Raw genomic sequence first — 288,358 nt, 5'->3', positions numbered from 1 at the left:
ATCACAAAGTGCCCTATAACTTGCTTATTAATACACATACTTCATTCAATTTTTAATTATTCAATATCCTTCATATGGAGATACTTTTACAACAGCCCAGAAGGGTGACCCTGGACACCTGGCTAACGTGAAGAGCTGGGAGGGTGATGTGTCATAGTGGAACTTACCATGCTCTGGTCCTGGAGGGATGACACGCTGCTAAGGCTAGATTGCCGGCTGAGCTTCGACACTCCTTTGGCTGGGTGTGCCAATAAAGGGAATGAGGGGGGTTGTAGTTGATATAACTCGTGAGGCCACCGTTCCCACACACCGTTAATCTATGTGGCGGAGTAACAATACGGAGACTGGTGTATAGTACCTTAGGAACAGTTAAGGCCTAGTAAAACTTTACTTGAATAAACTTTTGTAAAACCGGTAGTTACAGGTATCATTCACTTGCAGAAATTACAGGCTAGAGCTCAGAGGTAGGGAGGATACACAGGAACAATACGACCCTACAGTCCACGTTATCTATATGTCACTGGTCCTTGGAAATTGGGTATACGCCGCAGGAGAAAAAGGGTAGAGGTCACTCCACAAGCAGTCTAGCAGACAAAAATTACTTAAGAAGACGGCTTAGCCTAGATGCATCCCGCACATCATCCGCATGGGTGTCACAATTACGTACCTCTGTGGGGTGATCCAATTGACGGGGGGGCCGCACAAGAAAAAGACACCTGTGATGTGAATGGGTACCTGTTCTCAGTAAACTGGGGTTGTGCACTCTCTCTCTTGAAGCTACGGGTAACTCAGTCAATCCAAGGAAAAGAGCAGCGCCAGGAGTGGATATACTTTAAAAATGCATCATAAGATGCCTCTTTATTGCATCCAGTAAAAACGACGTTTCGACCCCTGCTGGGGTCTTTTTCAAGTGCATTTGCTTTTGGAGGATTGAAGCTACGGGTAGTCGCTCCTCTTCCTCCATCTTCACTGACATGGAAGCTAAAGTTGCTTCCATGTGGCTCTGTGTTAGCACTCTACAGTAGGCAAGATGGAACCCTACGCTGACACAGATTGAAGAAGACAGACCTTTTCCTGCTCTCAGACACTCACACTTGTACCACATGACACAGTAGAAAAGATACATTCAGCAGACAGAGCTAACAGGCAATGATTTTATGGGAGTTAACCCCTCAGATGCTGCAGCTGTGCAACACACATACAGAAAATGACATGACAGCTTTGCACAGTGCATCCACATGAGACAATACATGTATGACATTTATGGAGGGGACGAGGATGTTTCATACATTTTCTGTAACTCTACCTGGGTCTAACACTTTCAAGTTCCACCAGTGTATGTTTAGGCCTCATGTCCAAGGGCGGGTCAGCTTCCGCATGCTGTAGCCCGCAGCGGAATCCGACCCTGCTTACCCATACAGGTCTTCTTTTTTCTCTACTGTGGATGTGTGCAGAAGCACTACTTTTATAGATTGGACTTTTACGGACACGGCGTATATGTATTTTTGTTTTATGATTTAGATTTTTTCATTATAGATATGGCAAAAGGGGGGTTATTTAAACTTGTGTTACTTTTTTTTTACAATTAATAAAACTGTACTGATCTTATTTTTACTTTTTTATTTAGCCCCCCTGGAGGACCACAACTTGCGATGCTTTGATTGCTTCTGCAGTATGATGTAATCATACTGCAATCTGATAGGCAGTCTATCAAGCCACCCCATGGGGACGGCTTGATAGGCAGTCTACTAAGACAGCCCTGGGGCCTTTCAGAAGGACCCCAGCTGCCATGACAACTGTATGTCTCCCTGCGATCTCACGCGGGGGGCCGCACGGGACTCCCAAACTTTGTTTGGGGGATTTAAATGCTGTTGTCAGAATGACAGCGGCATTCAAAGGGCTAATAGCCGCGCGGCCAATTGCAGCTATTGCCTGCGGGTGTCAGCTGTAATAAACAGTTGAAGCATGTGCTGTATGAAGAGAGGTCGCCCTACAATCTCTCTTCATACATGCCCTGCTCCTGCATGACGTAAATGTACATTATATAGCGGTAAGGGGTTAAAGGAGTTATCCGGACGTGCAGGGTGACATTTTTTTTATAATTAAAATGCTTTTGTTTCACTAAGCATGATAACACACAGCATATAGGGGCTCAAACCGCAGGCATGTCAGCTGTAATGTCTGTTTCTTACTTTGTAAGTATTCTGTGTGGCGCTGTGATGGCAGGACGCACTAAACTGAAAAGCAGTGCCTCCTGGCCCCGCCCACCCCACTGAACTCCTCGGGCGTCTCTCCTGGCCCCGACCATTTCAATGAGTGGGCAGCATTAGCAGCAGTACAAAAAAAAAATCTAAAACCATGTATCCATTATCCATCTATCTTTGCATCCAACATCCATCCATCTTTGAATCCATCCATCTTTGCATCCAAAACCGCATCCGAATCGCACCCAAAACTGCAACCGAACCACACCCAAAACGCTGCATTTTTGCAAACGCCTGTGTGAGGGAGGCTCAAAACCGCTCAGGTGCGATACGTTTGCTGAGACGCTGTAATCTAAGCAGATCCTGTGTGATAGGATCTGCTTAGATACATCAGCTCAGCAGAAGTATCACATAGGATTTGCTTAGATACAACGTCTCAGCAGATGTATCACACACAATCGACTTAGATACATCTGCTGAGCTGCTGCATCTAAGCAGATCCTGTGTGATACGTATGCTCAGCAGACATATCACACAGTATCTGCTTAGATACAGTGTCTCAGCAGATGTATCACACACAATCAGCTTAGATAGTCTGCTGAGCTGCTGTATCTAAGCAGATCATGTGTGATATATCCGCTTGCATATGTCTACTGAGCTGCTGAAACAATGTCTCAGCAGCCGTATACAATAGGATTAGCTTAGATACAGCAGCTCAGCAGACAGTATCACACATGATAGTTGTCCCGGTAGTAATACAGATCCCCGAAATAGTTGCCCCAGTAATAATACAGACCTCTGCAATAGTTACCCCATTAGTTATACAGACCCCCCCAATTGTTGCCCAAGTAGAACTGACCCCCCCCCCCACAGTTGCTCCAGCAGTAATAGTGTTCCCCAATAATTGCCGTAGCAGAAATAATGACCCCCGATAATTGCTCCAGCAGTAATAGTGACCCTCCCACAGTTGCCCCAGCAGTATTAGTAATGCCTAATAATTGCCCCAGGAGTAATAGTGACCCCCAATAGTTGCCCCAGCGGTAATAGTGATCCCCAATAGTTGCCTCGGCAGCAATAATGACCTCCAATAGTTTCCCAAGCAGTAATAGTGACCCCAAAAAATTTCCCCAGCACAAATACTGACCCCCAATAATTGCCTCAGCGGTATTAGTGACTCTTCCACAGTTGCCCCAGCAGTAATACTGACCCTCAACAGTTGCCGCAGCACTAATAGTCACCCCCAATAATTGCCCCAGCTGTAATAGTGACCCCAATAATTGCCCCAAGTAGTAATAATGACCCCCAATAGTTGCCTCAGCAGCAATAGTGACCCTCCCACAGTTGCCCCAGCAGTATTAGTAATGCCTAATAATTGCCCCAGGAGTAATAGTGACCCCCAATAGTTGGCCCAGCGCGACAAGAGAAGAAGACTATCGGACTGAATTTGTTGTATCCAGGAAAGACGGAACGGTAAACATCAGGGGGGAGGGAGGGCACCTGTTCAGGTAAGTATATAACGTCTGTATGGCTCATTTACAAAGCACATATTATATTATAAAAGTGCTTTGTAATGATCATATAGAAGTGTACAGATACATGTATCATGGCTGGATAACCCCATTAAAGGGTGTACGAGGTTTGACAGTGGAGCACCAAGATGGCTGCACGAAACTGAACTAAGCATGCTCCCTGAGAACTTTCTAGTGAGATGATGTCAGCACTATAAAAGGAGCTGCACCACGAGAGAGAGAGAGTGCAGGGACTGTGTAAGGGCGCCCACCAACTGGCGTTTGCGTTTTCCGCGGGAAAAAACGCAGCGTTTTCGCCGCGTTTCCCGCGATTTTTCCGCGCGTTTTTCGCGGCGTTTTCACGGCTTTTCCGTTAATTTCCATTGACATTCATGGGTGCATTAGGAGAAAAATAAGGACACATATGCAACTGACAGTTCCTATGTTAAAAACGCAAACGCAACGCAAAAAAAACGCCAGTGGACAGGAACACATGTTATCTCTATGCCTGTGCAGGAAAAACGCAAAACGCAAAACGCAGGTAAAAAAACGCCAGTGGGTGGGCGCCCTAAGTGAGTTAAGTTACGGCTGGAGGCAGCTGCTGGAAAGAATCGATAGCCTGCAGACAAAGCAGAGTTGTTGCTGGAAATTGCGGCTAAGTGCACTGAGTGTGGAAGACTGCAGACAGAAGCTCTGGTGGAGTGTAATAGGCTGCAGAAGGATTGCTGCTGTGCTGACTGAGGACACAGTTGGACCCAGGACCTGTAGCATAAGTGTAAAGATCAGAGTGAAGGATTGTACTGTCAAAGCAGGAATGACCCAGGTGCGTTCGTTACCCATAAGTGAGGCTGGCCTTAGTAGAGCTGCCAGATGTGTACACTGCTGGGTACTGAATAATTAGCAGGCCTGCGGCACTCAGTGACAGAAGGATTTTGGTAGCTATTGTATCCTGGTTACTTGAATATCTATTACCAAATTCCAAACTTGAGTATTCGGGAGTGGAATGAGAAAGTGATATCAAACAGAGTCAAGCCCAAGATGTCAGAGACATTGTTATCAGCGTTTATTCCAGAAGTACCGAACTGCGAAGGTGAAGTGTAGAGATGAGCGAACGTACTCGTCCGAGCTTGATATTCGTGCGAATATTAGGGTGTTCGGGATGCTCGTTACTCGTAACGAGTACCACGCGGTGTTCCGGTTACTTTCAGTTTCCTCTCTGAGACGTTAGCGCGCTTTTCTGGCCAATTGAAAGACAGGGAAGGCATTACAACTTCCCCCTGTGACGTTCAAGCCCTATACCACCCCCCTGCAGTGAGTGGCTGGGAAGATCAGATGTCACCCGAGTATAAAAGTCGGCCCCTCCCGCGGCTCGCCACACATGCCTTGTGAGTTAGCTGAGGGACAGTGGTATCGTGCTGGAGCTGCTGTAGGGAGAGCGTTAGGAGTTAGTGTAGGCTTCAAGAACCCCAACGGTCCTTCTCAGGGCCACATCTAATAGTGTGCAGTACTGTGTTAGCACTGTATTTTTTTTTTTTTTTTCAAAATTGGATCTGCAGAGCATTGCGCCCTGCAATAGGGACAGAAGTGGTGGTTAGGCAGGGAGAGTGTTAGCAGTGAGTGTAGGCTTCAAGAACCCCAACGGTCCTTTCCAGGGCCACATCTATCCGTGTGCAGTACTGTCCAGGCTGCTGTTAGCAGTGTTGCATATTTTTTTTTTCTTCTCAAAACCGGCTGTGCAGACCATTGCACCCGGCATTAATACTACAGGGATAGAATTGTGTAGGCAGGGCCAGAAGACATACATTATTCATTGAATAGACGCAGTGTGGCTTGTCCTTTGAAAAACAAGGGAAAAAATTCTATTTCGCCTGCCTCTGACAGTCCTCAGGGCTCTGGGTACGTGTGTGCTGCGTGCAGAACGTTAAAAAAAATCAGACGCAGCCAGCTACGTTTTACTGCAGGCTTGCGCCAATTTTTTTCCTGCATGGGAAATCCCTGATCTGCTGGAGCCAATAACTTTGCATCACTGCAGTTCTCTGACACATTTGCAGGGCCACAACACAGTTATTAAACTTAGTAGTATTCAATGAATACACGCAGTGTGGCTTGTCCTTTGAAAAACAAGGGAAAAAATTATATTTTGGCTGCAGGCTTGCGCCAATTTCTTTCCTAGCTTGGAAATCACTGGTAATACAGCATGCTGAGGGGTAGGGGTAGGCCGAGAGGACGTGGACGCGGCCGAGGACGCGTAGGCCCAAGTGAGGGTGTGGGCACAGGCCGAGCTCCTGATCCAGGTGTGTCGCAGCCGACTGCTGCGCGATTAGGAGAGAGGCACGTTTCTGGCGTCCCCACATTCATCGCCCAATTAATGGGTCCACGCGGGAGACCTTTATTAGAAAATGAGCAGTGTGAGCAGGTCCTGTCGTGGATGGCAGAAAGTGCTTCGAGCAAGCTATCATCCACCCAGAGTTCTGCGCCGTCCAGTGCTGCAAATCCGAATCCTCTGTCTGCTGCTCCTCCTTCCTCCCAGCCTCTTCACTCCACTACAATGACACATGCTCAGGAGCGGGAAGACTCCCAGGAACTGTTCTCGGGCCCCTGCTCAGATTGGGCAGCAGTGGTTCCTCTCCCACCAGATGAGTTTATCGTCACTGATGCACAACCATTGGAAAGTTCCCGGGGTCCGGGGGATGAGGCTGGGGACTTCCGGCAACTGTCTCAAGACCTTTCAGTGGGTGAGGAGGACAATGACGATGAGACACAGTTGTCTTGCAGTGAGGTAGTAGTAAGGGCAGTAAGTCCGAGGGAGGAGCGCACAGAGGATTCGGAGGAAGAGCAGCAGGACGATGAGGTGACTGACCCCACCTGGTGTGCAACGCCTACACAGGACAGGTCTTCAGAGGGGGAGGCACGGGCAGCAGCAGGGCAGGTTGCAAGAGGCAGTGCGGTGTCCAGGGGTAGAGGCAGGGCCAGACCAAATAATCCACCAACTGTTTCCCAAAGCACACCCTCGCGCCATGCCACCCTGCAGAGGCCGAGGTGCTCTAAGGTCTGGCAGTTTTTCACAGAGACGCCTGACGACCGACGAACAGTGGTGTGCAACCTTTGTCGCGCCAAGATCAGCCGGGGAGCCACCACCAACAGCCTCACCACCACCAGCATGCGCAGACATATGATGGCCAAGCACCCCACAAGGTGGGACGAAGGCCGTTCACCGCCTCCGGTTTGCATCGCTGCCTCTCCCCCTGTGCCCCAACCTGCCACTGAGATCCAACCCCCCTCTCAGGACACAGGCACTACCGTCTCATGGCCTGCACCCACACCCTCACCTCCGCTGTCCTCGGCCCCATCCACCAATGTCTCGCACCGCACAGTCCAGCCATCGCTAGCGCAAGTGTTGGAGCGCAAGCGCAAGTACGCCGCCACGCACCCGCACGCTCAATCGTTAACCGTCCACATAGCCAAATTTATCAGCCTTGAGATGCTGCCGTATAGGGTTGTGGAAACGGAGGCTTTCAAAGCTATGATGGCGGCGGCGGCCCCGCGCTACTCAGTTCCCAGTCGCCACAACTTTTCCCGATGTGCCGTCCCAGCCCTGCACGACCACGTCTCCCGCAACATTGTACGTGCCCTCACCAATGCGGTTAGTGGCAAGGTCCACTTAACTACGGACACGTGGACAAGCACAGGCGGGCAGGGCCACTACATCTCCCTGACGGCACATTGGGTGAATCTAGTGGAGGCTGGGACAGAGTCAGAGCCCGGGACCGCTCACGTCCTACCCACCCCCAGAATTGCGGGCCCCAGCTCGGTGGTGGTATGTTCGGCGGTGTATGCTTCTTCCACTAAAGCACCCTCCTCCTCCTCAACCTCTGTCTCGCAATCTAGATGTGTCAGCAGCAGCAGGACGTCGCCAGCAGTCGGTGTCGCGCGGCGTGGCAGCACAGTGGTGGGCAAGCGTCAGCAGGCCGTGCTGAAACTACTCAGCTTAGGAGATAGGAGGCACACGGCCCACGAACTGCTGCAGGGTCTAACAGAGCAGACCGACCGTTGGCTTGCGCCGCTGAGCCTCCAACCGGGCATGGTCGTGTGTGACAACGGCCGTAACCTGGTGGCGGCTCTGCAGCTCGGCAGCCTCACGCACGTGCCATGCCTGGCCCACGTCTTTAATTTGGTGGTTCAGCGCTTTCTGAAAAGCTACCCACGCTTGTCAGACCTGCTCGTAAAGGTGCGCCGGCTCTGCGCACATTTCCGCAAGTCCCACACGGACGCTGCCACCCTGCAACATCGGTTTAATCTGCCAGTGCACCGACTGCTGTGCGACGTGCCCACACGGTGGAACTCTACGCTCCACATGTTGGCTAGGCTCTATGAGCAGCGTAGAGCTATAGTGGAATACCAACTCCAACATGGGCGGCGCAGTGGGAGTCAGCCTCCTCAATTCTTTTCAGAAGAGTGGGCCTGGTTGGCAGACATCTGCCAGGTCCTTCGAAACTTTGAGCAGTCTACCCAGGTGGTGAGCGGCGATGCTGCAATCATTAGCGTCACCATTCCTCTGCTATGCATCTTGAGAAGTTCCCTGCAAACCATAAAGGCAGCCGCTTTGCGCTCGGAAACAGAGCCGGGGGAAGACAGTATGTCGCTGGATAGTCAGAGCACCCTCCTGTCTATATCTCAGCGCGTTCAGGAGGAGGAGGAGGAGCATGAGGAGGATGAGGAGGAGGGGGAAGAGACAGCTTGGCCCACTGCTGACGGTACCCATGCTGCTTGCCTGTCATCATTTCAGCGTGTATGGCCTGAGGAGGAGGAGGAGGATCCTGAAAATGATCTTCCTAGTGCGGACAGCCATGTGTTGCGTACAGGTACCCTGGCACACATGGCTGACTTCATGTTAGGATGCCTTTCTCGTGACCCTCGCGTTACACGCATTCTGGCCACTACGGATTACTGGGTGTACACACTGCTCGACCCACGCTATAAGGAGAACCTTCCCACTCTCATTCCCGAAGAGGAAAGGGGTTCGAGAGTGTTGCTATACCACAGGACCCTGGCGGACAAGCTGATGGTAAAATTCCCATCCGACAGCGCTAGTGGCAGAAGGCGCCGTTCCGAGTGCCAGGTAGCAGGGGAGGTGCGAAGATCGAGCAGCATGTACAGCCCAGGCAGTGCAACAGTCTTTAAGGGCCTGGACAGCTTTATGGCTCCCCAGCAAGACTGTGTCACCGCTCCCCAGTCAAGGCTGAGTCGGCGGAAGCACTGTAAAAGGATGGTGAGGGAGTACGTAGCCGATCGCACGACCGTCCTCCGTGACGCCTCTGCCACCTACAACTACTGGGTGTCGAAGCTGGACACGTGGCCTGAACTAGCGCTGTATGCCCTGGAGGTGCTTGCTTGTCCTGCGGCTAGCGTCTTGTCGGAAAGGGTGTTTAGTGCGGCTGGGGGAATCATCACAGATAAGCGTAACCGCCTGTCAACCGACAGTGCCGACAGGCTAACACTCATCAAGATGAACAAAGCCTGGATTTTCCCAGACTTTTCTTCTCCACCAGCGGACAGCAGCGATACGTAAGCAATACGTAGGCTGCACCCGCGGATGGAAGCTACGTTCTCTCTCACCATCCAAAACGGGGACATTTCTGCTTCATCAATCTGTGTCTAATATTCCTCCTCCTCCTCCTGCTCCACCTCCTGAAACCTCACGTAATCACGCTGAACGGGCAATTTTTCTTAGGGCCACAAGGCTCACTCATCTAATTTTTCTAAACAATTTTTATATGTTTCAATGCTCTTAAAAGCGTTGAAACTTTAACTTGAACCAATTTTTAGTTAAACTGGGCTGCCTCCAGGCCTAGTTACCACTTAAGCCACATTAACCAAAGCGATTAATGGGTTTCACCTGCCATCTTGGTTGGGCATGGCCAATTTTTACTGAGGTACATTAGTACTGTTGGTACACCAATGTTTTGGGGCCCTCACCTACAGTGTAATCATAGCAATTTGTATGTTCTTCGCCTGCACTCATGGTACAGAAGTGTGTGTGGGGTTGGCCTACACTTTAGCTACATAAATGTAACTTGGGCCTTCGCTATACTGCAGCTACTGAAATGGAACTAAGACTGCGCTCCCGCTATACTGCTGCTTCGGAATTGTTCCTGGGGCCTGTGTAGGCTGCTACTATTACTGAAATGGAACGAAGACTGCGCTCCCACTATACTGCTGCTTCGGAATTGTTACTGGGGCCTGTGTAGGCTGCTACTATTACTGAAATGGAACTAAGACTGTGCTCCCCCTATAATGCTGCTAGTGATATGTTAGTGGGGCCTGTCGCTAATGCTACGGCTGAAATGTTACTAATTCTGGGCTCTGCCTATACCGCTGCTAATGGTATGTCTCTGGGGTGTGGAAACAGAGGCTTCCCAAAGACATGATGGCGGCGAGGCCATTTCCCACCAACGCTGTTACTGTTAAGGTGCATATAACCACGGACACGTGGAGAGGACACGTAGTGCCTCAAAAACATCCCCCGCCACGGCCCACTTAATCCTGGCCACATTCCGAAAACCAACAAAATAAAACCGTGCTACTAGGTGCTACAATGCAATGGGATATTTCTATGTACCGCCGGTGGCTTCCTGGCACCCACCCATGCTGTGGGTCCACAAGGAATTATAAATGCATCTGTTTCCACTTGTAAAGAACCCCAGTCTGACTGGGGCATGCAGTGTGGGCCGAAGCCCACCTGCATTAGGCACAACATTACTACCTCAGCTGTGTTGGGCAATGCAATGGGATATTTTTGTGTATCGCCGGTGGGTTCCAGGGAGCCACCCATGCTGTCGGTCGACAGGGACTTCACAATAGGGAGTTGTACCTGCCCGTGTCTATGAATTAAAAAGCCCGGTCTGACTGGGGCATGCAGAGACACCTTGACAGAATGAATAGTGTGTGGCACATAGGTTCCCCATTGCTATGCCCACGTGTGCAGCTCCTGATGGTGGTGGCACAGGATTCTATTTCTCATTGCTTCTGTACAGCATTGTGGGCTATCGCCCCGCCCCTTTTAAAGAGGGTCGCTGCCTAGCCGTGCCAACCCTCTGCAGTGTGTGCCTGCAGTTCCTCCTCATGGCAGACGCACTTCTAAATAGACATGAGGGTGGTGTGGCATGAGGGCAGCTGAAGGCTGCGCAGGGACACTTTGGTGTGCGCTGTGGGGGGGAGGGGGGCGGTTGGGCAGCATGTAACCCAGGAGAAGTGGCAGTGGAGTGTCATGCAGGCAGTGATTGTGCTTTGTTGGAGGTAGTGTGGTGCTTAGCAAAGGTATGCCATGCTAATGAGGGCTTTTCAGAAGTAAAAGTTTTTGGGAGGGGGGGGCCCCACTCTTGCCGCTATTGTGGCTTAATAGTGGGACCTGTGAACTTGAGATGCAGCCCAACATGTAGCCCCTCGCCTGCCCTATCCGTTGCTGTGTCGTTCCCATCACTTTCTTGAATTGCCCAGATTTTCACACAAGGAAACCTTAGCGAGCATCAGCGAAATACAAAAATGCTCGGGTCGCCCATTGACTTCAATGGGGTTCGTTACTCGAAACGAACCCTCGAGCATCGCGAAAAGTTCGTCCTGAGTAACGAGCACCCGAGCATTTTGGTGCTCGCTCATCTCTAGTGAAGTGTCATTTCCTTAAATACGAGCTGTGCATTTCAAACTATCACATAGGTTTTCTTTCGGGTTATTTTGTCTAAGCATGTTATGTCGATACTTCCTTGAGCTTCTGATGAGCAAAATCTATGGAAAGAGCAAGATGGCATCTACTGCCTAGACGGAGAGCTCATCACCCTATCCTCACAGTGCATTAAAAGCAAGGAGGCTTATATTCCTCTGGTCTTGGCTCGGTCATTAAACAACTGCTGGCGATGCCTCACATCCTCCTGCAAGAGGGCTTTGGGCTGTTTTGAGTAAATTCACTTAAGCACTTGGCCGATCGAGCTCACAGAGATACAAAACATAGGAACAGATGTCTTAATAAAACACTGCATGTAATAAGCGCTTAAATAAGTTCTAGGTCTCAATTATATGAGGTCAATAATAATGAAATATTTAAGGAAATCCCCCTTCAGTAAGCAATGCATTGATTGGGTTTACAGATTGCTTCCCAGTTGTGTGATGTCCTGTATCGTTTACTGTAATTTCGGTGAGGTTTGACTGCCCTGAAACTCAAGGTCAAGGAAGCGCATGAATCATCATTTATCAAGCGCTAGAACAATACTCATGACTGCAGAGCTATTCCCCGGCTACTGCAGGAGACGGCAGCAGCATATAAGATTGCTTCTTCTAGGATGCTTACCGTTCTCAGCACTGAGACTGCAATGAGGGACACTTCAACACTTTTATTATCCTGTTCCGTTGTTTTCTCATCTGCATCGCCTGAAGCATAGGACTTAAAAAAGCAAAGAGAAAGGGAACCTATTTAGATCCCTTAATGATATTCTCCACTACTGCAGTATAATGGGTTCCAAATTTGCAATTTACAATATGTTGCAATTTGGTCCCAGATTGGTAGCCTCTCAGTCACACTGCATGCGCATTCCTCTGTCATATATACGGGATATATAAGATCATTAAACTCGGTATACATATGGTCTCCATATACTGCAGGTGACTTATTGCACTGTACAGTATATATAACTTAAATGACTCATTTTTCTTACTGCAGTGATCTGTGAAATCAGTGTTCAAATTCAGGATACAGCATATTAGATATTCCATAAGATTTCATAATGCTATTCTAATTGTACAGTATTTTCAGCCTAATGAAAATGTGCAACTACTACAGAATAATTATACTGTCCTACCAAAAGTAATCGGACACCTGAGCAAGAATCAAAAGTAGTATTTGTTTACATATATTAATACTTAGTGGGGCCTCTTTTGGTTCTAATGACATTAAATACTCTCTGCGGCATAATTTCTACTAATGTCTGATACACTTTAGCTGGTGTTTCCCTCCATTCATCCTGCAAATGTCTCATGAGTTCTATGCCACAGTGATCCCATGGGAACTAACAGAAGTTTTAGGTCCAATTGTCAATTATAGACGTAATATTACATCAAGGACTCTTCCACATGGCTGTAGGCGCCATAAAAATGTGAGATTGGGCGCACAAATCTAACGATTTTGCTCCCGTTCAGACAGCACAGCCCTAGTGCATATACGCCGAAGCCGCAATGTCATTGGGTGTGAGGAGACAGCTTAGCTGTCTCCCCCTTCCTTCCCCCTTGCCAGCTCACCTCCTCTCTCCTCCCCTCCGGCTGTTTGCAATGGGACGGGGCGGGGTGGGGATGAAGCTAAGCTCCCGCCCCCTCCCCACCCCTTGTCCGCATCCAGCAATGGAATGGGGCGGGATGGGCGTTATATTGGCCCGGCTGGGTGCTTTTATGCCACGGGAATACTGACATGGGATCTAATGTATTGGAATCCAATGCCTCAGACTGTAGCGTATATCAGCTGGCCGTGAAAACAGCGGCCGATATACGCTCGTGTGAAAGAGTCCTAACAGTAAACATTGGAAAGATCAATCTCCGTCATTGATCTACTATGAAAATGATGATCATTATCACCTGTTTGGTAAAACTGGTTAATTGAACCTGACTAAGGCTGCCTGTCCACGGGCGTTGCGGTTTCCCTCAGCGGATCTCCGCCTCAGGAGCCGCCGCCCAGGAGCAGGAGGCGGCAGATGGATCTTCGCGGTAAGCCTATCTGACAGATAGGCTGACTGCGGAGAAACGCGGCAATTCGCAGCATGCTGCGAATTGCCGGCCGCGAGCAGAGAATCGCAATGATTCTCTGCTCGTGGACAGGGTGGAAGCGCTCTCCATAGCAACGCTATGGAAAGCGTGCATTGCGTTCCCTGCGGTCAGATTATCGCTGCAGGGAACGCAATGCAAACCCGCCTTTTGACAGGCAGCCTAAAACTTTTGCATAGCATTTTGTCCCTTTTTAAATAGATTATCTTTTTGTACTTTTTTAGGCACTGCCACTTTTTGTAATACACTCTTAAACTTTATTAAGTTTAGTCCGTGTCGTCCTATATGAAAAACCTATAGACCTCGATGAGAGTGCAACTAGAACGCTTGAGTGCAGTGAGAATGTTAACCAGAGTTTAGGTGGCTGGCATGCCCTACAGTAAAATGGTTAGCTGTGGCACTGAATATTTTGGGGGCACGTATTACTATGTAAGGGGTGTGATTTATGCTTCACATTGCAACAAGCGCAGGATTGGGGGGGGGGTAGAAGTAGGTCTGGAGGCTAATCAGGGATGAGCCAGGAGTCAGCAGCAGGAGGTCTCGGTTTGCAGTACAAATGGATGAGGTGGGTAACGTAGTCAGATGGAAAGCCAGGAGTCAGGAACAGGAGGTATCGGTTTGCGGTACAAATGGATGAGGCAAGTAACGTATTCAGATGGAAATCCAGAAATCGGTATCAGGAGGCCTTGTTACAATAGCATTGGAGCAGGCAGAAAGGGAGCTTAATTAATCAATGCTGGGGAGCAAAATTATCATGCACTGAGAGAGTGGCAGGGCCGGGCTTTTATAGGAAGTGCAATCGAGGAAAGGGAGGAGCCAATCGCGAATCAGGAGCAGGAGCTACGGACAAGAACAAGGTTATGCAGGGGAAGTTGCCCAGAAATCCACAAAGCTCACTGGGGAAACCCACTGACTGGAGTACAGGAGCTTGTGGGTTCGAGTCCTGCCAATCAGTGTATTCAGATGGGCATTTTTTATGTTGATTGATGTTGTCTTTAAAAATATCGCGGTATTTACTATTTTGTCCATATTGCCTATGAAAGGTTATGGGAGTGTAAAAAATGCAGCAAACACGCATCTTACATGTTTTTACTCTTGTTACCAGGAGATAGTGAAAACAAAAAAGTGACACCAATTGAGCCATCTTACGTTTTTTTGCGTGCATAAAAAATGGATGTCATATAGGTGTAAAAAAAAAATGCATATGTGCAACAAAAATGTATAAAATGTGTATGTTATTATATTACAGGGAACAGTAAATTAAAAAATCTTGAAGAACAGTAGGGGGATTGATGTTTTTTTTCATCCAATACTAAAACAAGTTTTCTGAACGATAGGTTTCTATTGGCTATGTTGAGGCGTCTCCAGAATTTACATGTACATTTACTAAGCTTTTACTGGAGCTTACATGTGATATTCCAACCTAGGGCCTCGGCGGTAATATTTCTGTTCAACCCGCGAGACAGTAAGACTTTATATACTGTATAAGTCAGTTCATACAATATTTTCATCTGGCCGCTGATTGGTTTCTGTTCATTGGTATTCAGTGCATTCTCTGCTGGAAGGGAATTCTGTCAAGGATTTCAAGCAATGAAAAAGATCTTCATGACCCATTTCTACCTTCTGAGCCTCAGAAATATTAGTGTTTCATTTCGTACAATTCAATGCAGATTTACTCATTTGTCTTTATTCTGTCAAATGCCAATGAATAATAGAACACAGAGGAAATACTGAATGTCTGATATAAAGGCAGCACCCCAGTCTGGTTCACAACATATTACATTTTCTTCCCATCCTTGGGAGGCATTGAGATCTCATTTAGTTTTTTTTTTAGTTCCTTCCATTATCCAGTTCTCCTTAATTATTACCTACAATATTACAAAAAGAGGTTCTTCAAGGAGACCTAAAACAAGCGGAACTTTATAATGTTTCTTCAGTTCCAATCTAGTCTTTGAGTACTGATTTTGAGGATTCATTATAACCCACAATTCATTCATTTATACCCTGTTCTTTCTATGCTTAGGAGTCCAGTGGGCGGTCTTATCAGTGATTGACAGTCTTCTCTGTATCAATGTGCATATAGAAATAGCTGTCAAACACTAATTAGCAACGTTCAGAAAAAAGAAACAAAATGGCAGAAAGCGCTCAACCACCATCTCTGTGTAGTAACCCAAAGGATGAGGCGTGATATTAAATACTTACTCTACCAGGGAGGTGCGTAGCTCCTGGATGGGCCTCCATCAACTCCCCGTGTCTGGAAATACAGTGATCCACGTGGGGAGTCCAGAATCATGAATACGCAGTATAGAAAGACTGTTGTTGATAGGGCTTATTGGGGATAAATAATAATAGCCACTTTGTAGATCAATTGATGAGATTTGATAACAAATAGCAGTGTTGAAACTAAAAGTACTAAAATAAGATATAATATTATAAATATAATAATGAATTATATATATACATACATAGACAATTAACCCTTTCCAATCCAATTTTTGATTCAGGGTTTTCTAAAAGGTTTTCCCTTTTTGCTGTTATACAAACAGTGCCATCTGCTGGCTAATGCCAGTGTGTGTGCACCAGAGAGGCTCCGACAGAGGAGTGGCTGGCAATAGAAAGTAAGAATACCCTGTCGGACGTCTTCTGACATTGCAGCTGTACAGGCTTCAATCAGAATGCAGGAAGATGCCAGACAGTGGATTGGAAAGGGTTAAATGATAAACTACTATAACATATCCATCGAGTACAGGGGACTAAAGCTAACGCATTTCAGGGGCATAAGCCGTGCCCCACCTTTATCAAGTAATACTGTGCCATGAATCTATAAGGTTAAACCTCCGTCTTAGATGGTGGGAGAACGGCTGTTCACCAATTGACCTACAAAGTGAGTATTGTTACTTATCCCCAATAAACCCTATCAGCAATAGTCTTTCCATATTACGTATTCCTGCCTCTTGACTACCCACGTGGATCACTGTTTTTCCGGAAACAGGGAACTGACGGAGGTCCATTTTACTCTCCCCCCTTATGCTTACTGTGTGGAGATTGCCGTTGAGCATTTTCTGCCATTTTCTTTCTTTTTCCGGACTTTGCTGACCCTGGACCGTTGGTTAAGATGGCCGGATGTGATTGAGGCTCCCCAGAGTGGATATCTATATCGGATAAGGACTCTCCTTCCACTCATTGAGGTGTAAATGCAAAGCCAACCAGGCATTCAGGTGTTGTGGTGCACCCCATAGTTGCAGGGACGGCCCCACCACACCAGGTGAGTCTGTTCCTACTTACTCCCTATCTATTCTTCTTCGGGGGTGCTGTTCCACGTTTTGTAGATTCACCATGCAAACACTAATTAGGACCACCCGCAGAAGTTCTAAGCATAGAAAGTAGAAAATGCTGTAAAAAACGAGATACAAAGGCAGACCACCTCCTTGGATAGTATGTCTTGATGGCTGACGTGAATGATAGGAGAAAGAAACTTGCCCACCTTATGATATTGTGCAGAAGGCCCAACATCTGTAACAGGCTATAATGCCACAGGGTATACTGCACCAGCTGGAAAATTCTGTACTCCTTCAGGACCAGACGTAGGCACAAATGGAGATCAGAAGATCAGCTATACTCTGCAATGGACAATGGGCAAGGAGAAAACTCAGTCCAACAAATGGTACATTCAGTCTTTAACTGGACGCATTTCGGAGCGTAACACGAAGCATAGAAAGATCAGGGATTTAAATGAATGAGCTCCACATTAGGGTTTATTTACACATGGCAGAAATGTTGCAGATTTTCCACAATGGAAACACAGTGTAGATACTTTTACTATATGGGAGCACCATTAGTACATAGGGACACAGTGCGGACATCATTACAATATGGGGGAGCTATCACTGTAGGGGGCATAGTACGGGCATTATTACTGTTCGAGGCACAGAGAGGACACTGAAACACAATGTGGGCATGATTACCACATGAGGGCACAAAGGGAGCTCTATTGCTTTGTGAGGCATAAACAGTGGAACTATTACTGGGTGGGACACTAAGGGCGGCACAATGGATGGAGTCACACCAATGCACAAAAGCAGAAGGGGTTAGCTTACTTATTGAAATGAGCCAGCGCCCATCACTGACAACAAGAGGGGAAGGAAGACTCCATACTATGAGACCTGGTGTTGGAACTGGGCCAAAACTTGAGTTGCAGGCTTCACTGGACCTGAAATGGATTACGTTTTTCACTCCCGAATAACCCCTTTAACAGTGTTCCTTATGTCTATAGTCAGCTTGACAAATACTTTCAGGTATTTAAGCCCTATAACCAAGGACAGTAAGACAAGCGCCAGGTGATGGACCTAAATGGGAAGCAATATTAAATCGGCCAGGGTCTACCAAAACTTTTTTTGTGCAAAAACAGTAATTCTAGGACACTGTTATTTCAGAAATTAGAATTTAAAAACAGAAGCAAGATGCCAGCGCTGACCTCGGAGACGAGATTGCAGAATTCCTGCTTTGTTTTCTCTTTCTGACAAAAGGGTGGGCGATTTTATAGCAATTTGCTTTCTAGCAGCCTATAATAGTCAGTCACTAGAAAGATGAGAGTTTTCTTTGTACGTGTTCTTATTCTGCAATGTTCTGTATTTTTTGCAATGTGCTTGTTCACAGTAGAAAAAGCACAGCATCCAGAGGTTATATAAGTGGATGAGTTTTGTAATAACTTCAGCATGCCCTATTTGCTGCATCTTTGTACTCACTTCAACAGGGGAATATTCACTTAGAAATCACAGAAGTGCATGTTGAAGCTCCTGTGCCTCAATGTAAAATCTGCAACAGGGCCCCCCAACTACCATGTGTAACTTATTGCACTAGTCTACTCCGATGGGGCAGAGGAAAGTTTTGGGTCCTTTAGGCCCTAGGGCCTGGATGCAACTGCAAGCTCTGCACCCACTAAAAGCTACTAACCTAATCGTAATGTTACATGGAAATCTACTGAACAGTTTTCCGAAGACGTCACTCTATGAACATTTACTAGCACTTGTGCAGTATGAATAAGTCCCTCAGGACCCCAGTAGGAACTGCTGGTGTAGAATGGGGGTGAGACTGACATGTGACCATCAGGGGGTCTACAACAGCAGGAGAAGTTGAAAAGTGCTCTAACTATGACCATGAAAGGTGTGAGACTAACCAACTAACACAAGAGCTGCAATTAGTGGAATTGAGCCATGCTATAAACTTTCACCCAGCGAGCCACTGCAAGTACGTACACCTGTAACAAGTGCCTATCCGAGAGAAGATGTTGTTTTGCAATGGAACTGCACTGACATGCCAAAAGTAATGGCACAAGAACTAATATTGTCTGGGACCCCTCTAGTCAAGCGCAGTAACTTGACCTGGCATCAATTCCATAAGTGGATGGAAGACATCCATCTGGAGGGATGTTGAGTCACGCTGTGTGGATGGCCACCCATAGTTCCGTAGTATTTGTAGGTGCAAGATCGCAGGTACTAATGGTCCTCTCTACCACATTGCATAAATTCTCGATTGGGCTCAAGTTGGGCGATTCTGCAGATCACACTATTCCTAGGAACTCTCCAGAATGCTCCTCGAACCAATTCTGGACTACTTGGACGTGATGGCACAGTGAATGATTGTATTGGAATAGCCCGTTGTTGTGGGTAGATGACGGTGCAGCAGTTGTTCCGAATTAATATTAATATTTAATTTGCTGCAGCAATATACAGGATACAAATGACAGAGATTTATGTAATTTAATCAGGCAACACAGAGAGAAAATTGGCCAAATGTGCTTCAGACTAAAAGAAGCATAAACTTAACTCTTTCGGAGCTCAGCATATGCCCTCCTATAATTACTTTGTATACCTAGAACATAAGCAATCATTTTAACTTCATAGGACTTTTATACTTCCTACTCAATGTTCAGTTTTGCATAGAATCTGTTGACCATGTTTGACCTCTGCTCAAGACAAAGGATTTTACTTTCTTTGACCCTCAGATGTTTATATTTCCCATCTGAAGTAATTAAGGGCAGGAAATGTGAAAGTGAGGAGTCGGCAATGACCCCACCTTTGAAATTTAATTATACCACTGTGAACCAGGCAAAGAGATATATAGTATGTAATTGTAGAACAAGAGACAATATGGCTGCTGATGACAACATGGCAGCCTATGCTTTCATGTCTTTCACCCTTTAGATAATTCTATTATCACTTATATGTAACAATTGTATTCTCTCACCAACTAAACATCCTGTCTGCCTCACTTGGCAATGGCAACGAAAATATATCACAATTTATAAGGCTAGACCCACATAGATTATGGGCAATCTGTCGTTTCCACTCATCTTCCTGCCAGCATTTCGACTAATTTGTATATTTATTAATTGCAAAGGACCGCAGGTCGGACAGCTTCCGTTGATCGTAATGTAAGGCGTTCATGCGGAGCCCATACAAAAATAGAACATGCTACGATTTTTTCTCCGTGAGTGGAAAATCGCAATTGATTTCCCGCAAAGTTCAGAAAAAAACGCTTTACCATAGCATGTTACGGATGATATTTGCCATAGAACCCGGGGCGGACGGCTGCCCCAGATTCCGCAATTCAAATATGTCTGTGTGCAGCCAGTCTTAAAATTACCTGTCAGGTCGTATGAGTACAATAAAGTAAGTTTATTGGCTCATAAGACAGGGGTTCTTGAGTTGAGTGGTGTGCTTCTTTATGCATACTTGCCTTCCTGTTGTTACTCTGTCCAACTGGGAAGACGCCACCTCTTAGTCCGGGCACCAGTCTCATCTTTTTTTCATTCAGAGCATGTGCACACACAATTTTCTATGTATGCATGCACACTGAATGCAGAGATGAGTCCGATGCTCGAAAAACAAGTGGTGGCTTCTCAGGCTGACAGCAAAGGAAAGAGGAGGCAGGTAAGTATAAAAAGCACACCCTTGGCCTCAAGAGCCCCTGTCCTAGGAGCCCATAAACTTACTTTATGGTGTGTAGGCAGTTAAAGGGTGAAGTTGTGGATGGAGTATATCTCCCTCCCAGGCTCTTAGTCTGGACAGGGTGGCGGTCCAGTCCATAACTTCACCCTAGTTCCTAACTCACCTGTAGGTACTGACCCCGTTACTGGGGCATAAAAGGCTGCAGAGCTTTGGTGTCAGTGTCTGTCAAGCTGAGGAGGGAGCAACACCTCACTGTGTGGACCTGAGCACCCTGCGTGGTGCCCCTGTTATTTTGAGAGGACTTCTCTATTTTGCTTTGGCTTTGTTTGGACTTTACTTTAAAATAAAACTGAGCAAGTTTTATTCACCTTCTGATCCAGTGTATCTTTGCCGCCCCCCACCCCCTGGAGGACTTTCTTACAGGTGCTTATAGAACATGACAAGTTCCCCTTAATAAAAACTTTGTAACTCTGTTTCCTAGTGTGTCAGTCCTTCTCCTTATGACCCTCATGGAATCTCCTGCTCACACAGCTACAATATACGGTGTTTCCCCGAAAATAAGCCGTACTCTGATTTTTTTGTGATTTTCAGGGAAACTTGAAATATAAGCCCTACCCCAAAAATAAGCCCTAGCAAGATTACACAAAAAAACAAGCAAACAACAATACATTACCTAGCAGGCCCGGTATGGGTCCCTCACACTGCTCTCCAGAGTCCCGCAGTCCTCTGCCGCTCATACAACATCACTTCCTGGTTATGGGATTTATAATTCCCACCTCCAGGAAGCGATGGATGTGATTGGTTCTACAACTGCTGCTCAGCCAATTATTGCAGTGCTCAATGAACCAATCACACCCATCGCATTGGTTCATCGACCACTGCATTGATTGGTTCATCGGCCACTGCTCAGCCAACCAACAGCCATCACTATGTGTAGGCGGGATTTATGAATTAGCTGGCCGCGGCTCAGCCAATTCATAAATTTCCGCCTCCATAATGCGATGGCTGTGATTGGCTGACCAGCGGTCGAAGAACCAATCCAGCCATCGCTTCCTGTAGGCGGGGTTTATGAATTCCATAACCAGGAAGTGATGTTGTATGAGCAGCTGAGGACTGCGGGACACTGGAGCATGGTATGAGGGAACCAGACCTCGCCTGCTAGGTAAGTATAAGATATTCCACAAAAATTAACATAAGACAGTGTCTTATTTTCAGGGAAACGGGGTAATAACATAGTACTGTAATAACATTGTAATAGGGTAATTATTTATAATAAAGATATGATCTAAATAATCAATAATTATTTATGGTAATAGGGAATATGGACTTTTTTATGTTTTATGAGTACAAGAAAACTGCAGAAATAGATTGGTAGAAGTTAGTAATTGTTCCTCAACTTGCAGTAAAAGGGAGTCGTGAGCTCTTACAGAGCGATTATCAAAGAGCCGATGCAGAAGTCAAGGCTTCAACGCGAGAAAAGAGAGAATAAATGTTTGAATTCAATGTCTCTGTTGGTGCTCCTTTGTACAAAGTATATTCTTGTCTTCATCACGAATAGGTTAATACTCCAGAGGAGAATTGTCCTTCTATACAAAGGGAGGCCCGTAGCGAAGACCTTTAAACTACGCAGATGGAAAGGAGGACTTTAAGGTTGCTTTCAAACATGACATAATCGCTGCTGGCTTTCCACATCAGACAATAAATGACAAATCTGCAGTGGCTAAATCTACACCTAAACTGAGCAGATTTTGCCACTGTTCAGCATTTATGTAATATATGAAGGCGGACTTGGGGTTACAGGGCTTTCAACGAGAGCATGGGAGGAGGGGGCGGGGCTAGATGGATCACCATCTAACCTCGCCCCCTAATGGTATGTTATAGGGATTCTCAGTGAAAATCCCTATAGCTCCGCTCACTCACTCTCTGCTATGGGGATATCCCTCAGGATTTCCCTATAGCAGGCAGATTTCGCAGAGCTATGGGGGATCTACCTAGAGCAGGGAGAGTGAGCGGATCTATGGGGGATTTCCCCACAGCAAGGGACAGAGAGCAGAGCAATGGGGGATTAACCCTTCACCCTGCTTCGTCTCTCCGAGTTATGGGGGAAAAAAACATAGCTTCGCTCACTCTCCCTGCTTTGGGAAAATGCTGAAGTCCTGCGGGGCTTCTTCTCTCTCATCCTGGAGCAGCTGCGCTTCTCCAAGAGCAGCAGCTCCAGTGAACGCGCAATATTTCAGGCGATGCGCATATGAAATATTACCCGTTCGTGCGTTTTCAGTATATGTGAGCGGCGCATTAAAGGCACGCAAAATACACGCTCGTCTGACCGTGGCTTTAGGGTACATTCACATATAATGGAATTTCCATGGCAGAAAATCCACTGCTGGTTTAAGTGTGGATCCTGGACATAATCTGCATCCAAATTTGCATGTGTTAAGCATGGATTGCACCTAGTCATTTGAAGAGGTGAAATCTGCACTGAAAATCTGCAGTATAAACTGACATACAGTTGGTAAAAGTTGAATAACTAACATTTTCTCCTACTGTTCTGACTATCGCTAGCTATCACAAGACTTAGTGTACATGTTAACCAATTTATGGTGAATTAACACAGTTACAATAATGTTCTCAATACAATAAGCCTAATCACATTTCTGCAAAAACTAACTTAGAGGCACCAGTATGCCGCACACATTCCATATTTAACCAAGAAATCTTACAAGGACTTTGCCCGCGGAAGGAAAACAGGTGTTGTTTTGGTACAAAGTTCTAGCAAAGCTCTGTCTTATCTCCAGAAAGATATAATAGCCAACAAATGTGCTTGTATCCAACTGCATAGCGTGATAAGTCTCTACGTTGCAGGCCTGCTTACTATCTCATGCTATTAACTCATGTGAACACACTTGGTTTTATATTGAGGAACATCCTCACTTACGTCTCCAAGGCAAAGGATTTCTAATGAACTTTCCTGGTTCCGTTTCAAAACTGTTGCAGCACACTGCAGTTCTCTCTCTCCATGCAAGTAAACCATAGCAAAATCTATACCATTTAGGTGCATGAGTTAATAGTCTGTTTTGCAGAAAATGACTTACCGTTTCTCCTTACATGTCTTATTATAATTATATTCCCCATAAAAAAGCAGTGCTGTAGAACTCTGCATTGGGTGGTTCCTCTATTATTCTTCTTGGAAAATCATAAATAAAGTTGATAATTGGGTGTTGCTTTTTTTTCTTGCCAGTAAGGAGGGTCCCTATACAGTCTCAGGGCTCTTTCACACGTCCGTAGGCATTTTTACATGCGCGTGGACGGGCTCACAAATCTACCTTTTGTGCGCATGTTCAGACACCACAGCTCTGGGCGCATATACGCCAAGGCCGCAATGCCGTTGGGTGTGAGGAGACAGCTTAGTTGTCTCCCCCTTCCCTCCCTCTCTCCCCTCCGGCTGTTTGCGATGGGAGGGTGCGGGACAGCATGGAGCTTAGATTCGCCCTCTCCCATTGCAAACAACCGGAGGGGAGGAGAGGAGGAGAGAAGGTGGAGGGGGTTTAGTAGTCAAACAGCTAAACTCCCTCCCACCTCACTTCTCCGGCCGCTGTCATTGGCTCCTATAGGAGCTCATGCAGCGGCCGACGCTTTCATGCCATGGGAATACGGCCATGTGATCTGATGCATTGAAATCAATGCATCAGGTCGTAGCGTATATCGGCCGGCTGTGAAAACAGCAGCCGATATACGCTTGTGTGATAGAGCCCTGGCACAGTGAGCAATGATAGGACAGACTCACTGTGTAGGGAGACACACCCCTTTTTGAAGTGTTAACACCCAGTTGGCAATTTATTTGTACATTTTCAGGAGTCGTAGTAGAGGAACAGCACAACGTGGAGTTCTAATAAGTGGTGCTCCCGAATTGTTATTTTATGGCTAATGCAAGTAGCTACTAAAATAGACATGTCAGGAGAGCGGACAAGTTCTTTTTCATTTTTTGATGAATTAAAAAATCTTTAAAACACAATGTCAGAGGAGCCGTACTGACACATAGGGGAACAATAGTGTAGATAATAAGAATTAGACTTGCAAATTGAGAGAACATTTCTTCTTAAATGCAAATCAACTGTTAGTCTTCAAACATAATACAAATTGCATTTGTCTCTGCTTATTCCATTGTTATTTCTCCACAATGGCTGTTTCTTCCTGACACAACTGAATTACTCAGATAACCAATGTCAAAGTTAATGGTCTAAACATTGGCCCATGCATTGTAGAATATCCTCAAAATGGTGCAAAAAGTCCAGGAATTCTATACATCCACATTAAATAGGTAAGAAATTCCAAGACTCAAATGTGCCACCTTCTGTATGGATTAGGTAATTCCTGGTTACAAAATATAATGCAAAGTGTGGTGTACAAGGGGGGAAAATTGGAATGCAAGGTACATAGTAAGGTCCCTTATACACAGGCAGTAGGGTCATTCCGTGTCAGTTCAACCAACGCTCCCGGTCGACCATCTCAGATTTCAATGAAACTTTGCACAAAGATAGACCCTGACCCTAAACTAAGATAGCCAGAACATTAGGCTTCAAAGTGCTTTGGTTCACGAGCTACAGGTCTTAACCTAGGGGGTTGTCATGTGATTACAGCGCGCAACCTGAAAAAAGTGGCGATTTCAATCCATTGCCAAGCCAGTTCCAATGACTGTAGAGCAATGAAACTTCACACACTAGGAGAACTTTTGGTGCTGAATCCAGCTAAGCTCCTCAGACTGCCACTCTTATCATCATTCTGCCACCATTGCATGTCAAAGTAGCTGAAAAATTCTATCGCGCAAAATAAAACTCATATTTTAAGCAGTAATAACTCATAATCAATGCAATCCAACTCAGCTATGAATTTATCAATGTGTACTCCATAGAAATGGTTCTCATTATTCACATTAAGGACCCAAAAGGATGCATAGCTCTTAAGATACAATGAGTCAAAAATGGCAAAAAACACTTTTTTGCTAATTTTTCCCTTTTTCAAAGGCGCAAATCGGAATGTACTCCATTTTTTTTTTTTCATTTTTGTTCTATTTGGAAGAGAATTTTTTGCTCTACAAGATTCAATGTTTTTCATTTTGTTCCCAGACCTTCTAGATGGGAAAATATCAATGCCTGTGAAGGTCCTATGCACTCGCGGAGGTCAAATAATAAAATAAGTGTAAGTTTTGCATGGATGTATAATTAGTTTAGAAATCATGAGAAGGTAAATTATTTTTGGAATGAGACAACTTTTTGTGCTCAAGAAACTTATGTGATCAAAAATTGCATGGCGAGTTCAGGTGAGCCACAAGCTTTGGCCTAAGATGGTCAGAATATCATTGAGTGTTGCATAATGATTGTGGTATATTACAGTGATCATAACTAGTTATTTATTACACAAATGCTAGCCTTAGATAATCTTAGTATCCAATATGGATAGAGTGCTAAATAAGCCCAGTGATCACTGTAATATACCACAATCATTATGCAACACTCAATGATATTCTGACCATCTTAGGCCAAAGCTTGTGGCCCACCTGAACTCGCCATGCAATTTCTGATCACATAACTAGTTATTTATGCCGCATACCTGCACTCTACCAAGCTGTCTATCCACAGTAGATATATCTATCTATACATATACACACACACATACTTTTTTTTACAGTGGCGGGCAATGGCAGATGTATGCAACTGTGGGGGTGTACAGTTGAATATATCTGGCATATATTCGGTAAGACTGTTCATTTCAAAGTAACCCGCTGAACGAAAAATGTACACCAGATCAACAACATCAGAGAAAGCTTTAACCTACAGTCCCCACAACCCCTCTGCACAGCTACTCAGTCCTTCCCCTCCTTAACCTGCCTTTCCACCATTACAGAAGACAAACTCTCCGCCCCACTCTCCAAATCACACCGCACCACTGTGTTTGTCTTGACCTTAACCCACTTTTTCATCCTCTCGCTGACTAGTGTTCTCTTCCCTTCATTTATTAGGCATGCAGCCATCACATCCCTTGATCCTTTTCCCCGTCAACTACTACCCCATCTCACTGCTTCGATTTGCATCCAAATTCCTGGAATAACACCCCCCCACACACACACACACACACACACACAGACACTCTACTAAAGTCCTCTTTTAGATCTCCTTGTGCCTTACTGACTGAATATTTAGTGTCTGCCAGTCTGCCACTCACACTTCACCGTGCCCTCATACAGGGGGCATTATTAAAGAGTGGGGGGCATAACTGAGGCGTTGTTAAAGAACAGGGGAATAAAAAGGGAACATGAATGACTCCAATCAGAAAGAACATCATGTGGGATTACTGGATATAACAGTATGATCTGCGGCGCACCTGTGTAGAGCTGGTATCTACCGCTACGTGGTCACTCCATGAGGAGAATATTGGTCTTTGTATAGTGCTTTTTTCCATAATAGAAATAAAAGCAGCTTAAACCCCAACAGACATTTCATCAGGAAATAACAATAATAAACATGAATGTAAATAGTGCCTTAAACTTTGCACATTTTTATGTATACTTGTTCACACAAGCGCTGTTTTAGCACAGTATAGGCACGTGAAAAGATTGCTCTACACTACACTAAAGATCACCTGAACAGGTGTATTCTAGCTACTTGAAGTCGCCCGTTCACACGATCCGAGGTGCGTTTTATCCAGCTCCCATAGGGGCCAATACAAAGCGCACACCAAAGGTAGTCCAGGTCCTATCTTTGCACGCACCACGGAGCTTAGATGCAACCTTGCAATTACATGACCTATCTTTGTTAGGTGCGCGAATTTAGCGCGTCTAAAATTCTTTCATGTGAACGCTTCCATATGAAACTATTGGTTCCTATAGAAGCGCTTTCTGTGTGCGCCTCTAATGCGTGCGGACAGCGCTCGTGTGAATGAGCCCTTAAAGAGACTCTGTCACCCCTCTCTAAAGACTGCAAAAAGATTTGTAAGCGCATTTACACTGCATATTTGCACACAAGTTTGCGTGCTTTTCTGTACTTTTTGCACACACAAATTGAGCGCACGGAAAAATACACGCAACCATGTTCCCATTCATTGAACTGGGCAATTAGTGTAATTAGTTCAAAATGTGATCTTTCTCTGCACAAATACGCATGAAAATAGAGCATGCTGCATTTTTTTTGCGCAAGCAGAATGCGGGCACAAAATAAGCTTATGTGAATGAACGCATTGATATCGATGGGTGCTATACACTGTGTATTGAGCACACACATTTTTGTGCGTAATAAGCTGCACAAATATGTTCATGTGGATCTGGCCTAAGGGCTTAACCCTTTGCAATCCAATTTTGGATTCAGGGTTTCCATACAATGGCACCATCTGCTGGCTAGAGCCAGTACAGCGATATGTGACATGCTGGAGAGGCCCATGGCCAGTAATATGCAGTAAGAATACCGTGCCGGACATATTCCAACATCGGAGCTGTACAGCCTTCAATCGGAATGTCTTTAGACGTCAGACAGTGCATTGGAAAGGGTTAAACAGATGGGCGTGTGTTTGTCCCGCAAAACGTGATCAAACAAAACCATTGATTTCAATAGTATAGTTTGGACTATCGGGATTCTCGCACATTAACGGCAAAAGAAGATACGGCCGCCAAAGGACACAATGGCTGATACTGTCACATACTGGCATGGATATCACAATCTGAAAGAAGCAGGGCAAAACCGAAAAACATGGAGGGAGCTCACCTTTAGGGTCGCCGAGGGTCGTGAACGACTAAATGGCTAACAACAACAACAACTGCTGTACAAAATGTGTGAAGCTGCTCATTTCGAAACCCAGTTCCAGAATCAAAATTTGGAACCACTGGAGTTTGCTGCTCACTGACCAGGCACTTGCTGGGGTAGATGTGGGAGTGGATGGTAGTTTGGGAGGGCAGAATAACCAGGCAGCTAGCTGGGTGACAGGAGGGGAAGTAGAGGGAAGAGATCCAGGGAGGCTAGTCCTGAACTGGCACACCCCATCAATTAGGTTTAACTAAGTTTAGAAGTGTATACATCTGCACCAGTTGGGACATCATATGTTTAGTATGATGCCATGTGCCTTACGATGTCAAGAGAAGTGCCGTTGCTATTTTACGCTCCTACCAGGGGAAATAAGGAATCAAGTAGGTTTAACTAAGTTCAGATAATCGCTCAACGACAGCTTGAGTGACAGTTTTGATCGTTCATCTTTGCATAACTCTTTAGTAGCTAATTAGCTACTAAAAGAGTTAAATGCAGGTGGAGCGGGACACCGCTGAATACTCAGAGAAAAGCAGCTGTTTCTCCGGCTCAGCTGATAGCTCCAAGAAACCTTTGTTCTCGGAGCTTTCAGCTGGTATCCTTCTGGGAAGTACCAGCGGGATACCAGCTGAAAGAATGCTATCAGCACCACCAGCTGAGAAAATCAGAGTGCGGTGCTGATAAGAGTCATCGTTGATTTCTAGCTTGCTAGAAATCAACGATGAATGAATAGTGCACGAACAGTGCACAATAGCAGCGCATTTAGACACAACAATTATCACTCAAAAGATGGCTTTTGAGCAAAATTTAAGCGATAATCGTTGTGTCTAAATGGGCCTTAAGTCTGATTCTTATGTTTAATACAAGACCCCAGTGCCTTCAGAACTCAGTTGCTCCTTCTGTCCTAGCCTTCAGTCTTCTTTCAGGTAGTATGTTGTGTAGACTTGAAGACACACAAGGTTAGTACCCCCAGCACACAGTTTGAACTCCATAAAACTTGTAAAGTAGACTCGACTTGACATTGTGATATCCCAATGGATGGAATTATATGTTTTCAGCTTGCTGTCTATGGCATCCACCACGGTCCCGTTCCCGCAACCGCTACCGCCGTCTCTTTAGCAGGTGATATACTTTATTATATGTAGGAAGTTTTAGAATATTGAGCGGCAGCAAACACTCTCTTCATGGTCGCTGTGTCAGACGTCTGTACAAAAACCAAACACCACACTGTATATGTTTTTAATGTCTTTATTGGAATAGCAATAAGCAACATTGTAATAAAATATTACCAGCCCTTTAATAAAGAACACAAGAATCACAGTGACTCTTAGGTCAGCTCAGTGGACACAACAGAACATGCTGCGCCGCTTCTCACCATTGTTCTGAGATAAGAGCCACCAGACTCCTAGATCCAGAGGAAGGCAAAGAAAACCCCCGGAGAGTTCTACCTCAGGGGGAAAAAAAATTCCTTCCTGACCCCAGATGTGGCGATCGGACATCACCCTGGATCTAATCTGTCCTGCTGCATATTGCTGGATACCTGTATATAATTATATGCTAAGTAAAGCCGCAGCTGTAAAGAAATTGACATACTATACAAACTGCTTACAGTCTAATATACAGTAGAAACTCTGATTCTAAGAGCTTACAATCAAGTAGAATAACAGATATACTGGTATTCAAGTTGCCATCTGTATTTAATTGGATGAGGGGAATAAACTGTGGACAGACCAGTGAAATAAAGAATCAAGTGTGTCAAAAGTGGTTAAGTTTAGGTGTGTATACATCTGCACCAGTTGGGACATCATATGTTTAGTATGATGCCATGTTCCTTACGATGTTAAGCGAAGTGCCGTTGCTATTTTACGCTCCTACCAGTTGAAATAAAGAATCAGGTGTGTCAAAATAAGTTTAGAAGTGTATACATCTGCACCAGTTGGGACATCATATGTTTAGTATGATGCCATGTGCCTTACGATGTCAAGAGAAGTGCCGTTGCTATTTTACGCTCCTACCAGGTGAAATAAGTAATCAAGTAGGTTTAACTAAGTTTAGAAGTGTATACATCTGCACCAGTTGGGGCATCATATGTTTAGTATGATGCCATGTGCCTTACGATGTCAAGAGAAGTGCCGTTGCTATTTTACGCTCCTACCAGGGGAAATAAAGAATCAAGTAGGTTTAACTAAGTTTAGAAGTGTATACATCTGCACCAGTTGGGACATCATATGTTTAGTATGATGCCATGTGCCTTACGATGTCAAGAGAAGTGCCGTTGCTATTTTACGCTCCTACCAGGTAAAATAAGTAATCAATAGGTTTAACTAAGTTTAGAAGTGTATACATCTGCACCAGTTGGGACATCATATGTTTAGTATGATGCCATGTGCCTTACGATGTCAAGAGAAGTGCGTTGCTATTTTACGCTCCTACCAGGGGAAATAAAGAATCAAGTAGGTTTAACTAAGTTTAGAAGTGTATACATCTGCACCAGTTGGGACATCATATGTTTAGTATGATGCCATGTGCCTTACGATGTCAAGAGAAGTGCCGTTGCTATTTTACGCTCCTACCAGGCGAAATAAGGAATCAAGTAGGTTTAACTAAGTTTAGAAGTGTATACATCTGCACCAGTTGGGACATCATATGTTTTGTATGATGCCATGTGCCTTACGATGTCAAGAGAAGTGCCGTTGCTATTTTACGCTCCTACAAAATGAAATACGGAATCAGGTGTGTCAAACTAAGTTTAGAAGTGTATACATCTGCCATGTGCCATGTGCCTTACGATGTCAAGAGAAGTGCCGTTGCTATTTTACGCTCCTACCAGGGGAAATAAGGAATCAGGTGAGCCAAACAAAGTTTAGAAGTGTATACATCTACACCAGTTGGGACATCATATGTTTAGTATGATGCCATGTGCCTTACGATGTCAAGAGAAGTGCCGTTGCTATTTTACGCTCCTACCAGGGGAAATAAGGAATCAAGTAGGTTTAACTAAGTTTAGAAGTGTATACATCTGCACCAGTTGGGACATCATATGTTTAGTATGATGCCATGTGCCTTACGATGTCAAGAGAAGTGCCGTTGCTATTTTACGCTCCTACCAGGGGAAATAAGGAATCAAGTAGGTTTAACTAAGTTTAGAAGTGTATACATCTGCACCAGTTGGGACATCATATGTTTAGTATGATGCCATGTGCCTTACGATGTCAAGAGAAGTGCCGTTGCTATTTTACGCTCCTACAAAATGAAATAAGGAATCAGGTGTGTCAAACTAAGTTTAGAATTGTATACATCTGCACCAATTGGGACATCATATGTTTAGTATGATGCCATGTGCCTTACGATGTCAAGAGAAGTGCCGTTGCTATTTTACGCTCCTACCAGGTGAAATAAGTAATCTATAGGTTTAACTAAGTTTAGAAGTGTATACATCTGCACAAGCTGGGACATCATATGTTTAGTATGATGCCATGTGCCTTACGATGTTAAGAGAAGTGCCGTTGCTATTTTACGCTCCTACCAGGGGAAATAAGGAATAAGGTGAGCCAAACTAAGTTTAGAAGTGTATACATCTGCACTAGTATTACATCATATGTTTAGTATGATGCCATGTGCCTTACGATGTCAACAGAAGTGCCGTTGCTATTTTACGCTCCTACCAGGTGAAATAAGTAATCAAGTAGGTTTAACTAAGTTTAGAAGTGTATACATCTGCACCAGTTGGGACATCATATGTTTAGTATGATGCCATGTGCCTTACGATGTCAAGAGAAGTGCCGTTGCTATTTTACGCTCCTACCAGGTAAAATAAGTAATCAATAGGTTTAACTAAGTTTAGAAGTGTATACATCTGCACCAGCTGGGACATCATATGTTTAGTATGATGCCATGTGCCTTACGATGTCAAGAGAAGTGCGTTGCTATTTTACGCTCCTACCAGGGGAAATAAAGAATCAAGTAGGTTTAACTAAGTTTAGAAGTGTATACATCTGCACCAGTTGGGACATCATATGTTTAGTATGATGCCATGTGCCTTACGATGCCAAGAGAAGTGCCGTTGCTATTTTACGCTCCTACCAGGTAAAATAAGTAATCAATAGGTTTAACTAAGTTAAGAAGTGTATACATCTGCACCAGTTGGGACATCATATGTTTAGTATGATGCCATGTGCCTTACGATGTCAAGAGAAGTGCCGTTGCTATTTTACGCTCCTACCAGGCGAAATAAGGAATCAAGTAGGTTTAACTAAGTTTAGAAGTGTATACATCTGCACCAGCTGGGACATCATATGTTTAGTATGATGCCATGTGCCTTACGATGTCAAGAGAAGTGCCGTTGCTATTTTACGCTCCTACCAGGTGAAAAAAGTAATCAACAGGTTTAACTAAGTTTAGAAGTGTATACATCTGCACCAGCTGGGACATCATATGTTTAGTATGATGCCATGTGCCTTACGATGTTAAGAGAAGTGCCGTTGCTATTTTACGCTCCTACCAGGGGAAATAAGGAATCAAGTAGGTTTAACTAAGTTTAGAAGTGTATACATCTGCACCAGTTGGGACATCATATGTTTAGTATGATGCCATGTGCCTTACGATGTCAAGAGAAGTGCCGTTGCTATTTTACGCTCCTACCAGGGGAAATAAAGAATCAAGTAGGTTTAACTAAGTTTAGAAGTGTATACATCTGCACCAGTTGGGACATCATATGTTTAGTATGATGCCATGTGCCTTACGATGTCAACAGAAGTGCCGTTGCTATTTTACGCTCCTACCAGGTGAAATAAGTAATCAAGTAGGTTTAACTAAGTTTAGAAGTGTATACATCTGCACCAGTTGGGACATCATATGTTTAGTATGATGCCATGTGCCTTACGATGTCAAGAGAAGTGCCGTTGCTATTTTACGCTCCTACCAGGGGAAATAAAGAATCAAGTAGGTTTAACTAAGTTTAGAAGTGTATACATCTGCACCAGTTGGGACATCATATGTTTAGTATGATGCCATGTGCCTTACGATGCCAAGAGAAGTGCCGTTGCTATTTTACGCTCCTACCAGGTAAAATAAGTAATAAATAGGTTTAACTAAGTTAAGAAGTGTATACATCTGCACCAGTTGGGACATCATATGTTTAGTATGATGCCATGTGCCTTACGATGTCAAGAGAAGTGCCGTTGCTATTTTACGCTCCTACCAGGCGAAATAAGGAATCAAGTAGGTTTAACTAAGTTTAGAAGTGTATACATCTGCACCAGCTGGGACATCATATGTTTAGTATGATGCCATGTGCCTTACGATGCCAAGAGAAGTGCCGTTGCTATTTTACGCTCCTACCAGGTGAAACAACGAATCAAGTAGGATTAACTAAGTTTAGAAGTGTATACATCTGCACCAGTTGGGACATCATATGTTTAGTATGATGCCATGTGCCTTACGATGTCAAGAGAAGTGCTGTTGCTATTTTACGCTCCTACAAAATGAAATAGGGAATCAGGTGTGTCAAACTAAGTTCAGAAGTGTATACATCTGCCATGTGCCATGTGCCTTACGATGTCAAGAGAAGTGCCGTTGCTATTTTACGCTCCTACCAGGGGAAATAAAGAATCAAGTAGGTTTAACTAAGTTTATAAGTGTATACATCTGCACCAGTTGGGACATCATATGTTTAGTATGATGCCATGTGCCTTACGATGTCAAGAGAAGTGCCGTTGCTATTTTACGCTCCTACCAGGGGAAATAAGTAATCAACAGGTTTAACTAAGTTTAGAAGTGTATACATCTGCACCAGTTGGGACATCATATGTTTAGTATGATGCCATGTGCCTTACGATGTCAAGAGAAGTGCGTTGCTGTTTTACGCTCCTACCAGGGGAAATAAGGAATCAAGTAGGTTAAACTAAGTTTAGAAGTGTATACATCTGCACCAGTTGGGACATCATATGTTTAGTATGATGCCATGTGCCTTATGATGTCAAGAGAAGTGCCGTTGCTATTTTACGCTCCTACCAGGGGAAATAAGGAATCAAGTAGGTTAAACTAAGTTTAGAAGTGTATACATCTGCACCAGTTGGGACATCATATGTTTAGTATGATGCCATGTGCCTTACGATGTCAAGAGAAGTGCCGTTGCTATTTTACGCTCCTACCAGGTGAAATAAGTAATCAACAGGTTTAACTAAGTTTAGAAGTGTATACATCTGCACCAGTTGGGACATCATATGTTTAGTATGATGCCATGTGCCTTACGATGTCAAGAGAAGTGCCGTTGCTATTTTACGCTCCTACCAGGGGAAATAAGGAATAAGGTGAGCCAAACTAAGTTTAGAAGTGTATACATCTGCACCAGTATTACATCATATGTTTAGTATGATGCCATGTGCCTTACGATGTCAAGAGAAGTGCCGTTGCTATTTTACGCTCCTACCAGGGGAAATAAGGAATCAGGTGAGCCAAACTAAGTTTAGAAGTGTATACATCTGCACCAGTTGGGACATCATATGTTTAGTATGATGCCATGTGCCTTACGATGTCAAGAGAAGTGCCGTTGCTATTTTACGCTCCTACCAGGTGAAATAAGTAATCAAGTAGGTTAAACTAAGTTTAGAAGTGTATACATCTGCACCAGTTGGGACATCATATGTTTAGTATGATGCCATGTGCCTTACGATGTTAAGAGAAGTGCCTTTGCTATTTTACGCTCCTACCAGGGGAAATAAGGAATAAGGTGAGCCAAACTAAGTTTAGACGTGTATACATCTGCACCAGCTGGGACATCATATGTTTAGTATGATGCCATGTGCCTTACGATGTCAAGAGAAGTGCCGTTGCTATTTTACGCTCCTACCAGGTGAAATAAGTAATCTATAGGTTTAACTAAGTTTAGAAGTGTATACATCTGCACCAGTTGGGACATCATATGTTTAGTATGATGCCATGTGCCTTACGATGTCAAGAGAAGTGCCGTTGCTATTTTACGCTCCTACCAGGGGAAATAAGTAATCAAGTAGGTTAAACTAAGTTTAGAAGTGTATACATCTGCACCAGTTGGGACATCATATGTTTAGTATGATGCCATGTGCCTTACGATGCCAAGAGAAGTGCCGTTGCTATTTTACGCTCCTACCAGGTGAAATAAGTAATCTATAGGTTTAACTAAGTTTAGAAGTGTATACATCTGCAGCAGTTGGGACATCATATGTTTAGTATGAAGCCATGTGCCTTACGATGTCAAGAGAAGTGCCGTTGCTATTTTACGCTCCTACCAGGTGAAACAACGAATCAAGTAGGTTTAACTAAGTTTAGAAGTGTATACATCTGCACCAGTTGGGACATCATATGTTTAGTATGATGCCATGTGCCTTACGATGTCAAGAGAAGTGCCGTTGCTATTTTACGCTCCTACCAGGGGAAATAAGTAATCAAGTAGGTTAAACTAAGTTTAGAAGTGTATACATCTGCACCAGTTGGGACATCATATGTTTAGTATGATGCCATGTGCCTTACGATGTCAAGAGAAGTGCCGTTGCTATTTTACGCTCCTACCAGGGGAAATAAGGAATAAGGTGTGCCAAACTAAGTTTAGAAGTGTATACATCTGCACCAGTTGGGACATCATATGTTTAGTATGATGCCACGTGCCTTACGATGTCAAGAGAAGTGCCGTTGCTATTTTACGCTCCTACCAGGGGAAATAAGTAATCAACAGGTTTAACTAAGTTTAGAAGTGTATACATCTGCACCAGCTGGGACATCATATGTTTAGTATGATGCCATGTGCCTTACGATGTTAAGAGAAGTGCCGTTGCTATTTTACGCTCCTACCAGGGGAAATAAGGAATCAAGTAGGTTAAACTAAGTTTAGAAGTGTATACATCTGCACCTGTTGGGACATCATATGTTTAGTATGAAGCCATGTGCCTTACGATGTCAAGAGAAGTGCCGTTGCTATTTTACGCTCCTACCAGGGGAAATAAGTAATCAAGTAGGTTAAACTAAGTTTAGAAGTGTATACATCTGCACCAGTTGGGACATCATATGTTTAGTATGATGCCATGTGCCTTACGATGTCAAGAGAAGTGCCGTTGCTATTTTACGCTCCTACCAGGGGAAATAAGGAATAAGGTGAGCCAAACTAAGTTTAGACGTGTATACATCTGCACCAGCTGGGACATCATATGTTTAGTATGATGCCATGTGCCTTACGATGTCAAGAGAAGTGCCGTTGCTATTTTACGCTCCTACCAGGTGAAATAAGTAATCAATAGGTTTAACTAAGTTTAGAAGTGTATACATCTGCACCAGTTGGGACATCATATGTTTAGTATGATGCCACGTGCCTTACGATGTCAAGAGAAGTGCCGTTGCTATTTTACGCTCCTACCAGGGGAAATAAGTAATCAAGTAGGTTAAACTAAGTTTAGAAGTGTATACATCTGCACCAGTTGGGACATCATATGTTTAGTATGATGCCATGTGCCTTACGATGTCAAGAGAAGTGCCGTTGCTATTTTACGCTCCTACCAGGGGAAATAAAGAATCAAGTAGGTTTAACTAAGTTTAGAAGTGTATACATCTGCACCAGTTGGGACATCATATGTTTAGTATGATGCCATGTGCCTTACGATGTCAAGAGAAGTGCCGTTGCTATTTTACGCTCCTACCAGGGGAAATAAAGAATCAAGTAGGTTTAACTAAGTTTAGAAGTGTATACATCTGCACCAGTTGGGACATCATATGTTTAGTATGAAGCCATGTGCCTTACGATGTCAAGAGAAGTGCCGTTGCTATTTTACGCTCCTACCAGGTGAAACAACGAATCAAGTAGGTTTAACTAAGTTTAGAAGTGTATACATCTGCACCAGCTGGGACATCATATGTTTAGTATGATGCCATGTGCCTTACGATGTTAAGAGAAGTGCCGTTGCTATTTTACGCTCCTACCAGGGGAAATAAGGAATAAGGTGTGCCAAACTAAGTTTAGAAGTGTATACATCAGCACCAGTTGGGACATCATATGTTTAGTATGATGCCATGTGCCTTACGATGCCAAGAGAAGTGCCGTTGCTATTTTACGCTCCTACCAGGTGAAACAACGAATCAAGTAGGATTAACTAAGTTTAGAAGTGTATACATCTGCACCAGTTGGGACATCATATGTTTAGTATGATGCCATGTGCCTTACGATGTCAAGAGAAGTGCTGTTGCTATTTTACGCTCCTACAAAATGAAATAGGGAATCAGGTGTGTCAAACTAAGTTCAGAAGTGTATACATCTGCCATGTGCCATGTGCCTTACGATGTCAAGAGAAGTGCCGTTGCTATTTTACGCTCCTACCAGGGGAAATAAAGAATCAAGTAGGTTTAACTAAGTTTATAAGTGTATACATCTGCACCAGTTGGGACATCATATGTTTAGTATGATGCCATGTGCCTTACGATGTCAAGAGAAGTGCCGTTGCTATTTTACGCTCCTACCAGGGGAAATAAGTAATCAACAGGTTTAACTAAGTTTAGAAGTGTATACATCTGCACCAGTTGGGACATCATATGTTTAGTATGATGCCATGTGCCTTACGATGTCAAGAGAAGTGCGTTGCTGTTTTACGCTCCTACCAGGGGAAATAAGGAATCAAGTAGGTTAAACTAAGTTTAGAAGTGTATACATCTGCACCAGTTGGGACATCATATGTTTAGTATGATGCCATGTGCCTTATGATGTCAAGAGAAGTGCCGTTGCTATTTTACGCTCCTACCAGGGGAAATAAGGAATCAAGTAGGTTAAACTAAGTTTAGAAGTGTATACATCTGCACCAGTTGGGACATCATATGTTTAGTATGATGCCATGTGCCTTACGATGTCAAGAGAAGTGCCGTTGCTATTTTACGCTCCTACCAGGGGAAATAAGGAATAAGGTGAGCCAAACTAAGTTTAGAAGTGTATACATCTGCACCAGTATTACATCATATGTTTAGTATGATGCCATGTGCCTTACGATGTCAAGAGAAGTGCCGTTGCTATTTTACGCTCCTACCAGGGGAAATAAGTAATCAAGTAGGTTAAACTAAGTTTAGAAGTGTATACATCTGCACCAGTTGGGACATCATATGTTTAGTATGATGCCACGTGCCTTACGATGTCAAGAGAAGTGCCGTTGCTATTTTACGCTCCTACCAGGGGAAATAAGGAATCAGGTGAGCCAAACTAAGTTTAGAAGTGTATACATCTGCACCAGCTGGGACATCATATGTTTAGTATGATGCCATGTGCCTTATGATGTCAAGAGAAGTGCCGTTGCTATTTTACGCTCCTACCAGGGGAAATAAGGAATCAGGTGAGCCAAACTAAGTTTAGAAGTGTATACATCTGCACCAGTTGGGACATCATATGTTTAGTATGATGCCATGTGCCTTACGATGTCAAGAGAAGTGCCGTTGCTATTTTACGCTCCTTCCAGGGGAAATAAAGAATCAAGTAGGTTTAACTAAGTTTAGTAGTGTATACATCTGCACCAGTTGGGACATCATATGTTTAGTATGATGCCATGTGCCTTACGATGTCAAGAGAAGTGCCGTTGCTATTTTACGCTCCTACCAGGTGAAATAAGTAATCAAGTAGGTTAAACTAAGTTTAGAAGTGTATACATCTGCACCAGTTGGGACATCATATGTTTAGTATGATGCCATGTGCCTTACGATGTTAAGAGAAGTGCCTTTGCTATTTTACGCTCCTACCAGGGGAAATAAGGAATAAGGTGAGCCAAACTAAGTTTAGACGTGTATACATCTGCACCAGCTGGGACATCATATGTTTAGTATGATGCCATGTGCCTTACGATGTCAAGAGAAGTGCCGTTGCTATTTTACGCTCCTACCAGGTGAAATAAGTAATCTATAGGTTTAACTAAGTTTAGAAGTGTATACATCTGCACCAGTTGGGACATCATATGTTTAGTATGATGCCATGTGCCTTACGATGTCAAGAGAAGTGCCGTTGCTATTTTACGCTCCTACCAGGGGAAATAAGTAATCAAGTAGGTTAAACTAAGTTTAGAAGTGTATACATCTGCACCAGTTGGGACATCATATGTTTAGTATGATGCCATGTGCCTTACGATGCCAAGAGAAGTGCCGTTGCTATTTTACGCTCCTACCAGGTGAAATAAGTAATCTATAGGTTTAACTAAGTTTAGAAGTGTATACATCTGCACCAGTTGGGACATCATATGTTTAGTATGAAGCCATGTGCCTTACGATGTCAAGAGAAGTGCCGTTGCTATTTTACGCTCCTACCAGGTGAAACAACGAATCAAGTAGGTTTAACTAAGTTTAGAAGTGTATACATCTGCACCAGTTGGGACATCATATGTTTAGTATGATGCCATGTGCCTTACGATGTCAAGAGAAGTGCCGTTGCTATTTTACGCTCCTACCAGGGGAAATAAGTAATCAAGTAGGTTAAACTAAGTTTAGAAGTGTATACATCTGCACCAGTTGGGACATCATATGTTTAGTCTGATGCCATGTGCCTTACGATGTCAAGAGAAGTGCCGTTGCTATTTTACGCTCCTACCAGGGGAAATAAAGAATCAAGTAGGTTTAACTAAGTTTAGAAGTGTATACATCTGCACCAGCTGGGACATCATATGTTTAGTATGATGCCATGTGCCTTACGATGTCAAGAGAAGTGCCGTTGCTATTTTACGCTCCTACCAGGGGAAATAAGGAATAAGGTGTGCCAAACTAAGTTTAGAAGTGTATACATCTGCACCAGTTGGGACATCATATGTTTAGTATGATGCCACGTGCCTTACGATGTCAAGAGAAGTGCCGTTGCTATTTTACGCTCCTACCAGGGGAAATAAGTAATCAACAGGTTTAACTAAGTTTAGAAGTGTATACATCTGCACCAGCTGGGACATCATATGTTTAGTATGATGCCATGTGCCTTACGATGTTAAGAGAAGTGCCGTTGCTATTTTACGCTCCTACCAGGGGAAATAAGTAATCAAGTAGGTTAAACTAAGTTTAGAAGTGTATACATCTGCACCAGTTGGGACATCATATGTTTAGTATGATGCCATGTGCCTTACGATGTCAAGAGAAGTGCCGTTGCTATTTTACGCTCCTACCAGGGGAAATAAGGAATAAGGTGAGCCAAACTAAGTTTAGACGTGTATACATCTGCACCAGCTGGGACATCATATGTTTAGTATGATGCCATGTGCCTTACGATGTCAAGAGAAGTGCCGTTGCTATTTTACGCTCCTACCAGGTGAAATAAGTAATCAATAGGTTTAACTAAGTTTAGAAGTGTATACATCTGCACCAGTTGGGACATCATATGTTTAGTATGATGCCACGTGCCTTACGATGTCAAGAGAAGTGCCGTTGCTATTTTACGCTCCTACCAGGTGAAATAAGTAATCAAGTAGGTTAAACTAAGTTTAGAAGTGTATACATCTGCACCAGTTGGGACATCATATGTTTAGTATGATGCCATGTGCCTTACGATGTCAAGAGAAGTGCCGTTGCTATTTTACGCTCCTACCAGGGGAAATAAGTAATCAAGTAGGTTAAACTAAGTTTAGAAGTGTATACATCTGCACCAGTTGGGACATCATATGTTTAGTATGATGCCATGTGCCTTACGATGTCAAGAGAAGTGCCGTTGCTATTTTACGCTCCTACCAGGGGAAATAAAGAATCAAGTAGGTTTAACTAAGTTTAGAAGTGTATACATCTGCACCAGTTGGGACATCATATGTTTAGTCTGATGCCATGTGCCTTACGATCTCAAGAGAAGTGCCGTTGCTATTTTACGCTCCTACCAGGGGAAATAAGTAATCAAGTAGGTTAAACTAAGTTTAGAAGTGTATACATCTGCACCAGTTGGGACATCATATGTTTAGTATGATGCCATGTGCCTTACGATGTCAAGAGAAGTGCCGTTGCTATTTTACGCTCCTACCAGCGGAAATAAGGAATCAGGTGAGCCAAACTAAGTTTAGAAGTGTATACATCTGCACCAATTGGGACATCATATGTTTAGTATGATGCCATGTGCCTTACGATGTCAAGAGAAGTGCGTTGCTATTTTACGCTCCTACCAGGGGAAATAAAGAATCAAGTAGGTTTAACTAAGTTTAGAAGTGTATACATCTGCACCAGCTGGGACATCATATGTTTAGTATGATGCCATGTGCCTTACGATGTTAAGAGAAGTGCCGTTGCTATTTTACGCTCCTACCAGGGGAAATAAGGAATAAGGTGTGCCAAACTAAGTTTAGAAGTGTATACATCTGCACCAGTTGGGACATCATATGTTTAGTATGATGCCATGTGCCTTACGATGTCAAGAGAAGTGCCGTTGCTATTTTACGCTCCTACCAGGTGAAATAAGTAATCTATAGGTTTAACTAAGTTTAGAAGTGTATACATCTGCACCAATTGGGACATCATATGTTTAGTATGAAGCCATGTGCCTTACGATGCCAAGAGAAGTGCCGTTGCTATTTTACGCTCCTACCAGGTGAAACAACGAATCAAGTAGGATTAACTAAGTTTAGAAGTGTATACATCTGCACCAGTTGGGACATCATATGTTTAGTATGATGCCATGTGCCTTACGATGTCAAGAGAAGTGCCGTTGCTATTTTACGCTCCTACCAAAGGAAATAAGTAATCAAGTAGGTTAAACTAAGTTTAGAAGTGTATACATCTGCACCAGTTGGGACATCATATGTTTAGTATGATGCCATGTGCCTTACGATGTCAAGAGAAGTGCCGTTGCTATTTTACGCTCCTACCAGGTGAAATAAGTAATCTATAGGTTTAACTAAGTTTAGAAGTGTATACATCTGCACCAGTTGGGACATCATATGTTTAGTATGATGCCACGTGCCTTACGATGTCAAGAGAAGTGCCGTTGCTATTTTACGCTCCTACCAGGGGAAATAAGTAATCAAGTAGGTTAAACTAAGTTTAGAAGTGTATACATCTGCACCAGTTGGGACATCATATGTTTAGTATGATGCCATGTGCCTTACGATGTCAAGAGAAGTGCCGTTGCTATTTTACGCTCCTACCAAAGGAAATAAGTAATCAAGTAGGTTAAACTAAGTTTAGAAGTGTATACATCTACACCAGTTGGGACATCATATGTTTAGTATGATGCCATGTGCCTTACGATGTCAAGAGAAGTGCCGTTGCTATTTTACGCTCCTACCAGGGGAAATAAGGAATCAAGTAGGTTTAACTAAGTTTAGAAGTGTATACATCTGCACCAGTTGGGACATCATATGTTTAGTATGATGCCATGTGCCTTACGATGTCAAGAGAAGTGCCGTTGCTATTTTACGCTCCTACCAGGGGAAATAAGGAATCAAGTAGGTTTAACTAAGTTTAGAAGTGTATACATCTGCACCAGTTGGGACATCATATGTTTAGTATGATGCCATGTGCCTTACGATGTCAAGAGAAGTGCCGTTGCTATTTTACGCTCCTACAAAATGAAATAAGGAATCAGGTGTGTCAAACTAAGTTTAGAATTGTATACATCTGCACCAATTGGGACATCATATGTTTAGTATGATGCCATGTGCCTTACGATGTCAAGAGAAGTGCCGTTGCTATTTTACGCTCCTACCAGGTGAAATAAGTAATCTATAGGTTTAACTAAGTTTAGAAGTGTATACATCTGCACAAGCTGGGACATCATATGTTTAGTATGATGCCATGTGCCTTACGATGTTAAGAGAAGTGCCGTTGCTATTTTACGCTCCTACCAGGGGAAATAAGGAATAAGGTGAGCCAAACTAAGTTTAGAAGTGTATACATCTGCACTAGTATTACATCATATGTTTAGTATGATGCCATGTGCCTTACGATGTCAACAGAAGTGCCGTTGCTATTTTACGCTCCTACCAGGTGAAATAAGTAATCAAGTAGGTTTAACTAAGTTTAGAAGTGTATACATCTGCACCAGTTGGGACATCATATGTTTAGTATGATGCCATGTGCCTTACGATGTCAAGAGAAGTGCCGTTGCTATTTTACGCTCCTACCAGGTAAAATAAGTAATCAATAGGTTTAACTAAGTTTAGAAGTGTATACATCTGCACCAGCTGGGACATCATATGTTTAGTATGATGCCATGTGCCTTACGATGTCAAGAGAAGTGCGTTGCTATTTTACGCTCCTACCAGGGGAAATAAAGAATCAAGTAGGTTTAACTAAGTTTAGAAGTGTATACATCTGCACCAGTTGGGACATCATATGTTTAGTATGATGCCATGTGCCTTACGATGCCAAGAGAAGTGCCGTTGCTATTTTACGCTCCTACCAGGTAAAATAAGTAATCAATAGGTTTAACTAAGTTAAGAAGTGTATACATCTGCACCAGTTGGGACATCATATGTTTAGTATGATGCCATGTGCCTTACGATGTCAAGAGAAGTGCCGTTGCTATTTTACGCTCCTACCAGGCGAAATAAGGAATCAAGTAGGTTTAACTAAGTTTAGAAGTGTATACATCTGCACCAGCTGGGACATCATATGTTTAGTATGATGCCATGTGCCTTACGATGTCAAGAGAAGTGCCGTTGCTATTTTACGCTCCTACCAGGTGAAAAAAGTAATCAACAGGTTTAACTAAGTTTAGAAGTGTATACATCTGCACCAGCTGGGACATCATATGTTTAGTATGATGCCATGTGCCTTACGATGTTAAGAGAAGTGCCGTTGCTATTTTACGCTCCTACCAGGGGAAATAAGGAATCAAGTAGGTTTAACTAAGTTTAGAAGTGTATACATCTGCACCAGTTGGGACATCATATGTTTAGTATGATGCCATGTGCCTTACGATGTCAAGAGAAGTGCCGTTGCTATTTTACGCTCCTACCAGGGGAAATAAAGAATCAAGTAGGTTTAACTAAGTTTAGAAGTGTATACATCTGCACCAGTTGGGACATCATATGTTTAGTATGATGCCATGTGCCTTACGATGTCAACAGAAGTGCCGTTGCTATTTTACGCTCCTACCAGGTGAAATAAGTAATCAAGTAGGTTTAACTAAGTTTAGAAGTGTATACATCTGCACCAGTTGGGACATCATATGTTTAGTATGATGCCATGTGCCTTACGATGTCAAGAGAAGTGCCGTTGCTATTTTACGCTCCTACCAGGGGAAATAAAGAATCAAGTAGGTTTAACTAAGTTTAGAAGTGTATACATCTGCACCAGTTGGGACATCATATGTTTAGTATGATGCCATGTGCCTTACGATGCCAAGAGAAGTGCCGTTGCTATTTTACGCTCCTACCAGGTAAAATAAGTAATAAATAGGTTTAACTAAGTTAAGAAGTGTATACATCTGCACCAGTTGGGACATCATATGTTTAGTATGATGCCATGTGCCTTACGATGTCAAGAGAAGTGCCGTTGCTATTTTACGCTCCTACCAGGCGAAATAAGGAATCAAGTAGGTTTAACTAAGTTTAGAAGTGTATACATCTGCACCAGCTGGGACATCATATGTTTAGTATGATGCCATGTGCCTTACGATGCCAAGAGAAGTGCCGTTGCTATTTTACGCTCCTACCAGGTGAAACAACGAATCAAGTAGGATTAACTAAGTTTAGAAGTGTATACATCTGCACCAGTTGGGACATCATATGTTTAGTATGATGCCATGTGCCTTACGATGTCAAGAGAAGTGCTGTTGCTATTTTACGCTCCTACAAAATGAAATAGGGAATCAGGTGTGTCAAACTAAGTTCAGAAGTGTATACATCTGCCATGTGCCATGTGCCTTACGATGTCAAGAGAAGTGCCGTTGCTATTTTACGCTCCTACCAGGGGAAATAAAGAATCAAGTAGGTTTAACTAAGTTTATAAGTGTATACATCTGCACCAGTTGGGACATCATATGTTTAGTATGATGCCATGTGCCTTACGATGTCAAGAGAAGTGCCGTTGCTATTTTACGCTCCTACCAGGGGAAATAAGTAATCAACAGGTTTAACTAAGTTTAGAAGTGTATACATCTGCACCAGTTGGGACATCATATGTTTAGTATGATGCCATGTGCCTTACGATGTCAAGAGAAGTGCGTTGCTGTTTTACGCTCCTACCAGGGGAAATAAGGAATCAAGTAGGTTAAACTAAGTTTAGAAGTGTATACATCTGCACCAGTTGGGACATCATATGTTTAGTATGATGCCATGTGCCTTATGATGTCAAGAGAAGTGCCGTTGCTATTTTACGCTCCTACCAGGGGAAATAAGGAATCAAGTAGGTTAAACTAAGTTTAGAAGTGTATACATCTGCACCAGTTGGGACATCATATGTTTAGTATGATGCCATGTGCCTTACGATGTCAAGAGAAGTGCCGTTGCTATTTTACGCTCCTACCAGGTGAAATAAGTAATCAACAGGTTTAACTAAGTTTAGAAGTGTATACATCTGCACCAGTTGGGACATCATATGTTTAGTATGATGCCATGTGCCTTACGATGTCAAGAGAAGTGCCGTTGCTATTTTACGCTCCTACCAGGGGAAATAAGGAATAAGGTGAGCCAAACTAAGTTTAGAAGTGTATACATCTGCACCAGTATTACATCATATGTTTAGTATGATGCCATGTGCCTTACGATGTCAAGAGAAGTGCCGTTGCTATTTTACGCTCCTACCAGGGGAAATAAGGAATCAGGTGAGCCAAACTAAGTTTAGAAGTGTATACATCTGCACCAGTTGGGACATCATATGTTTAGTATGATGCCATGTGCCTTACGATGTCAAGAGAAGTGCCGTTGCTATTTTACGCTCCTACCAGGTGAAATAAGTAATCAAGTAGGTTAAACTAAGTTTAGAAGTGTATACATCTGCACCAGTTGGGACATCATATGTTTAGTATGATGCCATGTGCCTTACGATGTTAAGAGAAGTGCCTTTGCTATTTTACGCTCCTACCAGGGGAAATAAGGAATAAGGTGAGCCAAACTAAGTTTAGACGTGTATACATCTGCACCAGCTGGGACATCATATGTTTAGTATGATGCCATGTGCCTTACGATGTCAAGAGAAGTGCCGTTGCTATTTTACGCTCCTACCAGGTGAAATAAGTAATCTATAGGTTTAACTAAGTTTAGAAGTGTATACATCTGCACCAGCTGGGACATCATATGTTTAGTATGATGCCATGTGCCTTACGATGTCAAGAGAAGTGCCGTTGCTATTTTACGCTCCTACCAGGGGAAATAAGTAATCAAGTAGGTTAAACTAAGTTTAGAAGTGTATACATCTGCACCAGTTGGGACATCATATGTTTAGTATGATGCCATGTGCCTTACGATGCCAAGAGAAGTGCCGTTGCTATTTTACGCTCCTACCAGGTGAAATAAGTAATCTATAGGTTTAACTAAGTTTAGAAGTGTATACATCTGCAGCAGTTGGGACATCATATGTTTAGTATGAAGCCATGTGCCTTACGATGTCAAGAGAAGTGCCGTTGCTATTTTACGCTCCTACCAGGTGAAACAACGAATCAAGTAGGTTTAACTAAGTTTAGAAGTGTATACATCTGCACCAGTTGGGACATCATATGTTTAGTATGATGCCATGTGCCTTACGATGTCAAGAGAAGTGCCGTTGCTATTTTACGCTCCTACCAGGGGAAATAAGTAATCAAGTAGGTTAAACTAAGTTTAGAAGTGTATACATCTGCACCAGTTGGGACATCATATGTTTAGTATGATGCCATGTGCCTTACGATGTCAAGAGAAGTGCCGTTGCTATTTTACGCTCCTACCAGGGGAAATAAGGAATAAGGTGTGCCAAACTAAGTTTAGAAGTGTATACATCTGCACCAGTTGGGACATCATATGTTTAGTATGATGCCACGTGCCTTACGATGTCAAGAGAAGTGCCGTTGCTATTTTACGCTCCTACCAGGGGAAATAAGTAATCAACAGGTTTAACTAAGTTTAGAAGTGTATACATCTGCACCAGCTGGGACATCATATGTTTAGTATGATGCCATGTGCCTTACGATGTTAAGAGAAGTGCCGTTGCTATTTTACGCTCCTACCAGGGGAAATAAGGAATCAAGTAGGTTAAACTAAGTTTAGAAGTGTATACATCTGCACCTGTTGGGACATCATATGTTTAGTATGAAGCCATGTGCCTTACGATGTCAAGAGAAGTGCCGTTGCTATTTTACGCTCCTACCAGGGGAAATAAGTAATCAAGTAGGTTAAACTAAGTTTAGAAGTGTATACATCTGCACCAGTTGGGACATCATATGTTTAGTATGATGCCATGTGCCTTACGATGTCAAGAGAAGTGCCGTTGCTATTTTACGCTCCTACCAGGGGAAATAAGGAATAAGGTGAGCCAAACTAAGTTTAGACGTGTATACATCTGCACCAGCTGGGACATCATATGTTTAGTATGATGCCATGTGCCTTACGATGTCAAGAGAAGTGCCGTTGCTATTTTACGCTCCTACCAGGTGAAATAAGTAATCAATAGGTTTAACTAAGTTTAGAAGTGTATACATCTGCACCAGTTGGGACATCATATGTTTAGTATGATGCCACGTGCCTTACGATGTCAAGAGAAGTGCCGTTGCTATTTTACGCTCCTACCAGGGGAAATAAGTAATCAAGTAGGTTAAACTAAGTTTAGAAGTGTATACATCTGCACCAGTTGGGACATCATATGTTTAGTATGATGCCATGTGCCTTACGATGTCAAGAGAAGTGCCGTTGCTATTTTACGCTCCTACCAGGGGAAATAAAGAATCAAGTAGGTTTAACTAAGTTTAGAAGTGTATACATCTGCACCAGTTGGGACATCATATGTTTAGTATGATGCCATGTGCCTTACGATGTCAAGAGAAGTGCCGTTGCTATTTTACGCTCCTACCAGGGGAAATAAAGAATCAAGTAGGTTTAACTAAGTTTAGAAGTGTATACATCTGCACCAGTTGGGACATCATATGTTTAGTATGAAGCCATGTGCCTTACGATGTCAAGAGAAGTGCCGTTGCTATTTTACGCTCCTACCAGGTGAAACAACGAATCAAGTAGGTTTAACTAAGTTTAGAAGTGTATACATCTGCACCAGCTGGGACATCATATGTTTAGTATGATGCCATGTGCCTTACGATGTTAAGAGAAGTGCCGTTGCTATTTTACGCTCCTACCAGGGGAAATAAGGAATAAGGTGTGCCAAACTAAGTTTAGAAGTGTATACATCAGCACCAGTTGGGACATCATATGTTTAGTATGATGCCATGTGCCTTACGATGCCAAGAGAAGTGCCGTTGCTATTTTACGCTCCTACCAGGTGAAACAACGAATCAAGTAGGATTAACTAAGTTTAGAAGTGTATACATCTGCACCAGTTGGGACATCATATGTTTAGTATGATGCCATGTGCCTTACGATGTCAAGAGAAGTGCTGTTGCTATTTTACGCTCCTACAAAATGAAATAGGGAATCAGGTGTGTCAAACTAAGTTCAGAAGTGTATACATCTGCCATGTGCCATGTGCCTTACGATGTCAAGAGAAGTGCCGTTGCTATTTTACGCTCCTACCAGGGGAAATAAAGAATCAAGTAGGTTTAACTAAGTTTATAAGTGTATACATCTGCACCAGTTGGGACATCATATGTTTAGTATGATGCCATGTGCCTTACGATGTCAAGAGAAGTGCCGTTGCTATTTTACGCTCCTACCAGGGGAAATAAGTAATCAACAGGTTTAACTAAGTTTAGAAGTGTATACATCTGCACCAGTTGGGACATCATATGTTTAGTATGATGCCATGTGCCTTACGATGTCAAGAGAAGTGCGTTGCTGTTTTACGCTCCTACCAGGGGAAATAAGGAATCAAGTAGGTTAAACTAAGTTTAGAAGTGTATACATCTGCACCAGTTGGGACATCATATGTTTAGTATGATGCCATGTGCCTTATGATGTCAAGAGAAGTGCCGTTGCTATTTTACGCTCCTACCAGGGGAAATAAGGAATCAAGTAGGTTAAACTAAGTTTAGAAGTGTATACATCTGCACCAGTTGGGACATCATATGTTTAGTATGATGCCATGTGCCTTACGATGTCAAGAGAAGTGCCGTTGCTATTTTACGCTCCTACCAGGGGAAATAAGGAATAAGGTGAGCCAAACTAAGTTTAGAAGTGTATACATCTGCACCAGTATTACATCATATGTTTAGTATGATGCCATGTGCCTTACGATGTCAAGAGAAGTGCCGTTGCTATTTTACGCTCCTACCAGGGGAAATAAGTAATCAAGTAGGTTAAACTAAGTTTAGAAGTGTATACATCTGCACCAGTTGGGACATCATATGTTTAGTATGATGCCACGTGCCTTACGATGTCAAGAGAAGTGCCGTTGCTATTTTACGCTCCTACCAGGGGAAATAAGGAATCAGGTGAGCCAAACTAAGTTTAGAAGTGTATACATCTGCACCAGCTGGGACATCATATGTTTAGTATGATGCCATGTGCCTTATGATGTCAAGAGAAGTGCCGTTGCTATTTTACGCTCCTACCAGGGGAAATAAGGAATCAGGTGAGCCAAACTAAGTTTAGAAGTGTATACATCTGCACCAGTTGGGACATCATATGTTTAGTATGATGCCATGTGCCTTACGATGTCAAGAGAAGTGCCGTTGCTATTTTACGCTCCTTCCAGGGGAAATAAAGAATCAAGTAGGTTTAACTAAGTTTAGTAGTGTATACATCTGCACCAGTTGGGACATCATATGTTTAGTATGATGCCATGTGCCTTACGATGTCAAGAGAAGTGCCGTTGCTATTTTACGCTCCTACCAGGTGAAATAAGTAATCAAGTAGGTTAAACTAAGTTTAGAAGTGTATACATCTGCACCAGTTGGGACATCATATGTTTAGTATGATGCCATGTGCCTTACGATGTTAAGAGAAGTGCCTTTGCTATTTTACGCTCCTACCAGGGGAAATAAGGAATAAGGTGAGCCAAACTAAGTTTAGACGTGTATACATCTGCACCAGCTGGGACATCATATGTTTAGTATGATGCCATGTGCCTTACGATGTCAAGAGAAGTGCCGTTGCTATTTTACGCTCCTACCAGGTGAAATAAGTAATCTATAGGTTTAACTAAGTTTAGAAGTGTATACATCTGCACCAGTTGGGACATCATATGTTTAGTATGATGCCATGTGCCTTACGATGTCAAGAGAAGTGCCGTTGCTATTTTACGCTCCTACCAGGGGAAATAAGTAATCAAGTAGGTTAAACTAAGTTTAGAAGTGTATACATCTGCACCAGTTGGGACATCATATGTTTAGTATGATGCCATGTGCCTTACGATGCCAAGAGAAGTGCCGTTGCTATTTTACGCTCCTACCAGGTGAAATAAGTAATCTATAGGTTTAACTAAGTTTAGAAGTGTATACATCTGCACCAGTTGGGACATCATATGTTTAGTATGAAGCCATGTGCCTTACGATGTCAAGAGAAGTGCCGTTGCTATTTTACGCTCCTACCAGGTGAAACAACGAATCAAGTAGGTTTAACTAAGTTTAGAAGTGTATACATCTGCACCAGTTGGGACATCATATGTTTAGTATGATGCCATGTGCCTTACGATGTCAAGAGAAGTGCCGTTGCTATTTTACGCTCCTACCAGGGGAAATAAGTAATCAAGTAGGTTAAACTAAGTTTAGAAGTGTATACATCTGCACCAGTTGGGACATCATATGTTTAGTCTGATGCCATGTGCCTTACGATGTCAAGAGAAGTGCCGTTGCTATTTTACGCTCCTACCAGGGGAAATAAAGAATCAAGTAGGTTTAACTAAGTTTAGAAGTGTATACATCTGCACCAGCTGGGACATCATATGTTTAGTATGATGCCATGTGCCTTACGATGTCAAGAGAAGTGCCGTTGCTATTTTACGCTCCTACCAGGGGAAATAAGGAATAAGGTGTGCCAAACTAAGTTTAGAAGTGTATACATCTGCACCAGTTGGGACATCATATGTTTAGTATGATGCCACGTGCCTTACGATGTCAAGAGAAGTGCCGTTGCTATTTTACGCTCCTACCAGGGGAAATAAGTAATCAACAGGTTTAACTAAGTTTAGAAGTGTATACATCTGCACCAGCTGGGACATCATATGTTTAGTATGATGCCATGTGCCTTACGATGTTAAGAGAAGTGCCGTTGCTATTTTACGCTCCTACCAGGGGAAATAAGTAATCAAGTAGGTTAAACTAAGTTTAGAAGTGTATACATCTGCACCAGTTGGGACATCATATGTTTAGTATGATGCCATGTGCCTTACGATGTCAAGAGAAGTGCCGTTGCTATTTTACGCTCCTACCAGGGGAAATAAGGAATAAGGTGAGCCAAACTAAGTTTAGACGTGTATACATCTGCACCAGCTGGGACATCATATGTTTAGTATGATGCCATGTGCCTTACGATGTCAAGAGAAGTGCCGTTGCTATTTTACGCTCCTACCAGGTGAAATAAGTAATCAATAGGTTTAACTAAGTTTAGAAGTGTATACATCTGCACCAGTTGGGACATCATATGTTTAGTATGATGCCACGTGCCTTACGATGTCAAGAGAAGTGCCGTTGCTATTTTACGCTCCTACCAGGTGAAATAAGTAATCAAGTAGGTTAAACTAAGTTTAGAAGTGTATACATCTGCACCAGTTGGGACATCATATGTTTAGTATGATGCCATGTGCCTTACGATGTCAAGAGAAGTGCCGTTGCTATTTTACGCTCCTACCAGGGGAAATAAGTAATCAAGTAGGTTAAACTAAGTTTAGAAGTGTATACATCTGCACCAGTTGGGACATCATATGTTTAGTATGATGCCATGTGCCTTACGATGTCAAGAGAAGTGCCGTTGCTATTTTACGCTCCTACCAGGGGAAATAAAGAATCAAGTAGGTTTAACTAAGTTTAGAAGTGTATACATCTGCACCAGTTGGGACATCATATGTTTAGTCTGATGCCATGTGCCTTACGATCTCAAGAGAAGTGCCGTTGCTATTTTACGCTCCTACCAGGGGAAATAAGTAATCAAGTAGGTTAAACTAAGTTTAGAAGTGTATACATCTGCACCAGTTGGGACATCATATGTTTAGTATGATGCCATGTGCCTTACGATGTCAAGAGAAGTGCCGTTGCTATTTTACGCTCCTACCAGCGGAAATAAGGAATCAGGTGAGCCAAACTAAGTTTAGAAGTGTATACATCTGCACCAATTGGGACATCATATGTTTAGTATGATGCCATGTGCCTTACGATGTCAAGAGAAGTGCGTTGCTATTTTACGCTCCTACCAGGGGAAATAAAGAATCAAGTAGGTTTAACTAAGTTTAGAAGTGTATACATCTGCACCAGCTGGGACATCATATGTTTAGTATGATGCCATGTGCCTTACGATGTTAAGAGAAGTGCCGTTGCTATTTTACGCTCCTACCAGGGGAAATAAGGAATAAGGTGTGCCAAACTAAGTTTAGAAGTGTATACATCTGCACCAGTTGGGACATCATATGTTTAGTATGATGCCATGTGCCTTACGATGTCAAGAGAAGTGCCGTTGCTATTTTACGCTCCTACCAGGTGAAATAAGTAATCTATAGGTTTAACTAAGTTTAGAAGTGTATACATCTGCACCAATTGGGACATCATATGTTTAGTATGAAGCCATGTGCCTTACGATGCCAAGAGAAGTGCCGTTGCTATTTTACGCTCCTACCAGGTGAAACAACGAATCAAGTAGGATTAACTAAGTTTAGAAGTGTATACATCTGCACCAGTTGGGACATCATATGTTTAGTATGATGCCATGTGCCTTACGATGTCAAGAGAAGTGCCGTTGCTATTTTACGCTCCTACCAAAGGAAATAAGTAATCAAGTAGGTTAAACTAAGTTTAGAAGTGTATACATCTGCACCAGTTGGGACATCATATGTTTAGTATGATGCCATGTGCCTTACGATGTCAAGAGAAGTGCCGTTGCTATTTTACGCTCCTACCAGGTGAAATAAGTAATCTATAGGTTTAACTAAGTTTAGAAGTGTATACATCTGCACCAGTTGGGACATCATATGTTTAGTATGATGCCACGTGCCTTACGATGTCAAGAGAAGTGCCGTTGCTATTTTACGCTCCTACCAGGGGAAATAAGTAATCAAGTAGGTTAAACTAAGTTTAGAAGTGTATACATCTGCACCAGTTGGGACATCATATGTTTAGTATGATGCCATGTGCCTTACGATGTCAAGAGAAGTGCCGTTGCTATTTTACGCTCCTACCAGGTGAAATAAGTAATCTATAGGTTTAACTAAGTTTAGAAGTGTATACATCTGCACCAGTTGGGACATCATATGTTTAGTATGATGCCATGTGCCTTACGATGTCAAGAGAAGTGCCGTTGCTATTTTACGCTCGTACCAGGGGAAATAAGGAATCAGGTGAGCCAAACTAAGTTTAGAAGGTGTATACATCTGCACCAGTTGGGACATCATATGTTTAGTATGATGCCATGTGCCTTACGATGTCAAGAGAAGTGCCGTTGCTATTTTACGCTCCTACCAGGGGAAATAAAGAATCAGGTGTGTCAAACTAAGTTTAGGTGTGTATACATCTGCACCAGTTGGGACATCATATGTTTAGTATGATGCCATGTGCCTTACGATGTCAAGAGAAGTGCCGTTGCTATTTTACGCTCCTACCAGGTGAAACAACGAATCAAGTAGGTTTAACTAAGTTTAGAAGTGTATACATCTGCACCAGTTGGGACATCATATGTTTAGTATGATGCCATGTGCCTTACGATGTCAAGAGAAGTGCTGTTGCTATTTTACGCTCCTACCAGGTGAAATAAGTAATCTATAGGTTTAACTAAGTTTAGAAGTGTATACATCTGCACCAGTTGGGACATCATATGTTTAGTATGATGCCATGTGCCTTACGATGTCAAGAGAAGTGCCGTTGCTATTTTACGCTCCTACCAGGTGAAACAACGAATCAAGTAGGTTTAACTAAGTTTAGAAGTGTATACATCTGCACCAGTTGGGACATCATATGTTTAGTATGATGCCATGTGCCTTACGATGTCAAGAGAAGTGCCGTTGCTATTTTACGCTCCTACCAGGTGAAATAAGTAATCTATAGGTTTAACTAAGTTTAGAAGTGTATACATCTGCACCAGTTGGGACATCATATGTTTAGTATGATGCCATGTGCCTTACGATGTCAAGAGAAGTGCCGTTGCTATTTTACGCTCCTACCAGGTGAAACAACGAATCAAGTAGGTTTAACTAAGTTTAGAAGTGTATACATCTGCACCAGTTGGGACATCATATGTTTAGTATGATGCCATGTGCCTTACGATGTCAAGAGAAGTGCCGTTGCTATTTTACGCTCGTACCAGGGGAAATAAGGAATCAGGTGAGCCAAACTAAGTTTAGAAGTGTATACATCTGCACCAGTTGGGACATCATATGTTTAGTATGATGCCATGTGCCTTACGATGCCAAGAGAAGTGCCGTTGCTATTTTTCGCTCCTACCAGGGGAAATAAAGAATCAATTAGGTTTAACTAAGTTTAGAAGTGTATACATCTGCACCAGTTGGGACATCATATGTTTAGTATGATGCCATGTGCCTTACGATGTTAAGAGAAGTGCCGTTGCTATTTTACGCTCCTACCAGGGGAAATAAGGAATAAGGTGTGTCAAACTAAGTTTAGAAGTGTATACATCTGCACCAGTTGGGACATCATATGTTTAGTATGATGCCATGTGCCTTACGATGTCAAGAGAAGTGCCGTTGCTATTTTACGCTCCTACCAGGGGAAATAAAGAATCAGGTGTGTCAAACTAAGTTTAGAAGTGTATACATCTGCACCAGTTGGGACATCATATGTTTAGTATGATGCCATGTGCCTTACGATGTCAAGAGAAGTGCTGTTGCTATTTTACGCTCCTACCAGGTGAAATAAGTAATCTATAGGTTTAACTAAGTTTAGAAGTGTATACATCTGCACCAGTTGGGACATCATATGTTTAGTATGATGCCACGTGCCTTACGATGCCAAGAGAAGTGCCGTTGCTATTTTACGCTCCTACCAGGTGAAACAACGAATCAAGTAGGATTAACTAAGTTTAGAAGTGTATACATCTGCACCAGTTGGGACATCATATGTTTAGTATGATGCCATGTGCCTTACGATGTCAAGAGAAGTGCCGTTGCTATTTTACGCTCCTACCAGGGGAAATAAGTAATCAAGTAGGTTAAACTAAGTTTAGAAGTGTATACATCTGCACCAGTTGGGACATCATATGTTTAGTTTGATGCCATGTGCCTTACGATGTCAAGAGAAGTGCCGTTGCTATTTTACGCTCCTACCAGGTGAAATAAGTAATCTATAGGTTTAACTAAGTTTAGAAGTGTATACATCTGCACCAGTTGGGACATCATATGTTTAGTATGATGCCATGTGCCTTACGATGTCAAGAGAAGTGCCGTTGCTATTTTACGCTCCTACCAGGTGAAACAACGAATCAAGTAGGTTTAACTAAGTTTAGAAGTGTATACATCTGCACCAGTTGGGACATCATATGTTTAGTATGATGCCATGTGCCTTACGATGTCAAGAGAAGTGCCGTTGCTATTTTACGCTCGTACCAGGGGAAATAAGGAATCAGGTGAGCCAAACTAAGTTTAGAAGTGTATACATCTGCACCAGTTGGGACATCATATGTTTAGTATGATGCCATGTGCCTTACGATGCCAAGAGAAGTGCCGTTGCTATTTTTCGCTCCTACCAGGGGAAATAAAGAATCAATTAGGTTTAACTAAGTTTAGAAGTGTATACATCTGCACCAGTTGGGACATCATATGTTTAGTATGATGCCATGTGCCTTACGATGTTAAGAGAAGTGCCGTTGCTATTTTACGCTCCTACCAGGGGAAATAAGGAATAAGGTGTGTCAAACTAAGTTTAGAAGTGTATACATCTGCACCAGTTGGGACATCATATGTTTAGTATGATGCCATGTGCCTTACGATGTCAAGAGAAGTGCCGTTGCTATTTTACGCTCCTACCAGGGGAAATAAAGAATCAGGTGTGTCAAACTAAGTTTAGAAGTGTATACATCTGCACCAGTTGGGACATCATATGTTTAGTATGATGCCATGTGCCTTACGATGTCAAGAGAAGTGCTGTTGCTATTTTACGCTCCTACCAGGTGAAATAAGTAATCTATAGGTTTAACTAAGTTTAGAAGTGTATACATCTGCACCAGTTGGGACATCATATGTTTAGTATGATGCCACGTGCCTTACGATGCCAAGAGAAGTGCCGTTGCTATTTTACGCTCCTACCAGGTGAAACAACGAATCAAGTAGGATTAACTAAGTTTAGAAGTGTATACATCTGCACCAGTTGGGACATCATATGTTTAGTATGATGCCATGTGCCTTACGATGTCAAGAGAAGTGCCGTTGCTATTTTACGCTCCTACCAGGGGAAATAAGTAATCAAGTAGGTTAAACTAAGTTTAGAAGTGTATACATCTGCACCAGTTGGGACATCATATGTTTAGTATGATGCCATGTGCCTTACGATGTCAAGAGAAGTGCCGTTGCTATTTTACGCTCCTACCAGGGGAAATAAAGAATCAAGTAGGTTTAACTAAGTTTAGAAGTGTATACATCTGCACCAGTTGGGACATCATATGTTTAGTATGATGCCATGTGCCTTACGATGTCAAGAGAAGTGCCGTTGCTATTTTACGCTCCTACCAGGTGAAATAAGTAATCTATAGGTTTAACTAAGTTTAGAAGTGTATACATCTGCACCAGTTGGGACATCATATGTTTAGTATGATGCCATGTGCCTTACGATGTCAAGAGAAGTGCCGTTGCTATTTTACGCTCCTACCAGGTGAAACAACGAATCAAGTAGGTTTAACTTAGTTTAGAAGTGTATACATGTGCACCAGTTGGGACATCATATGTTTAGTATGATGCCATGTGCCTTACGATGTCAAGAGAAGTGCCGTTGCTATTTTACGCTCCTACCAGGTGAAACAACGAATCAAGTAGGATTAACTAAGTTTAGAAGTGTATACATCTGCACCAGTTGGGACATCATATGTTTAGTATGATGCCATGTGCCTTACGATGTCAAGAGAAGTGCCGTTGCTATTTTACGCTCCTACCAGGGGAAATAAGTAATCAAGTAGGTTTAACTAAGTTTAGAAGTGTATACATCTGCACCAGTTGGGACATCATATGTTTAGTATGATGCCATGTGCCTTACGATGTCAAGAGAAGTGCCGTTGCTATTTTACGCTCCTACCAGGTGAAACAACGAATCAAGTAGGTTTAACTAAGTTTAGAAGTGTATACATCTGCACCAGTTGGGACATCATATGTTTAGTATGATGCCATGTGCCTTACGATGTCAAGAGAAGTGCCGTTGCTATTTTACGCTCGTACCAGGGGAAATAAGGAATCAGGTGAGCCAAACTAAGTTTAGAAGTGTATACATCTGCACCAGTTGGGACATCATATGTTTAGTATGATGCCATGTGCCTTACGATGCCAAGAGAAGTGCCGTTGCTATTTTTCGCTCCTACCAGGGGAAATAAAGAATCAATTAGGTTTAACTAAGTTTAGAAGTGTATACATCTGCACCAGTTGGGACATCATATGTTTAGTATGATGCCATGTGCCTTACGATGTTAAGAGAAGTGCCGTTGCTATTTTACGCTCCTACCAGGGGAAATAAGGAATAAGGTGTGTCAAACTAAGTTTAGAAGTGTATACATCTGCACCAGTTGGGACATCATATGTTTAGTATGATGCCATGTGCCTTACGATGTCAAGAGAAGTGCCGTTGCTATTTTACGCTCCTACCAGGGGAAATAAAGAATCAGGTGTGTCAAACTAAGTTTAGAAGTGTATACATCTGCACCAGTTGGGACATCATATGTTTAGTATGATGCCATGTGCCTTACGATGTCAAGAGAAGTGCTGTTGCTATTTTACGCTCCTACCAGGTGAAATAAGTAATCTATAGGTTTAACTAAGTTTAGAAGTGTATACATCTGCACCAGTTGGGACATCATATGTTTAGTATGATGCCACGTGCCTTACGATGCCAAGAGAAGTGCCGTTGCTATTTTACGCTCCTACCAGGTGAAACAACGAATCAAGTAGGATTAACTAAGTTTAGAAGTGTATACATCTGCACCAGTTGGGACATCATATGTTTAGTATGATGCCATGTGCCTTACGATGTCAAGAGAAGTGCCGTTGCTATTTTACGCTCCTACCAGGGGAAATAAGTAATCAAGTAGGTTAAACTAAGTTTAGAAGTGTATACATCTGCACCAGTTGGGACATCATATGTTTAGTATGATGCCATGTGCCTTACGATGTCAAGAGAAGTGCCGTTGCTATTTTACGCTCCTACCAGGTGAAATAAGTAATCTATAGGTTTAACTAAGTTTAGAAGTGTATACATCTGCACCAGTTGGGACATCATATGTTTAGTATGATGCCATGTGCCTTACGATGTCAAGAGAAGTGCCGTTGCTATTTTACGCTCGTACCAGGGGAAATAAGGAATCAGGTGAGCCAAACTAAGTTTAGAAGTGTATACATCTGCACCAGTTGGGACATCATATGTTTAGTATGATGCCATGTGCCTTACGATGCCAAGAGAAGTGCCGTTGCTATTTTTCGCTCCTACCAGGGGAAATAAAGAATCAATTAGGTTTAACTAAGTTTAGAAGTGTATACATCTGCACCAGTTGGGACATCATATGTTTAGTATGATGCCATGTGCCTTACGATGTTAAGAGAAGTGCCGTTGCTATTTTACGCTCCTACCAGGGGAAATAAGGAATAAGGTGTGTCAAACTAAGTTTAGAAGTGTATACATCTGCACCAGTTGGGACATCATATGTTTAGTATGATGCCATGTGCCTTACGATGTCAAGAGAAGTGCCGTTGCTATTTTACGCTCCTACCAGGGGAAATAAAGAATCAGGTGTGTCAAACTAAGTTTAGAAGTGTATACATCTGCACCAGTTGGGACATCATATGTTTAGTATGAAGCCATGTGCCTTACGATGTCAAGAGAAGTGCCGTTGCTATTTTACGCTCCTACCAGGTGAAACAACGAATCAAGTAGGTTTAACTAAGTTTAGAAGTGTATACATCTGCACCAGTTGGGACATCATATGTTTAGTATGATGCCATGTGCCTTACGATGTCAAGAGAAGTGCTGTTGCTATTTTACGCTCCTACCAGGTGAAATAAGTAATCTATAGGTTTAACTAAGTTTAGAAGTGTATACATCTGCACCAGTTGGGACATCATATGTTTAGTATGGTGCCACGTGCCTTACGATGTCAAGAGAAGTGCCGTTGCTATTTTACGCTCCTACCAGGGGAAATAAGTAATCAAGTAGGTTAAACTAAGTTTAGAAGTGTATACATCTGCACCAGTTGGGACATCATATGTTTAGTATGATGCCATGTGCCTTACGATGTCAAGAGAAGTGCCGTTGCTATTTTACGCTCCTACCAGGGGAAATAAAGAATCAGGTGTGTCAAACTAAGTTAAGAAGTGTATACATCTGCACCAGTTGGGACATCATATGTTTAGTATGATGCCATGTGCCTTACGATGTCAAGAGCAGTGCCGTTGCTATTTTACGCTCCTACCAGGTGAAATAAAGAATCAGGTGTGTCAAACTAAGTTTAGAAGTGTATACATCTGCACCAGTTGGGACATCATATGTTTAGTATGATGCCATGTGCCTTACGATGTCAAGAGAAGTGCCGTTGCTATTTTACGCTCCTACCAGGTGAAATAAGTAATCTATAGGTTTAACTAAGTTTAGAAGTGTATACATCTGCACCAGTTGGGACATCATATGTTTAGTATGATGCCATGTGCCTTACGATGTCAAGAGAAGTGCCGTTGCTATTTTACGCTCCTACCAGGTGAAACAACGAATCAAGTAGGTTTAACTAAGTTTAGAAGTGTATACATCTGCACCAGTTGGGACATCATATGTTTAGTATGATGCCATGTGCCTTACGATGCCAAGAGAAGTGCCGTTGCTATTTTTCGCTCCTACCAGGGGAAATAAAGAATCAAGTAGGTTTAACTAAGTTTAGAAGTGTATACATTTGCACCAGTTGGGACATCATATGTTTAGTATGATGCCATGTGCCTTACGATGTTAAGAGAAGTGCCGTTGCTATTTTACGCTCCTACCAGGGGAAATAAGGAATCAGGTGTGTCAAACTAAGTTTAGAAGTGTATACATCTGCACCAGTTGGGACATCATATGTTTAGTATGATGCCATGTGCCTTACGATGTCAAGAGAAGTGCCGTTGCTATTTTACGCTCCTACCAGGGGAAATAAAGAATCAAGTAGGTTTAACTAAGTTTAGAAGTGTATACATCTGCACCAGTTGGGACATCATATGTTTAGTATGATGCCATGTGCCTTACGATGTTAAGAGAAGTGCTGTTGCTATTTTACGCTCCTACCAGGGGAAATAAAGAATCAGGTGTGTCAAACTAAGTTTAGAAGTGTATACATCTGCACCAGTTGGGACATCATATGTTTAGTATGAAGCCATGTGCCTTACGATGTCAAGAGAAGTGCCGTTGCTATTTTACGCTCCTACCAGGTGAAACAACGAATCAAGTAGGTTTAACTAAGTTTAGAAGTGTATACATCTGCACCAGTTGGGACATCATATGTTTAGTATGATGCCATGTGCCTTACGATGTCAAGAGAAGTGCTGTTGCTATTTTACGCTCCTACAAAATGAAATAAGGAATCAGGTGTGTCAAACTAAGTTTAGAAGTGTATACATCTGCCATGTGCCATGTGCCTTACGATGTCAAGAGAAGTGCCGTTGCTATTTTACGCTCCTACCAGGGGAAATAAGGAATCAGGTGAGCCAAACTAAGTTTAGAAGTGTATACATCTGCACCAGTTGGGACATCATATGTTTAGTATGATGCCACGTGCCTTACGATGTCAAGAGAAGTGCCGTTGATATTTTACGCTCCTACCAGGGGAAATAAGGAATAAGGTGAGCGAAACTAAGTTTAGAAGTGTATACATCTGCACCAGTTGGGACATCATATGTTTAGTATGATGCCATGTGCCTTACGATGTCAAGAGAAGTGCCGTTGCTATTTTACGCTCCTACCAGGGGAAATAAGTAATCAACAGGTTTAACTAAGTTTAGAAGTGTATACATCTGCACCAGCTGGGACATCATATGTTTAGTATGATGCCATGTGCCTTACGATGTCAAGAGAAGTGCCGTTGCTATTTTACGCTCCTACCAGGGGAAATAAGGAATCAAGTAGGTTAAACTAAGTTTAGAAGTGTATACATCTGCACCAGTTGGGACATCATATGTTTAGTATGATGCCACGTGCCTTACGATGTCAAGAGAAGTGCCGTTGATATTTTACGCTCCTACCAGGGGAAATAAGGAATAAGGTGAGCGAAACTAAGTTTAGAAGTGTATACATCTGCACCAGTATTACATCATATGTTTAGTATGATGCCATGTGCCTTACGATGTCAAGAGAAGTGCCGTTGCTATTTTACGCTCCTACCAGGGGAAATAAGTAATCAACAGGTTTAACTAAGTTTAGAAGTGTATACATCTGCACCAGCTGGGACATCATATGTTTAGTATGATGCCATGTGCCTTACGATGTCAAGAGAAGTGCCGTTGCTATTTTACGCTCCTACCAGGGGAAATAAGGAATCAAGTAGGTTAAACTAAGTTTAGAAGTGTATACATCTGCACCAGTTGGGACATCATATGTTTAGTATGATGCCATGTGCCTTACGATGTTAAGAGAAGTGCCGTTGCTATTTTACGCTCCTACCAGGGGAAATAAGGAATAAGGTGAGCCAAACTAAGTTTAGAAGTGTATACATCTGCACCAGTATTACATCATATGTTTAGTATGATGCCATGTGCCTTACGATGTCAAGAGAAGTGCCGTTGCTATTTTACGCTCCTACCAGGGGAAATAAAGAATCAAGTAGGTTTAACTAAGTTTAGAAGTGTATACATCTGCACCAGTTGGGACATCATATGTTTAGTATGATGCCATGTGCCTTACGATGTCAAGAGAAGTGCCGTTGCTATTTTACGCTCCTACCAGGTGAAATAAGTAATCTATAGGTTTAACTAAGTTTAGAAGTGTATACATCTGCACCAGTTGGGACATCATATGTTTAGTATGAAGTGTATACATCTGCACCAGTTGGGACATCATATGTTTAGTATGAAGCCATGTGCCTTACGATGTCAAGAGAAGTGCCGTTGCTATTTTACGCTCCTACCAGGTGAAACAACGAATCAAGTAGGTTTAACTAAGTTAAGAAGTTGGGACATCATATGTTTAGTATGATGCCATGTGCCTTACGATGCCAAGAGAAGTGCCGTTGCTATTTTACGCTCCTACCAGGGAAAATAAGTAATCAAGTAGGTTAAACTAAGTTTAGAAGTGTATACATCTGCACCAGTTGGGACATCATATGTTTAGTATGATGCCATGTGCCTTACGATGTCAAGCGAAGTGCCGTTGCTATTTTACGCTCCTACCAGGTGAAATAAAGAATCAGGTGTATCAAACTAAGTTTAGAAGTGTATACATCTGCACCAGCTGGGACATCATATGTTTAGTATGATGCCATGTGCCTTATGATGTCAAGAGAAGTGCCGTTGCTATTTTTTGCTCATAACAGGTGAAATAAAGAATAAAGTGTGTTAAAGCTAATTTTAGAAGTTTATTTATCTGTACCGAAAGGGACATTATGTTTAGTATGCCATGTGCCTTATAATGTCATTAGAAATGCCGTTATTTTTTGCTCCTACTAGGTAAAATAACTAAAGTTAAGGTAATGTTTATTCATCTGTACTGATTGGGACGTCATATGTAGAGTACATATGGCTATTTACTTTAATGGAGGCTATGGATCTCATATGTGGGGGGGACCCAACTGTAAAGCCAACTCCTATAAACCAGAGAAGAGAGCTGTTGCAAAGATCAGCTGGTGCTCTGGATGACTCTGATCAACCATGTATTACATAGTCCCCCATTCTTTTCAGAGGGGTCCATGCAATATCACATGTGTCCAAAGAGGGCCTCCTAGTGAGAGCTGACTGACCCGTGAAGAGAAGTGGTTTCTACAGCTGGGAAGACCCCTGTAAGGCCCGGTCACACCTCACATAGCCCCCCAAAGTGCACAGACTATCATACAGCACCCAGATGTGCCCATTTTACAGGATGTGTGAGCGGGGCCTCAGTACAGAGGAGCCACATACCTGGACTTGTCTTCTGCAGGGCATCCAACTGAAATGACACAAGACAGTTGAGGTTTAGAACTCTGGACATTCTACACCAACTGTGACATTACGTCTCTGTTGTCATGTGCCTTGTGATGTCATGATGTTATAGTTCTCAGCAAGAGACATAAAATAATCTTGTAGCTGTAATACATTTTAATGGGAACTAAGAACAATAACATTATATTCTTCTGGCTAACGCGGCACAAAACGTTTTTCTTTTATTATGTAATTTTTGTTTTATGCTCCTAAGAGCTTACAATCTACACATGCACGCTCAGTCAGGCATATAGGTGTTTTCAATGGGAAGAGGTGAATAAACGTCTGCTGGACTCACCGGCAGCCACTTATCTCTCGCGGGAACAGAGGAAAATAAAGGGGTTCTCTAGGCAGCCCTCGCTGTCAGTGCCGGGATACATAGGGGTTGGAGTGGAAGCCGCTGCTCCGAGCCCGTGTAGTGGCCAGAGCTTGTTACTGCAGGCTGGGGTCTCACTGAATTTTCGGCACTGCCTGGAAAATCCTTTAAATAATCAGCATGCCTGGTCTTACTTTCCCTCAGCATCTATTGTCAGGGGAAAGTTGGGTGTCCATCGTGAATATTAGATAGTCATCCAATCCTGCCAAATTTGGCAAGTTCAGCTAACGTTTATCTCATACTAGCGTACCCGTCGCGCGTTGCTGCGAAGACAGACATACATACATACTACGTTTTTATATATCTAGATGACGGCAGCAGCGACCACTGAGGTTTACCGCTGGGGTATGTCACTCTTATTACTAATGGGGGGAGTGTCACTATTATTACTGCTGTGGGATGTCACTATTATCGCTGGGGTGAAGGTGTCACTATTACCGCTGGGGTATGTGTACATGTGGCAGAAATGGGCAGGGCTCTTTCAGAATAGACCGGGTGCAGATTTTGACTGCTTTTTAGATGCGGAAATGCTGCAGAATTTTCCACAGAAATCTCCGCTGAGGACATTCTGCAGTATTTCCGCGTCCAAAAAGCAGTCAGAATCTGCACCCGGTCTATTCTGAAACAGCCTTGTCCTTTTTAGAACGACGGGGGTAAAATCATACGTTGTGATAAGCCCCGCCCCCTGACGTGTTGGCACTTTGCGATACATAAGTGGGTTTTGGGTTGTAGTTTGGGCACTCGGTCCCTAAAAGGTTCGCCATCACTGGCCTAGTACATGTTTGCCCACTTCCAACTCCAATGGAGACTGACTGTAAATGGCTGGCATGCTCTAGTATTTATGGTTTCAAGCTGTACGTGTCATTGCATACAGTCTATCTATCTATCTATCTATCTATCTATCTATGTATCTATCTATCTATCTATCAGGGTTATTGCATACAGTCTATCTATCTATCTATCAGGGTTATTGCATACAGTCTATCTATCTATCTATCTATCTATCTATCTATCTATCTATCTATCTATCTATCTATCTATCTATCTATCTATCTATCTATCAGGGTTATTGCATACAGTCTATCTATCTATCTATCTATCCATGACATCAGGAAATGAGAGAATTAGATTTTGTAGGCCGCTGCTTCCCCCTTGCGGGCTGAATAAAATAGCCATTGGGTGGAACATACAATTTATCCGGCTGCTGTGGCTTCTTAGGAAGATATCCTAGTACTTGTTTACCCACTTCCAACTCCAATGGTAATTGGCTGGCGTGCTCTAGTGGTTCCAAGCTGTACGTGTCATAATACAGCCTTAATGACATCACAATGCAGCTTTACAGAACATGTTGGGGCATGTTCAAGGGCGTCCGATGTTGATGACATCAGTGATGACATCACAATAGCAGGTGGCTTACTTATTCGATCTACGTGGGGGGGGGGCGTAACTTTCGACGACGCTCGCGAGCCATTTATCGTAGGATATTTGTACTATGCCTATAATCTTCCCAGGAGTGTACTTAACAACTTCCCAAAGTTTCATGGCGATCGGATGAATGGTGTAGTAGCGCATAAAGGACAAACAGACATGCACGCAGACACGCACGCAGACAGACATACATTCAATTTTATATATATAGATGTACAGGAACCCTAAGACTATATCTTATTATACATTATGAATGGAATAATGTACCAGTTGAGATCATGTAAAATAATACTGCAGAGGACGGCATCCAAGTCCACCCTGTGATTTGTTTTCCTTGCGGTATCTCACTGTTCAGCACTTGAAGTCTACACTGTTTTCTGTGTGCCTGTATTAGTATTTGTAAGAGACCGTCATCATCAACTAGTTTGGAGTAAACTTATAAAACTTTGAAAACCACTAAAATGATTTGGCTTCCAGGAAATTTAAGGGGTTGTCCCGCCGCCCAAAGTGAATTTTATTTTTTCCCATTAATGCCCTGTAAAATAAAAGCATCATACAATGCAGCACTACACATAAGAAACCATATTCGGTTCACCTTTTTATTCATGATCTTCTCTTTGTATAGCTGACCTGTAAAATCATTCAAAGATGGTGCCGCCAGGGTAGTTTCCATGATGCACTGCTCTCTCTTCTCCTCATCGTGATGCCGGTCACATGACTGGAGACCGACGTCATTATGAGAGACACACACTGTTATGGCAAGAGCGATATCAGGCTGTGAGTGATGGCCCGATATCGCTCTCTCCGTCCATGCGAGCGCCCTGGATGCGAGGCGTTTCATGTGAAAACAGCCTTGCATCCCTGTGGGGAATCCCTTAATCCCACTGCTTTCAATAGGGCGGGAGTAGAAGCCGCACTGGCTCCATTCAAAGCAATGAGAGAGCATTGCGATCTCCTGCTAGAGCCGTGACCCCCAAATGGTACTTCCCCATTGTGCCCCCAAATAGTGCCCACACATAACATGGTGCCCCCACATAACATAGTGCCCCCTCACAGTGCTCTCACTTAGTGCCCCACATGGTACTCCCCCATAGTGCTCCTACACGGTGCCCCCACATAACATAGTGGCTCCACATGTTGCTCCCCCATGCTACCCCCACATGGTACTCCCCCATAGTGCCCCCAAATAGTGTCAACACATAACAGTGCACATAACATAGTGCCCCCCCCCATAGTGTTCCCATAGTGTGTCCACACTCATTGCCCCCACATAACATAGTGTCCCAGATAGAGCCCACCACAGTGTTCCCACATGGTGCCCCCCCCATGGTGCTCCCTCATAGTGCTCCTACACGGTGCCCCCACATAACAGAGTGCTTCCACATAGTGCCTCCACATGATGCTCGCACATAGTGCTCCCACAAAGTGCCTCCACATGATCCTCCCACATAGTGCTCCCACAAAGTGCCCCGACACAGTGCTCCCACATGGTACACCCAAATAGTGTTCCCCCTCCCACAGTGCTCCCACATGGTACTCCCATTTAGTGTCCCCACATAGTGCTCCCCCATAACATAGTGCACATAACATAATGACCCCACATAGTGCTCCTACATAGTGCCCACACACACAGTGCCTCCACATAGCATAGTGCTCCCACAGTGCCCCCCACCTAGTGCCCCCACATGGTGCCCTCCCACATAACGCCCCCACATGGTGCCCTCCCACATAGTGCCCCCACATTGTGCCTCCCCACAGTGCCCCGACATAACATAGTGCCCCTACATAGTGTCCCCAATAGTAGCAGCAAGAGCAATAGTGCCCCCCCTAACAGTAGCAGCAAGAGCATCAGTGCCCCCAAACAGTAGTAGCAACACCATCAGTGCCCCCCCAATAGTAGCCCCAGCAGCATTAGTGCCCCCACAACAGTAACCCCAGCAGCATCAGTGCCCCCACAATAGTAGCCCCAGTAGCATCAGTGTCCCCACAATAGTAGCAAAAATGCCCCCCAATAGTATCTCCAGCAGCATCAGTGCCTCCCCAATAGCATCCCCAGCAGCAACAGTGCCCCCCAGCAGAACTAGTGACCCCCAGTAGTTGCCCCAGCACAATAAGTGACCCCCAATAATTGTCCAAGCACTAATAGTGCCCCCGAATACTTGCCCCAGCAGAGACAGTAACCCCCAACAATTGCCCCAGCAGTGAGATAGTGACCCCCAATAGTTGCCCCAGCACAGTCAACCGCTACTGCGCATGCACGAAAAACAGACGCGCAATCACGGCCCTATGAGCGCTACTGCGCATGCACGAAGAAAGAAGACGCACATTCACGGCCCAACGAGCGCTACTGCGCATGCTCGATGAAAGAGGAAGAAAGAAGACAGAATTTGTCGTATGCAGGGACAACGGGATGGTCAACACAGGGGGGGCATCCTGTAGGTAAATATATAACTTCTGTATGGCTCATATATAGGGATGAGCAAGTATACTCGCTAAAGCACTACTCGCTCGAGTAATGTGCTTTAGACGAGTATCTCTCTGCTTGTCCCTGAAGATTCGGGAGCCTCCGAAGCGGACAGGTGAGTTGCGGCGGTGAGCAGGGGAGAGCAGGCGGGAGAGAGGGAGAGAGAGATCTCCCCTCCATTCCTTCCCGCTCTCCCCCGCCGCTCCCCGCTCCGCGGCGGCCCCCGAATCTTCACAGACGAGCAGGGAGATACTCGTCTAAAGCACATTACTCGAACGAGTAGTGCTTTAGCGAGTATACTACCCCTTTAATCCTTCCAACCGCATCATATTTTCATATTCAATAATATCATTCACGCAACGGCTCCATTTGTCTCAAGATCTTCTTGATGAATCAAGTGTGTTGAAGTGTGTTTTAAGTTTAGAAGTGTATATATCTGCACCAATTGGGACACATATGTTTGCTATGATGCCATGTGCCTTACGATGTCATTAGAAATGCCGTTATTACTTTTTGCTCCGACCAGATAAAATACCTAATCAGCTGTGTGAAAACTAAGTTAAGAAGTTTATACATCAGCACTAGAGATGAGCGAGCACGCTCGGATAAGGCTCGGGGGGGGGGGGGGGGGGGACGGAGAGTGAGAGAGATATCTCTCTTTCTTCCCCCCTACTACCCCCCGCCGCCCCCCCAAGCCTGCTCAGACGAGAATGTAGTTACTCGAGAAGAGCAATGCTCGCTCAAGTAACTGCCTTATCCGAGCGTGCTCGCTCATTTCTAATCTGCACCAATTGGGACGTCATATGTAGAGTACATATGGCTATATACTCTAATGGAGCCTATGGATGTGATATGTGGGGGGGACCCAACTGTAAAGCCAACTCCTATAAACCAGAGCGGAGAGCTGCAGCAAAGCTCAACTTGTGCTCTGGATGACTCTGATCAACCATGTATTACATAGTCCCCCATTCTTTTCAGAGGGGTCCGTGCAATATCACGTGTCCAGAGAGGGCCTCCTAGTGAGAGCTGACTGACCCGTGATTGTTAGTAAGAGAAGTGGTTTCTACAGCTGGGAAGACCCCTGTAAGGCCCGGTCACACCTCACATAGCCCCCCAAAGTGCACAGACTATCATACAGCGCCCAGATGTGCCCATTTTACAGGATGTGTGAGCGAGGCCTCAGTACAGAGGAGCCACATACCTGGACTTGTCTTCTGCAGGACATCCAACTGAAATGACACAAGACAGTTCAGGTTTAGAACTCTGGACATTCTAAACCAACTGTGACATTACGTCTCTGTTGTCATGTGCCTTGTGATGTCATGATGTTATAGTTCTCAGCAAGAGACATAAAATAATCTTATAGCTGTAATACATTTTAATAGGAACTTAGAACAATAACATTATATTCTTCTGGCTAACACGGCACAAAACGTTTTTCTTTTATTATGTAATTTTTGTTTTATGCTCCTAAGAGCTTACAATCTAATATGCAATAAATATTCAGATGCTACAATTCTCCATTTATTTTCGCTGTCATCTGAACACTAGTTAAGCCATCAGGTCTTCCTCCTGCCTCCCCATATACATGCACGCTCAGTCGGGCATATAGGTGTTTTCAATGGGAAGAGGTGAATAAACCTCTGCTGGACTCACTGGCAGCCACTTATCTCTCGCGGGAACAAAGGAAAATAAAGAAGTAGTAGTGGCGTCAAGATACACTGTGTTTGACAGGGGGTGCCGCCGCCTGTTCCTGATTGGCTGTCCCACTGTCTCCCCCCTCACAGGTTCTGTAGGCATCGGGCGACGCTGTGGAGTAAGGTGATAGCGGGCGATGGGATCGGGACTTTACAGCGTTGCTGTGGCATGGATTGGTGAGCACTGAGAAGTGGCAGAGAGGCCCTGTTTCAGTAGCGGAACGCTTTGCTGGCAGCAGAGGGACAAGAGTGTATATGCAGGAGGGTTTAGTGGTGCAGTGGCGATGGCAGGGGGGGACATGCTGCTTAATGAGCGCAGCAGTTTTCCAGCAACTGCCTGGGGTCTATGTTCGGTTAGGGTTAGGGCTGGTACTTACATAAAAGTAGCCAATCGGGAGCTAGGGCGGTGACAGGGGCATTCCTGCCTCCAAGCCCTGTCAAACCCCTAGCTTCCGGTGGTGTCAAGATACAATAATACCGCCTGGAAAACTCCTTTAATAATCAGCATGCCTGGTCTTACTTTCCCTCAGCATCTATTGTAAGAGGAAAGTTGGGTGTACATTGTGCACATTAGATAGTCAGCCAAATTTGGCAAGTTCAGCCAACTTTCATCCCATATGTACAGGAACCCTAAGACTATATCTTATTATACATTATGGATGGAATAATGTAGTAGTTGAGATCATGTAAAATAATACTGCAGAGGCAGCCTGTTCAGCAGTTGAAGTCTACACTGTTTTCTGTGTGCCTGTATTAGTATTTATAAGAGACCGTCACCATCAACTAGTTTGGAGTAAACATTATAAAACTTCGAAAACCACAGAAATGATTTGGAATCAAGGAAATGAATCCTTCCAACCACATGATATTTTCATGCTCAGTAATATCATTCCTACAACGGCTCTATTTGTCTTACGATCTTCTTGATGAAGAGCTGTCAGCATCCTGTATTCTGGGGGCCTAACATGGCAATAGTCTCATCTTCAGGAATGCCCTGCCTAGATTGAAAAGAAATGGCCACAGGCAAGAAGATTAGTATTCTACATACCAGCGTGCAGCGACGCCATCACTGTTTATGGACACATTACACATGGGATCTTACGCTTTATTAAAACTTTACCAAACTCTTATAAATAACCGACACAGACACCAATATTGGATAAAGAAGGCCGCGGTGTTTATTAACGGGGTTACAAACATTTGGGGAGAAATATAACCATTAATAACCATAACACTTGCTGTAAACTCTGTTTTACAGACGCAAGTTTATTAACCAATCAATAACCAGAACAGTTCATGTAAACTTTGTCTTACAGACACGAGTTTACCACCACCAAACTCTCCCCAAGTTTACCTGCCCACCCGCCTAATGCGGGCGACAATCCCCCACCAGGCCATGGCATCCACTAATGACATGGCCCCCCCAACACCCGCAGCCTCCTCAATCATCTACACAAATCCATAATAAAAATATCCAACTCAATCTCTGACAAGTATACTATATCATTCCTATGGAAGCCTGGAACCAAACCTTCCATATCAGCATGTCTAAAAAGAAAACATCCCCTCCTGGCATGAGCTCTACCACCGGGTTACCCTTCTCCGAATTCTCTCGCTATATACAGACCTCGGCAATGACCCTAATAATCAAGGAACCATATCTGAAAAAAACTATCACTGTATCTGGAACCTTGTTCTAATGCTCCACATCTCCCTTTCAATGTCCCATGACATATCAATGTGTTCTCTTCTATGTCATTAACCCCTAAGTGTAAAATCAAAACATCTGGACAGGGCCCACGTGATTCTCCAAGCCCACGTGATTCTCCTAGTCCACGTGACTCTTTATACATCAGTTTAGCCATTAATCCCCTCCATCTCATACATCTGCTATCGCGCCCAAAAAATGTCAAACTGTGATCTGTACAAACCTACATTTTCAGAACAACAGTGATCCGCTGCCCTTCTCCAAGCCCAGTACACAAAGGAGGGTCCAACAATCCACACAATACTTTTCTTAATTCCTAAAATGAAAAAAGAATTAGTCCACCATATTATTCAGGCGCATGTACAACTTAAACTGAGATGAGCCCCATCTGTTTACTTTTTCTTCAATAAAACCACACCTGTAAATAATTAAGCACCATTATATATTAACAGCAAGATAATGACTGTCCATCATCCCTGTCTCCCCGAAAACAAGACAGGGTCTTCTACTAATTTTGCTCCACAAGATCTTACTTTTGCCATGTATAACTGCCTGGACACTATTTACATTGACTTTTTTTTTTTTTTAATTAACTGCAACTAGGGCTTAATTTTGGAATAGGGCTTAAAGTTCAAGCATCCTGAAAAATCCTGCTAGGGTTTATTTCCGGGTAGGTTTTATCACCGCAGAACAGGGTACAAGGATCAACAAAGAACCTGGTGCTTGCAGGCATAGCCACATAAACGCCTGCAAATTCCTAAGCAAGCATATATTCTCATGGAAATGAGCAAACAAGCGAATTTACACCCCTTTACCCATTTCGTTTTTTTAATAATTATTATTATTATTATTATTAAGCTCCCATGGTTGTACAAATCCTTAAGGCCCCAAAGTCACATCTAAACAGCCGTACCTCATATGCTGATCTACACACTTCAGGCAATACTTCCACCAACTTCCCTAGTAAGCTCAATGTGATAGCAGAGCGTTGATCAGCGGCATCAGCTACTGCCTTACAGCCCCTGATCAATCTCTCTACCTGAAAAACAATTAATAGGTACCAGATTATACCATCTTTGAAAGAAAGCCATACCCGACAATACCTTCCAAACTGAGCTATATGAGCTGCATCCTGAATGTTGGACTCTTCTTCCCTGAATTGCTGCATCCGCAAACAAGACTATAAGATAGCAGCTGCATTAATCTCACACCGACCATCTCTAACCCTCAGTAAGAGGTTATATGTTAGACATAATCTGTCTAGCATACGAATTAACTGGTGCTGACCGGCTCTTACCAACAATCACTCCATAACCATTACCCACTGATGTCAGCACCTCATGATAACTCATCCGCTTCCACAAACTCCCATCACCAAGCTGACTGACCATTACAGTCACAGATACCAACCATACCACTAGATCCTGCTTTAGCTCCCTTGACATCTGCGCATGCGATGTATGGGCCTTCCAACCGCACATCACCACACATGACCTGCGGGAATACCTGGACCAATAATAATCACCTGTGAAGCCGAACAGGACCGACCTGCTAACCGCTGCAACTCCCTCCATGTAATCGTTCTTCATACATAATGCCTGACTAATTAAACCCATAAACTATACACCCCTGACATTGGCAATTAGAAAACCATCACAATGCTATCAATTAAATACCTAAAAACTCCAACCGAGTACACGGCCATACCATTTTTTCTGCTCGCCAGCGGCACCCCAAAATCCTCCATCCTGACCACATGCCCTCTAAAACTTGTGCACCCCTCATTACCCTGATGCCCCATAAGCAACCATCATCTAAGTAGTGTATTACACCAACATCAGGGGATTCCTTCCTCCCACCTACTCTAAAAAATGAGGATAGTCCTAAATAATAGTAGGATGCCTTAGATCCCATCGGTAACGCCAAGCCGGAAACCAAAGGATTAACACCCCAACCAATAAGAAGTTATCCGAATAATGCATCACATGACCGAAGGGCCATAATAAAGCCAATGTAGTCACATGATGCATATCTTACTGCCAGCAGCTCAGGAGCCCCTCAGCATTCAGAGACAACTGCTTGGGGTAAGATAGATGATAAATCACTGAGAGGAGACAGACTCCTTCTCTGGTATCACCCTTAAAGGGGACAACCTCAAATTGAAAAAAGGGGGGTATCAAAATGACCGGCAACTCTGCCCTCAGCTATGTTCTTAGCAATTTAACTAGATCAGGATCATAAACAACTGAAATTAACTTATTAACCCCTTCATAGCAGAGTCCCTTTAACTCATGCACATATAGGCCGTACTGGGAGCCTTCTTTAATGAGCCCGGCCTACTTCCAATATGGTGGCCTCACTGGAGTCTTGCCCTATTGCAGGAAGCTCTCTATTTCCTGGATGCAAGGAATTTGTACTGATTTCTGACTAAAACAACCATAAATGGATGAGAGCGGCACAATATGAGCCCTCATGGCAGTACCCACAGCTCTTACCTCAGTACCCACACGGCTCCATTACCTCGATCCCATAAATGTAACCCCACACCGAGGCGCCCCAAGGATGTCTAACCACCACCTCACTAGTTACACCGAGGTAGTGAGGCGCCCCAAGGATGTCTAACAACCACCTAACTAGTTACACCGAGGTAGTGAGGCGCCCCAAGGATGTCTAACAACCACCTAACTAGTTACACCAAGGTAGTGAGGCGCCCCAAGGATGTCTAACCACCACCTCACTAGTTACACCGAGGTAGTGAGGCGCCCCAAGGATGTCTATAAACCACATAACTAGTTACACCGAGGTAGTGAGGCGCCCGAAGAATGTCTATAAACCACATAACTAGTTACACCGAGGTAGTGAGGCGCCCCAAGGATGTCTAACAACCACCTAACTAGTTACACCGAGGTAGTGAGGCGCCCCAAGGATGTCTAACAACCACCTAACTAGTTACACCGAGGTAGTGAGGCGCCCCAAGGATGTCTAACAACCACCTAACTAGTTACACCGAGGTAGTGAGGCGCCCCAAGGATGTCTAACAACCACCTAACTAGTTACACCGAGGTAGTGAGGCGCCCCAAGGATGTCTAACCATCACCTCACTAGTTACACCGAGGTAGTGAGGCGCCCCAAGGATTTCTAACAACCACCTAACTAGTTACACCGAGGTAGTGAGGGGCCCCAAGGATGTCTAACAACCACCTAACTAGTTACACCGAGGTAGCACCAACACCCCGGTAACCATTATTAAACCTCTCTGTTCCTCCGGTCATCATTAGATTCTGATTCTTTTTATATGAAAGTAACAGTTATAAAATAACAAGTAATTATAAACCAAATCTGATTAACAGCAGCAGCCGCCCCAACCACAGACTGCGGGCAGTGGTTACCTCACAGCTGATAGGTGACCAGTTATCTCACAGCTGACAGATACCAAGCAGTGGTTAGAGCAGACAGTCTGCATACAGTGGTCACCTCAGAACAGTCTCCCGCAGCGCTCAGTCACCTCAGAGCTCAGCCACCTCAGAGCTCAGCCACCTCAGAGCTCAGCCACCTCAGAGCAGCGCTCAGCCACCCCAGAGCTCAGTCACCTCAGAGCTCAGCCACCTCAGAGCTCAGCCACCTCAGAGCTCAGCCACCTCAGAGCAGCGCTCAGCCACCTCAGAGCTCAGTCACCTCAGCACAGCGCTCAGTCACCTCAGAGCAGCGCTCAGTCACCTCAGCGCAGCGCTCAGTCACCTCAGAGCTCAGTCACCTCAGCACAGCGCTCAGTCACCTCAGAGCAGCGCTCAGTCACCTCAGCGCAGCGCTCAGTCACCCCAGAGCTCAGTCACCCCAGAGCTCAGCCACCTCAGAGCAGTGCCCAGTCACCCAAGAGCTCAGTCACCTCAGCGCTCAGTCACCTCAGAGCTCAGCCATCTCAGAGCTCAGCCACCTCAGAGCTCAGCCACCTCAGCGCAGTGCCCAGTCACCCCAGAGCTCAGTCACCTCAGCGCTCAGTCACCTCAGAGTTCAGCCACCTCAGAGCTCAGCCACCTCAGTGCAGTGCCCAGGCACCCCAGAGCTCAGTCACCCCAGAGCTCAGTCACCTCAGAGCTCAGTCACCTCAGAGCTCAGTCACCCCAGAGCTCAGTCACCTCAGAGCTCAGTCACCCCAGAGCTCAGTCACCTCAGAGCTCAGTCACCCCAGAGCTCAGTCACCTCAGAGCTCAGTCACCTCAGAGCTCAGTCACCCCAGAGCTCAGTCACCTCAGAGCTCAGTCACCTCAGAGCTCAGCCACCTCAGAGCTCAGCCACCTCAGCGCAGTGCGCAGGCACCCCAGAGCTCAGTCACCCCAGAGCTCAATCACCTCAGAGCTCAGTCACCTCAGAGCTCAGTCACCCCAGAGCTGTCACCTCAGCGCTCAGTCACATCAGAGCTCAGTCACCTCAGCGCTCAGTCACCTTAGAGCTCAGTCACCTCAGCGCTCAGTCACCTCAGCGCTCAGTCACCTCAGTGCTCAGTCACCTCAGAGCTCAGTTACCTCAGAGCTCAGTCACCTCAGCGCTCAGTCACCTCAGCGCTCAGTCACCTCAGAGCTCAGTCACCTCAGAGCTCAGTCACCTCAGAGCTCAGTTACCTCAGAGCTCAGTCACCTCAGCGCTCAGTCACCTCAGCGCTCAGTCACCTCAGCGCTCAGTCACCTCAGCTCAGACATGACACCATTAATAAAACACAATTGTTAAGCAGACATACCTTCCCCATCATCACCCTGACTAGCCCTTTCTTTACTGCCTAGTAAGGGTTAACACTAACACATTTAAAACTGACCAATCTACCTTAGGGGGCGCTCACACGACGGCCCCGATGGCCAGCACCCTGTGAGCCAAAGCCAGGAGCAGAGAGGAAGCACAATGGAAAGATTCACATGTCTTCCCTATAATGGACCCGCTCCTGGCTCCGGCCGCCAAGACCGAACACAAAAACCGCCGTGCGAAATCACCCCCAACTGGTACACAAGCTAAATCCTTCTATACACAGGTGCCAGTAACCAGGGGTACCACCTGGTTACCGGGGGTCTCACCACTTGTAGAGCTTCACCTGTACACTGCCATTACAGCAGCACAGGACTTGGCAGAGGGGCCGTCGCCATCTTGTCGAGCTTCACCCGTACCCTGCACGCACAGCAGTACAGGACTGGGTGTTGGCATCTGGTGGCACTGTTCCTGCTGGTGTTGGCATCTGGTGGCACTGTTCCTGCTGGTGTTGGCATCTGCTGGCACTGCTCCCGCTGCCAGGTTTCAGTCGCCTCCGATCGGATGAAGGTAAAGGCAGCCTCTGCGTTCGCTTCGCTGGTAATTTTCTACTGCCAAGTCCCCCTCAGATAAAAGTGCTCACACAATGTCCTCTGCAGCTCCTCCTGGCCGGCGCTGCTGACAAGTCCTAAGCAGCAGCGCAGGGGATTCCAGAAATCTGTGAAACTGTTCCTCACTGACGATCAGCCGCTGGAGAAAGTCCTCCATCTTCACAGAGGGTCTGAAACTGTGACAGGAATTGTGAGGGGAGCTGACAGGAACAGGGAGCTGTCACCGGGATGCTGCATGCTGCTTCCTTTCCAGATGATGATGGCCCACATCTCTGCACCTCCATATCACACTGCTGCTCCTCCCAGCTTGTTCCTCTGGACCAATCACCAGCCACTGCCAGGCCACCAGATTCTGCCTGACAACCACAGGCATTTCCCGCCATTTTTCTTCAGCCAATCATTAGCTGCTGCCAACCAGTCCATCACTGGGCAGAACTCACTCTGTGCCATCTCATCTGACCCAGTAATGACCTTTGTAACATATCATAGTTAACCAGAAAACCTCCTCTATAGAAGGTGACATATCATCCATCCATCATGTACATAAAGCTCCCAGATCCCATGAGGCTCCATAGAGGGTGACATATCATCCATCCATCATGTACATAAAGCTCCCAGATCCCATGAGGCTCCATAGAGGGAGACATATCATCCATCCATCATGTACATAAAGCTCCCAGATCCCATGAGGCTCCATAGAGGGTGACATATCATCCATCCATCATGTACATAAAGCTCCCAGATCCCATGAGGCTCCATAGAGGGTGACATATCATCCATCCATCATGTACATAAAGCTCCCAGATCCCATGAGGCTCCATAGAAGGTGACATATCATCCATCCATCATGTACATAAAGCTTCCAGATCCCATGAGGCTCCATAGAAGGTGACATATCATCCATCCATCATGTACATAAAGCTCCCAGATCCCATGAGGCTTTCCCTCCTAACTGTCCCTCAAGCCTTACATTCTGCCTGTAGCTGTTTTCTTTCCCAAGAAGTTTACAAAAAATGTAAATCTTCCTATTTCTAGAAGCGCAGGAATGTGATCATTGCTATAAACACGGGCCATCCCTTCAGCTTCTCTACGTTAAATGGAACATTAAAGTAAATTGTTGTCTGCATCTCCCACAACAAACACCTGCAAAAACGTTTTCAGCAACATATAGAAACTAGCCCATCCAGCTACACAATTACAGCCATGAACCATTAGCTTTAAACCTGGCACATGCTTGATGGAAAGTGAAGGAAGAGACTCTGTACAGACTGATGTGCTGCGCGGTCCTCAGGTGACAATGATGCATTATGTGGCCAGCGGCAGCCGACGACCGCTCACCACTGCAGCAATAACCGGCTCGGGTGCCGCAGCTCCCCGCTGGCATATTATCAATTTCTGCAACAGCTCTGCCCTATTCAGCAATTCCAGCAACCTGATTGGTTGTTTGGGTTGGCTGATTCAACCTGATTGGTTGTTTGGGTTGGTTGATTCAACCTGAGTGGTTGTTAGGGCAGAGGTGTAGCAGAAATTGATAATATGCTCACTACTGCTAATCACGCTGGCCACGCTGATCCTGGCGCACACTCTGACGTCAGTGTACAGCCGGGATCCTCCTCCCCTTAGTCTCTGCTGCTCAGTTCCGCAGGAGAGAGGACAGGGAAGGAAGCGTGCCAAGGTCAAACACTGACGTCAGCGTTCACCGAGGATGAGCACGAGCAGAGGAAGAGCGGCGCTGACAGTAAGGAGGAGGTACGTATATGGGGTTGGGAGAACTGTTAGTACTATGGGGTTAGTATTACCGTGGGGGGGGTCATAATATTACTGATGGAGTTAATATTACTACTGGGGGGGGGTTAATAACATTACTGTGGGGGTTGATATTACGAAGGGGGATAATAATATTACTGTGGGGGTTAATATTGCTGAGGAGGTCGCTATTACTTTTGGGGAAACCGTGGGGGTCGCTAATACTACTGGGGCCACCGTGGGGGTCGCTAATAATACGGGGGCCACCGGGGGGTTGCTAATACTACTGGGGCCACCAGGGGGGTCGCTAGTACTACTGGGGCCACTGTGGGGGTCACTAATACTACTGGGGCCACTGTGGGGTCACTATTATTACTAGGGGCCACTGTATGGGTCGCTATTTCTACTGGGGCCACTGTGGGGGTCGCTATTTTTACTGAGGCCACTGTGGGGGTCGCTATTGGGTCATTCCGTGTCAGTTCAACCAACGCTCCCGGTCGACCATCTCAGATTTCAATGAAACTTTGCACAAAGATAGACCCTGACCCTAAACTAAGATAGCCAGAATATTAGGCTTCAAAGTGCTTTGGTTCACGAGCTACAGGTCTTAATCTAGGGGGTTGTCATGTGATTACAGCGCGCAACCTGGAAAAAGTGGCGATTTCAATCCATTACCAAGCCAGTTCCAATGACTCTAGAGTAGAGATGAGCGAGCGTACTCGGAAAAGCACTACTCGCTCGAGTAATTTGCTTTATCCGAGTATCGCTGTGCTCGTCCCTGAAGATTCGGGTGCCGGCACGGAGCGGGGAGCTGCAGGGGAGAGCGGGGAGGAACGGAGGGGAGATCTTTCTCTCCCTCTCTCCCGCCCGCTCTCCCCTGCTCCCCGCTGCGACTCACCTGTCAGCCGCAGCGGCACCCGAATCTTCGGGGACGAGCACAGCGATACTCGGATAAAGCAAATTACTCGAGCGAGTAGTGCTTTTCCGAGTACGCTCGCTCATCTCTACTCTAGAGCAATGAAACTTCACACACTAGGAGAACTTTTGGTGCTGAATCCAGCTAATCTACTCAGACTGCCACTCTTATCATCATTCTGCCACCATTGCATGTCAAAGTAGCTGAAAAATTCTATCGCGCAAAATAAAACTCATATTTTAAGCAGTAATAACTCATAATCAATGCAATCCAACTCAGCTATGAATTTATCAATGTGTACTCCATAGGAATGTTTCTCATTATTCACATTATGGACCCAAAAGGATGCATAGCTCTTAAGATACAATGAGTCAAAAATGGCAGAAAACACTTTTTGGCTAATTTTTCCCTTTTTCAAGGGCGCAAATCGGAAAGTACTCCATTTTTTTTTTTTTTTTCATTTTTGTTCTATTTGGAAGAGAATTTTTTGCTCTACAAGATTCGATGTTTTTCATTTTGTTCCCAGACCTTCTAGATGGGAAAATATCAATGCCTGTGAAAGTCCTATGAACTCGCGGAGGTCAAATAATAAAATAAGTGTAAGTTTTGCATGGATGTATAATTAGTTTAGAAATCACGAGAAGGTAAATTATTTTTGGAATGAGACAACTTTTTGTGCTCAAGAAACTTATGTGATCAAAAATTGCATGGCGAGTTCAGGTGAGCCACAAGCTTTGGCCTAAGATGGTCAGAATATCATTGAGTGTTGCATAATGATTGTGGTATATTACAGTGATCACTGGGCTTATTTAGCACTCTATCCATATTGGAGACTAAGATTATCTAAGGCTAGCATTTGTGTAATAAATAACTAGTTATGATCACTGTAATATACCACAATCATTATGCAACACTCAATGATATTCTGACCATCTTAGGCCAAAGCTTGTGGCTCACCTGAACTCGCCATGCAATTTTTGATCACATAACTAGTTATTTATGCCGCAAACCTGCACTCTACCAAGCTGTCTATCCACAATAGATATATCTATCTATACATATACACACACACATACTTTTTTTACAGTGGCGGGCAATGGCAGATGTATGCAACTGTGGGGGTGTACAGTTGAATATATCTGGCATATATTCGGTAAGACTCTTCATTTCAAAGTAACCCGCTGAACGAAAAATGTACACCAGATCAACAACATCAGAGAAAGCTTTAACCTACAGTCCCCACAACCCCTCTGCACAGCTACTCAGTCCTTCCCCTCCTTAACCTGCCTTTCCACCATTACAGAAGACAAACTCTCCGCCCCACTCTCCAAATCACACCGCACCACTGTGTTTGTCTTGACCTTAACCCACTTTTTCATCCTCTCGCTGACTAGTGTTCTCTTCCCTTCATTTATTAGGCATGCAGCCATCACATCCCTTGATCCTTTTCCCCGTCAACTACTACCCCATCTCACTGCTTCGATTTGCATCCAAATTCCTGGAATAACACCCCCCCACACACACACACACACACACTCTACTAAAGTCCTCTTTTAGATCTCCTTGTGCCTTACTGACTGAATATTTAGTGTCTGACCAGGCACTTGCTGGGGTAGATGTGGGAGTGGATTGTAGTTTGGGAGGGCAGAATAACCAGGCAGCTAGCTGGGTGACAGGAGGAGAAGTAGAGGGAAGAGATCCAGGGAGGCTAGTCCTGAACTGGCACATCCCATCAATTAGGTTTAACTAAGTTTAGAAGTGTATACATCTGCACCAGTTGGGACATCATATGTTTAGTATGATGCCATGTGCCTTACGATGTCAAGAGAAGTGCCGTTGCTATTTTAACGCTCCTACCAGGTGAAATAAGGAATCAAGTAGGTTTAACTAAGTTCAGATAATCGCTCAACCACAGCTTGAGTGACAGTTTTGATCATTCATCTTTGCATAACTCTTTAGTAGCTAATTAGCTACTAAAAGAGTTAAATGCAGGTGGAGCGGGACACCGCTGAATACTCAGAGAAAAGCAGCTGTTTCTCCGGCTCAGCTGATAGCTCCAAGAAACCTTTGTTCTCGGAGCTTTCAGCTGGTATCCTTCTGGGAAGTACCAGCGGGATACCAGCTGAAAGAATGCTATCAGCACCACCAGCTGAGAAAATCAGAGTGCGGTGCTGATAAGAGTCATCGTTGACTTCTAGCTTGCTAGAAATCAACGATGAATGAATAGTGCACGAACAGTGCACAATAGCAGCGCATTTAGACACAACAATTATCACTCAAAAGATGGCTTTTGAGCAAAATTTAAGCGATAATCGTTGTGTCTAAATGGGCCTTAAGTCTGATTCTTATGTTTAATACAAGACCCCAGTGCCTTCAGAACTCAGTTGCTCCTTCTGTCCTAGCCTTCAGTCTTCTTTCAGGTAGTATGTTGTGTAGACTTGAAGACACACAAGGTTAGTACCCCCAGCACAGTTTGAACGCCATAAAACTTGTAAAGTAGACTCGACTTGACATTGTGATATCCCAATGGATGGAATTATATGTTTTCAGCTTGCTGTCTATGGCATCCACCATGGTCCCGTTCCCGCAACCACTACCGCCGTCTCTTTAGCAGGTGATATACTTTATTATATGTAGGAAGTTTTAGAATATTGAGCGGCAGCAAACACTCTCTTCATGGTCGCTGTGTCAGACGTCTGTACAAAAACCAAACACCACACTGTATATGTTTTTAATGTCTTTATTGGAATAGCAATAAGCAACATTGTAATAAAATATTACCGGCCCTTTAATAAAGAACACAAGGATCACAGTGACTCTTAGGTCAGCTCAGTGGACACAACAGAACATGCTGCGCCGGTTCTCACTATTGTTCTGAGATAAGAGCCACCAGACTCCTAGATCCAGAGGAAGGCAAAGAAAACCCCCGGAGAGTTCTACCTCAGGGGGGAAAAAAATTCCTTCCTGACCCCAGATGTGGCGATCGGACATCACCCTGGATCTAATCTGTCCTGCTGCATATTGCTGGATACCTGTATATAATTATATGCTAAGTAAAGCCGCAGCTGTAAAGAAATTGACATACTATACAAACTGCTTACAGTCTAATATACAGTAGAAACTCTGATTCTAAGAGATTACAATCAAGTAGTATAACAGATATACTGGTATTCAAGTTGCCATCTGTATTTAATGGGATGAGGGGAATAAACTGTGGACAGACCAGTGAAAAAAAGAATCAAGTGTGTCAAAAGTGGTTAAGTTTAGAAGTGTATACATCTGCACCAGTTGGGACATCATATGTTTAGTATGATGCCATGTGCCTTACGATGTCAAGAGAAGTGCCGTTGCTATTTTACGCTCCTACCAGGTAAAATAAGGAATCAAGTAGGTTTAACTAAGTTTAGAAGTGTATACATCTGCACCAGTTGGGACATCATATGTTTAGTATGATGCCATGTGCCTTACGATGTCAAGAGAAGTGCCGTTGCTATTTTACGCTCCTACCAGGTGAAATAAAGAATCAGGTGTGCCAAACTAAGTTTAGAAGTGTATACATCTGCACCAGTTGGGACATCATATGTTTAGTATGATGCCATGTGCCTTACAATGTCAAGAGAAGTGCCGTTGCTATTTTACGCTCCTACCAGGTGAAATAAAGAATCAAGTCGGTTTATCTAAGTTTAGAAGTGTATACATCTGCACCAGTTGGGACATCATATGTTTAGTATGATGCCATGTGCCTTACGATGTCAAGAGAGGTGCCGTTGCTATTTTACGCTCCTACCAGGGGAATAAGGAATCAAGTAGGTTTAACTAAGTTTAGAAGTGTATACATCTGCACCAATTGGGACATCATATGTTTAGTATGATGCCATGTGCCTTACGATGTCAAGAAAGGTGCCGTTGCTATTTTACGCTCCTACCAGGGGAATAAGGAATCAAGTAGGTTTAACTAAGTTTAGAAGTGTATACATCTGCACCAATTGGGGCATCATATGTTTAGTATGATGCCATGTGCCTTACGATGTCAAGAGAAGTGCCGTTGCTATTTTACGCTCCTACCAGGTGAAATAAGGAATCAAGTAGGTTTAACTAAGTTTAGAAGTGTATACATCTGCACCAATTGGGGCATCATATGTTTAGTATGATGCCATGTGCCTTATTATGTCAAGAGAAGTGCCGTTGCTATTTTACGCTCCTACCAGGTGAAATAAGGAATCAAGTAGGTTTAACTAAGTTTAGAAGTGTATACATCTGCATCAATTGGGGCATCATATGTTTAGTATGATGCCATGTGCCTTATGATGTCAAGAGAAGTGCCGTTGCTATTTTACGCTCCTACCAGGTAAAATAAGGAATCAAGTAGGTTTAACTAAGTTTAGAAGTGTATACATCTGCACCAGTTGGGACATCATATGTTTAGTATGATGCCATGTGCCTTACGATGTCAAGAGAAGTGCCGTTGCTATTTTACGCTCCTACCAGGGGAATAAGGAATCAAGTAGGTTTAACTAAGTTAAGATGTGTATACATCTGCACCAGTTGGGACATCATATGTTTAGTATGATGCCATGTGCCTTACGATGTCAAGAGAAGTGCCGTTGCTATTTTACGCTCCTACCAGGTGAAATAAGTAATCAATAGGTTTAACTAAGTTAAGAAGTGTATACATCTGCACCAGTTGGGACATCATATGTTTAGTATGATGCCATGTGCCTTACGATGTCAAGAGAAGTGCCGTTGCAATTTTACGCTCCTACAAAATGAAATAAGGAATCAGGTGTGTCAAACTAAGTTTAGAAGTGTATACATCTGCACCAGTTGGGACATCATATGTTTAGTATGATGCCATGTGCCTTACGATGTCAAGAGAAGTGCCGTTGCTATTTTACGCTCCTACCAGGTGAAATAAAGAATCAAGTCGGTTTATCTAAGTTTAGAAGTGTATACATCTGCACCATGTGGGACATCATATGTTTAGTATGATGCCATGTGCCTTACGATGTCAAGAAAGGTGCCGTTGCTATTTTACGCTCCTACCAGGGGAATAAGGAATCAAGTAGGTTTAACTAACTTAAGATGTGTATACATCTGCACCAGTTGGGACATCATATGTTTAGTATGATGCCATGTGCCTTACGATGTCAAGAGAGGTGCCGTTGCTATTTTACGCTCCTACTAGGTAAAATAAGGAATCAGGTGTGTGAAACTAAGTTTAGAAGTGTATACATCTGCACCAGTTGGGACATCATATGTTTAGTATGATGCCATGTGCCTTACGATGTCAAGAGAAGTGCCGTTGCAATTTTACGCTCCTACCAGGTGAAACAACGAATAAAGTAAGTTTAACTAAGTTTAGAAGTGTATACATCTGCACCAGTTGGGACATCATATGTTTAGTATGATGCCATGTGCCTTACGATGTCAAGAGAAGTGCCGTTGCTATCTTACGCTCCTACCAGGTGAAATAAAGAATCAAGTCGGTTTATCTAAGTTTAGAAGTGTATACATCTGCACCATGTGGGACATCATATGTTTAGTATGATGCCATGTGCCTTACGATGTCAAGAAAGGTGCCGTTGCTATTTTACGCTCCTACCAGGGGAATAAGGAATCAAGTAGGTTTAACTAAGTTAAGATGTGTATACATCTGCACCAGTTGGGACATCATATGTTTAGTATGATGCCATGTGCCTTACGATGTCAAGAGAGGTGCCGTTGCTATTTTACGCTCCTACTAGGAAAAATAAGGAATCAGGTGTGTCAAACTTAGTTAAGAAGTGTATACATCTGCACCAATTGGGACATCATATGTTTAGTATGATGCCATGTGCCTTACGATGTCAAGAGAAGTGCCGTTGCAATTTTACGCTCCTACCAGGTGAAACAACGAATAAAGTAAGTTTAACTAAGTTTAGAAGTGTATACATCTGCACCAGTTGGGACATCATATGTTTAGTATGATGCCATGTGCCTTACGATGTCAAGAGAAGTGCCGTTGGTATTTTACGCTCCTACCAGGTAAAATAAGGAATCAAGTGGGTTTATCTAAGTTTAGAAGTGTATACATCTGCACCAATTGGGACATCATATGTTTAGTATGATGCCATGTGCCTTACGATGTCAAGAGAAGTGCCGTTGCAATTTTATGCTCCTACCAGGTGAAACAATGAATAAAGTAAGTTTAACTAAGTTTAGAAGTGTATACATCTGCACCAGTTGGGACATCATATGTTTAGTATGATGCCATGTGCCTTACGATGTCAAGAGAAGTGCCGTTGCTATTTTACGCTCCTACAAAATGAAATAAGGAATCAGGTGTGTCAAACTAAGTTTAGAAGTGTATACATCTGCACCAATTGGGACATCATATGTTTAGTATGATGCCATGTGCCTTACGATGTGAAGAGAAGTGCTGTTGCTATTTTACGCTCCTACCAGGTAAAATAAGGAATCAAGTAGGTTTAACTAAGTTTAGAAGTCTATACATCTGCACCAATTGGGGCATCATATGTTTAGTATGATGCCATGTGCCTTATGATGTCAAGAGAAGTGCCGTTGCTATTTTACGCTCCTACCAGGTAAAATAAGGAAACAAGTAGGTTTAACTAAGTTTAGAAGTGTATACATCTGCACCAATTGGGACATCATATGTTTAGTATGCCATGTGCCTTACGATGTCAAGAGAAGTGCCATTGCTATTTTACGCTCCTACCAGGGGAATAAGGAATCAAGTAGGTTTAACTAAGTTAAGATGTGTATACATCTGCACCAATTGGGACATCATATGTTTAGTATGATGCCATGTGCCTTACGATGTCAAGAGAAGTGCCGTTGCTATTTTACGCTCCTACCAGGTGAAATAAGGAATCAAGTAGGCTTAACTAAGTTTAGAAGTGTATACATCTGCACCAGTTGGGACATCATATGTTTAGTATGATGCCATGTGCCTTACGATGTCAAGAGAAGTGCCGTTGCTATCTTACGCTCCTACCAGGTGAAATAAGGAATCAAGTAGGATTAACTAAGTTTAGAAGTGTATACATCTGCACCAGTTGGGACATCATATGTTTAGTATGATGCCATGTGCCTTACGATGTCAAGAGAAGTGCCGTTGCTATTTTACGCTCCTACAAAATGAAATAAGGAATCAGGTGTGTCAAACTAAGTTTAGAAGTGTATACATCTGCACCAATTGGGACATCATATGTTTAGTATGATGCCATGTGCCTTACGATGTCAAGAGAAGTGCCGTTGCTATTTTACGCTCCTACCAGGTAAAATAAGGAATCAAGTAGGTTTAACTAAGTTTAGAAGTGTATACATCTGCACCAATTGGGGCATCATATGTTTAGTATGATGCCATGTGCCTTATGATGTCAAGAGAAGTGCCGTTGCTATTTTACGCTCCTACCAGGTAAAATAAGGAATCAAGTAGGTTTAACTAAGTTTAGAAGTGTATACATCTGCACCAATTGGGACATCATATGTTTAGTATGCCATGTGCCTTACGATGTCAAGAGAAGTGCCATTGCTATTTTACGCTCCTACCAGGGGAATAAGGAATCAAGTAGGTTTAACTAAGTTAAGATGTGTATACATCTGCACCAATTGGGACATCATATGTTTAGTATGATGCCATGTGCCTTACGATGTCAAGAGAAGTGCCGTTGCTATTTTACGCTCCTACCAGGTGAAATAAGGAATCAAGTAGGCTTAACTAAGTTTAGAAGTGTATACATCTGCACCAGTTGGGACATCATATGTTTAGTACGATGCCATGTGCCTTACGATGTCAAGAGAAGTGCCGTTGCTATTTTACGCTCCTACCAGGTGAAATAAGTAATCAATAGGTTTAACTAAGTTAAGAAGTGTATACATCTGCACCAGTTGGGACATCATATGTTTAGTATGATGCCATGTGCCTTACGATGTCAAGAGAAGTGCCGTTGCAATTTTACGCTCCTACAAAATGAAATAAGGAATCAGGTGTGTCAAACTAAGTTTAGAAGTGTATACATCTGCACCAATTGGGACATCATATGTTTAGTATGATGCCATGTGCCTTACGATGTCAAGAGAAGTGCGGTTGCAATTTTATGCTCCTACCAGGTGAAACAATGAATAAAGTAAGTTTAACTAAGTTTAGAAGTGTATACATCTGCACCAGTTGGGGCATCATATGTTTAGTATGATGCCATGTGCCTTACGATGTCAAGAGAAGTGCCGTTGCTATTTTACGCTCCTACCAGGTGAAATAAAGAATCAAGTCGGTTTATCTAAGTTTAGAAGTGTATACATCTGCACCATGTGGGACATCATATGTTTAGTATGATGCCATGTGGCTTACGATGTCAAGAAAGGTGCCGTTGCTATTTTACGCTCCTACCAGGGGAATAAGGAATCAAGTAGGTTTAACTAAGTTAAGATGTGTATACATCTGCACCAGTTGGGACATCATATGTTTAGTATGATGCCATGTGCCTTACGATGTCAAGAGAGGTGCCGTTGCTATTTTACGCTCCTACTAGGAAAAATAAGGAATCAGGTGTGTCAAACTTAGTTAAGAAGTGTATACATCTGCACCAATTGGGACATCATATGTTTAGTATGATGCCATGTGCCTTACGATGTCAAGAGAAGTGCCGTTGCAATTTTACGCTCCTACCAGGTGAAACAACGAATAAAGTAAGTTTAACTAAGTTTAGAAGTGTATACATCTGCACCAGTTGGGACATCATATGTTTAGTATGATGCCATGTGCCTTACGATGTCAAGAGAAGTGCCGTTGGTATTTTACGCTCCTACCAGGTAAAATAAGGAATCAAGTGGGTTTATCTAAGTTTAGAAGTGTATACATCTGCACCAATTGGGACATCATATGTTTAGTATGATGCCATGTGCCTTACGATGTCAAGAGAAGTGCCGTTGCAATTTTATGCTCCTACCAGGTGAAACAATGAATAAAGTACGTTTAACTAAGTTTAGAAGTGTATACATCTGCACCAGTTGGGACATCATATGTTTAGTATGATGCCATGTGCCTTACGATGTCAAGAGAAGTGCCGTTGCTATTTTACGCTCCTACCAGGTGAAATAAAGAATCAGGCGTGCCAAACTAAGTTTAGAAGTGTATACATCTGCACCAGTTGGGACATCATATGTTTAGTATGATGCCATGTGCCTTACGATGTCAAGAGAAGTGCCGTTGCTATTTTACGCTCCTACCAGGTGAAATAAAGAATCAAGTGGGTTTATCTAAGTTTAGAAGTGTATACATCTGCACCAGTTGGGACATCATATGTTTAGTATGATGCCATGTGCCTTACGATGTCAAGAAAGGTGCCGTTGCTATTTTATGCTCCTACCAGGGGAATAAGGAATCAAGTAGGTTTAACTAAGTTAAGAAGTGTATACATCTGCACCAGTTGGGACATCATATGTTTAGTATGATGCCATGTGCATTACGATGTCAAGAGAAGTGCCGTTGCTATTTTACGCTCCTACTAGGTAAAATAAGGAATCAGGTGTGTCAAACTAAGTTAAGAAGTGTATACATCTGCACCAATTGGGACATCATATGTTTAGTATGATGCCATGTGCCTTACGATGTCAAGAGAAGTGCCGTTGGTATTTTGCGCTCCTACCAGGTAAAATAAGGAATCAAGTGGGTTTAACTAAGTTAAGAAGTGTATACATCTGCACCAGTTGGGACATCATATGTTTAGTATGATGCCACGTGCCTTATGATGTCAAGAGAAGTGCCGTTGCTATTTTACGCTCCTACCAGGTGAAATAAGGAATCAAGTAGGTTTAACTAAGTTTAGAAGTGTATACATCTGCACCAATTGGGGCATCATATGTTTAGTATGATGCCATGTGCCTTATGATGTCAAGAGAAGTGCCGTTGCTATTTTACGCTCCTACCAGGTAAAATAAGGAATCAAGTAGGTTTAACTAAGTTTAGAAGTGTATACATCTGCACCAGTTGGGACATCATATGTTTAGTATGATGCCATGTGCCTTACGATGTCAAGAGAAGTGCCGTTGCTATTTTACGCTCCTACCAGGTGAAATAAAGAATCAAGTAGGTTTATCTAAGTTTAGAAGTGTATACATCTGCACCATGTGGGACATCATATGTTTAGTATGATGCCATGTGCCTTACGATGTCAAGAAAGGTGCCGTTGCTATTTTACGCTCCTACCAGGGGAATAAGGAATCAAGTAGGTTTAACTAAGTTTAGAAGTGTATACATCTGCACCAATTGGGGCATCATATGTTTAGTATGATGCCATGTGCCTTATGATGTCAAGAGAAGTGCCGTTGCTATTTTACGCTCCTACCAGGTAAAATAAGGAATCAAGTAGGTTTAACTAAGTTTAGAAGTGTATACATCTGCACCAATTGGGGCATCATATGTTTAGTATGATGCCATGTGCCTTATGATGTCAAGAGAAGTGCCGTTGCTATTTTACGCTCCTACCAGGTAAAATAAGGAATCAAGTAGGTTTAGCTAAGTTTAGAAGTGTATACATCTGCACCAGTTGGGACATCATATGTTTAGTATGATGCCATGTGCCTTACGATGTCAAGAGAAGTGCCGTTGCTATTTTACGCTCCTACCAGGGGAATAAGGAATCAAGTAGGTTTAACTAAGTTAAGATGTGTATACATCTGCACCAGTTGGGACATCATATGTTTAGTATGATGCCATGTGCCTTACGATGTCAAGAGAAGTGCCGTTGCTATTTTACGCTCCTACCAGGTGAAATAAGTAATCAATAGGTTTAACTAAGTTAAGAAGTGTATACATCTGCACCAGTTGGGACATCATATGTTTAGTATGATGCCATGTGCCTTACGATGTCAAGAGAAGTGCCGTTGCAATTTTACGCTCCTACAAAATGAAATAAGGAATCAGGTGTGTCAAACTAAGTTTAGAAGTGTATACATCTGCACCAATTGGGACATCATATGTTTAGTATGATGCCATGTGCGTTACGATGTCAAGAGAAGTGCCGTTGCAATTTTATGCTCCTACCAGGTGAAACAATGAATAAAGTAAGTTTAACTAAGTTTAGAAGTGTATACATCTGCACCAGTTGGGGCATCATATGTTTAGTATGATGCCATGTGCCTTACGATGTCAAGAGAAGTGCCGTTGCTATTTTACGCTCCTACCAGGTGAAATAAAGAATCAAGTCGGTTTATCTAAGTTTAGAAGTGTATACATCTGCACCATGTGGGACATCATATGTTTAGTATGATGCCATGTGCCTTACGATGTCAAGAAAGGTGCCGTTGCTATTTTACGCTCCTACCAGGGGAATAAGGAATCAAGTAGGTTTAACTAAGTTAAGATGTGTATACATCTGCACCAGTTGGGACATCATATGTTTAGTATGATGCCATGTGCCTTACGATGTCAAGAGAGGTGCCGTTGCTATTTTACGCTCCTACTAGGTAAAATAAGGAATCAGGTGTGTCAAACTAAGTTAAGAAGTGTATACATCTGCACCAATTGGGACATCATATGTTTAGTATGATGCCATGTGCCTTACGATGTCAAGAGAAGTGCCGTTGCAATTTTACGCTCCTACCAGGTGAAACAACGAATAAAGTAAGTTTAACTAAGTTTAGAAGTGTATACATCTGCACCAGTTGGGACATCATATGTTTAGTATGATGCCATGTGCCTTACAATGTCAAGAGAAGTGCCGTTGCTATTTTACGCTCCTACCAGGTGAAATAAGGAATCAAGTAGGCTTAACTAAGTTTAGAAGTGTATGCATCTGCACCAGTTGGGACATCATATGTTTAGTATGACGCCATGTGCCTTACGATGTCAAGAGAAGTGCCGTTGCTATTTTACGCTCCTACCAGGTGAAATAAGGAATCAAGTAGGATTAACTAAGTTAAGAAGTCTATACATCTGCACCAGTTGGGACATCATATGTTTAGTATGATGCCATGTGCCTTACGATGTCAAGAGAAGTGCCGTTGCTATTTTACGCTCCTACCAGGTGAAATAAGTAATCAATAGGTTTAACTAAGTTAAGAAGTGTATACATCTGCACCAGTTGGGACATCATATGTTTAGTATGATGCCATGTGCCTTACGATGTCAAGAGAAGTGCCGTTGCAATTTTACGCTCCTACAAAATGAAATAAGGAATCAGGTGTGTCAAACTAAGTTTAGAAGTGTATACATCTGCACCAATTGGGACATCATATGTTTAGTTTGATGCCATGTGCCTTACGATGTCAAGAGAAGTGCCGTTGCTATTTTACGCTCCTACCAGGTGAAATAAAGAATCAAGTCGGTTTATCTAAGTTTAGAAGTGTATACATCTGCACCAGTTGGGACATCATATGTTTAGTATGATGCCATGTGCCTTACGATGTCAAGAAAGGTGCCGTTGCTATTTTACGCTCCTACCAGGGGAATAAGGAATCAAGTAGGTTTAACTAAGTTAAGATGTGTATACATCTGCACCAGTTGGGACATCATATGTTTAGTATGATGCCATGTGCCTTACGATGTCAGGAGAGGTGCCGTTGCTATTTTACGCTCCTACCAGGGGAATAAGGAATCAGGTGTGTCAAACTAAGTTAAGAAGTGTATACATCTGCACCAATTGGGACATCATATGTTTAGTATGATGCCATGTGCCTTACGATGTCAAGAGAAGTGCCGTTGCAATTTTACGCTCCTACCAGGTGAAACAACGAATAAAGTAAGTTTAACTAAGTTTAGAAGTGTATACATCTGCACCAGTTGGGACATCATATGTTTAGTATGATGCCATGTGCCTTACGATGTCAAGAGAAGTGCCGTTGCAATTTTACGCTCCTACCAGGTGAAACAACGAATAAAGTAAGTTTAACTAAGTTTAGAAGTGTATACATCTGCACCAGTTGGGACATCATATGTTTAGTATGATGCCATGTGCCTTACGATGTCAAGAGAAGTGCCGTTGGTATTTTACGCTCCTACCAGGTAAAATAAGGAATCAAGTGGGTTTATCTAAGTTTAGAAGTGTATACATCTGCACCAGTTGGGACATCATATGTTTAGTATGATGCCATGTGCCTTACAATGTCAAGAGAAGTGCCGTTGCTATTTTACGCTCCTACCAGGGAAATAAGGAATCAAGTAGGTTTAACTAAGTTAAGATGTGTATACATCTGCACCAGTTGGGACATCATATGTTTAGTATGATGCCATGTGCCTTACGATGTCAAGAGAAGTGCCGTTGCTATTTTACGCTCCTACCAGGTGAAATAAGGAATCAAGTAGGCTTAACTAAGTTTAGAAGTGTCTACATCTGCACCAGTTGGGACATCATATGTTTAGTATGATGCCATGTGCCTTACGATGTCAAGAGAAGTGCCGTTGCAATTTTACGCTCCTACCAGGGAAATAAGGAATCAAGTAGGTTTAACTAAGTTAAGATGTGTATACATCTGCACCAATTGGGACATCATATGTTTAGTATGATGCCATGTGCCTTACGATGTCAAGAGAAGTGCCGTTGCTATTTTACGCTTCTACCAGGGGAATAAGGAATCAAGTAGGTTTAACTAAGTTAAGATGTGTATACATCTGCACCAGTTGGGACATCATATGTTTAGTATGATGCCATGTGCATTACGATGTCAAGAGAAGTGCCGTTGCTATTTTACGCTCCTACTAGGTAATATAAGGAATCAGGTGTGTCAAACTAAGTTAAGAAGTGTATACATCTGCACCAATTGGGACATCATATGTTTAGTATGATGCCATGTGCCTTACGATGTCAAGAGAAGTGCCGTTGCTATTTTACGCTCCTACCAGGTGAAATAAAGAATCAAGTCGGTTTATCTAAGTTTAGAAGTGTATACATCTGCACCATGTGGGACATCATATGTTTAGTATGATGCCATGTGCCTTACGATGTCAAGAAAGGTGCCGTTGCTATTTTACGCTCCTACCAGGGGAATAAGGAATCAAGTAGGTTTAACTAAGTTAAGATGTGTATACATCTGCACCAGTTGGGACATCATATGTTTAGTATGATGCCATGTGCCTTACGATGTCAAGAGAGGTGCCGTTGCTATTTTACGCTCCTACTAGGTAAAATAAGGAATCAGGTGTGTCAAACTAAGTTAAGAAGTGTATACATCTGCACCAATTGGGACATCATATGTTTAGTATGATGCCATGTGCCTTACGATGTCAAGAGAAGTGCCGTTGCAATTTTACGCTCCTACCAGGTGAAACAACGAATACAGTAAGTTTAACTAAGTTTAGAAGTGTATACATCTGCACCAGTTGGGACATCATATGTTTAGTATGATGCCATGTGCCTTACGATGTCAAGAGAAGTGCCGTTGGTATTTTACGCTCCTACCAGGTAAAATAAGGAATCAAGTGGGTTTATCTAAGTTTAGAAGTGTATACATCTGCACCAGTTGGGACATCATATGTTTAGTATGATGCCATGTGCCTTACAATGTCAAGAGAAGTGCCGTTGCTATTTTACGCTCCTACCAGGGAAATAAGGAATCAAGTAGGTTTAACTAAGTTAAGATGTGTATACATCTGCACCAGTTGGGACATCATATGTTTAGTATGATGCCATGTGCCTTACGATGTCAAGAGAAGTGCCGTTGCAATTTTATGCTCCTACCAGGTGAAACAATGAATAAAGTAAGTTTAACTAAGTTTAGAAGTGTATACATCTGCACCAGTTGGGACATCATATGTTTAGTATGATGCCATGTGCCTTACGATGTCAAGAGAAGTGCCGTTGCAATTTTATGCTCCTACCAGGGAAATAAGGAATCAAGTAGGTTTAACTAAGTTAAGATGTGTATACATCTGCACCAGTTGGGACATCATATGTTTAGTATGATGCCATGTGCCTTACGATGTCAAGAGAAGTGCCGTTGCTATTTTACGCTCCTACCAGGTGAAATAAGGAATCAAGTAGGCTTAACTAAGTTTAGAAGTGTATGCATCTGCACCAGTTGGGACATCATATGTTTAGTATGATGCCATGTGCCTTACGATGTCAAGAGAAGTGCCGTTGCTATTTTACGCTCCTACCAGGTGAAATAAGGAATCAAGTAGGATTAACTAAGTTAAGAAGTGTATACATCTGCACCAGTTGGGACATCATATGTTTAGTATGATGCCATGTGCCTTACGATGTCAAGAGAAGTGCCGTTGCTATTTTACGCTCCTACCAGGTGAAATAAGTAATCAATAGGTTTAACTAAGTTAAGAAGTGTATACATCTGCACCAGTTGGGATATCATATGTTTAGTATGATGCCATGTGCATTACGATGTCAAGAGAAGTGCCGTTGCTATTTTACGCTCCTACTAGGTAAAATAAGGAATCAGGTGTGTCAAACTAAGTTAAGAAGTGTATACATCTGCACCAATTGGGACATCATATGTTTAGTATGATGCCATGTGCCTTACGATGTCAAGAGAAGTGCCGTTGCTATTTTACGCTCCTACCAGGTGAAATAAAGAATCAAGTCGGTTTATCTAAGTTTAGAAGTGTATACATCTGCACCATGTGGGACATCATATGTTTAGTATGATGCCATGTGCCTTACGATGTCAAGAAAGGTGCCGTTGCTATTTTACGCTCCTACCAGGGGAATAAGGAATCAGGTGTGTCAAACTAAGTTAAGAAGTGTATACATCTGCACCAATTGGGACATCATATGTTTAGTATGATGCCATGTGCCTTACGATGTCAAGAGAAGTGCCGTTGCAATTTTACGCTCCTACCAGGTGAAACAACGAATAAAGTAAGTTTAACTAAGTTTAGAAGTGTATACATCTGCACCAGTTGGGACATCATATGTTTAGTATGATGCCATGTGCCTTACGATGTCAAGAGAAGTGCCGTTGGTATTTTACGCTCCTACCAGGTAAAATAAGGAATCAAGTGGGTTTATCTAAGTTTAGAAGTGTATACATCTGCACCAGTTGGGACATCATATGTTTAGTATGATGCCATGTGCCTTACGATGTCAAGAGAAGTGCCATTGCTATTTTACGCTCCTACCAGGGAAATAAGGAATCAAGTAGGTTTAACTAAGTTAAGATGTGTATACATCTGCACCAGTTGGGACATCATATGTTTAGTATGATGCCATGTGCCTTACGATGTCAAGAGAAGTGCCGTTGCTATTTTACGCTCCTACCAGGTGAAATAAGGAATCAAGTAGGCTTAACTAAGTTTAGAAGTGTATGCATCTGCACCAGTTGGGACATCATATGTTTAGTATAATGCCATGTGCCTTACGATGTCAAGAGAAGTGCCGTTGCTATTTTACGCTCCTACCAGGTGAAATAAGTAATCAATAGGTTTAACTAAGTTAAGAAGTGTATACATCTGCACCAGTTGGGACATCATATGTTTAGTATGATGCCATGTGCCTTACGATGTCAAGAGAAGTGCCGTTGCAATTTTACGCTCCTACAAAATGAAATAAGGAATCAGGTGTGTCAAACTAAGTTTAGAAGTGTATACATCTGCACCAATTGGGACATCATATGTTTAGTATGATGCCATGTGCCTTACGATGTCAAGAGAAGTGCCGTTGCTATTTTACGCTCCTACCAGGGAAATAAGGAATCAAGTAGGTTTAACTAAGTTAAGATGTGTATACATCTGCACCAGTTGGGACATCATATGTTTAGTATGATGCCATGTGCCTTACGATGTCAAGAGAAGTGCCGTTGCTATTTTACGCTCCTACCAGGTGAAATAAAGAATCAAGTCGGTTTATCTAAGTTTAGAAGTGTATACATCTGCACCATGTGGGACATCATATGTTTAGTATGATGCCATGTGCCTTACGATGTCAAGAAAGGTGCCGTTGCTACTTTACGCTCCTACCAGGGGAATAAGGAATCAAGTAGGTTTAACTAAGTTAAGATGTGTATACATCTGCACCAGTTGGGACATCATATGTTTAGTATGATGCCATGTGCCTTACGATGTCAAGAAAGGTGCCGTTGCTATTTTACGCTCCTACCAGGGGAATAAGGAATCAGGTGTGTCAAACTAAGTTAAGAAGTGTATACATCTGCACCAATTGGGACATCATATGTTTAGTATGATGCCATGTGCCTTACGATGTCAAGAATGGTGCCGTTGCTATTTTACGCTCCTACCAGGGGAATAAGGAATCAAGTAGGTTTAACTAAGTTAAGATGTGTATACATCTGCACCAGTTGGGACATCATATGTTTAGTATGATGCCATGTGCCTTACGATGTCAAGAAAGGTGCCGTTGCTATTTTACGCTCCTACCAGGGGAATAAGGAATCAGGTGTGTCAAACTAAGTTAAGAAGTGTATACATCTGCACCAGTTGGGACATCATATGTTTAGTATGATGCCATGTGCCTTACGATGTCAAGAGAAGTGCCGTTGCAATTTTACGCTCCTACCAGGTGAAACAACGAATAAAGAAAGTTTAACTAAGTTTAGAAGTGTATACATCTGCACCAGTTGGGACATCATAAGTTTAGTATGATGCCATGTGCCTTACAATGTCAAGAGAAGTGCCGTTGCTATTTTACGCTCCTACCAGGGAAATAAGGAATCAAGTAGGTTTAACTAAGTTAAGATGTGTATACATCTGCACCAGTTGGGACATCATATGTTTAGTATGATGCCATGTGCCTTACGATGTCAAGAGAAGTGCCGTTGCTATTTTACGCTCCTACCAGGTGAAATAAGGAATCAAGTAGGCTTAACTAAGTTTAGAAGTGTATGCATCTGCACCAGTTGGGACATCATATGTTTAGTATGATGCCATGTGCCTTACGATGTCAAGAGAAGTGCCGTTGCTATTTTACGCTCCTACCAGGGAAATAAGGAATCAAGTAGGTTTAACTAAGTTAAGATGTGTATACATCTGCACCAGTTGGGACATCATATGTTTAGTATGATGCCATGTGCCTTACGATGTCAAGAGAAGTGCTGTTGCTATTTTACGCTCCTACCAGGTGAAATAAGGAATCAAGTAGGCTTAACTAAGTTTAGAAGTGTATGCATCTGCACCAGTTGGGACATCATATGTTTAGTATAATGCCATGTGCCTTACGATGTCAAGAGAAGTGCCGTTGCTATTTTACGCTCCTACCAGGTGAAATAAGTAATCAATAGGTTTAACTAAGTTAAGAAGTGTATACATCTGCACCAGTTGGGACATCATATGTTTAGTATGATGCCATGTGCCTTACGATGTCAAGAGAAGTGCCGTTGCTATTTTACGCTCCTACCAGGGAAATAAGGAATCAAGTAGGTTTAACTAAGTTTAGAAGTGTATACATCTGCACCAGTTGGGACATCATATGTTTAGTTTGATGCCATGTGCCTTACGATGTCAAGAGAAGTGTCGTTGCTATTTTACGCTCCTACCAGGTGAAATAAGTAATCAATAGGTTTAACTAAGTTAAGAAGTGTATACATCTGCACCAGTTGGGACATCATATGTTTAGTATGATGCCATGTGCCTTACGATGTCAAGAGAAGTGCCGATGCTATTTTACGCTCCTACCAGGTGAAATAAAGAATCAAGTCGGTTTATCTAAGTTTAGAAGTGTATACATCTGCACCATGTGGGACATCATATGTTTAGTATGATGCCATGTGCCTTACGATGTCAAGAAAGGTGCCGTTGCTATTTTACGCTCCTACCAGGGGAATAAGGAATCAAGTAGGTTTAACTAAGTTAAGATGTGTATACATCTGCACCAGTTGGGACATCATATGTTTAGTATGATGCCATGTGCCTTACGATGTCAAGAGAGGTGCCGTTGCTATTTTACGCTCCTACTAGGTAAAATAAGGAATCAGGTGTGTCAAACTAAGTTAAGAAGTGTATACATCTGCACCAATTGGGACATCATATGTTTAGTATGATGCCATGTGCCTTACGATGTCAAGAGAAGTGCCGTTGCAATTTTACACTCCTACAAAATGAAATAAGGAATCAGGTGTGTCAAACTAAGTTTAGAAGTGTATACATCTGCACCAGTTGGGACATCATATGTTTAGTATGATGCCATGTGCCTTACGATGTCAAGAGAAGTGCCGTTGCAATTTTACGCTCCTACAAAATGAAATAAGGAATCAGGTGTGTCAAACTAAGTTTAGAAATGTATACATCTGCACCAGTTGGGACATCATATGTTTAGTATGATGCCATGTGCCTTACGATGTCAAGAGAAGTGCCGTTGCTATTTTACGCTCCTACCAGGTGAAATAAAGAATCAAGTCGGTTTATCTAAGTTTAGAAGTGTATACATCTGCACCATGTGGGACATCATATGTTTAGTATGATGCCACGTGCCTTACGATGTCAAGAAAGGTGCCGTTGCTATTTTACGCTCCTACCAGGGGAATAAGGAATCAAGTAGGTTTAACTAAGTTAAGATGTGTATACATCTGCACCAGTTGGGACATCATATGTTTAGTATGATGCCATGTGCCTTACGATGTCAAGAGAAGTGCTGTTGGTATTTTACGCTCCTACCAGGTGAAATAAAGAATCAGGTGTGTCAAACTAAGTTTAGAAGTGTATACATCTGCACCAGTTGGGATATCATATGTTTAGTATGATGCCATGTGCCTTACGATGTCAAGAGAAGTGCCGTTGCTATTTTACGCTCCTACCAGGTGAAATAAGGAATCAAGTAGGTTTAACTAAGTTTAGAAGTGTATACATCTGCACCAGTTGGGACATCATATGTTTAGTATGATGCCATGTGCCTTACGATGTCAAGAGAAGTGCCGTTGCTATTTTACGCTCCTACCAGGTGAAATAAGGAATCAAGTAGGTTTAACTAAGTTTAGAAGTGTATACATCTGCACCAGTTGGGACATCATATGTTTAGTATGATGCCATGTGCCTTACGATGTCAAGAGAAGTGCCGTTGCTATTTTACGCTCCTACCAGGTGAAATAAGTAATCAATAGGTTTAACTATGTTTAGAAGTGTATACATCTGCACCAGTTGGGACATCATATGTTTAGTATGATGCCATGTGCCTTACGATGTCAAGAGAAGTGCCGTTGCTATTTTACGCTCCTACCAGGGGAAATAAGGAATCAAGTAGGTTTAACTAAGTTTAGAAGTGTATACATCTGCACCAGTTGGGACATCATATGTTTAGTATGATGCCATGTGCCTAATGATGTCAAGAGAAGTGCCGTTGCTATTTTACGCTCCTACCAGGTGAAACAACGAATCAAGTTGGTTTAACTAAGTTTAGAAGTGTATACATCTGCACCAGTTGGGACATCATATGTTTAGTATGATGCCGTGTGCCTTACGATGTCAAGAGAGGTGCCGTTGCTATTTTACGCTCCTACCAGGGGAAATAAGGAATCAAGTAGGTTTAACTAAGTTTAGAAGTGTATACATCTGCACCAGTTGGGACATCATATGTTTAGTATGATGCCATGTGCCTTACGATGTCAAGAGAAGTGCCCTTTCTATTTTTTGCTCATAACAGGTGAAATAAAGAATAAAGTGTGTTAAAGCTAATTTTCGAAGTTTATTTCTCTGTACCGAAAGGGACATTATGTTTAGTATGCCATGTGCCTTATAATGTCATTAGAAATGCCGTTATTTTTTGCTCCTACCAGGTAAAATAACTAAAGTTAAGTTAAGTTAATGTTTATTCATCTGTACTGATTGGGACGTCATATGTAGAGTACATATGGCTATTTACTTTAATGGAGGCTATGGATCTCATATGTGGGGGGGACCCAACTGTAAAGCCGACTCCTATAAACCAGAGCGGAGAGCTGTTGCAAAGATCAGCTGGTGCTCTGGATGACTCTGATCAACCATGTATTACATAGTCCCCCATTCTTTTCAGAGGGGTCCATGCAATATCACATGTGTCCAAAGAGGGCCTCCTAGTGAGAGCTGACTGACCCGTGAAGATAAGTGGTTTCTACAAATGGGAAGACCCCTGTAAGGCCCGGTCACACCTCACATAGCCCCCAAAGTGCACAGCCTATCATACAGCGCCCAGATGTTCCCATTTTACAGGATGTGTGAGCGAGGCCTCAGTACAGAGGAGCCACATACCTGGACTTGTCTTCTGCAGGACATCCAACTGAAATGACACAAGACAGTTCAGGTTTAGAACTCTGGACATTCTACACCAACTGTGACATTACGTCTCTGTTGTCATGTGCCTTGTGATGTCATGATGTTATAGTTCTCAGCAAGAGGCATAAAATAATCTTGTAGCTGTAATACATTTTAATGGGAACTAAGAACAATAACATTATATTCTTCTGGCTAACATGGCACAAAACGTTTTTCTTTTATTATGTAATTTTTGTTTTATGCTCCTAAGAGCTTGCAATCTAATATGCAATAAATATTCTGATGCTACAATTCTCCATTTATTTTCGCTGTCATCTGAACACTAGTTAAGCCATCAGGTCTTCCTCCTGCCTCCCCATATACATGCACGCTCAGTCGGGCATATAGGTGTTTTCAATGGTAAGAGGTGAATAAACCTCTGCTGGACTCACTGGCAGCCACTTAACTCTCGCGGGAACAAAGGAAAATAAAGAAGTAGTAGTGGCGTAAAGATACACTGTGTTTGAAAGGGGGGTGCCGCCGCCTGTTCCTGATTGGCTGTCCCACTGTCTCCCCCCTCACAGGTTCTGTAGGCACCGGGCGACGCTGTGGAGTAAGGTGATAGCGGGCGATGGGATCGGGACTTTACAGCGTTGCTGTGGCATGGATTGGTGAGCACTGAGAAGCGGCAGAGGGGCCCTGTTTAAGTAGCGGAACGCTTTGCTGGCAGCAGAGGGACACAAGTGTATGTGCAGGAGGGTTCAGTGGTGCAGTGGCGGTGGCAGGGGGGGACATGCTGCTTAATAAGCGCAGCAGTTTTCCAGCAACTGCCTGGGGTCTATGTTCGGTTAGGGTTAGGGCTGGTAGGACTTACATAAAAGTAGCCAATCGGGAGCTAGGGCTGTGACAGGGGCATTCCTGCCTCCAAGCCCTGTCAAACCCCTAGCTTCCGGTGGTGTCAAGATACAATAATACCGCCTGGAAAACTCCTTTAATAATCAGCATGCCTGGTCTTACTTTCCCTCAGCATCTATTGTAAGAGGAAAGTTGGGTGTACATTGTGCACATTAGATAGTCAGCCAAATTTGGCAAGTTCAGCCAACTTTCATCCCATATGTACAGGAACCCTAAGACTATATCTTATTATACATTATGGATGGAATAATGTAGTAGTTGAGATCATGTAAAATAATACTGCAGAGGCAGCCTGTTCAGCAGTTGAAGTCTACACTGTTTTCTGTGTGCCTGTATTAGTATTTATAAGAGACCGTCACCATCAACTAGTTTGGAGTAAACATTATAAAACTTCGAAAACCACAGAAATGATTTGGAATCAAGGAAATGAATCCTTCCAACCACATGATATTTTCATGCTCAGTAATATCATTCCTACAACGGCTCCATTTGTCTTACGATCTTCTTGATGAAGAGCTGTCAGCATCCTGTATTCTGGGGGCCTAACATGGCAATAGTCTCATCTTCAGGAATGCCCTGCCTAGATTGAAAAGAAATGGCCACAGGCAAGAAGATTAGCATTCTACATACCAGCGTGCAGTGACGCCATCACTGTTTATGGACACATTACACATGGGATCTTACGCTTTATTAAAACCTTACCAAACTCTTATAAATAACCGACACAGACACCAATATTGGATAAAGAAGGCCGCGGTGTTTATTAACGGGGTTACAAACATTTGGGGAGAAATATAACCATTAATAACCATAACACTTGCTGTAAACTCTGTTTTACAGACGCAAGTTTATTAACCAATCAATAACCAGAACAGTTCATGTAAACTTTGTCTTACAGACACGAGTTTACCACCACCAAACTCTCCCCAAGTTTACCTGCCCACCCGCCTAATGCGGGCGACAATCCCCCACCAGGCCATGGCATCCACTAATGACATGGCCCCCCCAACACCCGCAGCCTCCTCAATCATCTACACAAATCCATAATAAAAATATCCAACTCAATCTCTGACAAGTATACTATATCATTCCTATGGAAGCCTGGAACCAAACCTTCCATATCAGCATGTCTAAAAAGAAAACATCCCCTCCTGGCATGAGCTCTACCACCGGGTTACCCTTCTCCGAATTCTCTCGCTATATACAGACCTCGGCAATGACCCTAATAATCGAGGAACCATATCTGAAAAAAACTATCACTGTATCTGGAACCTTGTTCTAATGCTCCACATCTCCCTTTCAATGTCCCATGACATATCAATGTGTTCTCTTCTATGTCATTAGCCCCTAAGTGTAAAATCAAAACATCTGGACAGGGCCCACGTGACTCTCCAAGCCCACGTGATTCTCCAAGCCCACGTGACTCTTTATAGATCAGTTCAGCCATTAATCCACTCCATCTTATACATCTGCTATCGCGCCCAAAAAATGTCAAACTGTGATCTGTACAAACCTACATTTTCAGAACAACAGTGATCCGCTGCCCTTCTCCAAGCCCGGTACACAAAGGAGGGTCCAACAATCCACACAATACTTTTCTTAATTCCTAAAATGAAAAAAGAATTAGTCCACCATATTATTCAGGCGCATGTACAACTTAAACTGAGATGAACCCCATCAGTTTACTTTTTCTTCAATAAAACCACACCTGTAAACAATTAAGCACCATTATATATTAACAGCAAGATAATGACTGTCCATCATCCCTGTCTCCCCGAAAACAAGACAGGGTCTTCTACTAATTTTGCTCCACAAGATCTTACTTTTGCCATGTATAACTGCCTGGACACTATTTACATTGACTTTTTTTTTTTTTTAATTAACTGCAACTAGGGCTTAATTTTGGAATAGGGCTTAACGTTCAAGCATCCTGAAAAATCCTGCTAGGGTTTATTTCCGGGTAGGTTTTATCACCGGAGAACAGGGTACATGGATCAACAAAGAACCTGGTGCTTGCAGGCATAGATACATAAACGCCTGCAAATTCCTAAGCAAGCATATATTCTCATGAAAATGAGCAAACAAGCGAATTCACACCCCTTTACCCATTTCGTCTTTTTATTATTATTATTATTATTATTATTATTATTAAGCTCCCATGGTTGTACAAATCCTTATGGCCCCAAAGTCACATCTAAACAGCCGTACCTCATATGCTGATCTACACACTTCAGGCAATACTTCCACCAACTTCCCTTGTAAACTCAATGTGATAGCAGAGCGTTGATCAGCGGCATCAGCTACTGCCTTACAGCCCCTGATCAATCTCTCTACCTGAAAAACAATTAATAGGTACCAGATTATACCATCTTTGAAAGAAAGCCATACCCGACAATACCTTCCAAACTGAGCTATATGAGCCGCATCCTGAATGTTGGACTCTTCTTCCCTGAATTGCTGCATCCACAAACAAGACTATAAGATAGCAGCTGCATTAATCTCACACCGACCATCTCTAACCCTCAGTAAGAGGTTATATGTTAGACATAATCTGACTAGTATACGAACTAACTCCTGCCGACCGGCTCTGACCAACAATCACTCCATAACCATTATCCACTAATGATAGCTCCTCCGCTTCCACAAACTCCCATCACCAAGCTGACTGACCATTAAAGTCACAGATACCAACCATACCACTAAATCCTGCTTTAGCTCCCTTGACATCCGCGCATGTGATGTATGGGACTTGAACCGCACATCACCACACATGACCTGCGGGAATACCTGGACCAGTAATAATCACCTGTGAAGCCAAACAGGACCGACCTGCTAACCGCTGCAACTCCCTCCATGTAATCGTTCTTCATACATAATGTCTGACTAATTAAACCCATAAACTATACACCCCTGACATTGGTAATTAGAAAACCATCACAATGCTATCAATTGAATACCTAAAAACTCCAATTGAGTACATGGCCATACCATTTTTTCCGTTCGCCAGCGGCACCCCAAAATCCTCCATCCTGACCACATGCCCTCTAAAACTTGTACATACGCTCATTACCCTGATGCCCCATAAACAACAATCATCTAAGTAGTGTATTACACCAACATCAGGGGATTCCTTCCTCCCACCTACTCTAACAATGAGGATAGTCCTAAATAGTAGCGGGATGCCTTAGATCCCATCGGTAACGCCAAACCGGAAACCAAAGGATTAAAACCCCAACCAATAAGAAGTTATCCGAATACTGCATCACATGACCGAAGGGCCATAATAAAGCCAATGTAGTCACATGATGCATATCTTACTGCCAGCAGCTCAGGAGCCCCTCAGCATTCAGAGAAGACTGCTTGGGGTAAGATGATAAATAACCAGGAGGAGATAGACTCCTTCTGTGGCATCACCCTTAAAGGGGACAACCTCAAATTGAAAAAAGGGGGGTATCAAATTGACCGGCAACTCTGCCCTCAGCTATGTTCTTAGCAATTTAACTAGATCAGGATCATAAACTGAAATTAACTTATTAACCCCTTCATAGCAGAGTCCCTTTAACTCATGCACATATAGGCCGTACTGGGAGCCTTCTTTAATGAGCCGGGTCTACTTCCAATATGGTGGCCTCACTGGAGTCTTGCCCTATTGCAGGAAGCTCTCTGTTTCCTGGATGCAAGGAATTTGTACTGATTTCTGACTAAAACCACCATAAATGGATGAGAGCGGCACAATATGAGCCCTCATGGCAGTACCCACAGCTCTTACCTCAGTACCCACACGGCTCCATTACCTCGATCCCATAAATGTAACCACACACCGAGGTAGTGAGGCGCCCCAAGGATGTCTATAAACCACCTCACTAGTTACACCGAGGTAGTGAGGCGCCCCAAGGATGTCTAACCACCACCTCACTAGTTACACCGAGGTAGTGAGGCGCCCCAAGGATGTCTAACCATCACCTCACTAGTTACACCGAGGTAGTGAGGCGCCCCAAGGATGTCTAACAACCACCTCACTAGTTACACCGAGGTAGTGAGGCGCCCCAAGGATGTCTAACCACCACCTAACTAGTTACACCGAGGTAGCACCAACACCCCGGTAACCATTATTAACCATCTCTGTTCCTCCGGTCATCATTAGATTCTGATTCTTTTTATATGAAAGTAACAGTTATAAAATAACAAGTAATTATAAACCAAATCTGATTAACAGCAGCAGCCGCCCCAACCACAGACTGCGGGCAGTGGTTACCTCACAGCTGATAGGTGACCAGTTATCTCAGAGCTGACAGATACCAAGCAGTGGTTAGAGCTGACAGTCTGCATGCAGTGGTTACCTCAGAGCTCAGCCACCTCAGAGCTCAGCCACCTCAGAGCTCAGCCACCTCAGAGCTCAGTCTCCTCAGAGCTCAGTCTCCTCAGAGCTCAGTCTCCTCAGAGCTCAGCCACCTCAGAGCTCAGCCACCTCAGCGCAGCGCTCAGTCACCTCAGAGCTCAGTCACCTCAGAGCTCAGTCACCTCAGAGCTCAGTCACCCCAGAGCTCAGTCACCTCAGAGCTCAGTCACCTCAGAGCTCAGTCACCTCAGAGCTCAGCCACCTCAGAGCTCAGCCACCTCAGAGCTCTGCCACCTCAGAGCTCAGTTACCTCAGAGCTCAGCCACCCCAGAGCTCAGTCACCCCAGAGCTCAGCCACCTCAGAGCTCAGCCACCTCAGAGCTCAGCCACCTCAGAGCTCAGCCACCTCAGAGCTCAGCCACCTCAGCGCAGCGCTCAGCCACCTCAGAGCTCAGTCACCTCAGAGCTCAGCCACCTCAGAGCTCAGCCACCTCAGAGCTCAGCCACCTCAGCGCAGCGCTCAGTCACCTCAGAGCTCAGTCACCTCAGAGCTCAGCCACCTCAGAGCTCAGCCACCTCAGAGCTCAGCCACCTCAGAGCTCAGTCACCTTAGCGCAGCGCTCAGTCACCTCAGAGCTCAGTCACCTCAGAGCTCAGTCACCTCAGAGCTCAGTCACCTCAGAGCTCAGCCACCTCAGAGCTCAGCCACCTCAGCGTAGCGCTCAGTCACCTCAGAGCTCAGTCACCTCAGAGCTCAGCCACCTCAGAGCTCAGTCACCTCAAAACACTGCCCAGTCACCTCAGAGCTCAGTCACCCGAGAGCTCAGTCACCTCAGAGCTCAGCCACCTCAGCGCAGCGCTCAGTCACCTCAGAGCTCAGTCACCTCAGAGCTCAGCCACCTCAGAGAAGTGCCCAGTCACCCCAGAGCTCAGTCACCTCAGAGCTCAGCCACCTCAGAGCTCAGCCACCTCAGAGCTCAGCCACCTCAGAGCTCAGCCACCTCAGAGCTCAGTCACCTCAGAGCTCAGTCACCTCAGAGCTCAAGTCACCTCAGAGCTCAGCCACCTTAGCGCAGCGCTCAGTCACCTCAGAGCTCAGTCACCTCAGAGCTCAGCCACCTCAGAGCTCAGCCACCTCAGAGCTCAGCCACCTCAGCGCAGCGCTCAGTCACCTCAGAGCTCAGTCACCTCAGAGCTCAGTCACCTCAAAGCACTGCCCAGTCACCTCAGAGCTCAGTCTCCCGAGAGCTCAGTCACCCCAGAGCTCAGTCACCTCAGAGCTCAGCCACCTCAGAGCTCAGCCACCTCAGCGCAGCGCTCAGTCACCTCAGAGCTCAGTCACCTCAGAGCTCAGCCACCTCAGAGCTCAGCCACCTCAGAGCTCAGCCACCTCAGAGCTCAGCCACCTCAGAGCTCAGCCACCTCAGAGCTCAGCCACCTCAGCGCAGCGCTCAGTCACCTCAGAGCTCAGTCACCTCAGAGCTCAGCCACCTCAGAGAAGTGCCCAGTCACCCCAGAGCTCAGTTACCTCAGCGCAGCGCTCAGTCACCTCAGAGCTCAGTCACCCCAGAGCTTAGTCATCTCAGAGCTCAGCCACCTCAGAGCTCAGCCACCTCAGAGCTCAGCCACCTCAGAGCTCAGTTACCTCAGCGCAGCGCTCAGTCACCTCAGAGCTCAGTCACCTCAGAGCTCAGCCACCTCAGAGCTCAGCCACCTCAGAGCAGCGCCCAGTCACCCCAGAGATCAGTTACCTCAGTGCAGCGCTCAGTCACCCCAGAGCCCAGTTACCTCAGTGCAGCGCTCAGCCACCTCAGCTCAGACATGACACCATTAATAAAACACAATTGTTAAGCAGACATACCTTCCCCATCATCCCCTGACTCGCCCTCTCTTTACAGCCTAGTAAGGGTTAACACTAACACATTTAAAACTGACAAATCTACCTTAGGGGGCGCTCACACGACGGCCCCGATGCCCAGCACCCTGTGAGCCAAAGCCAGGAGCAGAGAGGAAGCACAATGGAAAGATTCACACGTCTTCCCTATAATGGACCCGCTCCTGGCTCCGGCCCGCCAAAAACCAGAGCACAAAAACCGCCGTGCGAAATCACCCCCAACTGGTACACAAGCTAAATCCTTCTATACACAGGTGCCAGTAACCAGGGGTACCACCTGGTTACCGGGGGTCTCACCACTTGTCGAGCTTCACCCGTACCCTGCACGCACAGCAGTACAGGACTTGGTGTTGGCATCTGGTGGCACTGTTCCTGCTGGCGTTGGCATCTGGTGGCACTGTTCCTGCTGGTGTTGGCATCTGGTGGCACTGTTCCTGCTGGTGTTGGCATCTGCTGGCACTGCTCCCGCTGCCAGGTTTCAGTCGCCTCCGATCGGATGAAGGTAAAGGCAGCCTCTGCGTTCGCTTCGCTGGTGGTTTTTCTACTGATAAGTCCTCCTCAGATACAAGCATTCACACAATGTCCTCTGCAGCTCCTCCTGGCCGGCGCTGCTGACAAGTCCTAAGCAGCAGCGCAGGGGATTCCAGAAATCTGTGAAACTGTTCCTCACTGACCACTTCATCCTCGCTGACGATCAGCCGCTGGAGAAGGTCCTCCATCTTCACAGAGGATCTGAAGCTGTGACAGGAATTGTGAGGGGAGCTGACAGGAACAGGGAGCTGTCACCGGGATGCTGCTTCCTTTCCAGATGATGATGGCCCACATCTCTGCACCTCCATATCACACTGTTGCTCCTCCCAGCTTGTTCCTCTGGACCAATCACCAGCCACTGCAGGCCACCAGATTCTGCCTGACAACCACAGGCATTTCCCGCCATTTTTCTTCAGCCAATCATCTGCTGCTGCCAACCAGTCCATCACTGGGCAGAACTCACTCTGTGCCATCTCAACTGACCAAGTGATGACCTTTGTAACATATCATGGTTAACCAGAAAACCTCCTCCATAGAAGGTGACATATCATCCATCCATCATGTACATAAAGCTCCCAGATCCCATGAGGCTCCATAGAAGGTGACATATCATCCATCCATCATGTACATAAAGCTCCCAGATCCCATGAGGCTCCATAGAGGGAGACATATCATCCATCCATCATGTACATAAAGCTCCCAGATCCCATGAGGCTTTCCCTCCTAACTGTCCCTCAAGCCTTACATTCTGCCTGTAGCTGTTTTCTTTCTCAAGAAGTTTACAAAAAATGTAAATCTTCCTATTTCTAGAAGCGCAGGAATGTGATCATTGCTATAAACACGGGCCATCCCTTCAGCTTCTCTACGTTAAATGGAACATTAAAGTAAATTGTTGTCTGCATCTCCCACAACAAACACCTGCAAAAACGTTTTCAGCAACATATAGAAACTAGCCCATCCAGCTACACAATTACAGCCATGAACCATTAAATTTAAAGGGGTTGTCCCGCGAAAGCAAGTGGGTCTATACACTTCTGTATGGCCATATTAATGCACTTTGTAATGTACATTGTGCATTAATTATGAGCCATACAGAAGTTATAAGAACTTATTCACTTACCTGTTCCGTTGCTGGCGTCCCCGTCTCCATGGAGCCGTCTAATTTTCAGCGTCTAATCGCCGGATTAGACGCGCTTGCGCAGTCCGGTCTTCTTCTCTTCTGAATGGGGCCGCTCGTGCCGGAGAGCGGCTCCTTGTAGCTCCGCCCCGTCACGTGCCGATTCCAGCCAATCAGGAGGCTGGAATCGGCAATAGACCGCACAGAAGACCTGTGGTCCACCGAGGGAGAAGATCCCGGCGGCCATCTTCACCAGGTAAGTAAGAAGTCACCGGAGCACGGGGATTCAGGTAAGCACTATCCCGTTTTATTTTTTAACCCCTGCATCGGGTTTGTCTCGCGCCGAACGGGGGGGCTATTGAAAAAAACAAAAACCCGTTTCGGCGCGTAACAACCCCTTTAAACCTGGCACATGCTTGATGGAAAGTGAAGGAAGAGACTCTGTACAGACTGATGTGCTGCGCAGTCCTCAGGTGACAATGATGCATCATGTGGCCCACGGCAGCCGACGACCGCTCACCACTGCAGCAATAACCGGCTCGGGTGCCGCAGCTCCCTGCTGGCATATTATCAATTTCTGCAACAGCTCTGCCCTATTCAGCAATTCCAGCAACCTGATTGGTTGTTTGGGTTGGCTGATTCAACCTGATTGGTTGTTTGGGTTGGCTGATTCAACCTGATTGGTTGTTTGGGTTGGCTGATTCAACGTGAATGGTTGTTTGGGTTGGTTGATTCAACCTGAGTGGTTGTTAGGGCAGAGGTGTAGCAGAAATTGATAATATGCTCACTACTGCTAATCACGCTGGCCACGCTGATCCTGGCGCACACTCTGACGTCAGTGTACAGCCGGGATCCTCCTCCCCTTAGTCTCTGCTGCTCAGTTCCGCAGGAGAGAGGACAGGGAAGGAAGCGTGCCAAGGTCAAACACTGACGTCAGCGTTCACCGAGGATGAGCGCGAGCAGAGGAAGAGCGGCGCTGACAGTAAGGAGGAGGTAAGTATATGGGGTTGGGAGAACTGTTAGTACTATGGGGTTAGTATTACCGTGGGGGGGTCATAATATTACTGATGGAGTTAATATTACTACTGGGGGGGGGGGGGGTTAATAACATTACTGTGGGGGTTGATATTACGAAGGGGGATAATAATATTACTGTGGGGGTTAATATTGCTGAGGAGGTCGCTATTACTTTTGGGGCAACCGTGGGGGTCGCTAATACTACTGGGGCCACCGTGGGGGTCGCTAATAATACGGGGCTACCAGGGGGTTGCTAATACTACTGGGGCCACCAGGGGGGTCGCTTGTACTACTGGGGCCACTGTGGGGGTCGCTAATACTACTGGGGCCACTGTGGGGTTACTATTTTTACTAGGGGCCACTGTATGGGTCGCTATTTCTACTGGGGCCACTGTGGGGGTCGCTATTTTTACTGAGGCCACTGTGGGGGTCGCTATTGGGTCATTCCGTGTCAGTTCAACCAACGCTCCCGGTCGACCATCTCAGATTTCAATGAAACTTTGCACAAAGATAGACCCTGACCCTAAACTAAGATAGCCAGAATATTAGGCTTCAAAGTGCTTTGGTTCACGAGCTACAGGTCTTAATCTAGGGGGTTGTCATGTGATTACAGCGCAACCTGAAAAAAGTGGCGATTTCAATCCATTGCCAAGCCAGTTCCAATGACTCTAGAGCAATGAAACTTCACACACTAGGAGAACTTTTGGTGCTGAATCCAGCTAAGCTCATCAGACTGCCACTCTTATCATCATTCTGCCACCATTGCATGTCAAAGTAGCTGAAAAATTCTATCGCGCAAAATAAAACATATTTTAAGCAGTAATAACTCATAATCAATGCAATCCAACTCAGCTATGAATTTATCAATGTGTACTCCATAGAAATGTTTCTCATTATTCACATTATGGACCCAAAAGGATGCATAGCTCTTAAGATACAATGAGTCAAAAATTGCAAAAAACACTTTTTTGCTAATTTTTCCCTTTTTCAAAGGCGCAAATCGGAATGTACTCCATTTTTTTTTTTTTTTTCATTTTTGTTCTATTTGGAAGAGAATTTTTTGCTCTACAAGATTCGATGTTTTTCATTTTGTTCCCAGACCTTCTAGATGGGAAAATATCGATGCCTGTGAAGGTCCTATGCACTCGCGGAGGTCAAATAATAAAATAAGTGTAAGTTTTGCATGGATGTATAATTAGTTTAGAAATCATGAGAAGGTAAATTATTTTTGGAATGAGACAACTTTTTGTGCTCAAGAAACTTATGTGATCAAAAATTGCATGGCGAGTTCAGGTGAGCCACAAGCTTTGGCCTAAAATGGTCAGAATATCATTGAGTGTTGCATAATGACTGTGGTATATTACAGTGATCACTGGGCTTATTTAGCACTCTATCCATATTGGATACTAAGATTATCTAAGGCTAGCATTTGTGTAATAAATAACTAGTTATTAATCTTAGTATCCAATATGGATAGAGTGCTAAATAAGCCCAGTGATTTGAAGCCTAATATTCTGGCTATCTTAGTTTAGGGTCAGGGTCTATCTTTGTGCAAAGTTTCATTGAAATCTGAGATGGTCGACCGGGAGCGTTGGTTGAACTGACACGGAATGACCCAGTATATACTTGCAGCAACTGTACGGCACAGGATACCGCTGGGACAATTGTCAGGCGCTTCTGCGCCAAACATTCATCCCGTTTAAAAGGGCCCTAAAGCTTACGGAGCTTGGTGGAAAGAAATTTAATTTTGAAGCACAATGTCATAGCAAAAATTATAATAAAAAAATTGCGCCCCTAGAAGATGTTGTCGTTTTGCTGCAAAACTTGGCGTTCAGTAACATCGCAGACAGATATGGAAATGATGAGAGTTGTGGTGTGATTAGATGGAACGATCTTGCCACCCTTGGCCTATAAAATGGCTCTCGGAGGCTACTTGTGTGTAGCGGATCTCTTTTTCCACTTGTATGGAGCTTGTTGACCACTGGATGCCTCTACGATGCAATCGAAGAGATTTAACAGAGTTTAAAGGGGGCATTATTGGAATGTAAGAAGCTGGATGGTCGTATGAATGAATTGCCCGCCACCTGGGCCAGCCTGACCAGACTCTTAGGAGGTGTTGGGACCAGAAGATGTGTGAGGGCATACATACAAAGCAAACAATCTCAGGAGGCCCTTGACAGACCACCAGTAGAGAGGATGACGTGATCGTCTTTCAAGCATGAGCAGCTTCAAATGTTATGTTGTCCACTATCCAGAAACAAGTGGCACCATTGTTACAGGCCCCTGTGTCTGTTGGAACTATTTTCAGGATATTTGGTCTTGCAGTGCCCATTACATGTACTGCCTTTGACACTCACCTTCACTTCCATTTGCAGTGGTGTCATGACCGACGAAACTGGACTGCTACAGAGTGGAACCAGATTGTCTTCAGCAACGCATCCAGGTTTAGTATGGACATCCTGGAGCCACATGTGTTCCTCTCATGGTGGCTTCCAAAAGGCATTTCCCAGTTGGATAATGCTCAGTCGCATAGACAAGGTGGTCACAGGAATGTCTCCACAACTTGCCACACTTCTGCAATCAATCAGAAGCAGGTCGGGTTGTCAGCTGTTAGTCACAGCTGATAACCCGGAGGAGCAGGCAGGAGGGGTTTTTAACCCTTTCTGCCTTCTCCTTTCCCTAGTACACAGCGCTCAATGAGTGCTATGTAATAAAAAGTGAAAGCAAAAGTGTAACTTCTAATACACAAGCCAGCAGTCACGTGGCCCCTGGGCTCCGCTGCTACAGCAGAGCTGCAGGGTCGTAGCAGACCCCGATCAGCTCTGCCAGTGACTAGTGTCACTACAAGGGATGTTTTTCACCTGTAACTGGGGCTCCTATGGATGCCCAGCTACAGTGCGAAAGTGTCAAATAAAAAAAAACATGTGAATGGCCTCCATAGGTCTTATATAATGTCATGGGGAATGTAGTAAAAATAATAATTACATAAATAAGTAAAACAAAATTGCAGAATAAAATAAAAATATATACATATTTTTTAGCTTTTTACCCCCAATAAAACTAAAAAAAAAAACGGAAAAAAAGATAGTGAAAAAGATATATTAAAAAAAATAGCCCTATATGTCACGGAATAAAAAATGCAGAAAAAATTATTTTGGTAACTGAAGGAAAAAAAATAGGGCAGTTAAACCGCCACATGGGTAAAATCACTAAAAAGTGTCTGGTCCTTAAGGGGTTAAAAACCACGCACATTACTGTGTAAGCCACAGACTGCTGAAATTAGTATGTCTGACACTACTTTTTGCTGCACTTAAGCTACCTTCACACGGGCCGGTAAATGCTGCGGATGTTCCATGGGATTTACAGTACAAGCCTGTGTCTGAAACTCTGCCCAACCGTGGCAGCCAAGATCTTGCCAACATTATCGGCAGGACTATGCAGCCATTGGCTGCTGTGGCTTGTGGAGTTTTAGACACACGCAGGTTTTGCCGAGTGGGAATACGGCCTAAGGTTATGGATAAAGCTACAAGATTAACACCCATCTATAATGTCAAACAGACTGTCATGATGAAAATGTTCCAGTTGGCAACATACAAGTGTTAGTAGTCAACCCTAACTAGGTAAAATCCACGGATCTTATGCTGCGTCTTATTTTTATAAAGGATTCCTTGGGCAATGTAAATGGTTAGAAAATGGAAATACATAAACAAGATGATGCAAGTTTGATAAACTTTTAATTATGTCAATCACATGTTGACAGATGGATATTTCTGGAGCCTGCTTAAAGAGGTTTTTCCAGGGCATTAAAAACGTTTAAACTAAAATTGAATACTCACCTATCCAGGCTGCTTCCCCTCCAGAGCTGCAGCCCCGATCTTCCCTGCATGGAACCCAGAAGAAGTGTTGGACGCTCACGTGACATACATTGCGTACGTGACCACTCAGTCACTCACAAGCCATAGAAAAACCACCGCTGAACCCTGTGAGTGTACGAATTAAATTCAAACGTACTAACTTCTTCCATAAAGCTCTCCACAGCACCACGCCATCCTACATTGCCTCCCTCATCTCAATCCACCACCCAGCCTGGGCTCACCGCTCAGCTAATTAAATCAGATTAAGCGCCCCTTTAATTTGAACCTCTCATTTCCGCCTCTAAGACTTCTCCAGAGCAGCATCAGTCCTCTGGAAAGCACTACTTAGAACTATCCGGGCAATCCACGACACACACAACTTCAGGCATGCTCTAAAAAAGCAACCTCTTCAGGGAGGTATACCATATCCCCTAAACCAAACCCCTCTGTACTCCGCCTGATAACATGCTCCCTGACCTACTGACTGCAGTCCCTGCTAGCCGTAATCAACCGCCCCCTGCAGTCATACCGATTCAGCCACTATACGGCCTGACCATTGTCTATGTGTATAGCCTCCCTCACTCTCCACCTCACCATACTGTTCACATCTCCAGCCCCTTTACCTTCTGTATCCCCCCATTATCTGTACTATGTAAGCTCGTTGGAGCAGGACCCTCACCACTACTGTCTCCATCAACTGATTACTACATGTAACTGTGGTTTTTGTATCTTTGTTTCTTGTATCCGTTTTCCCCGTTTTGTAAGCGCTACATAAATAAAGATTTTTATTATTCTTCCGGGTCCTATGCATCGGGCACCAAGGCTGCAGCACTGAACGGGGAGCGGCCCGGATAGGTTAATAATTTTAGTTCATTTTAAATCCTTTTAACTTTTTTTTATGTCCCTGAAAAAAACAAAACATTTAATAGGGGTTTCTTTTGCATAAACTGCAGGGAAAAAACAACCATCATAATCAATAACATCTTGTTTTTGCTCCCAAAGATGAACTGAGTTTCAACCTGATAGCTAACAATGTACATGAGGAACAACGCTAATTCTGGTCATTATATTACTTGTATCCTGCATTTTCTTCTCTGCAGGCTCCATATCTAGCTAATGGGCAACAGGATTGCCTAAAATTAGCACATGCTGCGAATTTTCTATCTTGCAGTATTGCTGCAAGTGAATAATCACTCGTGTATATCACCCCAGTGAAAACAATGGCTTCTTTTCACATGCAATTTCTGTGCACCGAAACTGCGCATGAAAATCGCCCGTGTAAATACAGCCTGATACCACAGTGCACTTATTATTACTAAAAAACCCAATCAGGACTTTAAAAAGGGAGGGGGGGGGGGGGGGAGGAAAAAAAAAAAAAAAAAAAATCGATGAGACATGACGACCTCGCTGCTTAAAATAATTACATTTATTTAGTCTTGGTAGGATAGGTTTGAGGAAGGATATGACTAAACTGTACAAAAATCTAAATAATCTTAAGTACTAATGTACTTATGGCATAAATACACAGAAAATCTATGGAATTTGGGTAATACATTGTTTTTAAATATTATTAGAGATGAGCGAGCATACTCGCTACGGACAATTACTCAAACAAGTATTGTCCTTAGGGAGTACCTGCCCGCTCGGAAGAAAAGATTCGGGTGCCAGTGGGGAACGGAGGGGAGATCTCTCTCTCTCCCCCCCTCTCCCCACCGCCCCCTGAATCTTTTCTTCTGAGCGGGCAGGTACTCGCTAAGGACAATACTCGCTCGAGCAATTGTCCTTAGCGAGTATGCTCACTCATCTCTAAATATTATTTAATTAATTTCCATCCTTAACAACATACGCCAGATCCAAGATCAGAGCCGCGGTGTCAATAGCCACCCTTAGCGCATGACATTTCGCAGTGAAACCATCTAAGATCAGATTCTGTGCAGCTAGTAAGCGCAGTGAGACGTCTGAGTGACTCCGGGGGCTGAACGGTTGACGTGGGCTCCCAAGCACGCTCCACTTTAGCCCATCTTTCCTCTGGAGAAGCTGGCAGCCACACTTATGTACGGATTCTGCATGTTCAGCATTAGCATTGACATCAGGAGGTGCAGACCAGAAGTGGCCGTCCTGTAAATCTGTAAGAATTTCCCCTCCGTCGTGTTCCAAACTTCGCGCCACAGCTTCTAATGAGGAGCAGAAGCAGTCGGCCACCAGCTTGTACTCAGATGCCGTACATCTCAGGTCTTCGAGATGGCCACCATGAAGATTTGAGCTCTGAAAAGATTTAATTAAATACTTAATTTGTGTTAACAGTAATGTGTATGCACTATTGAAAGCCTAAAGGAGTTGTCTGCTTTGGTCAATCCCTACTTGTTAAAAAAAGGTTAAGCCACATTTAAATGCAAAGACAATCTTTCAAACGATTGAAAGATTGACAGTTTCAGCGATCATTTTGCATACAGTGCTAATGGACACTAATGTCCACTAGCACTTTATCAGCTTCGTTTGCGTGTAAATGAGCCTTAAATGCGCCCCTCCGCGAGCTGTTTGCAGAGCACAGCAGGTGGTCTGAGCTCTGCACACAGCTCCTTTGTTATCAGCTGAATACAATGTAATCGGTAGATCCAGTGCAGAACACAGTGTGCAGCCGATCTACTCTTCATCTGAACAATGGATTTTAGCTCACCTTAAAAATCACCTTTCAGCCGAAAAGTAAATGATGGTAGCATTTACACGCAATGATTATTGCTCATATGCCATCGTTTGAGTGAATTGAGTGATATTTGTTGCGTGTAAATGGGGCTTTAGGTGATTACAAAGCTCCTTCTGCTAGGACCCCCAACTTCTTTTAGCTTTAATCTTTGAAGAAAACCTGTCAGTAAGGCCACTGACACAGCAGCATATTCAAGATGTATTTGTGTGTTCCGGCCTGGAATCTATGATGCTTGGAGTTCTGGTAGGATACATGTTTGTATTACAACCAGAATATACTGGTGGGCCACGGGCATGAGTGTTCAACCTCTCTGAAGCAAAACAGTGCCCATTCAAACCAAGGATATACAGGTCCTACAGAATGAGGCTTCCTTCATTCACATAAATCAGTTTTTTTCCGCCATGAGTCTTTCTAGTTATTAGTACAAAAACATAAGAGGGAAACTGATCTCATAGATTCCCATGGGAACAGTTGGGTCTGATGGCATCAGTTGTGACGTCAGCCATCATGCAGTGTTTTTCTATCCGGCCATAATGGCAGACTTACACACAGAAATATCATCAGCTGTGACCTGGTGAGGAATAAAACTTGTCCGGACACGACCGATATATGGGAACACAGCCTAACAGACGCTAAAAGCGACCCCCCGGTTTGGAGAAAAAGTTCTGTACCAGGACCAGAGGGAGGGGGTATATTACCTGCAATTGTTCTTCTCTGAGACCCCTCCAATTTGTTGGTTCCAGTTCCTGTTTTCAGGCGTCCAAGATGGCTGACACAATCTTCAGACTATCTAATCCCCCACAACACACTGGTAGTGATAAACTACCAGTGCACTATACCTGCTCTGATTGGTCAGAGCTACTCATGTGATCAGTGCCAGCCAATCAGAGAGCAGTGAACAATGTGTATTAGGTAGTAAGGAAATTGCTGCAGCCATTTTGGACAGCCAAAAATGGGGCCAATAACCAGCAGATCAGAGGGTCAACAGAAAAGAACAACTACAGGTAATATATCCCCCCTACATAACACATATCCTTTAACTACTAGCTCTCATTGGCATGAGTTAACCAAAATGATTCCTCAAATACATTCAGTAGCAGTTAGAATACATTAAGTCTGGCCTGTCATGTGACCCTACAGTGCTGAGCGAGACTTTTGGAAGACGGTGAACAAGGCTCTCTACAAGCTCTGACTCACAGACTCACTCAAAGACCGGCAACAGTGTTTATTGAGTTTTCTCCTCCTAAGGGTCCTTCTAGACGAGCTGATCCTTACCGCTAACGACCCGATCGCTAACTCGTTCGTATTACTGCAGCTGGTTTAGACAGGCAGATGCATCGTTGGCTCATTCAAATGATAATCATTCAGTCGTTGTGAATGAGAGGGAGCGAACAATTGCGGTTTAACCCTTTGCAATCTAATTTTGGATTCAGGCTTTCCTAGGGGGCTTTTTCTTTCAGCCATTATACAATAGTGCTGTCTGCTGGCTAGAGCCAGTACTGCGGTATGGGACATGCTGGAGAGGCCCCCGACAAAAGAGTGGCCAGCAATATACAGTAAGAATACCCTGCTGGACGTCTTCCGACATTGGAGCTGTACAACCTTCAATCAGAACGTCTTTAGACGTCAGACAGTGGATTGGAAAGGGTTAAACTGAACGATAAGCGAAAGAGCCACGATGGGTTTTCCGCCTGCAGAAAATGAATGACGAATGAAAAGCGAATGATCATCATTGTTGGCACGCGTTTAGACTGAATGACCAGCATTCACTTTCAGTCGTTTTAATAATTTTTTGGAATGATATTTGTTCCGTATCAGAGCACCCAAAATGGGAAGAGAAAAAAAAAGGCCGCTCTCACAAGTATATGTAAAAACGCAGCGTTTGTCACGCAGTGTTTTACCCCGTGCCTGTATGCATGCACTTTTACTGCGTTTTTTGCAGATCACATTTTTTTTACTCCCCCCCCCCCCCCCTTCGCAGGAAAAACGCAGTATTGTGCGTCGTACCGTGTTTTAACTCTGTTTTCCATTCATTTCAATGGTCAATGTAGTGCATGAAAAACGCAGAAAAATAGAACATGCAGCGTTCAATTTAGCGTGCGCTAAAACACTCATCTGTGAGGCCCCATTGAAATGAATGCAGGCTTAGTGCTGCGTTTGAAAACTGCATTGAAAATGCGTATAAACTGTCGCAAAAAACGCCTGTGTGAAAGTGGCCTAGGGCTAGTCGCACTCTGGTGTATTTTGGGGCCCGCTACTGCCTGTGTCATTTCATGGACAGCACATAGCCCAATTATATACTATGAGGTTATACACATGGAACCATGGTCCGCCTGCAGGAACTTATGTCCTACTCCTATCCATTTCAGGTCTTTAAATCTTCCTGTTTGAATGCTCTGCACGAGCGCTGATGTTAGCACTCGTCCAGTCCTTAAGAGACTGTCGGCCTGTGGAAAAGGCCTTTACCTTCAAGTCTCTTGGGCTTGGCTTAATTTGTAGTTACTACTAGTGCGTATCTAAACCTAGTGCAGTCAGCTCTTAAAATATATGGCAGTGATTCCCAGCCGGGGTGCCGCGGCTCTCTGGCTGGAAATCACATAGGAAGGCAGGGGTGTGACAGGGCTTAGATAGAAGGACGGCCCTGTCACACCCCTACCTCCCGATTGGCTGTCATTAGGTGTGCTCGGCCATGCCCCCTGCAGCTCAGTTACTTACCAGCCGGGTGCCAGCGTGTCCTATTGCAGCCGCGCATGGTCATCTTATCGGTATTATTGTATTATGTCGCCACCAGAAGTTAGGAGTGGCAACATAATACAGCTTTGAGGAAAAGTTAACGCCCCCAGCTTCTGATTGGCTGGGGACGTGTTCAATCCAGAGAGCCGGCGCGCCTGACACAGTCGGGGCAAATGAGAAGAGAGGCATCAACAGTGGGAGTGGTGGATACCGGGTGAGCAGCAGAAGGATCAAGTGCACGGCGCCAGCGACACTTGCAGCAGTGGAGCACCAAGGGCAGCAGGCTAAGCGCTGGGGGTGAGTCAGACCCTGGGGAGCAGGCAGAGGGCCGGAGTCAGCGTTGGAGTGGCGGCAACATCACGCAGAGCCCTGGGGGTGCGTGACAGCTAGACTTGCCAGCGTGTAGCTCACTGCAGACCTCGGTGTCTCGGCCAGCCAAGGGAGTCACACTGTATGGCTTTTTGCCTGCCCTGGAGGTAAACCTTCAGCCCAGGCAGAAAGCGTTGAGATACACTAGTACCTGTTATTACTGGGGAGGGGGGGGGGGGGGGGGTTAATATTTTTGCTGTTACTATTGGGGCAGCAATAGGGGGCAGCTGTTACTACAGGGGTCCCCTAGTATTCGCCGGGGCCGCAATAGGGGTCCCCTAGTATTCGCCGGGGCCGCAATAGGGGTCCCCTAGTATTCGCCGGGGGCCGCAATAGGGGTCCCCTAGTATTCGCCGGGGCCGCAATAAGGGTCCCCTAGTATTCGCCGGGGCCGCAATAAGGGTCCCCTAGTATTCGCCGGGGCCGCAATAAGGGTCCCCCTAGTATTCGCTGGGGCCGCAATAAGGGTCCCCCTAGTATTCGCCGGGGCCGCAATAAGGGTCCCCCTAGTATTCGCCGGGGCCGCAATAAGGGTCCCCCTAGTATTCGCCGGGGCCGCAATAAGGGTCCCCCTAGTATTCGCTGGGGCCGCAATAAGGGTCCCCCTAGTATTCGCCGGGGCCGCAATAAGGGTCCCCCTAGTATTCGGCGGGGCCGCAATAAGGGTCCCCCTAGTATTCGGCGGGGCCGCAATAAGGGTCCCCCTAGTATTCGGCGGGGCCGCAATAGGGGTCCCCCTAGTATTCGGCGGGGCCGCAATAGGGGTCCCCCTAGTATTCGGCGGGGCCGCAATAGGGGTCCCCCTAGTATTCGGCGGGGCCGCAATAGGGGTCCCCCTAGTATTCGGCGGGGCCGCAATAGGGGTCCCCCTAGTATTCGGCGGGGCCGCAATAGCGATCCCCTAGTATTCGGCGGGGCCGCAATAGGGGTACCCTATTACTGCCGAGGCCGCAATACGGGCCATGTATTACTGCTGGGGCCGCAATAATTACTACCGAGGCCACTGTAAGGGTCGCTTTTACTACCGAGGCCACCAATATAGGGGGTCGCTTTTACTACCGGGGCCACCAATATAGGGGGTCGCTTTTACTACCGGGAACACCAATATAGGGGGTCGCTATTACTACCGGGAACACCAATATAGGGGGTCGCTATTACTACCGGGAACACCAATATAGGGGGTCGCTTTTACTACCGGGAACACCAATATAGGGGGTCGCTATTACTACCGGGAACACCAATATAGGGGGTCGCTATTACTACCGGGAACACCAATATAGAGGGTCGCTATTACTACCGGGAACACCAATATAGGGGGTCGCTATTACTACCGGGAACACCAATATAGGGGGTCGCTATTACTACCGGGAACACCAATATAGGGGGTCGCTATTACTACCGGGAACACCAATATAGGGGGTCGCTATTACTACCGGGAACACCAATATAGGGGGTCGCTATTACTACCGGGAACACCAATATAGGAGTCGCTATTACTACCGGGAACACCAATATAGGGGGTCGCTATTACTACCGGGAACACCAATATAGGGGGTCGCTATTACTACCGGGAACACCAATATAGGGGGTCGCTATTACTACCGGGAACACCAACATAGGGGGTCGCTATTACTACCGGGAACACCAATATAGGGGGTCGCTATTACTACCGGGAACACCAACATGGGGGGGGCGGACGGACACACACACACTATTACTACACGGGGCGGATTAGTCATGGAATCTATAGCAGCCGTAGCAGCAAAGTGGATGCGATTGTGAAAATCATCCACATGGTGTGGAAACAATCTGCACAAAACCCGTGTGGATACTGACATGTGGGGCGGGATTTAATTCAACAGCATGTTAATTTTAAATATAATGTATATATATAGCCCATCCAGCGCTCTTCCTTTTGTGTGTTTTTTTTTTTCTTGAGCAGCGCTGTCCTTTTTATAATGATGGAGGTAAAAAAAAATCATATGTTGTAATAAGCCACGCCCCTAACCACACCTTCTTCAGTAGGGGTGCTGCGCCTACCACAAGTGTGCCCTAAGGTTCGGAAACACATATATGGTAAGTATGTAGCAATAAATACATTTATCATTCACAAAAATTAATTCATTTCTTCAAATCCTGTACCTTATAACGGATATAGGCAGCTATGTGCGCTTCTGTACAGCCTCCACCAAGCAGGAGCCAGGGTTCCTTAAGTAGAAGATTTAACGTATGTTCAGCCGTCTGACACGTCCGCTACAACAAATTAACAAACAATAAAGAAAACGCACATCATTAAAACGAAAGGCCCTTTTACACGCAACGATTATCGCTCAAAATTAGTCCAAACGGCGGAAAATTAGCGATAAACGTTAGATGTAAACGCGGGCATCGTGCAGTTTTCGTTTGAGCGATAGATTTCAGTTCACTTAAAATCCATTTGAATGTATTTTGCTCATCTTTTAATAGGTTGCAGGATGTTCTCCCTGCAGCATATTTACACTAGCTGAGAGGAGGACAATATAATCTGCCTGCAGCTGTGTGGAGAACAATGTAATCTGCCTGCAGCTGTGTCGAGAACAATGGAATGTGTTGGCAGCTGTTTACACAGCTGGGCATGTGTTTAAACACACGCCCACATACCCAGGCCTGGCCTTGCAAACAACTCCTGGAGGTCCTATTACATGCAAATGAAGATGAAAAAGTGTTAATGGTCATTAACACTTTATGCAAATACATCACTAAATCTTTCAGTCATTTGAAAGATTATCTTTGCATGTAAAAGGACCTTAAGCCTTTACTACACATCCAGTTCAAAAGCAAAGCAAAATAACGCCTGACGCAAAAGATAAAATAGTCTTATGAATATAATAAAAGTGCGGATGACATTATGATAAAGTATTGCTGACAGTTCATTTGTAATTCCCTAATTCCCTTTGTAAGCAATTTACCTTAAGTTCTTTTAAGGAGGTCTCATTGCGGTTGCAGAGCACAATACTTCCCACGGCGGTGTCATAGGGAAGAAGGTGCAGGTAGTGCTTGTAGCCATACGACACCTTGCTGATCTGCTTGAGGCTGCCATAACAAGCGCTATCCGGACAGAGAGAAGCGATAGGCTGGGCACCTGTAATACAAGGGGACAATAAGGCAATGGTAAAATACAGAAAACTATACCGTGTAAATCATCTTCTAGCTGAACCCGTTCCAATTCCGAGGGTGAAAACCAGCAGGACCTAATAATGCCAGTCTGGGCAATCCTCTGTGGGCTAAGCCTCTGCTCACAATCTGGTGCCTCCATCTGCAGTCTAAGCAGATTTGCTGGAAAGAACAGAGAAATAACTAAAACCAGGATGGTGCCCAACAAACCCGTTATAAGTCAACGAGGTCCATCAGACACCAATGGCGTCAGTCGTGAAATGGATCCAGCAAAGCGGTGTGGCTTCTGTTATAAACAGAAGCCAAGGAGGAAGTATGAAGAGAGCGCAAATACATATTACTAGTGTAAAGAAAAAAAAGTTCACTGTCAAGATTAGTAATTTAGGATGAAAACAATTGATTCAATAAAAAAAAAAAAAAAAAATTAAAAAAACTCGGACAGAAACCAACAAACAATATGACTTGCCATTGGTCCATTTCTACATATACTGTTATTGTGCAGCACTTGACTTAAAGGGGTTGTTCGAATTGTAGTTTATCGGTTAAATGTCTTTCCCATGCACTAAAATAACGAACAATGATATACTCCCCTCGCCCCCGTTCCCGCTGCATCCTCCTGCGCTCCTCAGGGTCTCCCTTCTGCCCCAGCTAGTTTACGGCACGCCAGAGGCACTGCAGCCAATAACAGAGCTCAGCAATCCATCACCAAGCTCTGTAATTGGCTGCAGCCCCTGTGACGTCCTGTAAACTGGGCGGGCCTGCAGCTGGAAACACACACAGGAACGGAGGACTGAGCACCAGCATCGGACACAGTGGGGAGAGGCGAGTGTATCATTGTTATTTTAGTGTATGGGGAAGGAGTTTTACACAAACTATAACCCGGACAACCCCTTTAAGGCTTGAGCACACAATCTGTACACCCTTCACGTTATTCGGAGCTGTACTACAACATTAAATTCATAAAACTGTTTTTGTGCCAGATTCTGTATGAATCTGCGAAAAAAAATGAAGCGATGATCCATTATATTAGAGAGAGACCCCCAAGATAAAATTTCTCTATACCATCTTACACTTTTCTACCAAAAGTAATTGGACACCTGAGCAAGAATTAAAAGTAGTATTTATTTACATGTTAATATCGGGGGGAGGGGGTCTACTTTGGCCCTAATGACAATGGATACTCTCTGTGGCATACTTTCTACTAATGTATAGTCTGTTACATTTCAGCTAGTATTTCCCTCCATTCATCCTGCAAACACCTGGTGAGTTCCCTCATAGGTGGTGTGTCTCCCACACAATGGTATAAGGAGCATCGTTATTCGACAGTTTAGCAATGTATCCCCCAATCGCGGATGTATTGGCTTGAGAAAGGTGCATGCTGCACCGAAACGTGTTGCCTGTAACTTTATTTTACAATAAAATTGAAAACCAAACCCGCCTGCCGCAGTAATATCCGCGATTGGGAGGACATAGAGGAGTCAGCACTTCAAGGAGGGGGCTTCTTGTATAATACACCCCCCTCCTCCCGAGTAAGTGCCGTTTTTCTTTCCCGTTGCCATCAAACTGACGTTTCTATTCCACTGCCCTATTTAGTCCAAGAAAATACCAGAAGACGTGGGACCCCATTACAGTCAACGGGGTCATTCAGCGCTGTTTGTTTCCATCATAAGATAGATCTGGCACTCCGAAGGCGCAATTGTCAAACTAGCTTCCATAAAAGTGGCAGCTTTTTTCCAGAAACAATGAAACACTACACTCGTTGTGTCTGGTATTGCAATGCAGCTTCACTGAAGCAACTGCAGATGACCTGTAATACCACCCAGAACCTGTGGTCACATGTGGCACTGTTTTCCAACTGTACTTTTCTAACGTTGTGCCACCCATTTAATGAACTTAGTGCTCCTTAACATGTACCTCCAGCTACCAAGAACTTCTGACAAGTCATTCTCTTGGGAATTGCTCCAGAATTGTGGACCCCCACCACCAGTGATAACTTTTGGCACGTCAGAAGTCATTTATCTCCGGAGGTAAACCTTAATCATTTTATACTGTATGAAAACACATCATTACATTATTACCTGTCATCTGACTTAAAGGCTCCATAAGAGTTGCTCCTAATCGGTCCACAGCAAGGACCTCGTGTTCCTTCAGATACTGTCTCAGCGACGGGTGGATCACCTTTTGGCACACAACTACTTGCACATGATCATTCACTAACTGTGTGCCTAAAGCAATCAACTGATCCAACATGACTTTTTCTGGATCTACACCAGCCATAACGTCTATGACGCCGCCTCCTGTATCACTAAACTCTCCACATAATGAGAGTGAGAACAAGGCTAACTTAATACTCGTTGAGGGTAGTCCAGAAGAGGGTATCAGTCTGCTCCAACTATAGGCTGGCATTTCGATGAGTACACCGGGAATAAAAGCGGATTCCATCAGACTCGGGCCTTCGACAGTCACGATCAGAGTTCTTCCTAAGAGAGGCTTGGGATGGGACTCGTTAGGGACTTTGTAGAGAAAAGCTTTTACGACCAGTAGGCTCACATAGTCTACTTCTTTCATGGTCATCATGCATGCTGGCTTGCTGCAGAGCACGGACCGAGTTACATCAAGAAGGGACGTGCTGTGGGTGAAATCTACATTGATTTTGCAAGCGCAGTTCTCAGACTTCAAGTAACTCAAACACATGTCCAAAAGGCTCTTGTTTAATTTAATTACCCTATGGGTTGAGACGGGTAAATTCAGGCACCTGTCAATCAATTGGCAACAAAGAATCCCTGCAAAGAGTCCAGAATCACTGAAGGTGGATACATGGTTCCGGATGGAGGCGGCTAGTAACTGTAACGCAGGGTGGCTAAGAGACAAGCCACCGAGTAAGGCAGAGGATTGGGATGTTGTAGCAACATACCCTCCACTTCCATTATGGACCTGCTTGAGTCTTCCGAACGGGCCATAGCATGACGACAGCATCTTCTGCATTACACTCAATGACTCCCTAAGCGACGCGGCAGTTAAGGGAGCGGCTGTACACAGCGATGGCGTTCTCTGCTCAAGTCTTTCCATTACGGCTACGAAAATAAATCAGGTCAGGATTCACAAATTATATAATTTATTAGGATTACACCGCAGAGGGAGAAACGTGTAACACCGACAAGTGCTTATACCATCATCAACATGGGCGAATCATCCGGGACACAGCTGGGGGAGTCAAGTCAATCTGTTCAGCTGCTGCTTTTAGCATCTTTAATGGCTCCGGTTTCTCTGGCAGAACTCTTTGCCACCTTCTGAATAAAATATGTCCCAAAGTGGATGCCTAGAAACGATATCCCAGCAACCCACAGCCAGTTCCTCCTTAAAAATGATTGTTGTTTCATGACTCCTCGGCTCCAAGGTCACAAAGAGAAGGTTCAAGAGAACAATCTGGAAAAAAAGAGAAAAATGACCATCAAATCGAATTCAACAAAATGAAATGTTCATCCCAAAATGTAGCAATAATGATGACTTGTGTTTAATGATAACAAAGACGTAAAATTACTGCAAATCCTTCGAAAATCTACAAATCGTAGTAATGTTTTGTAAGAAGTATAATACAAATTAAAATTGATTGACTTAATAACTAGAGATGAGCGAGCACGCTCGGTTAAGGCAGATACTCGAGCAACTGCATACTCGTCTGAGAAAATGCGGAGGGGCGGTGGGGGAGAGAGAGAGATCTCTCTCACTCCCCCCCCCCCCCCTCGCTGCATTTGCTCGGACGAGTATGCAGTTGCTCGAGTATCTGCCTTAACCGAGCGTGCTCGCTCATCTCTATTAATAATAGATGTGCATGATATAGGTTACTTATGGTGCACTTTGGAGCGATTCCATTCCTGGTACATTCTGAAATATGCATAAAATCAGTAAAAATCATGGCTGGTCATATTTAAAAAACTGAATATAGTAGGAGAAAACGGAACGCATATTTAGAATCAGAATGAAACGTTGGTCTACGAAAATGTATTTTTGTTTATGATAAGAAAAAAAAAAGTTTTATTTTGTTGACCAGTGTTATTTGTTGTGACTTTTTGGCTACTCTTATGCCCAAGATGCGTCTAATTCTTCATATGATTGCATGCAGCAAGTTAAATTAGGCGTAAATACCTTCCTTCTCTGTGGTGTGAAAGTTTGTGCTGAAAATATACTTTCGCCTCCCTCACACTAGCGGTTTTTTAAGGCTGCGTTTCTGCAGTTTCAGCAGTGCTGGCATGCATTTTGCCAGTGTTTTCCGCCAATCAGAGCCAGTGCTCGATGAACCAATAACAGCCATTCAAATGGCTGTGATTGGTGCATCGAGCGCCAACTCTGATTGGCAAAGTCGACACCCCTGAACCAATCAGAGCAATCTCTTGCTGGAGGTGTGGATTTTATTTCCCCTCACCAGCATTAGATGGTCTATCAGCACTGACAAGTGCCCAGCAGCCTGCCCGAAGCTCTGGAGACCTGGACATGGGCAGCTAGGCCAGTATTACTTTTTTTAGGCAGTGCAGCTAGCGCTTGCGTTTAGTGCTGCCAAAAACGTGGTAGCAAGTTGTACCACGTTTTCAGCAGCGCTGAAACCGCTGCCCATTCATTTCAATGGGCGACGCAGCGCTAAAAACAGCCAACGATAGAACATGGATCGCTGTCTAAGTGCATCGTTGAAGACGTGTTTTGACGCTTGTGTGAACAGCTCCATGGAAATTAATGGGAGCCTTGTACAGTGCTGAAAAGGCGGCACTAAACGCTGTACAAAATCGTCTGTGTGAGGAAGGCCTTCCTCAGCACTAGAGTAGCCGTGCGACTTTGTAAGAGGTTGTACATAATAAAGCAGGTTCAAACCGCTGCGCCAATTAAGCCATGTCAACAATTTCAGACTAAAATAAAAAATCCGTGATCTGGCGTACAGATTTTAAAAACAGGCGCCCAAAGTTCATAAACCAGGCGCATGGTAACTAGAACAGAAAAAAACAAACAAACCCCCCCCCCCCCCCCCCCAAAAAAAAACCCCCCACACATTTGAGGACAAAATCCAGGCACAATAGCTCCGGTAGATCTCCCCTCGTAGCATTGTAGACGCTAATAACTTCACTAGTACCGGGACGTCACTGCTCTGCACCCGGAAATGAAGGCCAGTGGGGGAACGGGCATCGGCAGAATGGCAGAGGTGGGGGAGCAGTGTATGGCTTTATCTTATTCCACCACTCTGGGTCCTCCTAATACAAACATTTCCTACCCAGATAACGCCCGCTAAACCTCCGGCCATGTGCTGTTATGACCAGGGGAAGCTGTGGCCCCAGCTGTTGTCACCAGTTTTCCAATAAACCAATATGAATCAATACCCAAGTCATTTTTTTGTAGAATTTGATGGAAGCCGACACTTGGGCAAGGTGTAATACACACAGCACAGGTCTATGGAGGAAGCTCTATAGCGACGAGTCCCATGTGCTGCCATACAATGCTCCATCTGGTGCCGTATGCTCGGAGCCATTCTCTCATAGAAGCAATGCTCCAAGGAAAAAAAAAGAAGTTATATACGTAAAATCTGATGGCAAATGCCACAATTTATCATATTTGACAAAAGAAAGCACCCCATATGAAATCATTTATATATAGACGTACAATAAGGCCTCGAGCAACGCCAGGGGTGCCCTATTTTGGGTCTATACCCAACGGAGCCATAATATGTCCATATGCAGAGCAGTTCATTCTGAAGGTCTTCACTATGGAGAGCTATAGCACGGTGTGGAATAGGAATACAGAGTAATGCAGTAGATACGTACCTAAACAACCGCTAACACACCACTATTTGTCTTTAGAATCCATGAGTTTGTGTGAAAGAAATCTAAAAATGGATATTTCTTGATCTTCCTTCTCAGGATGAATGATTGGGTTTAACTGCAGCTTATACCAGCCCCAGTGTATTAATCCAAGACCCGTTCCCATAACAATCAAAACGTTGTAGTTCTTCCATACTGATCTTAGTCCCATCACTGGCACCAATCTACACAAAGAATAAGAGAAAAATAATGCTACAAAAACAGGAAACAAAACAGCGGAAGGACCGCAGGCACGGGCATATTCTGGCCCTAAGAAAGAGCCCATGGACGTGCCCACTGTAGGCCATATGTACATGCTTTATGGAAGGGCTATACCCACTTCTATTACATGCATCAACAAGTACGAAAAAACCCTGCTACAACAAGCATCTTAGGCATGCCAGCGTTAGGTTATTGCAGTGCATGCAGTACCAGGCAAAAGTTTGGACACGCCTTTTCATTCCATGATTTTTTCTCTTTTGTTACTACATTGTAGATTCGTATTGAAGGCATGAAAACTATGAACGAACATATGGGGAATTAAGTCGTAAACAAAAGGACACGGCCTATTTTGGGCATAAGGACACAACGATTTTTCAGGGATTTTCATCTCTACTTTTCAAGAGCCATAAATCTTTTAAATTTCCGTCGACACGGCCGTATGGGGGGGGGGGGGGGGGGGAAATTGCCTTTTGTGTGGCGAACTGTAGTTTTTATTGATGGCATTTTTGGGTACATAAACGAGATGGGTTGGCATGTAACTGCAGAATGCTGTGGTAGCCGTGCTGGTTAAATGTGCAATCCATTTTGAATAAATCACCAACAATGTCACCATCACATCTCCTCCTCCATACGTCACAGCGGGAACCACGCCTGTAGAAGGCAGCTGCTCTTCTTCTCGGCACCTCACAAAGACATGGCGGTTAGAACCAAAAATCTCACATTTTGACTTATCAGACCAAAGTAAAGATTTCCATTGGTCCGCTGTCCATTCCTTACGCTCCTTATGTCTCTTTCACACGGGCTACAAAATCTCGCTACTAAACGCATGTATGTGAAGCTCATGGCTTCCAATGGGTTCTTTCGCATGAGATGTTTTGTAGCCTGAAAGAACCCATTGGAAACCCTGAGCTTCACATTCATGCGTTTAGTAGCGAGATTTTGTAGCAAAATTTTGTAGCCCGCGTGAAAAAGGCCTTAGCCCAAACAATTCTCTCCTTGTTGATGTTCCTCAGTAGTGGTTTCTTTGATGCAAGTCAACCATAAAGGGCCGATTCTCGCAGTCTCTTCTGAACAGTTTATGTGGGCTCTAATCTAAGGTGTTGGTAATCTGTGGTTTCTTGAGGCCCATTTAGACACAACGATTCTCGCTCAAAAGCCATCTTTTGAGCAATAATTGCTGTGTCTAAACGCGCAGCCATTATGCACTTTTCGCTGACTTTCAGCTTGCTAAGTCAGCGATCAGCCTCATCAGCGATCAGCCTCATCAGTGCCGCACGCTGAGTTCTCAGCGGGATACTGCTGATACTATTGTTTCAGCTGGTATCCGGCTTGGAGAACACAGCCGGAGTATAAATAGGACAAGCGGTCTCGCTTTTCTTCTGCATACCCTGCTCGGAGTGCTCAGCTGTATACCAGCTTAGCGCTCCAAGAAGAAAACATCTGTATGCAGAGGAAGAGCGGTCCCTTGTCTTCTGTATACCCCACTCAGAGAGCTCAGCTGTATATAACAGCCGAGCGCTCCGAGAAGAGAACAGCTGTATACAGTACATTGTGGTCCTGCCGTTAAGTAGCTAATTAGCTACTTAAGAGCTTATGCAAAGCGAACGCTCAAAACTGTCCCTCAAACTGTCGTTTGAGCGAATTTTGAGTGATCATCTTGCTGTGTAAATGGGCCTTTAGACTCAATTTATCTGATGCAGAAGATATAACTCTTGGTCTTTCTTTATGGGGAAACCAGCGTTTGATGATTTACATGACTGCACTTGAAGATACCTTCAAAGTTCCTGATATTACTGGATTAACTGACCTTCATGTCTTAAAGTAATGATGTCTGTTGCTCCTCTTTACTTTGAGTGGTTCTCGCCATAATGTGGATTAGAACATTAGTTAAAGGGGTTCTCCAGGGAGAATACTACTGATAACCTATTCACAGGATAGGTCATCCATAAATGATCAGCTAGGGCCCGGCGCTTGGGACCCCGACCGATCAGCTGAGCGGCGCATGCTGTCAACGCTCCAAATACACAGAAATTTCCGCGCCAACCTCTGTGTAGTGGCCGGTGTTTGTAACTGCAGGCAAAATTCGTGTTGATTTTAATGAGAGCCAAGCCTGTAGTTACAAGCGCCGGCCACTACACAGAGGTCGGCACTCTGACTTCTGTGTATTTACAGCGCTTACAGTATGCACCCGCTCAGCTGATCAGTCGGGGTCCCGAGTGACAGACCCCAGCCGATCCTGAGGATAGGTCATCAATAGTATTTTCCACAGAAAAACATTTTAAATAGGGATAAAGACTGTATGGGACCGTGTACCAACCATACCTCTGCACAACACAACTGATGGCCTCAAACACATTGACAACCATTCCAGGTGACTTCCTCATGAAACTGAAAGAATGCCAAGAGTGCAAAGCAAAAGGGGGCTACTCTGAAGAAGCTAAAATATGAAAACATGTTCTGATTTAACACTTTTTTTTAACTACCTAATCCATGTGGTTCCTCTGTAGTTTTCAATATGAATCTGCAATGTAGAAATAAACAAGAAAAACCATGGAATGAAAAGGCGTGTCCAAACTTCTGCCTGGTACTGGAGACATAACTGCCAACTACTAATTAGCACGGGCCGGGGAGGCAGGAGAGGAGGCCTGTCTATGGAACATTCATATAGAATTAGTTTGGCTGCTCTTCATGTTTGGCATCATTAGGACATCACATTACCTGCGGCTTTAGTACAGGACCCCACAGTAAAGCACAGCTCTCATTATTAGAGGGGGCAGAGGGGCTAGAGGGCATCCCCAAATAATGCATTCATTGTAGATAGCCATATACAAATGGTTACCACGATCAAATACTGCGCCTTTGTTTTAATCGCATCGCAACACGCCAACTTGTGAATTGCATGCGATGGGTTTTTAACATTAGAAACTCCTATTGTCTATCGCGAGAAAATGGCAAGCGGCAGCCATGTTTTACCAAGAAAGAGCATCGCTGCCCTCAGACATCTCATGTGCTAAATTGCGATATTGCTGCGATTTTCTCACGGGGATATTGAGCTTGCCAGTGTGAAGGAGCCCCGAGGCCGGCTTCACACGGACGTATTTGTGCGCACAATACACAGTGAATAGAACCCATTCATTTCAAATCGGTTCGTTCACATGCGTGTATTTAGCGTGTGCATTTCAGTCATGCAAAAAAAAAAAAAAGAACATGCTCAATTTTCCTGCATATTTGCGCACCAAAGTCCCCATAGGAGTCAATGGGGGGAGTGCGAATGTGTGTGCAATACGCAAGGTGATGCGTGAAACACTGCGCAATTGCGCTGGGGAGAAAAAAACACGTGAAACTAATTAGCCATTGCAATCAGTGCATTTTTCTGCCGCCACGAATGAGTATGCCCTGTGGGCAGAAAACGTGCTGTGGAGCGCGGCGACTTGCGTGCAACATTTATAGCGCAAAAACATTGTAACGAGGTGCTGACGCCCATTTGCGGCCGCTAAGGCCGGTCTCACGCGCCGTGCATTACTAAATACAGGACAAACTCCGCTCTGTAATAGCGGAAAAATCTGCTGCGAAACGCTATATTCGCAGCATCATCACGTGCAGATATCATGGTGGGGTGGAATCACAGCGCCATTTACACAGCATGTGAGAGACAGTCCCACATGAAGTAGCGTGGCGTGCAACGATCCTTGCAGGAGGACCATCAGATGCTTGGGGCGTCTTCACACCGGCAAAAATGCGGCACGCTTTTCATCCAGATTGTGCGCAGAGACATAGGGCATAATGCGTTTTTTTTCCCGCAACCGAAATCTGCATGCGTGAACGAACCCACTGAAAACAATAAGTACGTCCCAATGCACACGGGCGGATTTGATTTGCGGAAGATCCGCAGTAGGGAAGCATGGGGCGTCCGCACCTCAATTTTACCCATGCGGATTTGTTTTCCGGATTCCACGCTCGGAAGACCAATCGCAGCACGCTCCATTTTAGCGCGGATTCCGTGCGGTCAGCTTCCACTAAAGTCAATGGAGGCCGTCTGCAATGTCAGTTCCGCAGGAAAAGCAGATTTAAAAAAAAAAAATCTGTATTGCGCAGGTCCGACGGCGAGCCGTGCGGACCATCCGCAGGACAGCGAATGTGAGGTATGCGTGGACGCCGCTGTTCGCAGGGTCGGATTCCGCCATATCGGACCCGCCCATGGAGATGAGGCCTTATATTCACTGCCCACAGCACACGCACCTACACACGCGTGACGCCGCAGAATCTGCCTGTTAAATCGTGGTCGCAATCCATAGGTTGATTTGCGGCGAATCTGCCTTATTAACGAACAAATACCACATGCGGAATTTCCGATGCGTTTTGGCATGGTTCGGCAAGAACGAACGCGTCTGAAATTCTACGGATTTGCCTGTGCGGATCCGCGGCTGAACAGCAAAATTTCGCTTTTCTGTTGTTAAAACGTGACACCGTACACAGTACGAAGAAAGGGCGTTACCGTGACAACCATGGGGTCAGCTGTGCCCTCAGCCAGCCGCAACACTATGTGAGAGTGCTGACCTGTAGGATTGGGACCTGCTGGGACTTGTAGTCCTACAATAAGCTGATACAGGCTTCCACTCAGCCTACAATGTTACGGCCAACACCCCGTCTGTCCCTGCAGCCGTTATGTATCGTGCGACGCGGCTCGCCCTCACCTGCACACGGCTACCGGCAATGGCCAAAGACTTTCATCACCAGAAATGCGGCGCTCGGGTCACCTTGTCCTCTGGTGATCACGCGGCCGACCATCCACCAATAGCAGCGCGGCTCTCAGAACTTTTTTTTAAAGTTTCTACGAAAGGTGAGCGCTGATTTGTTGTTATGTGATCACGTGTGCAAAGTAGAGGGAAACGCTGCTGGACAGCGTGGGTGAGTGTGGCTACGACAACATGGCTGCCCGCTGTGTTATGTCCTCGTAGAAGTCACTAGCTGGACTTGAAATAAACATATTTTGTTTTCGGAAAAGTGTAACAATTTAGTGTTTTATGGGTGTTTTTTTATGTTTTACATTGCTTTAGTCAGCAAGTAACATTTTTTGTTCACACTTATCCTTTTTTTAATGTTTTCTTGCTCTGATGTTTGGCGCGCACCATAATACAGCTATAGTCATACAACCACTCACCCCACGGTGTACCGTTTTGTTTTTCTATGGGAGTTAGGCGCAATGTCCACGGGCGGATTTGATTTGCAGAATTCGCACAATCCGCAAATCAAGCCGCCCATAGGGATACATGGGCGTCCGCACGTGAATTAGAGCATGGCGACTTGTGCGGACCTTTTGGTCTGGAAAAAAAATCACAGCATGCTCCATTTTTGTGTGGTTCAAAGTACATTGATTTTCATTATTCCACCGACACTTGTGTATATTTATTGCGTATGTTACGCACGTACAAAAGAACGCAGCATGTTCTATTTTATCGCGTACTGTGCGCATAAGAGCTCACTTTTTTTATTACATTGCGTATGTGCAGCGGTTTTTACATGTTGCTAGGAGACACGAGAAGGAAATTTTTAAAAAAGAAGAAACCAGGAAGTCAATGCAGGACAGCGTGCGTAAAATACACTGTACATGCGCAGGCATACGCGAGTAAAAATGTGACGATACGCAGGGGTACGCAGTTCCGCACACCGGTACAATGCTGTAATTTTTGCGCAGTGTATTACTATACGGTCATGTGACCCCGGCCTTAGAGGGATTTTTAGTGTTTTACGCTGACTGCACACAAACGGATTTGGATTGCAGATTCCGCGAATGTCACCCCACGGACGATCCACATCTATTAGCAAGAATAGAACATTCGCATGTCCGCTCACTCGCAGCATGTTCTATTTTTGCGCAGATTCCGCACGGACGGAATTTGTCATTGAAGTCAGTGACATTGCGGAAAGCTTGCGGATTCTGTGTCACTGCCTAGCGACGGCGCGGAAAAAGCAGGGATTTGAAAAAAAAAAATCTGTACTGCGCATGTCTGACAGCGAGCCGTCCGGACCATCCGCATACAGATACGCGCGGACACCAGCCGGACACAGGATCAGATTCTGTCGCGGGCTCCCACACGCAGAATCTGACCCGTTCGTGTGCCGCCGGCCTTAGTCACCTTTATTACTTGTGTTTTTCCAGGCTTGTTCCCTATATAACAGCCTGCGCAAAAACACTAGAAAAAGCGCCAAACCTGCAGTCTGCTGCGATAGCAAGAAACCCGCCATGGACCCCAAAAAAGCAAAAGTGAAGAAAAACGCCACAAGAGAACACAATGTTTGTAGTACATTTTTGGGGACTCATGGGTTACCTGTCACCACTTTTTGGAGTCGACCCATTCAACGCCATCTTGCCGGCTACTGAATATAAATATTCATGTTTTGGAGGCATACAAAGAGTTTATAAGGCTGGCAGCACACAAACGGGTCAGAATCCGCATGCGGGTTCTCCCAGCGGACTCCGACCTTGCAGCGGACTCCGACCCCGTGCCCGGTCGGTGACCCCGCGTACCTGTCCGAAATCTTCTTCATCTTTACTGTTGATGGTCCAGCCGATGCACATGCGCAGTACAGATTATACTGCGCCGTTGCTAGGCAATGACGCGGATCCCGCGATCTATCTGCTATGATGATTGCAGAAGGGCCACGGGTCGGACAGCTTCCATGTACTTCAATGGAAGTTGCCCGCATGGAATCCGCCTAAAAGTAGAACACGCTGCAATTTTTATTTTCCCTCCGCAAGCAGAAAATCGCAATTAATTTCCGCTCGTGTGCAGCGGCTTAACTGGAATAAATAATTATTGTTTGCGGCAAAAGGGGTAGCGAAATAACAGCCTAAAATATGGCAGTATAAACTTAGCGCTTTTCTGAAAAACGCTGTTTGTAACCATCCGAATTCCACGTCGCTCATCGACATCAGTGAGGGGTGTTAATATTAGTCCATTAATATGTGGTGCTTTCACAAAATGGTGTAGTTATGCCACAATATCAAACATTGTGGCCCAAACCACTTCATAAATGACCCTCTCTTTCCCCAAGACCCCAAGGGTAAGCCTAGCCTTACTATCATCTGACTCACTATACAAATATTCCCTACGCATTATGTCTGTATACTTTTGTCCCTTCACAGCCGCCGTATTTCCATCGCCATCTTTAATTTGGGCACAGTAGTGTAGCGGGAAGCATGGGGGAAGCTGTTGCCCTTAGTTATCTGTTTCCTTCCCGCCGACTTTAGATTGCAGTGCAGTGCGCACCCTTCGGCGAGGAGCCCCAGCATTGTAGACAGCGGCACAGGTAACCCGCAGTAGAAGTACAACAGAGGACATAATAACCTCCTTACATGCGGGATTATACTGGGTGTGTCGCCAATGAACTGTAAACTGCAATGAGTCAGTGATGTAATCCTGTGCGTATGCTGCCACCTAGTGTTCATTCTTAGGTAGCACATCTTCCTTACTGGTTTTGGAGTTTTGCCCCCCCGAGAACGTGGCCAATCTTAACTTGCCCACCTACTGACTGATATGCAACACGGTCCCATTATAATAAAATCTTTAGTAACATGTAAATTAACCCCTTAGTGACCAACTCCTTTTAATTTTGTTTTTCATAGCCGCGTTCTTAGCGCCATAACTTTTTTATTTTTCCGTTGACATAGCCATATGAGGGCTTGTTATTTTGCAGGACAAGTTCTACTTTTTAATTACATCATTTTTGGGTACATATATTGTAATGTAACTTTTATTACTTACTAGGGCCCGGAGCATTAGGGGGCCCAAAGGCCCCCCTATTTTATAAACCACACATGGATGGTTGGGGGGCCGTGTTACAGACCTTGCATTGGCGCCCCCAATATTTAGCCTCTGCTTAATCTTTTAAGATGCCAGCAATGTCTCCGACTGCTAGTGTTGAACTGACAGGTTTCTTACCCAAGGATGCAGAGGAATGTTGTGGGGCCCCCATGCTGAACTTTTGCATCCGGGCCCCTAGGCCTTTAGCTACGCCTCTGCGGACAACATTTCCGCAATAGCTCCAAGTGTCGAAAAATAACATACAGAGCAGTACTTCGCTGTCCTCTGCCGCGGGGAACCAGTGCTGTTGCCCCGCCGTCCTCTTAGGGACTGTTGTGAAAGATGACGTTAGCAGAAGTCCTGTAACTGCTGCAGCGTCACCACCCATTCTCGTGACATCAGCACCCACATTCAAGACACCAGAACAGGGACGCTGCAGCGCTTCCGCTGACGTCATCTTCCACAACAAGCACGGCGAGGCAGCAGAGGGCAGGTAAGTACTGCACTGTATGTTCTTTTAAAGACAATTGGGGCAATAAGGGGGTTGTGCCAGAATCATGTTGTATCACCTATCAACAGAGGAGGCGCTAAAACTCTCAGGGAAGATGGTGTCTCATCTCTGGGCCCCCTCTCCCTGGCCCTGTGTCCCTCTCTCCTCGCTGCACCCCTTGATTAGAGTGTTGGTCAGTCGGCATGTTGCACTTGTATTGACTATCTGCATTAACCCCTTAACACCACAGGACGTAAGTTTACGTCCTAGTAGGGTGGTAGAATGATTGATTTGCAGTGCTGACAGCATGCGCCACTCAGCCGATCATTCGGGGTCCCAAACGACGGACCCCATCTGATCAACCATTGATGACCTATCCTGAGGTTAGGTCATCAGTCGTATTTCCTTGGAAAACCCCTTTAACAAACTCTGCAATTCTAGAATGTAAATTTTTATTTTTAATAAAGTACAAATAATACGTTAACCCTTTCCATTCCAGCTTCCCTGCCGCCCGCACACTCCCCAGCTTTTATTTATTTTGGGTGGAAAAGCGCATTGTGGGCTCCTTGGAATTACATATAAATGATCCGTCACAATGGTTTTATTAGCAATTTTTTGAAAATCAAGCAAGTTAGTTAATATGTATAGTAGATATGTGTGTATAAGTTATACACCTATGTATAATTATTATTAGTATATATGTATGTTACAGTATGCAGAGGAGAGCTCCACTGCATAGTGTATAGAGAAGAGAACTCCAGTGTCGGACCCCTCTCCTTTGTAGGACCTCGCCTGGCATGGGAGCTATGCAGGGAAATTGCAATGTCGGGCGAGGTCCGACACTGGATTAGAAAGGGTTAAATTAATTCTGCAGGACACTACAGTTTTGTCAATACCAAATTTATATAGTTTTATTTTATTTTATTTTTTTTAAAGAAAAAGGATTATTTTTTCTTTTATCGCTGCATTCTCAGACCCCCCTAAGCCTGCCTTCACACTGTTGATAAAATTGTGTGATGCGAGAGCAAGTGAAAACCCATAATTATGTAACCGGTGATTTTCAGTGGTTTCATTCCCATCTGCGATGTTTTTACTCCTGAGATGCATCAAAAAGAATCGCAGCATCTCCTTTCTTTCTGTTTTCAGTGGGGTCAGCAGCAGCGCCAGCTCCAGTGAAAGCACTGGGAGGACTCTGCGATCTCCTGCCATGGCTGTCACAGCTGCAGCAGGAGAAAAAGTAGCAGACAAATACACTTTTTAAACTTTCTCTTTTGTCCCCCACTGGGAAACTTGTATATCACCATCATTTATCATACATTGCTATACTTCAGTATTGCAGTGTATTATAAAGGCCTAAGATGCTGAACCTCACAGACCACCATAACTGGCAGACCCAGAAGGCTCAATAGGTGACAGAGGAGCCCCCTCTCTCTGTTACCCCTTTACATGCCACAGTTGCACTGACCACAGCATGTAAAGGGTAAAACAGCGGGGATTGGGGATTTCAGCAGCCCCTGTGGCACTGGAGACCCGATGGAGTGCTGCAAAAAGGCGATGATATGAGAATAAAACCCCTTAAGGCCCAAGTTAATATAGGTGGTCGTTAAGGGATTAATATTTAGCTTTTGCTGTGGATTTTGCCTCTTGAACTGCAGTCAGATTATTCCCGTCACGCTCTTGGTGCTGGTTTTACCATAATGTTTCCAAAATTGCAGCAATAATGCCATATTTTTGTAAAAATGGAGGCACCAATTTGAGTATGTTCACACATAGCGTATATATGGCGGATTTTTCTGTGTGGAAAAACCATAGAATTTTGGGTACGTTCACGCTTAGTAAAATCGCTGCAGCCATCTTGTATCGGAATGCCTGTAACGTTTCCACTGGAAATTCATGGTGGCCGAATCCACACCTAATATCCACACGTGGCACGGCGTGTGATGCGAGGTTTGCCATTAAAAAAATGGGAAACACTTGCTGATCCTCTGACGGGACTGAAAGCCGCGCCGGAGGTTCACTATTTTACTGAAGGGATGAGAGGCGTTTTTGGCATGAAAGCGCTTTGCATCGCAGTGAAAACGCACGTTGGCGAACATGATTTCGGGCCACGTTTTTCAGCCCAACATCTCGCTGGCCCGTGTGTAGACGGCCTTATAAGTACCCTAACGGTTCATCAAGATGGAGCGCTCAGGTCGTGTTTTTTTCTACTACGGTTACTGCAAAGTAGGATCAAAACGTAGCAGTTCTAATGCGGTTGTGTAAAACCGGGGTCTTTTGATGCGGTTTCGTGGTACGGGCTTGCGGCCTTTTTTTCTGTCCGATTTCAAACTGAAAAATTGGTCCTAAAGTTGGATGGAAATGGCAGCCATTTGTTTGAATGATTGTATGCATGTGGGCTTTAACTGTTACTCGGACCGATTGTAAGCATGTCCTGTTCTTGTCCAATTCATTGCCGAAAATGGCACATGGCCACGGGCCGTCTCCTGCACATCAGACCACATGTGGACGGGGTATTTGTGCGCTGACTGATGCAAGTTCTGTCCGAAAATCTCTTGTGTTGGTACCCTAATTGTGGTGAAATCCTCCCCGCTAATTTTGGCAGGAGCAGCCAATTGTCTAGTGTAGATGGTAGATGTTGGGCCAGATGAAGATCGGGCTGCTGGATTTCAAGCCGCCATTAGAGATGCTTCCCTCTTACTTCCCTCTCCCCGGTGAGAAGCCATGCATGGTCAGCTGAACTGGGCGCACATATTTACAGGGGGCCACGAGGAAATGCTGTCAGCCGAATGAGCCTTCTTCCGACAGCTGACATGTATGGCCACTTTAGACTCGGGCTACACACCGACTTTGACTGATTGACCAAGGATCGCTGTGCAACATTGCAGTGCCATCGAACCAAGTGGGATTACTGTTCAAGTCGCAGGTTGACGCTTCTGCGATGTTCAGTGGCGTTGCGACGTTGCAATGCTGCACTGTCTGATGTGCCGAAGCAGAAAGCCTGGAAGGCTGGAGGAGAAGGCAGCACATGACAGGGCTAATGGGGAGGAAGGGGTAATAAGTAGCAGGAGGAGCCAAAGGAAGGGGGATAGAAAGTGTGGGAAAGAAAAAGGAGGAGTCACATCCAGGAGTGAGCTGTAGTTGGAAGAAGAAGCAGAACGGACAGCGGGGAATTTTATTAGTTTAATGGGAAGAGGCAATTGTGATATCGTTATGGCAGCGGTTAAGGGGGGTTCCGGTACTGGTGTATCTTGATGCCACCGGAAGAGTGAGTGGCGACAAGATACAGGCAGTGTGACAGACCGTTCACGCCCAGAGGAGCGGATTGGCTGGCTTGGCAGCCCCTTTACACCCTCATGAGCTCAGCGCCTGCTTTGTCCACTGCAGCCGGCGGCCAGTGGGTGTAGAGCCCTGCTGGTACAAGCGGCGTCCGTGCCATCCCCCGGGGGCCACACAGTGGCAATAGGGCCAGGCAGACACCAGCAAAGCCAGCGGACAGAGGGCTGGCCACAGCGCGCTGGGGAAGGCTTCTGTGACTGCAGCAACAGCCTCAGGAGAACCGGAGCTGCAGAGTAATTGGCGGCGGACAGATCTGTCATCGGACACAGCGCGGCGGGGAAGGCTTCTGTCACAGCAGTGTCGGCCTTACGAGCACCTGAGCAGCGGAAATTACAGCAGCAGGGTCAGCAGATAGGTGAGGGCGCAGGAGTGCTTTCTGCTACATGGGCGTGCAGCCAGTTGGGTCGGAAGGTGGGGCACGCCCCTGCACCCCAGCCTCCGGGGAACTGTCAGCGCCGGAGCCGGGACCCAAGGAACACCTGCGGCATGTGCGGAAGCGGGCAACAGAATGTAGGGAACCGCCACGCGAGGCATACTTCAGCCGCCAATCGGGAGCTAGGGGTGTGACAGTGGTGTTCCTCCATGAAACCCCAGTCAAACCCCTAGCTTCCTGTGGCATCAAGATACACCAGTACCGGGGGGTCCTTGGAGTCAGCAGAAAAGTGGGGTGCGTGGGAAGGCAGGGGCTGGATAGCTACCTTCCCTCTTTTATTGATTACTTAGTGCGTCTGTCGCCTCTTGGCTTTAAAAGGGCGGAGCTACGGCAGAGATGTTGGGAGTGGCTAGCGGGTCTCTGAGTCGGGAGGTAGGTGACGATAGGCAATTTGGCGAGTTTGGGTTTCCCGAGTCAGTTGGCCTGTGGAGGCATTACAAAATATTTCCCTAGTTGGTGAGGCAACAGAATTGTTTGGGGCTCCAAGGAGCCCCCCCTTTTTTGGGGGGAGGGGGGTTTGAGTTTTTGTGTAAATGTTAATTTTTGTAATAAAACGGCTGCTGTGGCCAATTTATCCACGAAAGTGTGTCGGCGATTACGTCATGGGGAAGGTAGGGGAGTTAGGCTACAGCAGGGACGAATCCGCTATACCCGGGTCATGTATACACACTGATGGAAGTCTGTGGCACAATCCCAGGAAGGGAATGTTCCAAGATGATAAACAGGTTGTTGTTGGAGATTAGAGAAGCTTGATACGCAGAAATCAACTGATGGATGTGACGGCTTCAATCGGCCAGCTGTGCAGTTTGGTCATGTGCTGTCCATGTATTCCATGATCAGCACATGCGTGTTTTCTCACACGGACTACCGCTGTATGTCCTGTTCTCATTTGTTTTCACGGATAAAGATAGCCCATACAATGTGCGGTGTCCGTGAATAGCAGACAGCCCGCCGCGGATATGTGCTGGTCGATACGAGGCTAGATCCACACCTAGCAGTGATTCCGGTGAATTTTTGATGTGGATCTGCCTCAGAGCCCGCATGTAACGCCTGGATTTTGGTGGGGATTTCTGATTTTGGAGATGAAATCTGTGCTGAAAATCCACAGCATGAATTGACATGAGGCAGATTTTGAAATCCGCGACGCAGCCTGTCCTATTCTGGTCCATTTCACAGACGAAAGGAGGACATAGAATGTGCACCGACCCGCATTTTGGACCACGCATGGATGGGGTTGTCTATGCGCTGTCTGATGCGAGTTGCAGCTAAGAACCTTGGATGCCAGTTGCACGCGGCCGCCTGGATGCGGCCTCAGGCTTCGTCCACACGGGACAGAACTGCTGCCAAGTTTCCGCAGTATTTACAGTAGCAGCAAAGTGGATCAGATGTGAACAGAACTCATCCACAGCCAACAATCATCATAGAATTGACCAGAGGTGCGGACTTTTACCGCCTCTTTCAGCCTTCGTAAGACTTCCGTTTCTTGGATCCACTCCCGTGCTTTACTCCAAAACCTGCAGGTGTGAACCCCAACTATGGCCGCCCACACACTCGGCATAGTTGCTGCAGAATTTCCACAGTGGATTTTGCTGTAAACATTCCGCAGCCTTTACAGTACAAGCCGCGGGAGGGGATTTCTAAAACCTCTTGCAGGCGGAGTGAGAAGAATTTCCGCAGTGTTTTTAAAAAAACTCTGCCGATCCTAAATCCACAGCCGGCCTATTGATGCTGCGCAGAGCAACAATGGTTAAAATCCACAGCAGATCCGCTAACAAACTGCACCATGTATATACCACACAAAGACCATGGGGTTTACTACAGTGGATCAGATACACAATATATGAAGCCGCCCTGACTGTTACCAGCCTGGTCTGGATCGTGACGCTTAGGGACCTAATGGTGGGTAAAATATACTTGTGGATTCAGTGTTGGAGTAATCGCCTCATTTAGGTGCTCCTCAGCGGGGATCGTGGGCTTATCACTCAGGTATGCCTGCTTATTATTTGTTGCATCGGAGAAGAAAACAATGAGAAACACTTAAGGGATGTTTTTGAGCTCTTCTGAAGTGCTTAGTAGTTTATAGAGCAAAATTTCTAGCCCTTGTCAAGAGTTGATCACGCACTACCTCACCCCGTCGGCATCCAATCATAATTCAACAGGCATATCATAGCGAATCATAGTAGGTTCTCACCTCGCGCACATTCATGTATCTCTTTTATACAGGATGTTCTATTTCAAGGAAAATAATCCTTGAATAAGACACTGAGTACAGAAGCAACGAATAATGCCGAAATATCCAGAAGTACGGTTATGAATACACGAAGAAATCATTGTTATAAATTGTATAAACTGGCTACAGTAATCGCGTGCTTTTAACCCTTTTCAATCCATTTTTGAATTGAGGGTTTTCTAAGGGGACCTTATTGCTTTTGTCGTTACACAACGGCGCCATCTGCTGGCGAAACCAGTAATACATTGTGCAATGGATCGGAGTGGCGTGGGTAGCAGAGCAGCTGGCAGAATACAGTGAGTTTACCCTGTCTTCTGACATCGGAGCCGTAAAGGCTTCAGCGATTATGATGGAAGACGTCCCACAGTGGATAGGAAGAGGTTAAACCATTATTCTTGAGTTACTTTCACATGCAGCAACTAATAGCAGAATGGTGGTACATGGGCTCGCATGAGTGTTTGCAGGACCACCTTATTTAACCCCTTGAGTGGCGGGTTTCCTACCACCCTGTCGTGCCCACCAGGGCAGGTTTTTTAAAATGGTCTAATCATTGAATTTCAACTAATTTTGCAGTTGCGTCTCAAGAGCCATAACTTTTTCATTTTTCCATTGACATGGCCATATGAGGGCTTGTTTTTTGCGGGACAAGTTGTGATTTTTTAAACAGGGGGGAGGAAAAACAGAAATGGGGAAAAAGAAAAAAAGGGGCCATGTCATTAAGGGGTTAAATAATGTATTAACTTCCTTCTCTGGGTCATTACGACGCACGGATACCACATGTGTGATTGTATGTTTGATTTTTTTACAAAGTAAAGGGAGACAAGTGTTTTTATAATTTATTTCCTTTTGTTTTTTTTTTCCTTTTTTTTTTTTTTTTTTGTCCCTTTAGGGGACTTCCACAGGGACCCATCAGGACCCCTGATCACATTCCGGGGGTCCGATGGTGACAGCCCTTTACATGCTGCAGTGACAGCCCTTTACATGCTGCAGTCACATAGACTGCAGCATGTAAAGGGTTAACACAGCAGAGATCGGAGGTTTTCTCTGATCTCTGCTGTAAGAGCTAGTACCTAGCTGTCCTCTGACAGCTAACAACCAGCTCTCCCTGCCACAGAGACCATCGGCTTGCTTCTGACAAGCCGATGGTCTCTATAGCAACCTGTAAACAAAGCAGGAGACTTAGAAGCAGGAGATTGCCGGCACATCGGCAATATCTTCTGCTGGTTTTTCAAAGCCCTTGCTTTGTTCTCTGTGGGACAGTGCAGGCAGAGCACACTGTCACAGCTTGTAGCATTGTGCTCTGCAGCTCCCATAGTGATACATAGCCCGGAAATCTTCCGGGCTATGCCGCTATGAGCAGTGGACCTCGTCCCGGAAAATTTCCGGGCGTGCCACTCAAGGGGTTAAAGGGGTTTCTGGGCAAGAAGTATTAATGACTTATCAGGAGGCTATATCATTAATGGTTAATTGCTGGGGACCTGCCATTGGGGATCCCGGTGGGTCATTAATACTTCTTATAAGCAGGTAGCTCCCCCCTGGATCTGCCCATCACCTGTCATACAGGTCAGGTGAATCACACGCCAAGTGTTGAGATAATTTGGTTTCGCAGTAACACGGACATGTCATGTATGATGTGAGGATTAACCCCTCGGGGCTCCTGTCCTGCTGAGTAATGTCTTCTGTAACTCATATCCCTCTTTGCTGATCTCTGCAGGTGTCTAGACGGCCGACGTGATGTCTAACAAACTCGCTGTCAAGGTAAGAACTCGTCATTACACCAATCACTGTCATTCTAGGAATTACTGCTTCCCCTAACCGGCCCCAAATCCTCCTTATTTGGGAAAAAAGACGGTTGGGAAACTTTTTTTAGTTGTATCTGTTTTTGGAAAAGCTGGGTTACATTATAGCTCAGCGCAGAATCCTGCCCGCACTCTGCCAGGCTGCTGAGTAGCAAATCTTACCATCTCTGGCTCCATATTACTGGATGACTGGGCAGATTTGCCTGTCAGGAGCCCGGGAGAGCTGGGTGACAACTCCTATAGGAGGTATAAGAGCGTTACGGAGAACTTAGCGAAAGCGAACGATATTCGTTCAGTCTAAGGCCCAATGTCCACGTGCGGAGTTTAATTATAAAATCTGCGCATGTCTCCCGAGCGGGAGATATGCAGCTCCAGGAGCCCATAAGGGTGCATTAACATCCGCAGAGCGAATAAATACATGCGGATGTGATTTTTATTTATTTTTTCCCACTGTGCAAGTTGCACGCGCGGGAACAAATCGCAGCATGCTTCGTTTTCCCACGGATCTCCCGCACGGATGGCTCCTACAGCTTCTATTGAAGTCAATGGAAGCCATCCAGACCCGCGGCACACCCGCAGCTGTTTTTGTGCTGTGCCGCGGGTCTGTGGGAGAACACAAGATTAAAAAAAAAAGTGTGCACGGCGCACGCTGCTAATATGCTGAGCACATCCGCCGTGCTGAAGAAAGAAGATCCGGCTCTGACGGAGGGGAGACCTGCAGCATCCGGAATGGTGAGTATGCTGTCATTTTTGGCCTCATGTCCATGGCACGCATAGATTTTTCATGCGGATTTCCGCAGCAGATGTACTGCGAGTCATCATTAAATTGATTTTCTTATTGCTTGCGAGAGATCGCAAGCAAATCCGCAACCCCCCCCCCCCCCCCCCCAGCCTTTTTCCCACCTCCCTAAGTGATTTTAACCTTCAAATCCTTAGTGCATCTGCAATTATATTTGCGGATGCGCTGCGGATCGTCCGCACCCATTGACTTCTATTGAGCCCGTCCGCACGGAATCCGCACTGAAATGGAGCAGCTGCGATCTGTTTTCTGCACTAACCGATCCACAAATCAAATTTCATGCGTAAATTTTAACCTTCAAACCCGCATTTGCGGATGCACTGCGGATCGTAAGCTGCCATAGAGATGAATGGAGCTCATCCGCGGTAAAATGGAGCGGATTCCGCAAATTAAATCCGCCCGTGGACATTGCGCCTAAATGCGAGTATCGTTCGCTTTTCGCTCGTCGTTCCTTTTATGCAGCATGAAAATCATAATTTTTTTGTTTACCAATCGTTTGGTTTAAATAGCGCTGGTCCGGTCGTATTCAGTCACTTATACAGCGAATGTGAAGGACTTCACGTGTGAACGAGCCAGCGATATATCTGCCACTATAAACAGCGTGCCAGAAAGCGAACTCTGACATCATTCATTTGCGCCAACAATAAAACGTTTAGTGTAAACGCACCCTAAACGCTGCCAGCGATAATGCAGCGATGCGGTCAGAGAGGATAGCAGATGTGTGTGAAGTACAATATAATTATATATCCGCTACACTTCATGTATTAGGGTATGTTTTGGTATAAAAAATATATATATATTGGAAGCAAAAAGTGTTTGTTCAAATCTAATACGGAAAAACAAAAGCGGTCTTTTTTACAACTTTTCTTTATATGTTGACTGAATGGACTGTGTGTTATAGTGCAGCACCGTCACCGCCCACTAGATGGCGATGTTCATCCACAGTTCTGCATCTTCTATATTACTTTGCCTGAAAGTTTGGACTTTGAAATAAAAAAAAAAATAGCTGACACAATAGAAACTGCTGCATTCTTTCATTAGAAGAAGCTAATAGGTTATACTGAGCAAAAACGTGTTGAAAGACTTTCCAGCGCATGTAGTAGAGCAGGGACTCTCCAGGGAGAAGCAGGTATTAATCTCTGCGCAACTAACCAGAACTGCTGTGATCCGCAGACCTGACTGTGCAGAGCGTCTCAAGCTTATTACACTGTTTTTGCAAAACTTTTTTTTTTTTTTTTTCCCCAAAAGTAAAGATACTCCCACCCGATGTATGCAGTGTGAGGGATTCTTGGTTCTTGCATGAACAAATCCATGTTTAGTCTTTCTCCTTTGTGGCCACAACTCTAATGCTAGCAGAAGAACCTAAGATTAACGCTAGGGCTACATGACAACTTTGGTCACGCAACCTAAAAACTAGTGTGATTTATCTGCTGCTTTGAATGCGTCTACATATATTAGACTGGGATTTGGCCGTGAGTTGCATGCAGTTTAGGATTTGCAATAGCTAATTACATAGGAAGACAAAATGCTGACACTGCAAGTTAGTTGAAGTTGCACACAACTTTCATTGAGTTCTGTGCTGGAAAAGTTGTTCGCAGTTCGTGATCTGCAACCAGAAATCCAGCTGGTTCGGATTTTTCCCAGCTTGACTGATTTATGGACTTAATGATATCATAGGACCCTGTTTATGGCCTAGTAGTCAGGGTGGATTGGTTACGTCTTAATGGGGTTGTAGCAGACTCATAGTTTTTTCCCCATCGCCCAGGATCCCTTTTCAAGAATGGGGGTCCCGTGTCCCCTCTGCCCTGTCACTGAGAGATCGCTTCTTCCCATGAAGAATGAATGGAGTGATGGCTGAGCATGCATAGCTGGCGCTTTATTCATTTCAGTGGGGCTGATGGAGATACTAGAGTGCTTGCCGCTCGACTATCTCTGGCAATTGCAATGAAAATGTAAGGAGCGCCAGTACTTTATTCAGTCTCCTCCTCAGCGCACTCAGGGGGACGGGGAAAGACGGATTCCTGTTCTCAGGATCGGTGGGGGTCTCAGCAGTAAACCCCCCACTGATCAGCAAGTTATTCCCTATCCTGTGGATAGGGTATAAGTTGTGAAATAAGGAAGATGGAACAATACCTCTGCAGCGCCACCTACTGGATGGCAGCATTCCTTTAAATCAATGTACGACTTTTTAACAAGTCTGTAAAACAATGATTGGGAATAGGATGGTTTTCTGGCTTGGTTTCCTGTTCCCAATCATTGTTTTACAGACTTGTTGAAAAGTCGTACATTGATTTGAAGGAATGCTGCCATCCAGGAGATGGCACTGCAGAGATATCTTCCTTATTTGCATAAATTACCCAGAGGAGTGTGCATGGCCATATAAGTCTCCTCACTCACTTTTCAGGTGTCTTCTCACACCCCTTCTGGGTGCTCTCCTTGGGGAAAGATGATATCGCCCACCCCACTCACCCCCTTAGTGTCTCCACACACTTATTGGATGCTCTCCTTAAGGAGAGACGACACCCCTCTTGACCTAGGGTATAATTTGTAATTGTGGTTCAGCCCCTTTAAAGGGAAGCTGCCAGGTTGTGCAAAGCCATAAACTAATCTTTAGCTGCAGGGAAGAATAAAGAAATAATACATGACCTTAGAAGCGCTGTCTGGCTACGCTGCATTTTCTTCCTGAATCCCGACGCTGTTTTTCTTCATGTCTTCTGGCTAGGGTCTGAAAAATCCCCGCCTCCTGGAAGCGCTGCCTCTGATTCGCTAATGCTTGGCCAATCAGAGTCAGCACTCGATGAATGGCTGTGATTAGTTCATCGAGCGCTGGTTCTGATTGGCTAAGCGTCAGCTAATCAAAAGCAGCGCTTTCAGGAGGCGGGGATTTTTCAATCCCCAGCCAGAAAAGATAAAGACCAGTGTCAGGGACTGGGAGGAAGGTGCAGCGGAGCCGGACAGCGCTTCTAAGATAATGTATTCTTTTTCTTCTTATTCTCTGCAGCTAGGGCTTATTTTCAGGGTATGGCTTATATTTCAAGCCCCCCCCCCCCTCCTTTCTGTAAATATTCGCAAGTGGTGCTACAAAGTCGTGTAACTTTGTAGCAACACTTAAGACTTTGTAGCACCACAAAATCGCAGTATTGCCGTGAGAAAACGCAGCAATATCGCACGGACCAGCGATGTGATATCCCTGTGATTTTCTCGTGGCGATGCCGTGTCGCCTGTGTGAAGGAGGCCTTAAGCGGAATGCATCTGTGAGATGTAGAGGGGGCATTATTCCGTAGGGCTCTAATCATATACACAGCATAGTGAATGTGCTAGTTTAAAAAGTTAAAGGGGTATTCTCATCTCTCCGAAAAGTGCGGTATTAGAGGTCTATCCAGCTTGTGGTTAATCATAGAATGGTCCTTGGGTCCAACCCCCTGATCAGTGCAGGATCACAAAATCATCCCAGAGCCATCTTGATCACTCTAGTTTGCCTGTGTCTTTTTTAAAGTGGGGTGCCCAGATCTGGACACAGTATTCCAGATGAGGTCTGACTAAGGAAGAGTAGAGGGGGATAATGACCTCACGTGATCTAGACTCTATGCGTCTCTTAATACATCTCAGAATTGTGTTTGCTGCATCACACTGTTGACTCATGTTCAGTCTGAATATTGTTATTTGTATAGCACCAACTTATTCCACAGCACTTTCAGGTAATTTATTTATTACCCCCAAGCAAGCTTGGTACTCGTGGAAGGATGGAAGGCTGAGTCAACCTTGAGCCGGCTACCTGAATAACACGGGGATTGAACCTTCAGGTCATGAGCATTTCTGCTGCCTTAACATGAGGCTTTCTGGTAGGACTTTACATTTCTCCTTGTTAAATCCCATTCTGTTAGTCGCTGCCCACTGTCCAAGCTTTTGTAGATCTTTTTGAATACTCTCCCTCTCTTCCCTAGTGTTAGCTATCCCTCCTAGCTTTGTGTCATCAGCAAATGTGATCTGTTTCCCCTCAATTCCCTCCTCCAGATCATTTATAACAATGTTGACCTACACTGGGCCTCGGGCAGAGCCATGCTGCATTAGAGAGCTGTAATAGAGTTGTGTACCCGGGGCTGAGAGGTTATTTCAGGGATGAAGCTCGGAGAAACTTCCTCTTCTGTGACTTATAATGAGTCCGGTAAGAATGACACAACTACTTCTTTAACCCAAGTCTGCACGGACTACAGAACCCTCACCTACATGAACCCGTTGATCAGCCCCTCTCCCCCGCCGCTCTGGATGTGACTGCTTGCTGTCTGTTCCAGGACATTTCCAAGCAAATGAAGCATGTTTTTATAAGGAATGTTTTACAAGGTTTTGGCCCTGTAAATAGTGAATAGCTTTGGCTTCATAAATAGGTCTGTTGTGCGGCGGCCTAAATTCATTATAGCGTGTAATGTGCCAGTGTGTAATCAGATACTGATCAGCTAATCAATGGGCGGGACCCCGGCAAACCACAAGTATATGATCAGCTGCTAATGGGAGATCTCCCTGCCGGAGGGACGCATTGTGCCGGTGTTATTAAAGAGGACTCGCAGCACTCCTCCTTATAGGGTTCAGTTTTATGTATTTCAAGAAATTACAATTTTGGAGCTTTTTTTTTCTCTTAATTCTGCATTGCACTGTTCTTCTTTATTCCTCCTGTAAATTTGAATAAAGTGACAACTGGGTGTTACCATTCCCCTTGGCAAAGACCTGTGTTCCTACATGGTCTACCACTAGTACCGTAGCACTGATTGGACAGTGTCTGTCTGTATAAGGACAACCACCCCACCCCTAAACTGGTAACACCCAGTTGTCAGTTTATTCAATACTTTCTAAAAGGAGTAACAGAGGAACGGCATAATGCAGCTAAGAATTGTTCCAAGTAGTGTAGAAGCATTTACTAAAATTGATGCATCTAGACATCATGCTGGTCCTTCTTAAAGGGGCTGTTCATTAAAGAAAGAGATTCCCTAAAAGATGAACTGTGGTAAAATAACAAAGTAACTTATATTCGCCTTATGGATCCCGTCCACCTTCTGTCTGCTTCTGGGTAGTCTAGTCATGCGCCATCTAAGCTTGTGACTGCTGCATCCATTAACTCACCCCAGCCTTGGTACCAATAAGGCCAGTGATTAGCTGCATCGGTCACATGACCTCACTACCCAGAAGCAGATGGAAATCAGAGGGGATCCATAAGGAGAGTATAAATTACTTTATTTTAATGCAGTCCACTCTTTTAGGAGAATCCCTTCCCCCTCCTTATTTTGCACAACCCCTTTAATCATTGTGTCCCCTCCAAACCTTGAAAGGCTGACCAGAACAAATGGTGTGCCCGCTTCCATGCCTGCTCCTTCCATGCCCGCTTCTTCTCAGGTCTAATCAACCCATTGTAATTACAATCTAGGATGGGTTTCTTCCAGACAGCAGCCGTTTTTCATTTTCTAGACAGCCCATTTAAAGGGATTGTACCAGAATGACAAGTTATCTTCTATTCACAGGGGGCTCTCAGTGGTGAAATCTCAAGAATGGGTGGTCCTGTGTCCCCATCTACCTATCACTGTCGGGTGTTTTTTTTTTTTTAAATTCCATAGTGATGTCCGAATGAGTGCTGGCTGAGCGCCATGCAAGATTGACGATCCATTTATTTCAATGCGGCTGACGAAAATACCCATGTGCTTGCTACTTGGCTATCTCTGCAGTCCATTGAAAGTGAGTGGAGCGTCAGCACACTTGTACGACTGGCGCTCCATTCAGTCTCCTCCTCACTGCAGTGGTTCAGTGAGCTTGCAATGAGAAGAAGGAGGGACACTGGATCTCTGTTCTCGGGTCCAGATGAATTACATCATAGGATACTAAAGGAAGCAGCAGAGGTGATTGCTGAACCACTCACCATATTCTTTGAAAATTCCTGGAGGACAGGTGAAGTCCCAGAAGATTGGAAAAGGGCAAATGTTGTCCCTATCTTCAAGAAAGGGAAGAAGGTGGATTCGGGAAACTACAGGCCTGTGAGCCTGACTTCTATACCGGGAAAGATCTTTGAACAAATTAGAATCTAGTTTCCTTCTATGACAAAATCACCGACTGGGTTGATCAAGGAAATGCGGTGGATGTAGTATATCTTGACTTTAATAAAGCATTTGACAAAGTATCTCATACCATACTTATTGAAAAAATGACCAAATATGGGATTGACAAGGTAACTGTTGGGTGGATTCACAACTGGCTTAGTGATCGTATTCAAGGAGTGGTCATAAATGGCTGCACATCCAAGTGGAAGAATGTTTCAAGTGGGGTACCACAAGGCTCTGTCCTAGGCCCAGTGTTCAACATTTTTATAAATGATCTGGATGAGGGAATTGATGGGAAACTGATCAAATTTACCAACGACACAAAGCTAGGAGGGATAGCTAACACTAGGGAAGAGAGAGAGTATTCAGTAAGGTATAGAAAAGCTTGCACAGTGGGCAGCGACTAACAGAATGGTATTTAACAAGGAGAAATGCAAAGTCCTACATCTGGGCAAGAAAAATGAAAAAAGCACATAGAGATGGGAGGAATTGGGCTAAGCAGCAGCATATGTGAAAAAGACTTGAATATACTAATAGATCATAGACTGAACATGAATCAACAATGTGACGCAGCAGCAAAAAGGCAAACACAATTCTGGGATGTATTAAGAGAAGCATAATAGAGTCTAGATGATGTGAGGTAGTTATCCCCCTCTACTCTGCTTTAGTCAGACCTCATCTTGAATACTGTGTCCAGTTCTGGGCACCCCACTTTAAAAAAGAAATAGACAAACTGGAGCAAGTTCAGAGAAGAGTTACCAAGATGGTGAGCAGTCTGCAAATCATGTCCTATGAGGAACGGTTAAAGGATCTGGGAATGTTTAGTTTACAAAAAAGGCGGCTTAATAGCTGTCTACAAATATCTGAAGGGTTGTCACAGTGCAGAGGGATCAGCCATATTCTCATTTGCACAAGGAAAGACTAGAAGCAATAGAATGGAACTGAAAGGGAGGAGACATAGATTAGATATTAGAAAAAAGTTTCTGACAATGAGGGTGATCAGTGAGTGGAACAGGTTACCACGGGAGGTGGTGAGTTCTTCAATGGAAGTGTTCAAACAAAGGCTGGACAAATATCTGTCTGGGATGATTTAGTGATCCTGCACTGAGCAGGGGGTTGGACCCGATGAGCCTGGAGGTCCCTTCCAACTCTACCATTCTAAGATTCCTTAACCACACCAACTTGGTCTAACCAGTTGCTCGCACTAGGCCTCAGGGTAGCCCCGTTCCATACTTTTCTGGCACCTCATAAGGTCTGACCACACATTCACTGCCCCTCCTAACTATTGTTTTAGTGTAGCTCTCAGCACTACATTGGGGTCTGCGTGAGACTGTGCTGATGCCCAACACCTCTTCCTCCAATACCAGCAGGGCCGCCACAAAGTGTTATAGCGTACGTAATTAGGAAACATATATATCCTAGTCAGTGTGTTACAGAAATTAATGTTTTTGAGATTTCGTCATCCCCTTGGAAACCAGTCGAGTCCCTCCATGCGGAGGTCTTGTGATTGTCGGAGTCAGAAAAGTTAGGTCCTATGAATAAATGTACGGGCGCAGTGACTCTGCACTTTATACAACCATTTCCTTCTCCTTTTTGCAAACAGATGTATTTTTAGCCGTCTGCCGATTAGTAACAATCCTTTCTCATGGATTATTAATGACTTTGTGGAACATTAGAAAAGGGAATTTATGACTTTTCGGAGAATTGATGTGTCATACTCGTTTCGCATTTTTGTGATTTCAGAAAATGAAATTGTAATGCTGGTAATGATCCCCGTCAGATTTACTGACTTATCTCATACAAACGATGCAAGAAGGATAAGCTGTACAGTAAATCCAACGTACGAGTAATAACGGCCTTAGATGTGGGTTGTGCTACAGATTTGGTGCAGTTAAGAGGGAAATCTGTGGCAGATCTGCAACTCCATGGGTATACTGTGGATTTAAAAGGTTCTTAAAGATCTGTATGCCTGAGCGGAGCACGGATGAGGGACACCCTGGGGACCGCTTCACTCTTGCGAGAATAGAGGTCAACGTAATGGGAGGTTGGCGGGCTTGGCCTGCAGTCCTAAGATAGAGGAGTATAGGAAAGAAGAAATTGTGACTGTCTACTAAGAGTGACTAAGCCTGAAGAAGGAAGCAGAGACAGTTACTGACACCAGATTGATTTGGCTATGCCAACGAATACAAAAAACCTCACAACCAAGAGAGTTTGAAGTGGTCATCAGCGAAACACCCTCTTCACCTACGATCCACTTGGACTGTTTCGGTTACAATAAAACTTGTTTTTGAAGCATTACTTTGGCAGTGTTATGTTGTCGCGACCAGTGCGCCCTATTACAACCCCCTTACATGTACCATATATTGGGGGAACCTGAGAGAGAATGTGCCCTCCAGAGTCTATAGGACTATGCCCATGCTCATCAAGCTGCTAGTCAGCCCATTCCACTCTTACATAGATAGGTAATCTATTTACATTGCTCCAGGACTTTTACCCCCTCTATCATAGTAGTAGCATAGTATGTAAGGCTGAAAAAAGACATATGTCCATCCAGTTCAGCCTATTACCCCCCCATTGTTGATCCAGAGGAAGGCAAAAAAAATAAATGGGGTAGGAGCCAATTTTCCCTATTTAAGGCGACTCCAATTTCAGGCTCTATGTTGAAGGGGTTCTGTCATTCCAAAAAAAAAAAAAATCAATACCTACTTATTCCTCCCCAGGCAGTCTACTTACCGCATCTTCTCCTCCACAATCTTCTCCTGGCTCCTGCAGTCCCCCGGGTCATGGTGCCTCCAACCGGCCGGATCCTCTTCTTCCGGTGACGAAGCATACATTGCCGGCATTCTCCTTCCTCCAGGTCAATGTACGCTACGTCACTAACCTAACTGGGAGCGACGAATGCTATATCTGGCTAATGCCGAGACTGCGCATGTGCGCTGTCTCGACGTGAGTGTTCCTAAACTAATGCCACGAGACAGTGCATGCGCTAGGCAGTGTTTGCTGCGTCACTAGTGACTGGGTACACTGACCTGCAGGAAGAAGAAAGCCGCTGCATAACAGGAAGAAGAGGATCAGGCCAGCTTGTGAAGAGGTGACCCGGCGGAATGGCAGGAGCTAGGAAAAAATCGGGCAGGTGAAGAATGCAGTAAGTAGACTGCCTGGGGAGGAATAGGTGAGTAATTTTTTTTTTCTAATGACAAAACCCCTTTTAAGCCTGAAATATATACAATTCATAAAGAACATTAATGATTATGGAGACTGCATTGATGCGAACAAGCCCTTGGCTTGGTGAAAAATGTTAGTTTTTGCTCAACTTGGATTTTTTTTTTTTTTTTTGCTTGTGTACGCACACGGTGTACACAGAGCCGCGTTTGTGGTTTTTACGATAATGAAGGCTTGTGTATCTATTATCATAAAGTTCCCAGGGCAGTTTCTCCTTTCAGTTGGTGACTTGTAATACAAACAGAGCCTAGTTTTTATGGAAGGTCGTTCTTAAACTCGCATTGTCCAAAGTAGCCAGTTTGTAGCTAATAAAATAATGTCAGTCAGTTGTTAAAACGTGGTGAAAAGTAGAAAACATTTGGCAAGTCAAGCCGAGTCAAATTGCATTTAGTAGACGTACATACTGTTACCAGGACAAGGGGAGGCGCGTCACCTCCAGCGCTCACCCTCTAATTCACCGTGCACTCCGATAGTCCACATCAAAATGTACAATTATACGGGTCACCGCCCCCGATTTATGACCAGAAGTTGTTTAATGCGTCTTATTCCAGATTACAGTCAAGGCCGCCTTCAGCAAGTATCAGATTCTGAATTGGTTCTCATAGAGGACTTAAAGCAGGAAGCGCCCTGACATGGACGGGCAGACGATGCTCTGGGCCTCTGGCCATTAAGGTTGGCACGGGCTCTGAACATTGGTCATGGCATGATATAGAAGATTCATACATGACGTAATATCGTATGCTATATGTAACACGTGTTCGCAGCGAGCCCATCACAGTTAGTCGCAGTTTGCACTTTATTGGGGATGAGAAAAGGGGTATATCTCTTAAAGGGGTGGTCCAGTTACTGTGAAAATAGTAAACCGAGAGATACTTACCCCTGCTGCGGTCATGGAGTCTGTTGTGACAGATGATGAGAGAGGCTGAAGCGTCACATTCTTGAACTCCTGGCATCATGGCGTTCAGGTTGTGAGCGCTGATGCCAGGGGACCGGGCGGTCACGTTGCAGCCTCTCATTGAAACTGCTGCCCATTCATTTCAATAGGCGACGCAGGGCTGAAAACGGGCAAAGATAGAACATGCAACGCTGTCAAAGCGCGGCGTTGAAGACGCTTTGTTTTCAAATTAATCGGAGCGTTGTACAGCATTTAGCGCAGCGCTGAAAAAGCAGGCTCTAGGGAGTCTTCACACTGGCCGGCTCCTCTCTGTGCATGCGCTAGCTGGGCGGCAGCTGGCACACCACGCAGAGAGGAGTCGCCAGGAGCGGGTGTGCCGCAGGGCTGTGCAGAGACGCGGGATCCGACCCGGCCGTCTGCAGGCGGCCTGTGTTGCTGATTTGTTTCGCTGAATTTATGTCCTGTGCAGAATTAATCATTCACTGCAATGCATACGCAAAAGGAGGCGAACTTAGCGGGAGCGGTAAGATACTATTAGTTATAGGCTGAGCAGATGCCTTATACGGAGAACAATCCGACTGATGTTCATAAGCCCATGACTTCATGTTAATTGGAGCATGATGCCCCCTAGTGCCACATGAGATCAGTGTTGGTGTGGGAAGCTCTCACCAGTGAGTGACTAGATGAACTCATCAAGACAACTTCTTGATAAACTAATAGCCTTAAAGACTCCACTATCAGCCCTGTCACTGATAGCCCAGGCCGTCTCTTTCTTGTTATCATCAGTATCTTAATGGAAGGCCAGCGTCTACCTTTCATGTGATGAAGCATTATATAAACAGGCTCAGTGTTTACATCATTAACATCTGTGTTTGGGAATCCCGTGTAGCACAATCTAATCCCACGCAGTATTTCAGACACCGCTGAAGCAGACGGTAAAAGGCCTGCATGGTAACCTAACCGTCAGATCCGGGCAAGAAGAAAAGTTCATTACGTTTTCTTCAGGTTTCTCCCCCAATTTTTTTTTGTTTCTTTATAAAGGAGTGATACTTCTTGCGGAAAATTGACCCCGTGAAGGAATGCTCTAGTACCCTGTTGTACCGCCTCTAGCTTCGATACAAGATGTGATACGGGCAGGCATGGAGGCTCTAGTACCCTATTGTACCACCTCTAGCTTGGATACAAGATGTGATACGGGCAGGTATGGAGGCTCTAGTACCCTATTGTACGGCCTCTAGCTTGGATACAAGATGTGATATGGGCAGGCATGGAGGCTCTAGTACCCTGTTGGGCCACCGCTAGCTTGGATACAAGATGTGATACGGACAGGCATGGAGGCTCTAGTACCCTATTGTACCACCTCTAGCTTGGATACAAGATGTGATATGGGCAGGCATGGAGGCTCTAGTACCCTATTGTACGGCCTCTAGTTTGGATACAAGATGTGATATGGGCAGGCATGGAGGCTCTAGTACCCTATTGTACGGCCTCTAGCTTGGATACAAGATGTGATACGGTTGGGCATGGAGGCTCTAGTACCCTGTTGTACGCCCTCTAGCTTGGATACAAGATGTGATACGGGCAGGCATGGAGGCTCTAGTACCCTATTGTACCGCCTGTAGCTTGGATACAAGATGTGATATGGGCAGGCATGGAGGCTCTAGTACCCTATTGTATCGCCTCTAGCTTGGATACAAGATGTGATATGGGCAGGCATGGAGGCTCTAGTACCCTGTTGTACCGCCTCGATGGCTGGGCAAGGTTCTGTATGGTGTCCTGCAGCATATTCACAGTCATCATGTTATGGAGGTGGGATTTATGAATTGGCTGAGCCGTGGCATTTATTGGCTAATTCATAAATCCCTCCTCCACAGTGCGATGGCTGTGATTGGTTCTTGAGCGCTGCTTAGGCAATCAAAGCAGCCTTGGATGTACCAATCACAGCCATCACATTGGTACATCCACTGCTGCATTCATTGGCCGAGCAGCGCTCGAAAACCAATCAGACCAGACGCTTCCTGGAGTTGGGATTTATGAATCCCGTAACCAGGAAGTGATCTTCTGTGGGCGGCCGAAGACTGCAAGAAGCACATCGGAGCTCCGGAGAGTAGCGGCAGGGACCTGGACTGAGCCTGCTAGGTAGTGTATTGTTTTTTTAATGTAATGCAGTTAGGGCTTATTTTTAGGCTAGGGCTTATATTTCAAGCCTCCCCGAAAAGCCACAAAAATCAGGGTAGGCTTATTTTCCGGTAGGTCTTTTTTTTCAGGGAAGCGGTATATTGGCGTAAGGTGCAAGCGGAGCCCTTTTGTAACTGACGGATGTTAATTTTATTGATATTGAGTTTAGTCTTTAGGCATGGCACAAGTGTGCTGATTACCACTGGGACCACCACTGTCGGCTTGTGCCAGAGACTACGTATTTCAAATCTTAATATTTGGCCATTTTCTTTTGAACCTCATCAACCCTGCCATCATGGGGTATAGCAATGTCGATAAGCCAGCCACAACCTGTTCTTCTCAATGATGGTGAATAGAGTTGAGCGAACGTACTCTGTCAAGCTTGATGCTCGTTCGAGTATTAGCGTACTCGATGGCGCTCGTTACTCGAACGAGCATCACGCCGTGTTCGACCCCGCCCCAGTTTTTTGCTCTTCCCCGCTGTGACGTGCCTGTTTTGGCCCCTCCCTGCCGCGACGCAGCGCGCACGTCAACACCAAATTTTTTGGCTGGCTGGCAGGCAGGAAGGAGTGAAAGACCGAGAGAGAGATAGAGAGAGACTGAGGAAAAAAAATAAAAGCTCGGGAAATTCCACAGTATTTAAACAACTTTGTTTTGAGCCCCTTTTTTAGGATTACGGTCCCACCAGTTCTTTGCTGTGTGCAGATGGTAGTTTTTTGCAGAAGTTCCAAAGAGTCGCCAAATTGTGTCTTTGTACTCAATCTGTGCAATTTTTTGCAACACCCGAGTACGTGGTTGATTTGTTTCATCAGCTTCCTTACAGAGTCGGCATTTTGCATCTATTATCAGGTTTTCCACCCTTACTTTTACCACATTAGTCCTGCTCCTGTGCGGCTAAAAATGGGTTCTTCTGTTTTTTGTAGAGTTCCCAGTGTTAACCATAGGCCGGGCTCTTTATCCACGTTACCCTCAATATTTACCAAAAACTGGCCATAGAATGCCTTGTTGTGCCAGTAAGCAATACGAGTTTTCACAGTTTCATTCCGATACTCTTATTTTGTTTGCTGCCCTTTTTAAGCAGCTTCTGCTTCTTCACTTTAACCCCTAAAGGACCAGACACTTTTTAGGGATTTTACCCATGTGGTGGTTTTACTGCCCTATTTTTTCTTCAGCTACCAAAATTGTTTTTCGTGCGTTTTTCCTTCCATGGCATAGAGGGGTTTTTTTTTTTTACATACCTTTTTTTTAGGGACTTTTTTCCAGCTTTTTTTCTGTTTTATAGGCGTAAAAACCTAAAAAAAAAAAAAAAAAAAAAGGTTTTTTTTTAACATTTAGAATTGTTTTTAAAGTTAGCACATTTACGCTAAAATATATTATATTATATGGGGACCGTTTTGGTTGACGTCGGTGGTGGGTCATTTTCCTTTTGATTTTCTGTAATTTTTATATTTTTAGTTCTTTTTGTAACTTTTTTTTTTTTTTTAAACAACCGTGTTCCCTATGGCATCACATATAAACCTCTGATGGTCATTTACATAGTTTTTTTTTTATTTCACACTTTTCTATTGTAGCTGGGGCATCCATAAGATCCCCAGTTACAGGAAAAACATCCACCTGCAGTGACATCCGTCACTAACAGAGCTGATCTGGTTCTGCAAGGACCCTGCAGCTCTGCTGTGGCAGGAATACCAGGTGGTCACATGATCATCGGGTTGAATAGCGGAAGTAGCACTTCCGCTTTGTCTCTTGACTATATAACACTCATTCAGCGCTATGCAGCCTGTAAAGGAGAAGGCAGAATCGGGTAAAAACAGCTTCTCGATTCGAAATCCGCATTGCATAAAAAAAAGAAATTGTCGTGTCAGTTCTTGTTTTGGTTTCCACATTGAGGCCCGCATGGGGATTTGCTCCATGGGATGGGGCTAGATGCTCAGCATTATGAAATGTATCTCCTTAGTAGAAATTGGAGGGCCGGCCTTGGATTTCTGTATTGTATGTAGCGGGTCCAAATCTGATTTTTTTTTTCCGACACAGATTATGCCTGGGTGCACGAGGTGTAAAGTAGACATGCTTGCCCTCCTAGATCCCAAGATCAGTAGTCGGATATTGAATTGCAGCACACGAGGAGAATAGAAACTTTGGGCACTACATGTGTTCAGCCGTGTTATTGGTATTTCTATCAAACTCTAGAGCCCTGTAGTTTTGGTAACTCCGGCTTGCCTTACTCTGCATGTGTTCAGTGAACTTTTGAGACCCGTTAGACATAGAAATTTTTATTGCTCCAGTTTTCTTTTAAACTTTTGTAAGTGGTTGGTGACTCGTTTTTATAAACTTTTTATCGTAGTAGAAAATGCCAACTTTGTGGCTTTTGCTTACTTTCTTGTGGTGGATTTGAGCTAGATTTCACTTGTCAAAGGAGGCATGAAGGCACCCGGTATGTGGCTTAGCTTATCTATAAACGTGATAATTGAGAGTCACTTGGAGGACATTGATGTTTTATGCAGGGCCTTATCAGTGTTTTGTGAGGAGTTAATGTCTGCTAATAGGATGACAATTGTGACCAAAAAATGAATGGCAGATTCCCCCAAACTCTTGCACTTTATAAAACCTTTCTAAACACCTATAAACTAACTAATGGTGTAGTTAAATGGCTTTCTACTTTCAACAAGCCTTTTAGGTGAATTCTATATTTTACTGATTCCATGTAATCAAAAGGGAGTTTGGTTTCAAAGCTTTTAAAAATGTTATTTATTAAGCATAGTAACAGCATGCGAAGGCGTATTTTGCAACAATATAGCCATTGTGTTGTTTTTACTGCTTTGCAAACGTTTGCTTGTTTGCATGCATGCATGTATGTATGGTATATAACATGTGTATGTGTGTATATACATATGGGTGGTTTCACACCTGCAACTGGGTTCTGCTTTTCTGCTCCGTTCGGGGAACCGGAAAGGGGAATCCTCGTGGCCGAACGGCTTCATCTCAGGATGGGAACCAAACAGTACTAAATGGACCCCACTTACTATAATGGGGTTCGTTTGGTTTCCACTCAGCTGCCCAGCTTTTGGTATTTTGAGCTGGATCTGTGACGGATCCTCTAACCGGAAATTCCAGCAAAGATGTGAAACTGGCCTAATATATACTAGTAGAAAGCCCGTCCAAAGGACAGAGACAGCAGCCTGTAAATATCTATGCTCAGGAAAATTATCCAGTGAAAGTAGGAATATTGGTCATAATTCAAAGGCATCAACTGTTTCGAATACACAAAACATTCATGGCAAACCAATGTGGAGGGACCTTTGTGCGTTGCCCCACAGAACTGGGCTGACTTTGCTGTCGGCTACAGGCTCTACCGTAGGGATGGGCTGCATCTTAAGGGGGAGGGTGCAGCTGTGCTAGGGGAGAAGATGGTTAGAAGGCTGGTGGAGTGTTTAAACTAGGGACTGGGGGGGAGGGCAAAAAAGAGAAATAGGGGGGTAGTCAGTGTAGCTAGCGACCTGGGTCTAAGTAATGAGAATGGGGGTCGAGCAGGGGGTGGGGTTAATACAGTTAGAACTGACAGATCAGCCAATAGTACCATTGGCAACAAAATGAATGTAAAGATAAAAAAAACTGTATAAATTGTATGACCACGAATGCAAGAAATCTGATGGGCAAAGTGGGTGAGCTTGAAGCGAGAATGACTGATGAAAATTATGATATAGTCGGAATAACGGAAACATGGCTTGATGATAAGTGCGATTGGGCGGCTAATTTACAGGGTTACAACCTCTTCAGAAGAGACCGTGGAAACCAGAAAGGGGGATGGGTATGTCTGTACGTTAAATCGTACTTATTGCCGAGACTATGGGAAGATATAGGTGCAGGAGATAAACACGTGGAATCTCTGTGGGTAGAAATACAGGGAGAACAAAATAACAAAATCCTGATAGGGGTTTTCTATAGACCACCAAAAGCAACAGAAGAAAGCGAAACCTTACTATTAAGGCAGATAGAAGAAGTGTCAAACCGCAACGAAGTAATTATCGTGGGGGACTTTAATTATCCAGATATAACATGGGAAAACGAAACCTGCAAATAGCATAGGGGTGATAAGTTCCTGAGAACAATTAAAGATAATTACCTTACCCAACTAGTGCGGGAACCAAGGAGAGGGAGGGCCATTCTGGACCTAGTACTAACTAACAAACCGGACCGAATTAAGGGGGTACAGGTTGAGGGGCACTTGGGGAACAGTGACCACAATATAATCAACTTCCAGCTGTCATTCAATAGGAAGCCTTATCGGGGAGCGACAAAAAAACTAAACTTTAGTAAAGCAAAATTTGATCAGCTTAGAACTACTATCGGTAACATTAAATGGGACAATATCCTCAAAAATATCAGTACTGAGGACAAATGGGAAAAGTTTAAAAGGATCGTAATCGCCTCGTGAGCAGTTCATTCCCTTTAAAAATAAAAGAACTTCAAGTAAAAGGAAAACATTGTGGCTCGACACGACGGTAAGGGGGGCAATAAATGAAAAAAAGAAAGCGTTCAAACTACTAAAGCAAGAAGGCAGCAAAGAAGCGCTAAAATCATACAGGGAAAAAAACAACATATGCAAAGATAAGATCAAAATTGCTAAGTAGGAGGCAGAAAGACTGATCGCCAAAGAGAGCAAAAACAACCCGAAACTATTTTTCAACTATATTAACAGCAAAAGGATTTGCACTGAAAGCACTGGCCCTTTAACAAAAAATGCATGAGAAATCATTGAAGATGATGGAGGGAAGGCAAACCTATTAAATAGTTTCTTTTCAAGCGCATTCACAAACGAAAAGGAAATGCCACATGAGATGCAGGGGAATAAAATGAACCCCGCACAAAATAACTCCTACCTAACGCAGGAGGAGGTGTGGAACCGGTTAAAGAAGATTAAAGGGGTTCTGACACTAAAAAAAAATTTTTTACTCACCTTGCCTGGCCAGGACCTATTACCAGACATGTCCCCTCCGTCTGGCATCTTCTGTGGCTTGTAGAAGCAGAGCAGGAGCCGTCAAAATGACCGCTTCCTGCTCTGCTCCGTCCGTCAGCCACTTCCGAGGTGAACGGACGGGCCGCCCACAGCAAGCACGTCACAAGCAGTGCTTGCTGTGGGCGGCCCGTCCGTCCTGACTGAACTCCGAGATTCTGTGCGTGCGCAGTGGAGACGCGGCCCGTCCTGACTCCTGTCAGAGGGCACCTCTCCACTGCGCATGCGCGCGATCCCGGAGCGGCGCGGCTAGTGGAGGAAGAAGCAGAAGAACAGCGCCTGCCGGGAGATGACCCCCCCCCCCGATGTCAACAACAACAGGAGACAAGGTAAGTATCATGTTTTTATGCTTTAACAGCCATTAAATCGTGGGTTCCCTGTGTCCATTAGGCAGACCAGGGAACAATGGCTGGTAAAGCATAAAAAAATTATTCATGTCATAACCCCTTTAAAATCGATACAACGCCAGGCCCAGATGGAATACACCCAAGGGTACTAAGGGAACTAAGTGATGAGATAGATAGGCCGCTATATCTAATATTTATGGATACTATCAAGACCGGGGTTGTACCATTGGATTGGCACATTGCCAACGTGGTTCCAATTTACAAAAAGGGGTCCAAAAGTGAGCCTGGTAACTACAGGCCAGTAAGTCTCACTTCAGTAACTGGAAAAATGTTCGAGGGGTTTCTGAGAGACACCGTCGAAGAATACCTCAAGGAGAACAACGGAATAACTCCTCACCAGCATGGGTTCATGAAGGGTCGATCATGTCAGACCAATCTGATCAGCTTCTACGATGAAGTAAGTTCTAGGCTGAACCTGGGAGAGTCTATCGATCTTGTATATCTAGATTTCTCTAAGGCATTTGACACCGTACCGCATAATAGGTTGATATATAAAATGAGACAGCTCGGATTGGGTGAAAACGTGTGTATCTGGGTAAAGAATTGGCTCAGAGATAGAAAGCAGAGGGTGGTAATAAATGGTTCATACTCTGATTGGGCCACCGCCGTTAGTGGGGTGCCACAGGGTTCAGTATTAGGCCCCATTCTGTTCAATATATTTATTAACGGCCTGATAGAGGGGCTGCACAGTAAAATATCAATATTTGCAGATGACACAAAATTATACAATATAATCAATGCAACGGAGGACAATGTACGGCTAGATAAGCTGGGGGCTTGGGCAGAAAAATGGCAAATGAAGTTCAATGTTGATAAATGTAAGGTTATGCACATGGGCAGGAGAAACGGATGTCACCAATATACACTAAATGGGGTACAGCTAGGGAAAAGTGATATGGAAAAAGACCTGGGGGTACTAGTGGATTGTAGACTAAACTGGAGTAACTAATGCCAGTCAGCTGCTGCAAAAGCTAATAAAGTCTTGGGGTGCATTAAAAGAGGTATAGGGGCGAAGGACGAGAACATTATCCTTCCATTATATAAGGCACTTGTTAGGCCCCACTTGGTAAATACTGTGTACAGTTCTGGTCACCGGTGCTCAGGAAAGATGTTACAGTACTGGAGGGGGTTCAAAGAAGGGCAACTAAACTAATACATGGAATGAGAGGACTGGAATACCCAGAGAGACTACCAAAATTAGGATTATTTACCCTGGAAAAAAGACGGCTAAGGGGCAATCAAATAACTATCTATAAATACATGAGGGGACGATACAAGGATCCCTTCCATGATCTGTTTATACCCAGGACTGCGACGGTAACAAGAGGGCATCCGCTACGTCTAGAAGAAAGCAGGTTTCATCGCCAACACAGAAAAAGGTTCTTTACTGTAAGAGCAGTGAGACTGTGGAACTCTCTGCCTGAGGATGTGGTGATGGCAAAATCCATAGAGGAGTTTAAAAGGGGACTAGATGTCTTTCTAGAGCGGAAGGATATTACAGGATATAAATCTTAGGTTAATTGTTAATCCTGGTATACAGGCAGGTAGGAACTATTAGGGGTTGATCCAGAGATTAGCCTGATTGCCATTAGGGAGTTGGGAAGGAATTTTCCCCCCAAAAGGGCTAATTGGCTCTGCCTCTTGGGGGTTTTTTTTGGTGCACTAGATGGACAATGTCTTCATTTGGCCATACATACTATGTTTCTATGTTTTGTAGACACTGGTGGAACGATTCCGAAGCCTCCAAAGGATTTTCTTTTATTCTTACGCATTTAATTAAAATATATCCTGGTGAACAACTTCCCAGTGAAGTTTCTTCTACAGGGCGGGCCATGAAAAGTTAACCCAGTACCCCACACACTGATGAAAGCTGTCTAAAAGATTATCTTTGTTGCCCATAGCGACCAATCGCAGCAAAGTTTTCATTTTATGTCAACAGAAGAAATGAAAGCAGCGCTGTGATTGATTGAGGGCAGAGTTGTTTTGATAATGAACCATACTACATCAGGCTATAAGATATTATATAATAATATGAAAAAAAGGAGGCCTACAGTGATTTGCAGTGAAAAAACTAGCTGAGGAGTAAAAATCGGTGGGGCCCTCTGACTACTGGCTCATGTCATCACATTTTCTCTATCGACTATGCTTCTTGTTGATTACTAGTTCTTGTTCTATGATTGAAGCATACCACCTATGATCCACCTTATTCACATGGACAGCTTTAAAGAGCTCTAGCTCTAGCTTTACTATTGCTGATATAAATAAAATAAATAAATCTTGTTGTTTGTATAGCACCATCTTATTCCGCACCGCTTTCAGGTAATTTATTTATTACCCCACCAGCAAGCTGGGTACTCATTTCACCAACCTTGGAAGGCTACCTGAACCAAGGCGACCTTGAGTCAGCTACCTGAACCACGCGGTGATTGAACTCACAACCTTCAGGTCATGAGCGAGAGCTTAGGACTGCATCTCTGCTGCCTTAGCACTCTGCACCACATGAAGCCATATCCTGAGGTCATCAATAGTTGATTGGCGGGCCTTTCCCTGCCCTCTTCACCCCCCACATCTCCGCCCTGTTCAGGATCCCTGCCGATCATCTGATTGTTTAGCGGAGCTGGATGCTATCATTTGGGATCAGGTTCAGAAGCGTGATAGACTGCTTTACTCCCACTGAAATCAATGGCCACGACGCCTCCTATTACCCTTCCAGCTGTGACTGCCATGAGGAGCCTGAGGCCGAGCTGGATGGGCTCGGGTCTTTTTGAGTTTTCCGAACTTCTATTACTATGTTAGTAAGTATGTTATTAAAGAGCTGGTGTAAATCCTACAGATCCCAATGTTGCCGGCTGTGTTTTCTTCCCGACTGATAAGCTAGAAGTTGATGTATAGCTAAGAATATCTTCATATGATATACTTGTGTGTTTTTATAAGCTGCTACCTTGAAAAATACCACGCATACCTTCTTAAAGGCATTGTTATCAGTACCAGCTTCCATTTGTCTCTCTCAGGAGGGCTCAGGCATTTTTCTAAACCCTCAAAGCCTTCTCCAGCTCACTAAATTTTAACCGGGGATAATTATTATCCTCAGATGTCAGATGACATTATCCTGTTACTGAGATGCTTTTCCCAGTTCCATGGGAAAGGATAGACCTTGCTATTTTATGGCTCGCTTTTCTTCTTTGCACTTGACATAGGGCATAGATAGTTTGACAGTCTGCAGCTCTACTTCGCTTTTCAATGCGTTCATAGCATTACGTACCTGGAAACTTTTTAAGTACTTTTTTCCCACCATTTATAATAAAGTAGTTCTAAACTACAGTTTATAAAATCCATCTCCATATTTTTTTGGGGGGGGGGGGGATTCGGAGTAGAGGGGGTCTTCTGTTCAGGACCCTTATTTCTTGGCCAGAGTGGACAACGGCTGTAAAGAGTCGCTCTTGCTTTGGAAGACCTTTTTCTGTCCTGTATTACGTGGACAGTCTATTGATTTAAAAAGGCACTGTGTAATACTTCATTTCACCTGTGGTGGCGTTGCAGAGAAATATTAGACCAGCTTCACGGGGGTGTATTTGCGCGTGCATGTGCAAAAAATTAGATACCGTTGATTTTGATGGGTTCCTTCACAACAGGCAGCCTAAATATAAGGCAAAAAATAGCCTAAATTAGCGATTTTCAGCAATAGTTGCCCCTTGTCAAGACAGGACCTGATGAGGTACTGAACAAGAAATCACTCAGTAGTCACTTTGTTTCAGTTTACTAGTGAGGGGCTTTTGAAATAGTTGGAAAATCCCTTTAATGTAACATTGATTTATACAACTGTGACTTATGCATATATCTCTTATAAGTCTGGTGGCCTGGATCATTTTTACCCTTAGGTGCCAAAGCTTAGTATGTACCTAACTTTTCAGATGACTTTCTTAAAATAAGCTGCCATTTGTGTGTTCATGAAGAATACCAAGATCTCTGGTCATTATATGACTTGTATTCTGCATGTATCACCAGTTTCGCCTGTGTACAGAGGTGAAACTTGAAGCTGCTAGGCCCCAGTGCAAAGTCTGGAACTGGGCCTCCAACTACAAAGCTTCATTGATAATATTGGTTTGCAATATAGGGAAGATAGACTTTATGGGCCCCTTAGGGCTCCTGGACCCAGGTGCAACTGCACCCTCATTTTCTGTTCTCTTTGAGCTGGTGGAAGAAGCCTGGCTGCTATTATGCTTTGTTTTGTAAACTGTGCACAGATTCTCTAACACACGGAGATATAATATCATCATGTAGGACAGTGCACAGCAGTACTGAGCAGTGGAGATGTGAATAAATGGCAACAAATCACTCACCATTAGATCTAACAGCACATCCTCTGTTCTCATAGCATGAAGACTCATCCCATTTCTATATTTCCTGTGTTTCCTCCTACCATCTCCATTAACAGAGATGACATCATTTGACAGCAGGAAGTGGACAGCAAGTTAGCATGAAGGCAGAACCCTAGTGCCCAGCACTTTAGAGTAATTTTTCAGCACAGATAGTAGGTAAATAAAGTAAAATGCACTCTGGCTATTGTATGAGCAAAAGTTGCTTGAAATATTAGTGTCCATTTAAGAATCAGGCAGTGGCATGTATACTCTGAATTGTCACTTTATTAGAGACACCCATCTACTTGCGTATTTGGCCTTCCGAACTAGAGCAATTAATTTCTCTTACACAACAATGGCACTGCACTAAAACTGGTCGTCTGCTCTTAATAGTCCATTCCTGCTAAGGAAGTTGTGCATTCGGGCACATTAGTTTGAGCACCAGTGTTGTATTCAGCTGCAGTGTGATTAACTGGCAACAACTTTTGACATCCTCCTCTGACCCCTTTCATCGATGACTTGTTTACATCCAGAGGGTTTCTTTCTGATGAATGTTTTTCTTCAATTCCACCATTCTTGGTATACTCTTCATATTGTTGTATAAAAGCCCCACAAGGTTAGCAGTTTTTGAAATCCAGGCCCGGGTCAGTCTAGCTCCAATAACCAGGCCTTATTTGAAGTTGATCTGATCACTAAATTTTTACTTTCTAATGTAGATTCACACTGAAACTGATCCACGGAAAACTTGCTCACTTGATTTCATGCTGCACCCCGGGGTCACATATCTAATCTCCATACAGGGAATCTCCAATTGTGAAAGGGCAGGTGTTTCTTATAAAGAGGTCATTCATGAGTAAAGTTTGAAGATACAGTTTTTACCTATAATTTTTTGTAAAATTGAACTATTCCTTCTGGCGGACCCCAGTGTGAGGTAAGAAGTGACATGCAATCTTGTAAAAATGGCAAGAACTCGAAGTACTAGTCTAGAGAACTTCTTTTTTTTTTTTTTTAGCCTGGTGTGCTAAAATTGGGTTAGCAAAAAAATAAAAAGCAAGAAAAAATCCAGCTCACCAACCATAATCAAACTTGAAAGGACGGTGCACAGGCTCGTCTAACCAACCGTATTGAGAAATGTAATGGAAGCATTGGCGTAACTGCAGGGGATCCGGTTGCACCCAGGCCCAGGAGCCTTAGGGGGCCCATAAGCCCTCTCCTCTTTATATAGGGAGCCCAGTACCATGGATAAAGCATTATAGTTGGGGGCCCTGTTACAGATTTTGCATTGGGGCCCAGGAGCTTCAAGTTACACCTCAGGATAAACATTTGCACCCGAGCCCTCAAGCCTTTAGTTACGCCCCTGAATGGAAGGAAATCCAGCTCATCCAAAGATTACAACAATGTATATTTAAAAACAAAGACTTTAATTAAGAAATCATTAAAAATTAGTGGAGAACACAGAAAAGATGACCAAGACTCACGCAATGTATGCGAGGCTTTGTTTTTAATATACATTGTTGCAAACTTTTCTTCCATTATATTTATGTCAAAATTGGGGCCCTGCTTACACTACCCCCTTTTTAGGGACAAACCCAGGGCAGCAGCGCTAACACCTGTACACCGTCGCTCCATTCACTTCAATTATGCTATTTCTGGCAGTGCCAGTGAAATGAATGGAGCGGCGGTGTGCAAGTATGACCGCTACCACCTCATTTCAAGCCTCTATCTCGGAATCATGGAAATGCAAGCGCTCGGAGCTCCAATGATCTGAACGTTATTCCCTATCTTGTTAATAGGGTATAACTTTCAAACATGGCACATTCACTTTAAAGTGACCCTCCAGGCGTATATAAACAAAGATGGCCGAATCGCTTCTCTGACTACCTGATGCACACTGTACATTAGTATGCATTGGTAGTAAGACACTACATGCTAATCTGGTCAGCACTGCTCGTGCAGGCAGCACTGGTTAATCAAAGCAGGTGTAGTGTCTTGGATTAATGGTTCATACTAATACATAGTGTGCTTCAAGTATTTAGAGAAGTCGGTGCGGCCATCTTTGTTTGTCCGGGCCTGAAGAGTCGCTTAAAGTAACAGTTTTTGATAATTAAGTATTTTCTGTGTGCTCTGACATCACTCGTTAGGTTTGTTTGTTGAATACAATTTTGCCTTTCTGAAATTCCTATTTAAGGAATTTGTCAGAGCTGTCGTTAATGTTGAGAGTTTCACGGCGGCGTTGGCGGCCGCTGTAGTTTATATGTGGCACATGGCTGTTTCTTGGGTTCCGAGCTGCGATATTGAGTTATTCGACCACACACACAGAATAGTCTCCAGCCACTTAAGCATATAAACAGCCAGGCTTTCTTACAGAATAAAAATATATGTATATACAAATACTTGTGGGTGCGTGCACGATCAGCATATTAAGAAGGGCCAGCAAAGTTTGGTACACAACTGTATCAACAAAGTTTTGGCTTCTGTATGACAAGTCTGGAAAAAATATCAATTTCTTTCAGCTCTAAGGGGAAATGTTAGTAGGCAAGGAACCTTAGAATAATTCCAGTAGTATTAGGGAAATGTCAGCCGTTACATAAAAAACAAGATTATATACTTTTTAATAAAGCAGTCGTTTATTGCCAGTTAGTGCAGTACTTGGGTTACCGCGTTCTTCTATAATTGATGTGTGTAAGGATACGTTTTAACATTTATTCATACGTTTTGTGTTGTTGCCTTTTCTCAAAATTATTCGCTTTTGGATTTAGGTCAAGTGGTTCTAGGGTTTTTAGGCGAGATGTCATACCAACACCTAGGGCCGATGGAGATATTCTTAGGCCTCATGCTCGGCACCGAGGGAACAATGGCTTGCCACTAGAGATGAGCGAGCGTACTCGCTAAGGGCAATTACTCCAGCGAGCATTGTCCTTAGCGAGTACCTGTCCGCTCGGAAAAAAAGATTTGGGCGGCGGGGGAGAGCGGGAAGGAACGGAGGGGAGATCTCTCTCCCTCTCTCCCTCCCGCTCCCCCTGCTCACTCCTGCAACTCACCGCTCACCTGCGCCGGCACCGAATCTTTTCTTCCGAGCGGGCAGGTACTCGCTAAGGACAATGCTCGCTCAAGTAATTGCCCTTAGCGAGTATACTCGCTCATCTTTACTTGCCGCCAATGGCTGTTAAGCCTAGACAGTATAATAATACCATGTTAAAGGGGAGACCCGGGCAGAAAGAGAATTTTGAAACTGCTCAGAGTACTGCACAAACCTAAAATAAACTGTACTCCCCTCACCTCATCCGGTCCACCAGTGCTCTCCACTTCCTGCTTCAGCGATGACATCATTGATACCAAACATGTCACTGCTGCCACGAGTCAGTGGCTCACTTCGGCCAGTGTCTAACAGCAGTGGTAAAACGTCCCTGTGTCGAGACTCCGTTATAGCTGCAGCAGCGGAGAACGGGGCAGCAGTTGAATCGGCATGCAGTTGACTTAAAGGGGTTGTCCCGCGCCGAAACGGGTTTTTTTTTTTTTAAACCCCCCCCCCCCGTTCGGCGCGAGACAACCCTGATGCAGGGGTTAAAGAAACAACCCCCACAGCGCTTACCTGAATCCCGGCGGTCCGGCGTCTTCATACTCACCTGCTGAAGATGGCCGCCGGGATCCTCTGTCTCCATGGACCGCAGGGCTTCTGTGCGGTCCATTGCCGATTCCAGCCTCCTGATTGGCTGGAATCGGCACGTGACGGGGCGGAGCTACACGGAGCTACACGGAGCCCCATAGAGAAGAGGAGAAGACCCGGACTGCGCAAGCGCGGCTAATTTGGCCATCGGAGGGCGAAAATTAGTCGGCACCATGGAGACGAGGACGCCAGCAACGGAGCAGGTAAGTATAAAACTTTTTATAACTTCTGTATGGCTCATAATTAATGCACAATGTACATTACAAAGTGCATTATTATGGCCATACAGAAGTGTATAGACCCACTTGCTGCCTCGGGACAACCCCTTTAAAGCTTTTTCTGCCTTGAAAACCCCGTTAAGTCATAAAAGACTATCATGTATATCATTCCATAATTATTGGCTAAAGTACAGACTGGAAATGCCCCTAGTCCTCATGCCTACTTTTCCCCAAGGAAGAGACCGGTGCTCAGCTGGAAGAAGAGTAGAGAATCAAAGACATTCTAGCCTGAATAACTCGAGCTGCGCTACCGTTTTTCTAGTTTTCCTCTTCTTTTCTACCTTTGTCTTATTGACAATGAGTGTACTGTACACGTGGTTATCTATGTTGGCAGCTTTCAAAGGGATCATAGCTGCGGCATGGAAGCAAGTCGACCTTGAGCGTCCTCTCCAATGCCATCATGCAACATGTGTCGAAAGATGTCTGTGGATGGATCTCTTCGCAGAAAAACTTTTTGAAGATTTTTCTTTCCATTGCGAGAGTCATCTGGGGTCATACAAAAAAAAACCTTCTACAGCCCAGTAATGTTATGTTTTGACCGGTGTGGTATTTTATGTTACATGACCAGTTCATGGTTAATTATACAGACCTTTATAGGAAGGGAATTCATTATGATTTACTATAGCTGTCAGCACCAGCTGTATCACAAATAAATTCACAAATTCTTATGTCTGGGGAAATCCTGCGGTGACAGTAGTGCCAAAGGGCAAGGAGGTGTTAAGCAACATTTCTCATCTCTGCTGTCTTACTGGAAAAATAGAGCCTGACAGTGGGAAACCGAAGTGAAGATAAGGACCGGGGCGAACTGAGAGTGATGCAGAGCAGAGTGCTAATCAGGAAATTGGCCGAAAGGGAACCTGGTGTTAATAACGGACTGAAATTATTTGTTTAATGATTAGGAATAAAAATAGAATTTCTGCGTTCTCCGGTCATACGTAACTCACTAATTAGAGAGTGCTGACTTAAGGAGCCAAGGCTTGCTTGCGTTGGCTCTTGTTTTGTACAATTTGGACTTGTTATATCATTTGAGTTATTGCTCGATGACTTGCTATTCCATAAAGATTTCAACAAGGAGCCCTCATTGGTTTCGGGCATCAAAATAACCTTTCATTAAGTCCCCCCGTTGGCAAAATGGTGTTGGAACTAGAATGTCACGTGTACGCTATACTTTATTGTTGCTTTGTGATCTTATTTGATCCAATACACGGCCTTGGAATAAAAGGAAGCATTTGAAATGACAAGGAACACCTCCTTCACAAACGAGGTGTACTTTGTTTTAAGTTTGGAACATGGCTGAGAACTCTCCCGACAATGCTGATTGGCTCACAGTTGATGAATGTCTGCCCAGATGTCCTTTTTAGCTGAATGCCAAGAACAGCATAAAGACGCACAATTCTTGTTCTGGGAGGAGTTTATGGTGCTCACTAATTAACCCTTTCCAATCCACTGTCTGACCTCTGAAGACATTATGATTTAAGGCTGTACAGCTCCGATGTTGGATGACGTCCTTCGGGGTTCTCTTACTGTATATTGCCGGCCTCTCAGCTGTCAGAACCTACCCAACGTGTCACCTCAGGCAGCACTGGCTTTAGCCAGCAGATAGTGCAGTTGTATAACGGCAGAAAAAGAGTAAGCCCCCTAGGAAAACCAGGATACAAATTGGATTGGAAAGGGTTAAATCCTTTATTGGCATTTTATATGTGCCCTTTTTTTAACCTATCAATGCTGCATGACGTGCAATTCCGTCATGGACGTCTGGGGTTTGCATGGAGGGGGATTGAGAGCCGATTCCACTCAATGCAAAGCTGACACCCACCTGCAACAGCTGTTAACCCTTTAATTGGCATTTCAATGTCCTGATCTGAGTTTAGGGGTCCCGGACAGCCACCTGTGATGAGGTAATGGAGTGCCGTTTGATTGCCATGGCAGCCAGGGGCCTTCTGAAAGCTTCCAGGGCTGCCATTTCAGATTGCCTGTCTTGTGGTTTTATTGCCTGTCAGATCACAGTATAATGTAATACCATAGTATTACATTCTACTGCAGGAGTGATCAAACCATCACAAGTTCTTGTCCCCTATGAAGACTAAAGAAAAATTCTGTAAAAAACAGTTATACATTTTTATTTTTAAATCATTAAAAAAAAAAAGGAAGGTAATAGTAAAAAAAAAGAAAAAACCTTTATCACATTTATGATAAAGAAATCTAAAAAACAAACAAACACATATTTGGTATCGCTGCCTCAATAAAAGTCTGAGCTATCAAAGTAATGCATTATTTACCCCGCATGGTGAAAAAATAAATTGCACTTTTGTTGTCTTCAAGAAAAAAATTTCATAAAAGGCAATCAAAAAGTCTTCTACTCCAAAATGGTACCAATAGAAACTACAGAATGTCCCAGAAGTGCATTATATGGTACATTATATAGTACCATTGAAAAATACAACTTGTCCCACAAAAAGTAAGCCCTCAGACAGCTACGTTGATGGATAAATAGGAGTTATGATTTTTTAAAAGTGGGGGGGGGGAAACAAAAATAGGGGAAAAAAGGGTTCGCGTCCTCAAAGGGTTTAAGTGCCTCTATCGCACACTTTATTATAGACCAGTGGTTCCAAATCATGGTGCTACAGTAGCCCAGAGCGCGATAGGAAGTTGTCAGGGATGCCGCGATACAACCAGGGAGTCAGAATTAGCCACATTTGAGATTAATTAGCTGCTGGCGACTAGGGAAATGGAAGAAGAGAAAGTGCTACAGTTGAGCTCAGCCCATGGCGCATAGTGATGCTGCCTCACCTGCCAGTACGCCTGAGAGGACCTTACCCACTCGGGAGGCTGCGGGTACATATTGGATGTCCACGGACTAAGCTCCAACCCTTATTTGGGGAGGGAGAGAGGTTTAAAAGAGTTGTCTGCTTACAAAATTACTTTTTAAAATTAGAGCCCAATGAGTTGAAACCATAAAACAAAGTAGACTGACCCGTCCTCCGCATCAGTGATCCAGCGCTGCAGCCCCCCGCCCTCCCACTCTCTAAAAAGTGAAAGTCAGATGACCTTTTGCTGCAATTACAATTGATATAGATGGATAATTGTTCTTCGGAAAACTTATTGTATAAGATAAACACTTGGGGTGACTTTGTAGGAATTAATGGTTGCCAAGAATAGTACTGAATCTACGAAGATAAGATGTTGTCTTCTGAAAGTTCTCAAAGAGGGTCTATCAGCTGTGACTGACAAACTTCGCAAATTAGCTGTGAAGATCCACCGACATGTCATCATGTCTACTTAATGAACAGTATAAGATTTTTTTTCTATGTATAGGATGCCATTAAAGGCAGCGATGACAGCCTCTGCCTGTCAAAAAAGTCTCAGGGCATCACCTCGGCACCATGACACCACTGATTAAGGGAACAATTTTGTAAATAGAAGACCTTAGGTTTGATCTGTTAAGGTTCTTGCATCCAATGCCAAGTGCTTGCACTATTTCATCTGCCAAAAAACTTGGAGGCTCCTTGCAGATGGATGCATAACGCATCCCATACGGTGCTGTACACCTGTGCGCCTTCGATATTATTATATGTAGGTACAGAGATTTTTTTCACTTAAGGTACCTTTTTACAAGGGACGACTATCGACAGAGTAATCCCTCAAAAGAGCTAATTTAAACAATAGTCGTTCAGTGTAGACTTGGCCACCAAGAGGACGACAATCGACTGTTCACTCAATAGTTGTTAACTGTTTTTGTTTAAGCTCATCAAAAAAAATGGTTGCCGGTTGATCCTGGTGTAAAGTCACAGCCATTTGTATTTGAACGAATTGCAAAGAAATTTGCATGGAGATCCCGTTTATGAATGCTAGCTTGGAAAACCACTAATGAATAGACATGAGTGAGTATACTCGCTACGGCACATTACTCGAGCGAATAGTGCCTTAGCCGAGTATCTCCCCGCTCGTCCCTAAAGATTCAGGGGCCGACGCGGGTGACAGGTGAGTTGCGGGGGGCGGGGGGGGGGGGGAGGGAGAGAGAGCTCTCCCCTCCGTTCCTCCCCGCCCCCCGCCGGTACTAGAATCTTTAGAGACGAGCGGGGAGATACTCGGCTAAGGCACTACTCGCTCGAGTAATGTGCCTTACCGAGTATACTCGCTCATCTCTAATAACGAACCATCAAGGCTTTGTGTAAAAGTAAACAAACGACTGTCTGTATGCTTCAGCGATTTTTCTGAGCGACTATCTGAATGATGGTTGATATCTGTAAGGCCTCCTTCGCATGAGTGTTGTTTTTACACATTATAGGTGCGTGAAAAGAGCGCTTCTATAATAATATTTTCGTATAGAAGCGTTCAGGAATTTTAGACGCACTAAATACTCGCACCTTCAAAAGATAGGACATGTGACTGCAAAACTCGCATCTAAGGTCCGTGGTGCAGGAAAAGATATGACCTGACCTATCTTTGGTGTGAGCTGCGCAGGAGTTTCCATTGACTCCTATGGGAGCAGGAGTCTATGGAAACTCCTGTGCAGGAAAAGAGGATTTCTGCCGACCGAGGGAATACCCCGCTGCTTACAGTAGGACATTTAAAGCTTGCAGCCCATGAGCACATTTTAAATGTTCCACTGTAAACTCCTGTTAGTCCCCACGTGAATTGAGGGAACCCGCGGGGACTAACAGGAATTTACAACGGGACATTTAAAATGTGTTTCTGGCCAGCACGTTTTAAATGTCCTGCTATAAGCAATGGGTTATTCCTCCAGCCCCACTGCTGGGAAATTCCCCAGCAGCAGGGGGGGGGGGGGGGGGCAATAGGGGACTCCCTCCACCTCTCTTCACAAGGGATTTCTGTATAGCGGGGAGCGAGGGAGGCGGGGTTACAGGGCTTCCCTGGAGAGCGTGCGAGGAGGGGGTAGAGCTAGAGGGATCCGCCCTTTAACTCTACCTCCTCTATATTTGCTATGTGAAATCTGTGAGAAGCCCTATAGCCCCGTCCCCTCTCTCTGCGCTATGGGGATATCCCTTGGGAATACCAAGAGCAGGGAGAGAGAGAGTGGGGCTATGGGTCAATCCCCTATAGCCCCACTCTCTCTCCCCCTGCTATGGGAGATCCCGAAGCCCTGCGGGGCTTCTCTCTCCTTCTGGAGCAGTCCTCATCATGTGATTGCTAGCGCATTACAGGCACGGTTTTTTATTTTTTCACCCCTATACTGCGCTCGTGTGAACGAGTCCCGAGCGTACTTTTAGATACTACAAGAACCTGCAGTCTCTATTACAGAGGTCTATAGCATCACTTGGTACAATTTGCCTGGGGTGATGAGCCTGTATTTGTACCAAAGAGGAGAAACATACCTAATAAAAATCAACCATGCTCCACTTAATTTTGGATGGAGTAGGGGTGATTCTTAAGTGTATCACAGAAGTATTGTCCCTTATTGTATATGGAGGCACCATATGATGAAACACCTAGTTAGGTCCCATAGGAATTTCATGTTCGACTATACAGAATCTATGCTTGCAATGAGCGTGGGCCCACAGTTTCTCACTTCCTTTAGGATAGACCATCAATAGTAGATATGAGGAAGGGGGAGGGGGTACGCCAACTGTGCCAACCAGCTGATCGCATTACAGTGCAATCACGCACTAAGCTAATTTCTGCATTTAGCAGGGTACCATGATGGAATTCTTGACAACAAATTCTGCCTCAAGACATCAAAATCCACAGCTTTATGCCTGCCAAAGGGCAAAATCCACATGAAGACTTGCAATGCGAAAACGAGCATGTCCCCGTTAAGAAGTGACATATTACTTCTTGGCATGGAAACACTTGTTTCTGTGTCAGAATTCCGCATGTGGATTTTTGACAAGGCAAAATCTGTGTACATATCCACACTGAAAACCGTGGAATTTCACAGTGGAAAATTGTTGCACGATTTTGCCATGTGAATATGCCTGAAGACAGCTCGGTGCCCACTGTAGTGGCCAGGCTTGGTATTGCATTCAAATTTCCGTTCATTGCAATGGGAACTTTTTTCTGTAATACCAAGTCTGACCACTGCAGTGGGAACAGGGCTGTCTGCTTCCTGCAGAAATGAACTCTGTGCACGAGCACATCGCCCCGGCTAACAATTGACCGGCGGGACTCTCATGCGGCGGATCCCCACTGTTGTACTATTGACAGCCTATCCTAAGGCTAGACCACCAGTACCTTACAGCTGGACAACCCCTTTAAAAATAAAGTAATAAAATTTATATTAAAATTGTGTTTTACCTTCTCAGAAACCAGATTTACTGGTTTGGCTTTAGAGCGGTGGCTTTGTCCTTTTGTCCCTGAACTACAAACATCAGTCCTGGCAGGAGTGATTGGTCATAGATGACTTCTGCTGGGTAGAACCCTGGTGCTCCAGCAGAGCTCAGACCAAGAAGATATTAGTGTGGCACAGCACTACATTTATTCTTATATACTGTCTTAACAAGTATACCAGTGAGCATGCTGCTACAAAAAAATGGGAAAAAAATAGTTTGTACTGAAAGAGCAAGACATTTGTGATGAAGAGTCTTATGTTTTGTGGTTACCTTCGATAATCCTTATAAAAAAATATACCAAAAGCCAACAACTATGCGTGCTTCATTCCTTATCTGGTATTGTCATCAGCATTTATTTCTCAGGATTCTACAGCTTCATCTTGGCGTTCCCAGTATAAAATAACACCGCAGAAGCCACCACATTAATCCACCTCAGCAACTCCGACCTACCCTATCTCTATTGATTGCCATTCCTTGGCGGGGTGTGCCTTCATGCCGTTCTCTTCTATCAATGAGATTTCAAAGAGTAAAAGGATTTAATTAAATTAGGTCTTCCTACCACTTGTGAAACCACACTCGTTAGTAGGTGCTGCATGTAATTATTGCACGCTTTGGCATACTTTGCAGTGATATCGGAAACAATCTTCCCACATAAAGGTAGGCTTACGCTTTGCAAACTGTCAAAATAAATACATTTTGCTTCTCGTAGATTCATTAGAATGTGAAATGCTTAATGTGTAGGATGGTAATTTCCAAACCCTTTTCTCATGGGAAAATGTCAGAATCTCTACAGTTATGACATTCATGCTGAAAGAGTCTTCCGAGAAACCCCTCACTAGGTTCTAAGAAAAACAAGGAACCCTTTCGGCTTCATACTGTAACCAGAAGTAGCATCAAGTAGAAGGATGCCTTTTTTGAACATTTCAGTAATAACACATATAGGAATGTATATAGCATCTGGTATTGTTCTGGTTGTTTGGCGGCTGCTCCCTTGAACATATCCGACTATTCGTTATTGGAGATCCTAGATAAGCTGATGGACCTATAAAATCTCTTGAACTCTGTACATGGTTATTTTCACAAAGAATGGTTCATTGCTGGCCATAAACCAAAGAGAGTCAATAAGGAGTGGTTGAAAAAGTATAGCAGTTTGCTGTTTCATATTTGCTGACCTCCAAACGGCTCCTTCAAGTAAAGATTGCATGAAAAATATGTTTGGCATTATCAGTCATAAAATATAGCAGTATTTATTATGCTATATCCAACTATATGGGCATATTTAGCTAAAGGGAGTGCTGGAAGGGATCTATCAACTGTGGAGATTCGCTTCACTTACAATAGATGCCCTGTGATGGAGTGACACTGGCAAAGCATGCATGAAAGTTAGCGTGCCTACTTTTTTAGGTGATTTTTTAAAATAAGCTGTCTTGTGTGTACTTTGAGAAATAACACTATTTATGGCCATCCTATGACTAGTAGTAATGTATTCTACATTTTTCACCAATTTTCTGCTCTGCAGGCTCAATCTCTATTTCTCAGTCTTTGCTGAGCTGGTTGGTGGAGACTAGTTGTTTTGCTGTCGCCATAGACTGCACACACAGACAAGAAGGTATCCTGCTCCCCTAGCTTTCTATAACACACCTATCATGTCTGATGAGGATGTTATAAAGACTACCAAAGCTAGTAGGGGACTGGTAGACAGCAAACATACCAAAGCAACTGGCAAAGGCAACATGCATTGATCTTAAAACGCCGAACCGGCCTAACAAGCAGAGTACCTGGCCTAAAAGGGTGACCCTATGCTAGGAACCTATGGCTTCCCTGAAATGACCTTAAATAGAATGATGGAGGAAGACCAGTCTCAGGAAAAGACCAATAGAAATAAATCAAGGAACACACTAGAAACACCTGACGGCACACCCAAAAAACAAGTAGAACAGAACAAATGGACAAGGGAACTAAAACGGATGCTGTGCAAATGTCTGCACAAAACACAAACAGAATACCTTTTTTATTCCACACCACTGACTCACAAGACTAGGATACAAAGTAGGTTACCCAGCATCCTCTGCTCAGGGAAGCCTGTTTAAATATGGAAACAAAGTTACTAACTGAGTTACCCATTACCCCAGCCAACCAATCAATTAACAGCAATGAATTGTTATCTCCTTGTTGACCAGTGCCAAATGGCAATGAGCATGCGTCGGCTTGGTGAATCACATAGGTCGGAACTGACGCCATGACGTGACTCCGGAGCCCTGCCTATCTGCCAGCCACGCTGCTACAGTACCCTCATAAGTAACGGCATCATAGAGGACATACTACGGCAGTAATGATCAGTGTAGATGTAATTTCAGTAGCTATGACGCAATAATCACTTACTATTAGCAGCAGCCAGATGTCTACATGAGTCTCTCTGCTTTTTTCTCTCTTCCCCCTCCTCCCCTCTCCATAGACGTATGTGGGCAGCATGAGATAGTAACAAACAACCCCCTTCCCCCTCCTGTAATCTATTTTGGCATCTCTGCTACTAGACATTGATTTTAGACGACAATCGGCAGTAAATAGCAAGTTAGATGGAAGGGAGACCTCCTTTTAGAGTGATTTTTCAGCACAAACACGTCAAAACTGACGATTCTTCCCACAAACTCTCTTATGTAAGAATGCTAATTATAGACTTTGTTACATTTTATATAATTGCTTTAATTATTGTGCTATGTTGACAAATATCTGAGCTGTAAGTGCCATTGTGCTTGTAATTAAAACAGAAACCTTTTAAAATCGTTTTGTCCGTGATGTAGAATCCAAATTGCAATCATTGTTCTTTCTGATGATTACATCTTGTTAGCTTGATTGCTCCAGAAAATGGTGCAGTGGTGAAGTGGAATGAAAAACTCGCCCATTCTTGTGTGAAAACATTGCTTATAGGATATATCTCCATTTTAGCTGAAGCCACAAGAATGTGAGAGTTGAAGTTGATTCAAGAATGGAATTGCATATCCAATTTATAGTTACTGAGTTTCCCCTGCCGACTTGTATGTTATAGTTTATTAACCTCACATATGTTAAAACCAATGTTAATCTTACCCTACATATAATGTCCATTTACTAATAGAAATGTGTGTTCACACTGTGACTTCCTAAATTGATTTTCATGCATGAACATAGAGGAAAAACCACCAGTTTTTCCCCACAATGATTGAGATATATATCCTCTCCTTGTTCACTTTTTCTTTTTGCAAGGGTTTAGATTATCACCAGAAACATTGTAGACCACCGCCCGCAGTGGATTTTGGCTAACTACCCTGTTAAGAAGCCCTACCCTGATTTTTCAATGCGGGGGGTGTGAAATATAAGTCCTATCCAAAAAATAATTAGGGGATTGATGAACTGGCTGACCAGTGGCATTGATTGGACAGTGCATAAATCCCGCCTCCACAACACGATAGCTGTGATTGGCTCAGCAGCGGTCATAGAACCAATCAATGCAGCACTGGATGAACCAATGACAGCCATCGCATTGGGTCATCGAGCGAAGCATTGATTGGCTAGTAGCGCTCGACAACCAATCAGAGCCATCGCTTCCTGGAGGCAGGATTTATGAATCCCGTAATCACTAAGTGATCTTCTGTGGGCAGACGAGGATTGCAGGTCATGCTGGAGCTCCGGAGAGCAACGGGAGGATCCGGACCAAGCCTGCTAGTTAAGTAAAATAAGACCTAGTGCCTCTTTTGGGGCAAAAATTAATACAAGACAGGGTCTTATTTTCGGGAAACACCGTAATATGCAACACATAACAAGATTGGCTGGGATTTCCTGTCCGGGAACCCTTGAGGAGAAGATTGTGTGTGTGTGTGTGTGTGTGTGTATGTATATATATATATATATATATATATATATATATATATTAGAGATGAGCGAGCGTACTCGGCCATGCCCCTTTTTCGCCCAAGCACCGCGATTTTTGAGTACTTCCGTACTCGGGCGAAAAGATTCGGAGGGCGCCGTGGGTGAGTGGGGGGTTGCAGCGGGGAGTGGGGGGGAGAGGGAGAGGGATCTTTTCACCCGAGTACTGAAGTACTCGAAAATCACGGTGCTCGATCGAGCAATTACTCGAAACGAGTATACTCGCTCATCTCTAATATATATATATATAATTATATATATATGTGTATGTATGTGTGTGTATATATATATATAATTTTGGAGGCTACATGAATAGTAGAATTAAAGATTGATTACATTTTATTTTAGCTCCTTTAGATATCTATATTAAAGTGTCCATACACCCTCAATAGCTTGCGGATGAACAATCGTTCGACTGACTGCTTTTTCTCCCTACTTCCGCATACACATGATCGCATGTATTTTCAGTGGCAGATGGAAGTAAGTCACTGCCAGACAGTAATGGCAGCAGATTATCTTCAGGAAGAACAAAAGGATTGGCGTTGAAATTTCTGAGCCGCCCATTTCTCACCTTGAATGGAATAGCAGAGCGTATAGTCCTCACTGCGGTGAGGAAGAATAGGGAACTCTGGATTCTCATTCTAGTGATCATTGGGGGTCTCAGCGATCACATATTTATCACCTATCTAAATGGCTAGGTGATAAAGGTCCATTGGGGGAAAACCCCTTTAATTTGGAGAGAAAAAGGCATGCTATGAGATTTGCATTAAAACATTTTTTTTAAAGCAACCCGCCCAGATTCATGCCAAAATTCTGTCCTGAAACAAGAGTGGGGTGGGCGTATAGTTCCTGCAGTTCTTCTCTGATGCCCATCTGATTTGCCGGTTTCTGCTCCACTTTTGGACGCCGAAAATGACCACAGCAATTTTTTAACTATGTAATGTTTGGCAGTACTGATCAAATGAACTGCTCTAGCCAATCAGAAGACAGGGATAGTTTAACCTTACCAATGTACTGTGTGGATTTGGTAGTCTGAAGATTGCATTGGGGATGGCCAAAAAAATAGGACCTGCAACCAGTGGATAAGCGGGTTGACAGAGAAGAACTACTGCAGGCAATAAACCCTTACCCTCTGGTTCTAGAACAGAATTTTGACCCGAAACCGGAGGGTTGCTTCAACAATGAAGTGTCCGTCTTTCTGAAAATAGTTGGGAGGGGTATCATCACTCCTTAAAGAGAGCACCTGGAAGGTGAGTGAGGAGACCTATAAGGCCATGCATGCTCTTCCGGGAGATATTTGCAAATAAGGACGATGGAGCAATACCTCTGCAGCGCCACCTATTGGATGGCAGCATTCCTGCAAATCAATGTCCAACCTTTTCTACAAGTCTTAACAATTCCCAATCATTATGAAGACCTGCAGAAAGGGTCGGACATTGACTTGCAGGAATGCTGCCATCCAATAGGTGGCGCCGCATTGGTATTGTTCCATCTTCCTTTTCTGAAAATGGTTCAACTGTGAGCTGTAAATCTGCATATTATGGACTGTAATGACTGTTTTTTTAATCTAAAACCGTGAAAATATAAGCTACGATACTATTTATTATAGCTAATATAACATTTTCCACTCTTATTAAAAATATTTAATGTTTCCGAGAATTTTATAGGTTCGTATTTTTTGATTTTCCTTGAAACCTCCTTTGTTTCAAAATGTTCAGCCAAGGATTCTCTGGCATTCTCCCCGTATTGAAGAGACACTACACTACATTCGGATACAACATCGCTGGTTCATGGTTTTCTCCTTGCCCCTTAATTTTATGGGCTTAATTGAAAAGTTTGAAGCAAGCTCGTGAATGGCTGCTAAACAAGTGATTTGCCGCTTCCAGCGGTGGGTCAAGTAATCATGTAATTTGATGTGCTCCTTTTGAGGTGGCAGCTTGGTAGGCTTCTAGATGGTGGCTTCCTCTTTGTGTGCCATACATATGCCTTACAACATCCTAAGGATTTCATCCTTTGTCTTGCAGTGTGGGAACTTTGCTGTTCTGGTGGATCTTCATGTTTTGCCTCAAGGCACCAGTAAAGACTCCAGCTGGTTTTCTGACCATGAGAAGGAGGTACAACAAAACCATTCCTACTTCAAAAGCCCGTAGCTGCAGGGAAGAAATTGGACTGGCTTGATTTGCTCAGATCTTATTTTCATTGTTATGTTGAGACTACTGTGAGTTATAACTAACCTTTAACAGCTCCTCGGGGACTATTAGACATGTGTTCTGTTTCCCTTCATTTAATGACTTTTCTCGACTTTACTTTTTATTCTGTCCTTGCTCATAAATGCATTATTTTTCGGACTTTGTTATACCCGGTGCTTTGTTAAGCTGCTAAGTAGTTGACGTCAAAGTGATAGAATTTATAGATATTCCGTAATCATCTGTTATTTACAGGATTTCTTCATATATTTTTATATGGCACATTTGTCTTTAGTCATGGTTCCACTCGGAGCATATGAAAAAAAATATTAATGGGCACCCCCCAAATAGTGGCCAGGTATGGTTAAATCTTCATTCCACCTTGTAAGTGAATTAGGGTATATTAGGTTCTCTATACAAGACCGCTTCTGTGAAAAGTAAAATATTAAATATCATTATGTCACATAGTGATATTGTATCACTCTTTAACCCCTTCCCAATGTGTGCCGTACATTTTTTTTTTTTTTTTTTAAGTTGTACTATATTAAAAAAACGATATAAATGTGGTATTGCTAAAATCATACAGACCCACAGAATACAAATAACCTGTCATTATTTTTATTGCACCGTGAACGCGTTTAAAGGAAACGTCCAAAAAATAGCACAATTGATTTTTTTTCCCCAAAAAATTTCCCCACTTGTAATTTTTTTTTTACATTTTACAGTACATTATACGGTAAGCTAAATGGTGCCGTTGAAAAATATAACTCATCCCGCAAAAAATAAGCCCTCACATCGCTATGTAAACGGAAAGATAAAAGCGCTATGATTTTTTGAAAGTGGTTGGTAAAAGAGAAAATAAGGAAAAAGGGCTGCAGCAGGAAGGGGTTAACCACGGGGGTTTGTATAAAGAGGGATCGAGAGCTGATCCTGCTTCATGAAATGCAGTTGTGGCTGTTTCTCACAGCTGACACCCACCGGCAGCAGCTACGATCACCGTTAATGCTGGTCACGGCTGTTAACCCTGTAAGTTCCCTAATCGCAAGCTCTGTTTACCGTATATACCGGCGTATAAGGCGACGGGGCGTATAAGACGACCCCCCAACTGTCACCTTATACGCCGGTATTCAGTGGAGAAAAAAAAAATAAATTTATTACTCACCTCCCACGGCGTTCTGTCGCGCTCCGGCAGGATGTCGCTCGCTCCGGCAGGCTGTCGCTCGCTCCTCGTCCCCGCCGCAGCATAGCTTTCTGAATGTGGGGCTTGAAATCCCCGCTTCCAGAAAGCTAATACACACGCCGGCAGCCATGACATCATTGAATGGCTGTGATTGGCTAAAGCACACGTGGCTTCAGCCAATCACACTATTCAATGACATCATTGAATGGGTGTGATTGCTAACACGTGCGCCTTCAGCCAATCACAGCCATTCAATGATGTCATTGAATAGTGTGATTGGCTGAAGCCACGTGTGCTTTAGCCAATCACAGCCATTCAATGCTGTCATGGCTGCCGGCGTGTGTATTAGCTTTCTGGAAGCGGGGATTTCAAGCCCCGCATTCAGAAAGCTATGCTGCGGCGGGGACGAGGAGCGAGCGACAGCCTGCTGGAGCGAGCGACATCCTGCCGGAGCGCGACAGAACGCCGTGGGAGGTGAGTAATAAAATTTTTTTTTTTTACACTTTTTTTTTTTTTGTATTACCGGCGCATAAGACGACCCCCGACTGCAGAGCAGATTTTTCGGGGTTCAAAAGTCGTCTTATACGCCGGTATATACGGTAGTTTTTTATGGTAGCCTTCTGAAGGCCAACCAGCTCTGCCATGTCTGATTGCCTGTCAAGCCATACCTGTGGCATAGCTTGACTGCCTGTCAACAACATAATGTCATACTATGGTATTACATTATACTACAGGAGCAATTAAACGATCGCAAGTTCAAGTCCTCTTTGGGGATTAGAAAAAAATATGCATAAATGTAAAAAATTTAAGTTTAAAATAGTTTTATTAAATATCAGAAAAAAATAAAAGGTAGTAAAAGTTTAACCCCTTTCTCATCTCTAATACATAAAATCAAAGGAAAAAAACATTTAACATCGCTGTGTCCGTAAAAGTCCAATATATTAAAGCGACACATTATTTATCCTGCAGGGTGAACATGACCAAAAAATACACAATGCTAGAATTGCGCTTTTTTTGGTCACCCTGCGCCCTAGAAATGTTTTGATAAAAAGTGATCAAATAGTTGTATGTATAACAAACTACAGGAGGTCCCGCAAAAAACAAGCGTCTCGCACAACTACCGTATATACCGGCGTGTAAGGCGACGGGGCGTATAAGACGACCCCCCAACTTTCACCTTATACGCCGGTAATATAGTGTAAAAAAAAAAAATCATTACCTCCCCCGGCGTTCTGTCGCGCTCCGGCAGGATGTCGCTCGCTCCTCGTCCCCGGCGCAGCATTGCTTTCTGAATGCGGGGCTTGGAATCCCCGCCTCCAGAAAGCTAATACACACGCCGTCAGCCAGTTACAGCCATTCAATGACAGCATTGAATGGCTGTGATTGGCTGAAGGCGCACGTGGCTTCAGCCAATCACACTATTCAATGACATCATTGAATGGGTGTGATTGGCTGAAGCCACGTGCGCCTTCAGCCAATCACAGCCATTCTGTAACTGGCTGACGGCGTGTGTATTAGCGTTCTGGAGGCGGGGATTCCAAGCCCCGCATTCAGAAAGCAATGCTGCGCCGGGGACGAGGAGCGAGCGACATCCTGCCGGAGCGCGACAGAACGCCGGGGGAGGTGAGTAATGATTTTTTTTTTTTTTACACTTTTTTTTTGGTATTACCGGCGTATAAGACAACCCCCGACTTCAGAGCAGATTTTTCGGGGTTCAAAAGTCGTCTTATACGCCGGTATATACGGTAGGTCAACGGAATGGTGGAATTTCATTTTTTTTTCCATTTTACGCCACTTAGATGTTTTTAAACGTTTTTAGTACATTATGTGGTATATAAATTAGTGCCATTGAACAACTCGTCCCACAAAGACAAGCTCTCGGACAGCTACATTGATGGATAAATAAGAGTTAGGACTTTATGAAAGTGGGGAGGAAAAAACACAAACAAAAATGGGAAAAAAAGGCCACGTGCTTTCATGGGTTAAAAACTCATTTATACATTTGCAGAGAAAGTTCTTTTGTGGATTAGTTCTTACATTAGAACTTTTATAATCCCCCCCCATTGCACGGGCTTTTTTTCCCTCTTGAGGTCTTGGGCCTCATGTCCACGGGAAAATGAAGATTTTAAATCCGCAGCGGATCACCCGCACGCGTATCCGCACCCCATAGGGATGCATTGACCACCCGCGGATGGTCAATAAAAGTGAATTACAAAAATCCTGGAGCATGAAAAAAAATGGACATGCTCTATTTAGGTGCGGCCTGAATTAAACTCTCCTGCTCCGGGCGATGCAGATCTTCCTTCCTTCGCGGTAGGATCTTCTTTCTTCAGCCCGGCGGATGTGCCCGGCGCATGCGTGCGGCACGCAGCCGGCGTCCCGAGCACATCCGCCGGGCCGAAGAAAGAAGATCCGTCTGTGAAGAAGAGAAGACCTGCACGGTCCGCTACAGGTAAGTTTATTCTTATTTTCAGCCCTCATGTCCATGGAGAATCCGTAGCGGGCCTGATTTTCCCACGTTGACATGAGGCCTTAGTGTGACAAAATGGAGGGAGTAAGTAAGGTGCTGTTTTCTTCCATCTCATAGGCCCTTAGGTCCCTTATGTTACATCAAAGGAAAGGAAGTTTTGCAACTAATGATTTCCTATTGAGAAGAAGGTTAGAGATAGTAACACCTGTGGAGAGTGAATTTATGTTTTAATCATTTATCTATCATATACATATTCCACAGTACTGTACAGAGATTGTCATCACATTGGTCCCTGTCCCTTTGGGGACTCGCAATCTAAATTCAGAACTAGCCTATCAGTATTTTGCGCTGCGGGAAGAAATTGGAGTACCCGGATGAAACCAGTGTAAATACAGGGAGAACATACAAATTCCATGCAGATGTTGCCCTTGATTTTGAATCCCGGAACCCAACACTGCAAGGCAACAGTGCTAACCACTGAGCTAACATGTTGCAGCATTGATACTAATTGTCCTGTATGACCTGGGCACAATGCACACCTCACCAAGGACAGGCGCAGGACTGCATCTACACTGGGAAAATGAGAAACGCAATGCTGCAGTAAAACCCCTATTCAACAAAGATAAACACAAAATAAGAGGGACAACGGACCGTGCTGCTAACTGGGAAAGCTCTCTACATAACAGACTGACCGCTCTGATAAGTGCGAACCTGCAGAACGCCTCTCAGTCTGTTACCTGACCCTGACAGGGGGCAAGGGAGAAGACTGAACCACAGTACAAATAACCAAGACAGAGGGAAATAAATTGCAACCGAAAGATGCACAACTAACTATAGTATGATTTGGACACAGCTCAAGCCACCACGACCAGCTGAACCAGCAATGACTGACAGACACCACAAGACTTACCTAGAATACCAACATGCATAAGCAGATGGAATAGCTAAATCACGTATCAGGTATTGGTTGGTATTTTGGGCAAGATACTTAAAGGGGTGGTCTCGCGAAACCAAGTGGGGTTATACACTTCCGTATGGCCATATTAATGCACTTTGTAATATACATCGTGCATTAAATATGAGCCATACAGAAGTTATTCCACTTACCTGCTCCGTTGCTAGCGTCCTCGTCTCCATGGTTCCGTCTAAATTCGCTGGCAGCTTGCTTTTTTAGACGCGCTTGCGCAGTCCGGTCTTCTCCTTTCAGCACGAGCCGCTTCAGTGTGCTCCCCGCTACAGCTCCTCTGCGCATGCGCAGACGAGCTGTCACTGCTCGGGAGCGCGCTGGAGCGGCCATTCTGTACCTTCCTCTGTTAGAGGAAGGTGCAGAGCTGCCGAGCTGTCCAGGGAAGCCGCCCAGCTGTCCCGCCGTCCAGCTGTCCTGGTAAGTGATGGGCCGGGGGGGCTGCCGCTGCGCCGGGCTGCGTCGGGGGGGGGGGGCCTGCCGCTGCGATGGGGGGGCTGTCGCTGCTCCGGGAGAACTAGCGCTGGGCCGGGGGGGGCTGTCGCTGCGCCGGGGGAACTAGCGCTGGGCCGGGGGGGGGGGGGGGCTGTCGCTGGGCCGGGGGAACTAGCGCTGGGCCGGGGGGGGCTGTCGCTGGGCCGGGGGAACTAGCGCTGGGCCGGGGGGGGGCTGTCGCTGCGCCGGGGGAACTAGCGCTGGGCCGGGGGGGGGCTGTCGCTGCGCCGGGGGAACTAGCGCTGGGCCGGGGGGGGGCTGTCTCTGCGCCGGGGGAACTAGCGCTGGGCCGGGGGGGGGCTGTCTCTGCGCCGGGGGAACTGTCGCTGGGCCGGGGGGGCTGCCGCTGTGATGGGGGGGGGGCTGCGCCGGTTACCTTCTGCCTGGCGGTGGGTGACTGGTCGGCCGTGTTCACTCCAGGGGTCCGGTCGGCGGCTGCGGGGCGTCTGGTTGCCATGGAGACACAGCTGGTAGCGTCTCGGGAGCGCGCACGTCGGGCTACAGCAAGCGATGCGAAAAGAGCTGGCGGCCATCTTGGGAAAAAGTTTTATAAGTTGCTGAAACGCTGGAACGATAAGTAGAAACCAGCTAGGAAAGTCATTTACAGGGGTAATTAGTAATGTATGTTTAATTAGGGGGACTGGGCAAAAAAAAAAATTCACTGCTTCCTCGAGACATCTCCTTTAAGCTCACAAGGGTCCTCGTTGCCTTGTGAGTCTCTACAGTAGCAAGACAACTTAACCCCGGAAGTCCTACCTACAAGTGGGGCAATCGTCATCTCGCTGGAACCTAGGAGCCTGGCTTGCTCTAGATTGGATTTCCACCTATCAATTGATTCCCGAAGCCGCTGTCTCTGCAGTCAGTGCACAAAGCAGAATGCGCTTATCATTGCACAGCCACCTGGATTGGTGCTGCAGGCGCAATGGCTGTTTAATTCAAAGCGAGCTTCTCCTGTAATATCGGCCTGGCCACTAGACTACAGGTCAGCACTTTGCTGACTGCAGTGACAGCTAACCAAGAATCAGCTGTCTGTCATCAGTAGAAAAAGTTTAAAAACATTATGCAATAACCCTGTAAGACTCATTTCTGTTGATTTTAAGGTTTTTATTGGACATTAGGCCGTTGGAAAAATAGAAAAAACACAGTGCTCCAAGGCTGCCCCAGAAGCTCTCTAGGTGACTGCCATTATTTGGCCATTGTGGAGTCAGGAAGGATTTTTTTCCCTCAAAATGGGGTAAATTGGCCTCTGCTTCATTGTTTTTTTTTGCCTTCCTCTGGATCAACAAGGGGGGCTGGAAACAGGCTGGACTAGATGGACCTTGTCTTCCTTTAGCCTAACATACTATGCTACTTAAGGTGCAAGGTAGAACACTTTTTACACAGCTGTATGTACAACTCCCAGCAAGCTCGGTGAATTTTACAATACTTTTTACTGCCTAGAGCACAGACTGTGTACAAGAAATTGATTCCTTGGGACTTTGGAAAAGGTCATGGTACCCGGTAGCTATTTACAAGTCAAATTAGCCATTTTTGAGATATATATGCAGTGTAATTGTCTTGCCTACAGCTGTCTCCTGAGATGCTCTAATAATGCCAGGGACTTCATAATCCATTCTAAGGTGTCAATTTGAGGAGATAATACCTTCTGAGCTGTCGGCTAATTACCTGCTTTACACAAATACACAATGTTCCTGTAGTTTGTCCTCTTTTATAGGTTAGAAGGAAAGTGGTATCCATTTTTAAGGAACTTGGGTTTTTTCTAAATTTGTCAGCTGCTTCCACAGACAATAATTTTGACCTTACCTGAAGAAGACCGTCAGCAGGAGGACCTATTGCAGTTTTTGTTGCAATTTTTGTGGACTCGATAATGCTGCTACCAATAATAATTGGCTTTTGTTTATGCCAAAAGAGCCGAGTAGCAAGTTGTGAACTTTTTTCGTTGACCGCTTGCACTGACAATGATTTATTATTTTTTTTTTTTTTTTTTGTCATTAAATTTTTTTTTATTTTTGTAAACATGGATACACATAATAGCAGGAAATATATGCTGTGTCATATACAATACTCACACAATTCTTGTAAGCTATAGACAATTTGTGGGGAGACACCAGCCGACCCACAAGTGTAGGGAGACTGACCTCCCACCACATCGGTACATCCCAACTTTATCATCCATGAAATAAACAACCGGTAACTCGGGGAACATAAAAATAACAAATAAACTTGGCATCTTTAGGTACATCTATTGTTTTTTTGTTTTTTTTTGCATCGCAGTTATAAAGACTCCCTCCATCCATTCCACATCTCCTCGTGCTTTGCCAGCGTATTCTCTCTGAATGCCAACCACTTTTCATACACTTTTTGCTCTGCCATCCGTTTTTTGAATTCGTTGAAACATGGGGGGTCTGGACCTCTCCAGTGTTGCGCGATAAGGGTTTTTGCTGTCATCAAAGCGTGACACACCAGGTATCTAGCTGGGGGGGGTATCACCTCCAGGTCTACCAGCAGCAGGACGTGCCCTGCTCCTCTTGGAACACGATCGTTCACAGCTAAGTCCAGGGCATTTAACACATCTCGCCAATATGCCGACAACTTAGGGCAAAAATAAAAGATGTGTGCAAGGGAGCCCCAACCACCGCAGCCCCTCCAGCATAGACCATCACCCCTTCTAAATCTGTTGTATAGGAGGGCTGGAGAGAAGTACCACCTCGTGGTGATCTTCGTCTGGACCTCCACTATTCCCAGCCCCTTAGAAGATCTCCCTGCAAGACTAAATGCATTGCTCCAAGATTCTATAGGAATGCTCGTGCCTAAATCTCTTTCCCAGTTTAACATATGGGATTTCTTTGACAGAGTAGCATTTCCAGACAGTACATCATAAAAATATCTAGTTTCAGATTTCTGTAAGTTGGGTGTAGAAGTGAGTTTGTTAGCAATGGAACGTGGAATCTTTATTGTGTGAAGTCTGGATCTGACAAGAAAGTGGCAGATTCTAGTGTATTTGTATAGGTCTTGGGCATCTAAGTTGTATTTGATCTTTAGCTCGTTAAAAGGTCTTACAGATCCCCCCTTCATCAAATCCGACACTAAACGCACTCCATTTTTTACCCAACCTCTCACATCTAGATCCGACACGAATGCACCCAGCGTCTCCAGAGGGACATCAGGAGCAACCAAGGCTCCCTGTAGTGCAGCCTTTTTTGTAAGATCATTCCAGGCCGCTAGTGAAGCTAAAGTTGTAGGGGGAAGTAAGTGTGGGGATATACTAATCTTTGTTTCCTTGGATGGTGTACTTGACATGGCTTCCAAAGATGTTGCTAGTAACAAGTGACTACTTAATATTAATTTGGCGAAACTTCTCTCCATGCCCACCCAACTCATCGCGTCGTCCCCCGGGATCAGATATCTCGTTTGGTTCAGGAGGGAAGCTTTATAGTATGTTTCTATGTTGGGTATATCAGCGCCGCCTTTAGAACGTCGCATGGCCAAGATGGATAATGCCAAGCGAGGTTTTTTGCCGCCCCATACAAAATTTGATATCTGTCCCTGAAGCTTCGCCAAAGTATATCTAGACACAGCGACTGGCAGGACTCTGAAAATGTAAAGAATCTTGGGTAGGAGCTTCATTTTATAAGTCATGATTCTTCCATACCATGTGAGATTTAGTCTAATCATGCGATCCACCTCTTTCTGCACCTCCTCTAATAGCGGGGGAAAATTTATTTTCTCGAGGTTGTTTAAGTTGGGAGTTAAATGGATTCCCAAATACGGCAGATCTGAGTCCCTCCATTCAAATGGGAATTCTTTTATTAAAACTTTTTTTAGTTCTGTAGAAACATTGATCCCCATTATTATTGATTTGGATGTATTGAGTTTGTATTGCGACACTCTGCTAAAAGAGTTTAAAATTTGTTGGGCTGCCCTTAAAGAGCTAAGCGGGTGTGTCAAGGTGAGAATGACATCGTCTGCAAATAAGCCAATCTTGTGTTGGCGGAGATTCAACGGAATCCCCCTCACCTCAGGGGATGTCCTCAGGGCTTCAGCAAGAGGTTCTATTGTGAGAACGTACAGTATCGGAGAGAGGGGACATCCTTGCCTCGTCCCATTTGATATTTTAAAGGGCTCCGAGAGCGTGCCGTCCACCAGTGTCCTTGCCGACGGATTCGAGTACAGGGCCCGGATAGCACGCCGCAGCCCCTCCCCCAGGCCAAACCTGGCCATTGTTTGAAATGCGAAGTCCCAGTGAACACGATCAAAAGCCTTTTCGGCGTCAAGGGCCAGCATAACTGCCGGGGTGTGGGATGTGTTCAGGGAGTGCAGGAGATTTAGAACCTTGCGGGTGCCATCCGGGGCCTGCCTCCCCCTCACAAAACCGACCTGATCGGAATGTATGATTTCGGGCAAAATCCCCAGCAATCTCGTCGCCAAAGTCTTGGAATAAATTTTTATATCTGTATTTAACAACGAGATCGGGCGAAAGTTTGATGGATCGTCCGGGGGTTTGCCGGCCTTGGGAAGGACAACAATGGTGGCCTGAAGGGCCTCCTCCGGGAAAGAGCCACAACGAAAAGCAGAGTTAAAATATTTAACTAAGTAAGGGGACAGGTGACTTGAGAATAATTTATAGTATTCGGATGAATACCCATCGGGGCCAGGGGCTTTGTAGTTCTTCATATTTGCCAATGTTTCCATCACCTCGGGGGCAGTTAATTCCTTATCTAATTCACATGCCTGTGTGCTCGAGATGTTTGGGAGTTTTAGATTTTTTAGAAAGCTGTCTATCGCGTTTTTATTTGGTTGTGTGAAGGACGGATCGTCTTTTAGGTTGTATAAGTCACTGTAATAGGCGCGGAACTTGTCCGCTATCTGCTTTGGATGGGAGATTTTAAATTCTTTATTTTTTGAATTCCACAGAAAGGGAATAGCTGCTTTAATCGTCTTTCTTTTGACCAGGTTGGCCATCCATTTAGATGGTTTATTTAGTGAAGAATATATGTTGGCTCTATGGGCTGTAACTTCTTTGTCGAAGTCACTTTGTAATAATCTACGGAGTTCAAGTCTTGTTTTGAATAGTTTATCGTGGGAAGATACAGAGGGATTCCCACGTACCTCGTCCTCCAGTCGCTGTATCTCCAGCACCAGGGATTCAGTTTGGGCAAGTTTTTTTCTTTTAAATCTGGCTCCTAATTTGATAAGCACCCCTCTCATAAACGCCTTATGGGCGTTCCACAGGGTGCCCGGGTCCACTTCAGGGGTGTCATTAACAGCAAAGAATTCCTCCATTTCTTTTGTAATTACCGTTCTATATTCAGGGATCTTCATCAAATAAACGTTGTTTCTCCAAGATCTCATTGGCTGCCTATTTCTGCCCAGGGTTATTGTTGTTATTATTGGGGCATGATCTGACCATGTGGCCGTTCCAATTTCTGCTTTCACTACCGATGTTATCACTCGTTTATCAACCAGGCAGAGGTCAATACGGGAAAAAGTTTTGTGGCGGGGGGAATAAAACGTATATTCCCTTGACGTGGCATTAAGACAACGGTACGTGTCAAGAAGGGCATGTCTACGTAGCCAGGGATCCAGACATGGGCTAAGTTTTCTTTTTGGCTGTTGGGTGGAGTCCATACCTTTATCTGGAGTCAGGTTAAAGTCCCCACATAAAAGCAATGGGCCCCTCGCTATTTTTTCTACATTTTTCATGAGTTTATTTAAAAAACTTATTTGTTTTTTATTTGGGACATACACATTAACCAGGGTGATTGGGGCACCTCTCAGCTCTCCCACCCAAACTATAAAGCGTCCGCCAGGGTCGCAAAGTTGTGATGTAAGAGTAAACGGTGTAGATTCCCGAAACGCCACCATGACTCCGGCACGCTTCTTGGGAGCGCAAGCAAATATGGTGTGTGGGTATTTCTTATGGGCCATACGGTGTGTGTCTATGTCTAATAAGTGCGTTTCTTGTATACATACAACGTCGATGTTGTTGCGTAGGGCTTCTTTCCACATGAAGTTTCTTTTCTGCGGGTGGTTGATTCCATTGGCATTCAGTGACAGGAGTTTTAGAGCCATATTACTGGCACGAGCACTCTGGAGCTAGGAGATAGGAGTCTAAGGTAATTAGCGATGCCTGTGAAAACGAAACTGGTTAAAGAACAACAAAATGTTACACAAAAGGCTGAGCATTGGGAGGTAGCTACAACCCTTAACAAAACCCTGATGTGAACAAGAAAAAACTGAAATAGGGTAAGACAAGAGGGGTGGCAAGCCAAAACTTGCGTATTCATCTGGGGGGTTACGAAAGTTCGCGAGAGTGACTAGCGAGACTCTCTAGTCTGTCCATTCCTGCGTCAGTGGAATCTGTTGAACAGGAGACAGTGGAAAAGGAGAAAATATAAGCGACAAGAGAAAGGAGATCCTCTCTTCTGGAACTCTGCAGAGGACTTGGTTATGGCCTACTTATACGGGGGCCAGCAGGAGGGTCCTTAGTACGGCCAGAAGGGGACTCCTCTATCTTTAGGCCCCACGCGATCAGAGTGGTTTTAGCGGATTTGAAGTCTTGGAGGACATGAGTCTTGTTATCCTTAAAGACGATTAACTTCGTGGGGAAACCCCACCTGTATTGAATATTCGCCTCTCTCAAAGCGTGGGTTACATCAGCAAAGTTCCGCCTCGCTGCCATCGTTGCCTAAGAGAGATCGATGTATAGGCGAATGTCTGCATAGGGACTAGGCAAAGATTTCAGCCTCCTCGCAGTGGACATAAGGGCGTCTTTTGTGCTGTAGTAGTGAAGTCGCACGATAATATCCCTGGGGGTGCCGTCTTTTAAGAATTTCGGGAGGGGAAGGCGATGTGCCCTATCTATCTTCCCTTCATGCTCTGGAAGATTTGGGAGCAACTTCTGGATCAGGCGTGAAACATATTCAGGGATTTCTGCGTTGGAAACTTTCTCAGGGACACCTCGAATCTTGACATTGTTACGCCTGTTTCTATCTTCCAAGTCAATTAACTTCCTTTGTAGTGCACTAACCGTCCCCTCTAAATCGTAGTGGGCGTCGATAAGCTCGTTATGGGATCTTACGAGCTCCTCCATTTTGTTCTCGGTGGTGTTCAACCTATTAGTAACCTCAGAAATTGACGTATCTACGTGTTGGGACAAGCCCCTCAGATCAGCTTGTATGGTATTTCTGAGGGCGAGTATTGCCTCTTTAATATATGATTCAGAGGCCGGTCTGTCAGATGCGGCCAGACTATCTATTTCGCCATCTGTTATGGTTTGGGAAGCGGCTATGTCGGGGCTCTCTCCCTCTGTGCCGTCTGTCAGCTTTGGTTTCTGTTTAGCCGGACTATTTGAAGCAGACTGGGCGCCCTGAGCTTTCGCCGGCGCCATTTTGTTTTTTGAGCTGCGGCCTGCGGGGGTCCCAGATTTTAGCTTATTCCCCGTCAGGGCTCCTCTCTCCTCCCGACCCGCTCCCGCCATCTCCTCTTGCTCCCCCTCTTCATCCTCCTTACTAGCTGGTCTTGGGATCAGGGATTTACGAAAGTCTCTTACCGGGACTCCCGCTGCCACTTCCGGTATCTCCTCCGCCGCCATTTCAGGGAGAGAGCCGCGCGGCACAAAGAACTCTTCTAGGCGCGCCGGGATCGCCTTAGCCGTCCTCCTCTTTGTTGCTGCCATGGTCTCCAGATGTTTACCTTGCGAAAGGTAAGGTTTGAATGTCCACTAGTTGCTGTGGGTGTTGCGGAGAGTCGCCGCCGAGCGGAGCCTACTCACTCACTGCCGTCTCGGGATCACTCCAGGCCACGCCCCCCACAATGATTTATTATTGATCATGATCATAATAGATAGATTTTTAATAATACATATCCCTAAATAATCTGCTAGTAACTGTTGGTGCTATATTTTGCCATCGGAAGCCAGGGTACTCCCACACCCTGGGTCACATAGCGAAACAAACACTTCCGCTTTCACTTTTTAGCACATATCGCTTAATAAAAACCACTTCTACCTTCTCCTCCGGGTCCTTGTCTGTGTCTAACAGCCGAGGACCCAAACTGTTCCTGCTTGTCAGCAGTAGCGGAGGCTTTAATCCTGCGCTGTATTTTTGCTATTGGTTGGAATTAAAGCCCATGATCAAGCGCCGTAAATTTATGGTGCTTGGTCTTTAAGGGGTTAACTTAACTAAAAATAATCTAAAAATTAGAGTAGAAAAAGACAATACATTTGTAGAATGGAAACCCACAAAAAAGTGAATGATGAGAGATCCTTTAACGACAGAGTATTTGAAGAATGCAATCTTTATTGATTTTCTGTAACCACGGACATATTTTTCAGGTGAAGCATTATGTGCCGCACATTACTCAATCTTGTAACTAATAATCTTATTGATTTACTACTCAGGAAGTTTGTCTGTTACTTAAAGACACAATCGATAGCAGAGTGAAGCAACATATTGAAAGCCAAAGACAGCAAAATCAAGTAAAGCACAAGGAATATACACAGGCCAGTCCGCTCTTCCTGAAAGGTAAATGTTTGCGCTCACCTGAGCTTCGGAGTAGCGCCCCTATTACATGGGACGATTCTCGTTTGGTCGAGTCCACGAGCGAGTAACATCCCTGCTAATTCACTCGCAGTTGCTTGCATTCATGCAGAATGTTTAGACGGGCAGATCATCGCTGACTTCTCGTTCAGGGCTTCATATTCCTATGTGAAACATTGAGCAGGGAGCGTTTAAAGGTAACGAGAAGTGAGCAAGCCGGTGCTGATCTTCATGCAGGCTGAAAATAAGCGACTAACGAATGCACGATGGTTCGCGTTTCGGCGTAACAAAAATTGTGCACGTTCGAGCGAGTGAATTTTGAGTGACAAGCATTACGTGTAAATGGGCCGTAAAGCAGAGGACGTTACTTAGATTTTTCAAGAGCATTCAGTACTGTTGTCACATAAAAGGAGTATGCCGGGACTTGTGGGAAAACCAGATGAATTACTTAAAAACCTGTCAGAACAATAGAGAGCAGAGGGTGGTTATAAATGCAACACGTGAAGATTAGTTCACAGTTCCTCGTGGTTTGCTAGGTGAGTCACTACTGGGTCCTGTTCTTTTTGACATATTTGTAAAAGGCTTATGGGGTAAGAATTTCAACTTGCGCAGGTGATAGTCAACCAAGGGTTGCCAACCGTTCAAAGACTTCAGCAGAGATGTGGGAACTGAGGTTTGACAAAGATAAATAAAGGCTATGCCCTTGTGCCAGGAAAGCAAATGTCAGAGATTCAGTGGGAAAACACTGGGTAACACCGACAGGGAAAAAGACTTGAGGATATTATTAGATAGTAAACCGAACTGTTGCAGTCAGTGCCAGGCAGCTGCTGCCAAGTCAAATACCATCATTGGATCCATCAAAAAGGGCCTCTATTCACATGATAAAAACATTGTTGTATTTATATACAAATCAATTGTTAGTTTTCACGTGGAATATTTTATACCATGTTGGCCACCAGTTTAGAAAAAAAGACATACCGGAACTGGAGAAGGTTCACAGTGGGCAGCCTACGGAGGAAATGGAGTACGAGGTCTTCAGTACCCATTATCAAAACCTTGGTTATTCAGTTTGGAAAAAGGCATCTAATTACTATGTATAAATACTACAGACCCCCCATAATCACTAGAATGGGGCCTTAACACCCTTGTACCTTCTCACCTCACGGCCAGGGTAACGAAGAGTTTGAATGGAGCGATGCTTGCCTGTTTTCGACATTCCCATAGATTGTGAATGGAATGTCGCCTCAAATGCTAGACAACCGCTCATTCAAATTCTTCCTCCTTGGGACGCTCATTCTAGTGACTGTGGGGGTCCTATTGGCAGGGCACCGAGTGATCCTACATCTATCAGATAGGTAGTAAATGTCCTTTGTGGGAAGGCTGTCACATGGCTATAAACCTAATATAAAAATAAATGTACAATTGTTGAATGTATTGATACCTTTGATAGCGTGTCATCAGTTTGGGCCAAGAAGTCACAGAGCATGCACAGTCATCAGTTCAGTGTCTTTGGACCGCATGACATCTCCAGCGGGCAGAGCTGGAGACATCACTACTCGCACATGGGGTGGCCTTTGAAACAATGGGCAGGAAGAGAGCCCAGAGAGCAGGCAGTGGTGGACCGCCCATCGGACTGTGCTCAGCTAGTTTGCATATAACACGGGCTGCACCTAAGGGCTGATACCTGCTAAGTGGAGACATGCTGAGAAGAAAGAAGCGTGTCCATACAGTCAACATAACTATGCATATTTAATAGTATATTCTGTTTATAGCCCCCAAAACAGCTTACAGATTTTCTTTAAATAAAATGAAAAAAATATAGCATCATAAAGATAAAAAAATAAATATACCCAGAATAATGAATTTCTGATGAGCCCTTTAAAGGGGTTGTCCCGCGAAAGCAAGTGGGTCTATACACTTCTGTATGGCCATATTAATGCACTTTGTAATGTACATTGTGCATTAATTATGAGCCATACAGAAGTTATAAGAAATTTTTCACTTACCTGTTCCGTTGCTAGCGTCCTCGTTTCCACGGAGCCGTCTAATTTTCAGCGTCTAATCGCCAGATTAGACGCGCTTGCGCAGTCCGGGTCTTCTTCTTTTATGAATGGTGTCGCTCGTGCCGGAGAGCGGCTCCGTGTAGCTCCGCCCCATCACGTGCCGATTCCAGCCAATCAGGAGGCTGGAATCGGCAATGGACCGCACAGAAGCCCTGCGGTCCACCGAGAGAGAAGATCCCGGCGGCCATCTTCAGCAGGTAAGTAAGAAGTCACCGGAGCGCGGGGATTCAGGTAAGCGCTGTCCGGTGTTCTTGTTTAACCCCTGCATCGGGGTCGTCTCGCGCCGAACGGGGGGGGGGGGGGGGGGTTGAAAAAAAAAAAACCGTTTCGGCGCGGGACAACCCCTTTAACACTAGGGGGCCCTTTTACATGGAACCGTTCAGCGTAAACACTACCAGTGACTCAATGGTAATTCATTTGCTTATCATTCGTGTCTCCGTTTATGCAGGCATAAACATCTAATGACGATTGGCCCGTGTAAACAGGCAGTCATTCATCTATGAATGACTGCCTGTTTACTTACATTGGAGGCTAACCGCTTAAAGCCATCTCCAATGCACTCCGCCTCCATTCGGTGAACGATTATTGCTCCTGTGTGAAAGCACTTCAGCGCCTGACAGTCATTCTCTGTAAAAGGACCCTAAAGCAATTTCTAGTAATTTTTTATTGGTTATGTTCACACTTGTACAGGAGCTATTGCCAGCAAGTCCATCAGACGTGGCGGCAAGAATAGAGCCTCAGGCACCACTATTCTTGAGGTCAAAACAACCTACCTGTGCATCAGATTGGAACACCAAAGGACACTTTTATAGGGCGATGGGTTTAATCCTACAACAGGTCCAGCACTGGGTTGTGGCTTCTGTTTTAACCCTTTCCAATCCACTGTCTGACGCCTAAAGACATTCTGGTTAAAGCCTGTACAGCTCTGATGTCGGAAGATGTCCAGCAGAGTATTCTTACTGTATATTACTGGCCAATCCGTTGTCAGGTGCCTCACAGGCATGTCACATACTGCAGTACTGTCTCTAACCAGCAGGTGGCGCCATTGTATAATGGCAGAGAGAGAAAGCCCCCTAGGAAACCCTGAATCCAAAATTGGATTGCAAAGGGTTAATGCTCTGACACATAATTAAGCAGAACCTTAAACTGAGTCAAATGTCTTGTATGAACAAGGCCCCAAATGCAATCTCAGGAATACACCGTAATGTTTCCATCCATACTGGCCAGCAATTTTTGTATTTTAGAAGCTGTTATGTTTATTCTCGTACGTTGTTTAAACTTATTCTATTTCTATGATCATTTACACTCAGCAGTATACGAAACTGCAGGAAGCAAAAACTTCCCGCGTATGTGGGTAAGAGTTGACATTCTGCTAGAAGAACTAAATGTTAATGTGAGCGACACAATAGATTTTTCACGGTGGATATTTGTAGACAATAATCTTTTTTTTTTTCTTTGCAATTTCAACTATTGCTACAATTGCATAATTTTCTGAGACGTATAATTGCATTATTGTTCTCAAATAAAAACACACAAGTTGCTTGTGTTAATGTTGTAGTGGTCTGCACTGGGTTGCATGATACTAATTTCTTATTTAGTAATTAAAGGTATAGCTGTGAAAGCCATAGTCCTAAACAGAGCTGTACACTCCTGTTGTTACCAGCTTTCCATTGTATCTCATTAGTGTTCAATGTGAGTCTTTAACTGAAGTTCTAAGGTCTGTCTGTGTTCTCCCTTATTTGCATATTACCCAGAAGAGCGTGCGTGGCCATTTGAGTCTCCTCACTTAGTTTATAATATAGTTGCTCTCCCTAAGGAGAAAAGATAGCGTTTCTGACCCACATTAACTTTATGACTTTAGTACAAGGTGATTCAGAAAGAATGATGCAAATGTAAAGCTGATTTATTGATCCATGAACTGTCATACAGCAGCCAGAATGACATGATAAGATAGAAGATCTCTTCAAGTTTTTATTGCACCTTACGGATGCTCGATGTGGGCACCATTGGGGAAAACGGCTGATGTCAAGCCAGTAGTGCAGTTCTGCCCAGACACGTCCTGGCATACCCTCTGTTATTGATTCCACTGCAGTGGAGGTGCATTGTTTTATGTCACTAATGGCACCCACATTGATTATCATTAAGGTGCAATAAAAACTTGAAGAGTTTTTCTGTCTTTTTATGCCATCCTATATGTCAGTTCATGCATAAATAAATCGGCTCTACTTTTGCACCATTCATCTTGAGTCATCCTGTACATAGTTGAACTATAACAACCATGCTGGGCATTGACATTTGTTGACCACACGGTCCTAAAGGGCCCACTGCAGATGCCTCAACTTTTTTTAACATTTATAAAGGACCAGTCTGTTCAAATGTAGGAATTACATACTAATCCTTGCTAAAGAATGTGGCCATCACTTCTTAAAGGAAATCCTTGCATGTCACCAAGGCAGACCCCTGAAACAGGAGCATACACTTTATACAACCAGGCTTAACTATTGGTCAAAAATACACTATATAACACCGTAATGAGAAGATTTGGTGGGTGATTCTCTTTCTGAGCTTTCTTCTTCAATAAGTAATGAGATTATGTTACAAACTCTTAGACTTATTACTAACAATAGGTCTCTGGAGGGACCCAGAAGCTTCCATATACGCTGCTTAGTGTGCGTTATACACTTTCTTGTCTTTTCCTTTCCTGGATCAGCTCTAGGAAATGTAGTTGTAGTGGTATAGCAGTATTGGGCTGTAACAGGTGAAATTTAACTGTTTCGTTACTGGTAAATAATTTGTGAAAGTTTGTTTCGGAAAGGTTTGTAAGTATATGAAACAAGCCACCGCTCACCACAGACTGTATGTGGTTTCAGTTTCCCTGCTGTGTCCTAACTGGCTCTGATCCCAGTCTTGACAATAAAAATTAACATTATGGTCATCTTTACCAGGCTCTCTTGGTTACAATATAGGGGTTTCTGAACTTGAGAACACGACTCACTCCCCCCATCCTTTGCCCCTTCCGTCCCCTAGATCATGAAATTTTAAAGGGTTTGTCTGAGATATTGAAAACTTTCAGTGAGGGTAGGAAATGTTCTACAATATCAAAAGAACATTATTCACCGGTTTGATCTGCTGCCGCTCTGGTCCTCCCCTCTGGACTTTTTTTATATGACAGCATCTATGTTATGCCCGTATATACATACATGGCTGCTGCAGTCAGTCACTGGCCTCAGCGGTGTATGGCAAGAGACCTATAAGGCTAGCAATTGGCTTTCGGGGTCACATGTATACAGTCTTGTCTCCACTGCAGTCATGTATACTAAGCCCAGTAGGTGCAGCCGGGGGATCAAACCAGTGAGCATACCTTTTATTTAATTTTTTTTTCATATCTCAGACAACCTCCTTGATCTGGTTGTAACTTTTAGCTCTTGATGAGCAATTGCTCTTCTATCAGCCCTGATTCGCCCAGCAATATGGACATTTGATACATGGCTGATGACTATGTATGTTCTATGTGTGCATGTAACGTCCATATGTGTACGTACGATCACCATGGCTGTAGAAAGCAATTTAAAGTGAGAGCATTGTTTCTTATTTTTATCCATAAATTGAGCCTTCTCCTCAATGACCGGTGTCCTCCTGCTCCACCGACCCACCATTCCGACCTTAGTCTGAATGCAATCCAGTCTATATTTTAACTATATTTCGATGCTTAAGCCTTATATTATCTCTTAAATTCGGTATCCGTGATATGAGAAAACATATTTCGCCTATTTACATTTTTTTAATCTAGGTCTTCAACTGCTGAAGTCTAGCAGTGCTTCTTGGAACGGAATTGTTTAATATATTGGGTTCTTTTGATTAGGTCAATAAGAAGAGCAGATGTCCGAAAACTGAAAAGTAAAACTAGAATTACAAAGTCTATTATTTAATAGTTATATAGGATTTTCTACACGTCTTTTTGATTTTTTTTAACCTGGTTACCTAAATGGTTAACTAAAAATTCAAAGACTAGAGAGGAGGACAACCACTTTCTTTGCATTGGACTACAAAGTGATACACATTTGTTTTCTTACTGCTGAAATGAACACTCTTGATGTGTTCGATATAAGAATCAACCCAAGGGAGTAGTCATGCCTTGTTGGTAAACTGTGTGAAGGAGGCTTTGGAACATCTGATACATTTGTTCTGCATCATTGCCCAAGGCATCCGGATCATTATTTATGCTGATGACCTAACTCGGGACTTTCTGCCATTCAGACGTTCTATAGAGACCTGTAAAGTCTGAAACCCAAAACGTAGTCGTGAGGCTTTGACCATAATTGCAGAGATAATTTCCTGGAATCCTTAGAGACCTTTTCTTTCCTCCTTATACAATGGTAAATACTATACTAATAATATTTGATATGCTCTCAGTAGGTACATTGTAGAAGATGAACATTTCCCTTCTAAAACTCCTTTTTGTGGGAATTTTCTAATACTACTACAACTTTTTACTAAATGCTTTTAATTTTAGCAAAAGCTCAGTATGTCTTGGAAAGTAGCCAGGGTTTGATATTGCTATTACTTCTAGAAAACATGAGGAAGGAAAGAGCGTTGGCAGTGGTGTGGGTGCTTTATTTAGTGGTTACTAGGTTAACAAAAATTGACATCAGAAAGACCCATCAGTTTCAGAATTAGGCCAAGTTCTCAAAGATTGTAAACATGCCCATACAATTCCCATTCATTACCTGGCAGACCCATCAGCAGAGTAAAGGTGATAATATGCATTAGATATACATTGGCCAAGACTGACGCACCATTAGGTCTTTGATTAGGTAGCTGTACTTAGTAACTCTTCTAATATCTAAATTAGATAACTAGGAAAAGATCTCAGTCGCTCTCCCCCCCCCGCCACCCCCCCCCCCGAGCCTGCTCGGACCAGTAAGCAGTTACTCGAGAAGAGCGATGCTCGCTCATCTCTAAAAGGGATCACAAGAATGCCAAACGTTAGAGTCTCTTTAGTGAATGGAGTGTGGTGTACATGTCTGACCACCACTCGATTCACTTCTTTGGGCAAAGAGAGATAGTCGAGCACATTGCTTGGCTATCTCCATAGACAGTGAATGGAGCGATGGTCATACATGTGCACCACTGCCCAATTCACTAGGGGGCTCAAGGTGTGCTGTTCTTGTGATCCTTAGGGGTCCCAGTTGACTCTCCCCTCATAATCATACAATTATCACTTATTGTGTGGATAGGTGATGAATATTTTTGGTAAGATAACCCCTTTAATTCCCTACTCCACTTTTTGCTAATGTTGTAAGGCTGGGTTCCCACGGAGCGGGTTCCCGACGGAAATCCCGCGGTTTGGCTGCAGCGATAAACCGCGAGATTTCCGCCGGGAGAACCGCTGCTTCAAAACCCGCGGAGGTTTTGAAGCGGCCCGGCCACTGGCTCTTCCGCTGCGGCTGGCGCTCCCATAGAGGAGAGCGTGGCCGCAGCGGGAAAAAAAAATGGACATGCTGCGGTTGGCAAATCCGCGCCGCAGCGGATTTGCTGTCCCGTGTGGACGAGATTTCTGAGAAATCTCGTCCACATGGCTGGCTAATCCCGGGATAAGCAGCCGCATGCGGATTTGCTGCGGCGAAATTCCGTATGGAATTTCCGCGGCAAATCCGCCCCATGTGAACCCAGCCTAAGGCCTCTTCATAGGATGCATCAGCGGAGGTTCTTAGCATCAATTAACAGAATGGATGTAGCTATATTAGCTGTCTTATTAGTATGTACACCCTTATTGGTAAGATAATGCTCATATTGGCAAATTTCAATTTGTTTACTTAGGATCCCATTTCTTTTTCTTGTACTGGTTTGGAAAAAATGTGTATCTACTGCATTTCTCAACCAATTTTTCAGTCACTTTAATATAGAGGAATTAAAAAATATATGTATAATTTATTTCTTTTTACATTTTATTTTTATTTTTCGGTGCGGCGGGACACTTTATGAAACCTATTAAAAACTTCTGCTTTCTTGCATAATTTGCCTAATCCATTTGCATCTGTTGGATTAAACAAAATGTGTGTCGTCTCCCCTCCCCCCTTGCTCACAAAAACTTTACCGTATAGCAAACTTTATTCAGCTGTTTTAATGCAGTTACGGAGCTATTAAGCAGCCTGAGTAATGAGATCTCTGCTCACTCAACACATGGAAGTGTTGCATATGGGAAAGCGTCAGACTGCTGAGTCAGTAATGCAACACTCCTACTGTGAGAATAGTCTTCGGGCTCTCGTCATACCTGACTTCTAAGAAACGTCGACTACAGTACAGCTCGGAGGGAAATGGAAACCTAATACTGTGAAAACATGACTCGTTAAGAACACTTAAATGTATAAATATATATAGAAACAATCGGTTTTTCATTGTTTACAAGGAATTTGCCTCCAGGAATTTATTAGTGCTGTAATTTAATATGTGCCGTTCAGTAACTTTCCTTCAAGCTGCATTAATCTCTAAAGGAATATCTTCCACTGAGTTTATTAACTGGTGTGAACTAGACTGGCACAAACTATGGGCAAGGATGAGGCAACGGGGAAGGAAATGGACCAAGAGAGCTGAATTCAACAGAAGTTAAATAGGCACTGTACTTTCAGCAAATGTGGGCTTATGTGATAACTAGCAAAAGTGCAAATCACTTCATGTACAGAAAGTTACATTTTTGTGCTGAAATGATTGATCCAGTGTTTTACCTTCTGGCTTTGTGTCCTCTGCCTCTTTTCATGTAAAATCCATCTCCAGCAGCAGAGAGACCCTGACATGGATTACAGGACGTGTGTGCGCGTAAGTGGGCATATGGGGTGTGTCTTTACTTGCTGCTGTCTTATGCAGCCCATAGAAGTCTATGGAGAAGAGAAGAGAGGTGGAGGAGGGAATTGCTGAAAGAAGATAGACACAGACATGCTGCTACAGCCAATAGTTAATTTTTACTGTGTCATGGCTACTGAAATCACAGCTACACTGCTCTGTACTGCTTTATAATTTCAGTCATGGCTTCTGAAATCACAGCTACGCTGCTCTGTACTGCTGTATAATTTCAGTCATGGCTACTGAAATCACAGCTGCCCTGCTCTATACTGCTGTATAATGTCTTCCATGCTGCTGTTATTTATGAAGATGTGCTACAGAGAGATAAGGGAGCAGGATCTAATCTTCTCTGTGTGCAGTGCGTAGCAGCTAGTCTACACCCACAAGCTGAGGGGAAACTGAGAATTAAAGATGGATCTTGCAGAAGGGAAAACCGCTTAAAAATGTGGAATACAAGACATATAATGGGCAGAAATAGTGCTACTCCTCAGTTACACACAGCAACTTATTTTGAACAGTTTTAATTTGTGGGTACGGTTTAACTATTAAAGAGGTTATCTTACTGAAAACATCACCTAACCTAGCCACAGGATAGGGGATAAATGTATGACTGCTGGGAGCACCATCATTACTCTTTACTTTGCAACCACAGTATTGATCATTTTGAATGGAGCAGTGGTTGAGCATGAGTGCCGTCGTTCTATTCATTGCCTGGGGGGCTGATACAGTAGGTAAACTACAGCACAAGCTGTTTCTTAGGACATATAGGCATTGAATGGAGCAGGAGTGCTCATGCGTGACCAGCACTCCATTCAAACTCTTTTCCACTGTGGTCATACACTGAGGAGAAATTGGGAAGGAACCTTGGAATCCCCTTTCTAATGACCTGTGAGCCCCCCCCACCCCCCTCCCCGAGATCTTAGATTTATTACCTATCCTGTGGACTGTACAACATTCACTTAGCATGATTCTTATTGTCCAGCATTGGTTATATGCAAGTACTGTTAATACAAAGGAGCTGTTTTTCCCCTTGTGATATCACAATCTGTTATTGGGGACATTCGAGATTTTGTAGTAACAGAGAGAACCATTTATTTCCCATAGTTAGATCAAACATTACAGTGAAACCTCTTTGAGATAACCACCTTAAAGTGCATTGTAAAATAGTCTTCGAGCGGAATGGTCCTGTGGTCACATAGGAGTGCTACAGTATATACAGACCTGGTAGTACTAAGTAACAAATTATATAAAAAAAAAACTATAGGAATCTTGGAAGGATTAGTATAGACCCTGATACGGGGGCTCGGAGACTTAACCCTTTCCAATTCAATTTGTATTCTGGTTTTCCTAGGGGGCTTACTCTTTTTCTGCTGCTATACAACGGCGCTATATGCTGCATGAGGTGACATGTTGGATAGGCTCCGACAGCAGAGAGGCTGGCAATATACAGTAAGAGAACCCCAATGGGCGTCTTCCAACAACGGAGCTGTACAGCCTTAAATCAGTATGTGACATGCCGGTGAAGCACCTGACAACGGATTGGCCAGTAATATACAGTAAGAATACCCTGCCGGACGTCTTCCGACATCAGAGCTGTACAGGCTTTAACCAGAATGTCTTTAGACATCAGACAGTGGATTGGAAAGGGTTAATAGTGTAAGTAAAAACCCTCTAGCACTATAGTTTGTGGAGCAGCTCGGGTATAATTCCTATGGAGGCGACTATCCAGTTCTTCTTTTGATTTTCACCTATTATAAATGGCCCCATATCCAAGTTAACGTGTGCATTTAATCTCGTGGGTTTTCTGGATTGCATGCCTACAATAAACAAATGTCCTAGATTAAATAGATCGTGGTGTGGCTCCAATCCTAACTACATAGTAGCAATTTGTGAACCAGAAATGTATTCTCAGTGTACATTTCCACAAAACAGCAGCTGCTTATGCTGTGGCTTCTTTATAAGCCACAATGAAACACTGTCTAGCACACTTCATATTGAAAAGCAGTAGGGAACGCAGCTAGAACAGATAGCATCTGCTTATAGGGTACTATCGACTGTTGGGTATTTTTGGCAGTAAAAATAAATGGCAGAGATATAGTAAGTAACGAGTCAATTTTGTTTTTTTTGCAGTACTCTATTTCAGGAATACCTTCAGTTTTATTAAAAAAAAAATCTAACATGCCATTATTAGGCTGCCTTCACATCTGCGCCGGGGTCCTGTTCGGGGAGCAGGAAATGTGAATCACCTGGCTGAACAGGTCCATCTTATGACGGAATTGAACAGCGCCGAACAGACCCCGTTGACTATAATAGAGTCCGTTGGGTTTCGGCTCAGCTGCCTGGCATGTTACCGGAAGAAAAAGCACTGCATGAAGCGCTATTTTGTGCCGGATCTGCGACGGAACTTCTGAATGGAGGTGCCAGCCCAGATGTGATCCTGGCCTTAACATGATTTCTTGAACTTGAAGCAAAGGCAGTCTGAGCTAGAACGGTTTATGATAGTCTGAAAATTAGATGCAAATGACTGCTAAGTATAATTAAATAGATGCATTCCTTTTTAACCCTAATGGCCCTGAACCTATTAACCATATAAAGATCCTGGTGCCAAATCCTGGGGTAGCTTTCTCAACTCAATTGATTTTTATAACAGAGTATAGAAAGTCCAAAAAATTGTTTGTACGCAATCTTTATAGAACATATACCATGTAAACTGCTACAGAGGTGCTAACTAATAATAGTAATTGCAATAATATGTCAGTTGTCAAGCCCCATGAATGTTTTTTATAAAAAGATTGCCATTGTAGAGATGAGCGAACGTGTTCGGCCCCGCCCCTTTTCGCCCGAACACCGAACTTTGCAAGGAATTCTGTGCTCGGGCGAAAAAAGTTCGGGGGTCGCCGTGGCAGCGCGGGGGGATGCGGGGGGGAGAGGGAGAGAGAGAGGGCTCCCCCCTGTTCCCCGCTGCTGCCGCCCGCGCCGCCGCGCCTCTCCCCGCCCCCCGGCGCCCCCCGAACCTTTACGCGCGAACACTGAAGTCCTCGGAAAAGCCGGTGTCCGGGTGCGTAAGTCCTCGGTAAGAACACGTTCGCTCATCTCTATTGCCATGCTATAAAATAACAAAAAGAGGTAATGACTTACCAATTCCATATCGTACCTGCGCTGGTACTTCTCGTGTGTCCCTCCACTGGTCTCTCTTCTTTCAGTTTTAGCTAGGGGTTCCTGGCATACCCGGCGGTTAATCTGCGGCAGACTTCTTTGGAGATCTGAACCCCCACCCACTGGTCCTTTTCTGGATAGGGGATTGCACTGATCAATTGTCCTTTGTTCTACTAAAGCCAGATGAAGGGCGATCGGTCCAAAATGTTGCTATAGGTGTTTCACTTATTTATGTAACCCATAAACATCCACGTTCAATTAAAATCCTGAATTTACATAAAAAATAGGTCTGTAGTACAGTTTCTTCTATTTATTAACAGCTTGTTATAAGGAGATGCTAAAAAACCGCACACAGCAAATAACCATTTCAGCCATTAGGACGAGCGCAGCCAACTGAGCTTACCCCCTTCCTCCCCAAATCCCAGCTCTATCTATGATAAGTCAATGCGACCTATGCTTCCTGTAGAAAATCACTGGCCGCAGCGGACACTTCAATGGTTTTGCAACGTGCCAAGTGATTGGCTGCAGTGGTCACTGCTACTGCTAGAGCTGGATGCTGTTGGGGACCTGGAGAAGGAGTGGCATGGTATTGGTAAAAAAAAGCAAAAAACGCAGGGCTTGGCAAACCCTTTATGGGCTGTTTTAGGATGCACAAACTTTGGTGTTCACTTTAACAAAAAAAAAAAAAAATGAGTGCAAAGTTTGACAAAGTTCCCAAGAGAATATGACATAAAACACAACAACTCACAGCCACAAACCTCAGATAGTTTAAAGCATGCATTTAGACTGCGGGTCTATGTATGAACGTACAATTAACTGTACTTTAGGAGTCATTTATGCAGATTTACATGCAAAGTTTTATAGTATGGGAATGAAAAGGAGAGCAATGGGCAGGGAATAGTGGGATATTTGTTGACCTCCACCGACGATCCATAGGGTGTGATGCCGCAGCTCGTATAATTTTTAATTCTCATCGGAGAACACCCCCTTCATTATGGAAGATGTAGTGAAAGTTTGTAGTAGAAGAAAAACTTCATTAATCTTCTCTGTTTTCATTTTGTTTGTTTTTATTGCATGCCTAATTACATCTGTGGGTGTTTTATTTTCCATCCGCTAACATTATAAAGACGAATGCCCATTAAAATATTGCGGCTTTGGATTCGAGCCAGTGTTTAGGGGAACAAAAGTTTTCACTTGTCTTCAACTCAAGAGTATCAAACAAGACAAGTAAATATAGAAAGAATTAAGCTCAAATCTTTAATTTATATGAAAAACCTGCACAGGGCAGGAGAAAATTCCGGAAAAACAAAGGCCTGTTCTCTTGCACATGCTTCAACACACATAAATCTGTATTAAGCAATTCTCATTAAAAAGGGGGGAAAAAAATTTGGAAGTCCTCTTTGGCTGACACACAACATTTCGACTTGACAGGTTCAACTGGAAGCCGATCTTAGGGGTTTGCGCTAGTCATTAGGGCATTAGAGAAGAAAAAGGAAAGTTTGTTGTTGATGTAAATATTGTGACAAGCTGGATTTCCTATTGCCATTTCTGCAGACATAACTCATACGAAGCGTGTCCGTCGAATGAAAAATGGTCTGCGCGCTTCCAAATCCTATATCATTTGTAAACCCTGACTATGAAAATCAGCACACAATAACTGCAGTATTCTCAAGAAAGCATTTTTATTATCTTTTTTTTTTTCAAAGCCCTCGTGAAACCTGACCGTTATTAAAAATAAGAATTTACATAATTGCAACCAGAAGTGGGACCTGGAAATGAAATGTTGCGACCTTTTGCTGCACAATTTCCTGCACGCATTGTGTTGGCTTCAGCCAAAGTGTGAGAACGTGAGACCTCTTCCAGTCTGCGCTCCAGCTCTATCTTCTCAACTGAGGAGAACTCATTGTGAGGCTATCACTCAGATCAAAGAGTTCACCTTCTGAACATGAGAAGTTGCTATGTTATTAACTTTAGTCGGTCCTTTATCTGGCCACCCCAGTTTCAATAATGTTATCTTATCACATATAGAAATGTAAAACTCCCCTGAACCTATAATTCTGCCACATATGGATATCCGGAGGAAAATATATTTCAGCCGATAGAACAGAGTGATACATAATATTAACATATTCTGAATTTCATCTGAATAAAGGGGCATTTCACCCTAAAATCAAACAATGACCTACAAATATACCATATATACTCAAGTATAAGCCTAGTTTTTCAGCACATTTTTTTGTAGTGAAAAAGCCCCCCTCAGCTTATACTTGAGTCAGGGAAGGGTTAAAAAAAACCAAAAATACTTTATACTCACCTCCCAGCCTGCCTCTCTGTTCCCAGTGGTGGTGCTGCAAGCTGCTTGAATTCCTGTGTTCCCGCCGACGATGCGGCAAGCTGCTTGAAATTTCCCCGCTATCATTGCCCAGCGTCCTCTCGGCTGTGTCATCCACTGCCGTCAACGCTGTGATTGGATCGAGTACCAGCCAAACACAGCAGGCACTCAATCATTCACAGCCAATCAATGAATGACATTCACTGATTGGCTGTGAATGATTGAGGCCCGGCTGTCATTGGCTGGCGCTAGATCCAATCACAGCGCTTACTTACACAGCGCTGATGGTGGGGGATTTGAAAGTCGAGCAAGGAGATGACGGCGGGGAGAATTCAAGCAGCTTGCCGCACAGACGCAGGCATCGGCTAGGAGGTGAGTATGGGTAAGTATTCTTTTAACTTTTTTTCTGGTGTTTTTGAGTACTCTTGTCTCCTACATCTTTTAATAGTCAAGTAGTTTCGAGCGATGATGAAAGGAACGCTAATTTGCATTTTTGTGGATTGTAATACCTTAACATAAGGCCAACATATTCCTCAGCACTCATAGGAAGATTAGGCAAATCAATTCTTTTCTCCTTTGCTGCATACGGATGAATATCCGAAGTTTAGATATACACACTAGAGCTTCATTTTCTAAGATAACCAGTTGATTGTACAAATTAATGGAAGTATTTGAGAAACCAATAGTGTGTTAATCAAAAATACAAGAACATGTGTAGTATGAATGTATAGGAGACAACAGACTCTACACATAACTTTATAATGCGGTCCTAGACAAATGTTAAGGAATTGTTTGGCTTAAGTATGGAGTCATATGCTTACTGTATGTGATCATACAAGAATGTAGATTTGAGAATCATGGTGACCCAGTGTGTACGTTTTTGAGTTTTCAAAGGTTTTCAACTCAGTGAAATGGTTTTACATGCATGGGTCAAAAAAAAGTTGCCTCTCAGTCTTCGTAGGGGCAAATTTCTCCAATAAATCTAGAAAGTAGTGATGAATGAACTTTTGAAAAGTTCACTGAATCTCATCAAAAAGTTTGCTTCATTCCGAATTAGTTGAAACCGAACCAGAACTTCACTTATATTAATAACACTCATGTATAGCACTGTCTAAGAGTCCTAAAACCCTAGGTCACCTAACAGTGTATCGAAGTACATTACAGCTATTTTTAAGGCAAAGTTAATGAAGAATAAGAATTTTCCTTCTTCCTTTTCTCCCTGTCTTCCTTTTCCTTCTTCCTTTTCCGTCTTCCTTTTCCTTCTTCCTTTTCTCTGTCTTCCTTTTCCTTCCTTTTCTCTCTGTCTTCCTTTTCTCTCTGTCTTCCTTTTCCTTCCTTTTCTCTCTGTCTTCCTTTTCCTTCTTCCCTTTCTCTTTGTCTTACTTTTCCTTCTTCCCTTTCTCCCTGTCTTCTCCTCTTTCCTTCTCTTTGTTCTTTTTCTTCTTTTTAGCGGATTTGGCTGAAATGAGCCACCTAAGGTTAAGGTTCTCACGGAACCAAACCTTAATCAAAGTTCGACCTGAAACAGGGTTCTACTCTTTCAGTTCTGTCATCACTGCTAAAAATGTTATGCCTTAATGAATGTGTACACTTGTTTTTAGAACTTCAAAAAGAATGCGTATGTCACTTTGAAGGAGTTGTTTCCTTGTAAATGAGCCAGGGTCAGATATATCCTATATAGATAAGTTATGTTTAAATTCAATAAAGAAGACCCTCCCACTTGTGTTTAAAAGAACAGGATAGTTTTATCGATGGTTTATAGAATGCAAATATGAGAGGAAGTTCTTGCTATACCCTTACTGAGACCACAGTCTAAGGCCCAATGTCCGCGTGCGGATTCTATTTATAAAATCCTTGCTTGGTCCCCGTACAGGAGAACCGTGTGTCTTGCTGCCCATAGGGATGCATTAGTATCCGTAGGGCAGCTAAAAGCATGCGGATGTGATTTCTTCCTGTTCGCGGGGGTCGCAGCATGCTCCATTTTCCTGTGAGTCTCCCATACGGACGGCTCCCGCGGCTTCCATTTACGCCAATTCAGCAGTGGTGTTCGTGCGTGCAAGTGGACATGAGGCCTAAGGCTAGCTACACATATTAGATAACTGTTGGCCAATAGCTATCCCTCCCACCCCACCATTACATGTGCATGCTCAAATTTGCTGGTCATCCATGTGTTCTGAATACGGAGAGTTCAGCAAGCCGCTGCCAGATTCCTCTTGACAGCAGTTTACCTCCCCAAAAACAAAAAGATCAGGCAAGTTGAAATCCAACTGCCTTATCCTTATCTCCTATGATATCTGCCATCTGGGGAAAGTCCGGAGGAGCCTATATATATTAGATGGCAGGCCAGTTCTACTGAAATCAGCAGGTGTGACTAATTTACATCTAATGCATACCGCCAGCTTTTAGTTCATGTCAGATAAGCCAGTTTTTGACTTCACAACATGACAAAGTTGGGGGTACTTTATATGTGTAGAATGCTTATGCCGAAAGGGTTGTCTTTTGATGGGCTTTCTAGGCCACTAAAATCTTTCTTCAGTCCCTTTTTTGGGATGCCCAGGAAAACAATACTTCTTATACAGGCAGATTAGGGAGAGAAGGGAACAGGATGATGTAGCTGCATAGCAATAGTCATTCTGGGTATTTGGAAATTTGAATAAAAACATCTAAGGACCATCTAATCTGCCTTTTAGTCCTTGTCATGTTTAGAAATACAACATGTTAGACATAGAAAAATACCAAGTGGCAGAGGTATTTACTGATGCAAAGTACAGTTCTAAAGAGCCTGTTATGTGATCCCGACCCCGAAGCAAACTGACAGTGATTCCTAGCCTGGTGACAACCTCAACTCATCCGATTTTAACCCTGGTGCCGAGATTCTGTAATGCTATGTCATTGATTCATAACCGTATCTTCAGCTTCCAGCAGCTAAAGAGCCACATAAATTCTGTTGAGTATACATTTAAAAGCTGAAAATGTTGTAGACCCTGAAGAGTCAGACCTGTCTCTTTGCATCCCTTTATGTGATAGACTCAAACTCTCCAAAGACGTATCATACTTCAAGGTATTTTTAAGGGCTTTGTTAATTAATAGTCATTTCACCTCGACTTCTGGAGCCATCAATGTTATTGGTTTACTTTGAGATTAGATAGAAATTCCAGACTAATACCTTTTCCAAATATACAAAGAATACAGTATACAGATGGGCCATCATGTTTTCAAGGGTATTGCACCAACTATTACCTCCAGTTACATAGGTCGGCCCTTTGGGATACTCGGGTCATGACCTTGCACTTTGAGATTTTATTAAGGGCTTAAGATGCCAAGCTAAATGGGTTTGTTGAGTATGCACATCAAATACTGACTATTATGAAATAGCATTCCTCGTAGATGTCCATGATTAACCACAATGTTAGATACATTTTAACATGTGATATTTGTTACTTTTTCGTATTCTGTGTGTAGAGTATATGTATGCCTATCCACGTTTATAAAATATTTGGATAAGGCAGCATGAGTTATATTTAGGAAGTCTTGTTTGTTTTTTTGGTTTTTTTTGCATAAAGCAGAGGAGTAGGCATCATCCTCTCCCCAAACTGTACCTTCCAGGTCATTCCCTCAGCTCCCTCGCTTACCTTCCACTCCTTCGAAGTCCACACCCTGCGACTCTTTCGCCCACTGCCTCTGCGTGTCGCAGTTATTTACCGCCCCCCAGGTCCCGCCCGCCTGTTCCTAGACCATTTTGCTGCCTGGCTCCCCCACTTCCTATCCTGTGAAATCCCAACCCTCATCCTTGGTGATTTCAACATCCCTACTAATGACTCCAGCTCCTCATCTGTCTCCCGGCTTTTAATAATTACCTCCTCCCTTGGCTTATCACTACTCTCTGACTCCCCCACTCATAGAGATGGTAACACTCTCGATTTAGTTTTCCTCTGTCGTTGCTCTGCTTCTCACTTTACTAACTCCCCCCGTCCACTCTCAGATCACAACCTTCTCTCTTTCTCCATCAGGCACCCTAGCATCTCCCCTGACCCTCCTATCTATTGCACCTCTAGGAACCTCCAGTCCGTCCGCACCAAACAGTTTGCTGTAACTATTCAGTCCTCCCTATCCCCTGTCTCTCTCCTCCCCTGCCCTAACCTGGCAGCCGAATACTACCACACCACCCTCAGCCGTGCCCTGGATGAAGCGGCACCGCCCGTGACTCGAGCCGTCAAACGCAGACCACGGCAACCTTGGCTTACGCCCCAAATGCGCTTCATCCGGCGGTGCTCTAGGTGCGCCGAGCGGCTGTGGAGAAAGTCAAGGCTGCCGGCAGACTTTATCCACTTCAAATTCATGCTTAAAACTTATAACCTAGCCCTTCACCATGCCAAACAAGTTTATTTCACCTCCCCTGTCTCCTCACTATCCCACAACCCCAAGCAACTATTTCAGACCTTTCACTCCTTCCTCAGCCCCAAAGAACAGGCCCCCGTGACAGACCTGACTGCTGGAGAACTAGCTGCCTATTTCAAAGAAAAAATCGACAACATTCGAAAAGAAATCTATGAAAGCTGCATGGTTAGCCCCGATCCCAGTTTCATCAGCACTGAATCCAGCACCTACTCACTATCTACGTTAGAACCAACTATAGAGGAAGAACTCTCCAGGCTCCTTTCCGCTGCCCGCCCCACCACCTGCGCTAGCGACCCTCTCCCCTCTCACCTCCTCCGGTCCCTTTCCCCAGCTCTCATTACTCACCTCACTACCATCTGCAACCTCTCCCTAACCTCTGGCACTTTTTCCTCCTCATTTAAACACTCCATCATATCCCCTCTGCTTAAAAAACCAACCCTGGACCCAACTGATGCTGCCAACTACCGACCTGTCTCAAACCTCCCCTTTATCTCCAAATTACTGGAATGCCTGGTCTACTCCCGCCTTACTCGCTTTCTCTCTGACAACTCACTCCTCGACCCCCCCCCCCCAGTCTGGTTTCCGCTCTCTACACTCGACCGAAACTGCCCTTACAAAAGTAACAAATGACCTGATGACTGCAAAGTCGAGAGGTGACTACTCCCTACTAATCCTCCTTGACCTGTCTGCTGCATTTGACACTGTCGACCATAACCTCCTTCTCACTATGCTCCACTCTATTGGTCTAAAGGACACTGCTCTCTCCTGGTTCTCTTCCTACCTCTCTAACCGCTTTTTTAGTGTTTCCTTTGCTGGTTCTATCTCTGCCCCACTTCCTCTCGCTGTTGGGGTACACCAGGGCTCGGTCCTTGGTCCCCTGCTCTTCTCTATCTATACTGCCCCAATTGGACAAACCATCCACAAATTTGGCCTCCAATACCATCTCTACGCTGACGACACCCAACTATACACCTCTTCTTGTGAAATCTCTGGACCATTCCTCCAAAATATCACGACTGTCTGTCCGCTGTCTCTAACACTATGTCCTCCCTTTTTCTCAAACTAAACCTCTCTAAAACTGACCTCCTTGTCTTTCTACCTACTAACCGACCTCACCTCAACATCTCCATTCCAGTGTCTGGCACCATCATAACCCCCAGACGGCATGCCTGATGCCTTGGGGTCAAACTGGACTCTGACCTCTCCTTTACCCCCCCATATCCAATCTCTGGCCCAAACATACCACATGCACCTCAGAAATATTGCTAAAATACGTCCGTTCCTAACCACGGACACGCTAAAGACACTCGTGGTTGCCCTCATCCACTCCCGGCTTGACTACTGCAACTCGCTACTCATCGGCCTCCCCCGCACTAGACTCGCTCCACTCCAATCCATACTAAATGCAGCAGCTAGGCTAATTTTTCTATCCAGTCGTTACTCAGACGCCTCTGCATTATGCCAGTCGCTGCATTGGCTGCCGATCCACTACAGAACTATCTTTAAACTCCTCTACCTCACTCACAAAGATCTGCATGGCGCTGCACCACAATACATCGCCTCGCTACTGTCAGTACACCACCCAGCGTGCTCACTCCGATCGGCTAACACACTCAGACTAAACACCCCTGTAATACGAACCTCACATGCTCGCCTACAGGACTTCACCAGAGCAGCACCCATCCTCTGGAATGCTCTACCCCATGGCATCCGGACAATTCCCGATGCACGAAATTTCAGACGTGCCTTAAAAACGCACCTCTTCAGGGAAGCATACCAAATCTCCTGATCTAGTCCCTCGCCCCTCCCTGTTTGCTTTTTAATAAATGATCTGTACATGAAATTTCCTATTGCCTGTGTTCCCCACCCCCTGCACCTCCTGTACCACCCCCAACCCATTTGTGTTTAACCCAATGTATCTCTTATTGTAATTTTTGAATTGATTTGCATTTATCCATGCCTGAAAGCGCTGCGGAATAAGTTGGCGCTATACAAATAAAGATTATTATTATTATTATTATTAAAGTGTTAATGAACACTAATGTCTATTACTTTATTAGCTTCATTTGCATGTAAAAGGGCTTCCAGGAGCTGTTTGCAGAGCACAATGTAGTCAGAGCTCTGCACAGCTCCTCTGTTCTCACATGGGCTGTCAGCAGAATACAGTGTAATCTCTGACTCTCATGGAGAACACAGCATGCAGTCCCTATTATCTTTCTCTGGCTGAACAATAGATTTTAAGTTCACTTTAAAATCATCATTCAGCCGAAAAGTAAACCATAGCAGTGTTTACACACAGCGATGATGATCACTCATATTCCATATTTTGAATGAATTTTGAGCGATAATCGTTGCGTGTAAATGAGTCAGTATCGTCTAGATAGGTCATCCGTAATTGATCAACAGTGATCCAACACTTGAGATCCCTGTCCTTCAGCTGACTGCTCAGGCCCCTGTCAGTGAGGAAAGATGTCCGGTCCTCCCCATAAGAGCAGCAGAAAGTGTAACAGAATCATGGTGTTTCCACTTATTTCAATGGGAATGAAGCTGGCACTTCCACTTCGTACACTGACCACTGATAACAATGTCTTAAGATCCCAATCAATTAACTGGAACACAGGGTGGTTGTGAAGAATCTCTTTCCTTTTCTCTCTCTCTTTTCCTGTCTCTTTCTCTCCCTTTCCCTTCCTCTGCCTCTCTCTTTCATTCTTTCCCTCTCCCCATCTCGCGCTCTCCCCATCTCGCGCTCTCCCCATCTCTCGCTCTCCCCATCTCGCGCTCTCCCCATCTCGCGCTCTCCCCATCTCGCGCTCTCCCCATCTCGCGCTCTCCCCATCTCGCGCTCTCTTTCCCCATCTCGCGCTCTCTTTCCCCATCTCGCGCTCTCTCTTTCCCCATCTCGCGCTCTCTCTTTCCCCATCTCGCGCTCTCTCTTTCCCCATCTCGCGCTCTCTCTTTCCCCATCTCGCGCTCTCTCTTTCCCCATCTCGCGCTCTCTTTCCCCATCTCGCGCTCTCTCTTTCCCCATCTCGCGCTCTCTCTTTCCCCATCTCGCGCTCTCTCTTTCCCCATCTCGCGCTCTCTCTTTCCCCATCTCGCGCTCTCTCTTTCCCCATCTCGCGCTCGTTCTTTCCCCATCTCGCGCTCGCTCTTTCCCCATCTCGCGCTCGCTCTTTCCCCATCTCGCGCTCGCTCTTTCCCCATCTCGCGCTCGCTCTTTCCCCATCTCGCGCTCGCTCTTTCCCCATCTCGCGCTCGCTCTTTCCCCATCTCGCGCTCGCTCTTTCCCCATCTCGCGCTCGCTCTTTCCCCATCTCGCGCTCGCGCTCTCCCCATCTCGCGTTCTCCCCATCTCGCGCTCTCCCCATCTCGCGCTCTCCCCATCTCGCGCTCTCCCCATCTCGCGCTCTCCCCATCTCGCGCTCTCCCCATCTCGCGCTCTCCCCATCTCGCGCTCTCCCCATCTCGCCCTCTCCCCATCTCGCGCTCTCCCCATCTCGCGCTCTCCCCATCTCGCCCTCTCCCCATCTCGCCCTCTCCCCATCTCGCCCTCTCCCCATCTCGCCCTCTCCCCATCTCGCCCTCTCCCCATCTCGCCCTCTCCCCATCTCGCCCTCTCCCCATCTCGCCCTCTCCCCATCTCGCGCTCTCCCCATCTCGCCCTCTCCCCATCTCGCGCTCTCCCCATCTCGCGCTCGCGCTCTCCCCACCTCGCGCTCGCTCTCTCCCCACCTCGCGCTCGCTCTCTCCCCACCTCGCGCTCGCTCTCTCCCCACCTCGCGCTCGCTCTCCCCCCACCTCGCGCTCGCTCTCCCCCCACCTCGCGCTCGCTCTCCCCCCACCTCGCGCTCGCTCTCCCCCCACCTCGCGCTCGCTCTCCCCCCACCTCGCGCTCGCTCTCCCCCCACCTCGCTCTCGCCCAGCTCTCTCGCTCTCGCCCAGCTCTCGCCCAGCTCTCTCGCCCTCGCTCTCGCCCAGCTCTCGCCCTCGCTCTCGCCCAGCTCTCGCCCTCGCTCTCGCCCAGCTCTCGCCCTCGCTCTCGCCCAGCTCTCGCCCAGCTCTCGCCCAGCTCTCGCCCTCGCTCTCGCCCAGCTGTCTCCCCCTTGCTCTCGCCCAGCTCTCTCGCCCTCGCTCTCGTCCAGCTCTCTCGCCCTCGCTCTCGCCCAGCTCTCTCGCTCTCGCCCAGCTCTCTCGCCCAGCTCTCTCGCCCAGCTCCCTCGCCCAGCTCTCTCGCCCTCATCCAGCTCTCTCGCCCTCGCTCTCGCCCAGCTCTCTCGCCCTCGCTCTCGCCCAGCTCTCTCGCCCAGCTCTCTCGCCCAGCTCCCTCGCCCAGCTCTCTCGCCCTCATCCAGCTCTCTCGCCCTCGCCCAGCTCTCTCGCCCTCGCCCAGCTCTCTCGCTCCTCGCTCTCGCCCAGCTCTCTCGCTCCTCGCTCTCGCCCAGCTCTCTCGCTCCTCGCTCTCGCCCAGCTCTCTCGCTCCTCGCTCTCGCCCAGCTCTCTCGCCCAGCTCTCTCGCTCAGCTCTCTCGCCCAGCTCTCTCGCCCAGCGTTCTCGCCCAGCTCCCTCGCTCTCGCCCAGCTCTTTCGCCCTCGCGCTCGCCCAGCTCTCTCGCGCTCGCCCAGCTCTTTCGCCCTGCTCTCTCGCCCTCGCTCTCGCCCAGGTCTCTCGCCCAGCTCTCTCGCTCTCGCCCAGCTCTTTCGCCCCTCGCTCTCGCCCAGCTCTTTCGCCCCTCGCTCTCGCCCAGCTCTCTCGCCCCTCGCTCTCGCCCAGCTCTTTCGCCCCTCGCTCTCGCCCAGCTCTCTCCTATAGTACAGATTTGTATTGCGTGCTGTATAATGTTTCTTTTCCTCTGTGTTGGTGCTGTAAAATAATTGAACACTTAGGGTGACTACCCACTAGCGTTTTTTTTCACTGCGAAATTCGCAGGGTTTTTTTTTCTGCAGGGGTCTATGGGACTTGTAATGTTAAAATCGCAGTCGGGCAAAATCGCGATTTACCGCGATATCACGATTTTGTGCGATCGCAATTTTAGCTTTACATGGACCATAGCCCAAAGACCCCTGCAGAAAAAAAACCGCTGCGAATTTCGCAGTAAAAAAATCGCTAGTGGGTAGTCACCCTTACTGCTGGGATTCCCTGCAGATTACAGCTAGCTGTAGTTCAGCAAATGGGACAGTTTGAGATGTGCTTTAGTGAACCCTCTACAAGAAAACTGCTGGCGTCTCTGGTTTACGTAAACAATATGTAATATAAAGCTGTGCAAGTTTACCTCTGTTTAGTTCTGCAAAATCAGCAGTCGGGGTGCCATGATTGGGATCAGCTGGTCCCAGGAGTGACTCTGAATTGAAAGAGGTTCAGTGATAATGGAAAAAAAAACCTTCTGGTTTTGTTAAGAGTCTATGTATGCTACACTTCTACAGGGCAGATTAACGTTTACCCAGCTCTTTGACATTATTTGGTATTCTGGCTACTTTATTTGGAATTTTTTCATAAGTGTTACTGTTTCTGGACTGTTAATTTATTGTTCGATCTAGGATTATAGAGTTATACACAAGAGTTTAACTTTTTAGAACTTTGGGTGCAAAACTGTAAATATGCAATTATGATATCCAATATTTCTAACAATGAAGTTATCCACTTTGAGCAGTCTAGTTTTGTTAGGCTGGTCTTCAGTAGATAAGTATATTGCTTAACGGCCGCTGCCGGGACCATGAGCTGTAATCTATGCTGTCAATATACCTACTGGATACTTGAAGCATTTCATAGTTCAATGGGCTGTCTGTGTAATGCTGAACCTGCAAGTGAAATTCTTTGTAACAACCATTCACCCTTGCTAACAGATGAGGATTCTACATATGAGACTTCCCTCTATTAACCCGTTAAGGGCCAAGTAGCATAAATATACAATGCTTGGTTCTGGGCTTTAATGCTTCAATCCTGTGACTCCTGCAGTCTAGCAGGAGCAGGTCAGGTGCTTGGCTGTCAGACAGAGAGCCAATACAGGAAGCAGCAGTGCCATTTCTTCTATGGGACCCGGCGATCATGTGATTGCTGGCGCCCCCCCCCCCCGTGTCAAAGCTGCAGGGTCTTGGCAAACCCCAGCCCAACTGTCACAGTGACTACTGTCACTGTAAGGGGATCTGGATACTCCTATGAATGCCCCAGTGTTACAGTGGAAAACTGAAATAAGGGGGAAAAAAAGATGGACAGTGTGAATGCCCCCCCCCCCCCCCAGAGGTCTTATCTATGTCCCCCATGACATCATATATTAAAAAGAAAACAAACAAAAAAGCAGCCATATACTTACTGATATGCTGATACAAGAGGGCAGGTGTATACATCACATATTCCTCAACATGCAGACAGACCGTCTACTAAAGGGAGGAGCAAATAATACATGTGAGGACACTGATGAGCCGCCCCTCATAGACCCTCCTTATACTGATGGTGGTGGTCACTTAGTTATTCCTGAACACGTGTAAATACAGGATGTCAGACCACACAGTACATGTAGTGCACCAGGCTGGCTTACAGCCTATTGGTGACGCCATATATGAATCCAGCGGGCTGCCCTGCACCCCACAGGTGAACCAAATCGGGCTTCCCCAGCAATCAAAGCCGCACTGCATGTTACTGATAAATACAAGATATTGGTTGATATTTGTCTGTTTTATAATTCCCTTTCTGTAACTTTAATTTTAAAAATAAATCAAAATTTTAAAACTTTTTATTTTTGTCACTTTACACCAAATAAAACAAACAAAAAAAACCCCATTTCAGTGAAAAATGGTATTAAAAACAGCCCTATATGTCAAAGCTGAAACAAAAATGACTAACAATGAAGAATTAAAATTCATTTAGCTACTAGGGCGGAAACATCCATATATATAACAGCCCACAAACACTTGAGGGTTCTCCATTTATTTCGGTAGCCTTGGAGAATAGGGCTAGGAGTATGAATGGATATATGTAGATGCAGTGATTTAATAGTAGACCTTGAGGCACACCTGGAATATTTCATTATAATCAAGAAGCTTCCTGACCCCTGTATTTATAGACATGACTAGTACCATGCTTCTGGAAAATGGACATATATAAACATAGAAGGACGGGCTTTGGGGAAGACTTAACTGGATGCTACAGAGAGTTAAGCAGGTGCCAGATTTTTGTGAGAAGCAGGCACCTGCCAGGCAACTCCAGATAGCTTTGCAGCTCAGAGGCACTTTCCCAGGCTCCCAAATGAATGGTCACTAATAGCCGTGGGAGAGGGCTTTCCACTGTTCTACACCGTACCACAGACTCTATTTGGCAGCCATGTGGAATATCGAGTCAACTTGGCTGTGACTCCACTGGAAAACAAGTGTTGCTGGATAGTTTTACAGTGAAAACTTAGTGTCTGATATTTCCTCTCACTGTCCTGGGACCATGAATTATAACAAGCAGGGCAGATTACCACTCCCTTCAAACGATTACTCATTCTGAAGCATTCAGTGCTAACGTTTAAATACAAGCTTTAATAATGCAGAAATTGTCTTCTGTTCTGCATCTGCTGAGGATGCCGGAGTGTCTGAATACTTAAAGAGTAAGGGGTATACAGACAAACAATGGGAGATTACATAAAGAATGGGTAAAGGGCATGCCTGGTTAAATGCACAACACCAATTCCAAAAAAGTTGGAATGCTGTGTAAAATGTAAAGAAAAAAAAAACTATTTGGATTCTTATATAACCATATTGTATCCACAATAGAACATAGAACACATCAGAAGTTCAAAGTGAGACATTTTCTATTTCATTAAAAAAAATAATAATAATAATTTAGAAATTGATGGCAGCAACACATCTCGAAAAAATTGGGACATCAGGCTGGGAGAGTTGGTAGTACTAATGGAAAATTGCTGGAGGGTTAGTTTTCTACTAAGTCACATTACTGTGGTATGAAAAGGAAATGTTAGAGAGGCAGAGTCTCTAAGAATCTAAGATGGTCAGAGGTTCACCAATATGAGAGAAACTGCGTCTAAAAATTGTGGAACGATTTCATAATCGTTTTCATTTACTCCAATGTAAAATTGTAAAGACTTTGACTGTCCCACCATCTAGATTTATGTAAAGGTGCCAGGTTGTGACATATTTCAGAATTTGGACTGAATCAGGCAATTAATGAGCAAGGTGGCTAAAAAATGCATAGTGTACATATGCAGTGCATGTATATATACATATTACATTTGGCATTCCCGCTATACTGGTGTTATACTGACACGATGCCCTTTAAACCCTGCAGAGAAAGAGAGATCAGATTTTGTCATACAGTGGCAGTATAGCTCTGGAAAAGAGGTAGTCGGATTAGATTTCTAAGGACCGAACATATGCCAAAAGTTTGTCCTTTGGCAAGTTGACATGTGGAAAAAAAACTTTGATAGAAAGATGTGGGCTTCTACTTTATTCTAAACAAAACCACACAAAAAAGTATATATTGAGGTAGATTTTTTTAAACGAAAATCAATGAATTTTAACACTGCAGAATTAATTTAGGTCAATGTAGATTTTTCGATGTAGTTCGATCAGCACATCCTTTGTTTTGGTGCTGATCTGTCATAATGTGAAACTGGTCTCCCTTTTGTGCTAAAACATGAAACTGAAAGGAAGGAGACACAGATTTGATGTTAGAAAAAGCTTTGACAGTGAGGGTGATCAAGGAGTGGAACAGGTTACCACAGGAGGTGGTGAGTTCTCCTTCAATGGAATTGTTCAAACAAAGGCTGGACAAATATCTGACTGGGATGACTTAGTGATCCTGCACTAAGCAGGGGGTTGGACCTGCTGACCCTGGTGGTCCCTTCCAACTCTACCATTCTATGATTCTATGTACGCGTTATCAGACGGTACTGGAATCTTGCTCGAGACATTACACCCATATGATACCATATAGTGTATTGTCCTGAGGAAGGCACCAGCGTTGTCTGTTAAGGAGCTGATGTTTTAGCACCTAATAAAAGGTCCTTTAATCTACAATCTAGGATGCACTGGAGTTTTTCATCAAGCAGCCTAAGGAGTCTAACATTGATTTGCAGGAATGCTGCCTTCCAATAGGTGTTGCTGCAGAGGTATTGTTGCATCTCCCTTATTTGCATATTACCCAGAGGAGCATAAATGGCCTTATAAGTCTCTTCGCTCACTCACCTTCTAGGTGCTCTCCCTAACGAGAAAAGATAGCATTCCTGACCAGTGTCCCTATGATTAACACATTAGAACTGAGATCCATACACATTAAGTTAGTTACTTGGGCAATATGAGGACTTGTAGTGGGCTAGCTTAGCTTATGAAGATACCAAAGAAGCCTGGGTCTGCAGAGCTGCTAGGACTGTTGGGTCTACACATTAGCACGACTTTTATCATATGGCCCTCTAGAGTAATGATTTCTTATATTGTTCTCTTTTTATAATTTTTAGTTGTTTCTAATATAGTGTTCTTTACGGGGATCATAAATGTTTTAAACAGAACATAGTTTGTGTTCATCGTTAATCTATGTTTAGTGTTTCAGGGCCACAGTTCCCTATAGCTACTGATATTTACAGAATGTGGAGTCTTACCATACTACATCCTAATAAGAAATACACTCATTAGGTGTAGGGGGGGTTACCATTTTTTGGAAGTACGGTATGTAGGTGAACATGTGTGCTTTCTAAATAGGTAGATTCCTATGGTGATCTAAGTTTAGTTCAGTAGAACTTGGGAGGTTCCGGCGCTGTGGCAGTAATACAAATGTTAAAATATGTCTGTATTACAGCTGTGTAAATGCAGCTTCGGTGACAGTTTGATGGTGACACTACTGCCATTGTGTTGCCAGCAGTTGAGGCATATTTTTGGGGTTGTACAGCTACAGTGAGACTCTATCCAGTGGCGTAACTATAGAGGATGCAGGGGATGCGGTTGCACCCGGGCCCAGGAGCCTTAGGGGGCCCATAAGGCCTCTCTTCTCCATATAGGGAACACAGTACTATAAGTAAAGCATTATAGTTGGGGGCCCTGTTACAAGTTTTGCATCGGGGCCCGGGAGCTTCAAGTTACGCCTCTGACTCTATCCATTGTATCCGGAAACGTCAAGCTACTGTACGCCCTCATCTGACAGTTGCATTAAAATAATGGAAAGTTTTCCTATTACTCACCATACATATTGGTGTGTGGCCCTATCAAAAAGGGAAGTGTCTGTAATGGAAGCCCTGTCAAACACCATATTATAGGATAGATTGAAATGTATCACTACCTAAAACATATTTACTTGTGTGAGTCATGAAAAGCAGGGAATCTTGTCGTCCAGAGCATCTGAAAGTGATCAGCCTTTTTATAGTCACTCGTTGAGTTCGGTTAGCTAGCTTGCCCACCCAAAGTGTTGTAGTTTTGGCAGTCGTAGCATTTTCACAATCAGAGCTATAGTGTGGTATTCTCTTAGCTAACTGTCCGTGGAGTGTTACTCTATTTTACTTGGAATTACGGGTCTTGTATTTTTGTTTGAAAGGTGTCCAAAATTGACATTAAACCAACAAACTGTTTTACATAATACTCGTAGAACCATGGAAATTAAATTAATTTTGGTTGCGGAACATACACCTAATCTTTTTTATTGATGATTTTTCCAAGGCGTTATAATAGATTTGTAAACTTCAAGCTGAGGCTTTACTGCTCATTTGCTAATTCTCTGTATGTAAAGAAGCCCTGCAGGCTCTGATTCCTCAGTCTTTAGTTTATGCTTCATCTGCCCATTGTAAATATGTTTAACAGTTGTATAACATTAAAACCACATGCCTAATATTGTGCAGGATCCTCTTTTGCCAGCAAAACAGCTTTGACCCTTCCATGCATGGACTCTACAAGACCTACAAAGGTGTCCTGTGGTATCTGGCACAAGGCCTTAACAGCAGATCCTTTAAGTCCTGTTGGTTGTGAGGTGAGGACTCCATGGATCCCACTTGGTTTTCCAGCACAACCCAGAGATATCTGAGGGATTTGGAGACAAAGTCAACATGTTGAGCTCTTCGACCTTGGGCTCTGTGTCGCGTACTTCAGACCACTGCTAAACAATTTTTTCAGCAGTGCGGCAGGACACATTTTCATAATGATAGAGGCCACTGCTGTTACAGGATGATGTTGTCATGAAGTGGTGTACTCGGTCTACAACTGTGTTTACTATGTATCAAAGTAACCATTACATGAATACCAAGACGGAAAGCTTCCCAGCAGAACATTGGCCAGAGCATCATCACACTACCACCAGTGTATTGTCTTTTTCTCATAGTGCATTCTAGTGACATCTCTTCCGTGGGTGGGCAACGCATACATACCCATCTGTCCACGTGATGTAGTGGAAAATGTGATCAGATTAGGCCACCTTCTTCCATTGTACCATAGTTCGAATCTGATGCTGACCTGCTCGTTGTAGAAGTATGTAGGGAGACCGAGATAAAAACAAATCAACTTGCATGACCCTTATAAGCACATATAAGGGTCATGCAAGGTCTAGCTGTTAGGATTCCTGGTTCTCACCCAGGCAGCCCGGGTTCGACTCCCAGTATGGGAAAGAGCATTTGATTCTATATCTGTCTGGGATGATTTAGTAAAATCCTGCACTGAGCAGGGGGTTGGACCCGATGGCCCTGAAGGTCCCTTCCAACTCTACCATTCTATGATTCACATTTCATTTAGCAGTTTATTAATTAAAAGCTTTACTTCATAAAGTTTGTTGTTTTTTTCCGAAAAAACATACGTTAAAAAGGCCACTTGAAAAAAAAACAAAAAACACTACATGCGTTTTCTACAAGGGTTTTTTTGGTGGCTTTTTTATTCACATACTTTTAGAATTATTCTTTTTTGACATTTTTCATGCCCTCTAGAGAAGTCTATGCAAATATTCTAAAAATATGGCCAACCTGCTGTAACTGCAAAGAAAACACCACTGACTTTTTAGCACGACAAGTGCAATGAAATAAAGCCACAAACAAATGTGCCGTTTTGTAGTGCACTTAACATTTTCCTATTGGCATCCCTGTAACGTCAAATCATGGCATTTTTGGCAAATTAAAAAAAATAAAATGCAGTAAAAAGTAACACTAAAAACATGGTATTTTTCCCTAAAATACCCTAACAGGTATTCATTTCCAGTAAGCTAGTGATCTTAAATGCAGTATTTGGCTCAACACCCAAAGTTGCGAGATTGTCGCTCCTATGGAAATCTTTAGTCACACAGGGTGCTTGATTGAATGCAGCTTTGACACTTGAGACATAAAAAATTACAGTTCACTGCAAAAACTATATAATATGTCACTTTCATGGCAACATTCACATATAAAATCTGGCCCTAGGCATTCTCGTTAAAGGGTTACACCACTTTCTACTAATTTTAACAAAGATGCAGGAACAGGATTATATTCATAGGCAGAGTAACTAACTGCGCAGTCGGGGAGTTCACATTGGCACACCGCTACCCCCTCCTTAAACAATGGCTGACTTACTGCGGGAATGGAACTGCTGTCCATTACAAAGCTCCTGTTGGTGGGGCAAGTGAACTGACCCATCCATCATTGGCCTCCATTGAACAATGCAACCCACCGCATTACTCGTGCTACTTGCTGATGTGGTACACAGCGTTATTGGTGCCCTTTGATGAATAGGTTGGGCCATGTTACATTTTAGTGGCCGCTTTATAAGTCGGAGCTATGTGCCGGTAGCAAGTCAACTGATGCTCAAGCTGGAGGTGGCGATGTACAAATGTGAACCTCCCAATTGCAGCGGTAAAACATATGTACTCTACCAATATCATCTTGTTCCTGCATCTCTGTTAAATTAGTAGAAAGTGGCCAATCCCTTTTAAGGGGTTGTCCAGAATAAGGACAAGTCTGCTTTTTTCCGCCAAAACAGAATCCCACCTTTCCACACATTGTGTGTGGTTTTGGAGCTCAGCGCCATTCACTTCATTGTAGATAAAAGGCAATACAAGACATAACCAATGGACAGTTATGGTACTGTTATTGGAAGCAATCACATTTTTGTAATTCTGTACAACCCCATTATTAAAAAATATATTTTAAAAAGCAACTTAATTGAGGTTAGTTCACTAGTGGGACCTAAATCATATGTTTAATAAAGTTTACAGCACTCCTTAAGACAAGTACATAAACATGATTAGGGATGAACGAGTATACTCGCTAAGGCACTACTCGCTGGAGTAGTGCCTTAGCCGAGTATCTCCCCGCTCGTCCCGAAAGATTCGGGTGTCGCCGCGGGGCCCCGAATCTTTAGGGACGAGCAGGGAGATACTCTGCTAAGGCACATTACTCGAGCAAGTAGTACCTTAGCGAGTATACTCGCTCATCCCTAAACATGATAGATTTGATATTGTAGTAACAGCAATAGCCCATACAATCAAATTAATTATTTTTCACTCTTCTTCCCATAAACCCAATAGAAATGAAAGGCTGATTAAAAATGGTGCCCTCCCAAAATACAACTCAACCTCCTATAACTATGTGACCAAAGATATAAAGATGTTAAGTCTGTGCAGAATACAAAACCGAAAATAATTTGTTGTGCCTTTAAGGCACAAGTGGCTAATGCATTAATGGGTTAAAGAACTTTTTGTCAGTCAAGTATCAGAATGTGAGTAAGTGAAACAAGGCTCACCTGTTTTCACATTAATAATATCGTAGGCGTTTCCTCCCGTAGGGAAATTGAAGGAACTTAGATGTCCGACTCATTTCCAAGACCTCTTTGTGTGCCCCTCTTTAGTTTGCCAATTCATAATTTTCTAATTCCATTCAAGATTGTGGACACAAGGGGAATCTTGTTTTCCGTAAAACAATCTGACGCTTTGACAGTGCGTTGCCATTTTATCCATACACAGTTTGAATGTGTGACATAAGACGGCATTATGACTGCGGAGCAATGACATTTGGTCTCTGAGCAGTATCACAAGTCTGGATGCCCTTGCACTGTGGTATAATCTGTCTGAAAAGCCGTGTCTGTCTACACACAAGCGTACGCTACTCTCACTTCTTTGTTCTTTTGGAATACACAGACAATGAATCACTTTTTACCGTGATCTTCACAATTAGAGGAAATGGTCATAAATCAAGAATTGTGTTAGTTTTATGTTATGCCTTTTGTCTCCATCATTTTAGAGATTTGTTTTTTTCTCGTCAGCACATATAAATTCCGACTAGGCTTTGGCAACTTTTTGTTCTTTTTTTGTTTTTTAAGTCTGTATTTCATAATGCTATGAAAATGACATCATTGCATTGACCTTATTTAGCGTTCGGATGGAAATCAGAGAATAGACTGACATGCCTGGCAGATTGTATCATGTCGGCAAAACAAGTGGAACATGTAGATGAATTTATACTCAAGGGCATTCGGCAACCCATGCTGTTGGGTTTCCATTTTCTACAAGTGATGGAGCTTTAGAAAATGAGTGAAAGGCAAAATGTTAAATAGTTATGTTACCCTTTTTTCATACAGAGGGGGGGTGGAGGGACATGTTGTAAAACTTTCTGCTATGGGATGAGGAATGTAGAACCTACAGCAGGAGCGGACACATCTTCTGGGATGAGGAATGTAGAACCTACACCAGGAGGGGACACATCTTCTGGGATGAGGAATGTAGTATCTACACCAGGAGGGGACACATCTTCTGGGATGAGGAATGTAGAATCTACACCAGGAGGGAACACATCTTCTGGGATGAGGAATGTAGAACCTACACCAGGAGGGGACACATCTTCTGTGGACACTCTTGGGACTATAACCAGCCCTTCAATAAAACTGTCTGGGCTTTGTCCAGTGCAAAAACCTGGGACAAGAGTCAGGTCAGCTTCTGACCAATTGGATGACTTTATTATTGTAGATGAACATTTATCTAAAGGAAGATTTAGGGAGAAAATTGAAGGATGTTCGCCAGCTCCATAGAGAGTATCTGCTTCCTTCAGGTTACTGCTGAGACTCCCTTGGATCTTGAGAATGGAGGTCCTATGTCCCCCTTTGCCTGTCGTTTCTCCACCTACAGTGACATCAGAATAAAGAGAATGCTGGCCAAGCATGCATGGTCGGTGCTCCATACGTTACCATGATGCTGACTGAAATAACTTCTTGCCACTCCGTTGTCTCTGCAGTCCCATTAAAAGTGAATGGAGCATTATCGCATTTGGATGACCAGTGCTCCTTTTAGTCTGCATCTTACTACAGGGGGTTCAATAACCACGCAGGGAGGACGAGGGGGTCACAGGACCCTGGTTCTTGAGTTCAGCGGGTGTTCTTAGCAGTAAGACCGGAACCAATCAGCAAGTTATCCCCTATCCTGTGTATGGGGATAACTTGTAATCTTGATACAACCCCTTTTAATGGGCTGTAAGCACTACACATATCTGTGGGGCTATCACTCTTTGTATGCCTTATTTACATACATGTGTAATATTAAGCAGCCATTCCCCCAATATATGGTAAGTGTGAGAGTAGTCATACATCAGTATATTGCACCTGTGCAGTTTTCCTCCATATTGCAATTTGCCTGTCTGCATTCTCTGGATGTGGTGTCTATACCTACCTTTGTATTTTGCATCACTATACTAGTAAATACGGCCTTCCTTGCTTTTAGCACAGTCAATTAGGAGTAGTAAAACAATAAATGCTAATTGCATTAAGATTGATATCTGGGTGAGCAAGCCATGGGTAACAATACCACAGTCAATAATGTCAGCTTTTAGACTGGATGGGAGAACGAGTAAGAGTAATTGGTGGCCTGTTGAAACCAACCTAGTCCCACCAGGTTTTAAGGAACCTATTTCTAGAGTTAATTTCCCAGATATAAAGTTCTTCAAAATGAAAACGTTGTCTAATTTTTTCCCTCCACTCAGAAATCAATGGGGGGGTCAGCGTCTCTCCATTTGGGAGGGAGGAGCGGTTTAGCTGTCTGAATAAGCCAAGTAGCTACAGAGCTTTCGGCGGGTCTAAAGTTCTGAGAAGCTAAATAAAGTAAATTAGATTTAAGAGACATCAGAATGTTAATTCTAATATCTATTCTTGATACATGTTGGCATGTCCTTCCAGGAGGAAGAGATTCTGGGGCAAGTTAGCCAAATGTGAGATAATCGCTATAAAATGAGCAAAACACAGAAAAGAAGAATGTTAGTACCTGGATTGTTGTGCAAACGGCACAGCATGTATAAGGACCTGTCACCAGTTGAATCCTCCATAGTAGATCCAACACGAGAAGAAAAGCAGGGGATTCATGGCATTACTCAGCAGAGGGACCAAAACACCGTTAGATAGTTAACACACTAATTCGACAGGTGATGTGTTAGTTCAGGTCTTCCACCTTTTTCGGGCCATAGAATGTACAAGTCCTGCACTGAAATGCAATGCTTTTCAAATGAAAGTGTTAACCATCTGCTGGTTTCTTGGTCCTTTTATCTAGCAGTGCCATAAACACCATGTTTTCCCTTTCGTGTTGAATGTGAGATAATGTCCCTTATTTGCATATTACCCAGAGGAGCATAAATGGCCTTTTGAGTCTCCTTACTCACCGTCTAGGTGGTCTCCCTAAGGAGTAAAGATGGCGCTTCTGACCCCGTCCCAGACCTCTCACTAGCAAAGCCAGACTCCTACTGTACACTGATGAATGGCAAATACTCTGAAACAGCTGTCTGTACATGGAGTCTGGCTTTGCTTTTAATTCCCAGTCATTGTTACAAGGCCTGTATAAAGAGTCTAACTTTGGCTAGAAGGAATGCTGCCTTCCAACAGGTGGCACTGTGGAGGTATTATTCCATCTCCCTTATTTGCATGTGAGATAATGTCTCTGGGAAAGTCAACATCTCCAGTAAAGCTCTGAGGTACTCAAATTAGCTCTCGTTAAGAGTTTAAAAAACTTTCTTGTATCTTGAAACAATTTTGAAAAACCACAAGAACATAGGAGGATACGTTAAATCTCAGATGGTGTCAATTGAATATTGAGCGTGTTCTCCCAACCCCCACATAATATGAGTAGTGATTTGCAATAACCCAAGAGAATACATTTTAGACATTGACTTGGAGTAAGGGGCAGTACAAGGTATAAAATCCTCCAACCAGTTCAAGTCTTAAGTAAGGTGGCCTACACTTTGCATATAGTTCCTGGAAAGACCAATGGAAGGAGAAATTCTGCAGACGCAGCTGTCTGCTCCATTTAGAAGATTAGTGAGATCTTAGTCTGACTTTTCTGTAATAAGATCACTTGACTCTCCTTCCAGTAGAGAACCATTGGTTGCCCATGTCCGCAATCAACCTGTCTAGATCCCGTTCACTGTAGCACTACGAGTTTCAGATGAGACAGGTGTTTCCTGTTTGCAGCAGCTGTCAAGTGTTCTTTTTAAATTAGTTGGTGGGGCGAATCCTACTTGAATCAAAACCACTAATGCTAAACTAAATAGTTTGCTATTCTATGAAGAAAAGACAAAATCTATATATTCACAAGTTCTCAGACGTGCTTAATCATATAATCTATAAATAAACAGCAACGGAGGCAAACCGGAGATTTATTATAAGTTTGTACAGTATCAACATATCCAACAGAAACACAGAAGAGAAACCTTGCCGAGACTTGGAACAAGTTTAAACCTGGTTTAATAGGACTGCGTGGAAGAGTGAAGGAACAGGATTTACTGTATCTACACGTCTTTGGCCATACGGCATTTGCATAAAAAAACAATTTTAACAATATGAGAAGTAAAAGGCATTACAAGGATGATAATTTGATATGGAATTCCAGTAGACAAGATATTGAACATACGTCGGTCGATATGTGAAAGAATATCTAGCATATAGTAATCTTTGCTCCAGAAGTGATGGAAGCCCATAATCTGCATTGTAACACAAGTCTACTAGAATTACGAGGTGGCTGCAAGGAATTCCTTCTTTGTTGGAGTCTATATGCTGTTCAATTTCCCTTTCTATCGACGGCTATACGCCTTTACGAGAAACTCAATTTATTTTTGTTGCTTATATAGTGCCAATATATTCTGCAGTCACATCAGTCTCTGTCCCCAATGGGACTAAGAATCTCCTTTCCCTATTCCAAAGACACGCTAACCTACCATAGAAAGCCTACTCAAACGGGGAGAACATGTAAACTCCATGGACGTAGATGTTGTCCTTGGTCGAACTGGGGAGCCTAGTGCTGTAAGGCAACCGCACTAACCACTGAGACACCATGCTGAATCAAAGGATTTGATTTCAACGAGAGTGAAGTCAGTTATGGCACTTCTGCTGCTAACAGTAGGCCAGGCTATCGCCAAGGATCCCAAGTGGTGGATCACCGGCAATCAGCTATTGAGGACCTATCCTGAGGACAGCTCATCAATAGTTTTTACTCAGAAAATCCCTTTAAAGAAAAGACTGTAGCATAAAATGTTACTCTAAGTGTGGAAGCGCTGGGAAACTTAGACGTCCATACAGGTTGGTTTTGTGGAAGTAACATGAATTTCAATTTCTTAAAATATCCTTAAGGGTGTCTTAAGTAAAGTTTTATTATTTTTTTTATAACTAAAAACTGTTTAATGTTCATTGAAATGTAAAAAACAGGTTTTTAGATCTTTGCTCAAATAGATTAAAATTAAATGCCAAAACCTTGTTTGATATTTCCTGCTATCTTTTTAATACATTGATGACTCTAGAAATACACAAATAACTTTCAAGGGCCACTCCAGGTTTTTGTTTTTTTTTATTCATTCATTATTTAGCTATACCTCCAGTATAGAGTTGAGTGAACGTACTCTGCTGAGCTTGATGTTCGCTCGAGTAAGAGCGTACTCGATGGTGCTCGTTACACGAATGAGCATCACGCCGTGTTCGACCCCAGTTTTTGGCTCCTCCCTGCTGTGACATGCCTGTTTTGGCTCCTCCCTGCCACGATGCAGTGCGCGCGTCAATGGCAACTTTTTTGGCTGGCTGAGAGAGAGAGAAAAAGAAAAGCTCGGCACCCGGCGTCCCACATACAAAAATGCTCGAGTCTCCCATTGTAGTCAATGGTGTTCATTACTAGAGTAGAGCTCTTGAATTTTACGAAAAGCTTGACTCGAATAATGCGGACTCGAGCATTTGGGTGTTCGATCATCTCTACTCCAGTATATATGAGTGAGCTAGTATTTCCTTGGTTAGTTTCTCTGTGTCTGGAACAACCAGCTTTTTTCCCCCCCTATTGGTCATGTAATCTCACTTTTGATGAGTTTAGGTCTACCTGGGGGTTGTGGATTCATTTTTTAGTCAGTTTCTCAGTGATGCTGTTGCATGGATATACCACAGCAACTGTGTTTAGAGGGAGACATGCATTCCTGTCACAGTTGCCGATGATGACTACACAGCGCATGTCACATAGGCATAATAGAGGAGATCACAGCTCATCCTCCTGACTGTATACTTATGGTCTGCAGCTTATTTAGGTGAATATAGAAGGTAATGATAATTAAACTCCCCCAGCTTGCAGGTAGAATGGTACTGTATAACCATAGCTAATGCTGGGCTGATGCGTCATGATATAGATGTGAAACTGAAAGTTAAAAAAAACAACTTACTCTTAAGATGGTGCCTGATAAGCATCAGACTGGGGGCTGTACTGCATGGAAGTGCCTGGAATACGCAGAGGAGACCCTCCAGAGTGCGAGAGACAATCAGATTAGGGGCACAGGGATAGAGAAATGTGTTTTGTTAGAGTGGCCGTTTTAAACGAATATTAAACCACAACATCATAACAGTAGGTACCAGGACACTAAACTCCTCAGCTACACATGCAACTAGGGCCTCCTGCACATGACAGGGTCAGGTCCAGCACGCGGGATCCAACCCTGTGCTCAGCTGGTATCCAGATTCTTCATCTGTACTGCGGGAGCGCCGGCTGGCACGCATGCGCAGTACAGTTAATGCCGTGCCGTCGCAAGGCGATGACGCGGATCCCCCAAGACTCTTCTGCAGTGCTCTCTGCGTAAGGGCCGCGGGACAGACAACTTCCATTAACTTCAATGGAAGCCGGCCAGGCGGAAATCCACACAGAATAGAGCATGCTGTGATTTTCCTGCTGCGAGCTAAAATTACTGCTCGTGTGCAGGAAGCAGCAGTTCGCCATAGGAGGCTATGGGAAGTATTTGCAGCGGAAACCCAGAGGCAGCCGCCAGCCCCGGATTCCACAATTCAAATCTGCCCGTGTGCTGGAGCCCTTACGGAAAACATACAACAATGCACTTCTTATACAAAACTACAAATGTATTTGAAATAATAATTTTAAAAAGTTATTCAAGAAATACAACAACCCCCGAGGTAAAAAGCGCCAATATACCGCTATAAGACAATAACTCATGGTGCGATATTACTGTGTTCTGTACCAAGTAACCAGATGTTCATGCAATAGGTATTGTCTTATAACCGCTTGTTGGTGTTTTCTTATCTCTACATGGAAGAAAATCATGAATAGTTCCCATACAAGTTTGCAAAGTCTTCTTTAATAAAAACTATAACATGATGGTCATGTTTGTTGTCGCATAGACTTTCCAAGAACTTATAAAGCCAAGCAGAGTCTGAATAACATAATAACGGAATGAAGATGGCTCAATGACTAAGGCCGCCTGCAGACGGGTGGGTCGGATCCGGCGGAGAGGATTCTCGCCACGGGACCCGACCAGAGCGCCTGCAGGGACTAGCGCGTACTCGCCCGCGGCTCCGGCTGTTTGATGTTCCGGCTTGCTGGGCAGCCGGCGCATGCGCAGACTGGAGTCGGCCGCGGGTAAGTGACGTTTCTGTGCGCAGTTTGCCGCGGTTTGTTTGTTAACGCAATCCTATGCAGGCTTCCAGCGGCGGAAATCCCGCTCGTGTGCAGGCAGCCTAAAGGTGCTATTATACGGAACGATTATCGTTGGGATTTCCGTGATCCAATGGGAATCTGAAGGATTATCGTTCAGTGTAAATGCATGCAGCGACTGAATGACGAACAAGAAGTCTTTCACGTCTCGCTCGTCGTTCAGTTTCTGCAAGCAGAAAACTCAACAACGTATCGTTCTGTGTAAAGGGCAGTCATTCACTTATGAAGAATTGCCTGTTTACCGTGAATGGAGGCGGGTGGGCTGGAACGAACCCCGGACCTGCTCCGTCTCCAACCACTAGACTGTCTGTTGGGCATCTGTTTCCCGGCAATTTGTAAAAACACCCTTGTAGTTGCAAATTTTTGAAAATTCTTTTGAAGAGGAAGGGTTTTCAAAGCTAAACCTCTACTACCGGGTCATGTTCTCATCCCTAGTCCTTCATACCTTTTATACGATAATCACATACTAAATGTTATTCATCATTAATATCATACTGTTCTCAGCGGAACCGTTAAGAATCCTGATGAAGCACTGCCCTCTGCTGCATCGTGTCCGCTGCGTACTGGAACTCCCTCATACATCTGTCTCACATCATGGGGCCTTTTCATCATGGCAATATTTGTAGTTTTAACATCTGCTTTGTTTTCACAGCTTATTACGAGTAAATGCCAGATTTTTAATGCATTATTTTTTGTTTTTGTTTAGGAACTCGGTTGAGGATTGCGGCTTACTTTATTAGGAGATGGGTTAACCTTCGCTGCGTTGCACAACATCAGTTTCGAGGTATATTATGATTGTACTATATCTATTCTACTTTTGGACTTGTTTGTACTGTCCTACAAAGAATACATCCACTGATGTATATTAAGCCTCTTGAGTTTGCATCATTTTGAAGAGACTCTTTCACTCTCTTTTTGCGCCTCTCTCGGAGGGAAGCACAAGGTGGTGACCGTCCCACTGTGATAGTTCTGCTGTAGTTTTTGAGAAACTTGTCTTTTTTGAGTAGCAGCAAATGCATAGAGGATTACTTAAAGTAGTCCTGGATATCCATGAGCTGCAGGATAGCTACACGCTCCCCGCTCTCCAGCCAATGATTGAGAGCTCTCTGCTTATTACTATGCATAGAGAGAGAGCTGTCAACCAATCATTGGCAGGAGGATGGGGTGGGTGTGCCTAGGCTGCAGGTCAGGAATATGCAGGACTAGTTCTATATGAGGCCGCTTCTTATTATATGAAACATTTTCCAAAATGACTGCACTGATCTACAAAGCGGATATAGCACTGTAATCAGCGTGACTATCTTATGCTGCTCCCATGAGGACTGCAAAAAGATGGCGACAGAGTCTCTTTTAGGCACCCCGCCACCTCTTTATTACTTTTTTTTTTCAATTAGGGTCATTTGTTCATAGGAAAAAAATAATTTGGCCCATAGTTTTATTTTTTTATTCAACTTCCAACAGTTTCTATAAAATTCAATGGGCTGTCCATGGAATGGATGAAAGTTTTAGATCCCCCAAAGTGGGAGGGCTGAACAGTGGGAGATACCTCTTTTAACTCCAACTTTTTTTTAAGAGAGTATGTGAAAATATTTTTTTCGGAACCAGACAACCGCATTAGGAACTGTTATGCGTGACCAAAGTTAATAGCAGTCATAGTGACATTGATTTATATGTGAGTTCAGGCCTATCTAATCCTCAACCAGCTCACAACACGGTTTCTAGAAGCTCCGGTAAATGCCTTAAATGCTAAAGAGCTGTGAAAAAGTATTTTTAGTTGCCTTATTACTGAATATTTGTTGAAAGGTTCTTGATCTTTATACAGAATTACATATTAGCCGAAGGAAATTTGTAAAGGCCATAACACAGTTTGGGGAATTTTACTACATTTTCATTGGTGGCAAGCAGTCTCTCAGCATCACGGTTGAGTGACAGGGCTCTCCTTCTCGAGCACCACCCACTTGCCCATTTAAAAAGGACAGCAGAGGAGTCAAATAACCCCGAACTTTATTTAGAGCAGCTTTACAACAGGACAGCTTTTTGGATATTCATCCATGATGTTTTATAAATTTCTTGTTGAGTTATCAACGTGCCATTTGCGTAATTTTGGCAGGTTGGACACTCCTGTCCTCCTTCCTGTCTTCGTTGTTGTAACTACTTCACTCTTATGGTAATGTTTTATATACTGTATGGTAAGATTTAGGATCAACAGGGATCTCAGAGAAATATCAAATTATAGGAAGCGTGACTCTGATTAGCATTCCTGCAAGTCAATGTTAGACTATTTATACAGGCCTTGTAACAATGACTGGGAATTGAAAGCCAAGCCAGGATCCATATACAGACAGCTGTTTCAGGGTGTTTGCCCCTCATCAGTGTGCAGTAGATTTCTGGCTTGGCTAGTGAGAGGACAATAGATGTGGGTCAGAAACGCTATCTTATCTCCTTAGGGAGAGCACCTAGAAGGTGAGTGAGGAGACGAACAAGGCCACTCATGCTTCTCTGAGTAATATGCAAATAGGGAGATGGAACAATAACTCTGCAGCGCCACCTATTGGAACGCAGCATTGCTGCAAGTAAATGTTATACTCCTTATACAAGCCTTGTAGCAATGACTGGGAATTAAAATACAAGCCAGAGTCCATACGCAGACAGCTGTTTCGGGGTGTTTGCCCCTCATCAGTGTGCAGTAGGTTTCTGGCTTGGCTAGCGAGAGGCCTGTGAGACCTGGTTCCAGCGCTGCATCCCAAACAGCGGTCCGGTCCAGTTGCTGGACAACCTGATGCTTCCTCCACTGGTGCTCCAGCTCCATCCTCCGACATAGTTCTGCTTGCCCGGGTAGCAGTTTTTCTGCTCTGGTTGCACAGTGGTGTCAAGTTTTTGAGGCAGCTCCAGTACCTTTACTGCTGCTCCAGCTTGTCCTCCACCACAGCCCTAGCTGCGTTCTTTCTGCTTTTGCTGCACAGCAACGTCAGGTTGTTAAGGCAATCGGTACCCAAAGATGATGTCAGGGCTACTTAAATGGAATTGTCCAGATATGCACTGCCTCTTAATTAAAGTTCATACCCTGTCCTGGTTCTCCTTTCTTCTGCTATTGTTCCGGTTTTGACTCCTGATTGGTGCTAATCATGACTTTGGCCTACTGGTTGGATTTTGCCTCTGCTGTGTATTGTTTGTGGTACCTGTTCTACTTCTGGCCCTGACTCTTGACACTCTTCCTGACTGCGCTGCTGTTGCAGCAGCACTACTGATACTAATCTGTGACTGTTGTGGTGACCGAAACTTGGGGATCCTCCTGTAGCAAGTCCCCACCTCCTTGTGAAAACTCCAGGGGGCCCCATAGACCCCACACCACAGTCTAGCCAGTGCCAAGCGAATTACAGTTTAGATGATCCATATCTCTGGTGTGTGACCGTAACATATTTATTATATTTTTTATGTCTCTGACCTACAAAACAATGCTTATTCTACAAATGCAATCCATGAAAATGGTCTCTTATACTAAAAATGGTCATACAGCACTGCTACAGGATAACCACTCAGTATCTTCCATGTTATTCCCTCTTGTAGTTGATAAATGATATTCTTTACTAGTGTGTATTGTAACATAATACAGCTCTCACCGGTTATTTTTACACTCATCTGTCATATCATTACTAGCATACAATAATTTAGGGTAATGTAATCTCCCTACAGATGCCATTAAATTTGATAAATGGTATTTTTTGTCCGCTTTGTGTTTCTGTGTGGGACAGAATTTTTTTTTTTTTAGTGAGATGGTGGGAACCAATTTTGACAGCCTACAGATTTGAATGCCGGCATGTCCATATATGTAATGTATTGATATTTGGGTCATAGAAACAACAGAAAGAACTTTAGATATTTCATGTTGAGTTTCACCTGAGATACATTTCACTCTTCAGGATATTTCAGCTGGACAGCAGCAACCAACTAATTTTGTAGCAAAGCTCTGAGCCTGTGAAATCTGAGTCCACATTGTTCTCATTATTGGTCAGATGTAACCCAAAACCAATCTTTAGGTGGTGTTATCAAAGGAAATTTTTTTTCTCAGGCTTCCATGAGGTGTTCATGATTGTGTGATGTTGCAGCCATGATAATGAAGCATTCAACTTCTATATAGGTCTGGGACTCCACTATGTTCTTGACACTAATTAGCCTTATATACAAAGCAGAAAAATTCCTCATCACAGTAGAGCTATGACTAAATTGAATGTATACCGTTTCTTGGTGAACAGCCAAGTCAAAGAATGTCTAATATAGTTTTTGCAAACGGCTATACACTCCTCATCCAATACATTTACATTTCCAATAGAGTATTTTATCAATTTCATTCAGTGTTAAAGGGGTATAGCCATCATATAATGTTATGGCATATAGGAAACACTCAAGCTGGCCTCCCGAAAATACGTTGAGCTTATGAGCAACCTATTAAACCCCCATAGAGTATATTACACCAATCTCCACCTAAGTAAACGCCCCATACCTTTCAATCAATCTCTCAGATTATGGAGGGATTGACTGTTGTATGAATATGGAGATCTCATGACCGTTGATGATAGGGGAAAGAAGGATTGGGCATGTTGCATTTCAACAATCAATCCTTTTGTTCTTTTTGGAGATAAGCAGCCACCAGAGCTCTCTATGGCTTTTTCTACTCTTCCCATCGAAACCACATGAACATTCAAATGAACCAAGTTTTCTTGTGTATGGGGGAGACAGGAGAAATAGTTGCCAATCAGAAAAGCGTTCGGTCTACAGCTATTGACGTTGCATGTGCTCTTAAATTCTACCTGGATTACTGTGACATCTGCCCAAAATGTGAGAAGACATCTGGGACTTTGTTCTATTTCTTATAGTCCTGTCCCCAGATCTATGGATTCTCAGAACAAGTTGTTACATTTTTCAATGATAACATGGGCATCTATCCAAGATCATTAAAAACCTGTCTACGTCTGGTAGACCCTGATGATTTCCCAGCAGATTTATCTTTTGTAACCACAGCTCTCTTTAATCCTAGAAAGACCCTTCTTAAAAAGAAAATAGTTGACCCCTTGGATGGCCACCTTGTAAGATTGGATCCGTTAAATTAATCTCGCTATCCCTCTGGTTAAATGGCTATATAAGCATAGAGACCATCAAGATAACCTTTCGGTATATGAATACTCTTTAGAAAAACAATCGTATCCTCATTTAGATCTTCGGATTGCATGGCTGCTTTCTAAACATCCCTTTCTTCATTGACCCTCCCTTAATGGGGGGTTTAAGGTCTTTTTACGGTGGCAGATTTTCTTCCGGGAATGAACGTCAATTGGCATTTTTGTAAGTTGATTGATGCTTGCTCAGCTTCATTTACCTGGACTAATCAACACTACAATATGTGCCCGAACAAGCGTTGGTACAATCATTTGTCCCCATACAGTTCCATCCTTAGTTGTCGGCAGCACATCGCTGTTTACACAGGATGATGTGCTGCCAACAACAAATAATGTTTGGTGCCATGTAAAAGATGTGATCACATGACAAGCAAAAATTAGCTCATTTGTTGGGCGGTCAGTGGCATTTTCCTACAGGCAGATGATTGGGTGAATGTTCATTCATAATCCTCATTTCTGTGCAAAAAAAAACCCCTTAATTTATAATATCTGGCCACTCCAACCCTTCTGAAGTTTTGTGGTGGATCTCCACAAAGATCTAACCACAGGAATCATTCAACGAGACCAAGAATTTCAGTTCACGTAGTTGACACAATGTAGTGTACCTTTATGATTTTTTTTTTATTTTTAATCTTGTTTCATCACATCTGAAACAAAATTAAGCAAAGTAAGAAGTGGTTGGAAGACCTAGAACCCACTTGTGTAAACCAAGACACGTAGGGAAATCTAAAAATGCAAAGAAACTGCAGAAGACCAGTGGAACATTTAGGCTTGTTGAACAAGTAAATAACTTCCTTAATCTTTATCTTTGTACAGAGCTCTATGTGTTTCCAGACAGATTTGTGGTCTGTGTAAGTCAACTCGAACCTCATTCCAACACGTGGGCAGCTGAGACCGTTAAACCTTCCAGTATGGTGAGTATGTGATCACTGAACAGGCCTTGATCTTTTGGAGACTCCATTACACATGGATCTTTAGTTTTAGCAGGATTTGAGCATTTTTGTGGCATTTAGGCATAACTATATAAGACATTCCTGTATGCAGTTATATGATTTATTGCATTGATTAGTAAGGAGAGTTAATGTTGCATTGAGGGGCTGAATGTTTATGTACAATATAGCCATGGAAATTCTAAAAATGTTTCTATTTGCTTTGGAAATAGACGTATATGAGGTAGACCCATAGTTTTAGGTCTATTTAATGGAAGTTGGCTTAACGCTACACATAATCCGTCCACATTTCTTGGAAGGCAGGTTCCAAAGAAAGTTTCCAGGTAGCACTGCAAAATATTGCACCTTGTTGTATAAATCTTCTCCAGACAGTATTAGCTGTCCTGAAAAGGAACCTGCCAGAAGATGCCCCAACCACGGGCATCATGAAATCCAAACAGGCAACCATATTTGTAGATAAAACACTTTTAAAAGGAGCTCGAAATGAGGAGAAGAGACATGGAGGTAGCTCTCCACCAGTTTCTCCTCACCCGGCTTGGCTGGATCGACATGTCCCTCCCTATTGGTGTATAGGGAGAAGTCAATTTAGGAGAGCTAGGAGGGAAGAAGCTAGCTGGCACCCCCTCCCCAATGACTCTTCTTCCTTTTCTCGTGGTTCAGGTATTATATGTCTCCCGACAGGTTCCCTTTCAAGGGAGTTTCTAGATCGACCGATCCTTTAAATAGTTAAATCCTCTGTAAAAGCAAATTTAAGCAATTTACCGATATAATGTTATTACGGATATTGCCCGTGCCTTCACAAAGCCTTTAGTACAGACTCTTCTACAGTAGGACCCTATGGAGAAAACAATGACTATGTCCGGGAAATAGAAGGAAGGGATTTTCCATGGATGACAGATCTCAGTATATGTATTATATGGCTGCAGCTTTTCTCCAGTAGGGGCTCTTGGTAAATGCAATAGGGACTAGAGATGAGCGAACGTACGTGTTAAGGGCGATTTCGCAGTCGAACATCTCTATTTTCGAGTACCTGGCTACTCGTGTGAAAAGATTCGGGGGGCGCGCGCGGGGGGGGGGGGGACGTGGTTGAGCAGGGGGTAGCAGTGGGGAACAAGGGTGAGCTCTCTCTCTCCCCCCCCCCCCACTCCCCTCTGCAACTCCCCGCTCACCCCCGGCGCCCCCCGAATCTTTTTACCCGAGTAGTCAGGTACTCGAAAATAGCGATGCTCGATTGCGAAATCACCCTTAACGAGTACGTTCGCTCATCTCTAATAGGGACACCACATTAGAAGAAGTAAGGTAACTTTACACAGGACGACTATCGCCTGAATAATCGTTCAAGAGAGCAAATGCAAACGATAAGTTCTTTTATGTAAACTCAGGCCACCAAGACGATAATTAGCTTACGATTCGTTTCGTTTCAACTTAGTCGCTGATTGTACAAAAGTTGTCCGATGTAAAGTCAGAGCCGTTCGTACTTGAATGACTTGTGAACTATTTTGCATGGAGATCCTCATACAAACAATATATTGGCAACCAGATATTGAACAATACAAGCTAAAGCAAACAACTCTTCTGAGCGATAATTGCTCCGTGTAAAGGTACCCTTAGATTTTCCATTGATCTATATGAACTACCGTAGACTAATTGCACCATTGAAAATGGCATACATCAAAGCAGACCTAAAGAACTGTAACCGTCCCACCATGTTTGAGTAGCTCTATCAATAATCCATTGGTATGGTGCCGAGGAACGCGCAATGACCGCCATCCGAAGTGGATCTGTCAGTTATTCGTGTAATTATGGAAAGCGATAGCCAAAGTACATAACACATTGAACAAATCAAGTAGTGTAGATGGGAGAGATGCCAGAGTTACCTCTTATGACACACAATGATCATTAATAAGGTTCTCTTTCCAGAGGTGCAGCCGTCCTCAAGTTCTCCTCCAAAATGGCTTCTACATTTCTTTCCTCTTTTACAAAAAAAAAATGTAGCTAAGTAAATATTTTTCTAAGTCGACCATCTGAATTTTATATTGTTTATGTCATCACCTTTATTTATAGTTAGCCTAGTGTGTTTTCCATGAATATAGCTGGACCGGTGCCACAGATATATTTCCTCCTTGAACATTCACAGTTGGTTTCCTTAAAGATATGTAACCATATCAGTCCTTATGGGAGCCTATGATCACTGAAAAACACACCAGTGGCCTCCTGCCATGGAGAACTTCAAGAGCAGCCGTGCGGAATTACAGCAGGAATCCTTGGCCGTGGGTGGATGTGGACCTGGGGGAAACTGATCATTTTTCTCTGCTATGCTTGTATGCAGCAGCCAGGTCTTAAACCACACTCATCCTCCCAGATCTACAGGGAAAATGAAGTACGCCTGAAAGAAAGGGAGGATGAACAGAGTGTGACCACCCAACAGCCGGCTGTGGGCTTGACAGCAGAGATGTTCATTCCTCCCAGTGGTCATATCAGAGCTCACATTCATTGTTGAACATGCATATTGTCAAGAGATACATAGGATATCCAGAATGTAGGCAGAGGATCAGAATTAAGGGCAAAGTTGCTATTTGAGTCGGTTTAGCAACACAATGTTCTGCACTCCTTAAAGAGCTATTCCAGAAGGACCCACAAATGGGAGTTACAGATCTGACATTGTATGTTCCTGAACAACACGTTATAAAGACATTGTGTTACTTAAACTCAAGAAAAAATGTTTTAACCGCATTTCTGTGCATTGAAGTTGTTCTGTCATTAGAAAACAAAAATTGTATACTTACCTACTCCTCCCCCGTCAGTCTTCTTACCGACGATCTTCTCCTGTGTCCCGCAGACCCCTGGGTCACCTCACCTCCAGCTGGCCAATTTTCCTACCATTCTCTTCCTGCTGGGCACGTAGCGTTCCCAGCCTAGCAGGGAGTGCTGAGCTATTGCAGAGACTGAGCATATGCACTGTCTCTCTGCAGTAGTATAAGCTACAGCATGCACAGTCTCTGCAATAGATCAGCATTCCTTCCTAGGCACTGAATGTTATGTCACTAGTAATATAACCTACACTGACCGTCAGGAAGAAGAATGCAGAGAGTGAAGCATTATAGCAAGAAGAAGAGGATCCGGACGGCTTGTGGTGAGGTGACCTGGGGGACTGCAGGAGCCAGGAGAAGATACAGTAAGAAGACTGCCTATGGAGGAATAGGTAGGTTTTTTTGTTTTTTTTTAAATGACAAAACCCCTTTAATGTACTTCCCAATTTGGCACCTGTAGAACCAGGTAATGTAGGTGGAATATACAGTAATTCCAGAATTACTGTGGTGCAAAAAGAGCAATAAGGTAGAGAAAGCAACAAATAATATACCATAAATTTGCTAAACAGTATGGGTCTGTGGAATGAGAACCACTATAGGCACTGCTCGGAGCATCATGCTGCCTCCACCGACTTGCCTTCATCCCATAGTGTTTCCTGGTGTCCTCTTTTTAGCAGGTAAGCGATGCCCATATATCCAACCATTCACATGATGTATAAGAAAACATGGTAGGCACTTTTGACAGGTGTCACTCTGGTCTGTGCCTACATAGCACCATATGCAGCAAGCTGTGATGCCCTCTTGTGTTTTGTCACTTTTACATCCTAGCCATCAATAACTTTTTTAGCAGTCTGTGCTAAAGTAGCTGTTCTGTGGAATCAGACCGGTTGGGTTAAGCCCTCACTCCTCATGCACATCCATGAGCCCTGGGCGCCCATTATGGATTATAAAGCATTTTGGTCTTCCTGTGGATGTTGGATTGTCAGAATGACACCATCCATCCATCCGAAGACTTCATATAGTTGTGATTTATTTTTCCCAATCACTGTTAGACGAAGACCAGATTTACATGGCCGCATTTGCTTGCGTAAAATTTCCCAGCTCAATACACAGTGAATAGATCCCATTGATTTCAATGGATTTGTTCACATGCGCATTTTTTTTTCCTGTGCATTTCTATCACACAACCCTGAGAGGTCCGAAAGCTCGCTATAACATCATGTATTTTTGTTAGCCATTAAAAGGTATCATATCCACAAGATTACTTGGTTTCTCTTACTGAGAACAATCAAATTTTTCTATACTTGCTAAAGGCCCATTTACACGCAACTATTATCGCTTAAAATTTGTTCAAATGACCGAATTTGAGCGATAATCGTTACATGTAAACGTGGGCATCGGATACTTTTCGTTTGAATGATGATTTTAAGGTGAACTTAAAATCAAACAGTTTGCTTTATCTGTCCGTAAACCGCAGGCTGTTATCTCCACAGGAAGTTGGCAGTTAACATTGTATTCTGCTGGCACTCGCAATGAAAACAATGCTGGACTTGTGATTAATCACACACTGAGCTCTGCAAACCGCTCCTGAAGGCCCATTTACATGCAAATGAAGATAAAGTGTTAATGGCCATCAGTGGCCGTTAACACTTTATGCAAAAAAATTGCTAAAACTTTCAATTGTTTGAAAGATTATCTTTGCATGTAAATGGGCCTTAACACGTATAAAACCCCCTTTTTTTTTTTTTTGGTGACGCAAAATAAACTGCAATATGCTCTATTATCCAAGAAGGTCAAGGGGATGCGCAAATGCACGCAAAATATGGTAAGGATGCGTGAAACAGTGTGTAATTATGCAAGAGAGAGAAAAAAAATCAGCAACTCTTTAGATTAATTAGCTATTTCATTCAGTGCATTTTTTTTTTTTGTCGAACGCAAAAGCACATGCATTGCATGCGGAAAAAGTAATTAAAATATGCTAATGCGCACATAAAAAAAGCATTGTTCATTCCGCAAAAGCGCTATGCTCATGCGCGCGCAAATATGCGTACGCTCATGTGAATTTGGTCTAATACATGTGATTCCTTTTCAGGGTGCATTCACATAGGCGACACTGAGTCGCACCTGAGAATGTCACGGATACCCCATCCGTTTGCCATGCGATGCGTAGGAGACGGCACATCTGCATGTTCTATTCTTATGCGAGACTTTCACGAAAATAGAACATTCTGTGAGTTTTCCGTTTCACAGTATCGCTTTGGGAGAAAAATCACCCATGTCAATGAACCTATTGCAAAGAATTGGTTGTGTCTTTGTGCGAGGTTTGTGCGTCCTGCACCAAACTCGCATGGTTTTCTTGCCCGTGTGAATCCACCCTCCGGTTGTCAGTAGCTCAAATCATGTTCCCTCTTGTATTGGGGTGTTTGCTTACAGCCCCCTGAGACCGACCATCAGGATTTCCTTATGATAATCACACTAATTTGAAAGTTCTTCAAAATCTTCAGTAGTTGTGGACATATGTTCTATCATGAATGCTAACAGAGGTCTCAATTATATGTAGAACTACATGTGGGGACCATTTTGTCATGTCAGGGAAGGGTAGCCAATCTCAGCCTGTCTACAGACATTTGTAATCTAAAGGACTAATAAATTGTTACGTTTTGGCCCTTTTTCATCAGAATAGCTATTGATGCTGTTGGAATGCTATCCAGGGTGAAGTCAATAAGACGGATCTAGTGCTGTTATCTCAGTACAGGTGTCCTTTATTGAATTAACAATAATGTACTTGAATAGGAAGACATGGATGAGCCACATGGTGGTATGGCACACGGAGCGGTGGGGGCCCCGGAATATGGATTTCAGTTTTGCATTGTGGCCCCTGTAAGATAGAGAGTAAAACCCAACTGCAAAAGTGAATGTGAGGAGCAGAAATCCGCTACCACATCTCTCTAAGTCCGGTGGGACCGCTACTATGACCGAAATAAAGAAAGCATATTCGAATTGGCCTCCTGCTACGTGCATCCAGGGATTCTTAGCGCGGATCGGTACCTGAATCTCCTGTAGGTGACAGTGAATGACAGTGATCTTCCTGGATGATCTGCCCCTATCATAGCAGAAGGAGGCCATATTCTGCAGTCCCAAGAGGCCCATATGCCATACCATCGTGTAGAGCATCCTTGTCTTCCTATTCAAGTACGCTATTGTTATTTCCATATAGGACGCCAGTATAGAGGTATATCGCTGGATCGGTCTTTTTTACTGCATCCAGTAGATGTAAAATATTGCTAATGTAGTCTTGTGTATTGCTGCTTCGGATCTGACCACTGCATGTTCTCCATAGAATTTCTTACTTTCTTAACCTTCACCTTTCATAAACTTGTATAAACAGTAATTGAGTTTGCTATGAAACCTAAATTTGCTTGCAACACCTCTCAGGTGGGTTTGTATGTGTGGAGAGAGATTGTCTTTGTGAGGCCAGCTGCACACAATCGTCATTCGCTGCTTGCCGCTGGCATTTGACAGTCACGCGTTCTTGCTGCAGGGCGTCTTTTTCAATGCACTATCCTGGTATGTACGTGTGCGTAATATGCGCCAACATAGAACATGCTGCGACCCTTATTGAATGAGTACTTCACGCAGTATTGTGTTTTCCCAAAAATAAGACCCTGTCTTATATTATTTTTTACCCCAAAAGAGGCACTAGGTCCTATTTTTGAGGGATGACTTATTATACTTACCGAGCAGGTTCGGTCCAGGCCCCTCGCGCTACTCTCTGGAGCTCCAACGCACTTCTTGTGTCCTCGGCCTCCCACAGAAGATCACTTACTGGTTATGGGATTCATTAATCCCACCTCCAGGAAGCAATAGCTCTAATTAGTTCTCGAGTGTTGCTTATCACAGCAATCGCATTGGTTGATCGAGCGCTGCATTGATTGGTTGAGCACCACTCGGAAACCAATCGGAGCCATTGTTTTTTTTCATGTGATGCAGCTAGGGCTTATTTTCGAGGCAGGGCTCGTATTTCAAACCTCCCTGAAAATGCTAAAAAATCGCAGGGCTTATTTTCAGGGTTGGCCTTATTTTGGGGGAAACTGGGTATGTGTGATCGGCAGCATTGGTATCTGCCACTTGTGGAATACGCTGTAAACAATACGGTCGTGGGAAGGAGCCCTTAAGAGTGAGCTACAGCGGCAGAATGAATTGCCATTTTATATACAGAGTTACTATAAAAGAAATACACTTTCAACATTATATAGAACCAAAACTGTGAAACAGACATGCGATATGCGTAATAGCATAGAGGTGGGGTGAAGGGTTTTGGGACTGAAGTTTTTTGTGACGTCAGCATCACCTGAGCGCCCATAAGGGAACATATTTCAGAACACTCGGTTATTTAAGCAAAGAGAAAAGTTCTGGGAGACCCCTGAAGCAGAGGAACAAGGCAATCTTGTACAAAAAATTTGCGACATCTTGAAATGTATGCAGCTCACATAATTTTTTCTGAGAAGGTGTGGCCTATCGGGAAGGGGTGTGTCCACCCTGGCTCGGCGGATTTAGAAACTAGCGTAAATTATACCAAAAAGCTAGTCCAACTCAGCTGGTGTGGACTTCTGTCTGGGCGCTCGGAGATGCACCTAAAGTATGACGAGGCACGCTTCTTGCTATATATTAGCATCATGCCTCAGTGGGGATTATATTAAGACCAATATAAGAAAGGCCAGATTTAGTAATACGTACATCATAGTCTATAAGCCTATCGAATCATTACAGGGATATCGGTTGGGAGTGTATGTAATATGAATGAAGTCCTCTGCATGCGGTGACCTCTCAGATCCGCTCTTATACACTGACCTTTAGTAGATGTAACATTAAAGGGGTTGTCTTGCGGCAGCAAGTGGGGTTATACACTTCTGTATAGCCATATTAATGCACTTTGTAATATACATTGTGCATTAAATATGAGCCATACAGAAGTTATTCACTTACCTGCTCCGTTGCTGGCGTCCCCGTCGCCATGGATCCGTCTAAATTCGCTGTCTTCTGGCGTTTTTAGACGCGCTTGTGCAGTCCGGTCTTCTCCCTGGTGAATGGGGCCGCTCGTGCCGGAGAGCTGGTCCTCGTAGCTCCGCCCCGTCACGTGTGCCGATTCCAGCCAATCAGGAGGCTGGAATCGGCAATGGACCGCACAGAGCCCACGGTGCACCATGGGAGAAGATCCCGGCGGCCATCTTGGTAAAGGAAGAAAGAAGTCACCGCAGCGCGGGGATTCGGGTAAGTAATAAACTTTTTTTTTTTTTAACCCATCCCTTGGGTTTGTCTCGCGCCTATTGAATAAAAAAAAACAAACGTTTCGGCGTGAGAAAACCCCTTTAAGTAACAATATTCACCATTTGGAATGATTATACTATAGAAGATGATGTGCATTTCAGTAGGTTACTTCCATATTGCAATCTTCCGATGGGGTTTTCTCATAGCAGGCACAAGTGCCGGACTTCTGGTGGCTTCTTGCCAGGAAATTCCGTTTCTCTTGTTGTGAATTTTAGCTGGGGAATGTTGACAGGGATGATATTTTTCTGACTCATCTGGGAACTAGACAATGGTCCTAAAGAGTTTGCCCCGGGTCATAATGTGAGCGATCATGTAACACTCATAGTTAAACCTGGGAGGCTATGATGTGGCTGGGGCTTCGAAACAATTGGCATGTACTAAATACTTGAAGAATTCCAGCATGGATGTATACAATGAGCTTTTTTGTTTCTTAATGACTAAACTTTTGACAAATTTCACTTTAGAGGGGTTTCCAGTTTTATGTAAATAAAGATATAGGATTCTTCATCATGCAGATAGGTTTGCTGTCCATGAATGACACTCTACTTTTTTACATGCAAACCCATCCGTAGCTAATCCTGCTCTCAGCTACAATTTTATCTAGTTCACACAATGTGAGCTTTACCGCGTAAAGGAGTTGTGCCAAGTTGGAAAGGTATCCCCTATCCACAGAATAGGGGATGCATTTGTGATTGGTGGGGGTCCAATTACTGACACCCACCCATCCTGACAGAAAAAGAGTAAGCCCCCTAGGAAAACCAGGATACAAATTGTATTGGAAAGGGTTAAACTCTGTTGTTGGCAGGTTCTAATAGACTTTGGTGAATGGCAGACTCAGTGACCATTGTTTAGCCTCCGACTACAATAGCCAGCATTACACCCTGGGATCTAATCACGGTGAGACTGATGGGTTGGGAGAGGTAGCCTCCTTCCTTTCCAGAACTGTCATGTAGTGCAGTCTGCACTGACCACGGCATCAAGAGATATGTTTACATGGCGGAATCTAACTCTGATTTTTGTGTGACCGATTTTTGCAGTTATGCCTCAAATTTCTACCACATACTTTGCGGCGGATTTAGTCCTGTTGATGAGTAAAATCAGCGTTCATAATTTTCAATGTGACTCTGCACTGATCTGGGCTATGAAGGAACGTGTCATTTCTTAATGAGGAATTGCATTGAAAATTCGGCTTGTGGATTTTGCGCATTGACCGGGCAAAATCCACATGTGAAACAGTCGCAGAACTCACGAATCAGCTGCTGTTTTTAGAGGTGGATTCTACGCTGAAAATTTCACTTCAGATTCTGCCGTGTAATCATACCCTCGGGGTTTAAACGGCTGGGATCGGAGATAACTCTGATCCTGGCAGTTGCAGCAGGACTTTGGCTGCAATTACAGCCATGTCTAATTTCCAGACTGAGTGATCACCATCACGTACCTTGCAATGCAGGAACAATACCTTTTCCTCTAAGCACATGATATTGCATTAAGGCTGGGGTCACACAGGGCGGATTTGCTGCGGTTTTGCCGCGGATTGCCGTTGCATATCCGCACTGCGGCAAAACCGCTGCGTTTGCAGTGCAATGCAGCACAAATGAGATTTGCCAAAAAGCTGTTCTCACAGGACGGATTTTTTCCGCACAGCCGCAGTGCGGAAATGCAACTGCGTCGCGGTTTTAAAAGATGCAGCATGTTCATTCTTTGGTCGTTTCCGCAACGCTTTTTTGTCCATAGACCTCTATTGACACAGCCAAAACCGCACCAAATACGCGACAAAAGTAAAAAAAGTGCTGCGGAAAAAAATGCTTGCGGATTTTTTCGCATGAAAATCCGCAGCAAAATCCGCAAGCCCAAATTAATCTTTGAAGCGGTTTTGCCGCAGAAGCAGTTCTTCTGCGTTAAAACCGCAACGGAAAAACCGCAACAAATACGCCCTGTGTGACCCTAGCCTAAGGCTGGGGTCACACAGGGCGGATTTGCTGCGGTTTTGCCGCGGATTGCCGTTGCATATCCGCACTGCGGCAAAACCGCTGCGTTTGCAGTGCAATGCAGCACAAATGAGATTTGCCAAAAAGCTGTTCTCACAGGACGGATTTTTTCCGCACAGCCGCAGTGCGGAAATGCAACTGCGTCGCGGTTTTAAAAGATGCAGCATGTTCATTCTTTGGTCGTTTCCGCAACGCTTTTTTGTTCATAGACCTCTATTGACGCAGCCAAAACCGCACCAAATACGCGACAAAAGTAAAAAAGTGCTGCGGAAAAAAATGCTTGCGGATTTTTCCGCATGAAAATCCGCAGCAAAATCCGCAAGCCCAAATTAATCTTTGAAGCGGTTTTGCCGCAGAAGCAGTTCTTCTGCGTTAAAACCGCAACGGAAAAACCGCAACAAATACGCCCTGTGTGACCCTAGCCTTAGGGGTTAAATAGCCTGGACTGCAGACTGATACATTGTTGCAAAGCAGTAGAGAGATTTGTGGTTGCTTACCCTTACAGGGCATTATCTAGACTGGATAGAATTGTATCCACTTCTCAGCTGAGTATGAACAGTTTTTAAAGAAATAGGTGAAAAGTAATACATGGACACAAAGTATGTTAAAAAGTTTAACTTCTCATTTATACAATAATTACACATTATTAACCAAATCTATCAAACCTCTTAAAGTAACAACCAGTTCTATGTAAAGACTTATTTGGGTTATCACCATTAAACTAGAACTCTTGATTCACTCGCCCAGATTCCTGCACTGGTGATACGTCAATCTGTCAAGAGAGCATTTCTAAAGGACTCCCAGACTTTTTACATCAGTTTCTTGGTAACATGGAGACCTTCTCTTTTCGCCTAATCTCCCATCCCTTAGGGATGTCAGGGCCTTAACCCTTCCCAAGAGCACATGTTTTGTCAGTCAAAAATAAGGATTCAGTCCTCGGAATGGATAATGAGAAGTGACAGCCCATGGGCTGGAAAAGCCTGGTAATGTGCAGTGCCCACCCAGTCTTCACGCAAGTGTAAATATGCCAAGAAATGTGCTTTTAATTTAAGAAGGGGGCGTGGGGGGGGGGGGAGACATTTTGTTGTAAGTTTTTGTTCTTCCGTTGTTGATAGAACACATGGACATCTATAGATTCTCATACGTTGTCCACATCTGCAATACAGATCCAGATCAAGAAGCAGCGCACGGCCTATTACAGCGAGGCCCTTTAATAATGTGACGGGACGCAGCGCTTAGGCTTTTTTTTTTTTATTTACGTCTGTTTCTGTATTCTCTTGTAGGCTTTGGAAGCCTTAGGGAGTTTACATCACTGCACATAGCTGAGACTCCGGTTCCCACAGAGCTGTTCAAAGACTGACTCACGGTCTGTGTTAATTGTTCTCAAAATTCAGCACTTTAAGGGTGTGTCCGGAGAGGAAAGTCTACTGTACTTATAGGGCATGTTCAGAAATGTTTCACACATAAATCATGGTTTTGTTCCAACTCAAAAACACAACACACAACTTTCAACCAGAAGCGCCACCTTATACGGCTACCTTGTCATGCACTGTTCGTAGTCGTCAGCCTCGGAGAACCTGCCAGAAGCATTATGAGGTGCGAGGGATGCAGCGTGCTCCGGTTGTCAGGGATGAATTGATACGTAATGCTCTCATAGGTATAAAGCTGCGGGGGAGCAGAGATGAGGTTACTCTTTAGAAATCCTTACCATCTTGGGCAGCTTCACGTCAGCGTATTTATGCACGCATGTGTGCGTATTTTACGGTCGTTTTTGCACACACATGCTCTGTGTATTGGCACGCGCAAAAAACACGCAAGCATGCTCTTATTGATTTCCATGGGCAGGTAAGTTTAATTAGTCTAATATGTGCTATTTCCGTGTACAATACCCACGAAAATAGGACATGCTGTGTTGGGGGGTCTTCGCGCAACCAAAAATGCACATGTGACCCAGCCCATTTAAATCAATGGGTTCCACGTGCATGCGCAAATTTTGCAGCGCAAACTCGTTCATGGGAATAAGCCCTTATGCAAAGAAATATTCAGCTAGGTTTTCCTCGTGCCAATGACCTTTGGGGCAATGATGCAGAGCGAACAAACAAAAGAGTTTCCCAGCACAGGTTTGCAGAACTACATGTTCCGCAGAAGCTGAAAACCAACAGGTTGCGTTAGTGGGATCTGATACTGGTAGCTCCACTTTACCTGGTGGTCCGGCCAAACCTGGAAAAAGTCATTTGGGGTCAAAGCATCCCAGACATTTACAGATTAATGTGTGTTTAGTTCTTAACGCCCAACGCTAGGGACAAGCCTCCATTCCCATATTCTACTTCCTTGGGGTACAGCAATGCAGAAATCGCTTTGATCAAAGATTGTTCTATCTTTCAAAATCATGGTATCCTTGGAAAGCAATGTTTTTGTTGCCCCATCCTCTTTATACATCTCTATGATGGGGCCGTACTAATAAATGAGAGGGTATTTATTAGTTCAGGAGATGGAGTGGATTATGACAGCATTCTGTACACGTGAGAATAGCAACTTTTGGAAATCCTTCAAGATGTCCAATTTACAGGACTCTAGATTAAAAAGACACGGGGGGGGGGGGGGGGGGGGGAGTAAAGTAAAAAAACTTTTTCCTTTTCCAGAGTTTTTCCTTAGAGTTTTTTTAAGCACTTTGGTTTAAGACCTGACCTAAAGTACTGATTGATGAAAAATGGACCTCCTACTGTTCACAAGAGCAGGACGGTTTTGTCCCTGGGTGCTTGTAGAAAGTTTGCCTGACATACTCCCGCTGTGCTTTATACATCAGTTTGGCATAACATAAAGTGCCATTGTGGGAAAACCCTTTTATTCTCTCAATCTCAAAGCATGCATCCAGGGAAAAATAAAAACTTTAGATCCTCATCTACTGTATTTTTAAGCCTATTTTCAATGTTCAGCTGTCTGTTTTTCAGACCTTCTTTATTCACTAGTAGGAAATTGTTATTGTCTGCCATTTTATTGATAGAGTGGAGCTGCGATTCGGCCACAGTCATTGTTTCAGTATGCATGCTCACTCACATTACAGTTGCCTCTCATCTCCTTCCTCTTTTATGCAGCAGAGACTGCTTGCTTACATGGGTGCTTAGGCTGCTGTAATCACAGGACTTTACTAACTAGTAGTCCCTCATACAGATAGATAGCTTGTAATTCCCTGTTTGGGTGAGATATTCAAGTCATTTTAGCTATATCTATATGTAGGTAAAGGTAAAGTCCCCTGGTGCAAGCACCGAGTCATGACTGACTCCTAGGGTGACGGCACATCATGACTTTTTTTGGCAGACTGTTTTTATGGGGTGGTTTGCCATTGCCTTCCCCAGTCATCTTTTTCCTCCCGGCAGCAAGCTAGGTACTCATTTTACCATCCTCGGAAGGATCAAAGGCTGAGTCAACCTAGAGCCGGCTACATAACCCAATAATACAGTATCTATCAATCTATCTCATATCTATCTCATATCTATCTCATATCTATCTATCTATCTATCTCATATCTATCTATCTCATATCTATCTATCTCATATCTATCTATCTCATATCTATCTATCTCCTATCTATCTCATATCTATCTATCTCATATCTATCTATCTATCTATCTATCTATCTCATATCTATCTCATATCTATCTATCTATCTCATATCTATCTATCTCATATCTATCTATCTCATATCTATCTATCTATCTATCTCATATCTATCTATCTCATATCTATCTATCTCATATCTATCTATCTCATATCTATCTATCTATCTCATATCTATCTATCTCATATCTATCTATCTCATATCTATCTATCTATCTATCTATCTCATATCTATCTATCTATCTATCTCATATCTATCTCATATCTATCTATCTATCTATCTCATATCTATCTATCTCATATCTATCTATCTCATATCTATCTATCTCATATCTATCTATCTCATATCTATCTATCTCATATCTATCTATCTCATATCTATCTATCTCATATCTATCTATCTCATATCTATCTATCTCATATCTATCTATCTCATATCTATCTATCTCATATCTATCTATCTCATATCTATCTATCTCATATCTATCTATCTCATATCTATCTATCTATCTCATATCTATCTATCTCATATCTATCTATCTATCTATCTATCTATCTCATATCTATCTATCTCATATCTATCTATCTCATATCTATCTATCTATCTCATATCTATCTATCTCATATCTATCTATCTCATATCTATCTATCTCATATCTATCTATCTATCTATCTATCTATCTATCTCATATCTATCTATCTCATATCTATCTATCTCATATCTATCTATCTCATATCTATCTATCTCATATCTATCTATCTCATATCTATCTATCTCATATCTATCTATCTATCTCTCTCATATCTATCTATCTCATATCTATCTATCTCATATCTATCTATCTCATATCTATCTATCTCATATCTATCTATCTCATATCTATCTATCTCATATCTATCTATCTATCTATCTATCTCATATCTATCTATCTATCTCATATCTATCTATCTATCTATCTCATATCTATCTATCTATCTATCTATCTCATATCTATCTATCTCATATCTATCTATCTCATATCTATCTATCTCATATCTATCTATCTCATATCTATCTATCTCATATCTATCTATCTATCTATCTATCTATCTCATATCTATCTATCTATCTATCTCATATCTATCTATCTCATATCTATCTATCTCATATCTATCTATCTCATATCTATCTATCTCATATCTATCTATCTCATATCTATCTATCTATCTATCTCATATCTATCTATCTATCTCATATCTATCTATCTCATATCTATCTATCTCATATCTATCTATCTCATATCTATCTATCTCATATCTATCTATCTATCTCATAGCTATCTGTCTGTCTATCTCATATCTATCTATCTATCTATCTCATATCTATCTATCTCATATCTATCTATCTCATATCTATCTACTTATGTCGATGCAAAATGTAACTTTTTTTATTTTTAGAAATCTACAAAGATTTCTAATATTCTGTTTTCACTTTGTCACTATGGGGTATTGAGTGCAGAATAATGGGGATGGTGTCATGTTGCACAAGGCCACAATATAACAAAATGTAAAAGAAGTGAAAGGGCCTGAAGATTCTCCAAATTCAGTGTATTTAAGGTTTTAATGTGCGTAAAGTCTGATTGTGTAATTAGCTGATCAGACCAATCGGATTAATATATTATAATGCGTTTAACAGAGTCTGTAAAATGTTCCGTTTTTTATGACCTGTTTCCTCGAGACAATATAACCATTAAAGTGTTTCCAGGAGGACTGCTCAGTAATTGAAAGGAAAGACGTTATTGACACCTATAATTATTAGTAAATATACTGTAACTATAGATCCTAAAACAGTGGAAGGCTTTGCCAGAAGTTTCACTGTATAAGGTTGGGTGGTGTTTAAAGAGCCAAGGAGTACATTTACTGTTGTGTTCTAATGAGCCTGAGGTGAGGGGCAAGTCAAACAAGTGTCAAAAGTGGCTATTGGGTTACATAAGTGTGTCTGGGGGTCGCCATGCCGGTACTTTGACCATTTAATGAGTAAAATACCTTTCTCCTAGCCGCATACAATGTTTATCCTTAGTTCAAATACACTTGAGGCAAATTGTAGCTATATATGTGTGTGTAAGTAAGTGTGTGTGTGTGTGTATATATATATATATATGTATATATATATATATATATATATATATGATTTCTGTGACACTAGCTGGGGACGGTATCTGAAAAACTCCCAACCTTGTATTGTTTTCTGTACAGCAGTGTTGGCTGTATAGCTAGAATGGTGTAATAAAGGAACAACATCCCGCAAAAGGGTATCCTGTGCATGTAAACAACTTGTTGACAAAAGGGGTCAGAGAAGGATGTCAAGAATCATTCTGCCGAACAGGCGATGCACAAGGAGTTTGCAGCCAGATACAACCCCGGTGTTTTAACTAACGTGTCTGAATGCACAATTCCCGTCATGTCCAACACACAAGAGAATTCTGTTCCAATGGCTTGAAAAATTGTGCATATAGATAAAATGACTTGCTTGTTACCTCCACAATCTGAAAACAATTTACATGAGACAGTGCAGAAATAAACTGCAAACTTGTCATTTACTTTAACATATAAGGACTTGTTTTGTTTAAACCCCAATGACAGCTTGTGGTAGCTGATTGCCTACAGTTTTAGAATGTCTGCATGGATCTAAAGGACCATTTAGACGGGAGGAATGTTGGGCAAACGATGCCCGACACTCATCCCCGCACATACTAGCTCCCGTGCACCTGCACGGTAGCTAGTATCGCTGGCTCATAGCGGGGAGGCTGCAGGAGATTTCACTCTTCGCTCTCCCCTACCCCTCTCCATTGACATAACATAGCTGCCGTTCAATACTGAAGGCTTCTATTTACACTGAATGATCAGCGATCAGCTCATCGTCCGTCATTTATGCAGAATAAACGATGGACGATGAGCAGATCACTGATCGCTCAGTGTAAATAGCAGCTGTTCAGTACTGAACGAGAGCTATGTTAAATCAATGGAGAGGGGGGGAGGAAGGAGTGAAATCTCCAGCCGCTCCGCTGTGAGCCAGCGATACTAGTTCCCGTGCAGTAGCACGGGAGCAAATATGTGCAGGGACGAGTGTCGGGCATCGTTTACTCGACATTCGTCCCGTCTAAATGGGCCTTACGTAAAGATGCCCATACATTTTCAATAGTCCTTCTGACTCCCTCAAACACTTGATCATTAAGTTTGGCAGAGCATTCATGTGTTTAGAAAGTAGCTGCTGCCATGCAGCTTTAGCGGCAGGTTATCTCAATGGAGAACAAGAACATCGGGTGTTGAAATTCAAAGTACTCATTCCTTTTTTTACCGACGTCATCTGTTGGGAGAGTCAGAAGTCCCCCATAAACATATGGTAGCTGGACGGTCCTGCCAAAATCTTGGGGTTCAGAAAACTTTTCTATTTTCAGTAAATGAACTTTATGTCCTAAGAGCTGTCCAATAATTACACCTACTTGAACATACCTTAGGTAAGCCCTAAAAAAATGAATGTGTGATTTACATAAATAGGCAGTAATGAGTTAGGGCGTACAGACAGCCGGATACATTATAGTTTTAAGTAAAGGGTCCAAAAGAGATTTTCTAGGCAAAAACTTTTGGTAATCTATTCTCAAGATAGTAACATAGCTTGTAAGGCCGAAAAAAGGTATATGTCCATCCAGTTTAGCCTCTTAACCCCCAATGTTGATTCAGAGGAAGGCAAAAAAAAACACCAATAAGGTAGAAGACAATTTTCCCCAATTAAGGGAAAAAAAATCCTTCCTGACTCCAATCTGGCAGTCAGAATAATCCCTGAATTACAACCCTCTTAATGTTATTAATAGAAATGAGCGAGCATACTCGGTAAGGCGATATACTCGAGAGAGAGCATCACCTTTTTCGAGTACCTGCTGGCTCATCCCTGAAGATTTGGGGGGGGGGGGGCGCGGGGGTCGGGGGCGGTGCGGGGAAGCGGGGAGGAGAGTAAGAGAGATCCCTCTCTCTCTCTCTCTCTCTCTCTCCCCCTCCTGATCCCCTCTGCAACCCCCAGCTCACCCTCGCGGCCCCCCCGAATCTTCATGGTCGAGCCAGCAGGTACTCGAAAAAGGCGAATGGTCTCTCGAGTATATCGCCTTACCGAGTATGCTCGCTCATCTCTAGTTATTAATGATTATAACATATAATATTGTATCGCCCAAGAAAGACGTCCAGGCCCCTCTTGAACTCTTTTACCAATTTTGCCATCCCCACGTCCTCAGACGGAGAGTTCCATAGTCTCACTGCTCTTATAGTAAAGAACGCCGTTTTATGTTGATGTAGAAAGCTTCTTTCAATAGGTCATCAATAGCTTTAATCGCCAGGGACCCACTGCTCACCCAAATCACTGTAAGTTTACCAGGGCAGATGTGCGTCATATAGGGGTCAGGTGTAGAAGTGCACAAGCTTGCTTCACTCCCATTGAAATCAATGGAAGCTGAAGGCGCTATTACACTTGCACATCTGTCTCTGAGATCGGAGGCAGAAGTGCTTGGACTGTAATAGCTGGCTTCAGCTCCTATTGATTTCCATGTAAATGAAGCCAGCTTGTGCACTTCCACGTATGTCCCCTATGATGCACATTCGGCCCGCTACACTGACAACAAGCCGGGCGATCAGCTCATCCCTGGGGATCCCAAGCGCTGGGTTCATGGTGATTAAAAATTGAACGGTACTCGTGGATTATGTCTCCACCAGGAACTATGGGTGGAGACATGACTTGTGTGGGTTAAGTTAAAGGGAATGCCCACAGCTGGCGATTGGCTACTTTGCTGCTGGCTCAAAATAGTGCCTGAGACCCGACGGGGAGAGCTGGAAAACCTTAAGCGGTGCACAGTGCATCCATCATGTGGCTGGGGACGGGAGCAGAGGTGAGCTGCCGGTGACCTACATCCATGTGACAGCTGGTCCGGCTTAAGCGGCAGCGCCTCCATCTATGCAGTCATGTGACAGCTGGCCCAGCTTCAGCTACGTAGGAAGACAGGAGCAGAAATGTGAAGAAAGATGTGATGGCAGTTCCCGGATCAGAGATGGTTGTCCGCCGGGGACACTGACATCGGCCGAGGTGGCAGGGGATAGGAGGCTGGAGGACAGATGATAAGCGACCCATGGGGACACTGAAAGCAGGGTCGGGAGCGGATATGCAAGGCTGTCGGGGAGGGAGTGACAGTGGGGCCAGGAGGGGAGATGGGAGGCCGGTGGGGAGAGTGCCAGTGGGACCAGAAGGGGAGATGGGAAGCCGGTGAGGAGAGTGCCAGTGGGGACGCCAGCATACATGGCTGAAGGCCGGGTTGAGGTATCGGCTTGTGACTGCGGAGGAGTGTGTGCATCAGCCAATCTGCAGCTGTGAGCGTCACCAGGCCCTTCCCTATTACTGAACCCGGCCAACCCATGTCCACCCATTCTTCCGGTGGAGACATAATGCACCAGTACACAATTGAGCTATCCTGAGGACAGGTCATCAATAGTTACTGCCTAGAAACATCCTTTAAAGTGCCCTAATGAAGCGAACTGTAAGGCAGGTCACATTAATGAGGCTTTTCCCAGTTTTTTGTAAGGTGCAGCTGGGAAGGTAGTTTTGACAGATGTGATTTATGTGCTGGCCAGGACTTTATAAGGTTGCACCTATCTCTAGTTTAGCAACATAACTGACTTTTGTGTTTATTTTTCTGTTTTAATAAGTCGAGGAGACAAATTTTTAAGTTAAATTGAGTTTTGCTTTTTAATTTTGGCATGCACTACAACTAGTGATGAGACCCAAGTATAAAAAGATTGAGAAGTCCAGTCCTAATGGGACTAAAAATGCCAAAATTAAGAATAAGACATTTTAGATAATTTTTGCATCAAAAATATGTTTCTCTCATGCTGACAAGGCATACAAGCTGATGTCTGATAAGAGATTACAGGAACAATGGTGAAATGTCTTTATGCATTCTACCATTATAAAAAGTTACTCTAAAGATTTTACTACATCAGCAAATAGAAGTAATGATTGTCGAAATGTAGGAAAGTAAAACAGCACATTTCATGTGGTCAAAAAGGACTTGGTCTTTAAGAGGATAAAAGCAGAACTTTGTTGGTTTTCCTGTCACTAGAGAGCAATGCATAGTGGGAGATCAGATGACATTAGCTCAGAGATAAGTTGTTCGGTCACATGACTGTCTGCAGAGTGCAGATAAACTACATCTAGATTTCGAGAAGGAACGATTAATTTTTAAATTTCACTTTAGTTGAGAATAATGAAGAAAATGAAAACCAGCTCAAAGCCATTTAGAAGATGACGAAAATATTTTCCGAGTTAATCAACTTGTTGTAAACATTTCAATTATGAAATATTGTCTAGAAACGCAGTTTTTCCATAGACATTAGTGGTAATTGCAGTGACATCCAGTGCTGACATCCAGTGCATGGTGATAGCAACTTGTGGATCTGCATGTCTATTGCCAGCAACACCACTTCTTGTGCTGAAGTCCAGCTTTGCCACTCCTAGTGGGGCATGTGCCCCGGGTGCCAGGGGAAGCTTAGCCAGAGGCATTTAGATACAGGACTAGGATGGTGAACTGAATGTTTGTCCCAGATGAAGGAAATCTTAATGAAAACTCTTAATTGAGTGGTCATCCATTAACTTACATCTATTACCTTTAAGCTGGCCATGGACATTAGATATTTATCTGCAGATTATTGGCAGACCCAGTTTATTTTAGTAGTATATGCTGTTAATCTTATGTGTATGACCACCGCAGAGATCATTGGCAACAGATCTCACCAAATTTAGTTTGATCTGCCAATAGTCAGCAGATAAATGTCTCATGTCTAGGGCCAGCTTTAATCTAGCCAGAAAAACACAATTCTAGGTCTAAATACAAGACATTATGTAGTATCCTTAAAGGGACTGTCCAGTTGTGAACTTGTGATAGCCTATTTGCAGGACAGGCCAACAGTAGTGGGTCTGCTGCCTGGTGTCCCCAGCAACCAGCTGTTTGCCATCCGACGGACTTGCTCATGCACCAAGCTGATTTCTGCAGGAAGCACACAGCTTCATTCCCACTGCAGTAGCCTGGCTCAGTATCATGGGCCAAGTTCTAATTCACTTCAGTGGGAACTTTGCCTGTAATACCAAGCCTAGCCACTGCAGTGGGAACAGCGCTGTGTGCTTCCTGCAAAAATCAGCTCGGTGAGCTGCTGATTTGGTGGGTTCCTGGGCGGCAGACCCCTGTTGATCTTTTATTCATACCCTGCAGATAGGCCATGATTAGTTTACAACTGGAAAGCCTTTTTAATACTGCCGAATCTCATGCTAGGTGCAGAATTATTCTGCTAAAGCTCTATTTCTGACAGTATCTGTGTTGTGTCCTCAATGCACATTCCATGTATATGTAGTATAGTCCAGGTGTTACATAAAGAAACTAAACAGAAGTGCAAGGTAGTGGCCCTGTGTAACCCAAGGTAAGGGAGGGTTTTCTGTAAGATCACCCCGGGGACCGTGAAGCTTCTTTTTCTGTTTCTTTTAAGTAAACAAGTATGTGGAGCAAGCTAATAAAAGGATTGCAACACTGAAATCCATGATATAGCCAGTGGCTGTCTGTCTCAGGGTGAAACAAGATGCTTCATACATAGTAGTTTTTTTCAGCGCACATTAAGCAAACACTCTCCAGTAATGCTCTCTCTTAACGTGGACAAAATGAAATCTCCTGCGGTCCATGGAGGAAGTATAGCCAACAACCACAAACCATGCTCATCCAAATGTTAGCCTTATGTTTTAACTCTACAATCGCCAATGCTGAATGGAACCTTGAACTGAATAACATACATTTCTATATTTGCTTAAGGCAGGGACGTAAAAACCTCTGGGTCCGAAGGCCGCATTGTTACATTGTACTGCCTAAAGAAGCCATATTGACATCTTGCTATAATCTGTGCACTGTTAAGGCTCATTTACACAATGATTATCGCTCAAAATTCGTTCAAATGACCGCAGGTAATCTTTGCGTGTAAACGCGCACATCGTGGACTTTTCGTCTGAACGATGATTTTAAGGTGAGCTTAAAATCCAGCGTTCAGCTGCAGAGAGATAAAGTATCTCTAAACAGACCGCATGCTGTGTTCTCAAAGGGAGTCGAGAAATTGCTTTGCATTCTGCCACATGCTGGGCTCTGCATACAGCTCCCAGAGGCCTGTTTAAACACAAATGAAGATGATAAAGTGTTAATGGACATTCGTGTCCATTAACACTTCATGCAAAGTGATCGCTAAAACTTTCAATCGTTTGAAAGATTGTCTTTGCATGTAAATGGGCCTTTAGTGCTCAATAACTTTCAGTTCTTATAACATATTACAATTATTTTACTTCTTTTCATTAGCATTATAATAGTAACAGATTCTAAATGTCCTTCCTGTACAATGCTGGATCAAGTAGCATCATGCATCGCTTAAAAGGAACCTGTCACTAGTCAACCCTTTAACCCCTTCCCTCACCATGACGTAAGGGTACGTCATGGGAGCGGGGTACTTCCCGCAAAATGACGTACGCTTACGTCATAGGGATAGCGCAAGATCATGACAGATCTCGTGCTATCCGGTAGCGGGAGCTGGCTGTCACTCATAGCCAGCTTCCTGCTGCAACAGCTGGGGTGCATCCGAGATGCATCCCCCACTGTTAGCCCCTTCCCTGCCGCGATCTAAGTAGATCGTGGCATGGGAAGAGTTCACAAAGGGAGCACGCTTCCTCTGTGACTGCAGCCAGCTCTCACGATCTTATTGGAGAGAGCCTGGCTAGTTACCATGGCAACACAACGTCAGATACCGGCGTCCTGTATTGCCATTGCCTATGATCGCTGTAGTAAGCGATAAGGCATTGCAGGAGAGAAGTCCTGCAATGCCTTATTATAGCGATTATCAGTGCTACAGTGTAAGTCCCCCACAAGGACACAAATGGTGTAGAAAAAAAGATCAAAATAAAATAACGGACAAAAAATAAAAATGTAAAAAAAAGTTTAAAAAAATACTTTATAATGCTTTTTCTCATATTAGCATAAAAAATATAAATAAAAAACCCAACATATTTGGTATCGTCGTGTCCATAAAGTACAATAAATTGAATATGCTTTTTATTCTGCAAGGCAAAAAGCGTAAAAGAAAATGCTAAAAAACTCAGTTTCCAAAAAGCCGTATGTACCCCAAAATGGTAAGCGTAAAAACTACAACTTGACTCGCAAAAAATAACCCCTTACAGAGCTCCGTCCATGGAAAAATAAAAGTTATAGCACTTTGAATGCAGTGATTTAGAAAAAAATTTTTTTTAAAAAGCGTTTTTCTTGCAGAAAAGTGGAAAAACAAAAAAACCCCTAAGAATTTGGTATCATTGTATTCATACCGGCCCGCAGAAAAAAATGTATTGTCATTTATGCTGCATAATTAACGCTTTAAAAAAAATCTATGGCAGAATTGATGGATTTTCTCTCCCTGCAATCATAAAAAAAATAATAAAAGTTTTACAATATAGTCTATGTATCCAAAAATGATACCAATAAAAACTACAGTGCACCACGCAAAAAAACAAGCCCTTATACAGCCACATCAACGGAAAAGTTATGGCTTTTGAAAGTTGGAGATGAAAATTCCCCAAAAATCGTTTGGTCCTCAACGCCAAAATAGGCCATGTCCTTAAGGGGTTAAAGGGGTGGTCCTATCTGAGACCTTCATGGCATAACCACAAGATATGGCATGAACGTCCAATAGGTGCTTAGCTTCTCTCTGCCCACTGTGTGTAGATTGACAGATCTCTCCCTATACACAAGCAGGAAGAGAGCTGTCGGTCTACATGCTGCAGGCGGGGAGAGGCCGGCATGGTACCTATGTAATTCGGAGCCCTAAAGAAGACTTGAAAGGATGTTTTTTTCCCTAAAACGCTGCAACATTTCAGAATACAACATACACAGGTCAATGGGCATACCTGTCCTAAGTTCATGCTGTCGCTTGCCTCGGGCAGCCTGAACCTGGTGACGGATTTCCTTTAACTTGACTGATACAATGGCAAAGTTGGTGCAATTTCCGAGACTCAAAGATCCTGAAGCTTAGAAAGAGTAGTCCAGAAACAAACCTTCTGCATGTTGTGTGTAGGCCTTATACTACATTACTAATAGCTGTTGCGCAATGGAAACTGGTATCAACATTCCGAAACTATTAATGGACAGAAAAGGTTTGGTGTCGCATCGATCCCTTCCAAACAATGATCTATTAATTACATAATCTACCATAAAAAATGTACTTCTAAAAACTCACCCTTAGCAAACCTGGCATTTTTTTTTTTTGCATCGGGGACACTTATTACCTCATCAACACCAGGGCTGGTTTGGAAAAACTTCCATCCTTCTCCAGTTTTGAACAATGCAGCAAGCAACATCTGTGAGTCTTGGACGCAACGAGCTGAACTCTCATTTCGTAATCTAGAGTTTCCTGGGTCAGCTTCCAAAGCGATGTCTAATTTTATTACTGTTTTATTGTCTTTTCAATTTCATAGAAAGAGTCTTCCAGCGGAACGTCCGAATATTTTGCTGAACACAGAGAATGTGAAATAAACAACAGATTATCCGCCACACTGAAGAAGCAAGCTGCGCTGAAAAACATGTAAGCTTCTCCTCTGAGGTGACGATATCATGAGCTGACGGTGATGTCTGAATTTGGGCCATCCATAGTTAGGTCTGCCAGTCAAATCTGCAGGGAATTCATATTAAGCTGCACGGTGTCTTATAAAGAAACAAGATGGGGACAGCTGTTCCCCAATGATGACATCCCCCCCCCCCCCCCCCCCCATCACGTCTTGACGCCACTTATTTGCGTAGCTCCTCTTTCAGGATATGGAAGAGTTGGCATGTGCCGAACTCGCTCGATAACCTAGATTGATGGCATGATGATCTAGGTCTCTTGAGCCTCCTTTTTCTAATTCTTACATACATTGTAAATTATGGCACTGGCTAGAAGTGTATTGAGCAATATCATTAAGTGCCTTGGGATGCATTCCTTAAAAAAGCCCTATTTATGCTATAATATTTTATTCAGCCTCCACTGAAACTCGATCCTCGTATGCAATATTGACCTTAACATCTGTAACAAATTTAGTCAGCACATTGTGAACTTCTCCATAGCCAAGTGACTAAATATGTATATATGTACTGTATATCCGTGCAAGTAGAGAGGATGAAGTATGATAGAATTCCCTGCCTGCACACAATGTTTCTTGTCATGGTGATATCTGTATGGCAGCTTTGTTACTGTACAGGACGGATGTTTTGTGAGCCTATTAAACTCGGAATGAATTACATGAGCAGCGAGAAGAACGAGCCTTGTTTTCTAAATTACAGAGTAAAGAAGACAAAAGCAACGAAAGACTCTAGCCCCGAATCCGGTAGGGACTATAAAGCGTGCTCTCGCCTTGGGCTAGCGGATTGCGACAAAGGAAGCAAGATTAATACCCAATCTGAACCACAGAGTAGGAGTGCGGATCAAGCCGAAGATTGCGTAAATACCACGCCGAACAACTTGGAGCTTCCTGATGCCGAAGTGGAAAATGATGTTAATAGCAGACAGCCCTGCAGGACTCGCAGCCAGCACAAACCCCAATCTGCAGAGTGGTTACAGGCACAAGACCCGACCAAGACTCTTTCCTGGATGTGTGAGTCAGCGCTGCCAGAACACAAACAAACTCTGCGAACAAGTATTATGCAACAGAAGAGGAGACGACACAGCTCGGAAGGGAAGCCTACGTTCAGCTGCAAGAAGACAAATCTGAGGGATGATACCTTCATCAGGCCGACCCAAGAGCTTGTAGACCCTTTAGTTTTAAGGAGTCCTAATGTGCAGAATTTCTCTGTAGGTGATGCAAGGGAACCAGGGGAAGAAACCGTCAAACACGAGGCTGTCACTGGTGAAAGCAAGCCATACATGTCATCAAATGGCACGCATGAAGAGAAAAACCCTCAAGGGAGCAATAGGCCCACCACAGACGTTCAACCTCGAAAATTAAAACTGCAGAGACCCAAAAAGTTAAATTGATTCAAGTTTACATTCATGGTCTTATTGAAAGGGGTTTTATGCTTATAAAGTCCTGATTCCTGTTATAGATCTAGAACTTCTGCACATACAACGAATGAGACAACCAGGCTATGGACTTTTACACGACTCATTCGCTAACCCTACCCAAGAATGGCATGAAAAGATGGTATAGTAGAAAGTTCAACCCAGTGCATTTATCGCCTTGGCCACCCAGTTCTGTGTTGTGTAGAGCCGCTTTAGGGTGCATTCACACGTTGTTTATTTGCTACAGTTTTTTTTGTGGATTTTGGTGCAGATCTGCAGCAGATTTCAGCCCTTCAATTTGAATTTAATTAAAAGGGTGAAATCTACTGCAGATCTGCAACCAGCTCCTTTTTTACACGTTCAGGTTATGAAAAATGGATTTAGTTCAAGCCATATATCCATCTGTGGAACCCATTTTACCATTTGTATGTCAGCAAACTGTACATAAGCATTTTAGTAACTGCCAGAGCTGCATTCACAATTCTGTTGGTTATTGTTAAGTCAACATCTTAGCTGAGCTCCTATAATGCGTTGGCATACTTAGTTTTGGTAATGCTACATTATGTCTCCATCAGAATTATGGGTGGAGACCTACAGGGTGACAGGTAGCGCCCCCCACACCCCACCCTAAGCTCTGGATTGGTTGCCATCCTTGTCTGGTAGAAGTGAGGGCACAGAGGATCCAGAGATTCCCTGCGGTATGTTTGTTGCCATGGGGGTCTCGTGGCTGAAATGTCCACAGCAGCTTCTTCAGCAGCCGCTACTGGCTCAGCGCTCACTCCCCATCTCTGAAGGGCAGTTGGACCCGCTTGCAGTGGTGGGCTGCCAGAAGCAGGACTTGCCGCAGTGCCCCTGCCCGGAGCGGCTTCCAGGAGCTGTGCGGCCAGGGCCGCAGCGGGACAGCTGGAGCTGTTTAGGGGAGGTGACCTGCCTTGGGGTCGGCGGCCAGTAGTAGCCAGTATAGGACTGCCGGAGCCGCTTGTAAGCTGGCCATCAGCTGGATGGTAGGAGCAGTAGCTTGCTGCCCCTTAGCTACATGGAGCAAGAGCCACCACCGCTTCTACCGCTATGTGTTTTTTTTCCGTCCGGGAGGGGAAAGCATGGAGCAGGAGCTGCCGCCGCTTCCATCCTCAGTGAGGGTGTGTAGAAGCTGTGGTGTTCCCTCTACCTCCGCCCAGCCAACCCATGTTTCCACCCATAATTCTGGTGGAGACATAATGCACCAGTACCCTTAGTTTTTCTTACATCATGTTACTAAACTTGCTTTTGTATGAAGACCACACTTTTTTCTAGAATACTCAAGACTAGAACACTCTTTATACACATTGACCAAGCAGGAAGTCCTGGATGATGTCAGCTCTTAAGCCTGCAGAATTGTGAATGCAGCTCTGGGCTATAATGCAGCTATAACCCAGGATCATCAATACTGTAATAAGCATACAATGTATGTAGTCACCCATTTGATTTAAATTATACTGGTTCCTGGTTTTATGTAGCTCAAGTTTAATTATTGTATAGTATAGTATGTAATGTTTTCTAATCTACTTTGTTTCGGTTCCTTACTATTTTCAAGATCTGTTTGTTGTTAGTGAATTAAACATTCTTCTTTATATCCAGGGGCTAAGAAACCTGTACAAATCTATTTCTGCGCCCAGTTAAGAGGTTGATACGATTATATCCATTCTACGTCATCAGTCTGTCAGCAGATATCTCTCATGCGCTGCTGAATTGCTACTATGTATCAATGCATATAACATACATTCAATTGGAGTTCAGAATATTTCCTGGATTTGATACAATTGATTCAATTTTCATCTGTGAATAAGACTAGGTTGGAGGGATTTTTAGGATTTGGACATTAAAAATGTTTCTGTTGACAAACGTCAAACCAAGATCTTGAAATGGTGTATATTGGAAAGATGAATACAGAAACCTCTTTCAAGGGGTTTTATCACTACCACCGAAATGTTTCTTAACAGTTGGGCTTGGCAAAGAATTAAGAGAAAAGACTATACTCACTTCTATTCAGCCCCCATGATGCCAGCTTCCGGCGGTTTGGCCGGTGGAAGTCAGGTGACCTCTGCCACCAATCAGAGGCCTTAGCATCACCATCCAAACTCCTGGCATCAGTGCTTACATCCTGGGCTCCATCATGCCAGGAGTTTCGGATGGTGACACATTGGTCTGTAATTGGCCACATCGGTCTCTTGACTTCCTTCGGCATCCTGAAAGCTGGCATCTGGCTTGTGTTAGCTGTTCAGCTGCATCCAGAAGAGAGGTGGGTAAAGTCTGTTTTTTTTTTTTATATTATTTTTCACTAGGTCCAGCTGCTTGAACACTTTTGGTGATAGTGATAAAACACCCTGTAACGCTATATATAAAGTTTAAAATGTTGCTTAAGGATTAAAATGTGCCAAAAGACCCAAACTCACATCTCACAAAGCTGACAGTGGTTTTATTAAAGGGGTTGTCCATCTAAAAGAATGAACCCATATCCATGGGATAGGATGAGTATCTGATTAGTGATGGTCTGATTGCTTGAACTCTCACCGATCACAAGAACAGGGATGCTGAACGTCCCCTAATGAATGGATTGGTAGTCATGGGTACACATTATTCCTCCATGCTTTTCAGTGGGACTTCCAGAGATAACCAAGTACAAGCATGTTCTTGACCGCTGCTGTGCTCATTTGGGGCTACACAGAACTGCATTCTTGTGATCATTGGGGTCCCTGCAGCCAGACCCCCACCAATTACACATTTATCCTCTATCGTGTGGATAGAAGATAAGTACTTTGGTGGGACAAGCTGTATAAGCAGACTGGGCCTTATTCTCGAATCAGTGAGAGGGATCACATTCTAGTAATTCACCCTTGCATGATCTATCATTGAACTTGAGGCTACTTGGCACTAAGGGTGAAACTAAGGGATGCAGTGATTGTCGTTGCATACATGCCCTGGAAACTGAGTGGGCCAAAAAGTGTTCTTTGGTCCATATAAGGAATCAAAAACTATAAATTACATGTGATAATTGAAGGGCCTTGTCACATCATTAGCATTGAGGCCCCAGAGCTACAAGTTACACCTCTGCCAAGAAGAGGATTGTGGGTGGTTTGGTGACTAGAACCATGGACTTGTGTTGTCAGATCAGTACTAAAGCCCCATTTACACGGGAGAAATGTCGGGCAAATGATTCCCGACACTCATCTTCACATGTACTCGGTCCTGTACAACAATACGTATTGCTGGCTCACAGCGGGGTGGCTGGAGGAGATTTCTCTCCTCGCACTCCCCCGCCCCTTTCCATTCACTTAACACAGCGGCCATTCAGTAGTGAACGGCTGTTGTTTACACTTGAATGGTCATCGTTCAGGAGTTTATGCAGCCTAAACAGTGGACGATGAGCTGAACTTTCAGTGTGAATAGCAGCCGTTCAGTACTGAACGGCTGCTGTGTTAAGTGAATGTAGAAGGGCGGAGAAAGCGAGGAGAGAAATCTCCTACAGCCATCCCGCCCCCCTGCTGGCCGCTCTGTGGGTGAGCCAGCGATACTTGCTCCTCTGTAACAGCATGGGAGTAAGTATGTGTGGGGACTAGTGCGGGGCATTTTTTACCCGGTATTCGTCCCATGTAAATGGGGCTTAAGTCTGCTGACAGATGCCCTTTAAGGGTATGTCTGGCTGTAGCAGAAATGCTACAGAATTTCTACAGTGGAAAATTCTGCAGCATCTGACCATCCAAAACAGAGTCCAAGTCCGAATCATTGGTGTGGATTGTGACTCAAAATCTGCAGCCAATTTTATAACATACAGCGCTCCCCTCACCTTCAAAGTCTTCGTCTGTCAGAGCTCCCCGCTACCCGCTGGCCTGTAGTGAGCGCAGGGCCGCTGGTCAAGTGATGTGGAAGTGGCATAACCTGACCAGCGGTTCTACGCTCACTGCAGCCTACCGGGTGCCAGGGAGCGCTGTCAGCCGACGACTTCGGTGGTGAGGGGAGCGCTGTATGTTATGAAATCAGCTGCGGATACGCATCTGATTTTGAGTCAAAATCTCCGCTAATGGTGTGGATTTTGACTCTGTTTTGGATGCGGAAATGCTGTGGAAATACTTTGCATAGAAAGTTTGCATAGCCCTTGTATGAAACTGTCATTTATTTTTTTTTTTTTTTTTAAATTTAGGGAATATTGGGCAATTCCTGAACAGAAACACCCAAAAATAGGACACGTTATAATTAGAGATGAGCGAGCATACTCGCCATGGGCAATTGATCGAGCGAGCATTGCCCTTAGCGTGTACCTGCCCGCTCGAGAGAAAAAGTTCGGGTGCCGGCGCGGGTGAGTGGTGCGTTGCGGCAGTCAGCAGGGTGGAGCGGGGGGGGGGAGAGAGGGAGAGAGAGATCTCCCCTTCGTTCCGCCCCGCTCTCCCCCGCAGCTCCCTGCCCACCGCCGGCAGCCGAACCTTTTCTCTTGAGCGGGCAGGTACTCGCTAAGGGCAATGCTCGCTCGAGCAATTGCCCTGAGCGAGTATGCTCGCTCATCACTAGTTATGATCTTTCTATCTCACGGCATCGCATTTGCTTGCGTAAATACACCAATGTAAAATAATACGTTCTTTTCAAATGCCATTTCTGTACATCTCGCAACGCACAGAAATCCTGCGTAAAAAATCACCGTGTGAATGCACCCTTAGCACAAGAGAGTCGCCGATGGGCAATGTCTAATCAGTTGTTTCATTCTTGTAAGCTTTGTGACTAATTGTTCCACTGGAGCCACAGGATTCCGTGTTGTGGTTGTAGAGTTGATGGCTCCACGGTGCGCCAAGCGTCACATCGCTACCTATTAGCTCAGGTGTTTGTTGCTTTTATGTTTTGTTACTGTTTTTAATAAAGACTTGTTACTTCTGTTCTTTTCCCCAGCGTATAGTTTATATACTTTCTATATATGCAGAAAACTGAAAACTACCAATATGACTGTTTGTTTACTTTGCGTTTTAGCAAGAGAAAGCAGCCAAACGGGTCTAACATCCAAGCTTTCCCTGAGTTGAATGTCAGCAGGGCCCGTTGTACACGTATGATGCAGAACGTCATTCAAGGACAAATATTGCTGAGCAGTCGCTGTGTTAATCGCTGTCTGCTGACTTTCCGTACGGTTGGAGACTCTGTGTGGTTTGCCTAATGGTACAGTACACCACAAATGTACCTCAAATACATTTGTGGTGTACCTAGAAAGTAGGCATTGGCACAAGCCATGCTAATGCACTCATGGAATTAGTCAATCGCAGTAGCAAACAGGATGCAACTCATTTTAAAAGTTGCATGTGTAGTATATTATGATAGGAATCGGCTGGATAGGGACAACCGGTGGCACCTTCAATGCAAGCAGCCTGAACACGGATCTTCCAAGCTCAAAATGATGATCATTTTCTTTAACTTTACAGATATCGGCTACTTTTGGTATTGACACAAAATAAAAATCTGCCTGCCTGGCTTTAGCAGTATATAAAACGGCCCTAATTGCTGACTGGTGGGTTACCCCCAACCAGCCTAATCACACAAGCAGCACAAGTCCAATTATGAGTTCCCTGCTGCTTCACAGAAATGATAGAAGTCTGCCAGAAATATACCTCCCATCCACTACAGCATATATAACAGGGTATCTCAGAAGTGTGGAAACACTCCTATAGATTAAAAAAGGTTTGGCAAACGGTGATCCAATTTTGAATACAAGCTGCTTGTTAGGCCATGTCACCAAAATGACGGCCATTTTGAACGCTGTCGTCTTTTGATTCAACTCCAATTTTTCCAATGGGAAGGTTGGGATATGAAATATATCAAACTGGCAGAGAATTTCACCAGAAAAAGAATGATTTGCTTCATTTTAACATAACTTTTGATATTCCTCATGTTAACCCAAGGATTTTATGTGAAATCAGAAGAGTGACAACAATCTCTACCGAACGTGTTTGAAATGCTGCCCACCATGTTCAAGCGTTAACCCCGTCTTTTTCACACATTCCTGATGAACGCTCACAAAAATGCAGGCTGAATACTAGCACTAAGCATCAACAATTCTGTGTTTTAGGTGAGCAATACTATGGATTGAGGAATGTTAAATGCCGAACAACTTTGCAAACAGAACGTCCCATTCGTCTGCTACCCATTCACATCGCCTTGCCATGAGCATGTTGGCCAATGCTCAATCTCACTCACAAGTCAACACCTAACAATTTATATGGCTATAAGCATTCCCAAGCCGTCACCTGCAGTAACGCTACATCATTATCCATGACTTACTGCTATCCCGTGACTTCTGGCATGTTTATGTATATCTCGTAGGGTAGAGTTATTTATCTCCATGGCGTTTTCTTACGGTATAAGATTATCTGCATATAATTATATGTCATCTAGAAATGCTCCTATTTCCTTTGTGCAAATAAATACATTTGTCAGGCAGTATAAAACATATCAGAGACGTAATCTGGAAACATATAAAAAGTTGTACTCCGAGAAATCTGAGGGTTTGTGCAATACACTACATGAGAAGGTAGAAAGCCCCTTTAATTTCCTTTACAGTACCATGTAAAGCCATAGGGGTATGAATAGGAGATTATTAGATTATCTTCTCCTTTTTGGTAAATCCATCAGGATGAGTTGGCGCTTTACTATACAATAACCCAGGGATTTGACGACTAAATCTTATCAACCATTGGTATAAAGTGCCGATATTTAGTTAGATTTAGTATAAGCATGTTACAACAGTCGGAGGAGAACTCCAAAAACTGTCTTCGAGACGTGGTTCTATTGTACGCTGATTGAAGACTGAAGCTCTGCCATCCGACCGTTCTGCAATCTGGGATTCATAAGAAATTTGGAGCAGTCTTTTCTGAATCCCATACTTTGACATTGTTGTGATTAAACTGAAATAGCCACTTTCTGTTGCTGTCAATTGTCTTGTCTGGGGAAAATTAGATGAGTCCCAGAATTTTTTGCCCGCAGTCTCTGTTATATTTATGGGATCTTTTTAATATTTGTATTTTTTTTTTTTTTTTTTAAAGTTGTCAATTTTCCTAGCGTGACGCTACATAGCAAAATATATTTGGCAGCAAATGGAAACCAGCTGCTCCTGGTTGTCTGCCTCGGCAAGTAGACAATGCAGACAATGTGTTTCTTTGCAAACACCAGTGAGTACTAAATGCATGACAGGACTGTAGCACAAAAAATGGACTCCCTTAAATGGTCAATGGATGAAAACTGGCTAAATGTACCCAGGGAAAGGGGTCCAGGATAGGAAAATTAAAGGTACGGCAGACTAAGCATTTCCTTGTTATGTCTACATGTTCTAGTCCAGATGGTTCTTCGGTAGAGTGTTTTTCACTAAGTTTCATGCACACAAGTATTTTGGGACAACAGTGAAAAGACAGCATTTATAGCATATAGTACTCCAAAGACAGTTAAATAGCAACATCCTGGCTGCATGAAGCCACCACTAGGGGGAGCCTAGGAGTAGTAGAGAGCTTGCAGTGCTATTTCATGCCACAGGATAGTTTACCAAGCTGTGCTATTTCCTGCTTACAGCAACTCCAGTATTTACACAGCTGATTGGCCCCGAAACCCCTGCCGATCTGATAGCCTATCCTTACTACAAGTCATCGGTATTATACACGCGGGAAAACCCCGTTTAAGCTTTGTATTTTAGTGCCTCACATAGTGTCTTTCACAGGTGGCCTTCACAGTCCTTAACTTGTAAAATTTTGGTTTGGACCTATCATCTGGTTCCATTCAATTCTATGAAAATCGAATGATCTTACAATATCCAATGGAACATCATATTGTTGTTAACGGCCCCATAATATATGCCTGTATGCCGGAGCTATTCTGTATGTGATGCTTAGCAATCCAGTATCACTCTTAGACACAACTAACTTTATGACAAATGGCAATAATTGTGAAACGACACAATTGACTACGTGAAATCTGGATGGATCTGCAACTTCGTCGTCGGAAATTTTCTTGTTAGCCCAATGGCAGTTCTAACTTTTTAAAGTTTTGTTGATCTCTAGTCATATGTGTTTGGATCCTGTAGCTTGACCATGGCTTCTAACCACTTTGGGGGAATTTGTTCATCACACACTAAACCTTAAATCATCTACCTTTGTATCTTCTTACATCTGACAACAATTTGACCGAGAATCAATGACGGTCAAGCTCAAGGGCTCAGCCATGCTGGAACTGTAGAAACCTTTTTTTAAACAATTGCTGCCATAGGCATAAAAGTACACAATTGAAATTGTAGAATTTACCATTAATATTTACCTTCCCTGGAAGTAGGGACCAGCCCAACCTATGAAATACCCCACAAAACTATCCCACCAGAGTGGTTGCAGAAGGACAGACATTGGAAATGACTTTATGGAAAAGTTTGCCTATCGAGATGGCCTGGTGTTTGATTTTTGCACCTATTAGAAATAGCTGTGATTAAATTGACTTAACCCACTAGAAGCAGCGTCCATATATGCTAAGCCTTGTAACACGTAAGGTCGGAGACTGTTTTGAGGATGACCACTCTAAACTCTACTATATATTGAGCAGCTTTCCTAGCATTCTAGTTGTTTTTGCAGGTGTCTTCCAGTAAATAAAGCTTCGTATCTCTCTTACAGTAAGTGAATAACCACATGAAACGTACAGCAGGTGGTCGTTCTTCCCAGAAACAGTATAATCTGGAAACAATCTCACCTGCCTGTGGTTCTTTTGAGGGTATACTTTTTTATAGAGATTGTATCAGACCTGCAGATATTGGTAATCAGAATCAATTTAGAACGCTAGTAGCGGAGCATTGTGCAAGGTACTAATATAAGTTACACTTTTAGGGGTGTTCCCAACATTGAATGTTACCTTAAGATCTGTGACGTCTGATCCAAAGAGGTCAAAAACGCTATCTTTTCTCCTTAGGGAAAGCACCTAGACGGTGATTGAGGAGACTAAAATGGCCATGCACACTCCTCTGGGTAATATGCAAATAAGGGAGATGGAATAAATCCTCCACAATGCCACCTTTTGGAAGGCAGCATTCCTTCAAGCCAAAGTCAGACTTTTTATACAAGCCTTGTAACAATGACCAGGAATTAAATGCAAACCAGACTCCATATACATACAGCTGTTTCAGAGTTTTTGCCCTTCAAAGAGCAAGCGGACCAAGGTCCCTTTGGCTTTTCTGCTCCAGCGGTGCCCCTGCCCACCTACTGTTCATTGAATTGCAACACGGCAAGCTTTCGTTCACCGATAAGGAACTGCAACACTTAGTTATTGCTGCCGCTCCTTTGTACTAAGTATTGGTGGGGGTCTCAGCATTCGAAACGCCAATGATCAGGAAGTGCTGGCATATCCTATTGATTGACCTGTCCCATCTAAACTGGACAATACTGATTTGGGCCAAATTTTGGATGCTTCGAACTGAAAAGAACATTCTAAAACTGATACATTGTACAAAAAGAATGCTGCAGAAGTAAAGTTGATGTATGTCAACTCATGTATAAATAAAGAAGTCAGTATTACACAAAAAGATAGAGAAACTCTTCAAGTTTTTAATGCATCCTTACAAATGTTCGATCTGGGCATCATTAGTGACACTAGATTGCCTAAAGCAATGCATCTGTGCTGCAGTGGAATCGCTAACAGAGGCTATGCCAGGATGCGTTAGGGCAGAACTGGGCAGCCGTGTCACTAACAAATTCCATATTGAACATCTGTAAGATGCAATAAAAACTTGTAGAGTTCTTCTATCCTTTCATGTCATGTCAGCTGTTATATGTCAATTCATATACAAATAAACCAGCTTTACTTTTGCACCATTCGTTTTGAATCACCCTGTATAAAGATATATGCAAGGCTTGAGGTGTAGTACATGACACATGGACTGAAAGAAAATTAATACCAAAGAAAAAAATCCCTGTGTCACGTTCAAGACCCTTAGGTCTTAGCCACTTCATCTGTTTCCTACTGAAACGGGCATGGGAGTCCTCTCAGGACAACCAGGGAAGGGGTAGGTTCTGGAGCAGGAATCAGAAGGGAGTATGTTGCTGTGTTAGAAGTGTTTTTTGTTGTGAGGAATCCTGCAGTAAATGGAGCTTAAATGTGCCATGTGTGACCACCGTTCATCACTTTTCCAGGTCTAGTACTAGGACCGTGTCTCTAGGAGAGAATCGGCTACTAATCTATATACTCTGTCACTGTCCCCACCCCAGAGCAGCTAAAGTCAGGCCTTCTCCCCGAGGGACAGTTACTGACTTTAGTCAACATATGTTTAACAAATAAAGGGGACCTGATGTAAGAATAAAAACTAGCTAAAGAGTGAACAGGGAAAGGGCATCTGGAGTAAGAAGTGACTGATCCAGATGCTGAGATTACCATCATACAGCTAAGTGGATTTGCTAGAGATTTTGCTATAAGTCACAGAACACAGTGACCATTTAATTCTGTCTGCTATATATGTTTTTCTGCATGTTGCAGTGCAGTACTAGTTGCAGCCTAACCTACAGTAAAGCTATAGTTTAATGCAACCATTGTTTCAGTGATTTTGTCACCCATCCTCCTGCATCAATTTTGCCTGTAGTCTTCTTTTATGTTTATGCATAGTACATAATACACTGACATGCCAAAAGTCATGGGATAGCAGTATGTAAATTGATTATGAAGTGGCGTTATTTCAGGTGACGGCTTGGGAACACCCACACCTGTATAAGTTGTGAGGTGTTATCTTGTAAGTGAGGATGAACACTGACCAGCGTGCCTATGGCAAGGCGACATGAATTATCGGAGCTCAAGGGAGGAATGATACTGGGTATCATAATAGATGGGACATTCCATTTCCGGGCATGTATAGGTATCTAATATTCCTAGATTCACAGTGTTGCATGTAAACCAGGAATACATCATAGAAGGTATTACCACTTACAGTAGATTGTGCAGTAGCCACCCACAGGTGCTTAATGATTGTGACCAATGGCGTTTGGCTAGATTTGTTTGTGTGAACTGACAAGAGACTGGCAGAAATCACATTCAATGCAGGAAGCCCCACATAAATATCCTGCAGGTCAGTGCAGTGTTCTTTAGTTTCCATGGAATTGGGAAGCAGAAGACCCACCAGAGTGACTCTGTTAATGACATTACACTAGACAAAGCAACTAACCTGGGCTTGTGAGGTTACTAACTTGACCGGAAAGGACTGGCTACATGTGGTGTTGACCATTAGTCATGGTAGCAGTTGTTTCGGGCTGATGGCAGGGTTTATCTGTGGCGCATCACCATGAAGCCATGAACCCCAGTTGTCAACAAGACATTGTGCAGGCTGATGGTAGTTCCATACTGGTGTGGGGTGAGTTCTCATATCATAGGTTGGACCCACTATTCCACTTAAACATGTCATTGACCAGTGCCCATTCTGTTTCACAGTTTGGTGACCCTTCAAGGACTTCATGTATGTCACAATGATGGGATATTCTAGCAGGCTAATGCACCGTGCCTTCGGTCACAAGTTCTGTAGAATTGGCTCAAGGAGCAGTCTGGTCTTTCCTATGAATAATGTAGCTTGTAGGTTCACTCAACGTGACCTAATTAAGCATTTATGGGATGTGATGGAGAAGACCATTCACAATGAGATCCTGCACCTATCAATACCATGGAGATGTGGGTGAATATTCATACAGCGTGGCTCAGCATCCCTCCAGATATCATCTGTCCACTTGTGGAATCGATGGCACATCAAGTTGCTACACTTTAGCCAGGCTAAAGGAAGTCTTACGTGATATTAGTTCCTGTCCCATGACTTTTGGCATGTCAGCGTATATACAATTAACATACATTGCAGTTAATTTATACCCAAAGTGAGGAACAGACAGACACAATAAGTCACTTGAGCTTACAGTTTAAGAGAATACATGGAGTACTTGGTGTGGTGATGAACATTTCATCAGTCTCATTGACTAGACTACAGGGGAATTAGACATTTTTTTTGCACATTTCTAAATTTGTAATTAGAGGGGGGAACTTTGGCAGACAGTTCTGCTCCTATTGATATTCCTTATTGTCTGGACAAAGAAATTACGCGGCACGCCACTGACTGCCCTTCAGCCACTCTACCATTAACGTAATTCAGTCTGGTAAAGGGGGTGTATAATGATCTCTTGTAAATTAATACAGGAAATTTGACTAAATTAAATGAAGTGCCTTCCTTCAAGACACTGGCTGTTTTCTCTCTAGCAATAGAAAGACTGTCTATAGCTATAGCTCTCTAACTACGTATGATCTCCTTCTCATCGCTTGAGTTCATTCTGTCTCTATTCATCCAAGTTTAGAGCGGAGTTAAGGGATTTTTACAAGGAGCAAAAAAAGCATCGCTGACGCTCACAAATCGCAGTGAATAAAGATGCCATTTTCTCGCAGCAAAATCGCGATCCCCGTGTGGAGCCATAACTCTTTCCAATCCACTGTCTGACATCTGAAGACATTCTGATTGAAGGCTGTACAGCTCCGATATCGGAAGACATCCGGTAGGGTATTCTTACTGTACATTACTGGCCGCTCTGTTGTCGGGGGCCTCTCCAGCATGTCCCATACCGCAGTACTAGCACTAGCCAGCAGATGGCACCATTGTATAATGGCAGAAAGAGAAAGCCCCCTAGGAAACCCTGAATCCAAAATTGGATTGCAAAGGGTTAATGTTCAATAATTGTCTGATGACTTATCGTTCATAGAGGGGATCTCCAAGCATATTTGTACACTAGTTATTGAAATATGAACAACTCACTTTACACCAGACAACTTTTGATCAACTAGCGATTTTTTTAGGTAAGCTGAAACGAAGTTACTAGCGACTAGAAAGTGAGTCATTTCTCATTTCCCTGTTGATGGCCGTGTTTACACGTATGACTGTCGTTTGCATTTGCTCTTTTGAGCGATTATTCAGCTCGTTCCATGTAAAGGTACCCATAGTTAGATCTGTATACCCACATGTAAATGCCAATGTCTAATCATGATAGCAACTCATTGCGTAAAAGTCAAGGCTAAAGCTGGCCATAGACTTTAGATGGCTTGCAGTTGAAGGTGTTCCCGTAGCTCAGAAGCTTAGCCCGTGCCATGGGAGCAGTCTGTGACTAACAGACGGCCTTCTGTTGCAACATTGGGAATCAGCCAATGTTGATTGCGGTGTGTAAAGGGTTCACAGTGGGAGGCTCATACCTTTCAGACATCATCGGCCCACCACAATGTATTCGCAGAGGGTCTATGGGCTGTCATGGCAACTGGAAACCAGAGAATGGCGTCTGGGTCTGCCATCATCTATGATCACAAATAATAGCAATAATACATTTAATACATTACAGTACAGCAATGTATGGAATCCCGCACAGAATCCAGCCCTGACTGCGGCGGGTGACCCTACTTACCTGTTGCCTTCTTCCGGCTTCTCTGTACTGCTGATGGTCTACAAGGCTCGCCATCAGGATTTCCATAGTATTGCACAGGTGATGTCATTATTGTCAGTGCCTCAGATAGCTGTTCTATCTAGAGGATATCCTGAAAACCTGACCTGGTGGGGATTATGGTGACTGGAGTTTCCGAAACACTGATCTAGAGGCTGAGTTACAGAAAAAGTGGACTGATATACCATACAGAACCTGTATGCCTCCATTCCTGCCTGTATCACATCTTACATCCGAGCTAAGGCGGCCCAACAGGGTACTAGAGCTTCCCTTCAAGTGTCCAATTTTCTGCAATAAATTCTCCTTTTGCTCTGATATTGTAATCATTTACTTATATCATTGCTATAATCACATATAAGGTTTTATTTGATTCTGACAACTCCTGTGAGTGTAAAACATGTCAAAGTGTGGATTAACTACATCAGCAGAAGACAATATCCGGGTCCACGCCTCTTAGTTAAAGGAGTTTTCTGACATTTTTAACATTAGGGGGGGAGGAGGTTTGTGTAAAACAGAAAATACACATGCTCCTCCACTGCTGCTGCTGGTTACTACTCTGGTCCTGTGTTCACAACGGCAGCAGCGATCACATGTGTTATCTATCCATATGACCACTGTAGCCAATTGGAGGCCGGCAGGGATGTTATAAGTGGTGTCCTGTAAACCTGCCTCAGGGGTTCTATATTGGAGGTCTACGTGACAGGTTTACGGAACCCCACCAGACCTATCAGATGCCGAAGCGCCCGACTGTCGAAACAGAAGTCAAGTGCTGCGAGGAGTATATTTCTTTTATCGTCTAGTTTTGTGCTTGGGGAACCCACAACTATATAAAAGCAGTAACACAGAAAACCCCTTAAAGAATAATGCCATAATAAACCAACAGAAAAAAAGATGAAGGCATGTTCCATTGTTCTCCACATGTACGGAGCTAGTCGTCCCTAGTAGTAAGTATCTCCAGACCCACAAATGGCTGTATGACTACATACTAAGGAGCCCTTAAATTCTGAACCACTCTAGTTAGTACCATTTCACTGATCTTTTAGGACAATTGTTCTGCAGTGTTTCTTTAACATGAAAGGATTTGATTCTATATACTTTTCTCAACTCATAGGGAGGTGAGCATCTTGTTCTTCAATGGATATTTTTAGGTAATTACTTCCATTGTATTTTTTGATATAATTACTGAAAATTGTACGCTTGTTTAGTCTCCACTTTTATCCGGGGCATACAGCTCATTACATCTGGTTTCTGTGGAGTGCTGCCTCCGCATTCACATGACTGTGCACGCTCCCACACTGACTGATAACCTTAATACTCTGGCTATGTATCGGAATTTCAGAGAGGGAAGGGAATAATGGAAATGAGTTTGCTTAGCACAGGTTTGAGGATTAACCTGTAATTTATAGATTAACAATATGGTGGATCTTGTAAACATGCAGCCCTGCCAGAAGCCGACTGATATCCTGTGACTACACTAAGACAAACACAAGCCAGCTGACTTTAAGCTTCACATGCATCTCTGTTTTCACAATGATATGACAAGTATTATTCCTCTTTCTGTTTATGTGGCTTTCTCAGCCTTCTCTTTTTTCCATACTACTATGAAAAGTTTCCTAGACTACTTTTATATACCAAAGCTAGATCCATACACACTTAAAGGGGTTGTCCAGTTATAGGTCATCAATACTAGATTTGCATAGTGAGTTGCCCAGGACCCTCATTAATTAGCTGTTCACCAAAGCCAGCAAGCTGGTGCACTGAGCTGATTTCTGCAGGAAACAGCTCCATTCATACTGTAGTGGCCAGAATGGATATTGCAGGCCAAGCTACCATTGAAATGAAAGGAAATGTGACCTGCAATACCAAGCCTGGCCACTGCAGTAAAAATGGAGCTGTCTGCTTCTTTCAGAAATCAACGGAGTGCATGAGTGTGTTGGCCCTACATATAGCTGATCGGTGGGGGTCCTCCACCAATTTACTATTGATGACCTGTTCTGGGGATATGCCATCAATAGCTTACAACTGGACAAACCCTTTAAATCCTATTACATTGGAGTGAGTCTATAAGCTGAAACCTCTAGCTATGATCTACACAGTCTTTGTAGTATTGAAGTCTATGGTTTTGGTGATATAAGGTGATAGAAAGGGTATGGCCATTCAGTGCAAAGGATGTCGGGCATTAGGTCTCCCTCATGGATCTGATCTGTTCTAATGACTTTTGGTGAACTTCTCTAAATTGGGATGCACAAACCAATCTATAGTGTTTCTATATATTCTATGGTAAGAGCCTTAATCTTAGTCCTGCATTCCACTCTCTGGATTTCACACTCACCATTATAAAGGGAAAATTTACAGCCATGGGGAGAAGAAGATACCTGGGGTATCTGTCGTGGGAACAGAGTATCGGGCACACTGAAATCCAACATGTCTGATTCCTCTTTTTTTCTGACGTCTGTTTTATTGGAGGAGCTTGGAGACCTCCTTAAAAATGATTCCTAGCCGATATGCAGATTTGGCCCTCTTTTCTGTAGATGGTCAGCTCATAGCAGCACTGAAATGAATGTAGTATAGAAATGATATTGCTTTGAAGAGAGCAATTTCCAATAAAATAAAAATTCTATAGTTATGTAAAACATAATATTAAGGGCTAATGCCCACGGACGGATTTCTGCTGCGTGAAACCCGCAGAGTAATCCCGTAGCTATTAGGTTCTATTGACCTAATAGCTCAATGTTCACGCTGCGAAATTCTACCGCGGGAATTTGTCAGCTCAAACATACAGTGTAAACCCTGGACGGAGCCGGTGAATGTAAGTCTGAATAGCCTTAGGCTGGACTCACATGAGCGTGTTTATGTGTGTACAATCGTGCACAGAAAACGTGAGCCTATTAGAACCATTGGTTCCCTATGGTGTGTTCACATGTCCGTGTTTTACAGGCGTGCAAATGCACGTACCTGTAAAACATAGGACATGCGTGCACCATAGGTCCATGGTGCATGTCAATATTCCCCAGCAGGGAGTCCCCTTGTCACTGAACACTGTGACAGCACTGTCACGGTATTCAATGATAAGGAGCCTCCCCGCGGGGAGTAAAGAATTCCCTGCCACAGCTGTGGCAGAGGATTTCTTCATCTCCACAGGGGGTAAAGAATCCCCTGTCACAGCTGTGGCAGAGGATTTCTTCATCCCTGCGGGGAGTAAAGAATCCCCTGCCACAGCTGTGGCAGAGGATCGCGATATTCTCCTATTGCTTTTTTTAATGGGACCTGTGCTTCTGCAGTCTCATTGAAAGCAATGGGCTGCCGCAAGCCCTGCAGGGATTTTCGGGGAAGGGCTTTAAATGTAAGCCCTTCCCTAAAAACCATCCCTAGAATGTGTTTAAAAAAAAAAAGAAAGGGCTGTATCTGATTGGCTGAGCGCTCAGCCAATCACAGGCATCACTTAGCCATTCGTTGAATGACAGCTAAGTGCTGCCTGTGATTGGTCACAGCACTCAGCCAATCACAGGCAGCTCTTGGCTATTCATCGAATTCTCGTTCTGTTTGGAGGGAAAAGAACACTGCACACCAACACCAAAACTTCAACTCAACTGCGAAGAATGCTGGAGAGTGCATCATGCCTTGAAGTTGCTTGGCTACCTCAGGGCCTGGACGCCTTGTGATAATTGAGAAAACAATGAATTCTAAGATGTGCTAAAACATTTTACAGGAGAATGTAAGGGCAACAGCCCCTGACCTCAAGATGAAGAGATGTTGGGTGATGCAACAGGACAATGAAACAAAACACAAATTGATGCAATGTAATTCAGCTAAATAATGGTTTTAAAAAGATTTCCGTTTTGGAATCACCATATCAGAGTCCTAATCTTAGCCCGAGATGCAGTGGCATGACTTGAAGAGAGCTGTACTCGAAAGGCATCCCAGAAATATTAATCAACTAAAACACATTTTGAGGGAGGAATCATTCAAAATTCCCCCTCGACGTGTAAATCTCATTTGCAGCCACAGGAAACATTTGGTGGTGATGACGGTTGCTAAAGGGCCATCTACCCGTTATTAGGTTCACTTACCTTTTCTACCTTCGCTGTGGATGATTCCTCAATGTGCTCAATGAAACATGAATGGTACAACTGTCTATATCTTATTAGTTTAGTTAGAGTGTCTATAATTGTGACTTGGATAACAATGAGACCACATTTTATTTTATCAATGCAGAAATCCAGGCGATGCCATAGGGTTCCCTTACTTTTTCTTGCAACTATATATGTAGAAAACTGAATGGAGTCTTCTGCAAGGCAGGGATTATAAGTGATACCAGTAATAACAGTTCACTATAATAAACCAGGAGCAGGGGTTGCTATTTGGCTCAGAGCTTGGCTCTATCTGTGGAATACAGCTGACTTTCCCTTTGATGCTCTAGGAAGGAAGCAAGTTTGTTTTCATACAGTCTAGAGTAACAGCTGAAGTGAGAACGTCAGCAACATGAAACAGACAGTGGTGGATCTGTGCGGATGATTATATAGATGTCTTCTGGACAGGGAGAATCATATAATAATGACACTGTTTAATTCTTCACTGTGTAAGGTATTAACTGGCACTCCAATTACAGAGGATGATTCAGCCACGGTACTCATTACCACAAATTAAACGGGTTGTCTGGTGTAGAAAATCTGTTATGAATACTCTATTTGGTCATTCTTTCTTAATAAGGAAAGGAGGGGGGCAACTCTTGTGGAGACTTCTATCAATTAGTTGGAGCCGAGAGTGGCTGTAAAAAGCGACTCACTCTGGAGGACCCGCCTCTTCCATACAATACACAGATATCCCATAGTTTTCAGTGGGCACCATGCAATGCTTAATTTTCCCTGTGGTGGCGCTGCAGAAGAGTTGAACACTTGCAGCTAGGTTTACTCATAGATTGATTACAGCTTATCCCAGGCCCGAAACAACCTGTGACCAACTTAGTTATGGAGTAT

General features: G+C 43.9%; 4 protein-coding genes across 7 annotated transcripts; 1 reads left to right on the top strand and 3 right to left on the bottom strand.

Annotated features, from left to right (window-relative positions):
- Positions 1-115,637: 115,637 nt before the first annotated feature.
- Positions 115,638-126,257, bottom strand: MKKS (MKKS centrosomal shuttling protein). Its single transcript, XM_066595645.1, has 4 exons — positions 125,267-126,257; positions 122,984-123,156; positions 122,178-122,288; positions 115,638-116,494 (listed from the first exon to the last, which is right to left on the bottom strand). Exons 1-4 carry the CDS (start codon positions 126,255-126,257, stop codon positions 116,051-116,053), a joined length of 1,719 nt encoding a protein of 572 aa, XP_066451742.1. The 3' UTR covers positions 115,638-116,050.
- A 29-nt stretch (positions 126,258-126,286) lies between these two features.
- LOC136620711 (uncharacterized) lies at positions 126,287-126,568 on the bottom strand. The gene has a single exon (XM_066595650.1). It carries the CDS (start codon positions 126,566-126,568, stop codon positions 126,416-126,418), a length of 153 nt encoding a protein of 50 aa, XP_066451747.1. The 3' UTR covers positions 126,287-126,415.
- Positions 126,569-129,014: 2,446 nt separating this feature from the next.
- Positions 129,015-134,043, bottom strand: LOC136620710 (uncharacterized). Of its 4 annotated transcripts, none has more exons than XM_066595646.1 (2): positions 133,945-134,043; positions 129,015-129,213 (listed from the first exon to the last, which is right to left on the bottom strand). In XM_066595646.1, exon 2 carries the CDS (start codon positions 129,198-129,200, stop codon positions 129,015-129,017), a length of 186 nt encoding a protein of 61 aa, XP_066451743.1. In that variant the 5' UTR covers positions 129,201-129,213; positions 133,945-134,043. The 4 variants fall into 4 exon arrangements, with proteins under 4 accessions (XP_066451743.1, XP_066451744.1, XP_066451745.1 ...); XM_066595647.1 differs by lacking the exon at positions 133,945-134,043 and adding an exon at positions 133,808-133,944; XM_066595648.1 differs by lacking the exon at positions 133,945-134,043 and adding an exon at positions 133,746-133,871.
- Positions 134,044-136,456: 2,413 nt separating this feature from the next.
- SLX4IP (SLX4 interacting protein) lies at positions 136,457-274,224 on the top strand. Its single transcript, XM_066595644.1, has 8 exons — positions 136,457-136,561; positions 145,259-145,302; positions 184,462-184,551; positions 198,134-198,257; positions 238,636-238,713; positions 243,917-244,014; positions 268,355-268,461; positions 269,196-274,224. The coding sequence occupies exons 2-8, from the start codon at positions 145,279-145,281 to the stop codon at positions 269,884-269,886; spliced, it is 1,212 nt and encodes a 403-aa protein (XP_066451741.1). The 5' UTR covers positions 136,457-136,561; positions 145,259-145,278; the 3' UTR covers positions 269,887-274,224.
- The last annotated feature ends 14,134 nt before the right edge of the window (positions 274,225-288,358 follow it).

This window comes from Eleutherodactylus coqui, chromosome 3 (genome assembly GCF_035609145.1).
Source record: "Eleutherodactylus coqui strain aEleCoq1 chromosome 3, aEleCoq1.hap1, whole genome shotgun sequence".
In the NCBI taxonomy this organism is placed as follows: Eukaryota; Metazoa; Chordata; class Amphibia; order Anura; family Eleutherodactylidae; genus Eleutherodactylus; species Eleutherodactylus coqui.
Note: the sequence above shows the minus strand (reverse complement) of the source record. Positions and strands in the feature narration are given on the sequence as shown.

Excerpts from the sequence above, each read along its gene's own strand:
- MKKS (XM_066595645.1), bottom strand. The coding sequence starts at position 126,257 with ATGGAAAGACTTGAGCAGAGAACGCCATCGCTGTGTACAGCCGCTCCC. Across the intron at positions 123,157-125,266 it reads GCCTTTAAGTCAGATGACAG|GTGCCCAGCCTATCGCTTCT; the intron begins GTAATAATGTAA and ends CTTGTATTACAG. Across the intron at positions 116,495-122,177 it reads CTGCCTATATCCGTTATAAG|AGCTCAAATCTTCATGGTGG; the intron begins GTACAGGATTTG and ends AAATCTTTTCAG.
- LOC136620711 (XM_066595650.1), bottom strand. The coding sequence starts at position 126,568 with ATGAAACAACAATCATTTTTAAGGAGGAACTGGCTGTGGGTTGCTGGG.
- LOC136620710 (XM_066595646.1), bottom strand. The coding sequence starts at position 129,200 with ATGGGACTAAGATCAGTATGGAAGAACTACAACGTTTTGATTGTTATG.
- SLX4IP (XM_066595644.1), top strand. The coding sequence starts at position 145,279 with ATGTCTAACAAACTCGCTGTCAAG. Across the intron at positions 198,258-238,635 it reads CAGTCCGCTCTTCCTGAAAG|GAACTCGGTTGAGGATTGCG; the intron begins GTAAATGTTTGC and ends GTTTTTGTTTAG. Across the intron at positions 244,015-268,354 it reads CCGTTAAACCTTCCAGTATG|AAAGAGTCTTCCAGCGGAAC; the intron begins GTGAGTATGTGA and ends TCAATTTCATAG.